The 252,021-nt window shown below is 58.5% G+C and overlaps 11 protein-coding genes and 1 long non-coding RNA gene across 20 annotated transcripts in view; 6 read left to right on the forward strand and 6 right to left on the reverse strand.

The window, feature by feature from the left end:
- ZBTB7B (zinc finger and BTB domain containing 7B) overlaps positions 1-15,968 on the reverse strand; it is a 31,833-nt gene extending 15,865 nt beyond the window's left edge. Inside the window, 1 exon segment of the mRNA XM_077841380.1 lies at positions 15,822-15,968. The gene's annotated coding sequence lies outside the window, so the exon portion shown is untranslated.
- A 2,944-nt stretch (positions 15,969-18,912) lies between these two features.
- Positions 18,913-25,693, reverse strand: LOC144279755 (mothers against decapentaplegic homolog 6-like). Its single transcript, XM_077841384.1, has 4 exons — positions 25,647-25,693; positions 22,999-23,411; positions 21,144-21,263; positions 18,913-19,448 (listed from the first exon to the last, which is right to left on the reverse strand). The coding sequence occupies exons 1-4, from the start codon at positions 25,691-25,693 to the stop codon at positions 18,913-18,915; spliced, it is 1,116 nt and encodes a 371-aa protein (XP_077697510.1).
- A 6,370-nt stretch (positions 25,694-32,063) lies between these two features.
- On the reverse strand, positions 32,064-40,343 carry FLAD1 (flavin adenine dinucleotide synthetase 1). Its single transcript, XM_077841379.1, has 8 exons — positions 40,293-40,343; positions 39,371-39,595; positions 38,006-38,765; positions 37,075-37,222; positions 34,980-35,078; positions 33,676-33,865; positions 32,821-32,894; positions 32,064-32,452 (listed from the first exon to the last, which is right to left on the reverse strand). Exons 2-8 carry the CDS (start codon positions 39,527-39,529, stop codon positions 32,317-32,319), a joined length of 1,566 nt encoding a protein of 521 aa, XP_077697505.1. The 5' UTR covers positions 39,530-39,595; positions 40,293-40,343; the 3' UTR covers positions 32,064-32,316.
- Positions 40,344-41,927: 1,584 nt separating this feature from the next.
- CKS1B (CDC28 protein kinase regulatory subunit 1B) lies at positions 41,928-43,907 on the reverse strand. The gene is made up of 3 exons (XM_077841387.1): positions 43,753-43,907; positions 43,382-43,509; positions 41,928-42,544 (listed from the first exon to the last, which is right to left on the reverse strand). The coding sequence occupies exons 1-3, from the start codon at positions 43,809-43,811 to the stop codon at positions 42,492-42,494; spliced, it is 240 nt and encodes a 79-aa protein (XP_077697513.1). The 5' UTR covers positions 43,812-43,907; the 3' UTR covers positions 41,928-42,491.
- Positions 43,908-44,158: 251 nt separating this feature from the next.
- Positions 44,159-72,281, forward strand: SHC1 (SHC adaptor protein 1). 2 transcript variants are annotated; one of them, XM_077841378.1, is made up of 13 exons: positions 44,159-44,276; positions 59,971-60,132; positions 64,690-64,760; positions 65,533-65,596; positions 66,537-66,656; positions 67,062-67,115; positions 67,479-67,530; positions 67,846-67,972; positions 68,217-68,388; positions 68,779-68,839; positions 69,311-69,475; positions 69,637-69,899; positions 70,389-72,281. In XM_077841378.1, the coding sequence occupies exons 2-13, from the start codon at positions 59,974-59,976 to the stop codon at positions 70,515-70,517; spliced, it is 1,437 nt and encodes a 478-aa protein (XP_077697504.1). In that variant the 5' UTR covers positions 44,159-44,276; positions 59,971-59,973; the 3' UTR covers positions 70,518-72,281. The 2 variants fall into 2 exon arrangements, with proteins under 2 accessions (XP_077697504.1, XP_077697503.1); XM_077841377.1 differs by lacking the exon at positions 44,159-44,276 and having other exon boundaries at positions 58,931-60,132.
- Positions 72,282-73,257: 976 nt separating this feature from the next.
- Positions 73,258-79,378, forward strand: PYGO2 (pygopus family PHD finger 2). Its single transcript, XM_077841383.1, has 3 exons — positions 73,258-73,452; positions 74,969-75,018; positions 75,693-79,378. The coding sequence occupies exons 1-3, from the start codon at positions 73,329-73,331 to the stop codon at positions 76,755-76,757; spliced, it is 1,239 nt and encodes a 412-aa protein (XP_077697509.1). The 5' UTR covers positions 73,258-73,328; the 3' UTR covers positions 76,758-79,378.
- Positions 79,379-80,604: 1,226 nt separating this feature from the next.
- PBXIP1 (PBX homeobox interacting protein 1) lies at positions 80,605-90,855 on the forward strand. Of its 2 annotated transcripts, none has more exons than XM_077841374.1 (11): positions 80,605-80,720; positions 83,610-83,703; positions 84,227-84,332; positions 85,070-85,146; positions 86,209-86,377; positions 86,917-87,123; positions 87,203-87,226; positions 87,431-87,501; positions 87,863-87,988; positions 88,451-89,577; positions 89,953-90,855. In XM_077841374.1, exons 2-11 carry the CDS (start codon positions 83,644-83,646, stop codon positions 90,077-90,079), a joined length of 2,094 nt encoding a protein of 697 aa, XP_077697500.1. In that variant the 5' UTR covers positions 80,605-80,720; positions 83,610-83,643; the 3' UTR covers positions 90,080-90,855. The 2 variants fall into 2 exon arrangements, with proteins under 2 accessions (XP_077697500.1, XP_077697501.1); XM_077841375.1 differs by having other exon boundaries at positions 83,610-83,685.
- Positions 90,856-93,024: 2,169 nt separating this feature from the next.
- Positions 93,025-96,336, forward strand: PMVK (phosphomevalonate kinase). 2 transcript variants are annotated; one of them, XM_077841385.1, is made up of 5 exons: positions 93,025-93,225; positions 94,163-94,226; positions 94,313-94,465; positions 94,558-94,687; positions 95,256-96,336. In XM_077841385.1, exons 1-5 carry the CDS (start codon positions 93,140-93,142, stop codon positions 95,390-95,392), a joined length of 570 nt encoding a protein of 189 aa, XP_077697511.1. In that variant the 5' UTR covers positions 93,025-93,139; the 3' UTR covers positions 95,393-96,336. The 2 variants fall into 2 exon arrangements, with proteins under 2 accessions (XP_077697511.1, XP_077697512.1); XM_077841386.1 differs by lacking the exon at positions 94,163-94,226 and having other exon boundaries at positions 93,028-93,225.
- A 10,317-nt stretch (positions 96,337-106,653) lies between these two features.
- KCNN3 (potassium calcium-activated channel subfamily N member 3) lies at positions 106,654-188,399 on the forward strand. Of its 2 annotated transcripts, XM_077841381.1 has the most exons (8): positions 106,654-106,773; positions 124,485-124,580; positions 145,972-146,390; positions 161,251-161,392; positions 169,282-169,392; positions 176,068-176,195; positions 176,478-176,547; positions 179,505-188,399. In XM_077841381.1, exons 1-8 carry the CDS (start codon positions 106,714-106,716, stop codon positions 179,799-179,801), a joined length of 1,323 nt encoding a protein of 440 aa, XP_077697507.1. In that variant the 5' UTR covers positions 106,654-106,713; the 3' UTR covers positions 179,802-188,399. The 2 variants fall into 2 exon arrangements, with proteins under 2 accessions (XP_077697507.1, XP_077697508.1); XM_077841382.1 differs by lacking the exons at positions 106,654-106,773; positions 124,485-124,580; positions 145,972-146,390 and adding an exon at positions 158,481-158,873.
- LOC144279759 (uncharacterized) lies at positions 158,717-203,462 on the reverse strand. Its single transcript, XR_013348694.1, has 4 exons — positions 203,292-203,462; positions 167,171-167,339; positions 166,754-166,935; positions 158,717-158,853 (listed from the first exon to the last, which is right to left on the reverse strand). It is a non-coding gene; the product is annotated as an uncharacterized LOC144279759 (long non-coding RNA).
- Positions 203,463-207,225: 3,763 nt separating this feature from the next.
- Positions 207,226-235,512, forward strand: ADAR (adenosine deaminase RNA specific). Of its 5 annotated transcripts, none has more exons than XM_077841369.1 (15): positions 207,227-207,371; positions 216,408-217,972; positions 223,451-223,637; positions 224,248-224,405; positions 224,842-224,983; positions 225,139-225,356; positions 225,585-225,741; positions 226,864-227,035; positions 227,700-227,793; positions 229,589-229,717; positions 230,176-230,309; positions 231,154-231,336; positions 231,971-232,083; positions 232,726-232,853; positions 233,337-235,512. In XM_077841369.1, exons 2-15 carry the CDS (start codon positions 216,507-216,509, stop codon positions 233,575-233,577), a joined length of 3,522 nt encoding a protein of 1,173 aa, XP_077697495.1. In that variant the 5' UTR covers positions 207,227-207,371; positions 216,408-216,506; the 3' UTR covers positions 233,578-235,512. The 5 variants fall into 5 exon arrangements, with proteins under 5 accessions (XP_077697498.1, XP_077697495.1, XP_077697497.1 ...); XM_077841371.1 differs by lacking the exon at positions 207,227-207,371 and adding an exon at positions 210,596-210,637; XM_077841373.1 differs by lacking the exon at positions 207,227-207,371 and adding an exon at positions 210,619-210,637 and having other exon boundaries at positions 216,612-217,972.
- Positions 235,513-239,676: 4,164 nt separating this feature from the next.
- Positions 239,677-245,364, reverse strand: CHRNB2 (cholinergic receptor nicotinic beta 2 subunit). Its single transcript, XM_077841009.1, has 6 exons — positions 245,233-245,364; positions 244,626-244,670; positions 244,083-244,192; positions 242,881-243,718; positions 242,728-242,835; positions 239,677-239,847 (listed from the first exon to the last, which is right to left on the reverse strand). Exons 1-6 carry the CDS (start codon positions 245,260-245,262, stop codon positions 239,677-239,679), a joined length of 1,302 nt encoding a protein of 433 aa, XP_077697135.1. The 5' UTR covers positions 245,263-245,364.
- Positions 245,365-252,021: the final 6,657 nt, after the last annotated feature.

Here is a 252,021-nt window from a genome sequence, read left to right on the forward strand (position 1 = left end):
GGAGGGATGATACCTGAGCCTGTAATCTGAGCCCGGGGGCGGGGGGGGGGTGGGGGGACACACGCCAGGGGACACCATTTGCCCCAGGAAGCTGGACAAAGGCTGGAGGAGGAGCTGTGGGGAGGCTGGGTGAGACGACTGGAGGGGGTTTGAGTTTGGAGAGGTCTGGGGAAACGGAGGGAGCCCTAGGGCTGGGGTCTAAGCTCCCTGCCCCACAGATGGACCTGACTGAGGGGTCCTGGTCTCTGTACCTACACGCTCTGATTTGGACTGTGTTCCTGTCATCTAATAAACCTTCTGTTTTACTGGCTGGCTGAGAGTTGCAGTAAACCGCAGGAAGTGGGGGGTGCAGGGCTGACTACCCCACACTCCGTGACACCCACACACTGTTGCCACTGCCCCCCGCCAGGGCGCTGGGTGCTCCAATCCCCTGGGCAGAGCCTACGGTTGCCAGCTTTGGTTGAACAGATTCCTGGAGGTTTCATCACATGAAACAATCTTTAGTTCCTGGAGACTCCAGGACAATCCTGCAGGATTGGTGACCCTAGCAGAGCTGCGGCTTTTCACAGTATCTCCTCCCCACCCCGCCCAAACACACCTGCCACAGCCCGCACCCCACCCACAGCGCTTGCCGGGCCCTCACCCTGGGCAGCCCACAGCCCCGCTAGGCACACGGGCAGCAGGGGAGAGCACTCCTGGAGCGGCCGCATCGCCCCGCTGGGCACCAGCTGTTCTGGCAACGCTGGCATCCCCAGGGGCTATGGCAGGTGGCAGGAGCAGGGGCGGGCACTGGGAACCCAGGAGAGAAGGAGCAGCAGCAGGGACCTCTGCCCCAGCACCCGCAGTCCCCAGCCTGGCTTGGTCAGGGCGGGGCAACCGGCCCTCCCGTTGGGGCCTCTCAGAGAGAGACAGGCCACGCCAGAGGGGTGGGGTGGTGAGAGGGACCACAGGCCAGTGCCAGTTTCCCCACCCCACAGCCCCCCAGAGCTCCCCACCCTGCCCACCGAGTCCATGCTCACACCACGCCAATCCCCAGGAACGCTCGGTCCCCTGCCCAGCAGCACTGGGGGCCCCTGGCAGCCAGAAAGGGGGGAAGGGAGCAGCAATCTAGGGCACTCAAAGGCACCCAGCCCCGCCAGGGAGGGAGCAGAGATGCACCCAAGACCCCTCCATGGCAGCGAGTCCTTACCCACCAGGTGCTTCACAAATGCAGCCAGAGGAACATGCCGAGCGCAAATCCAGAGAACAATCACACTGCTGCTCCGCACGGCTACAGAGCAGGGAGCCGGGGCCGGGGCCAGGGCACTGCCCCCCATGGCACTGCTCCCCCCACCTCACTACCCCATGGCACACCGCCCCCCACCTCACTACCTCATGGCACACCCACCCCCCTCCTCACTACCCCCCATGCCACACTGACCCCCCTCCTCACTACCCCCCATGCCACACTGACCCTCCCACTGCCCCCATGCCACACTGACCCCCATGCCACACTGACCCCCCACCTCACTACATGGCACATCGACCCCCACACTATTCCTCCATGCCACACTGCCCCCATGACACACTGACCCCCCCACTATTCCTCTATGCAGCACTGACACCCTCCCACTGCCCCCCACCCTGCACTGACCCCCCAGTGTTCCTCCATGCCACAGGACCCCCTCCCACACTGCCCCCCACCACATGACCCCCCAGCGCCCCCCCCCCTTACGCTGGACCCACACCCCAGCAGGCAGGTGCAGAAGCCGAGCCCTGTGGGACGCAGCCAGGGAACATCTATAGAAGCAGCCTTGACTTTGGGGTCTCCTTCTGTGGAGGGTTTAAAGGGGCCCGGGTCCCAGAGGTGCTCTGTGCCCCTGCTGGAGGCAATGGGAGCTATGGGTGCCAGGCCCCCGTAAGGCATTTGGAGGGGTGTCAGGACTGAACCCCCGCCACGGGGTTCTGGCTCCTGGCTGCAGCCATCTGGCAGAGCAGAACCGATAGGCGGGAGTCAGAGCATCACCTGTGCCACCCACACACAAGAGGGCAGGAGCCTTGCCCAGCCAGCCTGGCACCGAGCCCCCACCTTGGGGCAGAGTGGAGCCCCTCCCCCCAGCCCTGCCCAGGGCCTTGCAGGGTCAGTCAGAGCAGCCCCCGGCCCAGGGTCCTACTGCGGGGAGCACCAGGCCCCAGCCGCCAGCCAGGAGCGGAGCAGCCAGCCTGGGGCAGCAGAGGCTGGCTCTGGGCGCCCGGTGGGCACAGCCCCGAGAGGAAGGGCGCCAGGCACCTGCCTGCCAGCCCTCCCCACCTGCCCTTTGCCCCCATAAAGGAGGGGAACGGCTGCAGCTGAGCCAGCCCCCCAGCCCAGGTGCGCCAGGTGCTAAGGGCAGGAGATAAGGTGGGCGAGGCGGGCAGGGAGGGGCATGGGCACAGGGAGTCGCACGCAGCCCTGAGTCAGAAGGATCCCGGTGGTGGCAAGTGAGTCACCGGGTTGTCCCACCCCCGCCCCCCAGGGGTGTCGCAACCTCCTGCTTTCAGTCACCAAAGCAAACCACAAACTGCTCCCTGTCACTGGCAGGGACGGGGCTCCGTGGGGGGCTCCAGAAGCCAGGCCAAAGCCAGGTGGACTCCAGCAAACCAACTACCAGACCCCCCCAATGCAAGCTCAGAGCCAGGGCAGGGACAGCTGCCTTCCCACTACCCCTACCATGCCAGCCTCAGCCCAGACCCCCCTTGTCTCCAGACACATTCGCACTCCACAGCTGCCCCCCAATGCACCCTCGGCACCCGCCACGGCTCTGCTCCCAGCACCCCTGGCAGCCCCAGGGTGCGAGCTCCCCATCTGCCCCGAATCCCCCACCCAAGGCGGGTTACAGCTCCTTCTATGGCGGACAGATGCCCAAGGCCAATGTCAGCAGAGCCCCCAACCCAGCCGGCCTGGGCACCCACAGCTCCCAGCGACGGCTGCGGGTGCCCAGTACCCCGAGGAGCAGGCCCTATTCGGACAGGTTTGTCCGTCCCACCCCCACACCGAGACAGTTCCTCCATTGCCAGTGCCAGGGCCCTACAAGAGCCCAAGGAAGGGGACCAGTGGGCAAGGGCCAGCCCAGGTGCTGGGAGATCTTGCCCAGCCAACTCCAGGGAGGGAGGTCCATCCCTGTTATTCACCAAGGGATTTGACCCGGGATGCCAGCTAGGGCTGTGCACCCCCCAACCCCCTGAACTCCCCACACCTTTGGCCCCACCGGTGTCACTGCCAGACGCAGACAAGCAAGGCGGCACAGATCCTCAAACCTACTCCCCCTGCCCCAGCACAGGACAGCTCCCCTGCCTGACCCCCGCAGGCCTCTGGCCCTGCCCCCCACAAGCAGGACACCCCCTCAGCCCTGCCCCCCCATCAGACAGCTCCCCTGTCTGCCCCCCCGCACAGGACACCCCCCAAGTCAGACAGCTCCCCTTCCTGCCCCCCCCAGCTCCCGGCCCCACCCCCCAGCCGAACAGCTCCTCTGCCTGCCCCCCGGCTCTGCCCGCCCTCCAGGAGAACAGCTCCCCTGCAGGACCCTCAACTCCCAATCATCAAGACCCACCCCCACCCCCAGGCAGACTGCAGGCCCCAGAAAGCTGCCAGATGCTCCAGGCAGCATTGCATGCTGGGACTCGTAGTCTCCATGAGTTGCCCCAGAGGGGTCCTGGTGCTGACCCATGGGACAGGCCCCAGCCCCACGGGGCTCATGCCAAGGGCGCAGACCCCTTGCGGGTGGCTGGGGAGCAGCGTGCCAAGCGGGTGGGCATTGTCATGGTGCAGGTCGGGGGGACAACAACATCCCTGTATCAGGCTGTGGCTGCTGGGGGAGCAACGTGTGAGGGGGAGACCCCCAACCACACCTGGCCCCCCTGCAAGGGGAGGCGTTCCACAGGGCAAGCCCCGCAGCCCAGCGGTGGCTCTGGGGGGCAGTTGGCATGAGTGGGGACAGGGCCACGTGGGAGGCAGGAGTAGCGGAAGGAAGGAGTTGCTGAAACGCAGTCGATGGGGGAACAGGAAGGAAATATTAAACAGCAAAAAACCCCAAACCAGAGGGAGATGAACTCAGGGCGTGAGTCCCAGAGGCATGGCACAGACTTCCACCCCACCCCCCACAGGATGGGGGCCCACTCAGCCTGTCCTGCCTGGGACAATCCAGAAACCTCAGCACCAGGCCCATTCCCCCCACTCCCCACCCCCACTGCAAGAGGGAGCCTGGGCAGCCAGTCCTACTAGCTCTGGGGCTATGTGGGGCAGGGGGAGAGGACTGGGCAACTCCAAGGGCCAGGAGAGAAACCCACCCAGGCAGCTGCCCCTCCGACCCCCCGCAGAGGGACCCTCCCATGGGGTATGCACCCCAAGGCCTTCAGAGGGACACCCGTTCAGCCACAGCTGCCTCCCACCCACCCAGGCGCTGGGGGGCAGTGTGCCGGGGAACCCCCACACCTCTACAATCTACAGAGCCCTCAGCCCAGCTCAAACCATGGAGCAGGGCTCCCCCGCCCCATGGGAACCTCTGCGACAGAGCACAAGAGCTGCAGAGCATGAGACGCAGAAGAGGCTGGCTCGGTGCGGCCCCTCCAGCTCTGCCCTTGCGGGAGGGCGGAACGGGCACCTCGTAGCCCAGGTGGCTGCTACTGCCTCAGGAGGGTCCCGCTCCAAGACCCAGTGCTGCAATTAGCCACTGCCTCCACACCTGGCCCTGGACTAGAGGGTTAATTCCTCCTAGGCTCAGCCCACAGCGAGCCAGCAGCAGCCATGCTCTCCCCTGGGATCAGCCCCCCGGTCTCTGTCCTGCCCAGCTCTGCAGCCTTGGGGTGGGGGACAGGACCCCCCTGCTGCATTCAGCTCCCGCTTCCCTCAGCAGCTTCCCCACCCAGACAAGTGCAAACAGTCACGGGAGCTGGCTGGAGGCCGGCCAGCCCCTTGCTGTGGGAACAGGCAGGGCAGGGCCCCCGGGCAGTGCCAGCTCCCAGCCTGGCACCAGGTGGGAGCAGAGTGCCAGCTGGCCCATGCTGGGGCCCAGGAGCAGTGCAGTGAGCTGGGTCAGATCTCAGCCCAGGAGGCCCCTCTGGCCCAGAGCCCACCATTGCCCCTCACACCTGGGCGCTGGGCTGCTCTGGTCTCTGACACTAGCAGCCCCAAGACCCAGAGAGCAGAGCAGCCCAGCCTGTGCTGAATGGCCAGAGCACAGGAGTGGGGACCACAACCCCCCATCCAGGGGCCTGCAAGCAAGGATCCCCTCCTCCCCCCAAGTGCCAACAGCATGGAACGAGCACATCATCAGGTGCAAGGCAAATCCCCAGCCAGCTCAACGCTGCAGCTCACGGGGGAGGCTGGCCCACCAGCCCCCCCAGCGTCGCCCCGCTCCCCCATCCCTAGAATCCCCCCTTATATGGGGGTGCAGGGCAGCAGGGTTCCCAGCCTTGCTACAGGGCCAGAGTTACAGACAGCAGGGGTGCTGGGCTCAGCACCACGACCAGGCCAAGCCTCTGAGCCACTCCATGAGGACAGTGGCTGCTTGGAGCCCAGGCTGGCCCTCAGTGTGCCCCCCCCACCCCAAAACAAAAATAGCTCGGCTTCCGCCCCCAAGGCAGCTGCTGAGGCCACCAAGCTGCACCTGAGCCCAGTGGCCAGGCCAGCGCTGATCCCCACCAGCCGGAGTGGGCGGTGCTAATCCCCACAGCCCCACAGCCTGGAATAGAGCTCAGAACTAGGCCACTGCCAAGATCCCAGCCCCACCCCGCCCGGCTCAACCCTCCCACAGCCCACGCAATGCCGGCTGCCACGCTGGGGCAGGCCGTGCTGGCCCCCCAGCCATGGGGCTTGGGAACCGCTCTTCACAGCCCTGGGCAGGATGCAGCAGCCATTATGCACTGGGTAGTGAATGTCACAAGGGGCAACTGCCCCCTAGTGCTGCCCCCGGGCATGGGGCCAGCACTGACTGCCAGGTGAGAGCGCCCCTGCTGAGCCCCCACCTGCTCCCTGCAGCACAGCGCCCCCTAGCCCTGCACCAGGGTCAGCCCTGCCAGGTGAGAGCGCCCCCTGCTGAGCCCTGCCGCCCGGGGGGGGGGGGGCGTGGAATCATTCCCTCTGCAGTCCCACATGCTTCTCCTGCCAAACCTCCTCCTCATCAACCCCTCTCAGTCAGGCCCCACCCGACAGCACAGCATGTGCAGGGTTAATTATTACTAATTAGGAGAGGACTCTAATGTCCTCGCAGCACACTGAGCACCTGGGGGGTGGGAGGGGGGCATGACAGCCCGTGCTGCTGCCCCTACCGGCACCAGGGAGGCATCAGGGCCACGGGTTGGCTTGGACAGGTGCTGAGCAGCGGGAGGTCCCCGGGCTCTGCCCCCCTTGCTCAGTCTCCCAGCACCGGGGGGCCTTCACCGGCTCCCTCCCACCCAGCTCTGACAGGGCAGGTCTCCCCAGCAACTGACAGCCGCTAACCCCCAACCCTGGAGATGGGGAAGCCCAGCAAGGCACCTTCCCTCACGCTACCCCTGCCCCAGGCAAAGCCTCTGCCCCCACCCAGGAGAACCAAGCCATGGTGCAGAGAGCGGAGGGGCCCTGGGCAATTCCAGCACCTGGCCAGCTCCAGTCCGGGGGTGGGGGGAGGACACCCCGGGGGTGGAGCACAGAGTGACTGTGCACTAGGCCAGCAGGGCCTGGATTCAGGAGCTCCCTTGGGGTCAGGCCCTGCTCCCCACGGTGATCAGCCAGGACGCAAGCAAGGGGGCTCAGAGTCAGACTGGGTAAGTCGTCCCCCGCCCAACCCTCCAGGGGAACATGGAGTGGGGGAGAATTGGAGCAAGAGCCAGGGGCAGCCAGTGGGGGAGCAGAGCTAGCCCCCCCCCGCACTGGGAGCCCCTGGGACAGCCAGACCCCCCCCCCGAATGGCTCAGCCTGACATCAGTGCCTGGACTGCATGCTGGGAGGAGGGGACGCCCCTGGGCAGCAGGACCCCGCCCAGGGGGGGCAGGGCACGGGGAAGCACTCACCACGCTTGCCGGGCGCGGCCCATCGGGGCCCGGGCTGGAGCAGCAGGGACAAGCTGGCAGCAGCAGTGCACCCCGAGCCAGGAGAGGCCAGCGCTCGCCTGACCTACTTCTCCTTCCGCATCACCTGCTTTCATTTTCCCTCCCGCAGCTTGGTCCCCCCCCGCCCCCCCGCCCACCCGGGGAACCCGGCCAAGCCACACCGGCTGCTCCCTGGGGACGTGGGGCTCCAAGGCCCAGCAGCTCCAGAAGGTGCCAAGAATGCACATGGGCAGGGCAGGGACACCATGAGCGCCTCCCCGCAGGAGCTGAAGGTCACCAGCCTTGGGGGAGCGGGCACGGGGGCAGGGGTGGACTGAGCGGTTCCCTGGGGCTCCTCGAATGGGCACCTGGGGCGTCTCAGCCTGGCGCCTCTTAGCACAAGTGGCCTTAAAGCCACCGTGGCACTGGCGAGCCCCCTGGGCCCCCACAGCAGGGAGCAATCCCCCAGGGCCAGGCTGAGACCCATCGTCTGCAGGACTTCAGACTCCAGAGCCCCGTGTGGGCGCCCCACTCCTGGGACACCCCATCTCGCTCCAGCCAGGGACCCTGCATGCTGTCTGTTCCCTGGGCCCAATGGGGCTCACCCTGCCCCCCACGGGGAGCACGAAGGAGACATCCAGCAGATCCAGACTCTGATCTGCCCCCGCCCCCACGACTCCTGGAACTCCATCCCCCCCAAAAGCTGGGCCCCTCCTCGCCCGGGCCCCTCCCCCAGCATGCCAAGGTTACTACGGCAGGCCCCAAGGCACAGCGTGGGCTCCCGGGGCTTCCAGCACGCTACCAGCAGCTATTTCTCTCTGGTTTCATCATCCACCCTCTCCTGCTGGGGGAGAGGTTCCTGGGCTGGGCATGGCAGCAGCCCCTGCTCCTCCGAGCCCCAGCCAGTAACCGGGACCCAGAGCCGCCCGGCCGGACCAGGCTGGGCCACTCTGGCCCACTGACCCCCTCCTGCTGCACCCCTCACAGAGGCCTGAGCTGGGGAGGGCACCCAGTGCACCAGCAGACATGGTCTCTATGTTCCCTGGGACTCAGAGGGTGCCCCCAGCCAGGGGACGTGGATTCAGGGGGTGTTGGGAGGAGCTGGGGCCCAGCTGGATTCCCTGGGTCTCACATCACATTACTGGGCAGGGGAACGGCTCCAAGTCCCATTGCTCAGCACCCTGTGTGATGCAGCTGGGACTCCCCGGGGTGCTGGGGGCGTCCTCGGCAGACCCCTCCCCTCAAATACCCTCCCGACCTCGGAGCCTCCCCAGGGCACTGCACAGCACAGCCAGGGCCACCGAACTCCCAGGATTACACCAGCCGGGGGGCCAAGCAGCATTGCTTCCCACCTGACCCCCACAGCTCACACCGCACCCACCCCACACCTGCCCCTCCCCACAGCCGCTCCTCACAGCCAGCAGCGCTTCCTGCCTCGGCCGATGCACCCCCCCAGGGACGCCTGTGGTTCAGGCAAGTTCCAGCTGCAGACATAGCCCACCTGCCCCCCAGCCTAGCCTCCCTCCACCCCCAGGGCTCCCTAGCTCTGCCTTCTCCCCCACACCAAGCTCAAGCCCCCTTGTCCCGCCTTTCAAGGCCCTGCAGAGCTCAGCCCCTCCCTTCCAACCCACTGACACTTCCCCAGCCATGCCCCCGCCCACCCGCTTCATACATTGCCGTCCATGCCTCCAGAGAGACCTGCAAGGCCCACTCCGTGCCCATGGGATGCCAGCTAAGTGAGGGGCCCAGCAGGGGGTCCCATGCAGGGACAGCCCATAGGTACACCCCTGGACAGCGAGCAGGCAGAACCCAGAGGTGCCATCAGAGTGCAGCAGCCTGCCCTACGCTCAGCAGGAGTCAATGCCCTATTAGGGAGGGAGAAACTGAGGCATGGAGCCAGGAAGGGACTCGCCGCTCAAAGTCGCAGTGTCAGAAGCTAGAAGTACAACCCAAGAGTCCTAGCTCCCCCCGCCCTCTAACCACTAGACCCCATTCCCCTCCCAGAGCCAGGATAGAACCCAGGAGTCCCATGCTCCCTCCATGAGAACTCCCCCTGAACTCCGGCCCAGTGCAGGAGCCACGTGCCTGCTGGAGCTGCCCTGGGAAGGTAGATCCCAGCAGGTCAAGGGGAGCCTCAGCCCCGAGACAGCAGCTGCTCGTCATCCCGCTGTGGCCCAGACAGTGTTGGGAGGGTAAATACATGCCCCACCCCCTGGGTAAACACCGTGACCAGGGGCGGCCGGCTTGGGTGGGAACAGCTGCCATGGGCTGGGCACACTCAGGGCAGAGTCCAGCAGCCTCAGAGCAAGGTGAGAGCGATGGGGCACCGGCTTCCCGGTGGGCGGCCCCAGAGCAGAGTCTGACCCAGATGCCCCAAGAATCCCCGTGCCAGACACACACAGTCATCCTGGGATACAGAAGCGTTAATGGGGAGCAGGGGGCAGGGATTATCCCTTCCCACCAAGACCCCCTTCCACTCAGGGACAGGTGACACTTCCCCTGAACATTCCCTCGCCAAGGGACAGCCAGAACACACCCCCCATTTCCTGTAGGCCCTACCCAAACAAAGTAGATCAGGTGTGCTAAGCGATGGCCGGGGGGGGGAGGGGGCAGGGCGGGGCTTCGGTTATGTGCAGGGCCTAGTTCAAGTGCCCCAGGCATTAGTCGGTGACTACTACAGGATAGATTATGGTGACAGTGTCACCTAGTTCCTCCCCACTCTGCTGGCCCACCAGAGGGGGGGGGGGGGCTGCTCCCTTGGGCCACCCACTCGCCATCAGAGTGGGCAGGGCACCGGAGGGCAAAGGGCCCTGTGCCCAGCAGGACACAGAGAGGGGGTGAGCACACACACCAAGTTTGTTACTGTTGGGTCGCAAGCCAGACAGAGGTAAACAGAACCCCAGAAGGGCCGGATCAGACCATCCTCCTTCTGGGGCCTGCCCAGCCATGAGGGAAGGGCCCCAAGGCCTGAGCAGGCTGCCCCACAGATAGCACATGTCGCCGGTGGGGGGGGGGGGGGGGCGCAGAGGTCTGCTTAGCTCTCGCCACACCCGATTCCTAGCCCAGCACCAGCCCCCTCCACCGCTGCCCCGTGCGGGCACAGCGAACCAAGGCAGGAGCCATGCTCCCACTCCCCACCCCCTCCAGCTTCGCCCATAGGAGTCAGACTCCCCCACCCAGACGCGGGCAGTGCAGGGGATGCGACGAGTAATCCTCCCCACCCCACCCCTCTCCTCCCGCCTGGCACCCTGCCCACCCACAGCTTCCAGGAGAGCCAGAGCCAGCGGCCTGGCGACGTGTCCACATTCGCTGTAACTTGCCGCTCCCCACGGGCGCACTCAGCGTTTCCATTCCCGCCCCCCGGCGCGCCAGGGGAGCAGCGCCCAGTGGGGCCCAAGCCCCAGGCAACCCTTTACCCCACCGGAGGCCGAGCCGGCTCGCCGCGGGCAGCCCCGAGGGGCATCAGCCGGGGCCCCGACAGCGCAGATCCACTGAGCCGGTGTCTCTGATTCCCCAGGCCAGGCCGAGCCGGGCCGGGCTGGGCCAGGCCGAGCCGGGCCAGGCACGCCCGCCCTGCCACTCTCCTACCAGCTTAAGGAGGATTATTTATAACCACGGACCTGAGCCACCAACCCGGCCTGCTCCCCTCCCATGGCAGCCCTCCCCCAGGCGATGATGGGGGGCTCCGCTGAAGGGACCACGACGCACCTGGCGGAGTCCGGGGAGGGACCCGAGCTGGGGCAGCGGGGCGGCAGGAGCCAGACCACCAAGGGGTTCGCCAATGGGGCTCGGGGCAGCCGGGGGTCCGGGCAGCTCCGGGCGCAGGACTCACCGGTCTCCGCTCGGCTCAGGTGCGGCAGGCGGGGTCGGTGCGCTCCGCTGGGGGCCGGACGCCAGGGGCCCCTCGCTCCGCCCGCCCCTCGCTCTGCCCACCTGGCCCGCCCCGGTCCCCACCTCACCTGGCCCGCCCCGCCCCGCCCCACCTGTCCGCCCCCCCGCGGTCCCCCGGCCCCGCCTCGCCGCGGCGCGGCCCCTCCCCGCCCGCCGCCGGCCGGCCAGCCGGCCGGGCCCCCCCGCTCCCCTCCCGACCCCTCCCCTCCACCTGGCCCCAGCCGCTCCGCATCCCCCCCTCGCCCTCCCGAGCCGGCTACCAGGAAGCGCCCGCCCCCGCCCCAGCTCATTGGGCAGGGGGTGGGGTCCCAGCCTCTCATTGGCGTGGGGTGCTGCCCTTCAGGGCCCCCCCAGGACACACCCCCAGGGGCGGGGGAAGGAGGGAGGAGTCGGGGGAGCTGACAGTGTCTGCAGCAGCAGCAGCGGCTCGGGCCCCCCCGACGAAGGGTCCTTTAAAGCTGCGCTGCACCCGGGGAGGGGGGGACCGTGCCCGGGATGGGGGAGCTCGCAGCGCTGGCGGGGGGGGTGGCCCTGCCCGGGATGGGTGGGGTGGGGCTCGCAGCTCTGGCGGGGGGGCTGCCCGTGGGGGTGCTCGCAGCGCGGGCGGGGGGGGCTCGCAGCGCTGGGGGGCCCTGCCCGGGATGGGTGGGGTGGGGCTCGCAGCGCGGGCGGGGGGGGCTCGCAGCGCTGGGGGGCCCTGCCCGGGATGGGTGGGGTGGGGCTCTCAGCGCTGGCGGGGGGGGGGCTGCCCGTGGGGGTGCTCGCAGCGCGGGCGGGGGGGGCTCGCAGCGCTGGGGGGGCCCTGCCCGGTGGGCGGCCGGCCGCAGGGCGGGGCTCGGGCCAGGCGAGCTGGCGGGGAGGAAGGGTGAGTCAGAGCTGGGGAAGGAGGCTGCAGATGGAAAGTTTGACCCATCCCTGGCCGGACTCGTACCCGGGGAGGGGGGCCGGCCTGGCCCGGGAAGCCCCGGGGCTGGATGCCCCCAAAGGCCCGGCCAAGCTGCTGGCCAGTGGCTGCAAACTGCTGCGGCTGGAGCTGGCCCGGCTCCGCCTGCTGCTGGCCGTTCCTCCCTGGCCCCCGCAGGGCCGGCATGCCAACCCTCCAGGACTGGCCTGGAGTCTCCAGGAATTAAAGATTATGTCATGGGATGGAACCTCCAGGAACACGTCCAACTAAAATTGGCAACCCTAGGGCCGGGGGGAGGGTTGTTCCTCCACGCCCTGCCCCTGCTGGCCCGCTGGCCATCTGTCCCTCCTTCTGGCCATCTGTCCATTCCTCTGTCTGTCCATCCCTCCGTCCATCCCTCTGTCCATCCATCCATCCCCACACATATCTCTCTGTCCATCTGTCTGTCCATCCCCACACATATCGCTCTGTCTATCCATCTGTCTGTCTGTCCATCCCCACACATATCCCTCTGTCCATCCATCCATCTGTCCATCCCCACACATATCCCTCTGTTCATCCCATTGTCTGTCCTGCCATCTATCCCTCCATCTTCCCCTCCATCCGTCTGCCTGTCCCTCCATCCAAATATCCCCACATGTATCCCTCTGTCCATCATCCTTCCAGCCACCCCTTCATCTATCTGTGCCCACATAGACCCATCTAATCTAGCACAGTCTCCCCATGGCTCCAGGTGCTCTGTCAACACACCACCCCAAGCACTGAGGCACCAAAACAGCCAGAATGGGGGACGCTTTCCCTCCCCACAGCCCCCACCTGACTGGCTGTTCTCTCAGCCAGCAGGAAAACCGGTTCGCTCACTCCCAGCCCCACGCCCTGGGCCCTGCTTGTCAGAACATAAGAACAGCCAGACTGGGTCAGAGCAAAGGTCCATCTAGCCAAGTGTCCTGTCTGCCGACCGTGGCCTGTGCCAGGTGCCCCAGAGGGAATGAACAGAACAGGGAATCACCAAGTGATCCATCCCCTGTCGCCCATTCCCAGCCTCTGGCAAAAAACGTCCAAAGGTTTCACCTGCACCTGGGCAGAATTACCCAGCCAACAGGGAACCCAACGTGTGGGCTGAGGCACTGAGAGAAGAAGATGGATTTGGGCCAGAACACAAGACTGGGCGCCAGGACTCCTGGATTCTGTCCCTTTCTCTTTGAGGGGAGTGGGGCCTATGGGGTTCGAACAGAGGGGCTGAGAGCCAGGACTCCGGGGTTCTAACCCTGTCTCCGCCAGAGTCGCTGGATGGCCTTTGGTGACATCCCCCAGCCCCAGCTTGCTGCACAGAGGTGGTGGTGGGAACTCAGAGGCATAGCCCCTAAAGATAGCCCAGGCCCTGCTTTCTCCGGGGGCAGGGAGGTCTCTGAGGTGATGGGAGAGAGGTATCCACCCGAGTACACATGCCTCATTAGCCTCCCTTTCCTGTGCCTGCCTGGGAGAGTGGCAGGAAGGACCTGGGGCAATGGGGGCTCATGGAGAGCAAGACACTTGGAGCAGGCAGGAGGGCAGGGCAGGCCAGGGCGGGGCAGACTCCCCGAGCAGCAGCAGCTCCCCCCCACCTGTGCAGGTGACTTGGGTGGGGTTACAGACACAACCTGTTTGGCCACAACCGGCGCCCAGGAGGGAAAGAATCAAAATGTTCCTGGCTCCTTGCTCACCTCAGCTAACCCCCCACCCCCACTCCCATGCCCGCCCCTGCCCTCCAACCCCCACCCCTGCCTGCTGCTCCAAGGAGGGGCTCCCTGGCGGCCTGATTCAGACATGGCCCTGGGCCAGGCCCCCACTGCCCTGCCACCAAGCCAAACAGGGGCCCTGCGCAGACATTAGCTCACTGGCAGGAGGCAAGTCCATTACGGGGGCAGGGATCCAGCTCCGGGTCTCCCCTCCTGCTGGATCACTGCGCCCAGAGGCCATTGCAGTGGGCACAGATCCAGGGCTGGATCACCCCTCTTGCTGGGGCAATTACCCTGCACGTACCTGGCTGCTGACCCAACAAGGGGGTTCAGCCCTTGGGGCCCCCATGTGTCCCCAGTGGGGTGGGGGAGGGTTGCAAACCTGTCCTCTGGGGCGATGGCCCTGAGGTGCCTGGCTCTGGCTGCCCCCCCACCCATTCCTTCCACCCCACTTGCCACTGGGGCAAGTCCTCTGCATTGGCCAGAGAAAGAGAGAGAGAGAGAGCACCTTTGGTCCATCTGCTCCTCCACCCACCCACCTGTCCATCCATCCCTCTCCCCCTTGCTCAGCAAAGCCCTCGCAGGCTGCTTACAATAACCCGCATGCAGGGTGGGGGCGGGGGCAGAGGGAGATCATGCAGGAGCCACCCAGGGGCCTGGCCAGAGCTGTGGTACCTCCAGGGAGTGGCCTGCCTGGCCCAGCCTGGCTGCTGTCTCTCCCTTGGCCTGAGCAGGCAAGGGTGGGAGGGGGCTGCTGAAGAGCTGGGGACGCGTGGGGACGGATGAGGCGAGTGAGGGGGAAATCCAGAGAAAATCCCCTCTTTGGTGCTGACTTGCAGCCGGCCCAGCCGCCCACCTGCCCGAAACCAGCCTCCCACGGCCCCTCCCACTTTCACTTTCAGGGGCCATGCAGCTGCACCCCGGGGAGGTGGGGGGGGGCTGGGGGGCCGGGATGTGGCTGGCAGCCCCGGTCCCTGGGAAGATCCTGGAATCAGGGCCACCACGGGCCTAAGGTGCCAGGCGCTGGGCAATGCCAGGCAGGCCTGGCCCAGGCCTGCTGAGGGCTGGGCACCATTCTTGGCCCCCGTGTGCCGGGTGGGGGGCACCGCACCCTGGGATATGGGATGCAGTGTTGCAGACCCTGCCGCACAGAGACAGCCACGTCCCTGCCCGGCTCCTGGGGGCCCCAGACGGGTGGGGGGAGCTTCCGAGCTTTCCTGCGCCCCAACCACTTCAGAGGCAGCTTGGGGGATGAAAGGCGCCCAGCACTTCGTGTCACAAACCCCCTGAGGCCGCCAAGAGCCGAAATCAAACCCACCGCAGGCCCCGGCGTCGCCAGCTATTTATAGACGCCGCAGGGGAAATGGTTCTAAGGAGGAACCGGCAGGAGGGGCAGGAGCCCCCAGCTCCCTGCACCCGCCCAGGCCTGGCCACGGCCTCCCACTTCCGCATAGGGCGGCACCCAGGGCTAACGGGCAGCCCAGTTCAGCTGCCAGAGCCCACGGGGATGGGAGCCTGGCACTGGACGGAGAGATTCCTCTGCAGAGCGAGAGGCCAGGGACAGCGTCCAGCCCCCTTTCACCCTGGCCTCCCCGCTCCAGATGGTGCCAGCCAAGCCCATTGCTGGCTGCTGGAGTCAGGCCTGGGCGCTGTGCGGGCACCTCCCCCCCGCCACCTCCTGGCTCCAGTGGGTGTAGGGGGAAGTGCTCGCAGCTGGCAAGGCCGCACTCCTCCTCCCTCGCTTCCCCATTCCCTCGCTCTCTCTCCCCTCCCCCGGTTTTCTCTAAGTCGGGCGGCTTCTCTGCAAGCCCCGTGGGCTGGATTGGTGCGTGTTTATAGGAAAGAGTCTCTCCCCCTTGGCCCCGCCAGGCCTTGCTGAGCCCGCAGCCCCTAGTGTTCTAGGAACCAGACACCAAACCACACAGCCCCCCGGTGCCCCACCCTCGCCCCAGCGCAGGCTGGTAGATACCAGCCCCCCCTCCGCCGTTGGGGGTGCACTGTGCTATTCTTAGGCACCAGTCTATTTTGGGGTGTGGGGGCTGTGGCTATGTCCCACGGGTGCTGGGCCCGTCCCCGTCTCTCCTGCCAAGGGAGAGCCCTTCAGCCAGAGCCCCTGAACTGCCCATGGGCAGCTGGCACCCCCATCGCAGACCCTGGCTCAGCTCCAGCACCCCCAACACAAAGGAGCTGGGAAGTCGCTGGCAGGTGCCCTGTCCCCGCTGAGCCCAGGACATTCCCACGGGCCCCGAGCGGGACAGGCGGGGGCATCGACGGGCACTCACCTTCCGCCCCCCCAGGACAAGGCCCCTCCGGGGCACTGGGCAGCACAGCAGAGATGAGGGCGCCTGACGGCAGCGGGGCCAGCCTGAGGACAGGGAGCCTCTGATCCCATCTCTGCCCAGCCGGGCAGCGTGGCAGGAAGGACCGGGCGGTCATTGCCGACAGCTGCGGGCGGCCTTGGCTTGTTCTGGCCTGCAGAGGGCACTGCTGGGCACCGAACGGGGAGCCGGAGTGCAAGGGAGGGCCGGAATGGGCTGCACGTGCGTGCGTGCGTGTGGGTGTGTGTGTGGGTGTGCAGGGGTGCATGTATGTGTGTGTGCGCGCGTGTGGGTGTGTGTGTGCAGGGGTGCATGTATGTGTGTGTGTGTGCGTGTGAGGGTGTGTGTGCAGGGGTGCATGTATGTGTGTGTGTGCGTGTGAGGGTGTGTGTGTGTGAGTGTGCAGGGTGCATGTATGTGTGTGTGTGTGCACCTGTGTGTGTGAGTGTGCAGGGGTGCATGTATGTGTGTGTGAGTGTGCAGGGGTGCATGTATGTGTGTGTGTGTGCGTGTGAGGGTGTGTGCGTGTGTGAGTGTGAGTGTGCAGGGGTGCATGTATGTGTGTGTGTGTGCGCGTGTGAGGGTGTGTGCACCTGTGTGTGTGCAGGGGTGCATGTATGTGTGTGTGCGCGTGTGAGGGGGTGTGCGCGTGTGAGTGTGAGTGTGCAGGGGTGCATGTATGTGTGTGTGTGTGCGTGTGAGTGTGTGTGTGCAGGGGTGCATGTATGTGTGTGTGTGTGCGTGTGTGAGGGTGTGTGCACCTGTGAGGGTGTGTGTGCAGGGGTGCATGTATGTGTGTGTGTGTGCGTGTGAGTGTGTGTGTGCAGGGGTGCATGTATGTGTGTGCGTGCGCGTGTGAGGGTGTGTGCACCTGTGAGGGTGTGTGTGCAGGGGTGCATGTATGTGTGTGCGTGTGTGAGGGTGTGTGTACCTGTGTGTGTGAGTGTGCAGGGGTGCATGTATGTGTGTGTGCGCGTGTGAGGGTGTGTGTGCAGGGGTGCATGTATGTGTGTGTGTGCGCGTGTGAGGGGGTGTGCGCGTGAGGGTGTAAGTGTGCAGGGGTGCATGTATGTGTGTGTGTGTGCGCGTGTGAGGGGGTGTGCGTGTGTGAGTGTGCAGGGGTGCATGTATGTGTGTGTGCGCGTGTGAGGGTGTGTGTGCGTGCGTGTGTGAGTGTGCAGGGGTGCATGTATGTGTGTGCGTGCATGTGTGAGGGTGTGTACCTGTGTGTGTGAGTGTGCAGGGGTGCATGTATGTGTGTGTGTGCGTGTGTGAGGGGGTGCGTGTGTGAGTGTGCAGGGGTGCATGTATGTGTGCGTGTGTGAGGGGGTGTGTGTGTGAGTGTGCAGGGGTGCATGTATGTGTGTGTGCGCGTGTGAGGGTGTGTGTACCTGTGTGTGTGAGTGTGCAGGGGTGCATGTATGTGTGTGTGTGCGCACGTGTGCATATGCACGCTAGCCTGTGAGGGGTGCGTGGACACGCGTGTGGCACACCTGGTTAGGCTGCCCAGTGTACCGCTGTGGTCTGTGCTGTGGGGGTGCCCGGTGTTTGGGGTTGGGGAGGGGCACATCAGAGCCATGGCAGGAAGGCCCCCAGCCCCAGCCATGATTCTCTGGGGTCCCTCCCTGCCCCACGCCCAGACCCAGCTGTGGACGGGCCGATACCTGTAGCACCCAGCACTGTGGGGCTGGCCCCCTCGCCAGCTGCCATGGTGGTTACTGAGCTCCGCTGACCCCCCAGCTCCCCGGGCCGCGCAGCAGCTCCCCACGCGCTGGACACAGGAGTGGGGCCGGCGCAGGGACAACACCTGGGACAGCAGCGATTCCGTGGCACCGTTTATTGGAGTTATAAATAACAGCGCCGGGCCGGGCAGCTCCCGGCAGAGTGGCTGTGGCTGCAAGACCTTAGAGCTGCTCCACGCAGCACCGGTGACTGGCAGGGCGGGCTGCGGAGATGGACGGGTCTGCATTGCGGGGGACCTGCAGCACTGCCCTCTGCCCTGCCAGGCTGGGCCCGGAGCTGTCTGCTGCATGCAGGACACCCTGCTAGTCGCGAGAACTTCCCCCGGAGGGGCTGCCCCCCAGCCCCTGAGCCCTCCTAACACGGGAGCTTTGGGCGCTGCTGGCCACCGGGACCCTGCTCCCCCCCCCAGCCCTGCTGGCTCCTTCTGAGCTGCCCCCAGCCTCTCCCCACCACTCTCTGTGCCTCCCCCATGCACGGACTGGCCTCTGTACCCCCACCCCAGGGCCCAAGGCTCCTCCTGAGCCCTGGGGATAGGGGCCTGGTCAGAGCCCCCAGCGCCAAGAATTCGCCCTGTTCTGAGTCCTGCCCCACTGCTACCTCCCTCCTGCTTCACCTCCTCCCCCCTTTGCAGACGTGCTCAGCCCCTCTCAACCTCGAAAACCCCAGCCCAGCCCAGCAGGCTCCCAGAGGGGGCTGAGACTCACCTGGCCACCACCTGGGCCAGTGCCCAGAATGGATCAGCTGGCCCGGCAGGTGGCAAGTGGGCAGGGGGTCGGACTGGCACATGGAGCCGCTCCCGCCACACTTGACAGGGTTTTAATCTACGTTTCTTTACAAAAATAAGATAATTTGAAATAAATGTGAGAACTGCCTCCCTGACAAGTGCGCCCAGCACCACAGGGCAGGGCAGGGGCTGGGGGGGAGGGCAGAGGGACGGTGGGGCTGGGGGTAAGGGGAGATGGGGTGGGGGAGGGTCAAGGCAGGGGGAGGGATAGCCAGAGGGACGGGGGTGGGGGGCTGGGGAGAAGGGGAAGGGGGAGAGGAGGCTGGGGGGCAGGGAGTAGGGCAGACAGGGGCTGACCAGGGCCATAGGACCCAGGCTGGGGATGGCTGGAGAGGCCCATAGGCCCAAGCTGCAGGCTCATGATGGGGTCGGGGCGGAGGGAGGCTGCGATGGGGTTTCTAGGTAGAGGGGACAGAGGCAGCGGGGCCAGGCCTCAGAGGTGGGGGCCCGAGGGACGCTCCCCCACTCTACTCGTCTGGCAGGGCCCGTGGCCACAGCGGGAGCGTCTGTGCTGGGCTGTGCCCCCGGTCAGCGGGGCTTGGTGAGCAGGATCTCCAGCCAGCAGGGGCAGGCGGTGATGAACTGGCGGGAGTAGCAGGGGCCCCAGCCCTTGGCGAAGCTGATGCGGATGCTGTTGGGGTCGCAGGGCCCATCGCCCGGCCTCCGCCAGCCGGCCTGGCCACCCGCGCGCTTGTAGTCAAACACCTGCAGAGAATAGCCGGGCAGCACCTTGTGCACGGGCGGGCCGCGGGCGCCGGGGGGCCCCAGCGTGGCGGAGCTGACGAAGATGGGGTGCTCACTGCGGTTGTAGGCCCACACCCCGTCCCATTCCCGGCTCAGCAGCAGCCCGCGGCCGATCTTGCTCCGGGCCCGGCGCACGGCCGCACTGCGCCTCTCGGCCTGCAGCTGGCCCAGGGAGAAGCCGCTCCCCTGCGGCAGCTCGCAGAAGATGTTGACGGAGGTCTCGTGCACGGCGTAGAGACGGCCCACCCGCGTCCGGTGCTCCCAATAGGCCAGCTTGCACCAGCAGCCGTCCCTGGTGGTGCTCCTCTCCAGGCCGGAGTCTGCAGGAGTGAGAAGGGACCTCTGAGCCCATGCACAGAGCAGCCCCCGCATCCCCCCATTGAGCTCCCAGAGAATGAACAGACCACCCAGGGACCCTCCCCAGCGCTGGGACGCAGCCCGTCTGGGGGGGGTGCGGGGATCGGTTATACAGAGACCCCTCGCCCGGCGCTGAGATGCAGCTGCCTCTGGGGTGGGATGCAGGGGGTGTTTATACAGGGACCCCTCCCCCCGTGCTGGCTGTGGGGGGCACACGTGAGGGCTAGTTATACAGAGACCCCTCGCCTGGGTGGGTGAGCTGCAGGGCTCTGGATACAGCCACATAGAACCAGTTTTGGTCGTCTCTTTCAAGCGGCAGGGGGCTGGGGGCAGGCCGGCCTGAAGGCCCCAGACTGAAATGCGGCCCGGCCAGCGGTGTGGGCGGGTGGGGAACAGGCCCTGGGCTCTGCAAGGGGCAGTTTCAGGCCCCATCTCTGCTGATGAAGAGGAGCTGCCTCGCTCTGTGTCTCAGTGTGGCTGGCGGGGTGACTCCTGCGTGGGGGCTCAGCCCCGCCACACTGGCCCTCCTGGGGTTCTGGCTGCCCGACCCCGCTGGCCCCGAGCAGAAGGACACGACCCCCCCAATGCCCCACGCTCGGCCCCCCTGGGCTGGAGCAGGGCATCCAACGCCACCGTGGAGCCAGACAATCACGGGGGGCATGAGTCACGGGGGGGGGGGGGTGCTGTGATCCGGCACGTAGGCCGGGGACGACCCCAGCCACCGTCCCAGGGGACCGCCCGCCGTGGCACGGCAAGGGGGGGGCGGGCCCGGCAGCAGGCGCCGGTCCCAAGGCCCTTGAGCTGAGGGAGGGAAGGCGGAGCCCGGGGAAGGAGCCGGTGGCCGGCAGCCAGGCCGGAGCGCGGCTTGTGCGTCAAGGCACATTGTGAGTGTCCCTGTGGGCAGCACTTCCTGCGGCGGGGAACGCGGACGGGCCAAAAATAACAGGCGCAGCCGGGGCTGGGGGACGGGACGGAGCCACCCCCGCAGACAGGAACCCCCCGGCCCTGGCTGCTCTGAGCAGCTTTTCCTCCCGGACTCGGTGGGGGGGCCTGACTCAGGGGTGGGGGGCTGGTTATCACCCCCAACCCCCTCCCCTGAAGCCCCAGGGGAAATGGGGGGCAGCAGCAAGGTCAGATCTGCTCTGGGGCTCTCGGGGGGGCGGTGGCTGGGCCAGACCTCACCTGCCCTTCCCACCCCCCAACTCCTTCTGACCTACCGAAGTAGCCCCTGACCTACTGTGAGGGGCTGAGCTGGCAGGGGAGGGACCAGGCTGCCCCAGGGGCCCCATGTCGGCAGCTCTCCAGGCTCTGAGGGCCAGGATGGCTCAGTGGGTGCTCCGCGCCCCCGACTCACAGTGGGGATGGGGGGTTTACCTGACCCACACCCAGTGCTGCTGGCTCCTGAGTGGTGGGCTTCTCCATGGCTCCACCATAGGGCCCTTCCTCTCCAGTGGGGCCCCCAAAACCTCACGCGGGAGGAAGGTGGCGGCAGGATCCCCCTGATACCCAAGGCTGCAGCCTGGCAGTGCTGGTCCCCACACAGCCCAGGGCTGGTCATCCGGAGCCCCCTGAAGCTCCCTGCCTGGGCCTGGGGGTCACATCCCCTGGGTGCCCCCCAGTCCCTCTGGGCACCCCTTGCCCCCCGGTCCTCACTGTACCTCGCCAGTCTCCGTGGGCATTGCAGCCAGACTCCGGGTGGCTGGAGTTGGGGCGCTCCGACACCTCTGTCCATGGGCAGCTGAAGGGGTAGATTTTGGAGTAAGGAGGTGGCGGTGTCTCTGAAAGGGAACCAGACAAGAGCGGAAACCAGTGAGCAGCTGCCTCTGGGGCAGCCCCCTCCCCATCCCACTCCGATGCCAGCTCTCCCCTTCCAGCCCAATGCAGCCCCAAAACTAGCAGGGCAAGGGGGACCAAGTTCTGGAGATAGACAGATAGACAGACAGAGGGGGTGTCTGGGTGTGATGAAGTGGGTCTGTTCTTAATGTTTCCTCTGAATACTGTAGGGGTGCCTCAGTTTCCCCTATGCATTTCTTAAGTCTCTAGGGGGTGGGATAAGGGGGTGTAATTGTTGCAGAGCAAAGGGCCAGGGTACATAAATGGCCGACACTCTGTCTCCCGGCAGCTGATGTCCTGGGCCCTTCCCCCCTGCAAGGTGAGAGCTAAAGGGTTGGAGAACAAAGGAATCGGGTGACCTCCTGGCCTGGGAAAGGGACAAAGCCCAGAGGAGGAGGGGCTGGAGGGAGTTTCAGTTGGGGGCTGGCTGGGACATGGAGTGAAGGGCAGACGTGGTTGTCTGGCTCACTGCCCCCCAAAATGGACCCAGCTGAGGGGTCCTGTTCTCTGCACCTGCAAACTCTGTGTTAGATCATGTTCCTGTCGTCTAATAAACCTTCTGTGTTACTGGCTGGCTGAGAGTCCCGTCGGACTGTGGAGTTGGGCGGCAGGACCCTCTGGCTTCCCCAGGACCCCGCCTGGGCGGACTCGCTGAGGGGCAGAGGATGCTGAATGCTCCAAGGTCAGACCCAGGAAGGTGGAAGCCGTGTGAGCTGTGTGTCCTGGGGGACAGTCTGCTCACAGAAAGGAGACTTCCCCAGAGTCCTGCCTGGCTTCATAGGGAGCAGTTCCAGAGCATCACCCGCCTGGGGACTCCGTGACACTGGGGATAGATAGATAGATGGGGGTGTATGGGGATAGATAGATAGACAGACAGAGGGGGTGTCTGGGGATAGGTAGATAGATAGAGGGGGGTGTTGGGGTAGGTAGATAGACAGACAGAGGAGGTGTACAAGGATAGACAGACAGAGGAGGTGTATGAGGACAGACAGGCAGAGGGGGTGTCTGGGGATAAATAGATAGACAGACAGACGGAGGAGGTGTATGAGGACAGACAGAGGGTGTGTATGAGGACAGGCAGGCAGACAGACGGAGGAGGTGTATGAGGACAGGCAGACAGACAGAGGAGGTTTATGAGGATAGACAGACAGACAGATGGAGGAGGAGTATGAGGACAGGCAGACAGACAGACAGAGGGGGTGTCTGGAGACAGACAGACAGACAGAGGGGGTGTCTGGGGACAGACAGACAGACGGAGGAGGTGTATGAGGACAGACAGAGGAGGTGTATGAGGACAGGCAGACAGACAGACAGAGGAGGTTTATGAGGACAGGCAGACAGACAGACAGACAGAGGGGGTGTCTGGGGACAGACAGACAGATGGAGGAGGAGTATGAGGACAGACAGACAGAGGAGGTTTATGAGGACAGACAGACAGACGGAGGAGGTGTATGAGGACAGGCAGACAGACAGAGGAGGTTTCTGAGGACAGGCAGACAGACAGACAGACAGAGGGGGTGTCTGGGGACAGATTCGGCAATCGGGTGGTGTGGGGGGGCCAGCCACCCTTCCCATGCTGACCCCCCAGCTCCGAGCGGCGCTGCTTGGCCGGGGGGCCGGGGGGCCGAGGGGGGGGGCTGTGCCGTGTGTGGCCCCCGCCCGGCGCCCCGCCCCACTCACCGGGCCTGGCGAGCCGGCTGAGGTGGTGGGGGTTGCAGCAGAGCGTGGCCCCCTCGCCGCAGCCCCCGAAGCTCTGGCAGCCGCTCAGGCTCTTGAGCTCGTGGGGGTGCCGGAGGTCGGGCCAGCGGTAGAGCCGGCAGAGCAGCACCTGAGGGGGTAGGGCCTGCTTGGTGCCACGCAGCTCCGCCCGGGCCACCCAGACGCAGCCCGACTGCCCGGCTCCCCGGCTCTCCACCGCCTGCACCAGCAGCTCCAGCTCCTCGTCCTTCAGCTTCTTGAAGAGGGCGTGCGCGGCGGGCTTGAGGGCGCCGGGGCCATCCTCGGCGCCGGGGGCCGCACAGCGGTGCCTCCAGAGCCGCCGCACCAGGCCGGCCCGCCGCGAGCGGAACATGGGGCGCGGGCCCCACCTGCGGGGGAGAGAGGGGTCACGGGCCGCTCCAGAGATCCCCACGGCCCTGCCCGTCCAGGCCCGGGGCACCCAGCCGCGCCGGGGGTAAGCAGGTGCTGCCCTGCAACTCCCCCCCTCCCGCCCCCGGCATCAGGCGTAGCAGGGATCCCGCCGGACACCGGGGTCCCTTATTGCGGCTGGGCCCCAGCCCGGGGACGACACCAGGCCGGGCTGGCTGGGGCTGCGCTGAGCCGGTCTCCCCAGGCCAGCTGGGCTGGGGGTCTGAATCCAAACCCCCGGGGCCGGAGGGAGGGGCAGGGTCTGTGCTGGGAGCTGGGCAGCGGCCGGCGGCTCTGAAAGCCGGGCAGGGATTCTCCACCTCTGGCAGCCGCTGCCGGGGCAGGCGTGAAACCCCCGAGGACGCGGCGGGGCGCCCCTCGCCCCTCAGCGGCACCCACCGGGCAGCCACGTCCCCGGGACCCTGGCAGTCAAACCGAGAATTCGATGGAGAGGCCGGTGTTCGCTCCTGACACACTCACTGCCACTCATCTGCTGCTCACTGTCACACACACGGTCCCACACACTCACTGACACCTGCACAAACACACAATGCAGCACACGCCCACGCTGCCGCTCACGGACCCACACCCTGACTCCTGTGCAGACACACTGCACAACACATACACACACCCACACCCACGCCGCCACTCACTGACACACTCACTGACACACACACTCACGGACCCACACCCTGACTCCTGTGCAGACACACTGCACACACACACACACACAGAGTCACACCCACGCCGCCGCTCACTGACACACTCACTGACACACACACTCACGGACCCACACCCTGACTCCTGTGCGGACACACTGCACAACACACACACACACAGTCACACCCACGCCGCCGCTCACTGACACACTCCCGGACACACACCCTGACTCCTGTGCAGACACACTGCGCAGCACACACACACACACACAGAGTCACACCCACGCCGCCACTCACTGACACACTCACGGACACACACACTCACGGACCCACACCCTGACTCCTGTGCAGACACACTGCACACACACACACACACAGAGTCACACCCACGCCGCCGCTCACTGACACACTCACTGACACACACACTCACGGACCCACACCCTGACTCCTGTGCGGACACACTGCACAACACACACACACACAGTCACACCCACGCCGCCGCTCACTGACACACTCCCGGACACACACCCTGACTCCTGTGCAGACACACTGCGCAGCACACACACACACACACAGAGTCACACCCACGCCGCCACTCACTGACACACTCACGGACACACACACTCACGGACCCACACCCTGACTCCTGTGCAGACACACTGCACAACACACACACACACACCCCCACACCGCCGCTCACTGACACACTCACGGACCCACACCCTGACTCCTGTGCGGACACACTGCGCAGCACACACACAGAGTCACACCCACGCTGCCGGTCACTGACACACACACTGACACACTCACTGACACCTGTGCAGACACACTGCGCAGCACACACACACACACACACAGTCACACCCACGCTGCCGGTCACTGACACACACACTGACACACTCACTGACACCTGTGCGGACACACTGCGCAGCACACACACACACACACAGTCACACCCACGCTGCCGGTCACTGACACACTCACTGACACACTCACTGACACCTGTGCGGACACACTGCGCAGCACACACACACAGTCACACCCACGCCGCCGCTCACTGACACACACACTCACAGACACACACACACACACAGAGTCACACACTTGCTGCACAGGTCAATGCAGCGGCTCCCTTAGGCCGTGCCGAGTGTTGCTGGCCAGCTCCAAAGCCAGGTAGCCCCCCCGTCTAGTGACTGGTGCACCCCCAGGGACGGGCCAGCCCCCCGGTGTGACGGCCCCCCCCAGCCAGCTCACCCCGCCCCTGACGGGACACGTCCCGCGCTGGCAGCGCCTCCACGCTGCGTCCGCACTCGGGCTGCGCCGGGGTCTCTGGGGTGCGTAGCTCGGCCCTGCGAGCGTGCAAGGGTGAGGGGCAGAGCGCCCCGGCTGGGACTGGGGCCTGGTCCCCGTGCTGACCCCCCAGGGAGAGAGCGAACCCCCCCCTGCCCACAGAACACCCCCCCCCAGGGCTGCCAGGCAGGGTCACGCAGGTACCCGCCCACCAGCCCCCAGACCTGCCCCCCTTCCCCACATACCTCCTGGCTCCCCGGGGGGGGGGTCTGATGGACCCAGCCTGTGATGAGCAGCATTTATGGCCACGGTGGGGGGGAAGGGGCGGGGAAGGGGGGGAGGAGAGAAAAGGAGCCAGAGACGGGGCAGGGAGGAGGGACAAGGGCCTAGGCTCGGCTGCCTCCCACCCAGAACCCCGAGAGACACAGCCACTCGCACGCACACATTACACACACACACACACACACACGTCCTGCCTGACACACGTAGTGCCCGGCACACACACACACACACACACATCCTGACACACGTCCTGCCTGACACACGTAGTGCCCGGCACACACACACACACACACACACACACGTCCTGCCTGACACACGTAGTGCCCGGCACTCACACACACACACACGTCCTGCCTGACACACGTAGTGCCCGGCACACACACACACACACACACACACACGTCCTGCCTGACACACGTAGTGTCCAACACATACACACACACACATCCTGACACACGTCCTGCCTGACACACGTCCTGCCTGACACACGTAGTGCCCGGCACACACACACACCCCTTCTGCCTGACACACGTCGTGCCTGGCACACACGCACACACACACACAGAGACACACACACATCCTGCCTGACACACGTAGTGCCCAACACACACACACATGTCCTGACACATGTAGTGCCCGGCACACACGCACACACACCCCTTCTGCCTGACACACGTAGTGCCTGGCACACACACACACGTCCTGACACACGTAGTGCCTGGCACGCACACACACACGTCCTGACACACGTAGTGCCTAACACACACACACACACACCCCTTCTGCCTGACACACGTAGTGCCTGGCACACACACACATGTCCTGACACACGTAGTGCCTAACACACACGCACACACCCCCCTTCTGCCTGACACACATAGTGCCTGGCACACACACACACGTCCTGACACACGTAGTGCCTAACACACACACACACACCCCCCTTCTGCCTGACACACGTAGTGCCTGGCACACACACACATGTCCTGACACACGTAGTGCCTGGCACACACACAACATCCTGCCTGACACACGTAGTGCCTGGCACGCACACATATCCTGACACACGTAGTGCCTGGCACACACACACACTACATCCTGCCTGACACACGTAGTGCCTGGCACGCACACATATCCTGACACACGTACCGTGCCTGGCACACACACAAGCATGCCCTGACACACATACTACCTGGCACACAGATGCGTCCTGACACAAGTGGCACCCGGCACACAAACATGCATCCTGACACATATGCCGTCTGGGGCCTGACGCACGTACCGCCTTGCACATGACACACACATGCCCTGACACATGTATCACCTGGCACACACATGTTCTGACACACATGGCACCTGGTGCGCACACACACACACACACACACACACCCCAACACATGTACTGCCTAGCACATACACGTGCCCTGACATACGTGAACATGCCGTTGCACACAGCACATGCTCAAACACGCATGCAACCCCTGTGCCATGCACGCGGTCACATTGACACACACGCAGAGCACATGCTCACAAACACGCGTGCACACAGTGACACGCACACGCCAGGTGCCAGGCAAGGCCACAGCCCCCCGTTGGCAGAGCGGGGGTGGCTCACTCACGGTGGGGCAGCCGGGGGGCGCGGTGCCTGGTGCTCAGTGGTGGGGCCCTGCTCTCCGGGCGGCTGGGACACTTCTGCCTGGCGCACTCTGCGGCCAGGGCTTTTTCCTGCCGGCGGCTCCCCTCCCACGGCCCTCCCAGCTGGGGGAATTAATTGATTCGAGGCTGCTCAGACTTCTTGGCTGGGCTGCAGGGAGGGAAGCTGAGCTCAGTGAAAACAGTGCAACAGGGAACCCCAGGCTGGGGGCGGGCTGAGGGGGGCAGAGCCCTGGGCAGAGCCCTGGGCAGGGGGGAGTGTGGAGTGAGGGGAAGCCCAGGGGGGCAGAGTCCTGGGCTGGGGGGTGTGGGCTGCCCCCAGAGACAGCCAGACGGATGGCAGCAAAGTGCAGCAAGGGGCCGGGAGCTGGGCAGATGCCAGGACCCTCACCACGACCTGGGCAGCATGTGGACAGGCGCCAGCTCACCCCAGGGCTCCCGTTCACACAGAGACCCCCATCTTGGGTTATATTCACGGCGTTAATGGCAAGAGGGGCCAGCAAGATGGGGGGGTCACACTCCAATGGGGGTCACATGCTGCCTTGGGGTTGGGTTGCCCCTCGAGCCGGAGTCTGCCCTGCCCAGTGGGGGAGGCTCTGTGTTGTGGGGCAGGCAGACTCTGCAGTGCTGGTGGGGGCTCTGTGGAGCACGGCGGGGCTCTGAAGCGTGGGGCCATCTTGGTGTCTTTTCTGGGTTGGCCGGTTTTGCTGTCACACCCCTTCCAGTTCTGGTTCTTGGATCCCTCATGGTTGGGGGGAACGGGGCCCTGGCAGAGCACTGGGGTGAGACGGGCTCCAGGCCTCCAACCCCACCCCGTCTGGGCACCCTGGGCAGTCACACCAATGCACCGAGGCTACTGGCCTGAGAAGCCAGCCCCATGCCCGTCGGCCCGCTCTGCCAGCCCCACTGTTACCCCCACCCCGCCTCCGCCAGCCCCACGCCCGTCAGCCCGCTCTGCCAGCCCCACTGCCAGCCCCACGCCCGTCGGCCCGCTCTGCCAGCCCCACTGCTACCCCCACCCCGCCTCCGCCAGCCCCACGCCCGTCGACCCACTCTGCCAGCCCCCCTGCTACCCCCACCCCGCCTCTGCCAGCCCCACGACCGTCGGCCCGCTCTGCCAGCCCCCCTGCTACCTCCACCCCGCCTCCGCCAGCCCCACGCCCGTCGGCCCGCTCTGCCAGCCCCCCTGCTACCCCCACCCCGCCTCCGCCAGCCCCACGCCCGTCGTCCCGCTCTGCCAGCCCCCCTGCTACCCCATCCCGCCTCCGCCAGCTCCCCTGCTATCCCCACCCCGCCTCCGCCAGCCCCACGCATATCGGCCCGCTCTGCCAGCCCCCCTGCTACCCCCACCCCGCCTCCGCCAGCTCCCCTGCTACCCCCACCCCGCCTCCGCCAGCCCCACGCCCATCGGCCCGCTCTGCCAGGCCCCCTCTCACCCCCACCCCGCCTCCGCCAGCCCCATGCCCGTCGGCCCGCTCTGCCAGCCCCCCTGCCACCCCCACCCCGCCGCCGCCAGCCCCATGCCCGTCGGCCTGCTCTGCCAGCCCCACTGCCACCCCCAGCCCGCCTCCGCCAGCCCCATGCCCGTCGACCTGCTCTGCCAGCCCCCACACTGCTATCCCCCCAGCTGGCCCCCTCTCTGCTCCCCCCTACCTAGCCAGCCCCCGCCCCACCAGCCCTGCACCCAGGGCCCTGACTGAGAAGACCCTGAGTTCGGCTGGCTCAGGCTGTGGGGAGGGGGCTCCCCGAGGCTGGAGCTGGGGGGTTGTCCCTTTAAGAGGGTGGGAGCAGATTCCATGGAAAGGCGGTTAATGTAAACGGGCCCTTATCCCACTCTCAGCCGGGCTTCCTGCTCCCAACTTCCCACTGAGATAAGGCCGCTGTCCTGGCGCCAGCCACTCAGCTCTGCTCCGGGCCCAGGCCCCGCGGAGCCTCCACACAGTGGGTCCCTGCCGGGGCCGGGACAGCGCCAGGGGGCAGCCCTTCTCCCGGGCGGGCAGCATGGCGCAGCGAGGGGCTCTGGGGACACACATGCCCCACCCCCAGCCTTCCCTCTGGGCTCCCCCAGTCGCCTGCACGGCCATGCCCAGGCTGGCAGGGGGAGGCCATGGCTGGGATGCCCTGGGCCAGGGAGGTCCTGCAGGGCCTGGGGTACGCCAAGCTGCCGGTCAGCGGCCGGTCGGTCTGTGACCTTTGCTGGAGCTCCAGCCAGTCTGGCCCGCTGGGTGCATTCCCGCCTCTGCAGCTTCCCCCTGGCTCTGGGGGGCAGGAGACAGGAAACGGCCTGGAGTGGAGACAGGCCGAGAAAGCAACTCTCTAAACAAGGAACTGAGTCACAGCCAGATAAACGGAGGGGAGGGGAGGGCTGGTAGCAGGGGCTAGTGGTGAGAGCAGGGGGGCTGGGAGCCAGGACTCCTGGCACCCTGAGACAAAGGTGGTACAGCACAGCGGTGCCTGATCCCTCCCAGGGGAACCCTGTGCTGTGGGAGGCAGTGGTGGGCTCCGATGCCTCTCATGCCATTGTGCTCAGCTGTGGTGCCCTGGCCTGGCACAAGAACCCCGGCATCCTGGCTGCAGATCATCTGCTCCCAGGGACCCTTGCACCAGAGCTGGGCTCCTTCGGCACCTCCTGCCCAAACCACTAGGCAGCGCTGCCTGGTGCTTAGCCCCAGGGGCCTATTCCCTGCCCAGCGCCGGGGCTCCATGGCTGAGGGGGGACAGACGCTCCCGCTGGGGGTTGAGCCAGATCCTGGCCCAGGGCATTTGGCCCCCCGTGAGCTGTGCAGAGTCCCCCGTCCCAGGGCACAGCCCCATGGGGCCATTCCTTGTCTCCTTGCACATGCCAGCTTCACTTTGAGCAGCATCCCAGTGTGCTGGGCAAGGGACCCCTGCCCGCCCAAGTGGGGGCTGGCTGGGGGAGGGGGCTGGGCCCATGCTGATAATGTCCCAAGCACAGGAAGGAAAAGTTGGATAAACAGCAGGAGCTTTGCAGGAAACTCGGCCCAGAGACTTGGCTGCCGTGGGCCCTGCCCCCCGCCCCACACAGCCCCGACCAGCTCCCAGGCCTGGCCGGGGTAGATGTTTGGAAGGTTCATTGGGCCTGGCGTCAGGGCAGCTGAAGCAGTCGGATGGAGCACTCGGGGAAGTCATGCATTGCCCAGGTTTATTGGGAAGCGCTGAGCAGGGGGCCAGGCACCCACTGTTGAGTCCCCTTCCCGTCCTGTCAGGGCTGGAGAGCCGGGATTCCAGCTAGAGGAGAGAAAACACAGCCAGTAGCCGCGGCTCGGACGCAGCCTGGAGCCCACAGATGTGGGGGGAAGGAGCTGCCCGTCCCCCGCAGGTGTGACAGCACCTCCCACTGCCCTGGAGACCCTGCTGAGCAGAGGGTGCCAGGCTGGGGAGCCAGGCTGGGGCACGCTGGCATTTGGGAAGGACGGAAGGTGTCCTTGGAGCCCCACTCTGATGGCTCTGAACTGCGTGGCTCTGGGGTGGCCATGCCAGCCCGACCCATTCACCTGTTGGCTGTTGCTAGCCGCAGACAGGGGCACTGGGGGAGCCACTTGTGGATTTGCCTGTTGGGGGTAGACACACCCCGCTGGATCTGGGTCCCTGGGAAGGGGCTCGGATCCCGGCCCCACTCTCTGACCAGCGCTGGGCTGGCTAGGCAGGAGGCAGTGTCAAGGCTGGGGGACCTTCGTACCCACCTTCTACAGGCTCAGGGCGTCCCAAAGCGTCCCTCTGGTGGGAGCTCTGTCGGCTCCAGGCCCCCCAGCAGCATGGGGTCAGGCGACCACAGAGTGCAGCCAGTGGGTCTAGCCCTGTGGAGGGGCGGGGGGGCTGGGAAGAAACGCACACGGCAGCACGGCACACGAGGGGGCGGGGGGCTAGTCCAGCAGTTCCTTGATGCACCAGCAGCATAGCAGGACGTAGGCGCACTCCCGCAGGACGTCCAGCAGCCAGTAGCTGAGATTCAGCCCCACGGGGCCCTTGGGGACGGGCCCTGGCCGTACCATGCCTTGAATCGCCCGTCGCAGGGGGTAAGGGGCCAGCTGCGCCAGGGGGTAGCGGGCCAGGGACCGGGGCTGCCAGGCCAAGCGTCTGCCCAGGAGATGCATCGTGCGGGGATGAGCTGCCTCTGGGCCCTGCCGCGGGCAGGGGAGAGCCGCGTGACCCAGCCCAGCCCCTTGTGCAAAGGCTGGAAGCTGCTGGATTCTTTGCAGCTGAAAGGGCTGCATGAATACGGCCCCGGGCAAGGTGGGGGAGGGGCTGCTGCCTGCGCCAGGCCTGGGCTCGCTCCCACCCCCAGGGGGCCTGGCCTCCAACCGGACTGAACCTGATGGAAAAGGGGGGCAGCCTCCCTAGGAGACATCCCCTTGGACAGGGCATGGGGCCCCAGCCCCTGGTGCCCAGGTGGCACCAGTGAGATGCCAGGCCTGGAGTCCCATGCCCGGCGCTGCCCCAGGGAGAGTGCGGATGGGGAAACATGGTGCCAGGGGCAGACGTTGCCAGTGACCAAGCAGGACTGGCGGGGCTCTAGCTGTGGTCGGCCTTGGCGGGGGCGCTCCCTGCCAATGGTTCCAGGGAGGGGTCAGATTCCCTGCAAATCCAATCTCCCAGAATCCTCTGCCCTCCTCAGGCCAGACTGCCATGTACCCACTGACCCACACCTTGGGGGTGATGCTCTGAACCCACAGGGAGCCGGCGCTGGCAGGAGATGCAGGAGAGGCAGGAGGCTGAGGTCAGTGGGTTTATTCATAGGGCCCCCAGGCCCTCCCTCCGCATGCCCCAGTCAGCAGTGCCCAGCCGGCGGGGGGCACACGGCTGGCATGGGGTGCATCCATGGCATGGGGAGGCAGCGCCCGTGGCGGAGGAGTTGGTAGAGCCGGGGGTGGGTGTCCCGACGACAGTGCCCGGGGGAGCAGCCGCGCTCAGTCCAGCTCACCACCGAGTGGGGGGTTCTTGTGGCCGGGGCCCGCCTGGCAGGACCTCACTGGCGTGAGGTGCGCTCCTCCTCCTCGTTCTCTAGCAGGTAGGCCGGCCGGTAGCTCTCCTGGCCCAGGGCGTTGGTGTAGCGCAGTGCCGGGTTCTTCTGTGTGTTGCTCATGCTCCCCAGGGAGGTGTAGCTGCAACAGGGGGAGGGCGGCTGTGAGCAGGGTGGGGGCACAATGGGTCCTAGATGCCAGGCGCTGCCCAGTGCCTCCTTCTGTGCGAGAAAGCTCCTGCACCATCCTGTATGGGGCGAGTCTGGCCATGCGTCTGGCCCCGTGCATCACGCCGCCCCATCCTGCCACCCCCTCAGCTCCCTTCCCACACTGCTCAGCCCTCACTCTGCCCCTCCAGAGCCTGGGCAGCACCCAATTGGCACTGACCCCCAGCTGCCCACCCCCAGCGCCATGGAGCCCAGCCCAGCTGGTCCTGCTGGACGAAGGCGCGGGAGCAGTGGCGGGGTTGGGGGAGGGGAGGCACAGCGCCCCCCAAGCCAGGCTCTTACCCCTTGTCATACAGAATGCAGTAGGGGACGAAGAGCGTGCGCAGGAAGTGCCAGATGTCCCGGTACGTCCAGTCCTGCAGGCAGAACAGAGAAGTCACTACAGCAGCCGTGCAGAGCCATCGGCACTTGACTCCTGGCTCCCTCCCCCGTTTGAGGCCGGCTGGCTGTGAGCCCAGTGGGCACGGGGTGGGGAGAGGGCTGTGTGGGGCTCAGCCAGTCCCTGCTCCATGCCACTGGCATCCCTTCCCCAAAGGCATCAGGACTGTCACTCTCCCCACAATGCCTTCCCTCTCGGACACACCGACCATCCCCTCAGCATGGCCAGCTGGGGGGTGGAGGGAAGGGCGAAACAACAGGGCACTGCAAAGCGGATCAGGGACCCGTGGGGTGTGGACCCGGGCGCACAGGAGGGCGGAGAGCCGTGGGGTGCGGACCCAGGCGCACAGGAGGGCGGAGAGCCGTGGGGTGCGGACCCAGGCGCACAGCAGCTTTAACCCCTAGCCCAGTTTTCTTGGGGCTCGTCCGGAGAACTAGCTTGGGACTGGATCACTGCTGGGAAGGGCCTGAGACAACCCACAGGCGTCAGAGTCTGAGCGGGAGTAGAGGCGGTTGCTGCCCAGGGGAGGCAGGATGGATGCTGTGGGGAGGGGAGAGGTGGGTAGGAGGAAGTGCCAGGCAGGAGAAGCGGACCAAGGTCTCATCCCTTACACCTGATTCCCAGCCCCCCTGCTCTAACCCACTAGAGCCATCTGCCCTCCCAGAGCTCGGATAGAACCCAGGAGTCCTGGCTCCCTGCCCTGTGCTCAAACCGCACTTCTCTCCCTGACGAGTAGCAGCCCGAGCGCCATGACGCACCAGCAGGGGGTTCACCCGCATGTACTCAGGCCAGCCGGGGTCGGTCATACACATGGGCGTCAGAGTGCGGGAATAGGGATCGGTCCTCCTCGTCCCCATCAGCACGGCCTGCAGCTGGGGGTGCTGGGCCTTCAGGTCTGCTAGTGCCTGCTGGATGTGGCCCTGCACTGTGCAGAGGTGGAGATTGTACCTAGCACACAGAAAGAGCAGCAGGGGAAACAACATTCAAGGGTGGGAAAGCCCTGTGGGAATGTCAAGGCCCCCACCGCAATGAACTGGTTGGTTCATGAGAACGTATGAAAGGCCATACTGGGTCTGAGCAATGGGCCCTCTAGCCCAGTGTTCTGTCTTTTGACAGTGGCCGGTTCCTGATGCTTCACAGGGAATGAACAGAACTGGGCAAGTATCCAGTGATCCATCCCGTCATCCCGTCCCAGCTTCTGGCAGTCAGAGGTTTAGGGACACCCAGAGCATGGGGGATTCCCAACATTCTCTTCGTCTTTTTGACGGCCGCTGTGCACTGCGTAGATTCCTCAGAGGACAATGACTCCAAGATCTCTCTCTCGAGTGGTAACAGCTGATTTAGAGCCCATCATTGTACATGTATAGTTGGGATGATGTTTTCCAACGTGCATTACTTTGCATTTATCAACATGGAATTTCATCTGCCATTTTGTTACCATGTCACCCAGTTGTGTGACATCCCTTTGTAACTCGTTTGACTTAATCTCCAGTAATTTAGTATCATCTGCAAACTTGGTTACCTCACCGTTTACCCCTTTTTTCCAGATCATTTATGAATATGTTGACCGGCACTGGTCCGAGTACAGAGCCTTGGGGGACCCTGCTATTTACCTCTGTCCACTGTGAAAACTGACCATTTATTCCTACCCCTTGTTCCCTCTTTTAAGCAGTTACCAATCAGACCTTCGCTCCTATCCCCTGACTCTCTGCTTTGCTTAAAGAGCCTTTGGCGAGGGACCTTGGGAAAGACTTTCTGAAAGTCCAGATTCATTATATCGACTGGATCCCCCTTCTCCACATGTTTTTTGACCCCTCAAAGAATTCAAATACTGCTGAGGCATGATTCCCCTTCACAAAAGCCGTGTTGACTCTTCCCCAACCTGTCGAGTTCAGCTTTGGGTCTCATTCTGCTCTCTGCTGTTGTTTCAGCCAACTTGCCTGGTACTGAAGTTAGGCTCACCGGCCTGTAAGTGCCAGAGTTGCCTCTGAAGCCCATCCTGCCTGGGCTGTTCAACTGCAGGGAAGTGGGGAGCTACCTGGAAATACAGCCCCACCCTTACCTCTGGGTGGTGGCCTGAATGAACTGCTCCATCTCGGGGAAGGGGGACACGATGCGAATATAGAGCACCTGCAGCTTCTCCTCCCGCTGTGGGAATCGCCTGGAGAGAGAGACATCCGTCACCACGACACACCATCCCCAGCCGCCTGTCCTGGCCTGTGCAGGGCCACGCAGCGAGTCAGTGACAGAGCTGGGACCAGAAGCCAGGAGTCCGGGGAATTATACCCCAGTCAGACCAACTTCAATCGCTGGACAGATCCTGGAACATGCTATTAAACGATCCAGTCGTGAGCACCCAGAGGAGATCAGGGCGATACGGAACAGCCAGCATGGGTTTGTCACAGTCATGCCAAGCCAGCTCAATTTCCCCCTCGGACAGGGTTACTGGCCCAGTGGATGCGGGAAGCAGGTCATGTGAGAGATCTTGAGCTGAGTGAGGCTTTTGACACAGTCCCACATGACCTTCTCACAAGCAAGCCAGGGTCTAGATGAAATGACTCTAAGGTGGGTGCACAGCTGGCTCCAAGGCCGTCTGCAGACAGTAGTTAGCAGTGGCTCACTGTCAGAGGAGGAGGACGTACCTAGCGGGGTCGGGCACAACTCCGTATTGTCACTGCTGACTGGGATAATGGAGTGGAGCACACGCTTACAAAATACGTGGATGGCACAAAGCTGGGAGGGGTTGCAAACACTTGGGAGGATGGGATTAGAGTTCAAAATGACCTTGACAAAATTGGAGAATGAATCTGAAATCAACACGATGAAATTAAGAAAAAGACGAGTGCAAAACATGACAGGCGGGAAGGGAAAACCAAAAGCACAGCTACAAACGGGGACTAATTGGAGGGCGGGGGGGTGTCGCACGGCTGGAAAGGGTCTGGGGCTTACAGTGGACCACAACCTGAATAGGAGTCAACAAATGATGCAGCTGCTAAAAAATCCACTATCTTTCTAGGGCATGTTCCTGGGGGTGTTGTGTGTAAGACACAGGAGGTAAGTGTGTCATGGAGCGTGGGGGAGTCCGGGGCCTGCATCCCTCTTCCTGGGATTCACTGTGACTCTCAGCCAGCCAGTAAAACGGGAAGGTTTATTGGACAATAGGAACACAGTCTAAAACAGAGCTTGTGGGTACAACCAGGACCCCTCAGCCAAGTCCTTCTGGGAGGCAGGGAGCTTAGACCCCAGCCCTGGGGTTCCCTGCGTTCCACCACCCAGCACCAAACTGAAACCAAAACCCCCCCAGCAGGCTCCCTCCTGCAGCCTTTGCCCAGGTTCCAGGGCAGAGGTGTTACCTCCCCCTCCCGGCTCAGGTTACAGGCTCTCAGGTCTCCCATCCTCAGTGAAACTCCCCTGCCACATTCCCAGGACAACACTCCCCCCTCCCTGCTGCGTCACAAAGTGTCACGCTCTGCTCGGCAGGGCTGAGGCCCCAGCTGGCCTGTGTCCAGTTCTGGGTACGGCCTTTAAGGAAGATGGGCACAAACTGGAGGGTCCACAGGAGAGCCACAAAACTGATCACAGGTTTAGAAAACCTGACCTGGGAGGAAAGGCTCAAAAACAGGGCACGTTCCATCTTGAGAAAGACAACTGAGGGGGCCTGAGAACAGCCTGCAAATCCGCAGAGGCGGCTCTACAGATGGGAATCAATTGTGCTGCACCCCACTGGAGGCAGGACAAGCAGCGACGGGTGAATCTGCAGCGGGGCAGATTCAGGAAACTCTTTCTGACTCAAAGACAAGTGACACTCTGGAGAGGGAGGCAGTGGACTCTCTACCATGGCAGAAGTTTCAGAAAGTTGGACAAACCTCCATCAGGGATGGACTAGCTTGACTTGGCCCTGCCTCAGCGCAGGGGGCTGGACTTGATGACTTTGCGGGGTCCCTTCCTGCCCCACATTTCTATGACTCTCCCCAATAGCTGCCCTTCCCTTCCCGTCCCAGAGCGGGGAATAGAACCCAGGAGTCCTGACTCCCACCCCACTGCTCTAACCCCTAGCCCTCACTTCCTCCTTTGAGTGCTATGCCCAGCCCGCTGTGGGTGACTCTGCTGCAGGCCAGACCCTGCTCTGCGAGCGGGGTAGCGGAAGCAGCGGGTACCTCTGCACGGCAGCGTGGAACAGGTGCAGCAGGGCCGTGCAGTCCTTGCCCCCGTTGAAACCCACGCAGATCTGGGCCAGGCTGAACCGATCCAAGGCCTCTTCGATGGTCCGGAGCGCTGCTGCCACCTTCTGGCCCAGGGCGGAACCTGCCACAGAGGAGAGGAGTCAGTGAGGGCGCATGCGGTGGGATCTCGATGGGGGATTGGGCTCGGAGACTCCTGCCCCCCTTCCCCCGCCCCGGCTCCATCTGCTGCACGGAGTCAGCTCAGCAGCCAGCAAGGTAGGTCCCAGCCTCTCAAAGCCTGGGGCTGCCCCATCTCGGAGGTTGCTGGTTACACTCCTGGCCAGGGAGCTGCGAGTACTCCCCTGCTCCCCATCACCTTTAAGACCCACCACCTGTCCTCCAGCACTATGTGAAAAGGGACCCTCTCTCCACAGGGCCCCTGGAAGCCTGGCTTTGGGGGTGGGGGGTCTGAACAGCAAAACCATCCTTGAGATCCATGCCCATGTGCCCGTGCAACACAGCCATGCCGGGAGGAAGAGGCCGACCCCAAGGCCCACACGGCGCTGACAGGTGACCCTGCCCAGCTGTCGACTCTGGGGACATTTCACCAACGCAGCTCTGCTGGCACGAGCCCTCGCAGATGCATTTATACTGGCAGAACCGTGCCGGGGCAGGGAACTGGCACAATCGATGCCACCCAAAGCAGAGTTCTCCCAGTGCTGCTACGCCGGGAGGGCACGGCTGGTCTCGTTAGGCTGGCATTGACGAGGCCTGCCTGATCCCCAAAGACACGGAGGCTCCAGAGACCTTCTCCACCATCCTTAGCAGCACATTACGGCTGTGCCTACAGGCCCCGCCCATCGTGCCAGGCGCTGCACGGACACAGAGAGAGACAGTCCCTGTCCAAAGAGCTCACAGGCCATACCAGACTCAGCCAGGGCATACACGTCCGTGGCTGCCCGTGCCACAGGCTCTGTCACCAGGGGCACGATCCGCGCAGGGGGCAGGTTCTGCATCAGGAAGCTGTAGGCTTCCTCCAGGTGCTGCTCGGACTCTGAGTCCAGGGTCAGCCTCACGCGGTAGTAGTTGTTGACCCAGTCAGGGTAGGAGCCCAGGTGTGCATGGCGCCCGAAGCGGGCGTTGGCCTGGTTGAGCACGGGTGCCAGAAGCGTCTCGTCGGCGCTGACGTAGATCTCCCGGGAGTGGAAGCAGGTCTGCTCGTTGCGGAAGAGGTGGCCGAACCCCTCCAGCGCCCGCTCCATCAGTGCCGGGATGCCTGGGAAGACGTAGACGTTGCGCACGCTGACAAGGGGGTATTTCAAGGCATCGCCCGTCCTCTTGTTCATGCCGTAATTGAGCAGCGAGGACTCAGGGACCTGTGCCAGCTTCATCTCGGGGCAACACACGTCCGTCTTGCCAAAGAACCTGTGCACCAGGGTGACCAGCTCTGGGTGGGGGCAAACCTGCTCCCCGAAGGCTTTGGCCACCGCCTCAAAGGTCACATCATCGTGGGTGGGGCCTATGCCCCCTGATGTCAGCACATAGGTGAACTTGGCCGCAAAGGACGAGATCTCTGTGGCGATGGTATCGACGTCATCGGGTACCACAGAGATTCTGGCAACTTTCACCCCCAGCGACCGCAGCTTCTGGCACATGAAGAAGGAGTTTGTGTCTTGGGTGAATCCCTGTAGGCAAAACTTTTGTGAGATCCCCCCAGCCAGCAAAGGGGCGGTGCATCACAACTGGCCACATGCTGCAGAACTAGGAGATGCCTCTGGGAGTGGGGTTGGGAGTCAGGACTCCTGGGTTCCATCCCTGCCTCTGGGAGGGAGTGGAAGCTAGTGGTGAGAGCCGGGGGGACTGGGAGCCTGGACTCCTGGGTTTTGTCCCTGACTCTGGGAGGGAGTGGGGACTAGTGGTTAATGCCTGGGACTTTTCAGACCCTCAGGGGGAAGGTGCTGTCTTTGAACATTGTCCAGGCCGTGCACTTCGACCTCCCCACAATGGGGATGTTCTAGCTAGGCCCCTGAATAAAACTCACAGGGACTCTTGGGTGAGTTCCACTAGCTTAGGGCCAAATGGGGGCCCCTCCATCCTGCCAAGCAGCCCCGGGTTGGCCCACAGCGTGAGGCGCTACCAAGGTGAGCATGGGTGATGCAATCTGGCCAAGCGTGGGGGAAGACAAAGGTCACGGCCAGCCTCAGAAATCGTTGTCCCAGTCTCTGCCTATACGGAGCCTGCCCCCAAACGGTGTGACACAGGCGTGGCGCAGAGGACGGCAGTACTGTACCTTCAGGATCTCATCTCCAATGATGATGATCCCAGCTGTCACGGCAGCATGGCCGTTCTGCGCAGGGAGGGTGCTGCTCTGTGCAGCCATGGCTTGGAAAGGCCAGCTCTCCCGTCCCACCCGCCCAATGCTCCTGCAGATCCTGAGGGCCCACTGCATGGACACCTCCAGTCAGGTCCCCCCAGCTCTAGAGATGACACCCAGGCATCTCCAGGACAGCGGCACCTGCAACCAAACATCAGAGCGCTCACAAGGATGCTAAGGCGGCATGAATGTGAATGCCTGAGAGAGCAGAGAAATGACCCAAAGGAGAGAGACTGGGTATGAGAGCCGGAAACAGGGTCAGACCATGAGTGGGGGCAGAGCTGGGAAAAGAACTCAGGAGTCCTGGCTCTCAGCCCCTAACCACTAAACCCCACTATCCTCCAAAAGCCAGGGAGAGAACCCAGGAGTCCGGGCTCCCAGCCCCACCCTGCTCTGACCCACCAGCCCCCACTCCCCGCCCAGGGCCGGGGAGAAAACCCAGAAGTCCGGGCTCCCAGCCCCCCCCTGCTCTGACCCACCAGCCCCCCACTCCCCACCCAGGGCCGGGGAGAAAACCCAGAAGTCCGGGCTCCCAGCCCCCCCCCCTGCTCTGACCCCCCAGGCTCCCACTCCCCTCCCTGAGCCGGGGAGAGAACCCAGGAGTCCGGGCTCCCAGCTCCCCCTGCTCTGACCCACCAGGCTCCCCACTCCCTGAGCCGGGGAGAGAACCCAGGAGTCCGGGCTCCCAGCTCCCCCTGCTCTGACCCACCAGGCTCCCCACTCCCTGAGTCCGGGAGAGAACCCAGGAGTCCGGGCTCCCAGCTCCCCCTGCTCTGACCCCCCCAGGCTCCCCCCTCCCAGAGCCGGGGAGAGAACCCAGGAGTCCGACGCCCCCGACCTTCCATCCCGCCCGCTAGCAGCCCAGCGCCTCCAGCCCGGCCCCGCCTCCCCAGCCCACAGAGAGTGAAGCTCCGCCTCCGCCGAGCTCTCCCGGCCGCCTCAGCCCTCTCTCCTTTCATTGGATAGTCGGGATGCCAGTCAGTAGACAGGAAGACTGTAAATGCGCTGATTGGCCAGTCTTGACCCGAGCGAAAGAGACGTACGTCAGAGCCGGAAGACTCCTGCTGTTCTCAGGGCAAGGGCGGAACCATTGCAGCCTGCGGAGGGCTCCTCCCAGCAATGGCACTTCCTAGCAGCTGATTGGCCTGCATCTTCCCCGTGGGCGGGGCGCTGATGCACAGGGCGTGGCCACAGTCCGAGCGATGGCGGGGCACGGACCGGCGTGCCCTTGGGACCCTTCCCTGGGCGCCCCCTGGTGGGATCCTGGCACACTGCAGGGATTGGCTCGCTGCCCCCCCTCCCCACGAGGCCCTACCTAGGCACCCTTCCCTGGGACCTCCTGGTGCTGGGATCCGGGCTTGCTGCCTAGCTAGGGGAGAACCAAGGAGTCCTGCCTAGGCATGCACCCTTCCCAGCGAGTTTCATGGTACTGGGATTGTGGCATGCTGCGGAAGTTAGGCTTGCTACCCTTCCCTCCCTACAGCGTGGGGCCCTGCCTATGGACACCAGACTGCAGCTGGCTCTGGCAGCCTGTTTCAGGGACAATTAGCTGTTGGCAATTAGAGCTAGGGGCATGGTTCCTGCCCATACCACTTTACACTAACTAGCTCCTTGCTTCACTGCTCAGTCATGCCACACTAAAAAAAAGCTGCCAGTAAGGGGGCTAACAAGGATTCAGGGATCAGAGGCCTGCAGCTATCCCCAGTCAAGTGCTTGACCGGTTTCTCTATGAGCTAAGCAGAGGAGCTATACATCAATAGCTGAGACAGACTCCAAAAAGGACATAGGTCATCTCCCCACTAGGAAAACCAACTTTAGCATCTAGTTAGACAGTAGGATGTCTTCTAAACCAGTGGTTTTCAAACTTTTGTACTGGTGACCCCTTTCACATAGCAAGCCTCTGAGTGCAACCCCTCTTATAAATTAAGAACACTTGTTTATATATTTAACACCCTTATAAATGCTGGCGGCAAAGCAGGCTTTGGGGTGGAGGCTGACAGCTTGTGACCCCCTAAGGGGTCCCGACCTCCAGTCTGAGAACCCCTGTTCTAAATCTTGAATGCTAAAGACCTAACCATACTTAAACTCTCTACTATGATTATTGCCTTGATGGACAGAAGGTTAGCCTTGAAGCCCTAACATGAATTTTGCAGACAAAGGGCGGGGGTGGGTTTTAGAGAAACATTGGGTACTTAGCAGTGAGGTAATAAGCCTTTTAAAGAGTTAAATAGTCTCATCTCTTTTAGGAAAGATTTTCTGAGAGCAAATGAGATTAAGGCACATTACTAGAATCCTGCAAAGTTATTTCTCTCTACACATCTGTGGAGGATTAACACTTGAAACTAATGAAACAAAAACAAAGACATGTGTTAGCACCACCTGGTGGGGGTGGGGGAAGATATCCAGTGTTTAGACAATAAAAAGGTGGCAGAGAGGATTGTTTCAGATGAATGAGGGGAAACCCATGTTTTTTTAAAAAAACTTCCTCTTTATTGAAGGACTTCAACCACAGATTTTGAACAGACTTTCTAGAACTTTAAAAATTATTCAAAAATACAGATTCAAAAATACATATCAAACAGTGTTAAAGCAGATGCCAAGGAAGTGGATACAGTGTCCACCTGGAATAAAGTCCAACATACCCCCTGGAGTAAAAGGTACAAGCAGCAACTATCACGTGCCAAACAATGTTAAAATATTTATGCTTCAACTGGTGAAGTTTAGATTTTGCAGTTAAAATCTCTCTGCTCAAGTAGAACTCAGGAGAGCATTGACACACTCAGTAGGTAAGAATCATTGGGTTCTATACAACAGGATATTTCTTATGTAAAGGCCAGACTCTAGTTTTGAGTTAAGTCATTTTCTACCAGCCACTATTGTCATGATGATTGGATTTGCTTGAAGTTAATCGCCAGGAGTTTTAATGTATTGAGACATTTGTCAGACATTTTAAAACAGGAGACAAAACCTCCAAAGGTGCATGTATCTAAGAGAAGACAAAGAGGGAGGTTCTATACACAGGTCAAATGTAACAGGTTCATTTTTCTGGCTTCTTTGGCAGTGGCCGTCGGAACAGCAATATGTGAGGCTCTGAGAGGAGATGGAGAGCAGAGCATTAGGACAATCTGCAGGTTAAAATGCACAAGCGTTCTGTTCACTTATTCCCTAGTTCCCAGTGTCTGGAAAGGGAATAAAACCATAGACCCGGAGCCCTGTAAATTGACACCGACAATCTAATCTAATTTGCCAGAAGCCCCTTTGGCCAGGTGTGTCATTATATAGTCACGTTATAGATTAGGTCTCCCCCAGGAGCGAGCCAACAGCCCCAGAGTTCAAATGTGCTCAAGCTTGCAGACTGAAAGGGATCCCACTTGACTGATGACTACAGGAGTTTTCCCTCTTGAACATCCCATATTGCTACAAAGATCACTTCTACAACACCCTGTCCCTCAGCACCTCACTTGGCATACTGAGCACTCAGCTTCGATTCCGTCCCCAGGCCAGCTGGGGGACAACGCTACCGTAAACAGCGGCCCCGCTAGCATGCAGCGGGGTTTATCCTAGGAAGGAACTGCAATGGCAGGAGTCTCTAAATTCAGATTTTGAAGCGGGTGCGGTCTCTTTCTGCAAAGCTCATCACCATTAGCAACAGAAGGCTCGGCCGGCTGCAGGCTCTGACTGTCGCAGGCAATGGGGATGTTCCTGCTGTGGAGTCAGCAAGCCGGCTGGGGGCCAGGCTCCGCTCCCCGCACTTGCCCTTAACTCCTACGGAAGGCAGGAGGGAGACACGTGGGACTGCAACACAAAACCTGCCCCGGAGCCGGTCCCCGCTACGATTCTGGCTTCCCGCCCATCCCCCAGCGCGCCGAAACCCACCAAGCCGAGCGCCCCGCGGCCCCCGGGCGCCCTGGACCCCGGCCCGCTGACCTGGCTCGTGGACCATGTAGTGGACCCAGCCTTGGCTCTGCTGCACGCCCAGGTTCCGCCACTCGGACTCCGACATCAGGTGCGTCTTCGGGACCAGCCTGGCGAGGTCCTTCGGGAGCATCACGTGCCTGCGAGCGGGGGGGGGCAGCGGGCGGTCAGGCGGGCGGTCCCGGGGGGCGGCCCCCCCCAGCGGGGCTAGGCCCGAGCCCCTCCCCCCCAGCGGGGCTAGGCCCGAGCGCGGCCTCGCGTCTCTCGGGCGGGGCCCCCCGGGCCAGGCCCCCCAGGCACGGGCCCGCGCGGCGCCGGGGGAGGGGGCGGGGCCCGCCCGGCGCCCCTCCCCCCGGCCGCGCGCCGGCCCCGCCCCCTCTCACCGGTACTCGAACTCCTCGTCGTCGTACTTGTCCGAGTAGTAGATCTGTTTGTGCGCCATGCTCCCGCGGTCCGCCCCCTTCCCGGCAGCCCCTGCGCGCTCCCGGGCCGTACGCGACGCCTGGGTCGCTCTCGCGCCGCCCTCCCCCCCCGCCGGCCTCAACGGCCGCTTTCAAACGCCGCCGCCCCCCGCGCCCATTGGCCCAGCCGGAGGAGGCGGGGCGGACTCCTCTCACGTGATCGCCTGCGACGCGACGGACTGACTCCAGCGGGGGGCGTGTCCCCGCCCGGATGCTGTAGCGCTCTCATTGGCCAAGCCGAGAGAAGGGGGCGCGCGTTCCTATTGGCTCGTCCCCGGCGGGTGTGGGGAGCGGAGCTCGCCCCCGTCACGTGACGGGGCCCGCTGAGGCCGAGCCGGGGCCGGCGGGGCCGGAAGTGAGTGGCCGAGGGAGGGTCCGGGCAGAAGTTTGTGCTGGAGCCGCGGCCGCCGGCAGCCGAGCGAGCCCGGAGGATCCATGGTGCCCCGGTGAGACCCGCCGCGGACCGGTCCCGCCCCGGTCCCGATCCCCCCCCGCCCCGGGCCCCCCGCCCCATCCCGCCCCGGGCCCGATCCCCCCGTCCCGGGCCCCCCGCCCTCATCCCGCCCCGGGCCCGATCCCCCCGTCCCGGGCCCCCCGCCCTCATCCCGCCCCGGGCCCGATCCTCCCCACAACGATCCTGTCCCGGATTCCCCAGACCTGATTCCGTCCCGGGCCCCCCGCCCCCGATCCCCTCCGCCCCCCCGCCCCGGATCCCCCACACCTGATCCCGCCCCGGGCCCCCCGCCCCGGGCCCGATCCCCCCCGCCCCTATCCCGCCCCGGATTCCCCAGACCTGATCCCGCCCCGGGTCCGATCCCTCCCCTCCCGCCCCCATCCCGCCCCGGGCCCGATCCCTCCCGCCACGATCCTGTCCTGGATCCCCCAGACCTGATCCCGCCCCGGGCCCGATCCGCCCCGGGCCCGATCCCCTCCGCCACCCCCGCCCCCATCCCGCCCTGGGCCCGATCCCCTCTGCCCCCCCCCGCCCCGATCCCGCCCCGGGCCCGACCCCTCCCTCCCCCGGGCCCGATCTCCTCCGCTCCCCCCCCCACGATCCCGTCCCGGATCCCTCCCGCCCCGGGCCCGATCCCCCCATCATGATCACGTCCCGGATCCGCCAGACCTGATCCCTTCTGCCGCCCAGCCCACCAATCCTGCCCTGGGTCCGATCCCCTTTTTGTCCTGCCCCTGCCCCACTTCCTATGGTGCCCCCTGCTTTACAGGGTCTCAGCTCCCTACTGCCTCTCCACAGCTCCCCCTTTGCCCGCTGGTCTCTATGGGTTCAGGCTCCCCGGGTGTGACAAACCCCCTTGCTCTGGTGCCCCCCAGGAACCTGCCTGCGTCCCCCAGCTCGTGCTCCTCCTCTCATGGACTGGCCCCAAGCTCCCCTTCCCCGCAGCCTCCCCGGTGCACCCTGCTTCCCCCCCTTGGCAGCCCCCTCGCTCGCTCGCTGTTTGTCCCCCCCAGTCGCCCTCTCTGCCTGTTCTCCATCACCCCCGCGGCCTGTGTAGATGGTTCCAGCCATGGGCCGGTTACTGTCGCTGCATCTGCTCTGGGTCTGTGGTGGCCTTTCGCTCCCTGCTGGACAGTTAAAGTCTAGGGGTCCGTGAGATGTCCCTGTGGGGCACCCTGAGCGGGGCGGTTATCTGCCAGTGGCAGGGAGCCTCTGGGTGCTTGTACTTTCCCCTGTGTGTCACGGAGCAGATGGTGAGTAAGCGAGGGCCACTGGCAGGGTGAGATGGGGCCAGGCTCCCAGTGCCTCAGACCTGGGCTGGTTGGGTCCCAGCATGACACCCGTAGCCACCTCGCTTTCAGCCTCCATCCCTGCAGGGTGACTGCCAGGGCAGCCCCGCTCTGCTCCGTGAACAGGAGGTGTGAGAACAGGCCAGCACTGGCTGCTCTCCGGTGCGTGAGGAGCCTGATGTCAATGCTCTTGTCAGTGGTAACCGGGTTCCACTTGGGACGGGGTGTGGGAGCAAGTCGCTCCTTTTCCCATGTGGGTTGCAGGGCAGCATTGCTCTCAAGTCCCAGCCTGGGTGCAGTGGAGCCAAGGGACGGAAAGCTGTGACTAGCTGTGTCTGTGCCTCATGTGGCTTTCTTTGGCTCCCCCCGCCAGACGCCCCCTTTCCACAGGAAGCGGGTGCTTGGGGCCCCGCTTGGTGTTTACATCCCTGGTAACCTTTGTCCAGCTGTGATTTCACCTTCCTCCCCCGGCTGGAAACATTCCTGGTGTTTCTTCATTTCCTGTTGCTTCCCGGCAGCCTCTCCTCATCCCAGCCTGCAAGGAGTCTGCCTCTCCCTGCTTGTGCTGGCAGACTGAGTAGCTCTGGTTTGCTCTCGGGGGGCGAAGGGTAACGTGTCCGAACGGTAAATCCCTCGGCTCAACGCCTGGCTCCGGGGCGAGCAGGCCCATCACACGCTCAGCTGCAGAGCTTTGACTGAGTTTGGGAGCTGTTTGGGAAGGTCTCAGCAGTGGCTCGGGCAGGTGCGTGGCCCTGGGAACTGGGCACTGGTGCTTTGTAAAGCCGCGCACTGCCGGTAGCTGTGCCAGGCGGATCACTCTGGTCTCTGCACAGTGCTAGCTTGAGCCCGCTCCTTGTGCAGAGTTGGCCAATGGTAGTGTGAGCAGAGGACGCGTGCTTGAGAGCCTGTGATCCCAAAGGGGCTCCAAGGAGTTGCCCAAGCAGGGGCTGTGTGTTCTAACGCCATGACGTGGCAGGGGGCAGGGCAGGGGGGATTTAACTGTCTGACCGTGGGGAGCCTGCAGCTGCTGACCCTGTGGGCGTGGCAGCTGTGCGGAATGCTCACCCGTCAGCCAGCGAGACCTTGGAATGTTTGTCTCCTGTGGAGGGTTTTGGAGTCGCGTCTGGCCTGCTGTTGATCAGGCTTCATCGCCTTTGGCACAGTCTGGCTCATCTGTTGCCCAGGGCCCTACAGGCACCAGGACCTTATGCACCAAAAGAACGATCGACCCCTCCTGCTGTGTTAGACGCTGTTGTAAACAAAAGGCGTAGACTCTGTGCAGGGAGTGTACTGGGCTGTCGCTTGTTGGGTGTATATTTCACAGGCTGGACTCTTCACCTTGAGAGGCAACTGGGCTGGTGCTATTGAGGCCAGTGCAGAAATGCCAAGTTCAGGCTGCAAGTGCAGCGTTCTTTCATCACCGAGCCCAGCCGTGTTGCATAAATGCGGCCTGGGTTCTCACCCAGCCTGTGAATTTCCTGCCTCTTGTGGTTTGCTGTCAGAATGTGAGCGTTGTTTAAACTTTGGGTTTTGTAGCTGATGTTGGTAAATTACAGTGTGCGGTGGGGAGAGCGGGTGAGTAGGATTAGTCACTGGTTCTGTTGCTAGGGACTTGGATTAACACCTAAATTGCTGCCTTTGTGTCCCAGCCTCACAGAGCCTCCCCTCTGGATGTATTTTAAGAACCTCCCCGAGGTCTTGGCATCAGAAGCTGCAGTGAGCAGGAATACTCCAAAAGCCCAACGCTCCTTCATGCTTCCCCTCCCATCTCTGCTCCCCCTCCAGTACACAACAGCCTCCAACCTGAGCCCAGGCATGGATCTGTGCTGTGCTCTGTCCCGGCTTGGGATCCCCCTGGTTGCTGCTGCGTGGGTAGCTTGGAGCGTGCCCTGGAGTGACAGGGGGTGAGCATCACTTTAAGGGCACTGGGTCTGCTGGCAAAGCTGCTGAGGTTTCGCTGCCTTGCCCGTGTTGTGCCTGGCGGCTCTGCCACGTGATTTATTGCTGGCTGCCCAGACCCTAATGACTGCGAGTGGCAGCCAGTGCTGGCCTGTACTCACGTTTATTTATGTCTGAACTCTTCCCCTGTGGGCCAGGGAAATAATCTGGGCCTCTCTAGTCCCAGGGCCCTCCCTGAGTGAAGCTCCTGGGAAACAGCCACTAGTTGAGCCTGCTGCTGGTGTGACTCCCCTGCCCTCGCCGCACTGCATGGCAGCTGCCCAGCCAACCTGCGTGCCAGGTGCTGCTTTGTTCAGACCCAGCTCCCACCCTGTGGGCTGCCAAATGATGTGCGCAGAAATGCTGAGTCAGGAAACAGCTGATCGGAAATGAGATTTAGGCTGCAGAGAAGCCTCCTGTGTTGTGTATCTTCGTGGCCCCAGCAGGCTGAACGCTCTGGCGGAACCAGGTGGGCCCAGCTGTGGCTCATAGCTTGGTAGAACAGATGTGGGCCTCGGACTCCAGGGCATATCTTGCTCCATTTCCGGGGTGCTAATCCTCTGGCTCACAGGGAAGATGTGAGTGGGAAGGGGTAGCCCTGTCCTGCGAAGAGTGGGGCTTTGGTTCACTTGGGCTAGCCAGAGCCTGGATCCAGCCCCGGATGGGAAAAGCCTTTTCGCTGTCTCTGCCATTATGAGCAGAAGAAAGGGACTGAAATAACCCCGAGGACGCAGGCTTTGAAAGCGGATTTCTCCTGCCTTGTAGGAGGCGCTCGACTTTCCAGGTGTCCAAAATGGTTTGGCATTGTTTGTGCCCAGGGCTGCATGCTGGGGGTTGCCCCAGTGCCCATACCATGGTGGGTGCTCAGTAGACGCAGCCCATGCCCCAAAGAGCTTCCCGTCTAGGAGGCCAAGGGGAGAGACCACTCCAGCCTCTGGCCAAAGTGCTGCTGGGCGCCTGTCCCGCGTCTGGGAATGGGCTCAGCGCAGCTCTGGGGGGCCAGACGTGGTGTTTGTGGGGGAGGGGGGGCAGCGCAGACTGATTGGGGTTTACCCTCAGCTGCCTTTAGCTCCTGCACCCCTGGGGAAGGAGGGGTGCATGTGGGGGGGTGTTCCTGTGTGAAGGGGCCTTTGGCTGGGCTGGTCGGAGAGCCCCTGGGGGCTACCAGGGCATCGCCTCGTTCCAGCACCTCTGGGGTGTCTCGAGGGCTCCTGGGCTCCCCAGATGGGGCCTCTCCCAGGCTCCCATGTCCCACCCTGGCAGTGTCTGTGTTGCCTTCTCCCCTCCCTCTGGGGTGTGTTTCCCTGTGTGTCCTTTAACTGGGTCCTGGGGTGCCCTGGAGCGGAGCTGAGCCCCGCCCAGCCCCGCCGAAGGCTCAGCTAGCTATGAACTTCTCACACTGGCTCATGCTAAATGAGCTGTTACCCTCGGACCCGGGGTCAAAGGGCAAGTGACGTCTCCTCCTGGCTGGCCTGTCCTGGGCTCTGTGATGTCCCCAGGGTCTGCGCAGAGGAGCTGGAGGGGTGTCCCTCACTTGGCCTGTCTCAAAGGAGCAAGGGGCCATCTCTGCTGCAGACGGGCCCCTGGGAAGGACCCAGATAGATAGTTGTGGCTGCGCTCAGTGGGGCCCAGGCGCCCACCCCAGGGTCGGGCTGCCCGGGCAGCTGCATGTCTCCGGGCCCAGGTGCTACCAGGAAGTAGATTGGGTTTGTTTCCCTGCTGTGCTTGGAGGGCAGTTTCCTGTCCAAAGGGAGGAGGGGTGGTCGGGCCAGGATCCGATGCAGTGAGCTGTAGCTCACAAAAGCTTATGCTCAAATAAAATTGTTAGTCTCTAAGATGCCACAAGTCCTCCTTTTCTTCTTGGAGCTGAGTGGGACATTTCTGGGCCATAGAAGGAGCCGTGCCCACTGCCCTGGCCATGTTCTCCCTGGGCCTGGAACCTCCTCCCCTTCCATGCCCTGTGCTGGTCTCTGCCTGCCAAGCTCACTGGGTGCAGCTGTGGGCAGGAGTCAGGCGCTGGCTGGGCTGCGAGTGCTGCTCCCCCAGGCGGAGGAGTGGCTGGGCCCACAGGGGTGGTTCCTCGGGAGGTGAGCGCACAGTCCCCACCCGCGGGCTCTGTATGCTGCTGTGGGCCCCGCCAAGGGGCGCACGAACCCAGCAAAGCTGCAGTGTCCTGGGGAGTTCCAGCAGCAGCCTGGGTGGCTCACTCACCTTGGCACTTGGGGAGACCCCATGGTGCGTGGGCTATGAGGGGGCCGAGACTAGGTGCAGCCCTGGGTGTTTGCTGGGACCCAGCCTCAGGCCCCCACTTCTTTGCTCCCTTCCCGGCTGGAGGTGCTGGTGAAGGCTCCTGGCTCTCCCTGGCTGTGGGGGCAAGAGTCCAGCCTCTCTCTATAGGGTGCTTCAGTCTGGCCCATGGCAGCAGCATCACAGAAGGTTCTGCCTGGAGGTGGGCAACCCCCGGGCCTGGTTGCTTTGGTCTGTTCCACTAGAATATGGGCTTCCAACGTCGTCTCAGTGGCTCACTGGGTTTGCTGCTCCTCTAAGGGAGATTCCCATGGGCTGGCTGGATGTATGTGTGGCAAGCAGCGTCCCCAGGCGTCCCTTCATGTCCCCACCGCACCCCAGCTGCTCCAGGCCCCGGCATCTCCTGGCAGATGGAGCCAGGCTCACCTTGGCTGAGACCCCAAACTTCCCACACTTGTCTGCTACGCCTCCTCCGGGGAAGCGGGTGCCAGGCAGCCTCCCAAGCAAGCAGGGATCCAAACGAGGAGCCAGTGCCAGGGGTTCCCCTGTGTGATCTCCAGCAGCCAGACACCATCTCTTCCCTGGCTCGTAGTGACCTCCTGGGGCAGGCCTGGCTTGGACGGAGCCAAGCAGCAAGTCAGTGGGGAAAGAGGCTGCCCCAATGGTGGGGCTGGCTCCAAGAGACATGGCGAGTGATTCACTTCGTCCGGTCAGTGCTGAGTGCACGGCAGCCTCCTTGGGCGCTGGGCCAGGCCGGCTAACTCCCTGTTTGTCACTGAACCGCAGGTTGGACTCCGTGAAGAGGGGCTTTGCAGCTCTGCTCCCTGTGTGCGGCGCAGATGGAGTACGTGGTAAGGCCAGCGGTTCTCGGGGACTGTGGTGGTGGGTAGGCGGCTTTGGTGATGGACCAGACTTTCCTTCTCTCACTCGGACCTGCTGGTCCCCGCTGGCCTCTCCTGCATCTTCTTACTGGGCTCTGGTGTGTTTCTCACTGAGCAGCTGTGCCCAACCATGGGGTCATGACCCCAAAGGGGGCCATGAATGTGACTCCTGGGGGTCCCACAATTTTCTGTCCCCCTTGGTGATGAAAAGCCATTCCTGGACACACGGCTCCTGCTGTTGCAGAGAGTTGCAGGGAGCCTGGGTGTGAGAGAGGGAGAGAGAGCTGGCGTGCGCGTGAGATCTGGGAGATGGGACACAGATGCTTTCACCCCATGGGATCGGGTAGCGGTGTCACCGGTCCTCTGCTGTGTCACTTGGGGAAGGACCTGCCGCTGGCCGAACGTCTGCCTGCCTTCCTGCACGTCTCCCTTCTCTGGTGCGTTTCCTGAGCCGCACGCCCTGCCCGCAGGGAGCACGTCCGCAGCCTGTCGTGTGGCTGCACATCGGGATCACAGTCTGCCGGGGGCTCTGGCCTGTCCAAGAGACCTTGTGTCAGCCCTGGGCGAGAAGAAACGGCTTGCCCACAAGTAGCCATGTCTCCTGGCTGCAGGAGGGAGCAGGTGGGCATGTCAGCCAAGGAAGCATGAATTGGTGCGGCGTCTCCTGAACTCGCACAGACTCTCTCTGTCCGGCTCTGTGCGTCATTGTGTGCGCACGGCTCCGCGTGGGTTTCCTCCCAAGCTGCTCGCCTGCTCCAAAGCTCTGTCTCAGCTCCCGGGTTTGTATTTCCTAGGAGGGCGTCGGGTGCTGGACCCTGTGGCAGAGGCCCAGGCAGAGCCACTGTGTGCGGCCGCCCCAGAGAAGGAGTTGGGAGGCATCCAGCACAGACCCGAGGGCCCCCGGCCCTTGACCTCTGCTCCTCAGAGCATCCAGCAGGGCTGGAGGAGTCTCCCGATGTCTCGGACTGCTCGCTGGCTGTGGGGGGAGGGCTCTCTGCAGGGCTTGTTTTCCCCACCAGCTCTCCAGAAATGGGATCCAGCACGCTCAGCCCTGGGATGGAGCAGCTGCTTTGGAAGGGGCTGGATTCTGCTGGAGTCCGACAGCCAGAGAGCACGTACTGTGCCCAGCCGCTGGGCTGCAGCCTTCTCTCTTCTGGGTCCCTGCCTCACAATGCCTGGCTGAGGCCGCGCTGCATGGGCCCTGCTGTCTGGCCTTTGCCAGGAGCGCGGCAGGGTGGCTGGAAAGCACAGGCCTCGCTCCCCAGTGAGCCCGCAGAGCCTGGGGGCCGGCTTCTCTCCTGGCCCCATGCTACCGCCTGGGAACTCTGGGCAGGCTGCATGTGCCTGGCGGGGAGGGCTCTCCCTGTGCACTGGCGGCTGAAGAAGAGTTAGGCCTCACCTGGCCGCAGTTGTTGACAGGCTGGGTCAGCCCATGTGTCTCTCTAGCCCGGGCTCCTGGCCCACCTGCTTTCCCGGTCTCAAGGGATCTGGGCAGGGATCAGGGTCTGGCTCTCCAAGGGCCCTTACTCCCCGTCCCCCAGGCCTTGTCCCTGCATCATCCCAGGGCTGGGAGAGAGCAGCTCTGCCTCCACCTCCCTGCAGCATCCAGGGCTCCCCCGTGGGGCGCTGAGTTAACTCCCTCTTAGCCATGGGCTCCCTGCCCTCTCCATCTCCCCCACCCGCGGCTGTGGTGCTGCAGTTAAACCTCGCTAATGGCTCCGCCGCACACGGGCTGCAGACTCTCCCTTTCTGGCATGGGCTAGCCCGGGCTACTTCCCACACCTGCCTGCAGCCGGCCCTGTCACTCCTGGCACGAGGGCCTTGCTCCTGGGGCCGCTGGTCCAGACGCAACCAGGGGTGTGTTTTAACCCGGTTTCCCAGCGTATGACTGGGAGTTGTTTACCCCGCTGTCCGTTGGGGGCTGTGCTGGGGGGAGCCGCGCACGCTTCCTTGTGTTGGGGCAGATCTTGGTGAAACCCCAGCTTGACTGCTTGTCTCTGCTGAGGTGCTCGCTCACGTAAACGGGACTCTGGAGACCAAGGAGCATCCATGCTCGCCAGGAGTGGCTCCACCTGGCCCACGTCACATGTGAAGTGAGTTGTCCAGTCCCATTCAAGTCCCACTTTGTTCTTCTTGCTAAATCTCTGCAGTTTGGCTCAGGTCCATGTAACCCGTGCTCCGTGTCTGGGAAACCAAGGACTATTTAGCAGGGGGACCATGGGGCAGCAGTGAGGGGCACCAGCAGAGTTGTGCAGGGGAGCCCAGGGCTGGGCTAGCAGGGGCTGCGTGTCGGGATTGAGGGGCAAAAGCAGAGCTGGGGGAGTCTGGCTGGGATAGGAGGGGACTGTGGGTCGGGATTGAGGGGCACCGGCAGAGCTGGGGGAGCCCAGGGCTGGGATAACAGGGGCTGTGGTTCAGGATTGAGGGGTGGCATGGAGATTGGGGAAGTCAGGGCCCTGCACCCCCACTTCCTGCGATTCACCGTGACTCTCATCCAGCCAGTAGAACAAAAGGTTTATTAGAGACGACAGGAACACAGTCCAGACCAGAGCTTGTAGATATGTGCCCTCAGGGGCTTTACGCTGACTCCGGAACCTTCTCCTGTACATCTCGGGAGTCAGCCCAAACATCTTCCTGCTGGCCACTCGCAGGCCTGTGTGCTGGAGCGGTGGTGTCCAGGAGGAACCCCTACTGTGCCAGCCCTTCTCCCGGTCACCACCTCTCTCCCAGGGTCGAGCTGCAGACTCCTCCTCCCCGAGACTGCTCACCGCAGTGCCCAAGGGGACCCCTTTATTGCAACAGTCCTTCTTGCTGGTCACACACTCCCAAAAGTTAAGCGTAGCTCCTCCGGCCCCCGAAACCGCTCCTCTCCGACTCTTCAGCACGCCTTGTCCCTGTCAATCCCTCTTCGTTGTTCATGGGTGCAGTAGATCCCACCTCTGCCACCAGTTGTCACTGAGATTGGGGAAGTCAGGGCCCTGCACCCCCACTTCCTGCAATTCACTGTGACTCTCAGCCAGCCAGTAGAACAGAAGGTTTATTAGAGACGACGGGAACACAGTCCAGACCAGAGTTTGCAGACATAAACAGGACCCCTTAGTCAGGCCCTTCTGGGGGTTAGAGAGCTTAGACCCCAGCTCTGGGGCTCTCTCCTCTTCCCCAGCCCACTCCAACAACCGAAACTCCCTCCAGCCGGCTCACCCAGCCTCCCCCCAGCTCCTCCTCCAGCCTTTGTCCAGCTTCGCAGGCAGAAGGTGTTACCTGGCCCCAGCCACCCTCCCGGCTCAGGTTACAGGCTCAGGTATCGTCCCAGCCAGTGAAGTCACCCCCTGCTATCTCATCACCGATGCAGAAAGTCCCAGTAAACTCCCCTGCCACATTCCTAGGACAATCCGCCCCACTCAGTCCCCACTGTGTCACAAGGGGCACCAGCAGAGCTGGTGGGGGGGAGCCTAGGGCTGGGATGATGGGCTGCGGGTCGGGATTGAGGGGCACCAGCAGAGCTAGGGGGAGCCCAGGGCTGGGCTAGCAGGGGCTGTGGGTCAGGACTGGGGGAACCTGCAGATCAGGAGTGAGTTCGTGGAGCTCAGGGTTTGGATCAGTTGCGTAGAGCCCCGCACCAAGCCCTCGCTGCCCATGCCTGTTCCCCCACCCCTGTGCTCCGGGGTTCTGCCCGGTCTGGGAGTGAAGGAGTTAAGGCAAAGCCCTGAGCCGCTCCCTTTGCCCCTCACTCCCTGCTCCCATGGGCAGCTGCTTCCTGTGTGCGACTCCAGCCAGCTTTTATCGGAAGCTGCTCCAGAGACGTGGGGCGGGCAATGAACAGACCCTTGGCTCCAGGGGGAGTGGAAAAGGCGCAGAGCAGGGAGGTTCAGGCGGGGGCTGCTCTGCCCCCTTCCTGCTGCTGCTGGGGCTAGTCTGCACCGGGCACCTGATGCCACCGGCAGAGTACGGCTCCAGCCCCCCCTGCCCCCTTGTGATAGGCAGGTAGGGCACCGTGCTTTGGTGCTCGGTGACCTTTGACCCCGTTTCCATTGGCTGGCTGTTTGCCCCTTCCAGCAGTGGGCAGTGCACAGCTGCCTGGCCTCCGGGGGGCGCAAGCCCCTCCATTGCCTGCCAAGAGCATGCAGCCTGGCTCGGCTGTGGGGTGGAACACGCAGGGCTCGGCTCAGGGAAATCCCGGGTAGGTGGGTCGCTGCTTCCTGCATGCCTTTCAAGTGGCTGTACAGCGCTGCTGGGCCCCAGGCAGAGTGAGCTCTGCTCTCGCACGGACTGTGCAGGGACCCCTGGAATGGTCATTCCCTGGTGCGAGAGGCTGTGGTGAGCGCTGGTGAATGGTGCTGGGAGGGGTGTGTGCACGGGGATCTCCCGGGGGTGGGGGCGCAGCGTGCACGGGGATCTCCCGGGGGTGGGGGTGGGGGCGCAGCGTGCACGGGGATCTCCCGGGGGTGGGGGCGCAGCGTGCACGGGGATCTCCCGGGGGTGGGGTGGGGCGCAGAGTGCACGGGGATCTCATGGGGGTGCAGAGTGCACAGGGATCTCCCGGGGGTGGGGGTGGGGGCGCAGAGTGCACGGGGATCTCTTGGGGGTGGGGTGGGGCGCAGAGTGCACGGGGATCTCATGGGGGTGCAGAGTGCACAGGGATCTCCCGGGGGTGGGGTGGGGGCGCAGAGTGCACGGGGATCTCCCGGGGGTGGGGTGGGGGCGCAGAGTGCATGGGGATCTCGTGGGGGTGCAGAGTGCACGGGGAAGTCTCGGGGGTGGGGCGCAGAGTGCACGGGGATCTCATGGGGGTGCAGAGTGCACAGGGATCTCCCGGGGGTGGGGTGGGGGCGCAGAGTGCACGGGGATCTCCCGGGGGTGGGGTGGGGGCGCAGAGTGCATGGGGATCTCGTGGGGGTGCAGAGTGCACGGGGAAGTCTCGGGGGTGGGGCGCAGAGTGCACGGGGATCTCCCGGGGGTGGGGGTGGGGTGCAGAGTGCACGGGGATCTCCCGGGGGTGGGGTGGGGGCGCAGAGTGCACGGGGATCTCCCGGGGGTGGGGGTGGGGCGCAGAGTGCATGGGGATCTCGTGGGGGCGCAGAGTGCACGGGGAAGTCTCGGGGGTGGGGCGCAGAGTGCACGGGGATCTCCCGGGGGTGGGGGTGGGGCGCAGAGTGCACGGGAATCTCGTGGGGGTGCAGAGTGCACGGGGATCTCCCGGGGGTGGGGTGGGGGCGCAGAGTGCACGGGGATGTCTCGGGGGTGGGGCGCAGAGTGCACGGGGATCTCCCGGGGGTGGGGGTGGGGTGCAGAGTGCACGGGGATCTCCCGGGGGTGGGGGTGGGGCGCAGAGTGCATGGGGATCTCGTGGGGGCGCAGAGTGCACGGGGATCTCCCGGGGGTGGGGGTGGGGTGCAGAGTGCACGGGGATCTCTCGGGGGTGGGGTGGGGCGCAGAGTGCATGGGGATCTCGTGGGGGCGCAGAGTGCACGGGGATCTCCCGGGGGTGGGGGTGGGGCGCAGAGTGCATGGGGATCTCGTGGGGGCGCAGAGTGCATGGGGATCTCGTGGGGGCGCAGAGTGCACGGGGATCTCCCGGGGGTGGGGCGCAGAGTGCACGGGGATCTCCCGGGGGTGGGGGTGGGGTGCAGAGTGCACGGGGATCTCCCGGGGGGGGGGCGCAGAGTGCACGGGGATCTCCCGGGGGGGGGGCGCAGAGTGCACGGGGATCTCCCGGGGGGGGGGCGCAGAGTGCATGGGGATCTCGTGGGGGCGCAGAGTGCACGGGGATCTCCCGGGGGGGGGGGGCGCAGAGTGCATGGGGATCTCGTGGGGGCGCAGAGTGCACGGGGATGTCTCGGGGGTGGGGGTGGGGCGCAGAGTGCACGGGGATCTCCCGGGGGTGGGGGTGGGGCGCAGAGTGCACGGGAATCTCGTGGGGGTGCAGAGTGCACGGGGATCTCCCGGGGGTGGGGTGGGGGCGCAGAGTGCACGGGGATGTCTCGGGGGTGGGGGTGGGGTGCAGAGTGCACGGGGATCTCCCGGGGGTGGGGGTGGGGTGCAGAGTGCACGGGGATCTCGTGGGGGTGCAGAGTGCACGGGGATCTCCCGGGGGTGGAGTGGGGCGCAGAGTGCACGGGGATCTCCCGGGGTGGGGGTGGGGCGCAGAGTGCACGGGGATCTCGTGGGGGCGCAGAGTGCACGGGGATCTCCCGGGGGGGGGGCGCAGAGTGCACGGGGATCTCCCGGGGGGGGGCGCAGAGTGCACGGGGATCTCGTGGGGGCGCAGAGTGCACGGGGATCTCCCGGGGGTGGGGGTGCACGGGGGTCTCACCGCTGCGCCCGAGGACTCTTGTCTGTGGTGCTGGTGGCTCCCGGAGGCCGGCTGAGCCTCTCTGCTGTGGTTAGCAGCAGCCCCTTTGCGACGCCGCGCACGCTGCTCGGGAGGCTATTTCCAGCCTTGGCCAGATTTCCATTTCCCTTGCTGCTCGTGGCTGCCTGCCAGGGCTCGCACCGCGGCTGGGAAGCGCTGACACCTGTATGGGGGGCGTGGCCATGGCAAGTTGGCGGTGCTGCTCCGAGGCCTGGAGCCGGTGCTCCCCTGCGATGTGTCTGGCTGGGGGAGTGTCGTTTACTCATGCTTAGCCTTTGGGGCTGGCCACACCCAGGAATATCTGTCCTGCCCTGCGGGGCTCAGCTCCGGCCTCAGCCTCCATTCAGAGCCAGAGCAGTCGTAAGGGGACCCGCCAGTGAAATCTCATGGAGTTGGGTCCAGTGGTGGAGCCAGGGCCTTTCGTTTGCTAAGAGTCCACCCCTTGTGTTTCCAGCCCTTCTGGCTGTAGAGCAGCCAAAGGGATTTGCGTGGAACCGAGGCAGAGCTGTTGTCCTGAGTCTGCAGAGAGCCTGAAACAATAGCTCTGAGCGGTGTGGCCTGAGGTGGGTGTTAACTCTGAACACTAGTGAGGACTGCCCACCAGCCCAAACTTCCCTCGCCCGGGCCCGCTGGACTAGAGAGCTGTATTCTGCAGACACGGTTCTGTGGCCCAGTGGGGAGCTGGCAATTTGCAAGTAGTCCTGGGGGCTGTTGCTGATTGTATCCTTCTCGCTCTTCAGTTAGTACACAAACTCTGACCCGAGCCTGCCCCAGAGGCCTCAGGCCTCAGCCCAGTGCTGCCGTGTCCAGAGCTGGCTGCAGCAGCATGTGTGGGCGGGGGGGTGCTGCTCCCCGTGGCTTGGGCCTGGCCGAAAGTGACACGGAAAGGGCGTGAGAACGTGGGTCTCACGTGCCTCGGCGTGCTGCCCCCCAGCACCCGCAGTGCTGGAGCAAGCTTGGTGCTCAGAGTGACTGGCAGGTTTGGGAAGGGCAGGGACGGCTGCTGCGGGTGACAGGCGCTGCAGAGGAGAAGGCTCTCTCCACCCGCAGCGGGGAGGGGCGGAGCGTCTGGCACAGCATGGAAAGGGGAGTTTGGAGTCGGGTGCCACGGGGCCCTGCTTTACCTGTCCTGCCCGGGCTGGAGAGCTGGCACCCAGCGGGTGTTGGGCCGGATGGGAGAAGGGGGTGAGCATGGAGAGCCGTGATGTCCCTGTCCGGCACACAGGCCCACGTGTCCCTGCAGAGAGAGGGCACCCCTGGTCTGTGCTCCCCCCTGGCTCCGCCCCACACCCGTGACCTTGATTTTCTGCTCTAGATACTCCCTGCGACCACACCCCTTCGGGAGGGAACCAGCGAGCGAGGGCCGCCCCCCCCCCCACTGTGGGCAGAGGCTGTGAGTCAGCACTGCCCTTCCGATTGGCAGCAGCCCCCTCTCCTCTCCCGGGAGCCGCAGTCACTTAGAGCCAGCTCCATGCAGGAAGCAGCAGCTCCTCCCCAGCTCCCGGCAGCTGGGGAATCTCTGCCTGCACCTCTGGCTGCGGCCGGCTGAACGCACCAGCTTCCTGCGCCCTGCCCGGCTGGAGCCGGAGCACCCAGCCCTGCTCGGTCTCTGCCCAGCTCCCTGCTCCTCTCAGTCGCTCTGGGGCCCCAGGCCCTGGCTGGACACGTGCGGCAGCCGCATCTCGCCTTGCCCACGGGACCCCCGCCAAGCCTGCGTGGCTGCCCACTGCCTTTGAGACGGGAGCATCCCTGGCCCCAGCACGTGGGCCAAGGCCCCCACGCCCACGGAGGGGGCCTCGTCGGCTCCAGGCTGGTGCCCAGAGTGCAGCCGGGCTGGGCTGGAACACGCTCTGTGGCTGCCTTGTCTCCGGACTTTAAATATTCATGCCTTTGATTTCCTGCTAGCTGGAGACGGCAGGAGCTGGGCTGGAGGCAGGGGCTGGCGCAGCAGGCCAGGGAGTGCTGGCAGGCTGGCAGGGCTGGGGGCACTGGACTGGACAGTGGTCTCTGGGCAGCACGGCTTGAGGATATCCTGACAGGTGGAGGAGCAGCAGCCCTGGGCTCAGCCTGTGGCTCCGACTGCCTCGCCCACTGGGCCCCGTCGGGTGCAGCCAGCGGCCTCGCCTGCTTCCTCTCTGCAGCTGAGCTGGAATTGCGCAGGGGGCAGGGGTTGCTCTCCAGCCGGCTGCACCAGCGTGTCCCTCCCTGTCCTGCCCTTGCCACGCTGATTGTTATTGACTGGCTGTAACGAGGTGGGATCCGTCTGCCGCTGCCTGGGGAGCGCTGGCGCACGGGGCTGCGTGTTGCGGGGAGATGAGCTTTGACTGTGACCAGACGCTGCTGCTCCCTCCTGCCTGCTCCCAGTGACGCTCACCCGGCGTCCCTTTGGCCGGGGGCTCGGGGCCGGCTCTCCCAGTGGTCACGCTGCGCTGGCGGGGGGCTGGCGTGGGAGCTGGTCTAGCTGCATGTTTCTGGAGTCCCTGCTCCACAGGGTGCTGGCTGCCCTAGGCTCTTGGTCTCTTCAGGGGCAGGCCGTAAGGGCCAGGCCAGCCACCCTGCTCCAGAGCCGGATTGGCCTGCCTGAGCCCCTCCAGCATGGATCTGCTGCAGAAGAGTAAATACAGCCACCTCCGGAACGAGTCGGTCTCCTCCCTGGAGGAGGCAGTGGCTGGCGCAGGGTCCCTGGGGTCCCCAGTGGAGTCCCTCGTGCCCAGTTCCCTGTCGTCCTCCTCCCTCAGCCCCATGCTGCCCATCGGGGAGCTTTCGTCGGAGTCCGAGGACAGCCCCACCACCCTGTGCTCCTTCTTCCCCAAAATGGCCAACCTGAAGCTCTCCTACCCCGCCAACCTGCTCGGCCTGCGGGGCTTCTCGGCTGTCAGCATGAAGGAGGCGGGGAGCCTCGGGGAGCCGGGTGCGGTGCTGGCTGCGGCGGACGCCCCCAGCCCCGATTCAGCGGGGCCTGTCGCTGTCTGTCCTCAGGATATGAACAAGCTGAGCTGCGGGAAGAAGACGCGGGTGGAAGGCGGCCAGCTGGGGGGCGACGAATGGACCCGCCACGGCAGCTTCGTCAATAAGCCCACCCGCGGCTGGCTGCACCCCGACGACAAGGTCATGGGCCCCGGCGTCTCCTACCTCGTCAGGGTGAGTGCAGCGGGCGCCCCGGCGTGGCGAGGAGGGAGCAGGGGGCGGACAGGGAGGGGCGGTGACCACACCTGCACTGGGCTGTAGGGACCCAACTGCCTAAGCAGCTGTCCCAGCCCCCCAGCAGGGGACGTTGCTCCACACCCCTGGCTGCCCCAGCAGAGAGGCCCCTGGGCAGGGCAGTGTGTGGGGAGCTCGCCCTGCCAATCTGGCCCAGGTGGCACTTTCCCCTTTGGGCACTGCCCTCCAGGGGAAATGCGGTTCCCGGAAGGCCAGGATTGGATCTGGGCGGGGCCCATGCCGGGCGGCTCCCTGTTGGGGGCAGGATGGGGCTCGGGGGAGACAACGGGAGGGCCAGGCAGGGCAGTGTCTCTGAACCCTCTGCCCAGGGCGCTTTCATTGCCTGCATGGAGGGGGCGGCCCGCGAGTCCCCGGCCCTGAGTGGCTCTGCAGTGCCGCTGCTCCGGGAGGAAGGGACCTGCGTGTCCATTGCCACAGCGCTTCACCCGAGGTCTCCAAACCCCGACCTGCCAGGGGCCCCTCCTCTGCGGGTTGGGAGGGGAGCTGCTCTGGACATAGCTGCTTCCTTTGTGTGCCCAGTGAGGTTTTCTTCTCCTTTCGTGCACCTCAGCCAGGCTGGCTGCCCCCCCCAACTCTGGGGGCACACTAAGGGCTCTAAGGCCCTGGGCCGGCGGCTGCTGCACTCCCTGCGAGTGGAGTGGTTTGGCAGGCAGGGTGGGGGCAGCTGGGGTCAGGGTGCCTCCCAAGTCCGCCAGGCAGATGCCCACTCAGATGGGCGCTGTAGGAGGCGCAGGAAGCCCGAGGCAGCCGCTCCATGGGGAAGTGTTGCCACACTCCCTCACTTGCATTGGCGCTGGCCTCTTGCTTGGCCCTCGGGCGCTGGGCCAGGAGCCTTCCTCCTCCCTGTGACCCAGCACAGCTTGCCAGAACCCGCTCCCAGCGGGGGTCCCTCCCGCGGTGCCCGGCACCCCCGTCGCTCCACGCAGGGACCCCTGCCCTCAGTCTGACGGGCTTCTTCGGAGCTGCCTGTGGAGACTGCAGCTTCCAGCGTGTTTTGCTGCCTGGCCATGCTGGGATCAAAGCCTCTGGGCTGCGCCATCTGCTGGACCGCCCTTGGCCCCATGTGCCTGGGCACGGGTGTAACTGGGCATGCCCAGCCATACCTACACAACCAGGAGTCCGGTGGCACCTTAAAGCCACTCACAGATTTATTTGGGCATCAGCTTCCGTGGGTCAAAACCCCACTTCTTCAGATGCATGGAGGGAACATTACAGATCCAGGCATAACTATATTGGCACACGAAGAGAAGGGAGCTACCTCACAAGTGGGGAACCAGTGCTGACCGGGCTGGTTCAGTCAGGGTGGATGTGGTCCACTCCCAGTAACTGATGAGGTGTCAATACGCGACATCTGGAACCAGTCCGTGGGCGCCGCTTAAACCCTGCACGGGGCCCTGGGGACAGACCCCAGGATGTGCTGGCCAGCCTCCCACACTGGCACCACGGCTCTGGTGCCATGCGGCAGAGGGCAGCACCGAGCCAGACTCGCTGGCCACTCCAGTGCATTGCTTAGAGCACAGTATCCCAGCTCTCCGCTCCAAGAGACGCCCTCAGCCTTGGTGCTGGGGCGCTCCTGGCTGTCTCCCCCCAGGTGGTGTAGCTGGAGCCTGCCTGCAATGTTAGCTCAGCCTGCAGAGCCCCGTGCATGGTGGGGCAGCGCCAGGCACTTCCCCCTGCGTACCAGCTGGGCTGGCCCTTTCCTCTTTGCCTCATGCTTTTCAGCTTGGCTGCCCGCTCTGGTCCCTGCTGCTGAGAGCCACCTCGGGGGCTGGGGCTTGACGGGGTGAGGCTGGGGCAGGGCGCAGGACCAGGGAAGGGGACTCAGCTTCCCACACCCAGCTCTGCCGGGCAGCCCCCTCCTGCCGGGCAGCTCACTGCTCTCCCCCCAGCTCTGCTGACAGCTCACAGCCTGGGTGTGTCTTGAGTGGGTGCAACGCATTTGGGGCAGGACGTGCACATGGAGCACCAGGCGGAGACCAGGCAACTCATTTCACTTGTGACCTGAGCCAGGAGTAAACAGCCCCGTTTCTAGCCTGCAGGGGCTTGCAGGGGGCCCTGCTCAGAGTCCCTTGCTGGGGGCCTCCCTTCAGAGCCCTACGCCCCCATCCCCGCAGCATAGGAAGAGATAGGGAAGGCTGAATTTAGCTCTTCGGAGACTCCCCCCGCAGCATCAAGGCCACACCTGGGGGGCACTAAATAGAGAAGCTCTGTTCTTGGTAGGCAGAAGTGAGAGTTACCGTGTCTGGCATGAGTGCCTAGCCCAGCTGGGGGCAGGGAGCAAACGACCCCAGGGCCAGTGTCTACCCAGCTGGCATCAGCCAAGAGAGGCAGGGCTCAGGGCTCTGCCAAGCCAAGGGGGCACTAGCGGGCTCCCAAAACCATCCTGGGAATGGGGCTTTTGAATTGTGCCCTTTTCATCATCTAATGGGTGTGCAGGGTGTCACGGAGTGTGGGGGAGTCCGGGCCCTGCACCCCTCTTCCTGGGATTCACTGAGACTCTCAGCCAGCCAGTAAAACAGAAGGTTTATTGGACAACAGGAACACAGTCCAAAACAGAGCTTGTGGGTACAACCAGGACCCCTCAGTCAAGTCCTTCTGGGGGAGCAGGGAGCTTAGACCCCAGCCCTGGGGTTCCCTGTGTTCCTCCACCCAGCCCCAAACTGAAAACTAAACCCACCCAGCAGGTTCCCTGCTGCAGCCTCCGTCCACGTTCCTGGGCAGAGGTGTCACCTCCCCCTCCTGGCTCAGGGGACAGGCTCTCAGGTCTCCCATCCCCAGGGCACATTCCCAGGTCAACACTCCCCCCTCCCTGCTGCATCACATCCTCACACAGGGCTCCTCCTGAGGGTCCAGGGGGGCTGGGTCATGGGAGCAGAGAGGGTGGGTTACTGACCCCTGCAGGGGATGGTGGGTTCCTCCTACTAACTCCCTGCGATGCTGGGGCCTGGGCGTGTGCAGTGGCTGAGCTGGCTGGGGCCGGGGGCTGGGCGTGTGCAGTGGCCGAGCTGGCTGGGGCCGGGGGCTGGGCATGTGCAGTGGATGAGCTGGCCGGGTGCTGGGCGTGTGCAATGGCTGAGCTGCCCTGGGGCCGGAGGGGCTGGGCATGTGCAGTGGCTGAGCTGGCCGGGGGGGCTGGGCATGTGCAGTGGCTGAGCTAGCCAGGGGCCGGGGGCTGGGCGTGCAGTGGCTGAGCTGCCCTGGGGCCGGGGGCTGGGCGTGTGCAGTGGCTGAGCTGGCTGGGGCCGGGGGCTGGGCGTGTGCAGTGGCTGAGCTGGCTGGGGGCCGGGGGCCGGGCGTGTGCAGTGGCTGAGCTGGCCGGGGGCCGGGCGTGTGCAGTGGCTGAGCTGGCCGGGGGCCGGGCGTGTGCAGTGGCTGAGCTGGCCGGGGGCTGGGTGTGTGCAGTGGCTGAGCTGGCTGGGGCCGGGGGCCGGGCGTGTGCAGTGGCCGAGCTGGCTGGGGGCTGGGCGTGTGCAGTGGCTGAGCTGGCTGGGGCCGGGGGCTGGGCGTGTGCAGTGGCTGAGCTGGCTGGGTGCTGGGTGTGTGCAGTGGCTGAGCTGGCCGGGGCCGGGGGCTGGGCATGTGCAGTGGCTGAGCTGGCCGGGGGCTGGGCGTGTGCAGTGGCTGAGCTGGCCGGGGGCTGGGCGTGTGCAGTGGCTGAGCTGGCTGGGGGCTGGGCGTGTGCAGTGGCCGAGCTGGCCGGGGGCTGGGCGTGTGCAGTGGTTGAGCTGCCCTGGGGCCGGGGGCTGGGCGTGTGCAGGGGCTGAGCTGGCTGGGTGCTGGGTGTGTGCAGTGGCTGAGCTGGCTGGGGCCGGGGGCTGGGCGTGTGCAGTGGCTGAGCTGGCTGGGGCCGGGGGCTGGGCGTGTGCAGTGGCTGAGCTGGCTGGGGCCGGGGGCTGGGCGTGTGCAGTGGCTGAGCTGCCCTGGGGCCGGGGGCTGGGCGTGTGCAGTGGCTGAGCTGCCCTGGGGCCAGTGCTGGGGTCTGTGTGGGGAAATCCCCCAAGGGGCACCTGGAGGGCGTTGGCATCTCAGGGATGGTGCCCCAGAGCCAGGCACCAACCCAGACCCTCCCCTAGAGAAGCACAGGGAGAGTTCTTTCACGCTGTAATATTTCTGCTCCCCACCTCCCCATGCGAGCCCACGGGGGGTCGTGGGGAGCCGAGCACGGCCTTCGGTGAGGCCAGCCAGTGCCCAAACACAGCCCCTCCCCTGTTCCACCCCTGCAGCTCACCCTGTGGTGCGTGGGAGCTGGGGTGTCTGGAGCTGTGGGGCTGGGGGAGGCCCTGTGGAATGGCCCTGCACCCTGAGTGCTGAGCCGGTGCAGGGGAGCAGCCTGCCAGCATTGCAGCCCTGGGGCTGGCAGGAGAGGCCGGGCTGTGCCATCCCAGCGGGCGTGGAGGTTATTGGGCTGACCCCATCCTGCTGTCTGATGCTCTCTCTCTCTCCCTCTCTCTCTCTCTCTCTCTCTCGCACACGCAGTACATGGGCTGCGTGGAAGTTCTCCAGTCCATGCGGGCGCTGGATTTCAACACCAGGACGCAGGTCACCAGGTGAGCCCCAGGCTGCCCTGCCTCCTGTGAGCCCCGCAGGCACAATAGCTGGCTGTGGGCAGAGAGGCCTCACGCCAGGAGGTGCACCCGCACATACCCCCTGCACTGATGCCCATGGGCCTGGAGGGGGGGTTCTGACCCAGTGCCCTGCGGGTGAGCTGAACTTGGTGAAGCAGGGCGGGAGCCCATCAGGCAGCCAGGCCACTCTGGGCCCAGAGCAAGTCCCATGGTGCCCCCCACCAGTGCTGCTGGGTGGCAGCTGCCAAGGAGTGTGGTGGGGTCTGAACCGCAGCTGCATAGGCGGTGCCAGGGAGACCGGTGCCTCTGTCGATGGGCTTAGTGAAACCAGACACTCGCTCCAGCCTCTGCCAGGCCAAGGGGGCCCCGCCCGTGTCCCTCCCCCGGCTGGAGAGGATGGTTTGGGGACTCTCAGGATGGCAGGCCCTTCCCAGCCCTTCCCCCCTTTCTGCACTCAGCCCACAACCCTTGGCCCCTTTGCGCAAGGCTCGTGTGTATGAACGACTGCAGCCTCTTTGGGGGGCAGGGTCGATCCCCCTTGCAAAGCCGCTTCCAGGCCCTGGACTAGGGGCCCGTCTCCTTGTAGCTTCGCTCTCCCCAAGTGGGCTAAGACCTGTGCCTGCCCTCCCAGCACTCAGGGGTCTGTGTGTCACCGGGCCCTGGGGGAAGGGATACTGTGGGGGGCTCATCGGGGAAGTGGCTGGGGCCTGGCTGCTCCCTGGGGCTGCCCTGACTTTGCCCTGTGGTCCCGCAGGGAGGCGATCAGCCTGGTGTGTGAGGCGGTGCCCAGTGCCAAAGGAGCCGTCCGGAGGAGGAAGGTAAGGCCAGGCCGGGTAAAGGCAGCATGCTCTGGCGGTTGGAGGGGCGCCCAGAGTCTGGACAGCCCTGCCGCTGACTCCCTGGGGCCAGGGGTGGGGGCGAGGAGCGGACATGGCAGGACCACAGGGCAAAGGGGCAGGACTCTGACTCCTTCGCTTCCCACACGCTCGTGTTCTCACCCCAGCCCCGGCTCAGCTGGGTGAGAGCTGGGAATTTGACCCCGGGTTCTAGGAGCCAGGCAGTACTGGTGTCTGGCAGGAGGCTTTCGGTGGGTTGGGGGGAGCACTGGGAGCTGGGAAGCCCTTGTGTTTGCAGTCGGGAGGCACTTGCACACCCCCTCCCCATGGGTCTCTGGAGGGAGCCCGTGCACACCCCTGCTCCCTCCCTCTTCTATTGGAGCAGGAGCCTCCAGCCCTCTCCTGGCTGCCCCTGCGGCTGCCCCTTGCAGTGGGTTGGCAGGTGTGGCTGGCCTGGGCTAGGCCCCCCGCGGTGGGGGCTGATCGATCCAGAGCGGCCCTGTCTGGCACTAATGGAGGAGCGAGAGGCTCCAGCGCAGCCCTCCCCCCTCAGTCAGGGTGGGGGGGCCCTGCTGCTGCTGCTGCTGGTTAATGAGTGTGGGGCGGGCGGTGGGAGATTGAGGGCTGAGCCGGAGGGGGGCTGCTGCCTTTCCTGGAAGGTGAGGGGCAGTGGGGCCTGCATAGGGGCTGGGCTGCGCTGAAGCGGAGCTCTGCTCCCACCTGGCCCAGGGCCACGGCGTGCTCTGCTGTGGAGGGGCTCCCGGGTCGCTCCGTGCCAGGCCTGGGGTGGCTGGGGCGGTAGATGTGAAGTGTTGGAGCATTGGTGTGGCTGAGCCCCGGGCGCTCGGGGGCCCGACTGGGCAGTGAGGGGTGTTCTCCCCTCGGCCCCATCCCCCTAGCAGACGGTCCTTTGCTTCCGTAGCCCTGCGGCCGCTCGCTGAACTCCATCCTGGGCAAGAGCAACCTCAAGTTTGCCGGCATGCCCATCACCCTCACCATCTCCACCAGCAGCCTCAACCTCATGGCGTCCGACTGCAAACAGGTGAGACTCACCGGGCGAGGAGCGGGGCTCGGTGGGGCCACAGATCCCACTTCCTGTCTGCTATGGCTGGGGAGCAACCGGAGTGGGGCTCCCACCCCTGCCTACCCAGCCCCCATCTCTGCAGCTCCACTCCCTGTCTGCCCGGGGACACAGGCCAGGCCTGCCTCTCAGACCCCGTGTGCTGGGCCCCCACGGAGGGTCACTGGTTCGACCCAGGCCCATGATGCCACAATACAGGGCACCATGCAGGGCAGGTCCATGGCTGCCAGCTCCAGGGGCGGTGGGGGGGCCCGAAGGCCAGGCGGAGACCCCACGTCCCTGGGGGTGTCTCCCCCACACAGGTGTCCCTGGCTGGGCAGAGCAGCCGGGGGCTGTGTCTAACCAACGGCTCTCCCTTCCCCACAGATCATCGCCAACCATCACATGCAGTCCATCTCCTTCGCCTCCGGGGGGGACCCGGTGAGTGAGCCGCTGGGGACCTTTGCTCTGTGTCCAGGTTCTGCTGATGGCTGGGCTCCATCCCACCTCCGTCCAGGGCTCCTTCGGTGGGGCGGGGGAGCTCTCCCCCACTGCTGGCCCACTCATGGTGCCGTTCTGACCCAAGCCCCTGCATTTGGCCAGCACCCCTGTTACTGCCCCAGCAGGGGTGAGCCGCTCCAGCAGGGCCGGGCTGGTGCCCTGGTACGTCCCCCAGCCCTTCACCCTGGCCTCACGCCTGGGACTGCCATCGCTGTGCTGAACACTAGGCTGTGGGCGACGGGTGGGGTGGTGCCCCCAGCTCTGGGTGCCACTCCCACCTCACCCGCCGCGTCTCACCCACAGGAAACTGCCGAGTATGTCGCCTATGTTGCCAAAGACCCCGTCAATCAGAGAGGTGAGTGACTCCTCCCACCTCCTGGCTGGCTGGCACAGCCATTAACCCCACCGCTGCGGGACGCCTGCCTCGGCCCAGTGCTGCCCCCCAGCCAGCCGGGGCCACGAGAGCTGGGCTGGCGGCCCCCCCAGGCTGCGCTCGCAGAGACGCCCTGGCTGGCTCTGGGCCTGCAGCAGCAGTTGTTGCTTTGCTGGGGCCCTGCTGCCAGGGTGGGCCAGGGGTGGGTGTAATGGGAGCCTAGCAGTGCTCGGGGTGGGTGGGTGGGTGTGGGTGCAGGGTCCCTCCCTCTGAGCCCTGCTCTTGTTCCCTCTCCAGCCTGCCATATCCTGGAGTGCCCCGAGGGCCTGGCGCAGGATGTCATCAGCACCATTGGGCAGGCCTTTGAGCTGCGCTTCAAGCAGTACTTGAAAAACCCCCCAAAGCTCGTAACGCCCCATGACAGGTACGGGGGGACCCTCAGTGGGGTGCTGCAGGGTGTGAGGATCCCCTGGAGCTCCCTGGCCGGATGGCGGGGCTCTGGGCAGGACGCTCTGGCTGCCTGGGTCTAGTCCAGGGGCTGCTGGGCCTGAGACAAGGAACCCCAGTGCCCTTGGTGGGGCGCCAGGCGCTGAGCTGGCAGGGGGAGCGGAGGGCGTGTGGCAGAGCTGGGGCATGTTGCCGCTCACCCCGTGCTGCCCAACCCCTAGGATGGCCGGGTTCGACGGCTCGGCCTGGGACGAGGAGGAGGAAGAGCCATCGGACCACCAGTACTACAATGACTTCCCCGGCAAAGAGCCCCCCCTTGGGGGCGTGGTGGACATGCGGCTGCGTGAGGCTGCCAGTGCGACCCAGACGCCCAATCCCCTGGGGGCAACGCTGGTAAGCATCACTCGCTTCCACCGGCTCGTCCCACTGCACCCCTTCCCAGGGCCGTGCCGGGTGGGTCCCTTGGGGCCAGCTTGGGGTGGGGGGAGCTACCATCCCCATGGTGTGGCCAGAAAGAGGGGAAGCAACTCAGGGCTGAGTTGGGGGCCTAGGGCCACCTGGCCGATGAGTCCCTCTTTCCTGCTCAGACCCCAGGGTGAAACCTAGCAAGGTACGTCCATGCACAGGGGGCATCTGCAGGCCAGTCTGCCCCCGAAGGGGCTGCCTGTTGCCAGTCGGTGCAGGATGGGTGGCACATGGTCAGGCTGGAGGCCACTGGAGCTGGGCACTGCGGGCATGGGGAGGAGAAGGGAACAGTCTGAGCCTTGTCTCTTCCTCCTGCAGCCTGTGGGCCAGATGTCCAGCGCAGAGCACGAGCCCCGGAAGCAGCACCCTCCCGCCCAAGGTACCGGACCACGGGCAGCCGTGCCACAGGTTCCCTCACCCACCTGCTGGGGGCCTCATGGCCTGGCACGGCTCAGCGCCTTCCTGCCCCATGCGACGGGGCTGGCTCCAGCATTGCCTCCACGCTGCGCTCCGCAGTGGGACAGGCTAATCTCTGAGCATCACCCATGGTGCCAGGCCCAGTGCCCTGTGTGTGCCAGGGCAGGGAGCTTGAATGCCCCAGGGCTTTCATGTCCCTGGGTCCGGTTCTGCATCATCTTTGGGTTTGCCAGGATCACATGGAGCAAATCAAGGGCTCCCAGCAGAGTGCGGGGCTGGTCTCCTCCTGCCCCATAGCTGGGGTCTCTGCCGCTGTCCCTGGGGTAACCCAAGGCCCAGCAGGGGGGGTGTTGGACCCTGTAGCTGAGGTTGCGGGGGAAGGTCTGGCTCTCGGGCTGGCAAGCCCTGCTAACTGCAGCTCCCCTCCCTGCAGGAAGGGATAAATACCCCCCCGGCACCGGCCCAGCCATTCGCACCGATCTGTTTGACGACCCATCCTATGTCAACGTGCAGAACCTGGACAGGTCGCGCCAGGCCTCTGCCACCAGCATCCCGGGCACGGCCAACGGCAGTGCCCAGCGAGACCTCTTCGACATGAGTGAGTGAGGGTTGGCCCGTCCTGCTGGCCCTCTGCACCAGCTCTGCATGGCTGCTGGGCTGAGGGGCCTAGCTTGCCTCTGTCCAACCGGCTAGAGCCTCAGGGCACGGCATGGGTGTGGGCTCCCTGTCCATCCAGCCCCTGCTTCTCTCCCCCCGCAGAGCCCTTTGAGGACGCCCTGCGCGTCCCGCCTGCGGTGCCGGTGGGGCTGCCGCCGGCCCAGCTCCTGGCCTCCATGGAGGAACAGCTGCGGCGGGAGCCCTGGTACCACGGGAAGATGAGCCGCAAGGAAGCGGAGAAGCTGCTGAAGGTGAACGGGGACTTCCTGGTGCGGGAGAGCACCACCACACCGGGCCAGTACGTGCTGACCGGGCTGCAGGGTGGGCAGCCCAAGCACCTGCTGCTGGTCGACCCCGAGGGAGTGGTGAGTCGGCCTTGGGGCCATGGTGCGGGGCTCCCTTCCCCAGTCCTACAGGCTTGGTGCTCAGGGGAAGAGCTAATCAGAGCTGGGAGCCCAGAGCAAAGCCAAGCCACTGCCCAGTGTTACCCTGCGGGTCTCCTGGGGTGCCAGCTGGGCACAGGGCCAGCACCCCATATTCCTGCCCCCCATGGGCTCCTGGGTTCTGTATGTGAGAACAATTGACAGGAGCCCTGCCCCGCTCCGGCCCTGGCTCCAGCTCAGCCCCATGGGCCCTTAGCCACCCCCGCCCCGGAGGTGGGTACGGCCACCCCACCCTCCTGGAGGTGCCTCAGCTGGGTCCTGCAAGGGGGCATGTGTGGACTGGACGGGACACTGGCTCGTCTCCGCGGGGTTTGTGCTGCCATGTATCATTTGGTCACAAGAGGGCGCACATGCCTCCTGGCTCCACCCACTTATTGGCCATCCTCCGAGCCCGGTTTCTGGCCCCTGCAGGTGCGGACGAAGGATCATCGCTTTGAGAGCGTCAGTCACCTGATCAGCTACCACATGGACAATCACCTGCCCATCATCTCGGCGGGCAGCGAGCTGTGCCTGCAGCAGCCTGTGGAGAGGAGACTGTGAGGCACACGGGGGCCTCGGCAGAGCCCCCCGGGCCCTGCCCACCCTGGCCTTCTCATCCCCTCTCTGCCAGCAGGGCTCTTGGACTGTTTCAGCCACTGCTTCCCCAGGAGGCCCTGGGGCTCCCCGTCTCACCGCCAGGAGCTCAGACTCCCTGGGCTCACACCAGCCCCCCGGAGACAGAGCAGAGCTGGAGGCAGCCGGGGGAGCCAGGGCTGGGTATTGGGGCAGAGGGAGGGGGCCTGTTTCTGCATCCAGGGAGCTGCACCAGCCACGCCTCCGCTAGCACCAAACTCCAGCCCTGTGGGCGGCTGCGGGCACTGCTCCGAAGGCCGATCACAACCACATGTGCTCCCCCTCGTCCCGTGTTCATCCCCCCCTCAGGCAGGATGGGTGGGAGGGAGCCTGCCCCGACCTCTAAGTGCCTGCTGAGCCTCTGGGAGGAAGGTCACGGTTCAATCCTATTGGTTCAGAGGCCTGCCTGTCTGGAGGTTGCCAAGCGCTCCTGGTCCCCGCCCTCCCTTGAGAGGCAGCTCACCCCCAGCAGGGAAGGGCTGGATTTTCATCTGCCATTCCCCTGCAATCCCTAGGGGCCAGTACCCATGGGTGGCACCACCTGTGTGACCCCTTTGGGAGAGCCACCCCTACCCCGCTCCACAGAGCAGTACCAGGGCTCCTGCTGCACAGGGCAAGAACAAGGGAGATCTTCCCCAGAGGCCAGGAGTGGAGGGCCCCCTGCCCTCCCTGGGTGAACCTGGCGCTCTGCTCCGCGAAGCACAAGGCTGGGCTGGCCGCACACCGAATGTACCCAATCACTTTACGTATTAACTCTGTGCCTTGACCCTCCACAGGTCCCAGATACTTATGCAAAACAGTTGGCCCTGGGGCAGGCTGGGGCGAGCAGTCAGCCCACCTGGCTGCTGGGGGAGTGCTGGGAGCACAGCCCCTGTCTTCACGCAAGGCTCCACTGGCTCCCAGAGGCCACAGCCAGGCCTGTTCCCATCCCAGTGTCCTGCTGGCTGGAAGCAGGGCTCAGGTGGCTCCTTCTGCAGCAGGCTGCTTACTGTCCCACTCCTCGTCCTGGAAGGCAACTCCCAGCCTGTGTCCAGGGAGGGGCATGGATGGAAATTAGGTGGGGTAAATGGGGTTCTCCACAGGAAGGCAAGAGCCCCTTGGCTCCCCCGTCCTTTGGGGGGGCAGTGCTGTACATTATGCCCTGCTGCCCCTTGGGCAGGGTGTGACGCAGCCAGTTCCCTGTACCCCAGCTTGGCCTAGGCCAACCACGCAGCCAAAGGAAGCACGTAGCACCCAGCAAGATGGCAGCCACAAGGGGGGAATCAGAACTCCCCACATCAGGGGACAAGTTGGGTGCTGAGGTCCCAGGGGAATGGACAAAACCGCTGGCCTGAGCTCTGCTGTTTCCCCAGCCAGTGCTAAGCAGCGTCCGCCAGGAGCAGCCTTCTGGGCTTCCCTGGCTCTGCTGCTGTAGCAGGTGAGCCCTCTCCCTGCAGGGCATGGAGCCTGCACACCCCTGGTCTGCCTGGACCGTGGGGATCCCAGTGTTGCATGCACATTGTTATGCTCAGAAGCCAAAGTGTCACCCTCGCCCTCACACCTCCTGCTCCCCCCTGGAGGAGTCAGCCTGGGCTCAGATGCGGGGAGGGTTTTGCTTTCTCCCCTCTCCCTTCTCTCTCCTTTATATGGGTTTGATTTGTTACCAGGTCTTGATTATACCAAAGGAATCGGATGGTTATTATTAAAGTTAGTATTTCTTTAATGCATGGCTGTGAGTGGCTCCTCGTCTGACGTGGCGGGAGGGGTACATGCAGGAAGGGGCATGCTGCGGCCCTGTCCAGCAGCTGCTCTTTATCCAGGGTACACAGGGCGTGTGCTTGGCTGAGGAGTCTCTGAGCCAGTGGGACCATGCTTTGCCCTTTGGGCCCCAGCAGCCCCTCTCCTATGCTCTTAGACCCTGAGCTTTACAAGGGCCAGTAACTGCCCCTGCTCGGCCTCCCTTGCCTGAGATCTCCCCCCGCCCAGGTGCCTCCTGCCGCGGTTGGCAGCTGCAAATGAGGTAACATCCCAGCAGCGGGCGGGCAAGCAGAGCATCGCCCCAGTCCTGCGTCCAGCTGCCCCCCAGCCACGGCCGTTCAGAGCGGGGCCAGGGCTCAGCCACCACCTGCGACGGCTGCTCGCACCAGGCCGGGCTGGAGGTGCTGGACAGCCCCAGCGAGCTGGGCTGGGAGCACCTGGCCCAGCCCGGCCCTGCCTCCTGGGGGAAGCAGTGGGGGGCAAAGGGGGGAGCTCAGGCTCTGGCTCCCTGGGGCTTGGCCTCCCTCTAGTCCCCGGGCAGGGCCCAGCTTGGGGGTGCCCCATAGGCAGGGGCCCCAGCAAGGGGCTCAGCTCCCAGGGTGGGGGGCTCAGGTGCCTGGCAGCAGCCTGGCTCCCCGAGCTGCAATGGTCTGTTCCAGCACCCCCCCTCTCCCCGGTGTGTGGAATAGTCTGCCGCAATGGTCTGCTCCAGCGCCCCCCCCGGTTCTCAGCAATGGTCTGTTCCAGCGCCCCCCCTCCCCAGTGTGTGGAACAGTCTAACCCCAGGCGTGTGTAGGGCTCGCCCCCCCTTTCCCGCTTGGAATGGTTTGTCCCGCCTACCGCACATGGAGTGGTGGGGCCCGCCCCTGGGAATGGTTTATCCCCCCCCCCTCCCGCGGTGGTAGGGCCTGGCCAGTTTCCGGTTCCGGCGCGGCCGCCCTGAGTGCGGGCAGGAGCCATGGCGCTGCCCGGGCCCCCCCGGCTCTGAGCCCCGGGCCCCCCATGGCGGCTCCGCACCCCGAGAAGCTGGAGGGAGGAGTCCCGGCCCCGCCGCCCCCCCCGGGGCCCCCCAACCCGCCGGGCAGTGCCCCCCCCGGCGGGCCCGGCAGGAAGCAGGGGAAGGGGGGTGAGAGCGGGGCGGGGGGGCCGTGGGGGTGTAACCGGGGGGGGCTGGGGCCGCGGGGCGGGGGGGTCTGTGGGGGTGTAACTGGGGGGGCTGGGGCCGTGGAGCGGCGGGTGCTTGGGGGGGTGTAACCGGGGGGGGCTGGGGCCGCGGGGCGGGGCGGCCCGGGGGGGGTGTAATCGGGGGGCCGCGGGGCGGGGGGGTTCTGTGGGGGTGTAACTGGGGGAGCTGGGGCCGTGGAGCGGCGGGTGCTTGGGGGTTCGGGGGGGGCTGGGGGCGGAGGGGCCCGTGGGGGTGTAACCTGGGGGGGGGGCTGGGGCCGCGGGGCGGGGCGGCCCGGGGGGGTGTAACCGGGGGGGGCTGGGGCCACGGGGCGGGGCGGCCCGGGGGGGTGTAACCGGGGGGGGCTGGGGCCGCGGGGCGGGGCGGCCCGGGGGGGTGTAACCGGGGGGGGCTGGGGCCACGGGGCGGGGCGGCCCGGGGGGGTGTAACCGGGGGGGGGCTGGGGCTGCGGGGCGGGGCGGGGCGGCCCGGGGGGGGGGCTGGGGGCACTCGAAGGGGATGAGGGAACTGTGGCAAGGCGGATTGGCGGGGGCTGGCAGGGCCAGGGGGGCTTTGAGGGATGTGGGGCGCCGACGCTGGCAGGGCTGTTGCGGGACTGGTAAATGCTGGGCTGTAGCGAGGGGTGGTGGGGTCTGTATTGCACTCTTCTCCCCTGGGCAGGGCCACGTTACTGGGCCCTATGTCTGGGGCTCTGCACGGAGAGCCTGGGCCATGGGTCCCTGCCCCATGGTGCTTCCAAGGGGGTCTGGCCGTTCCCCGGCTGAGGTGTGCCTGGCCTCCCCCAGCGGGGCACGGCCCAGCAGGCCTGTGGAACGTGGTGTGGCTGGCAGGCGTTTTTGCAGCGCAGGAGGGGCCGGCGCGCAGAGGCCGAGCTCGGTCCTGGCGGGGTGCAGCAGCCGTCCCCTCCGGCCCTTCCTGCACACAGGTTGCACTTGCACAGGCAACGGTTGCGCTGAAGCCATCTGGAGCCTGGCCCTTTGTGGGGGAAGGGAACGCGTTCACCTGGGACCGGAGCTCTTGGGGGAGCTGGACCGGGACGCCAGCCACTCTGCACGCGGCTGAGAACCGGGGATTTGCATGCAGGGCCATGGGGCGGCTCAGTCCTGGGGCCATGGGCTGCTCCTGTTCTCCCTAGATGAGTTAGCCATGACCTTCTCAGGCCATAAAGTTCTTCTGTCCCATCATTAGTGGTCTGGAAACGCTGCCCGTGCCTTGGAGCCTGCCCAGCCCCTGCCCTGGGGGAGCAGGTCAGGTTTGAGAACAGGGAGGCTTCATGGGAGAAGAGAGTTTGGAGGTGTCTGTTCTTTGTGCAGGGCCCGCTTGAGACAGTGAGCATAGGGTTGGCGGAGATGCTGGTCCTTATTTTCCCTCCGTACATAGGTCGGGGGGAAATGGGGGCAGGATGTCTTCAGGGCATGCCAGGGTTGACTGCACTCACTGACGCTTCCTCTCACAGGTCTGCAAATGAAGAGCCCTGAAAAGAAACGGCGCAAATCCAACACTCAGGTAGGGGGCACAGCTGGGACCCTGTGCATTCAAATCCCGTGATAGAAGGGTGGGGGCCAGGCGGTCAGCCCAGCACCACGACACGAGTGCATGCATGGCACCTGGGGGAAAGAACCCCAAAAGGTTCTGGTGGCACAGACAGCCCCACCCACAGCAGGTTGGAGCCAAACCCTGGGGCTGCTTGGAGTGTCCTGCAGCTTGTACTATGAGAGCAAGGGAGCTGGCCCTGCATCAGGACCGATGGACGGACATGCATGCCCCCATGGAGCAGCGCACAGCCAGTGGGGGCTGTACGGGCAGCCGTGCCCATCCTTAAAAGCAGCCGGTGCTGGCTGTGCCCATGGGCTAGGGACTATCCCAGTGCTTCAGATGCCTTTGACATGGATGGCGCTAGGAGCCCAGGGTCCCTGCTCCAGCCAGGGCTTATTTTCCCCTCTCCCAGTAGCGTGAGGCTCCGGGAGGGGCAGCTTCCTGCTGCTCTGAATGCCGTGGGTTGCCAGGCTATGCAGAGGAACTAGTGGGCTTGGCCCTGCCAGTTTTCGCTCTCTCTCCTCCCAGGCCCTTCCTGGCACCAGCAGGAGCTGAGGGCCTTGTGCTTCTGGCAGGCTGGGCCCCACATGCCTGATTGTTGCATGGGTGAGCCCCTCACTAACTCCTGTGCCTTTTCCCCACAGGGCCCTGCCTATTCCCATCTCTCGGAGTTCGCCCCGCCCCCAACTCCAATGGTCGACCACTTGGTGGCCTCCAACCCCTTTGAAGATGACTTTGGAACGCCTAAAGTGGGGGCCTCGTCGGCTCCGTTCCTCGGCAACCCTGTGCCCTTTGGGAACTTCCGCATGCAGGGGGGCATGACATCCCAGGTGCCACCAGGCTACGGAGGGGGCCCCCAGGCCATGCGGAGGCAGCCCCCGCCCTTTGCCCCGAGCCAGATGGGCCCAGCCTTCAGCATGCCCCCCCAGAACCCCAACTACGTGCAGCCTGGTGGCATGAGCTTCCCCAGCCAGCCCTTCAACCAGCCTCTCGGACAGAGCTTCAGCCCCCCCGCAGGGCAGCTCATGCAGGGGCCAGTCGGGGGCTTTGGGCCCATGATCTCCCCCACCATGGGGCAGCCTCCCCGGGGAGACATGACACCAGGGCCTGCCCTGAATCCCCCTGCTGGCCCCCCCATGGCCCAGAGATTCAGTCAGCCTGCCAATCTCTTTGGACAGTCTCCCATGCAGCGGCCCAGCCAGAACCTGCCCCCAAACACCAGCCCCTTCCCTGGGGCTGACCCTGGCTTCCCGACTGGAGGGGATGATGGGGGGAAGAACCTCAACCCCCCTCCCAGCACCTTCAGCCAGGACCTGCACTCAGGCTCACCAGCTGCGGTGAACGGGGCCCAGCCGAGCTTCGCCCCCAGCAGCGCCAGCCGGAGCAGCAGCACCCCTGAAGCTAACAGCCTCCCTCCCTCCAGCAAGGCGTCTGGCAACTCTGGGCACCAGCCACCGCCGGGCCTGGTGTACCCTTGCGGGGCCTGCCGCAGCGAGGTGAACGATGACCAGGACGCCATCCTGTGTGAGGCCTCCTGCCAGAAGTGGTTCCACCGGGAGTGCACAGGCATGACGGAGAATGCCTACGGGCTGCTCACCACTGAGGCCTCGGCTGTCTGGGCCTGTGACTACTGCCTGAAGACCAAGGAGATCCAGTCAGTGTACATCCGGGAGGGTATGGGGCAGCTGGTGGCGGCCAATGACGGCTGAACGGGCGCTGGGCCCAGCTAGGGAGGGGCCATGCTACCCTCACCTTGTACAGATCCCTGCTTGGTTTTCGGGCCACTCCCCCCCACCCTTCTTTTGTAGCCACCTCTCTCCCTGCGTGCAAGAGACGATGTTGAGTGCTGGCGTCTGGCTTTGGTAAAGTTTCCTCTCTGTTCTTGCTCATCTGTGTGGCTGGACCTGGTGCAGCTCATGCCCCTTTTAAAATACTCGGAGCATCCATCGGAACGAGAGGCAAGACCAGTTCCTGCCCCCCCCCCCCTTACCCCCACACCTGCCAGCCCAGAGTGTGAAGTCCAGAATGGGGCTCTGAGGTCTCTGTCACTGGCCAAGCTGAGCAGCCAGTGGTGCCAGAATTTCTGTCTGGAGGCAGAGTAAACAACTGTCCCACAGAGAGCCCTGGGGAAGGGGGTGTCCTGCAAATGCTGATGATGCTTGGAGCAGTCTCTGTGGGGTAGAAGTGGGGCGGAGCTGGCGGGGGTTGTGTCCTGGTGGTGGGGGAGCTGTGGTGTGACCACTAGAGCTGGGAGCTCAGGCCAGAGCAGCGTTACAGATCCCCTGCCCCCGGCAGCCAGGGCTGGGCTCTGTCTCCTGGCAGGGGCTTGTAGCAGAACCAGCACACTGAGCCCTTTGCACTGGGGGGGTGTCCCACCCCTGAACTGCCGCTTCCCAAGCCACACTCGGCCCTGTGCTGTTGCCGGAGGGGAGGGCGGTGGGTCTGTGGCACAGGGTGTGGCTGCCAGCGTGCCTCTGAGCAGCTGGGAAGGCAGCTTTCGCTCCCTTTCCCCAGGCCGCGTCCGGTGCCCTGCACGCGTGCTCACGCCTCGCCGGGATTCCACGCATGTCCCGAGTAGCTACAACGCAGGCCCTTGGAGCGCAGGCCCAGCCTGCTCTGCCTGGCTGGGCTGAGCCAGGCCTGCTCCTGGCCTGCTGCAGGCGCGAGGTGGCTTCTCCTGGTCACTGATCACTCTTGAATAGCATCTGCGATGAGACCCCCGGCCCCAGTGCTCTCGGCACCCTGCCCCCCTGGGAGGAACAGCTCTGCGGGTTTCCATAAAGCTCCAGCCCTGGACCCAGATTAGGTGAGACCCAGCTTTGGTTACGAGTCACCTTCCAGCCCGAGGGGCTGCTGAGAGCAGCTGGGAGACGTGGCCCAAGGGGCTCCACAGCCATCATTAGATGTCCTCGCACTTTGGGCTGCTCCATTTCATCATTGGTTGGACGGTGCCTGTTGCCTCCTGGGTGCCCGTGAAAGCCAGTGGGCGGTTACGCAGCTGAGCAGAAGCTGTGCGTGCCCCTTTCTACCGTGAGTTATGTCACACGTGGCAGGCTGTGGGGCCGGGAGGTGCGGCAGGTCCCGCTGTGGCCGGAGCGTGGGGGGCGCACAGGTCGGAAATGCACATGTTGTGAGCTGGCCACATCGTCTGGCACAGCGGGACCCAGGCCCGTGGAAGCAGCTTCTGAACGGCATGGCACTGTCAGCTCAGTCTGTCCGGGAGTCCCTCCTGCCCCCCTTCCCACGCACAGGGCACAGGCAGTAGGCAGCAGTGGGTGTGAAGGTGTTTTCCTGGGGTGGCCAGCAGCCCAGCACAGAGGTGCCTCCCTTCCATCTGTACCAGGGATATAGCCTGCTGCAGGGCTTGTCTCCCTGGCTCCCAACCTCCCGTGCTGCTCCGATCACCAGCCCATTGGGTTCCTGCGGCTGCCTGGCCAGCTGCTGTCATGACCGGTCCTGTGGGGGCTCAGGCAGGCCGCGGCTGCACTCGGTCGTGTTGTGAAGGTCTCTCGGCTCCCACGCTTTTAACTCAAAGCGGGGATTCTGGAACAGACTCCCAGATTCAGGGCCCTGCGTTTACTTCTGGTGTCAGCAAGAGCTGCAGAGCCCCAGGGGCTGAGCGCACCCCTTAGCCGGTGCAGGGGGCAGCTTGCTTCCCAGCAGTGGTGCAGAGTGAGATTAGCAAGCCAGGTGTAGGAGTGTTACTGTCTGGAACCAGTTACAGCAGAGAGAGAGACTCCTGGGGGGAGCGGGGAACCCAGAGCCTGGCCTGCTAGATGGGATGGGATCTTCCTGCTCCAAATGGCTGAGGGGGGTGGGCAGGCCAGTGGCGGGGGCCTGTCATGAGCTGTGGGTGGGGAATGGACAGGGTGAGTGGTCTGAGCTGAGAAGCACTGGGAGCAGCTTCGCGCATGGCACAGGGGCTGTGTTGGTAGGCGCACACTTTACCCAGCTGCGTACACACGTTGTCCGGATGCAGGACTGCTAGCTGGCTAACAGCTGCTTGTATTTAGTAGCCATGGGTCATCCCAACCCTTGCTGGGCACCCTGGACAGGGCTGCAGCTGGCCTGTGTGCTGTGTGAGGGGCTTGGAGCTGGCTGGGCCCTGCTGCTCTCGGGTGTGTTGGGGAAATCTGCTGGGTTTGTTAATTTTTTGCTGTTTTGATGACTTGTTCCCTTTTGTAAAGTGGTTGCTGGTGTGGTTTGTAATAGTTTTTAACCTCCCAGAGCTTTCTGCAGGACCAGGGGGCACAGTCTTGCCCCATTTTAACCGTCTGAGCATTAAAGGAAAACTTTTTGTATTGTCCAGCTATAAAACTCTTTGAAATCAGACTCTTGTCTGTCCGTCTATCTGAGACACATAAGAACGGCCATGCTGTGTCAGACCAAAGGTCCATCCAGCCTAGTGTCCTGTCTGCCGACAGTGGCCAATGCCAGTTGCCCCAAAGGGAGCGAACCTAACAGGTAAGGATCAAGTGATCTCTCTTCTGCCATCCATCTCCACCCTCTGACAAACAGATGCTTGGGACACCATTCCTTACCCAGCCTGGTTAATAGCCATTAATGGACTTAACCTCCATGGATTTATCCAATTCTCTCTTAAACCCTGTTATAGTCCTAGACTTCACAACCTCCTCAGGCAAGGAGTTCCACAGCTTTACTGTGCGCTGAGTGAAGAAGAACTTCCTTTTATTTGTTTTAAACCTGCTACCCATTAATTTCATTTGGTGGCCCTAGTTCTTCTATTATGGGAACAAGTAAATAACTTTTCCTTCTTCACTTTCTCCACACCACTCATGAGTTTATAGACCTCTATCCTATCCCCCCTTAGTCTCCTCTTTTCCAAGCTGAAAAGTCCTAGCCTCTTTAATTTCTCCTCATAGGGGACCTGTTCCAAACCCCTCATTGTTTTAGTTGCCCTTTTCTGAACCTTTTCTAATGCCCCCTGTTGCATTGGGTTGTTTTTGCTGAACTGGGGCCCCCTTAGGTGAGAAGTTCTGCTCTGTTAGCCTCTCCCAGGATGGTGCCAGTAGTGACCCCCAGCCTGGTATATTAGCTGGTGCTCGAGCTGGTTATCGGCACCCCGGGGTAGCATCTAGCCTGCCCCAAGAGTCCAAGGCCCGGGCTTCGCTGGCCCTTTTGTCAACGCAAAGCAACTGGAGTGGTGGGAAGGCCGGCAGCCCTGTGCAGGGCAAGTGGCTCCAGGGGGGGCGCAGGTGCCTGTCGGCCTCCCTGCTCCCCTTGCCCCACGGGGGCTTTGCTGGGGGAGCCGAGTCCCGAGGGGTGACACGGGCCTTTCCTCGCCACGCGCGCTCCTGGGCGTCGCCCCCGGGGGCGAGGCCGGCGGGCGGGAGGAAAGGGCCGGTCGCCCCCACGGGGCCGCCCCCCAGCTGGGGGGTTGGTCCTGCCAGGGCTGGCCCCGTCCCGAGCGCTGGGGGTGGGGGGGGGGGAAGAGTCCCTGTCTCCTCCTCACTGCCCCCCCCCCGACAGCTGGGAGCAGGGGGTGGCTGCTATTGGCTGCGCGGGTCACGTGCGCCCTCCCCGCCCGCCCGGAGTGTTGCGAGCAGCTGGCGGAGTTTGCTACAAAGTTGCTGCCGCGCGCTGGAGCCGGGACCCTCCCGGGAGACGGAGCTGGGACCCCCCGGCCCAGCGCCCCCGCCAGCCCGGAGCAGGTCAGCGAGGCCGCGGGGAGCGGAGCCCCTGGCCCGGCTGCAGCCCGCGTCCCGGGGGGCTGAGGTTGGGGTCTCGCAGGTCCCATCGCCCCGTTCCCAGGGCAGCCCCCTTCTGGCCTGGCCAGGGGCGCGGCCGGGCGGGCCGGTGCTCGGAGAGGACCCCGGGGGTTGGGCGCCTTCACCGGCGGGTGCAGGATAGTCTGGGCGAGCGGCTGAGCCCGAGCTGGGTGGGCCCCTGGCACGCAGCCCAGTGGGGTGAGCGGCGGGGATCTGCCGGCCCGGTGCGCCCAGCCTGGGGTCCTGTTCCCGAGTGGGCAGAGGGGCTGGCTGGGAGCGGGGGTCCTGTAAGGCCGAGAACCCTGCACTGGGTGAGTTTAGCTAGGGACCCCCTCCATTCACCAGCTCAGGGAGGCCCCTGAAAGTGCCCGGCAGAAGGCGCCCGACGATGCCCTTGGCGCCTTCGCCGGGCCGGGCCTTCCACAGCACAGCAGAGTCTCACCCGAGGATCAGGTTCCTCCGCTCTGCTCCCTGCCCGGCCCCTGGGGCTGTGCCCGCCGCCCCACGTCGCTCTCCCAGTGTGCCCGCTCCCGCTGCCATGGCGTCCCCGGGGAGGGAGTCTCACCCGCCCGGCTCCGATAAACTCGTTTCTGCCACTTCCTTCCCGTGAGGCGCTGCCCGCAGAGACGGCTGCTGTGCAGCGCCCGGGGAGCAGGGGACAGAATGGCACCCCCCTGCCCAGCCGTGCCCAGGGGCCCGTGGTGCTGAGCTGCAGCTGCCCTGTCCCCATGGAGCCGCGGGGCAGATGGAGCGTCACCATCTCTTCCACCTGCTCAACTGCGTTAAAAGCAGCTAAAAGTAGCTCCCCCCTGTCGCTTTCCCATGGTGCAACTGGTGTCATTGGCCTGGGGATCGGGAGGGGGAGGGGAGGCAGGGGCTGGGCCGAGGGGAATGCAGGGTGGGGGCTGCGCAGGGAACAGGACTGTGTGGGGAGACGGGTGCCCCGGGCAGCTCTCCAGGAAGCTTGGCTCATGCTTGAAGCCCTGCTGTAGACCAGGGATTCTTAACCGTTTTCTTTCTGAGGCCCCCCCCAACATGCTATAAAAACTCCACGGCTCCCCCTAGGCCACAGTAACTGGTTTTCTGCATACAAAAGCCAGGGCCGGTATTAGGGGGCAACAAGCAGGGCAATTACCTGGGGTCCACATGCCACAGGGGCCCCCATGAAGCTACATCAGTCAGCTTCGGCTTCAGCCCTGGGTGGTGGGGCAGCTCAGGGCCTCGGACTTCAGCCCCATGCGGTGGGGCTTCGGCTCTCTGCCCTGGGCCCCGGCAAGTCTAACGCTGGCCATGCTTGGAGAACCCCATGAAACCTGCTTGCAGCTCCCCAGGGGCCTCGGACACCTGCTTGAGAACCACTGCTGTAGACCCTCTTGAGTCACCCCAGGGGCTGGGCCGTGGGCCCCCTCAGGCTGCACCCGCATTCTGCAGGGCCCAGCTGGGTCTCACCTGCCTGCAGCATTTCCTCCCTTTCCTCACCTTGGGGCACTTCCTGCTTCTCTTGAGAACTTGGTGACCTGCCCTGGGAGAGCGAGTGCTGGAGAGGGCAGGGCTGCAGCCAGGATCCTCCTGCGCTCCCCTGGGCTGGTGCTGAAGTGGGAGAGCCCAAACCTCACAGCCGCCCCAGGACAGGGGCAGGATCTTTATCCCCATTGTACTAATGGGGAAACCAAGGCACATGGCGGGGAAGGGACTCCCTCAAGGTCACACAGTGAGTCTGTGGCATCAAAGCCAGGAATAGAACCCAGGAGTCCTGGCTCCCAGCCCCCACTGTCCTGCTTGCCACAGGTATGTCTATTAAGGGCTCCCTCCCAGCTCAGCTCTTCCTTTTATGTGAACCAAACCTGTGTGACTTCATCTTACTGTCATGGAAACATTGTGATGTCATGGAGTTTGCTTTGTGACGTCACTGCAGGGGCAGTTGGGGTGAGGTCTGCTCCGGGTGGGAAGGAAGCTCCTGGGTAAAATCCCAAGAGCCCCAGGGGCAGGGAGCTCAGAGACGGGCAATTGGGAGTGACCCCTCTCTCTAGAACCACCTGGAGCTCCAGTCCCAGCCCGAGTCTGAGGAGCCTGGCACCTGGACTCCCTCCCCTTCTCTGGGCTGCCAGCTGTCGTCTGAGGCCTGGGGCTTCATACACCATGTCCTGTGCCAGCTGGGAATGCCCCCACCCCCAGGGGTGGGCCGGGGCTCCTTGGCAGCTGGGCAGGGGAATGTGGCAGCTGGCTCCTCCCTGCCCCCTTCCCCTGATCTCCAGCCCTCAGAACCTGTCCGGGGAATGAGGCTGCCCTCCCCACACCATGCCTGGCTGGGGGACCAGGGGTCTGTGTTATCAACGGTGCCAAACCCGCACGGGGCCGCACACTCCGAGCCCCTCCCAGTGCAGGCACCCTGACCCCACGACCCCTGCAAGGAAGAGGGGACTAATGGGTGAGAGCAGGTGGGGCTGGCAGCTCAGCCTCCTGGCTCTATTCCCAGCTCGGGTAGGAAATAAAGCCCAGTGGTTAGAGGGGGGGTGGGGTCTCTTCCTGGCTCCCGTCTGGCCTGGAGCTATGTCTTACAGCAGTGGGAACATGGCGTTCCCACTCCCATTGTGAGGCCAAGCTGCACGGAAACAGGGCCTGAAGGTCTCTTTGTTTCCATTTGCAAATTTTCCTTTGCAAGTCAAATCACCCAGGGCAGAGCCTCAGCTGGGTACCCAGAGCCTGGCAAAGTCCCTGTCCCGTGTGCTCTGGGCAGTGTCTCTCCCCTGGGCCCACACGCTGGCCGTAGTCCCAGGTCGCTGCAGCCAGGTCCCTGCTGGCTGCCCCATCACTGACCCCTCTGTCCTGCAGGTGGGATCCGGGCTGTCCTGGGACCGGAGCAGGAATGGCTGAGAACTCGGACTCGCGGGACTCGGATAACAGCTGGGTGATCGCAGGCTCCGGGGTACAGGACGAGGCCCTGGGCTGCAGGGTGGAGATGTACCAAGGGGGGGCCCAGAACTTGCCCTGGCCAAGGTGGTCTCTTCGGTTCTTGCTCCTTTTCCCGCTGGTCTGGGGTGCAGAGCTCCTCGGGGGTAGGGGGCTTTCCCTGGCCTCTGCTGAACACCCAGCTGCTGAGACCCCCTTTACCAGCACTCCCTAAATCCCTGCCCCTCTCGCGAGGGGAGCAGCTGCTGCCTCCTGCTCGGGGGTCTTGGGGGACTCCGAGCTGCCTGCCCTTGGGCAAGGGGTGTCATTGTGCTGCCCCCCCCTTGGGTTGGTGGCGGTACGGGGTCCAGGCCCAAACCGTGGGCCCTAAACACATCCCAGGGGGCAGCGGGGGTGGGGATCTGAAACCCAGGAACTCTCATTTCAGCATCCGAGGGTCTTCCCTGCTGTCCCTGGCAGGGCGGGGCAGGGCTGGGCTGTGCCTGGGGAGCACCAGGGGGCGGGTAGGGACTGGGGTAACCAGCCCTCTGTGTCTCCAGGGTTTTCCTGTGGAAACCGTGGGCCCAGAGCTGGGCGCAGCCACCCAGACACCCGCAGATGAGGAGCCAGCAGGACACACCGTCCCCAAGGGGCACCACACCGAGGGTGCGCACACGGGCACGTGAACGGAGCAGATATGGGATGAGCCCCACTAGTGCAGCCCCCTGGCTGTCTGCCCCCGGCTTCCCTCTGCCCAGCCCCCTGGCTGTCTGCCCCCGGCTTCCCTCTGCCCAGCCCCCCCCACCCCCGTCTCACCCAGCCCCCTGGGCTGTCTGTCCCCAGCTTCCAGCCCGTCTGCATGGCACAGCCCCCTGGCTGTCTGCCCCCGGCTTCCCTCTGCCCAGCCCCCCCCGCTCCTGTCCTACCCAGCCCCCTGGGCTGTCTGTCCCCAGCTTCCAGCCCGTCTGCACAGCACAGCCTCCCGGCTGTCTGCCTCCGGCTTACCCCCATCCAGCCCCCCTGGCCTGCCCAGCTCTCTCACCGTCTGCCCCTAGTTCCCCACCAGCCCTCTCACCCTGCCCAGTCCTTCTTCCTCTCAATCTCCCTGTCCTGCCCCGTCCCCCCCACTCCCCACACTCGCGGCCTGGCCCCATGGGTTGCTCTGGCCTCCTGGCTGGGTTCTCAGCTCTCTCTTCCACTTTGGGCTGAGGGAGAGGATCCCTGGGCCCCTTTTGGCTGGGGGCGGAGGGGGTGGGGGGCTTCCGCAGGTGCCCAGCAGGGCTTCTGCATTGGGCAAGAGGGGCCCTAGCTCCCGTCCCCCTCCCCCGGCACTGGGGACACGCTGGCCTCCCCACTCGCTGCCCTCTGGGCCGCTGGATGCTAACAAGGCCGTCTCTCCCCAGCCAGCGCCTCTCCAGGCAAGAAGAGTGAAGGCTCCCAGCTGAACACGTCCCCCTGTCCTGAGGAGGCTGAGTTCAAGGTACGTTTACTGAGGGAGGGTCACAGATGCCCACGCCAGAGACCCACCCCCAAGTGATCCCTAGAGCAGAGCGGTTAGAAAACCAGCCACTCGGTGATGGAGAACCCAGTACTACCCAATGGTTAATTCCCCTCACAGTTAAATATTTACACCTGACTTCCAGTCTGAATTTGTCTAGCTTTAACTCCCAGCCACGGCTCCGGATAGACCTTCCTCTGCTAGATGGACGAGCCCCTGATTTAATATTTGTTCCCAGGTAGATCCTCAGAGGGGGGATCAAGTCACCCCTGAACCGGCTCTTTGTTCAGCTAAGTACGTCAGCTCAGAGAGCTCAATCAGTACAACTGACCAACCAGCCAAACGACATGCTTCTCCGCTGCTGGCTGGACCTGTAAGGACCCAGCACCCGCAGCACCGTTCCCGCTAAGCTGTGTGTGCGTGCGCAGGGCTCCTAAACCCCGTGCACGTGGCGAAACCCCGCCCACCCGGCGAAACCCCGCCCACCCAGCAATCTGCACAGAAGAAATTTTTTGCGCACACGGCCTGTCAAAAATTAGAGGGAACGTTGCCCGCAGGAGAGAGTTACGAGGAGATGGACAAGGATTACAGTTGGTACTTCTGATGCATTAGCTGGTAGTGCTTGGAGCATGGCCCTCAGCTGCACGCAGGGATCCAGGCTTGCTCCCCTGATCCCTGCACCCAACCAAGATTGGGCGACAGCATTCGCTGGTGGAATTATAGCCCTGCAGCTGGATTTTGTAGATAAATGCTCAGATCTGTCCCCCAGCAAGGGGGGTGTTAGCTTTGGCAGCCTAGGTAACGAGGCCAGTATGCATCATTACCTAATCCCTGATGTCGGGGGTCGGATCTAGAGCTAGGCTCCCAAGCTGCCTTGTCGTGATGGGGGAAGGTGCCAGACAAGCCAGGGCACACAGCCCCACCCGGGGTCTCTTCTGCAGAGCTCCTGCCCGCTGGGACCAGGGTGCCCTGCCTGTGTCCCGGGAGGAGGACCACATGGGGGTGGGCGGCGCATGGATCCTGACAGCGTCGCTCTGTCCCCAGGACTCTGAGGAGTATCCCCGGGAGACCCCAAGCCCAGCAGCCTCCCCCAGGCCTGGCGCTCTGGGCCACGAGGCGCCAGAGATCCAGGCGCAGGAAGGGCCAGGCTCTGAGGGCCCCAAGCTGGGCTCTGACACCAACACCCCAGGCTCCGCGCCCACTGGCAGAGCAGGTGGGTCCCAAGTCACTGGGTGGCTCCAGGGACAGGCTCCAGGGTTGGGCCACAGGGGTGCTGTGCAGGACTCGCCCCTAGAGACTGGTGCACAGCCCCCACCCCTCTACAGAGAGCTCAGTGGGGAGCCTGTCTGAGTGTTGGGGGGGCCCAGCTCAGTAGGTGTTTGTCTCAGGGGAGAGAGAGTGTGGGAGGGAACCATGGCTCAATGGTGGGGGCTGCTTAGCAGGGGGCTGGTCTGAATGTGGTGGCGGGGCAGGGCCTGGCTCAATGGGGGCTGGTCTGAGTTTCTGGGGGCGGGGCCTGGCTCAGCTGGGGCGGGGCCTGGCTCAGCTGGGGGTGGGGCCGAGTTTCTGGGGGCAGGGCCTGGCTCAGTGGGGGCTGGGCTGAGTGTCTGGGGGCGGGGCCTGGCTCAGTGGGGGCGGGGCGGGGCCGAGTGGCTGGGGCGGGGCCTGGCTCAGTGGGGGCGGGGCCGAGTGGCTGGGGGCGGGGCCTGGCTCCCTGAGGCGCTCTTGGTGGGCTCCTCTCATTCTCCACAGGGGAGCCGCAGGAGGAGGGGAGCAGCAGCGAGGATGATGCCGCGGGTCTGCACCGGCAGCAGCCGCAGGACTCACGCCAGGCCCCGTGGGGCCCTGCCGAGCGCCGTGGGGCCGAGGCAGCCAGTGACGGGGAGAGCGGGCTCCGTGTGAATTCATGCCTTCTGGGCGTGCTGGCGCTCCTGGGCATCGGGCTCCTGGCCTTCTCTGGTGAGTGAGGCCCTGCGGCTGCTGGGGGGCAGATGGGGCTGATGCTGGCGTCTCCTTCACCATCTACTTCTCTCCCCAGGTGCCATCTACGACCCTGGGGATGGTAAGTACTGGGGGTCTCCCCCTCACTGACCAGCCGCGCTGCTCCAGCCCCGCTCGCCGGGCCTCCGCCTGTCTCCGACCCCCAGACTCCCTGCTTAGGGAGCGAAGGGGGCAGTGTCATTGACACCCCCCCGACCGCCTGTGTGGAGCTGCTGGGACACAGACCAGCCGGCTGTTCAAATCTCCTCTCCTTCCTTCCTGCCAGGCCCCATAGAGAGCATGGATCCCAGGGACATCCCAGATGGGGAGCAGCAGCCACTGGCTGCTGGCATGAAGGTATGTGGCGAGGGGAGGTCTCCAGGCCTGAGACTAGCTTGGCACCCCACTGCTGAACAAGGGGGGTGTCCCCGGCATTGGCTTTGGGGGGAGCAGGGGTCCTGGAAATGCAGCCCCAGGCCTCCTTGCCTTTGTTTCCCGGGCACACAGGCCTGCACGATACTGCCGTGAGATCCCTCCCACCCCTGGGGTAGCCAGCGCTGCAGTGAGGTCTGCCGCCCGCTGGCCCCATCCTGCTGGGGAAACTGAGGCACAGAGGGAGGCAGGGTGGGCTGGGGCAGAACTGGGAGGGGAACCCTGGCGTCCTAGCTCTCACATGCCTGGTACAGTCACAGAGTCGAGCTTTTACCCTTGCTCGCAGGACTGGCTGCAGCAGCCCCCGCTGGACACGGCTGGGGACCCCCAGAGCCTGCACTCCATGAGCCTGCTTCTGGACAAGCTGGCCAAGGAGAACCAGGACATCCGGCTCATGCAGGCGGAGCTGCAGGTGGGTGCTTGGGGGGAGCACATGGGGGGCACTGGCTGCATCATATCCTGTCTGTGCTGTAGCTCTCGGCCAAGGGCAGAGCCAGCTCCTAGCGGGGCCAGGGCGCTCAGCTGCCTCGGGGTGAGCCGCAGCAGGTCCGTGTGGTGTCCGGGAGCCTGCTCTGTGTATCGCCCTGCGGACACGTCGCCCCTTGCCGTGTCTGTGACCGGCTCGCCCGCTCTGTGCGCTGGGATGGCCCGTGGCTGAGCTCCCGGGGCAATTCCAGCCTGTGCTGGGGGGACGTGTGGACAGAGCTCGAGCCATTTGCTGTATCTGGGTGGGAGGAGCCTAACGAATAGGCAGAGCAGATATGGGCAGAGGGCACCGGGGGGTGGGTTACTGGGCAGTGCCCTGGGTCAGCCGGCGGCAGTTTGCCTCCCCCAGGCTTGGACCCGTCTGTCCTGACCCCCCCGGTGTCCGCAGGCGCAGAAGGACGAGCTCCAGGCCCTGCTGCAGAAGAGCGAGGGGGAGAAGGCGTCGGTCGGCTCCCAGCAGCAGAGCCTGGCAGGGGAGAACGCGCGGCTCCACCAGGCGCTGCAGCAGGCGGCCGAGGCTCACCGCTCCGCCCAGGCCGAGCTGCGGGAGCTGCGGGAGCAGCTGCAGGGCCTGGAGCAGGAGGGCGCGGCCCAGACCCCGCGGCCGAGGGAGGGGCTGGCTGCAGAGCGACCCCCCGAGGAGCAGCTGCTGCCCCAGGAGCTGGCCAGGCAGCGTGGGCTGCTGGGCTCTGTGCGGCGGGAGCTGGAGGAGGCCCTGCAGCGAGCCCAGGGCTCGGGCGGGACGGAGCGGCTGCGGGTGGAGCTGGCCAGTGTGGAGCAGCGGCTGGCACAGGAGCTGCAGCGGGCGGAGAGCTGGGAACAGACCGACAGCGGGGGGCGCGGCGGGGAAGGCAGAGGGGCCACGGAGCCATCCCGCCCCCCCTGGCTGGAGCCACCCAAAGCTGACAGGAAGGAGGGTGGGTGGCACAAGAGGCAGGAGACCAGAGCGGAGCGGAGGCGCCGGCATGGGGACCCGGGGGGCAGGGAGAGGAGGGAGCAGGATGGTGCCAAGCCCCCGAAGCGCCAGGAGCAGCCCGAGCCCCACAGGCGCCAGGGGCTGCGGGACGCCAGGCCGGCCAAGGACCAGAACGGGCAGCGTCGGGCGGGCGGTGGGAAGGGGGCGTGCCAGAGGCCCCACGAGCACAACGTCTTCTGGGAGCCGCCCCGGCTGCAGCGGTACCGGGCGCCCCAGGGCTGCACCGGCGTGGCCGGCTGCGCCCGCCAGGAGGGGCTGGAGCTGTTTGGGGCCGAGCTGGCATCGGTGCAGAAGGGGCAGTTCCTGCGGCTGCTGAAGGGCTACATGGCCCGGCTGGGCTGGGGGCAGCACTTCGCGGGGCTGGCAGCCCGGCTCGACGCCCGGCTCGACGGCGCCTTCGCCCACGACCACCTGCGCTTCCGCCACGTCGTGGAGGAGGTGGAGGAGCTGCTGGAGGAGCTGGCGGAGCAGGAGCAGGGCAACGAGGAGGCGGCCGATGACTTCGAGGAGTATGTGCTGCAGCGTTACGGCGGGGACGGGTGAGCCTGCCCCCTTCCCGCTGCCCCCTTCCCCCCCGGGCCCTACGGCGGGGACGGGTGAGCCTGCCCCCTTCCCGCTGCCCCCTCCCCCCCCGGGCCCTACGGCGAGGACGGCTGAGCCTGCCCCCTCCCCCCCCGGGCCCTACGGCGAGGACGGCTGAGCCTGCCCCCTTCCCCCCCGGGCCCTACGGTGGGCACGTGGCACCGTCAGCCGAGGCAGCAGGGGCAGGGGAGGTGGCTGTGCGCGCAGGGGAGGGGGAGCCGGGGCTCCCCGGTGTGTGCGGAGGGGAGGAGGAGGGAGGCCGGGGGGCATTGCCCTTTCTGCTCCCCACAAGCCCCTCCCCGCTAACCCGCCCTGTGCGTTCGGACTTGCAGCTTTGCCAGGAAGGAGAGAGCGCGGCGGCGGGCGAAGCAGCAGAGCAAGGAGCGCCGTGGGCACGGCCCCCCGCGGGACAGGGACGGCCCCCGCGGGAAGGAGAACAGCCCGCCAGACAAAGGCTAGAGCCGGGAAGGCGGCGCCAGCCACGCGGGGCCCCAGCCAGCCCTGTACTGTGTAGGGGCAGCAGCCAGAGCCCTGTAGGGACGCGATGTTTGTTCTGCTGCGCTGTGTCCCAGGCTGGGGGGGGCTGGGAGGGGGTGACCCCTGGGGGAAGGTGATGCCAGAGCAGGGGCGTGCCCCCTCTAAATCCGTACGGCCAGAGTTTGATCAGAGCCGTCAGCCCCTGCCCAGCGCACCAGCTCTGCAAACAGCACACCCCAGTGAGATGCCAATGGAGCCGATGCCCTGTGCCTGCCGTCAGGCAGAGAGGCCCCTTCCCATGGCTGAGTTGGGGGGGCTGAGCCGTGACAAAAGGATGGGGGCATTAGGGGGTTTTCTCGGGACAGCAGGGGCCCTGAATGCTTTGCCCACAGCCTGCACTTTCCCCTGGTGCAGTGCCAAAGGGCTCCCCACGGCACCCTGCCACCTGCTCTGTCCCTTCCAGGTGCCAAGGGGCCCCTGATTTCCCTGGCATGGGGCCAGGGCTGGGTCTGTGGGGACTGAGCTCCCACGTGCACCCAGCCGTGGGTTGGTAACGGTGTCCCCCTGCTGTGGCCTGGCTTTGTGCTCACTCCACTGCCATCCCTGCACCGAGTCATGCCAGATCCCCCCCCCCCCCCCCCCGCCGCCCTCTGGAGGGCCACGTGGGGCTCCCTCTCTGCTCCCCAAACGAACGCCCTCGGCACTAACTGCCCCCTGTGTGATGTTGCACTTTGCTAGAAACAAATAAACTCGCTGTTGGGAAGCTCCTGAGGCTGGCCGCTGTTGAGTGGGGCGGGGCTGCGTGCACCGTGGGGCACTGGGGCCGGGGGGCAGCTTTCAAGGGTCGGCAGCACCCTGCCCACCCGCCCACATGGTTCCCTGGGCAGCGCTGCCGTGGGGCCCGTTTCCTTGGGGGACTGGGGGTGGAGCAAATGATGCCAGTGCCCCGTGAGACGCCTCCTTCGCCACTCCCAGGCCCTCCGCTCCCGTGGGCCCCAGGCCAGCCTGCCCCACGTCAGCCCAGCAGAGCCCATTGTCGTCTTCCACCCAACCCCGCATCGCCCAGGCCAGAGAACCCACCCAGGGATTCCTGCGTCCAGCCTGGCCCCCCAGGCCAGAGCTCTCCCCCTCCCAGTAAGCTGGGCCCTTCGCTATGGCTCCCCAGCCCTGGTCTCCTCTGGGGTGCAGGGACAGCTGGCTGCTCTCAGCTCCATGGGGTGGGGGTTCCCTGGACACGCCCCAGGGTTGAGGCTTCTCACCACCCGTGGCCCTTAGTGTGGGGAAGCCTTGTTTCTGCTGCCCTCGATCAGCTCCCATCCCATGGCTCCGGCGCCCGCCCCTGCTCTCCGGGCTGGACTGGGCGGCTGCTTTCGGCACCTGGCTGGAGCCATGGGGGTGGCTGTGGTTGCCCTGGGCTGCAGCTGGACACCCCACAGCTGTGGCTGGTTTTAAAGGGCTGGAGGGCCAGATCTCACCTTGACAAAACCTGCCCCATGGCTCTGCTGCCTTGGCAGGGCCATCGGAGCTGGAGCTAGGCCATGCTGGGTCTGAGATGGGCAGGGAGCTGCAGCCCCCCGGAGCCCCCGGCACAAGGGGACTAGAGCACCGTGGCCCAGCCCTGGCAGGGGCCCTTAGTATCTGGCTGCACTGCAGTGACAGACCCCCGGCTTCAGCCTTCCCCTGTAAAGAAAAAGTAAGTTTCTAGCCCTGGATGGCAGTGCAGGAAGCTTCCAGATGGGGCGGGGGGGGGGCTCCGTAGGGGGCGCTGTGCTGGGGGAAGAGGGGCTCCGTAGGGGGCGCTGTGCTGCGGTGGTGGGGGGCTCCGTAGGGGGCGCTGTGCTGCAGGGTCAGGGGGCTCCGTAGGGGGCACTGTGCTGCGGTCGTGGGAGGCTCCGTGGGGGGCGCTGTGCTGCGGTCGTGGGGGGCTCCGTGGGGGGCGCTGTGCTGCGGGGGAGGGGGGCTCAAGAGGGGGCGCTGTGCTGGGGGGAGAGGGGCTCCGTAGGGGGTGCTGTGCTGCAGGGTCAGGGGGCTCTGTAGGGGGCGCTGTGCTGGGGGGAGAGGGGCTCCGAAGGGGGCGCTGTGCTGCGGGGGAGGGGGCTCAAGGGGGGGCGCTGTGCTGGGGGGAGAGGGGCTCCGTGGGGGGCGCTGTGCTGCGATGGTGGGGGGCTCCGTAGGGGGCGCTGTGCTGCAGGGTCAGGGGGCTCCGTAGGGGGCGCTGTGCTGGGGGGAGAGGGGCTCCGTAGGGGGTGCTGTGCTGCAGGGTCAGGGGGCTCCGTAGGGGGCGCTGTGCTGGGGGGAGAGGGGCTCCGTAGGGGGCGCTGTGCTGGGGGGAGAGGGGCTCCGTAGGGGGTGCTGTGCTGCAGGGTCAGGGGGCTCCGTAGGGGGCGCTGTGCTGGGGGGAGAGGGGCTCCGTAGGGGGCGCTGTGCTGCAGGGTCAGGGGGCTCCGTAGGGAGCGCTGTGCTGGGGGGAGAGGGGCTCCGTGGGGGCCGCTGTGCTGCAGGGTCAGGGGGCTCCGCAGGGGGCGCTGTGCTGGGGGGAGAGGGGCTCCGTAGGGGGTGCTGTGCTGCAGGGTCAGGGGGCTCCGCAGGGGGCGCTGTGCTGGGGGGAGGGGTCTGTTTCCAATGGAGTTTGCTGCCCGGCGGGGGTGGGACTGGCTGGGGGATCGGACGTAACACGAGGCGAGGCCAAGCCCCTAGTTCCCCTTCATACCCAGGGGGAGGAGCTCCTCCCCCAGCAGACTTGACTCCGCCCCTTTTCGGGCTGCACCACTGTCCCCTCTCTTGTGGCAGTGGTAGCGCTCCCCCGCGTGGGCAGCAGCGCCTGGGATGGGCCGGCCCATGTCCAGCAGAGGGGGGGAATCGGGTTTCACTACGTAGGCGGCAGGGTGAAAACGGACTGTACCACGGCGGGCCTGAGAAGGAGGAGGAGCTTCCGGCTGCTCGAATGCACGCAGGGGAGTCCGGTTTCGGGGCCTCCCCCGGCCCGGATGGTCTGTCCCGGGCGGGCCCACGTGCGCTGCGCGGCGGGGGTGTCCGAGCCCCATGGCCGGGCTCCCGCGGCTGGTGCTGCTGCTGAGCGGCAAGAGGAAGTCGGGCAAGGACTTCGTGGCGGAGGAAATCCAGAACCGGTACCAGATCGGGGGGGATCCAGATCCGGGACCGGACCGGGGGGGAAGCAGGAACCGGACCGGGGGGGAACCGGGACCGGGCTGGGGGGGGAGCAGGGACCGGACCGGAGGCTGGGATCCAGATCCGGGACCGGACCGGGGGGGAGCATGGTTCGGACTGGGGAGGGGATCCAGATCCGGGACCGGACCGGACCGCGGGATCCGGGATCGGACCGGCGGGGAGGGAGCAGGGTCCGGACCGGACCGGCGGGGAGGAAGCAGGGATCGGACCGGACCGGAGGAGCCGGGCCTGCGGGGAGCCGGGCCGGGCATCCAGGACCGGGCGGCGAGCTGGGGGTGGCTCCGTTCGCGGCGATCCAGGCCAGGGGAGGCCGCGGTGGCGTGACGCCGCTCAGGAGAGGAGGGAGGAGCCCGGGGCGGGGATGTGGGGCAGCACGAGGGGCGGGGGCAGTGAGGGCCCCACGTGGGGGGCACCTACGCCAAGGTGCTTGTATCGGGACCCCCCATCGGGTGGTAGTGGGGGTCTAAGGCCTGGGGGGGGGGGTTGCTGGCCGCAGTCTGGCCCTGGGAAGCCCCCCAGCGTCAGGGCACCCCCGGATCAGGGCGAGGCTCTGACTTGGCAGCACCCCAGCTGCCCCACCACTGGGGTGCTGGTAGGCAAGGGTTCTCAAACTGGGGGGTCGCAAGGTTATTACTTGGGGGGTTGTGAGCTGTCAGCCTCCACCCGCAAACCCTGTTTTGCTTCCAGCGTTTATACGGGTGTTTTAAATGTATAAGGGGGGTGGTACTCAGGCTTGCTGTGCGAAAGGGGTCCCCAGGATAAACGTTTGGGAACTGCTGGGGTAGGGGGGAAATGCATCTCTCTCTTCCCATGGGCCTGGCAGGAATCGGGGCCGCTGCCTGTCACCCTCCAACCCCTTGTGCCTCCCCCTGGCAGGTTGGGGCCAGATGTCTGCGCCATCCTCCAGCTGTCGGGACCCCTCAAGGAGCAGTATGCCAAGGTACTGCCCTGCCACCCCCCCTGCGGCCCAGGAGGCGCCCGGAGCGGCTGAGCCCAGGCTCAGGGCCACCTCTTCTCTCTCTGCAGGAGCACGGGCTGGATTTCCAGCGGCTGCTGGACGCCAGCGATTACAAAGAGACCTACCGGAAGGACATGATCCGCTGGGGGGAGGAGAAACGCAACACAGACCCGGGCTTCTTCTGCAGGATCGTGGTGGAGGGTGTAACGCAGCCCGTTTGGGTAAGGAGGGGGCCAGCCAGGGAGAGGGGCAACTAGGAGCCACTCCCCCTTGCCGGCAGCCCCCCCCCCGTGACGTCTCCTTCCCCGCGCAGGTGGTGAGTGACACCCGGCGCCTGTCGGACGTGGAGTGGTTCCAGGACGTGTACGGGGCCGCGGTGCAGCTGGTGCGGGTGGTCGCGACAGAGGAGACGAGGAAGAGGAGGAACTGGGTGTTCATAGTGGGTGAGTGGCACCGGTTTGGGGTAACGACAATGGCTGAGAACTGCCAGGTTCTGCTCCGTGTTCAGCCATCATGAGCCAGGCACCAGCAAATGCTGAGGTGTGCGGGCGGTTCGGGTCTTCGCCTTGCGGCCTCTGAGCCTTTCAGTCACGCTCGGGTCTCGTTTCCCTGCACACCGTGAGTCTGGGCACTTCTCTGGTCTCTAAGGGAGAGTGGAGATTCTCCCTGACTCCTGGGGCTTGAAGAGAGACCGCACAAAACTCCCTGGGGTTGGCGTATTGCACCCCCAGCTGCCGCTGCCCCCCTGGTTCCTCCCTCCCAGCTGAGCTGTGTGGAGCAGCCGAGGCTGGAGGAGGAGGACTAGGGAAGAGCCGTTTTCCAGGCTGGCTCTGCAGAGTTTGCCTGGCTGTGCCATCCCTGGCTGGTGCCCTCAGCCGTCTGGCTGCAGCTCATGGCCATCCAGCCAGGATTGGGAGTGCTGGGGCCAGCACCGGGTCGGGGGGACGGTGCTTGTCCATTGCCCCAGTCCATCTGCAGGGAGCTCACATCTCTGGGTTTGCTCCTCTCCAGGGGTGGACAACGCAGAGTCCGAGTGCGGCCTGGACCAGGGCGTGACCTTCGACTGGGTCATCACCAACGACGGGGACGAGCTCTCCCTGGACAGCCAGCTGGAGAAGCTGCTGCACTTCATCTACAGCAAATTATAGCGTCCTGCAGCGGGAGGAGAGGCCAGGCACAGCCCAGGACTCAGACCAAAGAAAACGTCGCAGAAAGCCCCATCCCGGCTGGGACCCCACTGTGGGAGGCGCTGCAGGTGGAGGGCCAGGCGCGCTGAGTGGGGCTGTGCCCAGACTCCATTCCTTGAGGGCAGAAGGCCAGTTCCTGTGGTTCTTTTCAGAGCCCGTTCCAGGGGGTTTGCACGCTGCCCTGCTGCAGGCGCCGTTCAGCCTCTCGCCCTGCGGGACCACCCTGCACTGAGACCAAACAGCGGACCCCAGAGCAGGTCCCTGGGCTCTTGCCCTGTCTTCAGCCTCTGGGGCAATCCCTCTCCCGGGGTGGTACCCAGAGCAGGGCTCTGCTGTATAATGAGCTGTAGCTGCCCCGTCTGCCCCCAGAGGGCGTAGCGCCCACCGCTCAGGCCAGGGGTTCTCAAACGCTTTGTACTGGTGACCCCGTGTGCGGGGCTGACACCTCGCGACCCCCAGGTTGAGAACCCCTGGCTTTGGCCCAGGCCGCTTGGTCCCATCTCACCAGGTCCCTTTGCATCCCCGCTCATTGGCAGCGTGGCCTGAGGCTGCCATCGCCTGCCCCATGATGCCCAGCACCGCTGCCCCTTGCTTAGCTGCCAGCCTCCCTGCACCACTGTGCCCAGACGACTCATGCCCCCTGTGGCGGCGGCGGCTGTCTGTGTCTTGTCATGGGTGCCCAGATACCAGCCTGCTCCACTCTGCACTGCTTTCTGCGTCCCGGGGACCCGGAGCCACTCATGCCCGTCCATCTTGCCTGCTGCAAACCCCCGCTGGGAACGTAGCTCCCCCTCTGGGTGCGCTAATCACGGCCCACGGCGCCAGGACAGGTGTCAATACGAGGGGAGCCAGAGCAATGAGGTGTCGCTGCCCCTGGAATAAAGCTGACAGGTGAGAAACGCCGACCCGTGTACGCCCGTTATTTACCGCGTGAAAATGGGGTGAAATCCCAGCCCCCGTGGTGCCGGGTTCTGGGGGAGGGGCTGCCTGGGGGTGGAGCTCAGCCATTCACGCCCCCTCCCCAGAGGCAGCTTGCCCTGGCACTGCCCAAGGACGTCCAGTGGCTGGCTCTCTGTCGCAGGAGGTAAATGGTTCTCAGTAGCCTCTCAGAATAGGACAAGAAGCACTGGGCTTAAATTGCAGCAAGGGTGGTTTAGGCTGGATGTTAGGAAAAAATTCCTGACTCTCGGGGTGGTGAAGCCCTGGAATAAATTTGCCCAGGGAGGTTGTGGAATCTCCATTACTAGAAGTTTGTAGGAGCAGGTTTGACAAACCCCTGTCAGGGATGGTCTAGATCAGTAGTTCTCAAACTTTTGTACTGGGGACCCCTTTCACACAGGAAGCCTCTGACAGCTCACGACCCCCCCATGTAATAATTTCACAATCCCCTCAGGGGTCCCCATCCCCAGTTTGAGAACCCCTGGTCTAGATGATACTTAGTCCTGCCATGAGTCCGGGGGGCTGGGCTAGATGAACTCTCCAGGTCCCTTCCAGTCTACGATTTTGTGAGGCTGGTGAGTGAGCGGCACTCTCACCAGTGGGGGGCACTGTGCCCCAATGCTGAGTTAGGTGCGAGGGTGGGAGTATGGGGTGCCTCTGGCTGGAAGGGAAGCAGGGCAGTGCCAAGCCCATTACAACCCGCAGTGCTCTTGGCTGCAGACAGGATGTCTCCTTCCACTGGTCCATGAATTGCTCCAGCTGGGCTGAGAGCCCTTTGCTTATGGGGCTCACCAATGGGGGGGCTCTCCCCTGCGGGCTGAAGGCCTGGGGCCCACAGCATGGCAGGAAGGAGCCTGTCTGGGCAGGAACTGGGGCAGCCCTAGTGAGATGGTGGGGCGGGGGTTCAGTGGCATTTATCCCCCCGCAAGCTCGGGCTGCCAGCCGGGTTCATGGAGCGTTGCCAGTCCCTGCTGGGAGCTGCTTCCCAGACAGCACGGCCCCATCCTGCCCCTTGGCCTGGTTACCTGCAGCCCGGTGCCGGTGCCGGTGCTGGGACCAGGTGCGTCCTGGCTGAATCTGCAGCTCCCTCTAGTGGCCTCCTGTCAACGGTGCAGCCCCTGGGCCTCGGCTTTCTCCAAGCTGTCAGAGCAAGTTGGGGGATTAGGGGGACCAGCTCCTGTGCGGCTCCAGGCCCAGATTGGCTGGCTCAGGGGGTGGGGCAGGAGGTACGGGGCCATTTCCTTCTGGGGCAGGGGACCGGCTGGCTCGGGGGCAGGGGGGACTGCACTTGATGGTCCCCCATTTTTCTAAAAGGAGGGGGGACACTCCAGGCCCCAGAGTTCCAGCCCCCCAGCGTGAGGGCATGTCAGCGTTAGGCACCAACCCGTGGGTCTCCGGCACGAAGCTCGAGGCCAGAGCATATGGCCTGTTGGTCCCTATTGAATATTTGTCCACATCTCACCCACTTGGCTCCAGGGGGTGGAGGGGCAAGGAGGACTGTGGGTTGGGACTGAGGGGCACCAGCAAAGGGGTGGGAGGCAGGTTCAGGGCTGGGCTAGCTGGGACAGGAGACTGGGGGCCATCCTGGATCGAGAAAGTCACCAGCCCAGACAAAAGTTAAAGTAAGTTTGAGCCCTCGCTGCAGGTTGGGGGGGTGGGTGTTCCTATTTGGGTTTCGGAGGCAGGTTTGTTTGGATCTGTAGAGAGGAAAATCAAAGGCTGGAGCTACAGCCCCTCCAACTGCCTCAGCCCCCATGCTGAGCCTGCACCCCTCCGAGAGCCAGGAGTCCCCTGCCCTGCGTGCATGGGTAAGCGGTTTAACTCCTGGGGCTGGTGCGGCGGGGGCATGGCAGCTGGGCGCCTTGTGCTGTGGTTAATAGTTTTGCTGCAGCCAATTCCCTGTGGATTAGCTACGTCCTAAGCAGAACGAGCCAATCTAATAACTAACAACTGCAATCCTGTTTCCGTGTGGAGCAGCTGGCTGGGTCAGGGTGGGGCTGGAGGACACTGCCCCATGGGCTGCTCCGAGGTAATAAGGGGGACCGGGGGTTCTGTGCTGGACTCCAGCAGCCCTCGTCCTAGACCTAAATACTGCCCAGAGGGGGGAAAGGGGGCTGGGGCTGTGCAGCCCTCTCTTCCCCCTCCCCCCCACTTCATTTCTCACAGGGGCCACATTCTGGGGCTGGCAGGACTGTGACTCACGTGCCCTTGCTGTGGGGCATTGCTGCATTGGGAGCCCATGAGAGCGGGAGCTCCCGGAGCCCTGGGGCAGCACCGCTGCAGTGTCTAGGAGGAGGGCTGCCCTGAGACCCCGGGCGGGACTAGCTGCACGACGGGTGGGCCTGCAGCCCCTCTCGCTGTGGGAGCTGAACTGCTTTCACTCGCTGCCCCCGGCTTTCCAGCCACACACTCGCATTGCTGGGGAGCCCTGGGCTGGGGGTGCTGAGCGGCACAGCCCAGCCCCCACTCAGTGCCATGGTAGGGTATGTGGTTACTGCAGGGCTAGGCTGAGCTTTGGGTCCAGTCGTGCCCCTTCCCAGCCTGGGGGAGGGAGGACTGACCAGGCAGCTGGGTCTGGGGGTGCCCAGCCAAGCCAGTCTGACGGAGAGTGGTGGGGTCGCTCAAGGTCCCTGCACTCGATGGCAGGGGGAGCTCCGGGGGCCACGTTCATCTACAGCCCCTGGGCCAGTCCACCCACGCACCTGCAGCAACCTGGGTGCGGCGGCCCAACAAGGCAGCCTGGAGGCCCAGGAGGGGAAAGCAGCAGGGACTTGGGCAAGGCGACTGCATTTGCCAGCCCCTCTCAAGATGGTGAAGACAGGCTGGGCCGGGTCTCAGGGCTGAGCTGGGGCGGGGGAGAGCTGGGTTCAACGCCCAGCTTTGTGGATGAGTCCCTGAGGCAGAAGCAAACGGCCAGTGATTTAGGGGCCTGAGGGGAGAGAACCCCAAATGTGGGGTGGTTCCTGTGGCATATGGACATTGTAAGCTGTTGCTTTAAATGTCAGGGGATTCCTGTTCCTCGTGCAGCCTATGGCATTCTGCAGGGAAGCCTGTCCGACCAGAGCCAGCCAGCCAGGGTGGGGTCAGTTGTGTGTCTGCCCTGGGAGCAGCCTGCTTTGTCTCTCTCTGGCTTTGGGTTCTTGGGTGTTACTGCTCTGGGGACTAAGCAGTCAAACCACAATTCAATGCAACCTTGCAGCAAGTGTTTGATAGTTTGATCTGGCTTCTGTTTGCGTGCAGTGAAGGTAAGCGCTCTGCACCGTGGGCTGATGGAGACAGGCTGCCATGCTACCCCCACAGAACACTCCCAGGAGCCAACCCTTGTTCAGCAGCATGGAGCTTGGTTGTGGGACCTGTGTCAGGGCAGGCGGGAGCTCTGGGGGACCAGGGCCCCTGCTCCGAGCTGGCCTTGACGGGCTCCATAACTCCTGTCTCCAGCTGCTGCCCATAACCCCCACCCTCTGTCTGCTGCCATCAGCCTTGTCAAAAATCACATCTAAGGCGATTAGAGGAGATGTTATATAATCGCAGCAGCCACGGGAGTCTCTTTAAAGGGGCAGCAGCCCCTTGAACTGAGCAGGGACCTCCTGGGGCAGGGCCATCCTCTCGGGAGAGGCCTGGGCCCCATCTCTGGGAGACAGCTTGGCAGGGTGCAGATGGGGGATGGCCGTTAACCACTCTGCAGCCTCCCCCTCCTGCTCTATTTCCCCTCCCAGAGGCTTAGGCCCCACTCGGCGGGGACACAACGTGCTGGCGTGGTGTATGTCAAGCTACAGTGCCCTCCCTGCCCATGCAGGGACCCCCTCCCCAGGCAGCAAACAGCCCACCCTAGTGCCAGCTGGGGACGCGGGGTATCGGCTGGTTAGCGATAGCTGGATTGGCATCCGCTCCCTCCTGCACCCAACTCCCTCTGTCCCTGGCCCAGCCCTTCTGCCCATGCCAGCCCCGTGGGCAGGCATCCGCCTCCTGCAGATCACGGCTGAGTCCCCATGAGCGATAGCAGCAGGAAGCCATGTCCATGGCAACCCTTTAACTCAACTTTATGGATGCATCAGCTGGGGCTCCTCGCATTCGGCACCCTGAGGCCATACAGCGCTGCTGGGGAGGCATGTGTCCCATCTCAGCAGGGGAGGCTGCCCCCTCCTCCCCTGGCTGGGGGACCAGCCCCTGGCTGGGGAATGGGCAGCCGCAGCGTCTGCTTCGAGCTGGGGAGGGTGGAGGGGACGGGCAGTGGGACAGGCGCTAGCAGCGCCGGGAAGAGGCAGAGCTTGATGCGAACAGCCTTTGCATCGCAGCGCAGAGCTGCCGAGGTGCAGCGCGGGCAGGAGGGAGCCTGGGGTGGGGGAGGGGGCATGGCACGGGGCTCGATCTGCAAAGACCCCCATAAAGTAATGGGAGGGTGCACCAGCAGGAAGGGGGGGTCTGGCACAGCCCCCTAGATCTCTACTCATGCCTTGCAGATGGAGCAAAGGGGGAGCCAGTGCACACAAGCAGACGCCTGGCCTGGCAGATGGGGCAAGCAATGGGCACGAAGCAGGGAAAGGGAGGGCGTAGGGCAAGGCTTCCCACTACGGCCATTGGGGGGAGTCTCTCTCGGCACAGATGTGCCAGCAGGGGTTGCCACACACCTCATTAAGCACCACAGGAGGGGCCCATTCCCAGGCATGGGGCAGAGGCAGGCAGGTATTGACCGTGGTTACGACCAGCCTGGGAGCTGCTGTAGTGGGACAGATGCTCCAGGCCCCTCCTAGAATGGACAGTTTGGAAGTGAGCTGCCCTGAGAGGAGACACCCCCCATCAATTAGGGGCAGCTTCTGCCATAAAGCTGGAACTTTAAGGTAGCACCACTGTGGGGCGGCCCCTTGGACCCAGCTGGCCCTCCATGTCCTGCACGTGTGCGCCAGGCAGACAGAGGGACATGGAGCTCAGCCATCGGCATGTTGCCTCCCTTCTCCTTCCTTATGTTCTTAGCTTCCATGAGGTGAGGGGCATCTCTTGAGGCAGAATCTCGGTCCTCAGACAGGCCATGGCATTGCCACGCTCCGTGCCAACTGCTCTTCCGCTCGGAGCTCAGCCTTGGCCCTGACTGCCGTGTTCCAGGGGCGCCGCAGGGTTGATTTAGGCATAAAGAGGAGGTTTTGCAAGAGGCCCAGTGATGCTGCAGCTGTGGGATTTTGTGAACCCTGGTGGAAGCGGCTCTGTTTGTGGTGATTCCCCCTGCTGTGCTGGGAGCATGGGGCTTGCGCAGAGCAGGCAGGGAGAGAGGTGGGCTAGTGGATCCTGGGTCTCTACACGCGGCACTGCAAACAGCACTCGGGCAGTAAAGAGCGGGCTTGATCCACAGATACGAACACATGAGCTGCACACCAGCACTGTGCTGGCCTCAGCACAGACAGCCAGGCACGTTCCTAAGAGCCTGCAAGATCGGGGCCTGAATTAGGAGTTTAACCTGCAGATAATCAACAAAGCCAAAGAAGTGTGGGTCTTAAAACAGCGTAACGAAGCCATTGCCCTGGGCAACTCACGGCAGCTACTGGCGTTAGAATGTGGATCCTCATGCTCTAGATCCCAGCTCACCTGCTGCTTGGCCTGAAGGAGATTCTCCTTCAGCTGGAGACAGTATAGCACCTATGACACACAGTTACCCAGCGAAGGGCAGGGATTGTACAAGTACGTGCACACACAGGCCGCCAGCCAGTCACAACAATGTTAATTTCAAGCTCCCTTGAGTTGTTACTAACCTCCAGGAAACGAAGACCCCGTCTTGTGATGAGCTGTGCAGGGGCTCGTTGCAGGATCAGGGCCCAATGGGAAGGGGGGCGCTGTGACGTTATTAATCCCTTATGCTCTCTTCTCTGGGGAACCTGGGAAGTTGGCAGCTCGGGCATTTGCTACCAGGATGCTCCTCTGCCTCCCAGCCAGACTCTACCCATGACGAGCCGTGTTTCTTTTATCTGACTGGATGGTCGTTGAAGAGCCACGTGTTCATCAGCCCTGGAGAGAGAGGCGGTGCTTCGGGTACCTACCTGGTTTTTGGATGAGCCAGCTGCCCCCACCCTGAATTAGCCCACGTTTACTGCCCCCCCCCCGCCCACATGAGGAATGAGTTTGCCACCCCAGACTGCGAGCAGCGGGAGTGCCAGCCTGGAGACGGGTGCGGCCATTCACTCGGTACTGCCAGCTAATAGCAGGTGCAATTAAAAGCCATTTTTTAAATGAAATTCCTCCAAGAACAAGACAAGGATCCTGGCGGCTGGCAGCTGCTGCTTGGCACAATCAAGCCCGGAGTGGAAACAGCAGAACCTGAACCATCCATATTTAATGCCATGGAAAATGTAATTATAGTGGGCTGGCGTCTGCAGCCAAACCACTCGCAGGGGATGGAGGCCTCTGAGGGGTTAAACGCTGCATTTAACTAAAGCAGTCCTCTGCCTCTCCCCTGCACCTTGTGTGGACATATGGGGGCTGGGGCATCTGCATCCATTGTACCTGAGCAGATGGATCAGTGTTACACGGGGCTAGATCAACCCAAACATGCCTGATATCGCCCGTGAGACGCAGGTAGAAAACACGCCAAGAGTCCAGCCGGGCCACTGGAAAAGCCACAGGAGAGCACATGAGATACCAGCAATCCCGGTCTGAGCATTGCAAAAGCAGGAAGCAGATGGAAGCATGCCGCATACAGAAAGAGACCGCAGATGTGTCTTCCTTTCCCTAGAAAGCTACCTTGCTTCACAGCCGAAGCAATGCCCCCTTGCTAACGGTGTTCTCTCTCCAACCCGTGGCTCAGTCCTCTTGCCCTTTACACTGAGAAAAAGCAAATCCAGTACGCTCCTGCTGGTTGGAATGACCATGATCGATGTTTCACTTACCTGCATGTGACTGGCTCCAAGTGAGAAAGGCAGGGGGCAGATTTCCTGGTACCAACAGCATGAAGCCAGAACAAGCTTATTTTTGAAGCAGCCATTTCGACTCAGGTTGTGATCTGCCCTCAGCTCTCCAAGCTGAGCAGGACAGGGCCAACTCACACCCAGCCTGCGCTCCAGGAGAAAATGGTGAGGTGATTCAGTAGAGGGTGCTCGTTCCCCCTGAAGCAGTCCCCGGGGTGCAGCTGCTGCAGATAGGGATCCCATGGCACTTTCCCCAGAAGGCAGGTTGTGAAATCTCTTGTCCCAGCCAAGTTCTAACTCTGCTAATCCCACTGCGTCAATCAAAAGCCCCCTGCAGTTTCAGCTGATGTCTTTCAATGGCTGTCTAGCCTTGCTGTATGCTGTTAAAGTGCTGCTATGCCCCTCCCCAGAAGTGACTGCATTGCAAGTGTGGGGAAAGGCATACCCTGAGTGTAGAAGACTTGTGAGGGCCCACTGGGATGAAATTTTTAGCATAACTTTATAACCTGCATTTGTAAATGAGAGGGGACTGAATGGGATGTTCTAATGGGTCTCTGAGCCAACGGACTCTCCTCTAGCCCTACGGCAACCGGACCCCCTTCTATGGTTTCATTCCAAATATCAAATGATTGCATCCGTTAAGTCCAAAGAGTATTGTTCCAATTTCACAGTTCCTGGGGGTCATGTTGGCCTCTGACAGACCAGGTGGGAGATAGATGGATTGAGGGATGGGGGAGGGGGAATCCCCAGGCCTCTCACAGACCAGACAGCTGCCTCACCTCACGCGTCTTTACTGTGTAATGACTGGTGTGAGTGTGGTCACATCCACGCCACTTTACACTTAGAGCCTCTCCGTCACTCTGGGGCAAGGGGCTGAATAGATGCGGGGGAGGTTAATGAGCCACCCCCCCATCCCCTTCCCAACCCCCAGGGCCAGTTTCAAACAGATCCCACAGTGGGAGGAGAAGGGCAGAACAAAGAGAAAATGAGGGGTCTGGTTGCTCCCCCAAATCTCTGTGCAGGAATTCCCCAATTCCTGCTTCTGGGGCACTTGGGAAAGGAATTCAGTCCCTGCTGTACTGCAGTGTCCCTCACTCTGCCTCATGCACCTCCTGCTCCCACCTCAACTTCCACCCATGCGTTCCCCCACCCCCTCCATGCACCCAACCCACCTATGCACCCCAGCCACCCCGCGCCCCCTCCACACACACAACCCACCAAGGCCCCCACCAGGCACCAACCAACCCATGCACCCCCTGGTTCCATCATGCACCCAACCCACCTAGGCCACCTGCCCCCACCATGCACCCCCTGGTTCCATCCTATGCACCCAACCCACCTAGGCCACCTGCCCCCACCATGCACCCCCTGGTTCCATCATGCACCCAACCCACCTAGGCCACCTGCCCCCACCATGCACCCCCTGGTTCCATCATGCACCCAACCCACCTAGGCCCCCCTGCCCCCACAATGCACCCCCTGGTTCCATCATGCACCCAACCCACCTAGGCCCCCAACCCCCACCATGCACCCCCTGGTTCCATCATGCACCCAACCCACCTAGGCCCCCTGCCCCCACCATGCACCCCCTGGTTCCATCATGCACCCAACCCACCTAGGCCCCCCTGCCCCCACCATGCACCCCCTGGTTCCATCATGCACCCAACCCACCTAGGCCCCCAGCCCCCACCATGCACCCCCTGGTTCCATCATGCACCCAACCCACCTAGGCCCCCTGCCCCCACCATGCACCCCCTGGTTCCATCATGCACCCAACCCACCTAGGCCCCCAGCCCCCACCATGCACCCCCTGGTTCCATTGTGCACCCAACCCACCTAGGCCCCCAGCCCCACCATGCACCCCCTGGTTCCATCGTGCACCCAACCCAACTAGGCCCCCCTGCCCCCTCCATGCACCCCCTGGTTCCATTGTGCACCCAACCCACCTAGGCCCCCCTGCCCCCACCATGCACCCCCTGGTTCCATCGTGCACCCAACCCACCTAGGCCCCCCAGCCCGCACCATGCACCCCCTGGTTCCATCATGAACCCAACCCACCTAGGCCCCCTGCCTCCACCATGCACCCCCTGGTTCCATCGTGCACCCAACCCACCTAAGCCCCCCTGCCCCCAACCCACCTAGGCCCCCAGCCTCCACCATGCACCCCTGGTTCCATCGTGCACCCAACCCACCTAGGCCCCCAGCCCCCACCATGCACCCCCTGGTTCCATCGTGCACCCAACCCACCTAGGCCCTCCTGCCCCCACCATGCACCCCCTGGTTCCATCGTGAACCCAACCCACCTAGGCCCCCAGCCCCCACCATGCACCCCTGGTTCCATCGTGCACCCAACCCACCTAGGCCCCCAGCCCCCACCATGCACCCCTGGTTCCATCATGCACCCAACCCACCTAGGCCCCCCTGCCCCCACCATGCACCCCTGGTTCCATCATGCACCCAACCCACCTAGGCCCCCTACCCCCACCATGCACCCCCTCGCCTCGCCCCTCCCGTCCCCTTCTTCGGGGCGCTCCCAGCAGACGCCGCCGCCCCTAGGCCCCGCCCCGCCCCGCCGCGGCTGGGCCCCGCCCCTCCCGGGCAGGCGGCCAACTACAACTCCCGCCCCGCCCGCCGGCTCCGCGCAGGCGCGGCACCGCCCCGCGGCCGGGGCGGGGCGGCCAATAGGCTGCGCCGGCGGGCGCGAGGGGGCGGGGCCGGGCGCGGGGGGGGCGGGGCCGGCGAGCACAAGGCGCCCGCCGCGCAGCCCCGGCGAAGCCGCCCAGCCGCCCCGCGCCCCCGCCGCCGCCCCGCACATGCCCGCGCGCGGGAGGGAGGCCGCCGGGCACGGGCCGCCGCGGGGCGCGCGCTGAGGCGGCCCCCGCCCCCCTCAGCATGGAGGCGCCGCCGCCGCCGCCGGGGGCCCCCGAGGAGCCGCCGCGGGCCGGGCCCCGGCTGCTGCACGCCTCGCCCGGCGCGCCGCCCGCCGCCCGCCCGGGCAGCCAGCGGGCCCTGAGCGAGCCGCCGGGCGGCCCCGCGCCGGGCCCCCGGCACCGGCAGCCCAGCCCGCTGGCGCCGCGGCGGGACAGCAACCCCTTCACCGAGATCGCCGTCAGCTCCTGCAAGTACAGCGGCGGCGGCATGAAGCCGCTCAGCCGCCTCAGCGCCTCCCGCCGCAACCTGCTGGAGGCCGAGCCCGAGGGGCAGCCGCTGCAGCCCTTCGGCCCGGGCCCGCCGGCGCCCGCCCCGCCGCCGCCGCCGCCGCCCGAGATCGTGGTGTCCCGCGAGGGGGGGGGCCCGCCCGCGCCGCCGCCGCCCGCCCGCCGCCCGCCCGCGCCCGGCGCCTTCGCCCGCGCGCCCAAGCGGAAGCACCAGAACATCGGCTACCGGCTCGGGCACCGGCGCGCGCTCTTCGAGAAGCGCAAACGCCTCAGCGACTACGCGCTCATCTTCGGCATGTTCGGCATCGTCGTCATGGTGATCGAGACCGAGCTCTCCTGGGGGCTCTACTCCAAGGTGGGCCCCCCCCGGGGCGACTCCGGCGGCGGGGGTGACTCTGAGGGGGGCGGGGCTGCGGGCGACTCCGACTCTGAGGGGGGGCGGGGGCCCCCCGGGGGGTGAGGCGGGGGGGGCAGGTGTGACTCCGGGGGGCCCCCCCGGGTGACTGTAAGTGGGGCGGGGCGGAGGGGGGCAGGTGTGACTCTGAGGGGGGCGTGGCAGAGGGGGCTAGGTGTGACTGGGGCCCTCCCCGGGGTGACTCTAAATGGGGCGCAGGGGGGCAGGTGTGACTCGGAGGAGGGCAGGTGTGACTCTGAGGGGGGCGTGGCGGAGCGGGGCAGGTGTGACTCTGGGGGCCCCCCCGGGGTGACTGTAAATGGGGCGGGGCGGAGGGAAGCAGGTGTGACTCTGAGGGGGGCGTGGCAGAGGGGGGTAGGTGTGACTGGGGCCCTCCCCGGGGTGACTCTAAATGGGGCGCAGGGGGGCAGGTGTGACTCGGAGGAGGGCAGGTGTGACTCTGAGGGGGGCTTGGCAGAGGGGGGTAGGTGTGACTCTGGGGCCCCCCCGGGGCGACTCTAAATGGGGCGGAGGGGGGCAGGTGTGACTCTGAGGGGGGCGTGGCGGAGGGGGGCAGGGGTGACTCTAAATGGGGCGGGGCAGAGGGGGGCAGGTGTGACTCTGAGGGGGGTGGGGTGATAGTTGGGGGTGGGGGGCTGGGGTAGGGGGCTCGGCCCAGGGGCTCTGGGGGTGGGGGGAGGGTCTCAGCCCTCCCTGGGGTGCCCCAGGGCCCCCAGGCGTTACGGAGCAATCTCCAGCGAAAGGTTTTATGTTCTGTGATAAAACACTCCAGGGACACGTTCCCCCCCAACCTATAGCAGCCTGGGGCGGGGCTCCCTCCCCCGACTCCCTCTCCCTGCGCTGGCTCTGCAGCTTGGCTCTCCCCACCCGGGGTGTCCCCCCTCCATGCCCACAGCAGCAGCGGGCATGGCCGCAGGCGAGCCCCCTGGCTGGCGGAGCGGAGGGGCCGGGGGCGCTTGGGGCAGAGGCACCTTCCCCACACGCTGAGCAGAGCAGGGGCCCCGGGGATCCACGGTGGCTGGATGCGCTTTGCACTTGTTACAGCCCAGAGCTGCGGGATGGGGACAGGGTGGCGGGAGAAGCCGCTTCCTCTGAGTTCACAGTGGGGGTGGGTGTGAGGGGGGATTTGCCTGGTGTCAGTTCTCTCTCTTCTCCTCCCCTCCCCCCCTTGGCTATCCCCGTGGGGTGGGCGGGCTGCTTGGTGCTGCTCAGCTGTTGATTTTCAGTAGAGCTAATTTCAGACAGGGCGCAGCTGTTGCAAGGCTGGCACATTATTCTGTGAAACCCAGCCGCGGAGCAGGGGCCGGGGATGCCTCTGGCAATGGGAGTCCAGTGGCTCTGGAGGGCAGGCGCTGCCCCTGGCCCCTGCCAGCCACTGCCTTAGTTCTCAGTTCCCCCTCTGTGCTCAGAGAGCGCTCTCTGATCCCCACTTTCCTGCCCTCCACAGCTCGACCCCCATCCCTCCTGGCAGCCCCGATGGCCTGGCTCCTGTGGGATTCTTCGCTCTGGTGGACTGGCCGCCCCAGAGCTGCTTTTTCCTCAACGCCTGCTCTTGTGTGTATTCTCATAGCCCCGGTTCAGCCTTAGGGCCCCTTGTGTGGGGGGGCTGTACAGAGACCCTGCCCAGGAGGCTCCTTGTTTGGGTGTGGCTGGGGATTCCCCTTGGCTGGCTCTGTCCCCTTCGGGAGAGGGGGCCTGGCCCAGCTATGTTCTGCTATCTGCTTAGAGGAAATTTCCCCATGTGATTGAGCCTTGAGCCCAAGCAGCTGGACCCTGGGGCTGGCTGAGCCCTGTGAAATGCTTCCTTCCTGATAGAAAGTGAGGGCGAAGTTGCCCCACCCCCCCATCCCCAGCTGTCCTGCCATGGGCTCCCCTGGAGCTGGGGATGTGCCTTTGCCTTGGCACAGGGGGTAGCCCCTTGTGCCTTCGGCCCTCCCAGGAGCAGGACCCCTCTCGCAGTAGCACTGTTCCCAGAAGGAAAGACCCACCCCCTTTTTGCTCCAGTGGATACACTGAGCCAGCACGTGGTGGTGCTGGTGGGACTGGGTTCCCCAGGGCTCATTGCATGAGTCAAGCTCCGTGACTCCCCCATGGGATTCTGGGCTCTACCCGAGGCTGGAGCGGGCTGGAGCTGGCTACCTCCTAACTAAGGGATGTCTGGTGCCTTTCCCTCCTGTTCCCTTGGGCTCTCCCGACTCCCCATGCTCAGGCCCAGAGGAGGGTGGCTGTCTGTAGGCAGTGCTGGCATGCAGGGGTCACACCTGGCTCCTCCGTCTGTCTGGCCTTGTTTGCAAACAGCCACCAGCCCTGAGGGCACAGCTGTCTGCTCGCTGCCTGGCAGCCCCCAGCCTGGTCTCTGGGGTGGGGCTGAGCCTGGGGGTGGGGATCTCCATGCTCTTGGATTTGCGGGCTCCTACAAGAGGGTCAGCAGCATTTCAACCCCCGTGGCAGGGGTGGCACCATTAAAATGGCTGCTTGGCCTCCCTGGGGCACTGCCCTTGACCCTTGCGGCTGCTCTGCGCCTGGGCCCAGCACTTAAAGAGGTCTGAAATATTGGGGGCTGTGCCCTAATCTGGGAGCAGCCCAGGCTTAGTGCCCCTCACGATCTGGCTTTAAGTATTTTATTTTGCTGGCTCTGCGGCCCCAACCTCGCTTGAAAACACTGCCTGGGGCTGGATGCTTGGGCCACAGTCAGAGCATGTGCAAGCGGGTCCTGCCGACCCCAGCCCTGAACAGGGCCCTCGAGTACCAACTGCTGGAGACAAGCCCCTCGGCTCAAAGTTGATCCCTGTGTAGTTAGAAGCTGCTCTGTGTGAGCCTGTCCGCGCAACATGTGTGCGAGACCCAGTGTCCTGGCTTGCTCCCTAGCACCCCATGTGGCAGTGAATGGCACACTGCGCGCCCCCTCTCCCCCAGAACTCTCTGTGCCCGGAGTCTGTGGCACAGGCACCCCCAGCTAGTATACTGGTGTGCCCCCCCACCCCCGGCTCCCTTTCTCTCTCTCTCTAGCTGTGCGCTGGCAGGGATATGAATAACTCTTTGTATAGACATCTGTCATGTTATTTATACCTATCTGGAGAGGGGAGATGAATAGGCATCCACGCTAGCGGGGTGTGTGCAGTGCAGGCAGGGGCCGGTGGAATGGTCAGGCGCTGGGCTATGTGGAGAGGGGGATCTGTGCAGCTTGTCCTATTCCTTCGCATTCCTTTGACTCTTGCTAACAGGGGTTTGCAGCCAGGCAGCTGGGCTGGTGTCAGGCAGAGCTCAGGTCACATGGGCACAGAGGGAGCAGCAAGATAGGGAGTTGTGTGGGAAGGGGCTGCTCTCTGCTTCCTGCAGCAATCTGAGGAGCTGGGCGGTGGGGGGGCAGAAGAGGAAAGGCTGCTTCAGCACTCAGCTCCTGCCTTCCTTCATTTCCCTTGAAACCAAAAATCAGGAGGAAAGGAGAAATGCCTGACCGTATTGGTGGGTGCATAGGGCACCCAAATGGGAGACTGGCACTGATCTGCGGGGTGGAGCATGGCTGGGTTGGGCTGTTGGCTGGGCTATGCAGGGATTGAGGGGCGGGGGGGACGACAGGGCTAGTTCTGTGTGTTTCAGAGAGGAATATACAGGCGGTGGGGTGAGTGTTCAGGTCACCCCCTGCTGCAGCGAGGTCCGTGGCACCAAGGGCATGGGGTAGGATCCCCTGTGCTCAAATTAATTCCACTTAGGTTTGCTCAAGGCTCTTGGGTGGAGGAGCTGGGTGACTCCAGGGCTGTGGCTCTGACTTGCTCCCTCACCCCCCAGCTGGCTGCTGGATCTTTCTGGTGCCTTGTTCCTATGTGGCCCTGATGTGGCTTGCCCAGCGTAGGTGTGGCTGCTAGGAAAGGTCTGGCCAGTTGCTGTCCAGGAGAGTAGCTGCAGTGTGCCATGTTTGCCCCCCCTGCATAATGGGATGTTGCTGGTGCCGCCTCCTTGCTGGAAGGGAGCCTGTGGGTGGTGGATCCCCAGGGAGCAAGGTGGAGGGGGAAGGATCTATTTCTCCCAGAGCTGCCTCTGCCAGCACTTGCCCCTGTGTGGGGACGAGGCTTGAGGTGATGCTGGAGCTGGCTCTGCCCCATGTTGCCCCACAGCAGGGCCCCAAGCCATGTCCTGACCCTGACCCACTTCCTAGGGGCCATTGGGAGTTGGGGTGGGAAGTATCTGTGGAATGTGGGGGGGGGGAAGGGAATGGGACAAGACTTCAATCTGTGGGTGGGAGGGAGGTGCTGCTCGCAGGTGTTTGCCCAGGAGGCAGAGGGGGGTAGTGGGAGCTGATCCACCTTGCTCCTGTTTAATCCCAGGGCTCTGCAGGCTGCGGCATGAGGAATCCGGCTGGCTCTGCTCTCTGCCTTCCCGTGCCAGCAAGGCTGGCGCTTTCCTTTGCGGTGATGCCCACCCCCAGCCCCGTGGCTGGCTCTCTGGGCCCTGTCTACCCCGCAAGGGGTCTGGGAGGGCTGGGCCCCTGCTAACTATTGGTGTCAGTCCTACCTAGCAAAGTACCTTATCTGTGCGGGCAGCTCTGTCCTCGGGTGCTGGGTGCTTGCCTGGCAGTGCCCATTGCCACCAGTGGGTGCCCTAGATAGTGTATTGAGGTTGTGGAGTCCAGAGGAGGGCGGGGGCACTCCAGGCTTGGAGTCTCGTCAGTCCGGGATGCCCTCCAGCTGGCTCCACATGGTCAGCGGTTCCTGGCTATGTGCACGAGCTCTGTCATGCACACAAGCCTCGGCCCCAAAGACCATGGAAGGAGCACATGATGCTTCATCACTCTGCCAGTGTCACGGAGTCCCTGGGCAATGCTCTGGAACTGCTCCCCATGAAGCCAGTCAGGACTCTGGGAAAGTCTCCTTTCTGGGAGCAGCCTCTCTCCAGGACACACAGCTCACACAGCTTCCACCTTCCTGCGCCTGACCTCGGAGCATTCAGCATCCTCTGCCCCTCAGTGCGCTTCCCACAGCCAGTCCGCCCACATGGGGTCTTGGGGAAGCCAGAGGGTCCTGCCCCCCAACTCTGCAGTCAGACGTGACTCTCAGCCAGCCAGTAAAACAAGGTTTATTAGACAACAGGGACATGGTCTAAAACAGAGCTTGTAGGTTCAGAGAACGGGACCCCTCAGCTGGGTCCATTTTGGGGGGCAGTGAGCCAGACAACCATGTCTGCACTTCACTCCATGTCCCAGCCAGCCCCAAACTGAAACTCCCTCCAGCCCCTCCTCCTCTTGGCATTGTCCCTTTCCCAGGCCAGGAGATCACCTGAGTCCTTTGTTCTCCAACCCTTTAGCTCTCACCTCGCAGGGGGGAAGGGCCCAGGCCATCAGTGGCCAGGAAACAGGGTGTCAGCCATTCTCTGTGTCCAGACCCCTGCACACATCTGCCCTCTAGGGCTCTGCAATGATCATACACCCTTATCCCACCACCTAGATACTTAAGAACTGCCTGGGGAAACTGAGACACCCCCACACTATTCAGAGGAAACATTAAGAACAGTCCCACTTGGTCACAGCCAGCTATAAATCCTCCCCACTGAGCCCCCCGGCAGGGAGTCTTTCCTGTGCCTGCTAGCCCAAGGCAGCGCTTCATCTGGCTGGAATCCCCCCTCCCTGCTGAGTCTCAGCTGGGCTAGGCCAGGGAGTGAGGGGAGAGATGGAAGCTGGAGAGGGCTCTGCAGGGCGAGCTGCCCCCATGCCTCTCACATCTGGGCAGAACAGAGCTCATAATATGATCTTCAAAGATTGTAGCTTAGCATGGTGTATGATCTTCAGAGATTGTAGCTTAGCCAGGGCTTTGTAGAGCACTCAGTGCTGGGACAGCAAGGGGGCTGTGGATGGGGATAGAGGGGCATTGGCAGAGCTGGGGGTATGGGGCCCAGGTTTGGGCTAGCAGGGGTTGTTTTGGCCAGAGAGAGGGGCTTTGGCAGAGCTCTCTGGAGGAACCCTTTGCTGGGTCTGGCTCCAGCTGTCCAGATGCACTGTGGTCTGGAAGCTGTGCTTTCCGTGGTGCAGAGACCAGGAACCTGGGTCGCACCTGCTACTGGGAAATCAAGAATAAGCTGTGCACCTCTGCCTCCTGGGCAAACACCTGCAAGCAGCACCACCCTCCCACCCACCCACCGCAGGACTGGGGCCTCCTGAGCCGCCTCTGGCTGCAGGCTGCCCTGGGCAAGAGGTGTCCTGACCACTCCCTGCCACAATGAGAAGGGTTGTGGACCTGGTTGCAGGGTCTGCTGCAGTGTCCCCATCCCTTGCCCCCCCGCCCCCAGTGTGAAAGGGGTCGAGGATGCTCTATGGCCGCTGTTTGAAGCTCCAGCAATGCTCCGATTCGTCTCTAAATATCCCCAGGAAGCTTTCTGGCCCCACTGTGTTAGGAACAGGAGCTCACTGGCCGTGTCCAGAATTCTGTGCTCCTGCAGGGAAGGGGCTGGAAGGAGCCTGGGGCTGCTGCAGTGCTGGGCCCTGGCCTGGCTCCAGCCCTCAGCTGAGAGCAGAATGCCAGGTGCTTGTTTTAGCCTCTCCCTAGCTGGAGGATAGGGCCCCTGCGGCCCAGGGCGTGGCACCTGGAGCCAAGAACTAGGTGCCAGCAGACAGCACCCCTGTTCTAGGGAGTGTGTGGTGTTGTAGGGCTGTTTGCAGGCTCCACTGTGAGGGCTGGCATGTGTTATTGTAGGACTGCTCGTGAACACCATGCCATGTGTGCCACCTTGCCTTCCACTTGGCTGAAGAGGGAGCACTGCATGCTGGGATTTGGAGTCTGGGCGGGGCACCCCAGGGCTGCTGGCTCCCAGGTGCAGTTGTGCCATAGAGCAGCAGCCTTTTGGGGGTGACCTAGCTATGTGCCAATCACACCCAGCAGCCATGCACCCAATGGCGACTGAGTGTGAGGCTCTCCAGTTCTCCTTGTCATGTGGCCTCCCTGGCAGCCTGGCACCCCCATCCCTTTGGTGAGTGATGGGTTTGGGGGGGCCTGTTCTAGATTGGGCCAGATGTTGGGGTGTCCATGCCCCACACCGTGTGTGTGTAATATATATATATATATAAGGCCATGCAGCCGCCCTCCCCCGACACATGTGGGCACATGCCTGTCCTTGCTCCAGGTGCTCACCTGCCCTAAGCCCCAGTCTCCCTCCGAGCTGGGCTCTGCTTGCCAATGAATCACGTTGATCTCGTTTCTGCCCGCTCTTGGGAGTGAGCATGGGAGCCAGGACTAGCTCTTCCTGTCCAGGCCCCTCTGGAGCCGACTTTGACGGGAGCTGTGCATAAAGACCGGGGCTGTGTGGCAGGTTTTCCCAAAGTATCGTTTGTCTTGTACCTTTCCGCCTTGTCGTGCCATGGCCCCAGGGGGGCAAAGGGGATTGTTGCTCCGTTTCCTGGGCTGTTCCAGCTTGGCTTGGATTGCTTTTTATTAAAGCTGGAAAGCAGCATGCATGCAGGGGAGGGGGGTCTGAGAGACTCCTCCAATGGGCAAAGAAATGTTAACGTGCCCTGGATTCTGTATGCTTGCTTGGCTGGGGTCACCCACACAGCTGGGCCTTTCTTTGGACTGAGCCCTGTTGGGGTGACAGACTGGTATCAAAGCCACTGTGCTCAATCAGCCTAACTTCTGTCATCGTCCCAGCCTCTTCCCATGTCCTGAGAGCAGGGTGATGGAGGGGCAGGTCCGGAAGGGGCTGCAGGTGAGCCCGGTGCAGTGAATCCCATGGGCAGAGAAACTAGGAGGATTTCGCTAGTCACCCTGTAGTGACAGTCTCCCGTGGCTGTGCTCCCCTCTTGGGACTTGGCAATGGCAGGCGAATGCAGGAGGCCTCTGAGGGGGGGCATAGTGGTCTCTTTGCAGTGAAGATTTCAGCATGTTAACAGGCTGTAGCCAAGCTTGTCCTGGAAGAGCCATGTGTCTGGGCGTGAGCTGGGGTTTGCCTTTACTGATGACAAGCTCAGCTCCATCTCTTCTCCCCGTGCCGTGATAGTCCCTAAGGATCCTCCTGCAGCTTTGTTCAGCCAGCACTCTTGATCCCCCTCTCTCCAGAAGGCCATGCCCTTGTCTCTGGGTGGGATACTAAGCCACCTGCCCAGTGAGTCAGCAGGACCCACTAAACCCTTTCCTAGCAGCATTCACCCCTGCGTTCAGGGTGGAGTGCGACAGATGAACGCTGCCAGCCTCCTTCAGGGCTCCCTGGACGGCTCCATGCAGCTGGCACTGACAGAATCTTCTGGGCATGTTTGTATTCTCTGCTTTGGGAAAGCTCCTCAGCTAACAGCCATTCCTGCTCTGACCAGCTGCCCGGCAGCAAAGGGCTAACACTGTCCAGACAGCGGCTGAAACTGGCCATAATTGATGGCAGAACTGTTCCAGGAGTGACCCCTAATTGCAGTTAACCCTGGGTGTGCCTTGCACAGTGACACTGACCTGCTCAGAACAAGGTTTCCCATTAGGCATCACCATGGCTTGTGCCATAGCAAGCTGTGGGCTGCATTGGCACCTGGGATGTGGGGGCTCTGCCCTACATCTGGCCAGCAGCCCAGCCAGCCCAGTAGCCTCTTTCAGACAGCCACCAGGACCAGGTGTGCAACGGCAGCACGAGCTCCAGTGTGGTCAGAGGCGTGGCTGTCTGCTGCTGGCACTGCCATTCCCAACTCCATGGGCCCCTTGGGCCAGGGGAAAGAACCCAGGAGCCCTGCTGTGATCAGGGGCAAAACCCCTTCCTGCCTCTTCTGCCCCTCCCACCGTTCCTGTGCCTCATGCTTCTAGACTGAGCTCTTCGGGGCAGGGCCTCTCAGGCCAGACTTCCCTACGCACACAAGTTCCAAGGGTTAACTACAGGCTGGTGGCACACAGATTGAATTAAAGTGGGGTGGGGGATGGGTGGACAGTGTGTGAGGGGGCTGTGTACGCTTCTTGTGGGGTAGCTTGCCTATGTCCACCCACAAAACTGCACCGGTTTCACTAAATCCATTTAAACAGGTACAAGTTCATGTGTAAGCCAGTGATGGGCCAGAGTCCCCTGCCACTGGGCACTGCACAAATGCAGAACCAGAAGGCAGTCCTGCTCCAGACAGCTCTCAACCTGAGGCAGATGGGGGAGAACAAGGAAACAATGAGACCAGGCTGTGGTCTCTGCATAGCAGCCATCTAGCCCTTGTCCAGGTGTCTGTAGGTCTGCGTATGCAGCACCTCGCACAATGGGGCCTGATCCCGGCTACCCTACTGATACTTGGCTGTAAAGCCCCTCTGCCAGTCCCTCTTCTCTGACTGGTTGGACACCATGGGCCAGACCTGGCATAAACCAGCACTGGGTTCAATGAAATGATGCTGATTTAAGCCAACTCGGGTTCTGGCCCTGCATGTAGGGGGAGGGGCTGGAACAGCAGCAGGCCACACTCAGCACTATACAGCAGCAGCTGCATTTCCCCTCCTGATGTGGGGAGACATGGAATTTGGGGCACTGGATCGGGCACTGGCCCATCTGGTGTGGTCTCCTGCCTTGGGTACAGCCCCAGCCCCCCTCCCTTTAGTCATTCCATTGTGCAGTTCTGTGGGTGGCAGTGGGGATTCCTGCCTGACCCCTACAGGTGCTGAGTCTCCCTGAAGCCTGAGGCTGGGTCACTCTGTGTATGTAAATATTCCGACTCGTCACTGACATTCCGTGCTCTTGGAAAGAACCAGCTAGGATGCAAAAACCACCAAGTCAGGGCAAATCTATGGTACTAGCAAGTGAGGGGTGAGTTTCCCCTTGCTCAGCTCTGCTAAGAGGCATCAGCTCTGTCCTGCAGCCCCCCTGCTCTCCCAGTCTTGGGGGTCTCCCACCCCCAGCACCCAAGTCCCAGCCTGAAGCCCCTTGCTGTTCCAGGCTTGAGCTCCCCTGTCCCTGTCACGATGCCCTTTGATCCCAACCTGCGTGTACCATGACTGTGCATTTGGTAGCGAAGATGTCCTGGTTTGCCATGGTTTCGTGTCTCCAGGAGAGACGTTAGACCGGCACACCACAAGGTTGGTGGCAAACGACAGTCCAGGGAGGTTCTGGGCTGCCCGGATGTCTGGGTACCTTGAAAGGGCTGGATGCCGCAGAGGCGGGTAGAGGCAGCAGCTCTGCGGCGGCGTCAGAGCTATAGCTGCCTTGGTGCAAGCTGTACTCTAGAGCCTGCCTATTAATAGCCCGCGTTTGGTCTCCAGCCCTCCTGTCGGCACCAGCTGTGCTATCCAAACAATGGAGAGGCAAGTGCCAAGTTGTGAGGCTGACCACAATGCGTGGCCCTGCCGGGCCGCAAGAGAACAATGCTCCCTGTTCGCCAGGCTGCACCCAGAATAGCGCTCCCGCTAGTTCCAACAGGTTATTTTTAGGACCAGTTTCCTCTTGTTTTGAAATGCTGGTGGGGAGGCGAGCCCCAGGGGAGGATCTAAGAGGGAAGGGGGGTGGATTTTCTATAGGCCACTGGGCTCTCTGCACTAGGCCACACTGCCTACCACTGGACCATGCTCTTCAGTGGCCCACATGAAACAAGCTCGTGGTTTCAGGCCAGTGAACATCCTAAAAAGCATCACTGACTGGCTTCTCTGCTGACAGACATGGTAGCAATGGGGACTGGCCAGTTCCAAAGAGCGACCTGGGCACCTGCCACGCTGGGCTCATGTGCATTTTAATACAGCCAAAGACAGTGCTGTATAGCGTGGATCCAAGAACAGAGGTCAGATGTATAGCACTTACAGGGGCTGTAGGTTGGAAGGCAGTTACACTCAGACTAAGGAGCCTTGGTAGAAATCAGATGGGCAGAAACACTCCATGCGATGCCACAGCTGGGTTAATGCGACCCTGGGCTGGAAGACTGTGGAGAAAGAAGGTGGTGTGACTGGTAAACAGCATTAGTGAGGCCAGTGCCGGAATACTGTGCATTGGAAAGGATGGTGACAGTTGGAAAAGGTCCAGGAGTCAAGGTCTGGAAAACCTGCCTCACTGCCAGACTGAGGAAGCTCAAGCTATTTCACTGAACAAAGCAAAGGTTAAGAGGTGACTTGATCATGATCTGCAGGCACTTACGGGAGTTGGGTGGGAGATGTCAGATGATAAATGGCTCCTTAATCCAGCCAAAGCAGAACATGGTCCAGGGGCTAGAAGTTGACGCCAGACACATTCAGACTAAAAATAAGGTGCAGTTTTTTTCACAGGAGGGTAATGAACCACCAGAACAGCCTGTCAAGGGCTGTGGGGTTTGCCTGTCACTGGGGGAGGTTTGCATGCCTTTCTACCAGACATGCTCCATATGAACCAGACGTTCTGAGCTGGATGCAGGAGTCATTGGGTGAGGTTCTCTGGCTTGGGCTATGCAGGGGGTTAGCCCAGATTATAAGGGTCCTTTCTGGCCTTGGACTCTGTCTGAGGCAGAACTCTCCTTCGGCTCTGGGCTGCTGCCTGCGTGGCAAGACTGAAGCACACTGACCGGGGAAGCTGGCACTGCTGCCTGGGCTGTTCTGCCTGACGCATTAACAGAGGTTTGCCTCCCGGAGCTGGTGTCTTGTGCCTTTCCCCATTGTGACGAAGTGGGACTGTTCTTAATGTTCCCTCTAAATATTGTGGGGATGCCTCAGTTTCCCCTATGCAGTTCTTAAGTATCTAGGGGGTGGGGTAAGGGTGTATGATCGTTGCAGAGCCCTAGAGGGCAGGTGTGTGCAGGGGTCTGGACACAGAATAGCCGACACCCTGTTTCCTGGCCACTGATGGCCTGGGCCCTTCCCCCCTGCAAGGTGAGAGCTACAGGGTTGGAGAACAAAGGACTCAGGTGGCCTCCTGGCCCAGGGAAAGGGACAAAGAAGAGGAGGGGCTGGAGATAGTTTCAGTTTGGGGCTGGCTGGGGACAAGGAGTGAAGTGCAGACGTGGTTGTCTGGCTCACTGTCCCACAAAAGGACCCAGCTGAGGGGTCCTGTTCTCTGCACCTACAAGCTCTGTTTTAGACCATGTTCCTGTCATCTAATAAACCTCTGTTTTGCTGGCTAAGAGTCATGTCCGACTGCGAAGTTGTAGGGCAGGACCCTCCGGCTTCTCCAGGACCCTGCCTGGGTGGACTCACGGTAGGAAGCGCACGGAGGGGCAGAGGATGCTGAATGCTCTGAGGTCAGACCCAGGAAGGGGGAAGCTGTGTGAGCTTTTTGCCCTAGGGACAGTCTGCTCACAGAGAGGAGACTTCCCCAGAGTCCTGCCTGGCTTCGTAGGGAGCAGTTCCAGAGCATCGTGACAACTGGGGAGAGGAAACATGAAGAACAGTCCCACTTTGTCACATCCAGCACTCTCTGCATGAGGGTGGATGGCTGCATATATGCTACCGACCCCTTTGCTCATGAGCCACAGGGGATTTCTCTTAACAGTTTAGCACAGCCGCATGGGGTCAGCGGGGCTCTGATGGAGAAGGGCTTCCCTGCCTGAGTCTCTGCCCTCCACCACAGCCTGCCCACAGGAGCCAGCTTGGGAACTTCCCTGGGAAAGGAGAGGTGCTCCATGAGTAACTCTCCATGAGCAATCAGCTGTTGCTCTCTGCTCATCCCTCAGCAGCTCTGCCTGTCTGTATCTCTCCCATGGGCCTCTTTATCTCCTGGCACTTAGAACAATCCCACTAAATGCCCTGATTTCCTTGGGCTCTGCTGTCGGGTTTATGGGAATTCCCCTCCGGCAGCTGCAGAGAGAAGCCAAGCAGACACAAGAACAAATGGATATAAACTGGCCAACAGGAAGTTTAGACTTGAAATTAGACTAACGTTTCTAACCATCAGAAGAGTGAAGTTCTGGAACAGCCTTCCAAGGGGAGGAGTGGGGGCAAAAGACATATCTGGCTTCAAGACTAAGCTTGATAAGTTTATGGAGGAGATGGTATGATGGGATAGCCTAATTTTGGTAATTAATTAATCTTTGACTATTAGCGGTAAATATGCCCAATGGCCTGTGATGGGATGTTAGATGGGGTGGGATCTGAGTTACTACAAAGAATTCTTTCCTGGGTGTCTGTCTGGTGAGTCTTGCCCACATGCTCAGGGTTTAGCTGATTGCCATATTTGGGGTGGTGAAGGAATTTTCCTCCAGGGCAGATTGCCAGAGGCCCTGCGGGTTTTTCGCCTTCCTCTGCAGCGTGGGGCACGGGTCACTCACTGGGGGATTCTCTGCACCTTGAAGTCTTTAAACCACGATTTGAGGACTTCAATAGCTCAGACATAGGTTAGGGGTTTGTTACAGGAGTGGGTGGGTGAGATTCTGTGGCCTGCATTGTGCAGGGGGTCAGACTAGATGATCGTAATGGTCCCTTCTGACCTTAAAGTCTATGAATTGTGAGCCAAGCCCCATTAGCACCAGTGGCCCTGGCAGAGACATGCTCAGTGGGAAGGCAAAGGGAGATCCCCTACCGAGGCCCTTGCAGCAATGGGTCTGTCCTGGGGCTCTGTGGACAACCCTCTGGGTCCCTTTCCCTGGGTAGATTCTGCCCTGCTTAACCCTGGCTCTGCCCCCCTTTGCAACACTTTTGAGAGAGAGGAAGGAGGGTCTTCTGGCTAATGCCTCACGACTCAGGAAAGCTGGGTCTAGCAGGCTCCCCGGGTGGGTGTCCTGGGCCGGATGGCCTGTGCTTGACCCCTACAGGTAGGGTTAGATGATCTACAGAGCTCCGCTCCTGACATGCTGACCTTGCTGGGAAAGTCAGTGTGTTCCAGTTCCACCTCTGCTAATGGGGAGAATAACCCTGCCTTTGTCGGGAGCTCGTCGGGCAGGGGCTGCCTCGCTGTGGTGTCCGCAGTATCCAGCACAACAGGGCCCCACCTTGGTTGCAGTGCCAGGTGCTACCTCAATGCAGCTAGTGAGGGGCTAGTATCTGTCTGTGGGGTTCCTGACACCAGCGGGGTCCCGGCTCTGGGACGGTTCCTTCTTGTTCTGCTGGTTGCCTTTGTTTTCCACCTTTAGTCTGTCTTGTGACTGTGAGCAAGCCTGGCTGGTAGGGGGCTGGAATTTGGGAGGGAGCACCCTGCAGCTGAGGTCTCCGAGCGCTGTTGCCCCTGTAAACCCCAGGCAGGAGTGCTCGACTACACTGGCCCTGTGCTTAGTAGAGCCAGGTGCTGCCTGGGGCCCTCCCAGCAACTAGGACAGGTAAGCTCGTAATAGGAGGAACGAAGTGTTGTAAGCAAGGCACCCAGAAGCTTGTTTGTCTTGAGAGTGTTGAAGGATGTTGGCTCTGTCAGCTGGAGTGAAATAGGAAGTGGCTGAGCCATAAACACCTGCAGTGGCAGGAGGCCCTCAGGGGACAGTTGCTGGGAGGTGAGAAATGGGCGGCTGGCTGCGGTGTGGGGTTTGCAGAGGGGCTGGGGAGGTGGAGATGGGCTCCAGGTGTTCATAGCATCTGGGGGAGATTAGAGAAAAGCCAGACTCCAGCTCCCCCTGTTGCTGGGAGGGAAGGGGCAGGTTGCTTGGCACTGAAATTACAGTGGGTTCTTATGTGCGCTGGGTGAGGTGAAGTCACTGGACGGCTGCAATAATAATCAGAATGCTTGCTGCTGGCCTTTGTCCCCCCACGGGAGGGGAACCAGCCCTCTGCTAACAACACAGACTACGCTGGGCTGCCAAGACCCAGCTCTTCCCGTCACTCCGTTGGCTGGAGCTGGCCAAGGTCAGTCACTGCCCAGCAGTGACGCCAGTTAGGAGCCCCGGGGCAGCCATCCAGGGCTGGGTGGGGGGAATGAGAGAGACAGTGCAGGGGTCTCTTCTCATGCAGCCACCATGAACACACATGCCTCAGCCCTGTGGAGAGGAAAAGGAGGGAGTGGGTAGGAAGTGAGACAGCGAGGAAAGGAGGGGTGCGGCTGCCTGGCCTTTCCCTGCGGGAGTGCTGTTTGGAGGAAGAGTGGGAAGCCAGGCAGCAGAGACCTGGGGTCTGGAAGCAGCCACTTTGCTCATGGGCATCTAAGGGCTGGTTTAATTTACATTGCATTGATTAGCAGGAACATCTGATTAGACCATCTATTAGGATGCCATATTACAGAGCTAATGCTGAGACTCAGCAGATTGCTGGAATCCCCTGGCTGGCCGAGGAGAGACGTAATTACATCTAACAGCATTTGATTAAAAACCTCATTGAAAAAAGGGCTGCTCTTCCAGATGGCAAATCGATGCCAATAACATCATGCTCCCAGCTGCTGAGCCCCAGGGGGCACAGGGACATGGCTCCCCGGGGACCCCTTGGTCCAGTGGCTGCTCACATAGCCTGGCCTGCTTCCTGGCATGCAGAGGCATGGCTGGGCTTTTGGTGGTGGCCCTGAGGAACCTGGGTCAGATTCCTGTTCTGTAAGTCTCCTTGGTCCCCTGGGCCTCAGTTCTGGGATACAGCAATGTGTGGCTGATGGGAGGCCACTGTGCCACTAGCCTGGATGGTGGGCCTGGTGTGTAGCAGCGGCTGCTGCGTGGGCTGCCCGAGGTCAGGCTCCATAGCCAGGTGGGGTGCTGGCACAGCTGTAAAGCAGGGATCGATAGTACTTCCCTCCCACTAGGGGGTGGGGCTTTGAGACACTAGGGACAGGGGGTGCTGGGCTGGGCAGTTCCCATCTCACTGGCCTGTGCCACCTGCTTCAAAGGTGCAAGGCGCCCCCCTCCCCCCCCCGCCAGTGATGGGGTAACCTGCCCCAAGGGGAGTTCCCTCCTGACCCCCAGTGAGAGGCTGGTTTGTGCCCTGAAGCAGCAGGGCTGAGATCCCTGGATGAAGGCAAGAGAGTGAGTCTACTATCGCTATTCTGTTGCTTGTATGACTGAGATCAGCTGGGTCCTTGGCCTCAGGAAGCTGCTAACCTTGGGGGCACAGTCTGTTCAGCCGGATTGGGGAACCACACCCTGGGCCCCTATTCCCTGGGCCTTCCTACCAGCATGGGGGCATGGAGTCAGCACCTTTCACCCCTGAGCTCGGGCATTCACATGCTGGTAGGTGTACAGCCTGCAGTGTTGTCATGTGTGAGCACCTTTATCCTCACAGCTCTGTGCAGGAGGGAAGGGATGTTCCCATTTTACAGTCTGGAAACTGAGTCACAGAACTGACTGACTTGTCCAGGGCCTCTGTGGTAGACCAGGGACTAGACCCCAGGCCAGCGTCCTACCCACTGCACTAGCTTTGCACTAACCTTTGCATCCTGTGCACCCACAGTTCCGTCAGCAGCCCTTGCTGGGTGGATGTATGAGACGGGAACTGTCTTCAGGCTCATGCAAGGACGCTCTGTTCCCACACCTTGTCATTCTCACTCTGAGGCTTCAACCTGGGGGGCCTTGGAGCTGTATCTTTTTTCCTCCCAATTGCAACAGCAAAAACAAGCCAATAAGTGGTGGTTTGATGCATCCCTCCATGCTGATGGATTGTGTCATTACAGCCTGAGACTTCCCACTGTAAAACACACAGCTGGGGGCCGGTAACTTGTGAGGCTGCATCCAGTGCTCACATATAAACAGTATTGACTGTTCCCCAGGCACCAGGCTGCTGTCAGCATGAGCTGCCTGAACTCCATTAGGAGTGAATACGCAGCTGGGGGTGGCTGTGTGGGGTGGGGCAATGGTCGGTCTGAGGGTGAGGGGCACCATTGGGGAGTGGAGTCAAGCTGGGTGCAGCGAGAGACAGATGGGCCATCCCCAATGCCCTGTCCCAGCTCTGAGCCCCCATCGCATTACCTGCAGAGAACCTCCAGTCTGGCTGCAGAGTCCCCATCCTGCTCCTGGGCTGTCAGCCCAGCTCACCAGTTGCACCCAGGCTGCCGCTTGTACCCCTCCTGCCACGGTGCCAGATGGGCTGGGTGCTGGGCTGCCGTGCACTGTCCCAAAGGAACGTGGCATTATCGCAGCGCTAAGGGGCGCAGATGAGACGAGCTCCTGTGGCTGCCAGCTCTCTGAAGAGCAATATCTAGTGGTCGGTGCAGGGAGGGTCAGTCTTAGGTTCTCGCTGCGGCCCGGAGGCAGTGTTGTCTAGTGGCTAGAATAGGGCACTGAGGATCAGGACTCCTGGGATCTGTTCCCAGCTGTCGATGACTTGCCATGTGGCTCTGGGTGAGTCACTTACCCCATCGTTCCTCAGTTTGCCCTGAGAAAAGGGGGCAGGATGAATTAGTGCTTGTGACGCACTCGGAGGGCCTGGGGTGGAAGGGAATGCAGAGGCACAGGTATGGTTTAGTATTCTCAGCTGGAGCACCCTGTGCTCGGCCTCCGCTCCCTGCTCTTCTCAGTTGGGTGGCCCATCACTGAGTGGGAGTGTGACCCCCAGATGGGAGAAGGGGGGTTGTTGTGCCGGTACGCTTGGAGGAGCTGTACAGAGTCCTGGCTGAGGCTGTGGGCTGGGGCCAGACAGCAGGCATCTCTGGGAAGCTGCCTGCAGTGGGTTGGGGGAGTAGGTAGAGCACATGCTGACCTTCCGGGCTCAGGAACAGGGGTGGGGTGGGCAGATGCCTCCACCTCACACCTTGCTCTGTGGTGATCCATGTGCCCGCAATTTCCCCTGTAACGATGGAGAAAGCAGAATGCCTCCAAGGCCCGTGCATTCCCGTCTGCCCTGGCCCATGGACCCAGTTCCCGTTATGTCTCGGTGGGGATGGGGTGATCCCTTCCTGGCCCTCACTCCTCTAATGCTTTCTCCTTCCTTGTCCTACAGGAGTCCATGTTTTCTCTGGCCCTGAAATGCCTTATCAGCCTGTCCACCGTCATCCTGCTGGGCTTGATCATTGCCTACCACACACGGGAAGTGCAGGTAGGTCCCCCTTGGGGCGGGAGCTCCTCCAGAGGGGAGAATCCTGGGGAGAACCAGGCACCTTTCAAGGCATGTCTGCGTTCGTGGTGGTGATGAAGCCGCGTGTGTGTGTTGGGGGACATAATGCTGAATGTCCCCCTTGGAGTGGATTTGCACCATCTGTGCTGGACACGGGTGACAGGGATGCTGCAGAGATCGCCACCCTGAGCCTCGTTTGAGAGTGCAGTGCAGGGCCCCCTCCTGCAGCCGCTCAGTGCCAAGACGGGAAGGGCCAGGGTCTCCGAAGAAACTCAGCCAGCCATGCTGGCTCATTCCCAGAGGACACCTGCAGCCTGTCTGGGTGCTACACAAGCTGCACTAGCCCAGGGCCTCTGGAGCGGCGACTCCCTGCTCCAGCCTTCACAGCCCGTCAGGAGCCCTGCTGCTGCTCTGTGGTAGGTAGAGGCCATGGAAAGCAGCTCTTTGCCCTGGAATCCAAGAGCGGCATGATCCTTGAGCAGGAGCAGCAGGGTTCATGGTCCCAATCTCCGCGTGCAGCAGGTTTCATACCGCAGTGCCTGGAGTGGGGGGTTCACATGTCTGGCCACATGGCTGGCCTCATTGAACTGAGAGGGCCAACTGCTGGTTCCCTAGTTGGCCCAGCCATTGGCTCGCTGTGTGACCGCCTGCAGGGGAAAATGTGTGTGAAGAGAGGTGATTGGAAAAGCAAACTTCCTGTACTGGGTGCCAGGCCAGGCCATGGGTCGGCTGGGCTGGGAGGGAGCTTTGCTAGTGGAGGGGCTGGGAAGCCACCTTCTGCCTCAGCTGCTCTGGTTTAATGGTCCTTCCCACCAGGCTTCCCGGGAGAGTGATTGTATTCTCCGCTGTTTGATGCAGGGGGATGCCAAGGCTGCTCTAGCTGGGAGCTGTCCAGCAGCAAGTGGCTGGGCCCGCCCTGCTCTCAGCCTTTCCTCCAGGCTGGCTGCGGTATCGCATACGGTGCTGCAGGAAGGTGAGGGACCCCTGTGCAGGGGAGAGCCGGGGTCTGAGTTCCACTGACCTGCGCCTGATTCCTTGTTAGGCTTAACTTCTACCTGAGCTGGTCTCACGCCTTGCAGGGGGCTCAGGCCAACTCTGAATGGAGTAACCGTGAGCCTCGGGGGCAGAGAATGCGTCTGCACAGGCCGTGAGATGGGGAGCCTCCGTTCTACGTGGCCAGCCTGGACTTCAAAGCACCATATGGCCGTCAGGGAAGGGGCAGGGCTGGATCCTGTGCTGTACCCAGCAGGGGAGAGGGCAGCAAGAGGCTTCAATCCACCTTGGTGCCTCCCTGGCTGGTACTGACCTGGTACTGGTGCGTAAGTGGGAGCAGCCCTGGGGATGCAGGTGCCTAATGCCTGATCCAGTGGGAACCATGAGAGAGTAGCTCCCTTCCCCCATGCTGGAACCCCGTGCCCAACCACAGCCGGGAGTTAGATTGGTGCCTGCTCGTTCCCTGGAGCAGCCCCAGAGGCCCGACGCTGAAACCTGTACGTGGGCTGCTGTGTTTTGAGACACGTTTCTTAGGGAGTTAGTACCTGCCCGCTCCAGAGCAGCGCTTTGCTGGGGAAACAGGGCAGCGCTGCTGTTCCAGTCAGCATGGATCCGAGCACTTCCTCCATGCTGCAGGGCACAGGCTGCTCCTGCCTGAGAGTAGCTTCCCCTTTGCGCCTCAGCCTCACCGATGCTGCCACATGTGCTATGTGAGAGTCTGAACAGGCAGGCAATATCCCCTCCCCCCATCAGCAGGGCCTGCTGGAGCAGGAATAAGTGGGCACTGCTGACTAGCAGGGGCTCATTACAGCATCTGGTGAAGGAAGATCTAGGGGGTGGGCTGAGCAGACCTGACGGAGGAACAGCCATGCCTGGGGAGAAGTTCTGAGATGAGCTATGTTACATTGATGTGGATTTCTTTGTTGATAAAACCATATCCAGGAAGGTCTGATCACACACTGCATTTGGGCGTTGTCCAGGAGCCTGGGTGGGAAAGGCGCTTGCTCCCAGGGGATGGGTGCTAAACTGGGGCTGGGTGAGGGAAGAGTTCATCCATCGCCTAGTCGCGTTTGTGCTGAGCGGGGCTCTGCCCAAAAGGGAGATGTTCTTGGGGCCATGTTTGGTACCTGGGAAGGGCCTACTGTGGGGCTCCCTGCCTACCACGATGGTCCTCCCCTTTCACAGGGGAGCCTCAACACACACTAGCCCTAGACAGTGGGGGACAGAGATTGGGAGCAAACCAACGTCCTCATCCACAGTCTGTCCCAGCAGGCTCCAAACCTCCACCAGTCCCCTGAAGCCCAGTTTAGCCCTGACGAGCTGGCCAGTCCAAAGCGGCTGATCTTGGTATGGAAGAGAACTACCCATTTCAACCCCCAGTGTTTGGCAGAGTTCTGCTTCCTGGCTCGAACGCTGTTCCTCCCCCAGGCCATGCTGCCTGTGGTTACCAGTGTTAACTTTACCCCCCTTCTCTAGTGTTGCCTCTTGTGCCATGGTTTCAGGATTCAGCAGCCACAAAGCCCACACTGTGCATTGGTGATGGGGTTCTCCTGGGCTCGGGGTGTCATTTTTATGTTTCTTCACGGAAGACTTGGCCGTGTTCAGCACAGTCAGGTCATAGCCTAACCAAGGCAGCTCCTAGGAGAGCAGAAAAGCCCCTTCTGCAGCAAGGAGGCACTTTATGGAAATGTCTGATGGGAGAGGATGGGAGCCAAATGGAAAAGCGAAGAGGGGCACTGGGAATAGATCCAAGCCTGAGCCAGGAGCCTGCAGCTCGGCCCCAATTTCTGTGGAACAAAACGCTCTGTGTGCAGGTGAATTTCTGGTTGTGCTTTGTACGAAGGGTCCGTTCCTAGAGTTTGCACAGGCTGGTAACTGGCTAATCAGGTCTTGTGCATTGTTCTAGAATCTCACAGGCCACCGGGCTGCTGAGAGCCCTCGGGAGCTCCTGCTACTGATTGGCTTGTCCCCATTTCCAGCACTGCAGCTCCTGTCGGTAGCATCTCTTCATCACTTATTAACCCTTTGTAAATGGAGCCTTCCCACACAGAGGGACCAAGCTCCCCTTGCTCCGGCCTCGGGAACCTAGAGATTGCAGACCGGGTGGGACCAGAGGTCCATCCACACCAACGTACAGACTGACCCAGGCGCTGCAGATCCCTGATTTTTATTTGTAGTGTTATGTACCTTTGCCAGTGGCAGAAGCCCATGAGTGTCTGTAGAGGTGGTGCCAACTCAGGCCTCCTGCACTGGGAGCATCAGCAGTCCTTGCCCTTACCTTCCCTCCCTCCCTCCCTCATCTCTAGAGCTTAATTTCTCCCTCTCTAAGTGCTATTGTTTAAGATTTTGCCCCTGAGTGCAGCTGGAAGCAATCTCTTCAGAGGGAGCCAAGGGGGTTGTTCTGGGGCCAATCCAGGGGGAAGAGCCAGCAGCACAGCTACCTGCGAGAGGGGCTGGCAGTCTGCAATGCTCTGTGTGGGGAGAACCACATCCCCAGGGCTCCAAAAGCAAATGGTCAGAAGGGCAATGGAACCACTGAAGAGCAGCTGTGGGTCTCGCAGGCTGCTCACAGCCTGAGCTAGCTGGCCCTCCTGGGGATGTGAGAGGAAGCCTGCGTTCTGGCTAGGGACTCTCCCGCCTTGCAGTGAAGATGATAGTCCTCCAGTGCCTTCCCACGTTTCCCCCCTGTGTGTGCAGGGACAGACAAGCTCTCCCACAATTCACCAGGAAAATCAGAGCTGCTCAAAACCCCATGGGAGATGCCCCCAGAAGTCCTAGCGCCAGAGCTGGGGGAGTGCAGCACCAGAGGGCACAGGGTGACTTGGTACAGCTTTGCAGAGTGGCTGCTCACACCCAAACTGAGCTAACCTGGGCACTCAGACCAGGTGCCAGTCACCTGGGCTAGCCCTTCCTCAGGCTGCATGTCACAGGGAGCTTCTCTGTGGGGGACCATCAATGCTGCTCCATGTCCCAGGCCCGCGGCAGTCAGAGGCGCTGCCCAGTTCCTAGGCCTCCAATGCGGCTTGTCAGATCCTTTAGTATGAGAACTGGTCCAGTTGGCAGTTTTGCGTCTCTTCCCCCCCATACCAGCTTTGCAATCACCCACTGCCAAGCACACCGAGAACTCCTGATAGGTGCAACATTTGTCACGAAGTATAAAAGCTGCTGCCCTGAGGGAACAGTTTGTTTTCCTCACTGCACAGGCCGCGTGTTTGGCCACTTCTAGCTGAGGCTAGATAAGACGCTTGATTTTTTGCGGCACTCTCAAGAACCCACGTTGTACTGTCATGAAAAACGCCCAGGGTCCCCTCGGGCTCTGGCAGTAGAAGGCGTCTGGGCAATGCACAGATTGACCTGTGACTCCACCAGAGGGACTGGCAAATGAGCGGTTGCTGACCTTTCCTCTAGCTGAACATTTCAAAGTAAATATTTGGGAGAGCTCTGGCCTTTGCAGAAATAATCTCCCCCGAGGCTGCTTTGTCAATGCAAGCTTCACTCTATGCCTGGTTGTCCTCTCTGATGAGAGGTTCCCAAAGTCCACCCCTTGAGCTGGGCACAGGGCTTCACAGGTTTGATCTACCTCTGATTGAAAGCAAAGGCAAAATTCCCATTGATTTCTGAATCAAGGCCTTGGATTCAAGAGCCTAATGTTTGGCACCCACACGCCTATCTTTGGCCTTAGCATCTCCAGGTGGCATTGTCATATTTGCCCAGCAAAGACTCAGCAACTTTCAGTGGGGTTAGTCATAAACGTGAAGCAACCCAACGAGAACAGCCCCAGCAAGACCAATCCAAGTTCCGTCTGAAGCAATGTGTGCTTTGTGTGGCACTTGGAGAGGAGAAGCAGGAAGCCAGAGACAGTGCTTGTCCTCCACAGCATGGAGTGGAGAAGCTGTGAGGGGAAAAGAATCTCTGCTACTGAGGGGTCAGAACAACCTGTAGGAACAGCAGAGAGGGGCCAGGGGAAAAGATCTTCCACAAAGAGCACCTGGAGGAAATCCACGCCTGACCTAGCAGCTGACTCCTGTTAATAAAACACTCTGCCAGCATACGGACTTTCCTGCTCAATGTCTGTCACTGCTGTAAGTCCGTCGTGACCAGGGCTTGGATATGCGGCTTGAAGGGCAGGGGAGCAAGCCTGGATCCCTGCGTGCAGCTGAGGGCCATGTTCCAAGCACTAGTAGCTAATGCACCAGAAGCACCAACTGCAATCCTTGTCCATCTCCTTGTAACTCTCTCCTGCGGGTGCTGGGTCCTTACAGGTCCAGCCAGCAGCGGAAAAGCATGCGGTTTGGCTGGTTGGTCAGTTGTACTGATTAAGCTCTCTGAGTTGATGTACTTAGCTGAACAAAGAGCCGGTTCAGGGGTGGCTTGATCCCCATCTGAAGATCTACCTGGGAACAAATATTAAATCAGGGGCTTGTCCATCTAGCAGAGGAAGGTCTAACCAGAGCCAATGGCTGGGCGTTGAAGCTAGACAAATTCAGACTGAAAATCAAGTGTAAATATTTAACTGTGAGGGGAATTAACCATTGGAACAACTGACCCAGGGTAGTGCTGTGTTCTCCATCACTGCCAACTTTTAAATGAGGAGTGGCTGGTTTTCTATCAGCTCTGCTCTAGGGTTCACTTGGGGGCAGGGTTTTGGGCTGGGAAGTTCTGGAGGTCAGACAAGATGATCACAATGGTCTCATCTAGTCTTGGAATCTCTGAATTTCCCCAGCCAGTGTCTTCCTATCAGCCACAAACAAGAACATGTAAACCTAAGTGACAAATGTTCCTGTCTGGAGTGTAAAATCTGCCACTACAAGGAAGCAATTTCTTTCCTTGCTGTGCAGCAAAATGCAAAAAATCCTCTCTGAACAGCTCCCAGCCAGTCCTAGCCTCAAAGAGGAACAGAGTATCTGCAGTTTCCCAAACATACAGCAAATTTAGGCTGAATAAAGAGCCAGATGGAGTTAGGACATGTTTTCTGAGCATGAACTTCTAGGTGTGAGAGCTGAATTGAGATGTCACGCTGGTCTCTAGCTGCCTGTACGTTTTACTAATAACTGATAGGAATTGATTTAGTCCCATCCATTGAGGCTGAGTCCCCAAGCTGCCCAAATTCACATGAACGGTACCACATCCCCTAAGTGTTCTTGAAAGGCTCAGCCCCCCGCATTTCCCAGTCCCTTTGCAATGGGCTGGTGCTTCAATAGTGATGCTGTCTTGAGAACCCTAGCAGGATGGCACGAGCCGCTACAGGGCTGAGAAAAGCTTTGCCCATGCACCAGAGCAGAGAGAGGCTGCCCCTTGCTGGTCTCTCCGCAGGGTGCTTGGCAATTGCTTTCCAGATGGAGGATTTTTTTCCTCCCTCAGGAAAGGCTTTCCAGCTGGAAGCCTGGGTTTCAGTGTTGGTCTTGGCTCACGTCAGCCTGGATCTGCAGTCAGGAAGTTCAGTATGAGGTTTGGGACTGAGATGCAGATAAGACGGTGTGATTTGGTGGATAAAGTCTGGGTCTAGGAGCCAAGCCCTTCAGAGTTCTAATGTAATGCCTGTGGACTGTTCTGTGTTTGTACAGTGCCTGGCACAATGGACTTCCAGCTAACAAACAGAATTAATCGTCCGCCTCCTAGCTCTGGCAGAGACTCGCTGTGGTGCCTTTGTCGACTCTGGGTCCATTGTTCCTGCTGGAAAATGGGGATTACCCCTCTTGCCCTCCCCCGGGCTGGGGAGCAGGAATGTTCTTGCAGCACTTTGAAGACGAAAAGCTTGAGCTCCATGCAAAGTCGTATCCACCTTGTTCCTACCGAGAGATGCCATCCCAGGCTGCCTCAGAGTTGTCAGTCTCCTTTCCAGTGTAGAGGGCTTTGCGTGGGTCTTGTTCTCAGTGCCCCAGGCAGCAGACTGGTGGCACTTTCCTTCGGAGAGCCTTTGGTTTGGCTGGGCAGATCAGCTCCCTAAGCGGAGTCATGGCTTTGAGGCATTCCCGAAGGCTGGAGTCCAGGCCGGTGGAAGTTCCCTGTTGCAATGGTGTCACGGAGTCCCTGGGTGGGCAATGCTCTGGAACTGCTCCCTACGAAGCCAGTCAGGACTCTGCTGAGGTCTCCTCTCTGGGAGCAGCCTGTCTGCAGGGCAAAAAGCTCACACGGCTTCCACCTTCCTGGGTCTGACCTCGGAGCATTCAGCCTCCTCTGCGCCTCCGTGCGCTTCCCACAGCGAGTCTGCCTAGGCGGGGCTCCTGGGGAAGCCAGAGGGCCCTGCACCCCAACTCCGCAGTCAGACAGGATTCTCAGCCAGCCAGTAAAACAGAAGGTTTATTAGATGACAGGAACATGGTCTTAACACAGAGCTTGTAGGTACAGAGAACAGGACCCCTCAGCCGGGTCCATTTTGCGGGGCAGTGAGCCAGACAACCCCGTCTGCACTTCACTCCTTGTCCCCAGCCAACCCCAAACTGACTCCCCCTCCAGCCCCTCCTCCTCTGGGCTTTGTCCCTTTCCCGGGCCAGGAGGTCACCTGATTCCTTTGTTCTCCAACCCTTTAGCTCTCACCTTGCAGGGGGAGGGGCCCAGGCCATCAGTTGCCAGGAGACAGAGTGTCGGCCATTTATGTACATTGGCCCTTTGCTTTGCCATAATTACACCCCCTTATCCCACCACCTAGAGACTTAAGAAATGCATAGGGGAAACTGAGGCACCCCTACAGTATTCGGAGGACACAGTAAGAACAGTCCCACTTCGTCACAAATGGGTGGAACAAGCAAGAGCTGTTAGCAGCGCCATAGCAATAGGCTAGTTCCTACGCCTTAGCCCCTGGGCAGTGCTGGAGCAATGCCGGAGCTGAGTCCCAGGGTTTAACAGCTCAGGGGGCTTCTCACAGGGGCAGGTCAGGCTGCCTGGAATTGGGCCTGACTCTGATGTCAGGTTAGCGACTTTACACTATTGGCCCATGGAACCTGTATCCTGCCTGCAGCATCCAACAGGAGATGTTCAGGAGAAAGCACCGAAAGCATCAGCAGTTACAGGCCCCAAAGGTGCAAGGCTGCAGATGGAAGAACGTTCCTGCCTCATGGCAATGGTGTCCAGTTGACGTTCTGATCGCTCTTCCCGCTCTTAGCCTGCGTCACTGGGCACGCTGGGTCATGCACTGTCCAGTCTGCTCCAGCCGCTGGCGGTCTATGCGACCAGGCGAGGGGGAGACCTCAGGCTGCCGTGCTGCAACACTGAATAGTGCTAAATGCCCTGCCCTTCCATGGTTCGCCCTGGCTCTTCTGGTGTTGAGGGGGGCTGAATGCTTTCACTGAGTGGGACTTTTGTTCCCTGGGATAACGGAGAGCACAGGCCTGTGGCCATGGTGTATCTGCTCCGAAGATCCTGCTTCATCAGAGCCCTGTGTGATACCTGGGGAGTCCGCTCTACTCCCACCGTTGTCCATTACCTTGGGCTTATCCCAGTTACATTCATGCTGTCCCACGGTGCCTGGCATGCCGGACAGCACCGGGAACTTCTCTCGCTCTCCCTAGCGTCTGCAGCTGAATTGCAGTTACCTTGACCTGATGCAGGAGGGGCAAGGCCGAGATGTCTTCCTCCTGAGGATTTATAGGCTCAACTGGCAAGAAAACCAGATAAAAAGCAGCTGCTCAGGCTCCTGGTTTCATTTCTCATGGTCTGGCTTTAATGACGTACGTGGGGCAATTTATGGGGCTGCCCTGCCCAGGTGGCAGTTCTCTTCCACTGAGCGACCAGCAGCCCCTAGCCTGGGCGAGTCTGACGGGGGTGATGGCTGCTCCTGCTTGGAATGGGATGCTGTGCTGGAGCCAAGCTCTGAAAGGGAGTCTGTCACTATCCGGAAGCGTGAAGCCCAGCACGGAGAAATCTTCTGGCTGCCCCCATGTGAGCTGTATGCTCACTCACAATCTGTGTGAGAACAGACATAGACCTGCTCCCATTGCAACCACCAGCAGCTTTGCCACTGATTTCTGTGGGAGCAGGAGCAGGCCCAGGCCCTGTGTGAGGCTGGGGCCCGATGTTCCAGAGAGCCCAGCGCTGGGCTCCTGCCAACCCAGCCCTGAGCCCTGCTGATCCACCAGACCTGGCCAGTGGAGGCGCTCTGGGAGAGGGCCTGCAGCTCTCTCCCCATCACTGTGGGGATGCAAGCAGGCTGGATAACTACCACCCCTCTGCCTTGGGCATTGTTTCTCCGTGGTCCTCAGTCCCCAGCTTTGCAGCCTGGTCCAAGCCAGGAGCTCAGGCTGCGTTCACAGACTCAAATCTGCCCTGGGCTGCCCGTTCCTACCCATTTGCTCGCACTCGACTGACACTCATACCTGGGCCCAGCTGCTAAGACCGCCCCAGGCACCCGGCCTTGCCTTTCACTGCGGACACTGATAATTGCATCTGCAGCCCCGACAGCTGCTGGGGCCTCTTCGGATCCTGCTTCATGCACTTCAGCACAGAGTGAGTTTGATGGGCAGTGAGTGCCACTCAATCAGTGCTTTGCAGCTGGATTCCTGGGCGTGCCTGCCTGAGGTGCACCCAGCAGGAGATGCCAGGCAACTGGAAAGGTTGGGCTAGTGTGCAGAACATGGTAAAAAGTTCTCTGTGCTGCAAGGGTACAAAGGACATTGCCTTAGCAAAGTGGACCATGAGGGAGTTGTGGCAACAGCTTAAGGAGATTAATGCAAATACCAGTGGCACATGGAGTTACAGGAGGGATGTTCCTCCCGAAAGCTTCCTGTGGATGCTAATCCAAGGGCCCCTGCTTTTCTCTCTGATTAAGGTCATTTGTCTGGAACGTGCCTCTCCTCACATCCCCATCTAGCAGTTCTTCCTTTCAGGGGCATACGATCATCTCGGAAGGGCCTGGGATCCCTGCTTGGCCTGCCCAGGATGGATCGCACCATACTACAAATCTTAGAGCTTGGCTTGGAAATTACAAATCTGTGGGATGATGATGTGAATCAGTGCCTCTCCCGTTGGCTCTGAAACAAAATCAGGACATAGTGTAGGGTCCAAAACAACCCCCCTTCCTGGTGGTTAGTCACTAGTAAAAAACTGAATCGTACCATAAACCTCAGCTCAGACCTTCTCCGAGGCCTAGCTGCTCCTGAAGATCCTCCCTTTGGACTGCCCAGCCCACACCCTAGATCCTCTCTCTTTAATGCGCTACTCCCAAATCTCCTCTTGTCACCTCCCCTTACATCAGGGAATCAGCAGACCGCACTTAACCCTTGCCCAGCACCTGCCACTAGGGTGGGGCCTCATGCAAACACCACCAGCTTGGTACACACCCTGTTATCATTCATTATGATTTATGTCGATTGCTGATGCATTCTGTAAAAAGTGTTATGTACAAAGAGGACTCCGTCCTGGACTGTCAGAGACGCAATGCATCCCCAACTGCCCCTCCACCCTGCCAGCTGGAGGGACTCCCTCCCTGCCTACATTATTGTCTCTCCATGCCTGTCTCCTCCCACACTCAGCTTTCTCGCTCCCACCAGCTTCCCTCTTCTCGGTGATGGTTTCGCTGTATGAATAATACCGTCTTATTTTGCTGTGAGGCCGTGACCCATGGTAAACTGTATGAGCTGCCTCTTTATTTTAGTAAGCAATTCTCCACTCCCTGCCCCAGGAGTCAGTTTGGACTTTTCCCCTCTCCAGGGTGAGTAACTTTAACCCCTTCACTGCTGCAGGTCAGGTCGCTGGCTCCCAGCAGGGAGTTTCCAGCTTAGTTGAAGTGGGACAGGGCTGGAGGATTAATTGGCAGTCCAGGCAGTTTGGAATGCTGCACAGTTAGCAAACATCTGTAAGTGGCTTATGCAGGAGGTCAGACTAGATGATCTAATGGTCCTTATACTCTCTGAAGCTACAAGGCCGATGGCATGGCAGCCCAAGGGGAAAGAGAAGGGCCTTGTGAATACAGCACTAGACTGGCGTGGGCAGAGCTGGGTTCAGCTCCTGGCTCTGGTGCAGCCTCCTGTGACACTGGCCCAGGCCCTTAGGCTGCAACTTTCAACCCTCTATGCACATCCTAGTCTTAATCTGGACTGTCCTTGATCTCCCAGATGTAGAATGGCAGCCATCACATTTACTTTCTCTTACCCTCTGTCTTGTGTATTCAAACTGTGAGCTCCTGGGCCAGGGTCTCTCTCGCTGTGTGTACATACAGCACTGAGCACTCTGGGTCCCTGAGCTCAGCTACAGCCTAGTGCCACCGTTGTAATGCAAATACGACACCTGAGGGTCTTGGCTATCCTGGTGAAAGCAGATCCTGCCAGGAGCTGCAGAGCGTTCCAGGGCCTGGGGTTAAGCCACCGTCGCCCCTCCCCGGCTCTGCCCGGGGGCAGTGCCCCCAGCAGTGGGGGACAGATGACTGGGAGTTACACTCTAGCAGGATAGTGCTGAATGGGCTGCCCCCCTTCCAGCCCCAACTGTTGGTCAGTCGGTTTGCGTGTGTGAGGCCAGGCGTGATATATTACAGCACTCCCCTAGCCCGGTCGGTTTGGACTGAGCTGTCCATATCCATTTGCAGAGCGGCTGCTGGGCATGCTGCTCCCGTGTGTGATTGCTTGAGAGAGCCTCATTTGTCTGTGTCTGGTAGCTGTCAGTAAAGACAAGGCCATTCTGAGGGAGGGGCGGGGGGGCGAGGAAGCGCTGGCACTGTGGGAAATGAGAGGGAAGGAAGCACCTGACCCTGGTGGAACTGGGCAGCGGAAAGCTCTAAGGCCCAGTTAGAATGAGAATGTGGGTGGGGCTGTTGCTGAGACATTCCTGCTCCCCCTCACAGACTGACACTACTGTCCTACTGGGTGCACAATGGAGACAAGATGGGCTCTCACCGGCTGGAGAAGCACAGAGCTGCCACCCTGTAACCATGTGTGGGGAGGGTCCTGGTAGATAAACTCTGAATTGGTAGGTAGCCGAGCCACGAGGGCTTAGCTCACGTTCCTGGTGAGGATGTCTTCAGAGCTACGGGGAGTGTCTGGGCCAGATTTTCAGCGGGTGTAAATGGGTGGCGCTTCATTGGCTTAGATGGTTATACTGATTTACACCATCCAGGGGGCCTGTGCCACATCCAGCATTTTAGGGATGGGCCAGCTCCTGTAGCCATGACAAGGCCTCAGTGCACATGCAGCCACTGGACCTGCTGATAGTGTGTGACTGCTGAGTGCTTACCTGGCCCTGAAGGGTCTGTCGCACCCTGCCCACCATGGGGGCTCTAGCCAGTTGGGGGGCAGCATACCAATGCTCTCAGGCCTCTTCTGTCCTGGGGCTCAGCTCCCCTGGTGCCACGGGCTTTGCCTGTCTGTGTACCCACAGCCAGACTGGGGGTGAAGGTGGCTTCAGTGAGGCACCCATAGCCAGACACCGGATCAAGTGCTCCCTCTCTCTCGAGAGGCCGGGGGATTGAATTGAGCCCCTGCCCTGTCAGCTTGTATAACAGGGTTAGGGGAGCCCAGCTCAGGCCCTGCGGCTTGGTTCAGCACCACTGACCGCCACCCCCAGGAAGGGCCTAGCAGCCAGAGACGAACTGCAGGAGCCCAGGACAGTGCACCAGCACTCGCCCGGAATCCCTCAGCGGAACACTGTGAGGAAGGCTCCAGCTGCAGCCAATCAGAGGCTGAATTTTCCTTGTACCCTTTAAGTCAGCTTTGGGATATAAGACAGCTGGGGGAGGAAGGGGAGCTTAAGCCTGAATGAACACCTAATGGGAGGAGATGAACGAGGACAGATGATTATTCTCTGAGAAAGATTTGGAGCCTCTCCTCCAGCCCATGGGTGACCTGCCTGTAGCTGAGTTGCCCGCAGGCATGGATGGGGTGGGATCGGAGACAGGTTAGGGAACTTGGGAGTACTTGACTCTGGTTTCAGGGCCGTTTGCTGCTCCACTCCTATGAAGTTAACAAAATGAGGGTGAGCGGTTTCCTGAGCAGTGAGCGTCTCCCACCACCACAGCACCCAGCCACCACCACTGGGCGTGAGGAAAAGAACAGGCAAGGCCAAGGGGTGAGGATTTCCCCGTCTCCTGTGTCGGACTGAGCCTGTCGCTCACGAGGGGCTCAGAGCAGGGGGAGCAGATGAGGATACTGGCTGTGGGTGCTGCAGGTTGCTTCCTGAGAGACTGGACCTTCCCTAAGGCCCCGTGCTGGCTCCCTTGCAGTTTGTATCCGATGGAATCCCTCCTTCCATCAGGAGAGTTGGCCTGGTGCCTGTGACCTTTACAGACAAGGGAACCTGGCCTTTCCTTAGGAGAGGCTGACGTCAAGTGTTACTGACGTTCCAGTAACAGTGAGAGGCCCTAGCCATGTGGGCCAGGTCCTGCAGAGAGCTGGGGTGAGACCGTCTCTGCCTCCCCTCTTGCCATCAGTGTGATCTCCGTGCCCTCAGTGCAGACCTGGTGGTGCAGGTGAGAGGACCGTGTCGCGCTCTTGCTCTCTGTTGTTGGACTTCTCTGAGCAGAGCAGAAAGGGGTGTGGGGGGGCAGCTTTAAGGCTGAAGGCAGCTGCTGGGGAGATTAGGCTGTCCACAGCTGCTTGTTCTGTTTAGTCACATGAAGCTGCTTCACCTCCCACTACCTCCGGTAAAAGGTAGTGCTGAACGTTGGCCTGGCTGGGCCAGCGGTTCCGGGGGGGTGCACCTTTCCAACATGGGGAGGGAGGGGCTGAGCCAGGCCTCAGCCAAACAACCTCCAGGGCATGGGCACAGGTTGGCTGAGGACTGGGATATAGGCACGTCCCTTCTCTATTAGGGGGTCTGAAAACCAACTAGGCAGGGACCCATTTTTTTTCCAAATTCAAGCCAGTTCTGTGGAAGAAGTAGCACTGAATGGAGGGGCCTGATGCTGCATCTCTTGAGACGGTGTCATCAGGGAATCCTGGCTGGCTGGTAGCTCAAGGCAGGCTATCTGCCTGTTCTGTCTGACTTTATTAGGTCACATGGGGTGAAGCTTGTCTGCTGCTCCTTCCCCCAGCCCCCAAGCAGGGATGCCCAGTGCAGGAAGCAGATGTGCACTGATTTCCAAGAGCAAAGATGAGAGCTTGTCCTCTCCTACAGGGATTGGGGTTTCTCGCTCTCAGCTAATGGCTTGCAGGCTGAGAATGCTAATGAACCAATTACCTCACTCTTAAGGTCCGAGTGATCCGTTCTTGAGCAGAACGGGCTGCCAGCTGATCCAGAACCTGGCCTGTAACAGAGGCGTTTGGGGGAGAGAAAAGTAGGGCCCCCTTTCTCTCCCCCGACAATTTAGGGTGCAATGTGTAGCATATATAAATGGCAGTGCTGAGCATCTCTTATCCAGTGTGGGCTCTGTGCTACCCAAGGAGCAGGCATTGGCCAAGGCCAGCTGAGGTGCTCATTGTGGGCAGCTTCTCCTAATACGATTACTAACGCTTGGAACAAACATAACAATTTCCCCTCTCCCTATGTTGGATGCACATTAGCCACGTAAGCATCATGGCTCCCCAGGAGATGGGTAACCCATTTTACAGATAGGGAAATTGAGGCAGAGAGCAGGGCGGGGACTTGCCCAAACTTCTTTTCACCCCAGGTTCCAAGTGCCATGGGTGCTGCCGCTGCTTTGGCTGCAGCGTGGGCCCAGCTCTGTAGAGCATTTGTGGTCAGTGTTTGTGACAAAGTGGGACTGTTCTTAATGTTTCCTCTGAATAGTGTGGGGGTGCCTCAGTTTCCCCTAGGCAGTTCTTAAGTATCTAGGGGGTGAGGTAAGGGGGTATGATCATTGCAGAGCCCTAGAGGGCAGGTGTGTGCAGGGGTCTGGACATAGAGAATGGCTGACACCCTGTCTCCTGGCAACTGATGGCCTGGGCCCTTCCCCCCTGCAAGGTGAGAGCTAAAGGGCTGGAGAACAAAGGAATCCGGTGCCCTCCCGGCCGGGAAAGGGACAAAGCCCAGAGGAGGAGGGGCTGGAGAGAGTCAGTTTGGGGCTGGCTGGGGACATGGAGTGAAGTGCAGACGGGGTTGTCTGGCTCCCTGCCCCTCAAAATGGACCCAGCTGAGGGGTCCTGTTCTCTGCACCTACAAGCTCTGTGTTAGACCATGTTCCTGTCGTCTAATAAACCTCTGTGTTACTGGCTGGCTGAGAGTCACGTCTGACTGTGGAGTTGGGGGGCAGGACCCTCTGGCTTCCCCAGGACCCCGCCTGGGCAGACTGGCTGTGGGAAGCGCACGGAGGGGCAGAGGATGCTGAATGCTCCGAGGTCAGACCCAGGAAGGTGGAAGCCGGGTGAGCTGTGTGTCCTGCAGACAGGCTGCTCCCAGAAAGGAGACTTCCCCAGAGTCCTGCCTGGCTTTGTAGGGAGCAGGTCCAGAGCATCGCCAGGGACTCCGTGACAGTGTTATTCTGGCAGGCTGCCAACGTTGCCTGAGGAACGCAAGTGAGAAAAGGATAATGGTGAATTTTTAAAGAGTTTATAACTCGGCCTAAGCTGAATGGAGTTGCCTGGCACTAGCAAAAGGCAGGGCGCCAGTGTCAAGGCTTTGTCCCCGCCGAAGTTCAAAGGCCTGCTGCAAACAATGTAGATGTTACAGCTTCTCAAAGAAAAGGACATAAGAATCTTTTATGATGGAAAGTGTTAGGCAAGCTAACTACAGGGAAAGCTGGCAACAGCCCCCAGAACAGTGGACAAGGACCATCGCTGGCTGCTCAGGCCTCTGGCAGTTAATGTTAGAGCCTGCCTCAATAGCACTCCTGTAAGGATGTGGCTTGGTGGTGAGCTGGCTGAGGCTAGGGGTGCTGTGGGGATAGTACCCCCAGCCTCCTGCATGGGGGAAGGCCTCTTTTCATTTCCAGCACCCTGCTGATGAGCAAGGTGTCAGAACCCAGAGCAATAGACTCGATGCAGACCATGTTCCAAGCACCAGTACAATGCCATGCCCCCAAGGAAAAGCAGGGGGTGTAAATGAGACAGACCGAGAGGGCCCTTCCCCACCGCTCAGGCTCTTTGGAAGGATAAAGACAGCACGTATGGCTGGGGTCCAACTGTGCACTCCAGCCTTTGTCACTGTGGGTTTTAACTCTGCTCTAACGATAGCGGATATTAACTGGTAGGCTGGTTGGGAGCACTTGCTGGAGGTTGGGCTGGGAGTCGCATCCCTGCTATTAGCAGAAGGAGAACTTTCCTTAAGCATGGCTCTTTTCTTTGGTTTGTGGCCAGGCATGGGGAAGGGAAACTGAATCCTCTCCCATTTTCTGCCTCTTTGTGTCATTAATTAGTACTCTCTGGGCAACCGCAAATGGATTTCTCACCCTGCTGCTGCAGGATGCATCAGGAGTCGGCATGTATATAAACGGGGGGGGGGCTGCATTGTAGTCACATGGTCAACATCACTGTTAGTGGCCCCACATTGCACCTCCGTCTTCCATGACCTGTAGATGAGAACATAAGGAGGAGATTTTCAAAGGTGCACGTGGGGGAGAGCCGGGTGCCGAACTGTCCTTTGTGCCTTTGAACCCCATCCTGCTTTGCCTCCCCCAGCAGACTAAGCGAGAGAGCTAACCAGGAACTGGGGAGCAGATTCAACCGTGCACGCGTGTTTAAAATTAAGCATCTGCTGGAGGGTTTTGCAGAACTGGGAGTGCTTAAAGCAGCAGGCGCATTCTCTGCGGCCTGGCCCAATGCACAGCTGCACCAGCGCAGGCTCCGCAGCTGTGCAGCTGAACCCTGCTTGAAACCAGGGTAACTGGCACCTACCAAATCAAGCTCATAGTAGTTCTCTGCACGGAGGGCTTGTATGGGTGTGGCCACAGACAGCTGAAATCAGGACTGATCCCCACAGCACACAGAACCTACAGGCCCTATTCTGCTCCCCTTGACTTTAACCAAGCAGGATCCAGCCCCTCAGCATGTGAATTGTCTGCTCTAAAGCTGGTGCCTGTGGAGCAAGCGTCACTTCTTCCTCACAGGCTCAGCCCGCCGCATGTTGTGCGGAAGGCGAGCAGGCGTGTGGCAGGGCTGGCTTTTGGAAAGGGCTTGGCTGTGACTGATTTAGGTGTAAAACACTCTAAAGGTCAGAGCCCCCGGAGCTGGCTCCCGGCTGCCCAGAAGGAACTGCCTGTGCCCTGGCAGAGCTGGAGGGCAGTGTGCAGGAAGCTCTGAAGGAGGCAGACACCCTGGCTGGGGTGTACAACAGCTGTTGTTGTCCTGAAAGTCCCAGCTTTATGCAGACGCATGCACTGCAATGTCAGCTTGAAAGGATGTGCCCAGCTGCCCATGCCGATGGCCCCTCTTCCCTGAGAGTGAAGTCAAGGGCCGAAGCAGAGCCTCAGATCAGGCTCCTCTCAACAGCCCTGCCCCGAGCACTAAGGAAAAGTCATCCCTTGATGAGTCCTGTAGGAGCCAGGTGTGTGCTCCTGTGACACTCTGCAGCGTGCTTGAATCCCCAGCTGTAAGAGGGCACGCGGGAAGTGGCAGCAAACGCCAGAGCGGGTGCCCGGGATGCTGCCCCAACTGGAACTTCTCCCACACCAATGGTTGCAGGCCCATTCTTCTTAACAGAGGCATGAGCGTCTTGGTTTCTTCCTTCCCCGGGTTTCTTCCTTCCCTGTTCTCCAGCTGCATCGTTGTTTCCTAGCCACTGTGGCAAGTGCGCTCGCGCCGTTCCCTACTGGCAATCCTGGGGAAGCCTATTTGGATATTACTGGATTTTGGATGTGGTTTCCATGGAAACCCTAGTAGTGACGGTGCACTCCTAGCCTGCATGCTGGAGAGAACTTTACAAAGGCAAAAGCTTTAAAAAACCACACACACAACCCCTTTTCGCTTCCCTGCTAGTGGGGTAAGATTACAACCAACAAACATGAAATCACCCCACCCACCCCAGGAGGCAAACAGCTTTTGGGCTATTTCCTTTGCTGTTTGTCATACTCTTTGCAGGGAGGAATGGACTGTCAGCTGCTACCACCTCGAGCAGCGTCCTGACAGTTTGGAGCATTTTTATGAACAATTGCTTACACAAAGCAGCTACAAGCTGCGGAGCTTTCCAAAGAGACCAGGGCAGAGAGGCCAAGTAGCTGACTGAGTCAGCCTGTGGGTTTGTTCGCCCAAGACGGATGCTCACACCCAGCCCCAGGCAGAGCTGCTCAGAGCAGCTTGCTGTCCCTGGCTGGGCAAGTGGGGAAATGAGACTGGGGTCCTGGCCACATGGGAGCCAGTATCTTCCGGGATCTGCTCAAGGGAATCCATTGGCCAGGAGGCCTGAGATCTGGTCTTGGAGCTGCCTGCTGCAGGACCCAGGACAGTCTCTTCCGTGCTCCCCTCTGACCCTGTGTCTTTCTTTAGACTGCACGTTTTGGGGGCTCTAATTACTTATGTGGCTGGTGAGAGTGGGGTAAAGGAGGGACAACCCTACCAGGCCCCTGAGCTCAGCACCCCCCCTCCCCCTTCCCCACAGTGATGGAACATCTGTGTAACTAAAGTGAAAGGGGAGGGGGTGATGCGTCAGCGAACATGACGACTCCAGTTTGAGTCTCTGGCAAGCCTAGCTCTCCAAGCTAGAGAGCCGTTTGTCCGGGACTAACGGCGCCTGGCGTACCCGTCCCTCCCACTGAGCTGCTAGGAATCACAAACCAGGGATGGAAAAGCCCGAGGAGTTCCCATCCCCTTCCCCCCTGCCCTGGGCACTGTGCCGGTTTGTTCTCTAGTGTGTTCTCCAGTCTCGGGGTCAGTGGTTAGAGGAGACTCCTGCTTGGTTGTCCTGTGACTGAGCCCAGAGCCATCGCTTTGTGCTGCTGCTGTCCTTGCTCTGTCAGTCTGGGAATCCCTTCGATGCTGTCCTCTGAGACCCAGCGAGCAGGGTCTGCGCTGGCAGCGAGCAGCCAGCCTGGCTGTCATGCCTAGGACTTCTAGCCTCAGCGTCTTTTCAAGCTCTGCTGAGCCAGGCTGTGACGGGGGTAGAGCTGGGCTTTACTTAGCAAAAAGGAGCTGAAGAAGTGGTTTGAGTGTAAGCTCTGTGGAGTGGAAACCAAGTCTCCCTCTGCGTGTCTTATGGAGTTGAGTGATGGTCAGCGCTTAATGAATACAATAATGCACTGCCCCATCAGAGCCCCACATAGACAGCGTTGGGACCCAGGATTCTCAACCCCCATGGGAGCAAGAGCTATGCAGATAAACAAGGGTTTCAGGCTCCAGCCCTGGTGCGTTCCAGTGCGGTGTCCCCAGTGCAGCCAGCCTGACCGTCAAAGCCAAGGAGACCCTGCTTCCTTAGCCAGTCCTTCCTCGCTGCTTGGCCCAGGATGAACCTGCTGTTGCCATGGGAACCTGATGGGATCTTTCCTCACAGCAGGGTGCCTGGGTGTTTAATGTTGCAGTTGAAAAGCTGGCTGCCCCATTGTGTTGCTCTGATTTTGCCTTCCATCAGCCGTTGGGAGCAAGGGGGCCTTTAAGGGCCATTCAGTCATGTTAATTGACAGTGCAATGCTCAGCATGGAAGCTGGGGGCTGGGCCATTCTAAGGCAAAGCGTGAGCAACAAATGAATTGGGAGGGGAGGCAGCTGACAGCAAAGGGGGCTGGAGAAGGCCCCACCGCACTAAGGCAGTTCAGGCAGTTCCTTGGCTGACGCAGAGCACTGGGGTGGCCTGAGCTCTGCAGCCCCGGGTTGGCCCTGGGTCCCCTGCAGGCTCTGCTGTGCACTCTAGAGAGGCACCATGGGTTAGATAAGGCACGAGGCTGGGAGCCAGGAGACCTGGCTTCTGTTCCTAGCTCTGCCATTGTCCTGCTGGGTGGCCCTGTGCAAGTCACCTGCCCTCCCTGGGATTCTGTTTCCCCTCCTGCCCGTGCTCTGTTTAGACAACAAGCTCATCAACGCAGGGGGTGGCTCTTGCTACGCCCAGCGTCTGGCACAAGAGGCTGGGGGAGAAGGGCCCTGAGAGTGGTGAGGCAGGCCCTGCACTCTGGGTACAGCGCTCTGTCCCTGTGTTCACAAGCCAAAGGTGCAGGACGCAGACCACAATCTCCATTTCTTTCTGGTTCGGCCCCTGCTAATCCCCAGAGCTTTTATCTGGTGGTTCCTGCTGCAGCATCCACTAGGACTGCTGGGTTTGGGTGGTGCCTGTGGCTACTCAAGTCCCATCATGACACATGCACAGAGGGGCTGCCCCTCTTCAAATGGGGCCAGCTGAAAAGCTGCATGAGCCACTCCCTTGCACCAAAGCAGCTCAGCAGGTGGCCATCACCTGTGCCCAGTCCAAGGTCTGCCAGACAGTATCCACCTCAAGGCAGCCTGCAACGGTCTGGCCCTGGCATGCAGCTCACCTAACTGCCTTGGGGCTGCTGGCCCCCTCTCCATGCGGCTGTCTTGCACAGGCTCTCGCTGCGCCTGGCCTCCCTTGTTCTAAGGCAGTACGGCTGGCAGTGCTGGAGCTAGGGCTGCTCTGCACTCAGCTGGCTTGTGCTGTGGGGTTGAGCCCCTGTGCTAGTGTAGACAGGCCTTTCTACCACCCTGGTGTGGAGCCTCCCCGCTCTGTTTGTTTTAGTTTTTAAAGCAGCTGGAGAACCCTCCGCCCCTAGCAGTGTGCCTGCGTGAACCGGTGGTAGACAGAGAAATGCAGGGATGAGAGCTGGAGAGGGAAAGCTTTTCCCCAGAGTGTTCTGTCCTGGTATAAATAACCTCACCTAAGCCGGTTCCAGTTCGTGGGCTCCCCAGGAGAAACCGGACCTTGAACTTGCTCTGGAGTTTATAAACACTCTCCCATGCTGGAGTCCAGCAATTCAGCCGGTTCCCTGCTGACCCTCCTTCCAGCCTGCTTTATTGACTGCAGTGACCCTGCTGCTGAGCTCTGCTCGCAGGCTGCTCAGCCGGGTCCGGCACACGCATGGCTGCCCACCCAACTGCTGCTCCAATCAGGCAGGGCTGAGTGAGCACAAGTTACCTCCATGCACCACAGGTGCCCAAGGATGGCGATGAAAAGCTATGGGCCTGATCTTGCCCGTCTGTGCTGCTATGACTTACACGATTCCCGCGGCACTGCCTGCCTGAGTAAGCATTAGCAGGAGGTTGGTGTCAGTGGTAGGATTAGAACCTGAGTCCTGGGGCTTCCTGGGGGCAGCTGCTACAAGTCAAGCCAAGAAAGCCTCTGTGCCTAAATGGGGCAGCTCGGGCATGGGACACAGTGTCAGGACACCTGGGTCCTGTTTCGCCGCTGGGCAAACTGCCTCCCCTCTGTTTCCCCATCCCGCTTTTTGGACTGTGAATGCTTTGGGGCAGGGCCCAGAGCTCACATTGGGGTTCTGGACCCTGTACCGTAGCCAGTATGAATTCCCTCACGTTCTGCCTGCGGTCTCCATTCCCTGGGGCTGGGCCCTGCAGGGTAGCCCATGGGAAGGAAGGCAGCGTGTCGCTAACCGGGTGCTCTCTCTAATCACGTGCCTTCCATCCTGCTAGCTCTTCGTGATCGACAATGGCGCTGATGACTGGCGGATAGCAATGACTTATGAGCGCATCCTTTACATCAGCCTGGAGATGCTGGTTTGTGCCATACACCCCATCCCTGGGGAGTACAAATTTTTCTGGACAGCACGTCTGGCCTTCTCCTACACACCCTCGAGGGCAGAGGCTGATGTGGACATCATCCTCTCCATCCCCATGTTCCTCCGCCTGTACCTGATTGCCCGGGTCATGCTGCTGCACAGCAAGCTCTTCACTGACGCCTCGTCACGCAGCATCGGTGCACTCAACAAAATCAACTTCAACACCCGCTTCGTCATGAAGACTCTCATGACCATCTGCCCCGGCACAGTGCTGCTGGTCTTCAGCATCTCCCTGTGGATCATTGCCGCTTGGACAGTCCGTGTCTGCGAGAGGTAAGCTGGGGGTGGGCTGGGGGGGTGTTGGATTAACGAGGCTTCTCCTTGGAGCAGTGAGTGGCGTGCATGCCCTCAGCACAGGGCATGAAGGGGAGGAGATGGTACTCTTCCCTTCTTCCCACAGGTATTTACAGCCCTGGAGAGGGGCTCAGTGGCTTGGCAATTCTAAGGTTTCCCAGAGATGAAGGGCTGAATCAATGATGTGGGCTCCATACAGAGCTCTCCCTCCCTAAGGCAGGCACCCCTAGAGCCTCTGGGGTACATCTGCACTGCAAAAACAAAACCCAGGGGCAGCAAGTCGCAGGGCCTGTGTCAGCTGACTCGGGTTTTCACTACGGGGTAACGTTCCTGCTTGGGCTGGCGCCCAGCAGTGGGGGAGGGTCTCAGAGCCCAAGCGGGAAGGTCTCCACTGCTAAGTTCAGCCCCGTAGCATGAGCCTGAGTCAGCTGACCTGAGCTCTGGGACTCACTGCCGTGGGGTTCTCTTCGCCATGTAGATGTAGCGAGGGAGCAGGATGCAGGAGGCAAGGATTTTGTGTGTGAGCATGCTTTGCAGGTGCCATGTGAGCAAACCCAGGGGATTTGGGTGTGGTGCTGTGAAAGGACAGCTAGCTGGCTATCCAACACCCCTGCCTGCCCTGGGATCGTGGGGTCCAGGAATACTTACCAGCTGGCCCAGCCCAGGCCAGGCCAGTGAAAATAAATCAATGGCTTCCTGAAAATGGGAACCCAGGTTTCTGTGGGCAGCGCCTTCCCAAAGTACCCAGCAGAGGGCTGCCTGGCCAGGCTTCGCTGCTGCTGTCCAGGGAGGCTGTGTGTATGCAGCCCTCTCCGTTCTCACCAGCAGCCCCATTCTGCTGCGCCAGGCTCCCCTGCAGTCCTTGGCAGGACGACAGACCCCCACTCAACGGACCCTCCCAGTCAGGGTTTGACCAATGGGCAGAGCCTATCCTCCAAGTCACACAAGTGTCACAAGGGGAGACTGGTCTCCAGTGTCCTAAACTGTATCTGGAGGAGCAGTGCGGGCAGCTGGGGTCATTCAGCTCACCGGCGAAGGCCGGGCTGGCTCAGATGGCTGGGCCCAGCCCTATTCTGCTGGGCACAGTCTCCTGTGGAATAGTGCAGGGGGAGCTGCTGGACACACAGAAGGTGCAAAATAACTTGCCAAGGCCTGGGCTCTCGCTCTAGCTTCGCTGATAGCAACTGTCATGACAACACAGTTACACAGCAGCTCTGGGCGAGCGTCTCGCTGGGACTCGAGCTTGCTGTGGAGACGGCCCCGTACAAGGTGTGAATGTGGGGCAGCGAGTGCACTTCTAGCCTGGGGGGGATGCAGGGATACGTCTCCTTCCAGACTATTCATTTCACAACCCCGCCAGGCCACCCACAGGCACAGGGAGGTTACGGGATCACAAATGCTCTCCGCGTTGTTCTGGGGCCAGAACAGAGACGTGGCTTGACAGCAGGATCATGTTAGTCATGACACGGGAAGGGGTACTGACAGCTGCTGGCATCTTGCAGGGCATGACTGGCATTTCCCCAGCCTCCCCCAGCATGGCAAAGATCTGTCCATGGAGGTTCCTAATTAAATCCTTCCAAGTGGGAATTAGCACTTGGGGCTGAGCTCAGCGGCTTTCCCGGAGCCTCAGTCTGACGGTGACAGGTTTGGAGAGGCAGGCTGTCCTCGGGGTGAGTCAGACACCCACAGTGCCACAGCTTGCCAGGCAGCACTTAAGCACTGAGCACTTTGTGGGCACAGATGGGGGATCTAGCTGCTGATTTTCCCTTGACTCCATGCACATCAGCTGTCTCTGCTGGTGCCCTGCTCTCTATTTGCTGTCTCTTTGAACCCGTTTCGTTCTTGCTGCCAATTCGTACCCCTCTGCTCCCCCGTTAGCACCCTCTCTGTCCAAGCAGTGACAAGGGGTGAGTCAGGGGGCAGAGGCTCTACCCTCGATCCAGCTCCCTTCAAGACTTTCACAATCTCATGCCCCTACACGTAGGGCAACTGAGGCAGGGCTGCCGCCTGAGGGCCCTCAGCAACTAAGGGAGCCCTAGGAAACTGACTGCGCGGTGGACAGAAGGGGGAAGGGAATAGGCAGATGAGCACAGCTGGGTGCATGGGACATGTTTGTAAGACGGTGGAGATAAAAATTCCCTGCAGGCATCTCTTTAAGACCAGCTGCGTGGCATTGACCGGGGAGGGGCAAAACTCGCTGGCATTGGCCCCGTCTGCCGTTCAGCTGAGAGGTCATTTCCCAGCCTCCCTCCATGGCCGAGGAGTCTCTGGTCTCTCATTACCTGAAAACCTTTTCTGGAAGTGGCCACCCACCTCTGCTGTATTATTACCGTGGCGCTAGGAGCTGGACAAACACAGAACAAAAAGACAGTCCCTGCCACAAGGAGCTTCCAACCCGCGTATAAGCCAAGAGACACCAGAGGGAGACAGCCAGGCAGACGGGAGCACAAGTGAACAGTGAGACAGTGCTGGTCAGCATGCCAGGCCGTGGCCTCTGCACCCCAGTAGCCGAACCATTGTCCAGATCTTTGTACGCATCACAGCAAAGGAGAGTTTGGCAGAGGGATTGGAAGGTGGGTGCAGAAGTGGCTCTGGGGGTGTCGTGAGGGGCAGCGCAGGAGAAAGTACACGGTGGCTTGTTTGAGAATGTAACAAGTGGGCACTGGAGGCTGGTGTTATGGGCCAATCAGAGGCGAGCTTCAAAAGCTCAGCTGTGAATAAGAGAGGATAGGAAGCTGGGGAGAGGTGGGGAAGGGCCTGGAAAGCAAAGACCAGCAGCTTACTTGGGGTGTGAGAGCGAAGTGACATGGAGAGAGGGACAGGCTGGGGAAACTATCTCTGCATGGCTCTCAGCAGGCCAGACTGCATTTGTCCAGGCCAGAGAGGCAGCTGCCCAATAACCAAGATGATGGTGAGACCTACCCGTGTGGAGGGAGAGGCAATGGTTATGGGTTAGCTGCATTGCCAGGAGCCCGTCAGATTGGGACCCCGCAGCACCAGGTGCTGGGCCAAACAATCCCACCTCAGGGAGAGAACAGGGAGTGGAGAGAGAAGAGCATGGGGTGCAGGGAGCACAGCACTGGCCGTGGGGGTACTGCGAGATACTCTGGCACTATGGTAGGGCGCCCGTGGAAGTACCTGATGGATGGACAGACAGACAGGGAGGGGGAGGGGTAGGCCAGAGGCTCCAGTGCTGGCAATCCTCAGCCTGTTGAGTCGGGGCGTGTGTGGCCCTGTCTCTGTCTCTGCGCTGCTGGGGGCCAGGGGCTGTTTGATGCAGAGCAGCGATAAAAGCACAGGGAAGCCAGAGTAGCTAATTGATCAGAAGGACTCTCAGCGGCCTCGTTTGCATGTTTGCCCTGCACCTGCCATTTGCCTAACAATACCACTGGCTCTGGCTGGCGGGGCTGGAAGTGCTATTGGGAGCCTGGGGCCTGCTCCCTCCCCCCCACCCCCAGATGAGCTTTTCCAGCCCACGTGGGCTGGGGAAATCATGGAGCCGGGGAGCAGCATAGTCTGTCTGCGGGGAGGAACTGGGCTGCCAAAGAGGGGTGAGGAGATGCGCTCTGAGGATTCACAGGCCTCTGCGCTGACTCCCAGCTGCCTGCTCAAACCACCCCGGAGCAGCTTCTCTACCCTCTCCTCCCCCTCCCTTGGATCTTTGGGTCTCTCCCTCCCTTCTCTTTTCTCTAGACTTGTCTCTCTCTGCTTTGGGAAGCACCTGCTCACTGCCCAGCCTTCACCCTTGCAAGCTGGTCATTGCTCAGAGGAGCGGCACCGCCTGTTTGGGCAGCGGAGAGCCCCCTCCGTAGCATTCGCATCTCTCTCGGTGGCTCAGTTCTGGTCCCATACATGGAGGCTGTCTCTCAAAATCCTCTCCTAACTCCCAGAGACACAGCCGGGGGATGTAGCACCAGGACTAGCCCAGACCTGACGTAAGGAACCAGACTAAGCTCCCGGTGTGTAAGCACTCAAGGATATTCCCCACAGCTGGTCACCACCTGGCCAAGAGCCCTCCACTCCCTGCCCTGCTGTGCACCCCAGGGTAGGCAGACCGGTCCTCATGTATCCCTCCCTAGCTTGCACTGCAAGGTCTAATCAGTGCTTGCTGGTGAAGCCTTAGATGAAAGACCCCACTGCTGGGCAAAGTACTGTCCCAGCTGGCTGCTCACCGCAGGCCAGTCCGCCACCAGAACCTAGTCATTCGTGCACTGGGGTACGGCCGTTCCAAAGGGCTGGTGCAGACAATGGCAGGTCCTTCCTGTCAGCGGTGCCATATCTGCTGTTCACCTCTTTGCCGTGCAGGCAGTTGGGGTCTCCTTGGGGGGAACTGGGCAGGAACGTGAGTGCTGCTCTCTCCTGGAGCCCCACGGGAAGGGCGCTGGCAGCGCCACTTCGTTAGCTCAAAGCACCTGCCGAAGCTACTCAGTTCTCCAGCTTGCTGAGGGAGAGACAGGCAACACCTTCCAGCTGCACCTCTTCCGTGCCTCTTCCCTGGCTGGGCAGATTCCATCTTCCACACGTTGTGCTTGGTAGCTCGGAGGATATTACAGCCAAGAATGAAGCGAGCCATATCCAGCTCTGGCCTCCTCACTTCCAGCCAGTGTCAGTGTGGAGTCAGCAGATCAACACCTCGTGCTTTGCACTGCCATGCACAGACGATGCTGTCCTGCCCTACACAGACCCGCTTTGAGTTAGCCGCTGCTACTGCTATGCAAGGAAAGGATGGAGTTTCCTAGGGCAGATGGGCCTGCCCAGATTAACTTCACTGGCTGTACCCTGCGTCGCTGTCATCCCAGGGGGCGGGTGCACTGGGAAAGGGGAGACTCAGTCTGGATTCCTGGAACCTGTGACAAACCGAACCCCTCTTAGAGTTGTGCTCATGCATATCGCTGGTAGAGCAGGAGCAGCTATGCCCGGAAATGGCTGTAAAACACCAGGAAACCATGTTCTGCCTTTAATCTGGTCTGTACAGACAGCACGCCAGGGTTTTCTCTGCCAGTGGGGGCCAGATATGAGCACAAACCTGGAGGAGTCATGGAGGACCCAATCCTTGGCCCTGGTGAAATCCCCTGTGTGCTGCTAGGGCCTAGCCTAGGGCCTGAGAACGCAGCTTGACCTTCGATGTCTTGTTGGAGTTAGCACTGAACAAAATGCTATCACATCACATCCTTGAAGTCTGAACCGAGCCACTATCAACCGAAGAATGTGCTCCAAAGCCATGCCAAGTAATCCAGGCCGTCTGCTTTGCAGCACTGAATCAGCTCCCTGCAGGTTTGCTGCCACCGGAGATGCAAACCAAAAGCCCCAATAACCAGCTGCCTCATGCCAGGTTTCTGTTTTGGAGGGTCACCAGTCCCCAGGCTCAGCTGGGTTTGACAGGAGCAATCTGCTGGGGGAGTTTGAGCTTCAGACCGAAAGGAGTTATTGGCAAGTCAGAGGGGTGAAAATAGGGGGCTAATATTGATACTAGAGCTTTGTTTAGAGACCCCAATCAAGGAATGTCCCTCCACCCCTGTGCTGGGCACTGTCCTCTAGGTCATTAAAACTTCCTTGCAACCTGGACTTGTGCTTTTGCTCCCCAGGCAATGATAATTGTATTACGGTCGGGCCCATATTGTGCTAGGGTCTGTACGAACCATAGTGAGAGACAGACCCTAATTTAGAGTGTACAGCATGAACAGCCATGGTTCAGAGTCTGAGATCTTTAAGGCCAAAGGGGGTTGTTGTGATCTCCTGCAATTTCACCCTGTAATCATAGAATCATAGGACTGGAAGGGACCTTAAGAGGTCATCTAGTCTAGTCCCCTGCACTCATGGCAGGACTCCATGTTATCTAGACCATTCCTGACAGGTATTTGTCTAAGCTTCTCCTAATTCCTGCATCCAGGCCATATCTTCTGAGTGAGCTACAGCAGATCTTTTAGCAAGACAGTCAAACCTGACTGAAAGATTTCAAGTGACAGAGAATCCACCAGGTTCCTAAGAAAGGTGTTCCAATGGGTAATTTCCCTCCCTGTTAAAAACTCTCCCCTCAGTTCTAGTTTGAATTTGTCTAGCTTCAGCCACAGGATCACATTCTGCCTCGCTAGATTAAAGAGTAATAATTTACTAGCCTGTTTTTTCACCCCATGTAGGTACTTTCAGACTATGGTCAAATCAACACTTAATCTTCTTTTGGTTATACTAAACAGATTGAGCTCCCTAAGTCTCTCACTATAAGGCAGTTTTTTCCAGGCCTGGAATTATTCTTGTAGCTCTTTATAAACCCCTTCCGATTTTTCAACATGCTTTTGGCGGTGTGGACACCAGAACTGCCCCCAGGATTGCAGGAATGGTCTCACCGATGCCCTGGACACGGTCCTGTCCCAGTTCAGTATTTGTTTCCACGTTGCTATCACAGTGACTCACTCAGCCAGCAGTGCACTGCAAGCTCGGGTTCAGTTGGTTATCTGCCCTACGACTTTCCAGGACGCAGTCCTCCAGCTCGGCAGTGCACCAGCGTCCCGAGGTGTACGTTGTTCACATAAGCCTGGCTTACCAAGTGATCCAGGTCACTCTGTGGCACTGCCCCATCCTGATGGCTTGTGCGTGCTCCCTACGCGGAAAGGAAGGATTGTTCTCTCCATTTACAGACGGCGGCACAGAGGGATTACGTGATTTGCCCCAGATCTTGCAGGAACTGAACCCACAGCTCCTGACGCACAGGCTCATGCCTGAAGCAGCCCATCCTGCCATGGAGATGGTGAAATCAGCTGTACCTGGGCGTACCTGTGCCAGGGACTGCAGGGACCTTCGCTGGCCCTTTGAAGGACGGGCACTGACCCTCTTCTCTCCCTCTCAAGTGCCTTTCCCCCCCGCTGCCTGACCCCGCTGGCACTGCTATCTGTGCATGGGATCGCAGCGCCACTCAGGTTTGGCCTGGCCCCTCAGCTGCATGGCCTCTGTGCTTCCACTGTCCCAGCCTGAGTAGGGGAATCTTCAGGATCTCTCCTGGGCCCTCGGGCAGGAGCTTATGGGAGACGGAGCCACCGAGAGCAAGAGACCGTTCACCACTTTCCAGGTGCCTGGACTAGGTGCCCGGTCACTACAGAGCACGATGACGGCCTGGTCTAGGTTGCTGGGGCCCGTTAAAGGGAAACTTGGATTGCTTGAAGTCCTGTGGAAGAGTGCTGGTGCCACACCCACTGACTGGCCGAGCTTTTCTGTGCTGCGGTGATGGGTATGGTTATCTGACGGTGCTATGACAGTGTGGTTTATGGGTTCTGCATTTGGGGGATTTAAATGGGCTGGCAAGGTCCCTGGGCCCTCCTGACTATGAGTTTCTGTCCCTTGTGGGATTGGGCTGGAAAATGAAATGTAAATAAATAAGCATTAATACGAAAAAATAGCCACTGTACAAGTTAGCGAGCACCCTACTACACATCACAGCCATGGTAATGATCCATACCACGACAGCACCATCCTTGGCCAAGCAGCAACCACGAACGAATGCGCCCTTATGCCCCCACAGCTGGCCAAGGTCTGCGAGTCACAGGGATTGTCCCACTGAGACCGGAATGCAGCCCTCTCTGGGGTGGCCCGCAGAATCCATCAAGAAGCAGCAATGCTACGTGACAGTTTAAGACAAGAAATACAGAATAACTTCTTAGCCAACTGAAAAGGCAGGTGTCAAAATGCAGTTAATGGGGATGGAATTGGGCCAGGGGACAAACTGGCAGAGCAAGCAGCCCCCACCGACCTTCCTAACCCCCTGCACACATGGCTGGGCAGAGGGAGATAGAACACAGAATAGTGACTTGACCTTTTCTAGTGCTGCCCAGGCATAATGGCCAGGAGAGCCTGTGGCTTCCTTAGTACAGGGAGTGTCTGCCAGTGCACAGCTCCACACAGAGAGAGCATGAGTGTGGGGGGCTGGGGAACCGGATCCTCGTGTGCGTCTGTCACCACTGCCTCGTGCTGGGATGGCTGCAGTTTGCTATACAGCAGGAGGTTGTGCCGGCAGACTCGCTCCTTTTCTTTTAGGACTAAACACGGGAGTCCAAGCTCTGTGACTCATCCGTTCCTTGGCCTCTGCTGATTGGGGTGGTTTTGGAGCTGTGGGCACCTGTGACCTGGGGACCCCGACATTCATGGCACATGGGATGCTGTGTCCCTTGGTCACTTTCCCCCAGCTCTATTCATCCTCCCTTTCCCCTCTGCATTTCACAGCCCTTTGCTCTCTGTTCTCTGCCTGGCTGCTGCTTCCCTTTTGTTCCCTGCTCGCTTCCTCTGCTGAGTCCTAACCCCCAGCATTGTCAGGGGTGGGTTGTGGTTTTTCAAAAGGCTTTGCGTTGCTTAGCAACTCATCAGTATGCTTTATACACTGCGCCTGCTCAGTGAGGTTGCTGGCTCCCCTACTAAGAGGGCCACATGTTTTGCCCCCATCAGAACAGTTATCCCTGGTGTACAGAGCCTAGATGTTAGCACAGTGACCCCTCCCACTTTTTTACATTCCAGAAAGTTCACACCCATTAAAAGCTGCTTGGAGCCAGGTAGCCTGCAGCATAGCTCACCCAGATACAGCTTGTTCCTCCCCATTTCCTGGGTGGGGGGGTGGTTCTGGGGCTACAGGACTACCACGGGCCCCACACCTCAACCCATTCTGGCTTGTGGAAAAAGGCATCAGCACAGCTCCAGGGTCAGTTCCCAGTGACCAGCCACAGCTGGGTAGTTGCCACACGCTGCTCAACAGAGCGTGAAATGTGCCCTGTGAGCATGGCTGGGTGCTCTCCAGGTGGGCATTGCATTACCTTCATTCACCCACCTGCGACAGACCCAGCTGAGTTGTTTGGCTCCCTTGTCACCCTTGTCTGAGCTCAGCCTCCCCACGCCAACTCTGCTCTGTCACCACTGCCAGCCTCAACACCCCTGCGTTTGCCCACTTCTCCCTCCTGGTCACTCCCCTCCTCTCCTCTCCCATGAGACCTACACAAACCGGTGAACTGGCTGTCACTCGCTCGCTGTGGGCATTGCCTAGGAGGAGTAACATGCCTCCTTGCACTCAGATACTCCACTTCCAAACTGGGCTGAGAGGGCAGACGCGTGTGGGAGGCTGAGCTTCGAACACATGGAAGGAACACACGGTCCCAGAGGCTTGGTAGAGAATGGCCCTGCACTGGTGGAAAGCAATGTCAAGGGACGTTGAGAGAAAGCCAAGCAGCCTGGGCAAGTTTGCTCCCAGCAGCAGCATCATCGTTTGGCTTTGCTCGTTCAGGGGAAGGCGGGTGGTGGAAATGAATGCTCTGGTCAGAGCAACTGCATCAGCCTTTGGTGTGAGCATGGTCCTGCAGCCGGCTCTCGCAGCTTTCACATGGCAGGGTGCGTGCCAGCTGTCCGGCTGGACAAGCATCATCTGCTCAAAAGTGCTTTTTGGGAAAAAAGAAGAAAACTTTGGTACGTTGGCCTGTCCCTAACCCTTTTTCCTTCTGAACCTCACCAAATTGTTCTCATCAGCCAGGCTCCTCTGTTCATGTCCTGCTTGTGGCAGGCAGAGAACAGCTCCAAGCCCTTTATCAGAGGCACACAGCTGCCTGATGGAGGGGAAGTACTTTTTCAGGAGGAGGAAGATCCTGCTGGCTGGTTAGCAGAGAAAGACATAACCCGCCAAGTGAAAATCTGCCTGCGAGAGGGTGTGAGCACGTACAGCAGACGATGGTTTCGATGCATAGTGGAGAGCAAGGCTGGAGTAGCGTTCTTGGTATTGGCAATTGCCTCAAACAGAGCTGGGATTCATGAGTCCACCTCCATCCCTCGCTGCAGTAGCATCTTGCTATCCATGGCTACGTATGGAGTTGACCAGACGCACTGCTCTGTGCTGGAGTGTGATACGGAGCAGTCAAGCTGCACAGGTACTGGGGAGAACTGCAATTGTCTTCGCTGAGTGTGGCACTCTGCTCGCTTCCTCCAGCCCAGGACTCCTCGAGTATTCTGCTTACTGACTATTCCCTCTCGCTCAGGTTAAGGGGTTTCCAGGCTTACGGCTCTGCTGTTGGCCATGCTGAGTCTAGAGGGTAGGACTGTGTGCTGGCGGATTTCTTTCCCGGGGTACAAGATCCTAACACCATCTTCTGTTTATATAGCATCTTTTATCCAGAAAGGTGGCAGAGCATTTTACAGATCGACTGGCCTTAGCTGGAAGTGGCTCGGGGAAAGAGCACCGCCTACTGAACTGACAACACTCCTTCTTGCAGCCCCTGGGTTTACCTTGGAGTCTCCTATGCGACAGCTGCACACTTGGCTTTTGTGATACTGCAAGATGAGTGCACAGCTGGCACAGCTGCACACTGGTCCCATGTAACTGGTTGTGCAGAGAAAGGGAGGTGAATAGATGGCACTGGGATCTCCTCACAGGGTATGGTTCAACGGTGACTTCTGTCTGCCCTTCTGCAAATGCAGCCTGGGAAGGCTGGGTCTTTCTGCGGCCCCTGAGTCTGTGCAGCGTTCCTGGACTGCCTCGTCGTTGGCAGACACTGTTTTTTTTCTAAAAGCTGTGCGCTAGCTCGAAGAGGAATGAAGTGTGGGAAGTCCTATGGCCTGTGTTACATGGGAGGTCAGACTACATGATCAGTGGTCCCTTCTGGCTTTGGAATCTATGCATCTGAGACATACTATGGCAAGAGAGAAGCTTGTTTTGATTCGAGCCGGGGCCTCTGGGACCTGCCTTTCTGACTTCCTATAACCTCTAGCTAGACACTGGCTCCCTAGATGTTTGCTTAAGAGCAAGTATCCCGTCTCCTTCTGGTTCCCAGAGAGTGCTGCTGTGCACTGGGTGGGAGCCTGTCTGTTTTTTCTAGTCTAGCATCCCCAGGTGGGTCACAACTGGCACAGTTGTCTTCACGTTGTGGTGGGAGACTGTCTTTAACTTTGATAAAAAAGTTATGAAGCTGTTTTCAGCAACTCCCCTCAGCACAAGAGGCTTCCCACATCCTTTGGTTTCCCAGTCAGCCACACTGCAGCATGTGACTTCCCAGATAGCTGGCTGGCCCAGTGGGAGTCAGCATTCTCAGAAGTGCTTTTCAGAACAGCTCCTATGGGACTGGAGAGAGGGACACTGAGCTGCAGGCAAGCTCAGGAAATGAGGCTTTATCAAATGAAGCCACCAGCATCATCTGAGACCATTGCCTCATCTCTCCCAGCATTCGGTACATGGAGGTTTTCCCACCTCCTTCTCCCAGAGACCCTGCACCTTGGTGATGTTTCCTCAAGGGAAGAGGGCTGAACACAGCTCCCCTCTGCTACAGCCTGTCAGTACCACTCTGCATCAGCCAGAGCCACCCAGATGATGCAAGGCGCTCCCTCCTCCGAGGGTGGAGCATGCGGCCTTCACAATACTCTGGAGACTTGCACTCAGAGCCCTGCATTGGGCTGCCTCAGTAGCACTGGGCAAGCCAATGACTTGTGGTCTCTTTCACCCCAAAACAGCTTTGTTACTGCAACTCGGAGTCTGTAACCCAGAGGGGAAGTCTGGTCTTCTCCAAAGCAGGCATTTTTTGCCTCTGATCCTCTACTTTAGGAGTAGGGGACTGCACTGACTAGCACTGTTATATACACCAGAAGCCTCTCATCCATATAGAAAACAAACAGCCCTGTTCCTAATTCGCACTTCAGTAGCGTTTTCCAGCTCTGATCCCAGAGCACTGCGGAGAAACATTAATCTCAATGGGGGGCCAAATATCATTTTCCCCTTTTGTGGGAACTGAGGCCCAGTGTCTTCCCCAAGTGGCAGAGCCGGCAAAAGAAACCAGGAGTTGGGACCCCCAGTCTCCTGCTCTAATCACTAGATCACATTCTCCACCAAGAGCTGGGAACAGCAGCCAGGAATCCTGTCTCCCAGTCCCCTGCTCTAACTACTAGACCTCTCTCTATGCTAATACTAGGGTGGGGAATGTGATATTAAACAGATTCTTGTCAACATTTTTTTATGCTTGCATATTTCATTAGACTCTCCAGATAAGGAGACTTGGGGAAATAAAAATAATAATAAAATAGTCCAGAGAGTTCTGAGTTGAGAAACTTGGACAAATTGATTTGGAGGAAATTGCCAAAAACTCCATCTGTTTTCCCTTAATGATTTCACAAGGAAGCTGAGAGAAACCCGCCCCGGAGAAGCAAACAGGCTTTGGCAGATCCAGCCACAGCACCCCATCAAGCATCTGATCCCCTCTTCTCCAAAGGGGCCTGGAAATAAACATCTTGAGCACAGCAAGCAGATGGAGAAGTCAAAGGAAACTATGGAGTCACAGCTGGGTCTTGAAGACAACAGGAGCTGTGGTTCTCATCACGTCTGGAAACCAGGCTATTTGGAACTGCATCACAAAGCTGGGTGCATCTGAGAGGCTCCGTATACACCAGGTTGCTGCTGCTTGTTGGAAGTGGCTTCCAGTCTCGAGTACCATTGCACCTGTGCAGAAAGCAATCACGGTAACAGCACGTTGGGCTATGCCCTCTGCCACCCGCAGACCAATGCCAGTCTCCTCTTTAAAACACTCCACCCTGGAGTGCTTACATCTCCGCCACCTGCCCTCTGTTGGAGAGGTCTAGATTGTATTCCTCCACTAGGAGTTCGTCCGCACTGCTCAGACTGGCTGGAAGAGGGCAGCTGGTTTGAACACTCTTCTGGGGCAGAGCAGCGAGAGGCTGGGGGTGCCATCTGGCATGACAGTGCAAAGCCCCACAAGGTCAGCAGGCTAGGCCGCTCCTCACTAGTCGGAGCTTCTGTTTTTTTGAGCAGTTGGAACATAGGCCTGGAAGGGAGCATCTGGGTCATGGAGTCCAGCTCCCTGCTGTTGCAGGCAACCCCTTATAGAATGTTGTTTATAAACTTGTCAAGCTCCATCTTAAACCTAGCTAGGTTGTTTGAAAGGGTAAGGTGCCCTGGATCTGCAGCCAAGGAAAGAGACCAGCAGTAACCAGACCAGAGTCCTTTGCTGTGTACGCTGATGCATTACTGCTGCTGGATCACACCATCCAAGCCAGCCCAGCAGTTCCAGTTCATCTCCCCCAGGTTACAGGCTCAGTTACTGCCGAGGAGATGGTCTGGCCTGGCCTGGCCTGAACTGAGCCTGAGGATCTGGCAGAGGCCTGTGACAAGCTGGCCTGCAGAGATTGGGGGCCAGAGGAGCAGGCCTCACTGCTGTACAGGAACAGGAAGAGAAGCAGCTGAGGCTCTGGGGGGCCAGCCAGAGAATTTGTTGACCTTGTCAGGAACAGGAAACTGACCAGAATTCAGTGTTTTGTCCAAAGGACGGAACGTGGCAATGGAAACCTTACAAAGTTTCCCTGGAGTTACTAGCTGAGGCTAGGAGTGCCACTGAATTCTCACATGCTTCGAGTAAAGCGCAGTCACAAGTCTTTGCAGGATTGGGCATAAGTTTTCCTGCAGTGGAACCTGACCCCCTTACCTGGGGGGCAGCCAGGGAAAGAGCCAGGAGGATGTGGGAGCAGAGCAGGGGGCATTGGTTAATGTGACACTGGGTCTCTAGTCTCCCTAACCTCAATCAGTGGCCGGGTGTGCATGTGTGTAGGTGCAGGAACAGAAGTCAGAAAAAATACATTAATATTGGGTTGATACTAACGTCATTTGCTCGCTCTGGGTTGTTTTACAAGCCTCTCGCCTGGAGACCGAGCTGCTAACCAGAGAAGCTCAGAATGATGTATAAAGCCACAGGAAGGGGTTGAAATTGCCAACATGCTCTGTTAGTTTGTGCTTGTTGTTTGCAGGGGGCATGTGCGTGCTAAATCCATAATCCAGGGCCAGTTTCACATGAACACTAGAGGCGAGCTGCCATTGCTGTCAGACACCCATAATGCAGACAGTCTCCGTGCCAGCTTGAGCCCAAATAGGGAAAGTTATCAAAGGTGTAAACTGACACAAGTGCATTTCAGTTCTGTCAGGAGGGGAAGGAATTTGTTCTCATGAGGTCTGCATCACTCGCAGGGAGGTGGCGATGATGAGTTTGCAGGAGACAACATTGTGCTGTGAGTTCAAATGTAAATGAAAAGTTCATGAGGAACCTTGACAGGTTGAGCAACTAGTGGGAACAGAGCAGCAGTAGCAGCTCTCAGCCTGCCTCTCTCCTCTCCATTCAGTCACATCTGTTTCCCCATCAGACAGACATCCCTACCCAGCAGCCTGGCCCCAGTGCAGATGGAGCTGGAGGGTATTTCGCTAAAACGTGACTGCAACACTGACTGAAAGCAAAATCTTTCCGCTGAGTCTTTGCTCTGTGTGTTTCTGTGTGCGCGCCCATGGGGGGTTTCTTATGAGGAAATTGTGAAATTGCTGCAGCTGGGGCACATTCTGTTGCATTATTAATATTTATTCCCTATTTTGCAGTATGGTCTCATGCTGGGTGAGTCCAGAGGCTTTCAGGCCAAGGTTAATTAAGTCTGGAGAGGGGTGGGCGCCTATCTGATTCCATAATCTTGCTGCAAGTAATCTTTTAAGCCCAGCTGCTATGGCAGTGCATGGTTCTAAGATGTGGTCCTAAGGCCATACAGAAGCAGAGTTGCAGACATCCAGCATGGGAAGACTGCAACCTGAGGCCATTGAAAATGCCCTTTTGACCAGTCAGTTTTGCAGGGATGGGTTGTGCAGGAACAAGACAGTGCTTGCTTGGTGTCTTCTGCAGCTGCCTGCTGACACTGGGGACCAGTGGATAGACAAGGCCCTATTTCCATAAGCACCATTATCTGACCTGGCAGAGACCCCCCCGGGCGGGGGGGAGGGGGAGAGTTCTGTGAGATGACTGGTTTCCTGTTCTCTCCTGCTACACTGAGGTGTACATCTCCTTGGCAGGTACCACGATCAGCAGGATGTGACCAGCAACTTCCTGGGTGCCATGTGGCTCATCTCCATCACGTTCCTCTCCATTGGCTACGGTGACATGGTGCCTCACACATACTGTGGGAAAGGCGTCTGTCTCCTCACCGGCATCATGGTAAGGCTGTTTTCTCAGGGAAGCGGCCCGGGGGAGAAAATACACAATCTGGAGCAAAGCTTCAGGGAGCTGGGGCCAGCAGACTGCCCCTCACACCCACCCACTGGGTCCTTCCTGTACTGAGCCATGGAGATCCTGCCTCCATTTCCTTCCCGTTTTTAGAACACACTCCTTGAGGCTCTTTAGTCAAGGACTGGATAGGGCTCCATTAGGACTCCACAGATGCCCCTTCCAGGGTCTAACCCAGAGCTACAGCTTGGGAAGCAAGACAAGACAGGTTTTGTTTGGGGGATTTTACAGAGCCCCCTTCCTTCCCCACTGGCTGGGAGCTTCTCAGCTAGTTTGACCATGAGCAAGACTTCACAGCTTTTGCTCCTGCTGCGCTACTGCTGAAAGCTGGCAAGACTGTGAGCAATCAGGATGCTGGGAGCTGGGGAGGTCAAACCCTCATCAATAGTAAGTAAAACTCACAGCGTTAATCTGAACTGCTGCATGCACTGGGACAGTGGGGTGAACGGGAGGTTTCCTGGGCCGGCCAGCACTCAGTGATGGAACTCACTCCCGTCTCTGGATCACTGCGTTGAGCTTCCATGGATCTGACATGTCCTTTGTCTGAGGAATGAATGACACTTGGACAGGATCTAACAGGTGTTTTCCAGATCTTGACACACAACTTTGGAGTGTGTGTGTGTGTGTGTGTGTGTTGCGGGCTTTTCAGGTATCCTGTAAAGTACCATGGGCCCAGTTCTGTAGCCAGCGGATGCACGGAGCTATGCTGGGTGGGAAGGCTGCAGTGTGTATAGTGTCTCAGTAATACTGGGCTCCAGCAATGGTTGCCAACCCTCAGTGGGGCAGCGAGACCTGCCCACTAAGCAGGCAGGCTCTAAAACAGCAGATAATGCCAAGCAACACAGGATGAGCTGTGGATAAATAATGGGCACAGGTGAGTCTTTAGAACAAGTACGGGGTCAGGGGCACAGATCCAGCTGTCACTGAGGAAAGACTGCTGAACAGTACTGTGTGACACAAGTTTTCTGGATCTCAGCAGAGCAACTCCACAGAGACCCTGGTCTGTGCGACAGAAACATCCCTCACTCAGTGCCCAGCAATGGGGTTTGGCAGCTGTCCCAGACAGGCCAACCGTTCAGCCACTGGTTTTTACAAGCGTCTGCCTTTCTCTCCCCACACTGAGCTGCAGAGCATCTGACTGACTATCCCCGGATTGTCTCACTGACTGACTGACTATCAAACCCCACCAGCTTCTGTGGCCAAGCTCAAGAAAAGATGTGGAAAATGAGTCTCTTCCTCAGTGTGCAGAGTTGCCTCCTTGCAATGCTACGTGTTACTGGCAGAGTGAAGCAGGGGGAGAATGTTTTTATTAGCGGAATGAAATCTCACTAGGTACAACAAACTATTCCAGCCACCTCACTCCTTAGCAGCCTGCGATGGGCCTTGAAGAGGGTGACTCTCTCTGTGTATTATACACCAGGATCCTTGCTTTGGCATGAAATAATGCTCCCCGTTTTCCTTAATCAAGCTAAACTAACCAGCCATGGCTACCCGCTGTTTTACAGCCGGTGTCAGAGTCCCACAGCCATTTATGTCACTAGCCAAGGCCTATTCCTCTTTCATGTACACTTGGATGCTGGGAACTCTGCTCCTTAGCCCCTGTTTAGGCCAACAGCTCCATAGGGTTACCTCATGGACACCTTGTGCATCAAGGAATCTCTCTTGCTGAGTCATTTCTCTCCCCTCCCCCCCCCGGCCACACCCTTCCTATGCAGGCTCCTGGGGATGATTACAGTAATTAGTTAAAGGCAGCCTCCCCATTTGGTTACCATGGAGGCCACGACTAGGCCTGCATGTGCGGGTGCTGTGATTAGGTTTAATAACAGGCATCTTGCAGAGTTCCCAGGAACCGTGTGGTGATTAGCCACCAGGCAGGGGTCAGAGCACTGTGCCTACCAGGGAGTTTCACCCACCACAGCAGACGCTTGGAGCGCCTCTACACTTCAGGAGGAGACGCCATGGCAGCTGCCTCACGGCGTCGCAAAGCTCGCCTGTCTGGCTAGGCATTTGGAAAGTACCCAGCAGCGCGGTGTCCAGCCAGTGGCCTCTGGAGGCCCTGTTGGCTCTAGGCTGCAGTACCAGAGCGAGCAGGAGTGAGAACTGGGGCTGATTCCCCCAGTGCAATGACATTGCCTGCAGAGGAGCATCTCTCAATCTCGCTCTAAGAGAGAAGCAAAGCAGACTCTGAGCTTCCAGGCCAACAGAGGATGGGTGGTTTCGGTACAGGAGGCTGGGGTGACCCACCCCCATCACAGGTAGGGCTATCTCCAGGACAAGCCAACATCTGGAGCAGGCTGGTGCTTGGTTCCTAGAGCTGTTTGTCAGAACAGAGATGGTGAGCATCCCTAGTGGACTTGTGGGGATTAGATTCCATCCTAAAACCGCTCTGTGCCAGCTGGTTTCAATCACGTTGGAGCTACTCCAGCTGTTGTAAGGAATCCTTTGGAGCGACAAGAAGCCAGCTGTGAAGTCTCCACACCCCCTCATTCCGTTTGTCATTTTCACCTCTTCATTAATATTTCATTTTGTTTGTGTTCTGGAAACTAAGCTAATGGGGTCAGTTCTCCCAGGGCTGAGAGAGAGGTACCGGGTCCCTCTCCAAAATCCTCTTGATACATTCCAGCTTCTAGAGTTCTCCAGCTGGAGATGTCTCATGGAAGCCAGCCTGAAGGAGAAGCTGAGAGGCTCTCAAAGCTGGAGGTGTGCAACCTTGACTCACTAGAGAGATGGATGGGTCATTATCGAATGAAGATGCACAAAATTGTCTGTGTGGGAGGTCCTGGTGCTGTGTTGCACTGTTGGGCCATGATGCAGCATGATCTTGACTGAGCACTATTGTGTATTGACACTGTCACCAGGCAAATGCCACAAGAGAGCACTGGAACTGTTGTGTGGGTCTCCACTCCTCCATTCGATAGACAGCGCCAGGTCCGTAGCTGGTGTAAATTGGCATTGCTCAGGATCTGGCCCAGTCTTCCCTCCCCAATCATTGGGTGCTGGGGATGAGGGGGTGTCTTCTCTCTACTCCTCCTTTCTATCGTCAGGAGAGATCCCAGCAACAACTGTGGGATGCACCGAAATCTGGGTAAAAATCTACCTGTGCTGACCAGCTGCATGAGGCCTATGCACCAATTAAGCCCTGCGTATACCTTGTGGGTTTAAGTGGTCCACAGCCCTGGATGCAGGCCCACTGGAGGTGCACAAAGGCCAGAACAGCAGTTGGGAACTCCAGAGAGACAGGCTTACAGTGTGTCTACACTGCAGCCACTCCAGTGCTGTGGTTGTAGTGTAGACCCTCATGCTGTTGACAAAGGGGGTTTTCCTGTTGCTGTATTTAATGCAACTCTCAATGAGGCCGTACCTCAGGCAATGGAAGAATCCTTCTGGCGAGCTCGCAGCAGCTCCACTCGTGCTCAGGTTGGCTGAACGGCTGCTCTCAGGGGTGTGGGTTTCTCACGGAGGTAGGGCGACCGACGTTTCAGTGATAGACCAGGCCTCAGCTTGCTCCCCTAACACATTTCCGAGCACACACAGCATCAGGTATTTCTAAGCCCAGCTCTGTGTCATTCCAAGGGTTCCTCTTGCATCATTCCTCTGCTCCTCTTCACTGTGCCGCCTGGACTTGCCTGCCTCCCTTGCAAGACCCTCTCCTTTAGGGGCTGCACCTAGCTACTGAGTGGCACTAAAGGTGGGCACAGTGGGATCTAGTGCATCAGGCTGGAGCAATGCTGTGGGACTCACTCGCTGGCTAGCATGTCCTGGGGGTCTGTGCCAAACTACTGAGGCATGAATTTGCTCCACTGACTTACCAGTTCACAGATTTTCCAAGTTCTGTGGGAGCAACTGGTTCCCCCTCCTTCTCCGGCCCCTAGAATCCCAGGCTTGCAGGACTCTCAAGAAGGGTAATTTTCAACATGCCAGAAACTACCCCTCAGTGTCTGGGTTTTAGTCCTGCCTCCATGGTTAGCTCCCGCTGCTGTTGTGCTGTGCCACATGCACAGACCCTTTGAATGTAGCTCCCTGGGGGAGCGCTCGCTAGCCTGGGAAAGTACTTGATCTGGCTGCTGCCACGGTAATGCCAGCCAAACGGGAGGAGTGTGAGTGACACTTCCCAGCAAACAGCCAGAAAACGAGTCTGTTAGCGTCTGCCACAACCCGTGGCGCTTCCTGCCACAGCTGACAGATCAGCCCCTCTGCTCAGCCAGCTGCAGTGGAGGAGAGCAAGCAGCATCTTCTGGCGTGTGAGTTCCTGCAGCTGGGAGGACACGAGATAATCTCATCGCTCCCCAGCTGAACAGAAGCAACAAGGGTCAGGCTTAGCTGTGAGTGCGGCTAAGCATACAGGGAGCCAGGCGTCAGGGAAGCTGCCTGCTCAGAGCCGCCCTGATGATGGAGTTGAGCTGGCTGCCTCCACCATCATCTCAAAAAGGAGAGTTTGTCACAGGCACCCAATGGCCTAGTTTGATCTTAGCATGCTTTGGCCTAGAACAGCAGGGACCTGAGTGCCCCTGCTTTCCTGGGACCCAGAGGATTGTATAGCGCCTTCCAGCATGGTTAAATATGCTGTGAAATACACGGGGGACCCACCTATGCTGCCTATCACAGTCAAGCCTGCTGTTTTTTGAGCCCCAGGGTTCATGAACCACAAGGAGCCCTCCAGTGCCGCCCCTGCCATTACAATCCATGGACCACCTGTCAGCAGAGCCCATGGATCACAAAACCCCAGCTGCGCCTCAGAACCTGCTTCTACCAGCTTGGGGTGCTGGAAACAGCAGTGCAGCCATTGCAGCTCAGGCTGGAGCACAGACTCTGAGGAACTGTCCCAGGCCTCACAACCTGAGCTCCAGCCGAACACCTGCATGGCTTTTCGTAGCGCCCAGCATGAGCTCCATGAGCCTGGGTCTGTAGAGCCAGGCTCTGAGACTTGCTGCCCCAGGTTTTAAAACTCAGGGTAGATGTACCCAGGAATAACAGGGGAGACACCCCCAGTTTCCCCATCTGTGAGCTGTTTCCTTAGAGCAGTGGTCTCCAAACTTTTTGGCTCGCGCACCCCCAGGGTGAAGAGCGGAAGACCTTCCGCAGACGTGCCACTGACGGAAGAAGGCCGGAAGACTTACCGCAGGTGGGCCACTGGAGGGGAACACCAGCCTTGGGCGTGCGGAGCTGCTGCCAAAGAAACAAAAACAGCGGAGTGCCGTGCAGCAGTACTCCTGCCGCCGCACACCCCCGGGATCATCTCGCGCACCCCAGTTTGGAGACCACGGCCTTAGAGGATTAGCGAGATTGTATTACCTCTCGTGGGAAGAGCACACGCCGGAGCCAGCCGCTCCTGAGTTCTAATCCTCGGGCTAACAGCGACTCCCTGAATGACCTTGGGTGAGTCCCTGCCTCGCTCTGTCCCTCGGTTTCCCCATCTGTAAAATGGAGGTGATAGCACTCAGCTCTCAGCATGGTTGTGAGGTTTAGTTCGCTGTCTATTTGGAACATGAAAGGGGAAGAGAATGAAAATGTAAGAAACATGGATATTGTTATCCCCCTGCTCCTTATTCTAACCACAGCTTCTCGATACAACCCCTGGCATCTCTGCAGATCCCAGGCTAATGCACACAGCATCCCTGAGTGAAGTCACTTTTGGGGTGGAGGGTGATAATTAACTGCACAAAAGCCAGGGAAGGAAGGAAATGTTTCCCCAGTGACCCCAGGGCTTACGAATCATGCCAGGTCCATGTAGAACAGACAGATACTCCATCACTTCCAGGTGAAGGCTGAGTCCTCCCAGTGGGAGCTGAAGCGGTGGTTCCAGTGAGTCTGTGGTCTGATTTTCAGAGGGGCAGAGGCTGGAAGCTCCCCTGGGGCGCTGCACGTGTCCCACCAAGCTCTGAAAGAGAAACCAGGAGTTATTGTGAATCTGAGGCATGGCCTGAAACACCCTGCCCCCGATCTGATGGAAAGTCCTGTCCGGAGGAGCGAAGGCAGGCCGGCCCTAGGCACAGATGCCTGGCATATCTGCAATGTTTGGACGTGCACTCTGTAAAAGACATCAGCCTGGTGGTTAGATCCAGGGTGGGTCTGCAGAGCTCAGACACCACCATGATGGGCATGGCAGAAGAGAAGAGCAATACCAAAAATCGCTTGCAGCAGTGAACTGGTCCCAAGTTAGCCTCACAGCTAAGGGCAGATGTCCAATCCCAAGCTAGACTGGGTGAACCAGAAGAACCTCCACTCCAAGGGAACGGAGGGAATAAAAAGTGTACGTACGGAGCCTTACAGGAGAGCTGCAGGATTCAGCTCAGACTGGGGTGTTTGTTAATGACTCTTGAATTAATTAAAGGTCACTCCCCAAGGTCACAGTCTCTGCCACGCAGCGGCAGACACACACACACACGGGCGGACACACACATGCTTTCAGGTTGGCACCTTTTGCTTTTAAAGCCAAATATATCCAGGAGATAATAGCTACCAACTGGGCTCTCCATTTGCCAAATAGAACATATCCTGACTCATACGGGCACAGTTCCTACTGTAATTGCCTGGTAAAAGGGAGCTACCAGCTGTCACCGTTTAGGGGGAGAGAGAAGGGGGAGGGAGGACGAGACAGAGACAGTGATTCACATGATCTCATTTCTCTGCCGAGCCTCACTGTAGTAAAAATGGGGAGCTGACCAATGTGCAGGGTGCCAGCAGCCTTTTCTAAAGGAATCGCTTAGGAAGAGCCAAGGAGAAGGTGCCAGTTTCAGCTGTGCTAAAAGGATAGGCAGGTTTTTTTTCTGTGAAGCTCCATGAGAGAAAACAGGGATTGAGCGAGAGTGAGGGAGTGCGCCTGCAAACCTGCTGGGGTGTTGGATCCATCCTCTTCCCAGCCGTGTGGCCCTGCAGGCTAATACAGGAGACACGCCCAGGGCTTCCTTCACGACTCTCACAAGGGAAGCTATTTGTTAAATAACAAAGGGTTTAGTCAGGCCAGTAAGTGTCATTATTCCCATTTCACAGATGGGGAAACTGAGGGGAAGGAATATGCTGCCAAAGTCACACAGTGAGTCAGGGTAAGAAACTCAGGAGTCCCGGTTGTCTGCACTAACAGTCCTCCCACAGCGGTGAATGGAGTCCAGGAGTCCTGGCTCCTAGTCCTCCTGGCTTAGTTGTGAGCATACACTCCCACCCAGAACTGGGAACAGAACCCAGGAGTCCTGATGCCCAGTTCCCCTGGGTCTGATGACTAGCCCATGCTCCTTTCCAGGGCTGGGAATAGAACCCAGGAGTCCTGATATCCCTTTCCCTCGTCCCCACAAAACAGACTTCCTCCAGGAACCCGAAATGCACCCTAGTCCTGATGCTCTACTCCTAAAGGCAGTGGGGCCAGCTCCTTAGCTCAGTGGCACTATGCCAACTGCATCACCTGAGCTGGAGTACTGAGTGCAGCTTTGAAGCCTCCTGGGAGGGTCAGGATAGGGCGAAGGTTTCCTGATGACCCCCTACCAACCAGCAGCATGGTCCATTAGTTACACAAGCAGCCACTCAAGGACACGTGTCCAGCACTGTGGGTGGCTGACCCCATGGGATCTCCTCACTGGAGTAATTAAATATATGACCTGCTGAACAAGGAGGTGGGGGGAGAAGTTTAATTAATGTATGTAAATGGCTAGGAAAGCCTCGGGTGGATGGGGCTGCGGCCACGCAAAGCACCATCCCTGCAATGTTTCATCCCAAGCATCCCTCTGCAGGAAGGCAAGTGGGTCATTTTGGAAGTAGGAGGGGGCCACTCACTGCTCCATAATTAACTCTTTGCCGCCTTCTCTCCTCCCTTGGTTTTCCCATGGCAGGGGGCTGGCTGCACTGCCCTGGTGGTGGCCGTGGTGGCCAGGAAACTGGAGCTCACCAAAGCCGAGAAACACGTGCACAACTTCATGATGGACACTCAGCTGACGAAGCGGGTAAGGTGCTCCGGGCGGTGGGGCATCTGTCACGGCTAGTTGGGGTAAAAATCCCCAAACATAACAGCAAGGAGAAGTCTTAAACCAGCTGGTGTAAATCCACTTTGATCTCAATGGAACAATGCTGCTTTAGGCCTGCTGAGAGTCTGGCCTGACAGTTCTCATCTTGTAAACTAGATTGTGGCATCACTGAGTCAATGAGACCGGAGGTTGATCAGGGAGGAGAAAACGTGCATGTACCCAGAAACTCCTCAAGCATCAACAATGCTGGCTGAAGGGGGCCGCTGGCCATTTGCACTATAAGCTTTTCTTGGGCCCTGACAGAAAACGGTCATGGAATGCTGCAGTGTTTCTGTTTCCCCACATTTCTGCAGGAATGTTTTCCTCTCCAAAGCACACTTCTCTAAATCATTTCCCCCCTTGGTCACTCCAGGTAATTTTCCTCACTTCCTTATGGAAGTGGGTAGATAAAATGAAAAACCAAAGTCTCCTCTCTGGGCCAGAGCTCAAAAGATCACTGAACGGGTGCACTGGTGCAGGTCTGCTTGCAAAGACAGCAATCAAAGGGGAAAACACTCATGTAGAGCAGGCAGAGATGTGTCCATCACGGAGCAGTGGGGCACATTAACAAGTCAGGAGCTGTTTATTTAAGGACAGCTTTTGTGGCAAGTTTTCCCAACACTTCTGTGTGCATGAAGATCACGAATATTTTTCCCAAGAAGATCCTGAACCACCACCACCACCAGTGTCAAAGCCCTGCTGTGCTCAACTGGCCTCTGTAAGGCTGCCGCACATTGATAGCATCATTAGAAACTGAGCTCTTGCTTTCATCCTCGGCAGCCTACATTCAGCATAGAGGGATTTTTATTGTGGAGTCATAGCAATGCATGCCCAATTGTCCCTGCAGCCCCGTTTCACAGGGGAATTACTCATGAGAGTTGAGCTGTTTTGCTTTGACTATAAATTGTGTTGGTGGAGAGTGGAGTCTTTTTTTTGTTTTTTTTTGTTTTTTAAGGAGAATATACAGCGGTCAAAAGGAAAGTTCAGGGACATATTCCTCTGCTGTCGATACGAAAAGTACAGCCTACTTCACATTACAGTGGCACGGCAACTGCTGTCGCATAATAGAAAATAAATTGTATAATCCGTACATGGTCTGAATGCTGTGCAGACTTGGAAGAGGAGCTGTCAAGTCTGTAATGAGCAAATAACACCAGCTCTCTCTCAATCTTCTGCTCCAAAAGGACTTAGAAAAATCGGGAATGCCCAACTGTGCACCCGAACAGAGGAAGTGCCACAGGCTGATTTAGAAATAACCCTGTCCTAGAAGGAGATAGGCAGCCTTTCCCCTCTCAGAGGAGGATCTTCCTCCTCATCTCTCCAGAGCAGGCCTATGCTGACTGGAAGCACAGTGCTTGTTTACATGCTTTGGATCCCAGCTGGGCAGGGCCTAATGATCACTCCAAGGTTCTCTGTACTTCAGCAGCAGGGCCGGTATTTCAGACAGCTGCCCATCCAATTCCTAGTCGTTCTTTATGCTGGGATGGTACCACTGTGTACTCGGCACTGTACAGACACCCAGGAAGACAGTGGCCCTGCTCCAAAGATCTCATGATCTAAAAAGCTCAGCCAGACAGTAAGGCAGAAGGGATACCTACAGTAACTGAGCACTACAGGGCTGAGAGGGGCACAGAGTCAAGTACTAAACAAAGGAATCCATCATACAAATAGATAGCTTGATACATTCATTATAAAATGTAGTTTTGTTTGTTTACTGCAAGTTTCAAATCCTTTGATAGGACTTATTCTGCCTTTGCTGTAGGAGCAGTGGAAAAGTCTCCTAAAGAACTGGCCCTAAGTGAACAAGACATCGTGTTATTTAAAGCCATGCTGGCCAGGCAGGGTGGCCAGCAGAGGGATTTGATAGAACATCAAATCTGGGGTTTACCATAGGTTGGACTAACTTCTCTGCTGGGATAAATGGGTGCAGCTCTATTGACTTCAGTAGAATTTCATCCATTTACATCAGCACAGAATTTGGCCCTATGTCTCTGATCCCAAAAAGGGCTGGAGGGAAAGTTGCAGAGCCAGAAGCTTTTCCCACTCAGGGCAGTGCAGGGATGTCTGGGATGCTCCCCGCATGGAACCTTCCAGAGGTAAAACAGGAGGTACAGTGATCTTGTTAATTGTGGCCTAGCACTCGCAGACACACACCCCCTCCCCTTGCCCCTATGTCCGGGGGAGTTCATTCTTAAAGCCATTTTCCATTTTCTTCAAGAGCCTCCAGATGAGCCCTCGAGTTGAGCTAGAATGATGCCTAGAGCAAGCCAGCCTGGAGTGCAGCAGGTAGCCGTAGGTTCTGACAGCTGTAGGGGAGTCTAGCCAGGGAGCCGCTCCACGAGGAGAGGATGGAGCCAGCACACTTACGCCTCTCGCCGTGAGTATTCAGGTTCACACTTATATAAGTCGGTGCAACTCAGCTGAAGCGAAGGGAAATTGCTTACATGAGGGTTGAATTTGGCCCATTAACTTTTAATGAGTCAGAGTGGATGATCCTTGCAAAGCACACGGAGTCTAATCTTTCCACTTACAGCAGCATGGCATTAGTGCAACTCCCCTGACTTTAGCCGAGTTACACTACAAACTTGTGCTGGTGTAACTATGGAAAATCCACCCCCTTACACCGCCTCACCCCCGGTGCAGCCAGCGCTGTGTTGGCAGGAGGGCTACTCCCATGCACACAGCTACTGCCTCTCGGGGAGGGGGAGGACCTATGCCGAGGGGAGAGGCGCTCTCGGTGGCGTAGGTAGTGTCTCCACTAAGCTCTACAGAGCCGCAGCTGCACCGGTACAGCCCCGTAAGTACAGACCACCCCTAAGTCTGGATTTCGCCAGCATGAATGAGAGAGTTCCTCAGAGGAGGGAAAAATCACTGAGGACCCAGTCTGAGCAGCCTAGCCATAGGCATGCACTAGAAATCTGGCAGTGTATAATGACTTTATTCCCTGGGGTGACTGTACTTGTCATTTCAAAGGCGGGTGGTGCCAGCAATTTTTCGTATGAGTGAAATGGCAGTGACTTTGGACTGGCTCAGCATCATGACTTGGAAACTCAATTTTCAAATGTGTCTGGATCCTGTGGAGACTTTGCCGCAGAGGAGATAGAGACCACTGGTAGGGCATTGAAGCTGTCAAAGATAAAGAATGTTACACAAAGCTTGAGTGCAATGCAGTACCCTCCTGCTGAAGAGGGGGAGAAATCTAGGAGCAAAACCAGATACCTCCCTTAAGCAGCAGAGAACTGAAATGATGATCATCCTAGCCAGGGACTTGGGGCAGTCAGAACAGCAAAAGAGCTTCCTCTGTCCTCGTTTTTAAGGGATTTTAAAACATGGTGAAAAAATAAGCCAGCAGGTTGATGTGGGATGTACTTGTCTAAGGACTTTGCAGTGGATCCTTTTGGTGATAAAGCCAGGATTGTTATAAAGCAACAAAACATCCAAAGTGACGTTTGGAAGGAAAACTGAGGAAGCCTAATTGTCCGTGCACCCTCATTACAGCTTTCTTTCGGGTCTCTCCATTCTCATCACTAGAGCAGTGCCCCGTGTTACTCACTCCCCAACCCTTGTGTATGTTTTATTTGTTAAATAAGCTCTAGGTCCTACAGAAATCAAAGGCAGCTACAGAGAAAATCCAAGTGGAAAATCTGGTGGAAAACCAGGAGCCCCCGAGAGGTTTAGGGATAAAATTGTCGTACTCCCTAGAACATCCAGGGGCCTTGGGGAGATTCTGGTGCCTCACTCCTTCCTTAGGAAATCTGCACTCTCCTCCTTTCCTTCACTCCTGTTGGGCCACGTGGCCCAGCCCCAGTGTCACTGCAAAGAGACATTTGTTTCTGCAGGGTGCCCATTTGGAGCTTGAGTATCTGGTAGGGGAGGAATGTCTTGCAAAGAGCAAGCTGCCTAGGAGGCCAGGAAAGGGGTGTAGTGCAGAGAATGCAGAGTGCCTGCCTTGCAAGGAGACCACAGCCACAGCGGCGTTCATGGTGACATAAGCAATACAAAAAGCAAACAGTGGTTAAAACCTGTTCTTCCTCCTATGGCCGTTGATCTGCTGGCTTTGTGCCAAGTGGTCTGTGGTCAAATCATTTCAAAGAAAGCACGAAAGCTGCCGTTTAACAGCAAACGCTTAAAGCCAGGTTCATGCACAGACTCTCAGACTGAGCCACCAGGAAGGGGGGTTAATAAATTCAGTGATGTCGGTGTTGCACTGTGGTTTGTGTGTGTGTTTGCAGGCGGAGGATCCTGTTTTCCCACTCCTGACAGCCCTGCCTAGCCAAGACGAGAGCAGGTGGAGTCCTGATTTAAGAAATACTTGGATTTGATTTCTCTGGGCACAACCACCAGCCTAATGTGAAATTTAATTATAAACCCCCGAACGGAAAGTGTAGGGCTTGGGGGTGGTAGAAAGAGGAGAGACCTGGGTCATTGTCTCACCAGCACTGGCACTGATAGACAGGCCTGTGTTCAGGTGTGACCTGAGACAAGTAAACATGGGAAGCATGTGACCGAGTGTCACTAACATCTGACAGCTGCTGCGGGGGTCTCAGTCCATAACAAAAGCAAACGATTGGCTGGTTGGCAGTCTCCGCAGAGAGGCCAAAGATGGAGCAAGCCATGGAGACTGCTGTCCCGCAGTCAGTCCCTCCAAGCGGTGGAGACACACGGGCCCAAGAGACTGGAGGAACCTTTCACTTGCACTGCCAGTTCTGTAGACAGAGGACCTGAGTCTCCCGGGCTGTTGGTTACTCACACAAGGTTGTGTATAAAAATTCCCCCTGGTACTCACAACCTCTCTTTGTTCTCCTGCCCCAGAACCATAGCAATCCGTAATGCTGTTGGAAATGTCTGAGCAGTGGTTATCTGTGCTTAAACTCCCGACACAGTAAAACATGCAAAAACCCAAAAGGTAACAGTTAATTAAAAATCCGTTTGTCTTGCCTGCAACCCAGGAATGCTTCCCCCTGCTCTTCTCACTCATTACTCAAGATGTCTGTGTTTAAATGAAAACTTTGTCCCTAACCATCTGTATCCTGTTGGTCTGTCTCAAATTGGTGGGGCACTGAGTGATATCAGCCGTTTCCATGCCAGCATATAGGAGCCATCCGCAGGAATATGTGACTTTATAGCAGGGAGAGGGAGCTGCAAAGGGGAAAAGCTCTGGCTTTGATCCTTGGGGATAAATACAGGAAATGGCTGTGGTGCTGTCCCCATTTCACGTGTTACCAAACCTACCTGTGTGTGAAACAGCGGTGACACTGGTGTGGCTGCCTGGGGAAGGGGTAGCTGGCACTGGGAATGGATTCTGCTCTGCACGTGAGGCGTGTTCACACCGGCAGCTGACAAAGAATCCATGCCCTCTCGGGCACAGGGATAGATATCTGCCAGGCAGCGTTCCCTCTAATTTTTTACAACCATGTGCGGAATGAATTTTGTTATGTACACCAAAATGGAAGTGATGTGTGGTGGGGTGGGGCCGAGGGGTTCAGAGGGTTGCAGGGGGCTCAGGGCTGGGGCAGATGATTTGGGTGTGGCCGGGTGAGGGCTCCAGCTGGAGTTTCAGGCTCTGGGGAGGGGCCGGGGATGAGCGGTTTGGGTGCAGACTGACCCAGGGCTATGGTGGGGGGAGAGGACTCCCCCAGCCCTCTCTTGCTGGGTCCAGAGGAGAGGCGCCTCTCACGCCTGGGCGCCTCTTGATAGCCGGTTGCACGTTCGCGCAGCTTAGAGGGAACTTAGCTGCCAGGGACTCTCAGTGGTGTTTGGATGGCCTGGAACTGATTCCATGAAGAACGTGGTCCTGCCCGGCACAGGGTAGATTGTTGCACATTTAGGCGCAAGGTAAAAAGTGAGGAGCAGGCTGGGGAGTGTGGGGGAACCCAAACAAGAACGCTGCTGCATGGTCCCCAGCCCACTCCTGCCTCGCGTGCGAAGTGCCCAGCAAAGCACCTCGTCAGCGTAAGGAGAGCCCACTCATCCCATGTCGCCTCAGACCTGCCACCCACCCTCTTTCTTACCCGTCACTCTTGCAAGCAAGGGCTCGATCCTGCCAAGTGCTGAGCAGTCCTGTAAGGTGCCGAGTGCCCTCAGTTCTGACTGACTTTAATGGGAGGGGAGGGTGCTCAGCAGGTTGTAGGACCAACTCCTCAGGACACAGGCACTCAGAGGGCTGGGGGAGTCCTCTCTCCCCTCTGCCTAGTGCTCACCCCTATGTGTGTAGGCCTCCTCATACATCCAGAGCTCTCCACTCAGTGCTCAGATACCACAATGATGGACACATCAGGCAGCAGATAAGCTGGAGCACAACAGCCTGTTGCATCCTGCTGTGCAACCCAGAAGGACCTGAAGGATCAAGGTCATAAAGAGCCCTGCCTAAATACGTCAGTCAGAGCATCATCCAAAGGAATCCGTGCGATTCAGGCTCCGAGTCCCTCTAAATTCCAGCTTGGAGTAATCCAGATCATCCCCTTGTAAAGGGTATTATTTCTGTTCAGAAAATACCAGTACAGACCAATCCAAACCATTGCCCCAGGCCTAACATACGAGATACTGCATCCCATATGCTCCCTGAGCTAGGTGGGGGAACTAACCTGCAGCTTGGTCTCCGCTTTTGTCTTGCAGATCAAGAATGCTGCAGCCAACGTCCTTCGGGAAACGTGGCTTATCTACAAACACACAAAGCTGCTCAAGAAGATTGATCATGCCAAAGTCAGGAAGCATCAGAGAAAGTTCCTTCAAGCCATTCACCAGTAAGTGGAATCCACTCCAAATGGCGACCAGAAGAACAGTGGGGTGGGAGGGAGAATGATCAGCATGGTCCAGACCTCCATGTTCCAGCTCAGTTCATAGAGAAGAAAATCTGAGCCATTTTCCATTTCCTTGCCAGATGCCGTTATAAATTTGCTTGTATCTTGTTACCTGTTTGCTGTGTGTGGCTAATCCCAGCTGGGTTCCCAAAGCAGTTAATGCTGATGGAGGGACCAGCACACGGAAAAGGGACATGGCTGTATCAGCATTTTCTTCTTCCACAGGCTGCGCAGTGTGAAGATGGAGCAGAGGAAGCTGAGTGACCAGGCCAACACACTGGTTGACCTTTCCAAGGCAAGTCTCTGAAGTTCTCTCCGAGGCCCACAGGGCTGCAAGCCTTTCATCTACATTTACTGTATAATCAACTGGTCGGAGCTGGCTGAACGCAGTAGACAAAAGGTCAAACACTCGGCATCTGGAAATGGCAGTTGGGGACATTACTCAGATCCTGCAGCAAGGGAATAGGGCCCCTGGTTGTAGCTATTGCTGCACTCGGAGATTGGGGCTGGATTCCTAGGATGCTGCTGTGCAGATTCTAACAGAGGCTGAAGTTGGATAGGTACAGTAGTATTGTGCCTCATCTCTGGAATGGGAACGGCTGGCATAGATGGGGTGTGCCAGTTCCATTTGCAACCCACACACAGCAAAGCAGGATCTGGGATCAATCTTTTAAGATCAGGCTTCTCAAAGGGGCTTTAGGCAGACAGGTGCCCAATTCCCACTGAAAATCCACAGCAGCTGGACTAGCTCAGGCCCTGTTGAAAATGACAGCCTGAAACATTAGCCAAAGATGCTCTTCGTCTGACGACAAAATTCTGGTAAATTCTCTCCCCCCCACCGCCGGGCTCCTCATTTTAACATCCCAGAGACAGAATATCAGTGGAGCCACAGCAGCGTGGCAATGGGCATGTCTTCAAAGAACTGCCAGAGCTGAAGGCTCCCAGGCCTGGAACGCCCAGCTGCGCCATTGGCAGAGTTTGGAGGACATTATTTCTGGTTACTCTCATCTTGATCCCGGGTTAGATTTCGTAGCAGCAGGAAACCTAGTTGGAGAGCCAGACTAAGAGCTCAGTTTTCACATGTGGTGTCCTGCTGAAAAGATGATTTAATTTAGGGAACAGCTTGGTGCTTCCTCTCCCAAAGGAATAGAAGCTGGGTTGCTGTCAATGCGATGGCTTGTCTTTACTGCGGAGATGGGCTAAGACAGCAGGTCCCCAATGGGGATTATCCTTATGATGCAAATATCAGTGTCCCAAACTAAACCATGAGCAATTCAGGTACTACCCACACAGCAGTGTATCCTCAAACCAGAGGAAGATCCAGCCCAACCCAGAAAGCAGGTCCCTGTTCTGTTTGTTCTTACTGTATTATGAGTGTGCCCAAAGGCCCCGATCAGGCTGAGGGCCCTGTTGTACTCAGTGTTGTACAAACACAGGTGACGACTTCATGGCCTCCAGGGCTCACAGTGCAGAAGATGAAGGGCTGGAGGTGGAGACAGAACACATGCAAATGACTGTGGGGATGATAGGCATAGCTGAGGCTGGGGATCATGGTTAATCATTTCAGCAGCATGCAGATGGATCATAACACAGAACAAGCTGCAGAGCATTAGCCAGAGGCGAAGCTGCACAGGCTGCTCGCACTGCTAGTAAATAAATCTAAGTATCTGATACAATCAAGCCTAGGCTGAGTCCTGCCAGAAAAGAGTTAAATCAGACTGTTCCAGCTGCTGCCAGTGTGTGCACCTTGCAGCCAAGAGGTGAACTCTGATGTTCTGCTGATCAATGTCTTTCTTACCGGGATGCTCTGGACCAGCCAGAAGTCTCACATCTTTCGTCTCTGTCCAGGCTTCCCCTGGCATTCAGTCACCAGGCAACGAAATAGAAGGGCATAGCATCTCTCTGGTAAAAACCTGTTAAAGGAATAAACTCCTTACAGCAAAATCCTGTAACCGGCTTTTCTTTTAACGGGTCATTGATTCATTTTAAAGACTTCTCTCTTGATTTGGGAAATATGCTTGTGCCTCGCTACACAGGAAACATCTTCACGTATTGACTCAGCACTTTTGTTGCAATTTGCTCTGTTGCAATGGAAGTTCAGTCTCTGAACAGAGATTTCCCTCTTCCTGGTATCCATGTGAAAAGGCTTCACTGTTCACACAAGGCTCTATTTCTGTTACAAGTATTGTTTTAGCTAGGTGCAACTGTACCCTAGCTCCCTCTAATCAAACTTTCATCTCCCTGCTGTAATTTTCCCTCTTATATTCTTTCTTCTCCCCTTTTTGCCACCTGTATTTGTCTGTTCTCATCTCTTTGCTTTCACAGTCTCTATCAGTCCCCTGTCCACTCTATTTTATGAAAATCATCAGAATCACTTGGAGGGGGTGTGCAGAAATCAGTTCACTGAGGTTGCATGCGTGTGCACTCATCTCAGACCACATCAAGAGTCTCAAATCCCAGCAAAAAGGACCAAATGTGATGGAAGACTCTAATTTCCAAAATAGCTGGTATTTCCACATGCCAGATTCCAGAGAGGCAGCCTTGCCTATTAGTTAGAGTAGGGGCAAGTCCAACTTTGCTACTGACTCACTGTGTGACCCTGAACAAATCAGTTCACCTCTAGGTGCCTTAGACAACCCTTACTTTTGTGAAGTGCTTTGAGATCTTTCCATGGAAGGTGCTGCCTGAGTGTGAAGCAGCATTGTTATTTAGATCTAGTCCTATATGCTCTGACTCTGATTCCAAGCGTTCCCAAAAGACAGCAGCCAGTTTTAATTTCTTAATTTTTGGCCATTAGCTGGTTAGTGGCTCCTCAGCTGGGAGAACGTTCTGTCCGTCATCTTCCCAGGATTTGCCAACAAGATGTATTTTCAAGGTTTCTGCAGCCAACAGCTTGGCGGGACAGAGAGTAAACATCCAGCGTTTGCCACTTAGCTTTCACAGGGTGAAATGTTTTCTTCTTAGTCCCAGTACAGAACTCTCAGCCTCTGAGGCTTCATTCCAGGGTTAGCCAGCTTGTTGCTCTCCCCCGCCCATCAGAAATGCAACCAAAGAGGTTCTCGCCCAAATATTTCGGATCTCCAAGAGAGACAGGGGAGGTCTTTCATATACAACATCCTGCCGGCTGCTACTCCATTCTTGCAGGCCTTTGCCAACTGTGCCAGCTCAGCTGTAAACGGCCTTTACCTCCCACTTGTTCTGGTTGTCAGTGTCCTCTGCACTAATCCCACTGATGTCTTCTTTGTCCCCCAGATGCAGAACGTTATGTATGACCTGATCACAGAGCTCAATGACCGGAGTGAGGACTTGGAGAAGCAGATTGGCAGCCTAGAGTCCAAACTGGAGCAGCTCACCACTAGCTTCAACTCTCTTCCCCTGCTCATCGCAGAAACCCTGCGCCACCAGCAGCAGCAGCTCCTCGCAGCTGTTATCGAGGCTCGTGGCATCAGTATGGCAGGGGGCACCCCGCAGACACCCCTGTCCGACAGTCCGATTGGGGTCAGCTCCACCTCCTTCCCAACCCCTTACACGAGTTCAAGCAGCTGCTAAATTGCAGACCGAGCCCCCAAGCCCTACGAAGACAAACAAGAAGAGCTACTTGTAGGTCTTCAGAGTCAAGTCAACTTTCTTCCGGCCCTCTGGTCGCCACAGAAACACCCAGGCCAAGCCAATGCTGAAAGCATGACTGAATTAACGCCGAGGTTAGCTCAGAGCCCTCGGAGTTCAACAACGCCTTGGAACCAGAAATCCAATCTCTGTTTCGGTGCCTCTACGTGTGACGAGAAGGAAGCGGATGTGAGGGGAAGCCTCTGGCAAGGCCTTTGCTGCAGTGTTTGGTGGAGGACAGAAATCCACACTCAATCTCAGGTCTTCAACTAGGGAAAAAAAAAAAAAAGTCCGAAGCACTGAAGCAATGGAGCTGTACCAGAGGGAGAGTACTCCACAGGGTGGGCTATGAGCCATGGGCAAAGGGGCTGCTTATCTGCAGGGCCTTCCTTCGTCCCCATTCCTCCCAGCCCTGTTTGTTAAGTGTCTTGCCAAGGAAGAGTCAGGGAGGAGGACAATTAATTTGTCAAGACTGCTATCCCTTTGCCTCCTGCACCTCACACAGCCCCCCTGGGGAGCTGCCTTCTTGCACAGGCTCTGAGCTCAGAGGCCCACTTGCCACCCTACCCCTGGCCAAAACACTGCCACATACACACATTTCCAGTTAGGGGAGGGTGTTTCGTTCGCTCTATTCTGAGTCTCTTCAGAGTCCATATTCTGCCTGAAGCCATGTGCTGGAGCGCAGTGTTCAGGTGTTGTGCACAGCATCTGGGGCATGCCGGCTTTGTGCGGGTTTTTATTGCATTACATGGCGGTTACAGGGAGATGTATGATGAGGCCTGGATGAAACACACTGCAAGTCAATCCAACGCTGATGGTTTAAAAATGCACTGCCACTTATAGAATCATAGAATCTCAGGGTTGGAAGGGACCTCAGGAGGTCATCTAGTCCAACCCCCTGCTCAAAGCAGGACCAATCCCCAACTAAATCACCCCAGCCAGGGCTTTGCCAAGCCATGACTTCAGTAGAGCCATGCGAGGCATCCGAGTTCCAAGCATCCTGCGTCAGCAGGGCAGGGAGGGCTGTAGAACCAGCGCGCTCAGCCAATGGTCAGGAAGGGCTTTGTGGAATGGAACCAGATGGTTCCTCCTGGAGCTGCATCCAGTCCTGTTTGAGTGGCGCAAGGGTCACTGCACTGCAGGGCTTTCAAGGGGGCACCCTGGATTCCTCCTGAAAACCCCTCTGACGAGTAGAAAAAGTTGTGTGGTGGATCTTGAATTACCTGCATCACCCACAAACCAGGGCCACCAGTAATAGTCTCAGCAAATAATCCAGTACCTTTCCAATCCAGATACTCTTTGAAGAGGCTTCAGAACTGAAAGGTGAAACACCAAGGGCCAATCAGAGAGAGGGTCTTAAATTGTGACATTAATTTAAAAATTCTTCCCCTTGGCTGACAACGACATTCTACTAGCTCAAACACTGCTGTGACCTAACCATGAGGTTGCTTTAATGGTAGGTAGTAATGGAGAGAAACACAGAAGAATGTTGATTAGGACACTTCATCAGTTTAAAACAGAAGACTAATTAATTGCAGTGATTCTGTTGAGTCTTAGTAGATAGCAGCAGAACCACCTGGGGGTAAATGATGCAATGCACGGCTTCGCAGGCAGCTAGACATATCCACACCACTGGGTGCTGCCCTTTGTGGCCAGCTGCTGGTGGAGCTGCCTTCCACAGCAACAGTCAGGAGTGGAGCTGGACGGGCAAGTTGCTGCCACTGACGGTGGAAGAGTCCATGAGAGAGAGATGGCTAATCCTTGCTAGTTGTCACCATGGGCCTGGACACCTCCCAGCTTCCCCTTGGAACTAAAATGTTCCCTTCGCCCTCTGACATTTTCACTTCTTAAAACTCTTCGTTCAGCCCCAGCTCCTGCCTTTGTTGTTTTAATGCCTTGTATGGTCTTTATTCAGAGTTTTGCAGGCAGCCCAAGGCACTGCTTGCTTTCTTAGAACTCCGGGGATGGTGTTGGGTGCTCTCAATGAACACTCAGCAGAGGATATTTATATATTTTTAAACGGATGAAGTAACCATGTAATTACTCTGATATTAATTACACATCACCCAGCGGTGTCTGCTAATTGTAGTGAAAGTCACTGTGTTACTCCAGGCATACTTAGCCTGGAAGCTTCTCCTCTGTAACTCTTTCACTTTCATAAAGAACACTGGATTCCATAGGTACCTAGGCAGGGGTCTATCATCAGCACAGGGGTTTACATGCAAAACTCTCCTTGCTGCTGCTGGTAGGTGTTGTGCACCTCAAGCCCTACAATGAAAGTTTCTTAGAAAACAGTCACTAGCTGGAGAGAGAAATACGCCTTCTTCCCACCTGCTCTACCCCCTGGAATGCTGGTGGCATAATGGTATTGCTCTGCTGCATATTGTGGCAGAAACACCAAGGGAGTTCTGCTAACAATGCCCTAGTACCACAGAGGTCTGACTAACCCCGTCGGTAGAGCAGGAGCAAAATACTGCAGAGGCAAGGCAGGATGTTACACAGCCCCATGCCAACAGGAACAAGGGCACCATGGACACCTTTCCATCAGCCCCACCCTCAGAGGGTTTCCTGCGCCAATGCTGTGGTACTCCTCACCCAGAACATCTTTCACCATCTTGAGACATCGCAGACTCTTCCCTCCACACGGCAGCATTAGATAATCACCATCACCCCTCAAAGCCCATTGCAGTGTGGGGAACCAGGGCTCAGACACACCCATTTCCATAGCGGGAGAGATTTCCTGGTTTATAGCCACACCATGGTTTGGCCTCTCACCCTCCAAGTCGTAGCCATCAGATCTTTCTCCTACTTCAGGAATGCTTCCATTTCCACTGCCATCGTTTGGTCCTTGCTTCCCTCCGTCCCAGCCACAAACGCCCCAACTGCACGTGCAGCATTCGGAGAGGAGAGATGGCTACACTAAGATCACTGCCAGTGTCCCTCCAGTCTGACCAGAAGGAGGTATTCTATCTACAGTAGCCATCTGCTCCCCCTTTCAAATACCTTGTATGTGCAGAACTGCACAGGGCACAGTGTAGGCCAGTGGTTAGGTCACTCGACTGGGAGTCAGGAGCCCTGAGTTCTAGTCCTGGCTCTAGTCCTTGGGCAAGTCACTTCTCATCTCTCTGCCTCCATTTCCCCTCCTGTAAGAATGTGAGGACAATGCTTATCCATCTTTATAACGTGTTTTCAGGTCTAGAGCTGAGAAAGGCAGGCTTTAAAAATGCTAAGTAGTGTTATAAAATACACTTGTCTTCATCTCTGGTGGTTCACAGAGGACTAAACTACAGCAACTTACACTGAATCTGTGATATAAGGACTAGCAAGAGACAGAAAAATATACCCTTGAGTTTTAGATCACTAATGGGAGTATCCGTTGCAAAGGATTAGTATCACCAGCAGGAAACTTGTGCCTAATACTCAATTTTGGTAAATCCTATTGAATGAGATGAGACTAGAAAATGCCAAATCACTAACAGATTCAAAGCTTTAGTGAGGAATGAGGCACAAGCAGTGAAAGCTTCAATATCACGTGTGGTGGATGAGAATTTTTCTTCAGGCATAACTGTCTAGTACAGTGTAATTTCATTAGGATTGATTATTATCTTGACAGAAGTTTCTTGCTGGTTTATAAAGAGACACAGATACTCGACTGCCCTGCCAGCTGGTATCTCTGGTGTGGCAATAAGCAACGTTCTGTGATTCACTTGGCTGGTCCAGTACTCGTCACCATTGCACTACCAGTCTCCACTGTTCCTCCACCCCACCAATTCTGCATTCCCTCACATTTCAGCACCCTAGACAGCAGTCTGGTTAATCCAATCCTCAGTGGCAACAGCATGTTTGACTCTACCTCTGATACCCGTTTTTACTCCTTTGTTTCCAGCTACCATTGTTAAGGTGAGTATGGAAGTGAAAGCAATGATGTTTGCAGTGGCATTTAAACGATTCTACAGAGCCATTGCTGTCAGGCAGCCTTTGCTAGTAGAAGGATAAGCCAGCCACTGATTATCTTAATGAGACAGGCACATCCTGTAATATAGTAGAACCTCAGAGTTACAAACTCACCAGTTAACCACACACCTCATTTGGAACCGGAAGTCTGCAATCAGGCAGCAGCAGAGCCAAAAAAAAAAAAAGCCAATAGAGGACAGTGCTGTGTTAAAGGTAAACTACTAAAAAAAAAAAAGGGAAAGCAGCATTTTTCTTCTGCATAGTAAAGTCTCAAAGCTGTATTAAGTCACTGTTCAGCTGTAAACTTCTGAAAGAACCACCAAACTATTTTGTTCAGCGTTACGAACAGTTCAGAGTTACGAGCAACCTCCCTTCCCGAGGTGTTCATAACTCTGAGGTTCTGCTGTATAGTATCCATTTCCCCAATGTCCTAGGCTTACCCTGAGTAACTAAGGGGAGTTTTCCTAGATTTACTAAGCCGCTTTAATAGGACTCCTTTTATAAACAAGTAACTGGCATCTCTCCTATACTGGAAACACCTAACCTGAACTGGAATTTCCCTACGAGTAGCCCATTGGCAAATCTTTAACAACCAGTCTCCATCTCCCAGTGGCAGGGGGTATCTCTGTTTACACACCTGAGAAAGGCATTCTGGAACGTGCAGTAATGGGCCAGGAGATGACACCCCCTCAAACTGAACCAGAACAAAGGAAGGGAAGAACTGAGACTAGCTGAGACTGAGGGAGGAAAAGCACAGGAGTAAAACTCAACCATAGTTATCAGCCCAAAGAGATGCTGACATTCTACCGCCAAAAAGCAGTGACAAACCACACGCAAATCAGACTGAACCAGCCAATGCCCACGTTTTACGGTAGAAGGAAGGGGAAAAATAAACATTCTCCGGCTCATTAATGCCAGAGAAATTCTCATCCTGAATCTCATACAGGACCCAACCATCTTCAACAATCTCATTTCCTGGCACAACCTCAGTTTTGCTCCAAGAACCTCTATTCTGCACGGTCCATGAGGGAAAAACCACAAAGAAGCAGAATGCCAGAACCGATAGAACATCCTCTTTGCAACTCTTAAACCTGAAATGTTTATATTCAGACTTAGATGATAAGCATCCATATGGGTTTGCATCTTGCCTCTGTACCGCTTGCTTTTTTTTTTTAATAATAGGAGAAAGCATAATAGTTTATTTTAACTATGAAATATATTGCTATATTATAAAGGGTATTGTAACTTTCCATTACGTTTTTCTATCAAACTAGTTTGTTAGCAGGCAGAGGTGTCAGCCTGCTGTCAAAATGTCTGTTTCTGAGTACATGTCACTGCAGATTTTAGCTTAACACAGGGACTAAGGCAAATGGTCAGCAGATTAGAGCCTTTACAATGCAGTTGTAGAGACTCCACATAGTCCTAACCCTTTGAATTTGTGACAATTAATATGCACAATATAGGCGCTAGACAGAGAGAAGGGAAAGATTCAATGCAGGTCCTCAGCTGGTGCAAACCAGTGTAGCTTTACTGATCGCAAAGAAGCTCCCCCAGCTTCCACCAGCTAAAGTGGCTCTCATTCAAGTCCTAACATGCCCTGCCAGACCGTTTCTCTCCCTCGTTCTCTGTCTCCAGATGAATGCAGGAGCCTGGTGCCTAGGCCACAAACTGCATGAATCCAAAATCCAAGCTCTGCAAACTCAAGTTTTCCCAGTGGGGCGTAGTAGCTTGTGGAATGAGCAGTTAAATGCTCCTCTCCCGAGCCCTGGGTTTCAGTGCAGTCTGTGCTGTTCAGTCGGGATAACAAGGCTTGATGGCCTCAGCTCAGTGCCCACTGACAGAGGCCAAAAGCCCAGGATGCAGACGCACTGCTCTGTCCTGGGAATAGCTTGCGCCCAGACAAGGATGGGGGTCCGAATGTCCTCCTAGAGTAGAGCACGTCTGCAGGGCAGCTGGAGGGAGCACACGGAAGCTCCATGTGTCGCTCCTGGCCTGTAGATCAGCAGAGAAGTTTGGTTTTCAGCAGCTGTTGTCCCCGAGACCCCCAGGACCATGTGTGTTCAGGACTTCCTTGGGGTGGGGAGGTGAATAAAGTTCTCCCTCTGTTTCTCCCCTGCCCTCGGTCATCACCTGACTTCCTGTGCGATAGTGTAGTACTGCCCTGCCTCGATTATGTTTGCTGCTGCAGATAAGGTCTGCTTCCAGGGGAAATTGTTTTAAGTGAAACAGACCCGACAGTGCTCTGTGCCTCACTGAGGCGCACTGCCCCGCCTGGTCACCACTAGCTCCACGAGGAACTGCTCAACGTTCTTAGCCAGAAACGAACACGCCATGCCAGGCCTGGATGGGGCCAGGACCCTCTGGGCTCATATGGCAGCCAGTTCTAAGATGCCAGTGTGATACCAGGCTTCATAGGATACCCCAGAACGACACTGCCACAGGGAAGAGTTGACACATTTCTTCACTGGTATAAAGAGTCCTAAATTCTGAGAGGGGCTGATTTTCTGGTGGTACAAGGGGATATTCCTTACTGCAGAACAGAGACATTATGAGTTTCCGGGGACTCATCCAGTCCCACCTTTGGGTTTTTGATGCTTGTGGCTTGCAAGTATTCGGAACAAGCAAACAAACAATCTTCTTCCCAATATCTAGTCTGATGGCTGCCTTGGAACTGGGCTGGGCTTGATCTGCACATGGGGTGGGTTTGCAAAGCTGGCGTGAGGCTCTCCCCTTTCCACTCCCCTGTGGCTGGTGCCTGGCCAGGCACTCTCTACCGAATTAGGGCTGCTCCAACTTACACTTGCTCCAAATGGCCCCAAGGGTCTGGAACTACAGCCAGTGATCCCCATGGCACATGGGCCTAGGTCAGACTCCTTCCCTCCAGAGCGGGAAGTGGCCAGAAGCTCCGTCTTACAATGGAGTGACCTTCTTGGGCTGGCTAAAGCAGCTTTAGAGCATCAGCAATGCAGCACGGAGCAGCCAGATCAGCCAAAGAGCCCGGCCCTAAACCTCTTTGTTCTGTATTCCTGTTCAGTGCCTTGTACGTCAGTGTCCTGTCCTGTCCTGTCATCCCCACTGCTTGTGGGCTCTGTCTGCAGTGCTCCGGAGCAGCACCCTTACAGCGACGAGCTGCCATTCAGAGAACGACCCCCCCCATGCTTCCCAGCACATCTTCATCTACCTGGAGATCCGAACGCCCTTTTACGCTGAGTCGCCAGTGCTGCCCCCAGCAGAAACGCTCTTTGCCCTGGCTCAGCACCATTCAGACATGCACAGCTGCCAGCCTATCACAGGCAACAAACATCCTTCGCTCCCTTTTCCTCTGTTTCCAGTCTGCAAACTATTAGTCAAGGTGAATGCAGGAGAGGAGAAGTCCAACTGCGCATTCCTGCCCCTGGGACTCTCATAAGAATCATTTACGTTATTTCTTGCAAAGGCAAAGATCCCTGCAGGAAACCCATGAGAGAGCAAAACAGATGGGGGCAGGTTTGCCAGACCATGAAACGAGCGGTGGTCCCGAGACCGGTGGAATTGCTCAGAGGATGAGCCCTCTGCACTATTCCACTCTGGCTTCCCCTCAACCCACCCCATTTTCACTGTCTCCTCTGGCAGCCAACGACTCCCTGCCCAAACTGCCTCCGGGTCGGTTCGCCACAATGGATCCTGGCTCTACAGGGAAACATTGACGATATTACCATCCTTAACCGCCACAAACATTTCCCTGAAGGCAGTGCGGGAACAAAAATCTGCCCTTCTCCCAGCCACAGCCCCTTAGCCAGCTGTGCCCCCCTCCACACCACGAGAACTGAATTACAGAGAAGGGCTTTTCGGGGTTTGGGGAACTATTCCGATACAGGATTAGTTCCCCTCCTTCTGTCAGACTTGGGGCTGTTTTCCTGACGCTTCCTCTGGCCCAATGTTTAACAAAGATGCTCAGTTTTACTTTCCTGCCTGAATGGACATTACCCAACAAGTGTGCTGCTTTCTCACTGCTTCTGTTCAAAGTCATCTCAAAGGCTTTCCCTTCATTTCAGACTCTGCCTCTGGGCCCTTTGGGTCCCTGCTAACAGCACAGTTACTGTGAGACACAGAGCAGGGCAGGGTTTCCACTGGCTTGCTACTGAAAATATCTCCTTTCTTGGCTAACTACCAGTCCAGGATTCCACCGGGGAACTGCCCCGACCGAGGTCAACCCAGTGAACTTAGTGGACTCTGATTCACTAACCCTGAACTGTGAATCATGTCTGGTTGTTATTTGTACGTATCCACAGGCTGGATTTGATCCAGTGCTTACTTTTCCTAGTTCTTCTGCTAACCATATGCGTGGTCCCTGTCAACCCGGGGCTCCCTAAATTTGGGAGGGAGGGGCGGAGATGCATCAGACAGCATTGCCGTAAAACTGATTTGTACCCAGAAACAGGCATGTTTTAAACTAATGGCTTTAACCTGTTCACTGTAAAAAGTGCCTTGGACTTAAATCTGAAGAGGTCAGTATCTATAAATATTTACTATGCGGGTGTGTAAGTAGGTAGATACCTACATATACACACACACACACCCACAAATATACAATCTATACGTACATATATAAAGGCTTCAGAACCCTCTGTCATATTGGTCTTTGGAGCTCTGTTCTTTCCTTCTGATCTTAAATATATTTGCTCAGAAAAAGGCCTTTTATTACCAAGGCCAAACTGCCCAGCAGTGTACATTGTTATGATTCTCTCTCTCTTTTTAAATAACTTTTTATGAACAAGTTGGAGGTTTTTTCTCTTGTGTTTTGAAAGAGCCAATGCTAGGTCTGGTGGCTTTGAATTCCATCACCCCACACCTCCGCCCAGCAGTGGGAGAGCACCAGGACGTGTGGAAGAAGCAGGCTCCACTTCTCCAGGCTGCCCTGCTGCGGCATTCTGAAGGTGGGTCTTTTGGAAGTGAGTCTTGTGGAGACATTTCATTAGGTTGCTTTATTACTTCCTGCAGAATATTTATTAAAGAGGCCTCCAAAATGCTGACTAGACCTTCCCAGGAAAGTGACAGCCCCCATACTACCTGACTCGGTGCTCACAGTCCTGTTACCGCAGTGGATCTGGGTACCTCTGAGACGTTCATGAGTACCCTGTGAGAGAGATCATTTTGCATTGCTCCTGAGCTGAGGTATAGACAGATTCAGTGATTCACACAGGGAGTTTGTGGCAGAACTGGGACTTGAGCCTAGATCCTGTAAGTCCCGATGTCTTAACGGCAAGGCCATCCTTGTCTTCCTCACTCGAGTGCTTCCCGCCGGTAGAGCCACAACGAATATGGCACTTTGCCTGTGGCCGTTCTGTCTCCAGAATGCAAGTGGCATTAACCAGCTGTCCAATCCTCCTCTTGAGTCACAGCGATTAACCCATTTGCAGAGCACAGACAATAGTAGCCATTAATCTGCCATCAGTGAGCAATGCAACTCACACCAGAGACAAGCCTCCAACTTCCCGAGCAAGTCTCCTGGAGCAGAAGCAGCAGCTTCCCCAGTTTAAGCCAGCAGAGTCCATTTGGACACTTCACTGCAGACTTTCCTCCTCAGGGAAGGGGCTTCCCCAAGCCTGGCCCTAATCTGACTGAAGCCTGTATCTTTTTTGAATGAGAGTCTGAGCAGGAGATGGCAAACACAGAACAAAGAGGCAGAAGAAGCAGCGCCAGGCTGCCCCAGAATCTGAACTAGAAAGATTCTTCTCCCTGCCTTCCACAGGCCGAGAGCACTGGAGCTTTTTAACGCTTATTACAAACTGATACAGACAAAACCAAAGATGCTTGATGCTTCAACTCAGAGCCCGCCTACCACTGCGGTGGTACTTCATACTGTCTCTCCTGTTAGGAATGAAACCAGGATCACATCACCCCACAAAAATGTTATCTTTTGAAGGGGCTGCTACCTTCCAGTGCTCCCTTAGGAATCTGTTTTGGGACTCAACAATTACATCCTTGTTTAAGGGACGAAGGGATAGGCCATGGTAACTTGTGAATGTTAAACAATGTTCCTCTGGTGCCCTGGCAAGGTACTCTGCACCTGAAAACAAAACGGTTTAGCTCAGAGCAGAGCAGGCTTAGCTGCTGGGCTGAGCCTTCCCGACCAGTTATGCCAGCGTAGCTACGGTGCTGTAGTCCCCGCACTGCAGACGTGGCCCAGGTCATGAAGAGCAAAGGGAAAGTACTTGTTATGAATAAAGCGAAGCCCTCAACCTGTAATGGGAGGAAATGCAGACAGGTCTCTCCTACTCCATGTGTACATTCAAATACAAACAGGACAATCAAGGAGCCTAATTCTCACCCACTTACACCAGAGCAAGGGAGAACAGGATCAGGCTTGGTATGTTTTGCACTGTTAAGCAAATAGCCAGAGCCCTTCCTTACACACACAGAAACTGGGGTGAAAGTCTTTGAAACCAGATAGAGTCCAGATGGCACCAAAGTGACTCTGTGAAGAGAATGAACTGATAAAGAGAAGCAGGACACAGAGCCCTCCCAACCTGGCATGGGATACCAGAGCCAATGTCCAGCAAATGGCATAAAGGGCTTGTCCAAAACCTGCTGAAGTCAATGGGAATCTTTCCACTGACTCAGGAGCAGTGCCCAAGGGATCAAATGATCCAGCAGCAGCCCTAGTCACTCAGGGCAAAGCAGCAGCCAGGTGACCAAATTCTCATACCCACACACACAAATTCTCCAATCCACCTAGACACATGCAGTTGTGGTGGGAATCTCTCATGCAGTAACCCAGATATCGATACTTTGAGGAAGCCTGGGACATTCAAGGTCCTCCGCTGACACATTTATCATTTCAAAACTATGCCCTGGAGGGTTTTGAGAACTCCACAGTTAATACCTGTCAAATGTGAAAATACCCGCAACGAGCTCTGCAGCACTTCCTTAGAAGATTAAAACCGTGTAACTTTGTTTCCTGTATTACAGGGGATTAAAGAGGCAGTGCCCTGATGTGTTAATTCTGCTGTATTTTCCCACACCATTAGAAATTACACACTGAGATTAGGCAAAATATGCTTAATCTTTCTTTTCAGCAGAAAATCTGTATTTATTAATGGTTCTGGATCAAGGACTCTCCAAGGGGAAAGAGAATAATGCCTGAAACCTAGATCTTCGTTCTCTCGGCAACGATTCACCCACTGGCTTTCTGAACCTGGAAACAGGGACTCTGTTGTTGTTTCAGCCTGGGACCAGACTGCTGGCATGTAAAATTAAAAAGGTGGTAGAGGAGTTTTTAAACTAAGGGCTGGGGAAAGCTGACCAGTGCGGAGGAGCACACAGTTCGGACAGAGCCATCCTATACAAGAGGATTTCTGAAAGGGGATACTCTATATCCTAGTAAGGAGGAGAGGACAGAAGTTGATAAAGTACAGGTAGGAATTGAAGAGAACCAGTAAACAAAAAAAGAACCCCATTCAATTACATCACATGAAGGCAGACAACTAAATATGGACAAACATTATAAGTGACTGTCTATAACTGCTAAAAATCTAAATACCAAGATGGGTGAACTTGAGTTCCTGGTATTAAATGAGGATATTGATACAAAAGGCATCACAGAAACATGCTGGAACAATAACATTCGATGGGACACGGTATTACCAGGGCACAAAATAGGAATGACGGAATAGGTCGTGCTGGTGGGGGAGTGACACTCTATGGGAAAGAAAGCATAGAATCAAATATAACAACAATCTTAAATGAGCCAAACTGTACCATCAAATCTCTATGGACAGAAATTCCCTGCACGTACAGGTTAAACTGGAAAGTTTTGTTGGTTGGATACAGTCCAGGGGTTGTGCATTAACCACCCCAATGTATCATTTCTCCAGTCAGGTCCTGATTCCATTTAAGCGGATTTACTCTTTTCCCCAAGACGTACGTATTATTCTCAGTAATGCTAATGGAAGTTATGCATGTACACCAAGAAGACGGCAGGCTGCTAGTAAGGGTGTGTCATTTCCCAGCACAGTTACCAGAATAAAGAAAAGCTGTATCCAGTTTAGACTAGTGGCCTGGCATTTGTGAAGAAAGCAGCATTGCTCAGCAGGATATGCTGTGAAATGTGCCAGTAAATTACATTTTTTCTAACTAATGGTTATTTCTGAACTTCCTGCTGCTAGCAGCTACTCAGCTAAGACCATTCTATCAGTTGTGGCCAGGCCAGCATGGCAGCTCCGTTGCACAAACTGCAAACACATCACCATCCTCCTGAGACGCTAGTTCAAAAAGAATCTAAATAGAAACCATAGGGCTTGGCGCTCTGTTGCCTGGCACCTGAGCCGCCATTTGCACGAGTGCAAAGTGGGGTTGGCCACCACCTTCCAGATGTAGCTGTTTTACTCTCACTTTACACAGCTGAGAACAACAGAGAATCAGAACCATCAAGGAACACTGCATGTAGCCAGAGATGCCACACCAGGGCGGTGTATAAAATGCAACGCTCTCTATAAAAGTACATTAGCCTAGTGTTAAGAATAAAAGTAATACCATATGTGAGCAAAATACAGGAGAACACTGTGGATGGATGCACTCAAAACAAACACCAAAGCAAGGTTTCACATCATCCCAGCCATTGAGAAATGCAGATGAGGTTGATAAATATGTTCCTCCAGTTGGATTTTTGCAAAGATCTGTACTTTTCTTAACAGCGCTGTTCTAAGAGGCCCCCCACAAAGCATAAGAAAATGACGAGCCCCAAGGGAAAGAACAAAAGCTTTGTTCATGCTAAAGATATTCTCCAACTCAGAATCTAATTCAGTCAGCGTACTCCCATCTCACACTTTGTGAGCAGATGGCTTGCTGCTCCCTGCACCAAAGAACTGCCCTGCAAAGACAGGAGACTCCAACTCAGCACCAAGCTGGGCCAGATCACACAGGCCGTTTATTCCAGGCTGCAAGGAGAACTGAGTGTGTCTCAACCAGTGGTTTCTGCCTAACTGCGGTGCCAGGATCGCCCACCTGGTAAGTGCTCCCTGTTCTCCCATATGACGGTAGGTCACTGTAACATCGGGGGCTTTCTAGTACCGGCAACTTTAAACTGCTGGGACAGATGAACCCCCTCAAGCTTTGATGGGTTGGCTCCAAACTGCTCCTGGGTTTGGGTTTTGCAAAATCAAAGCCCATCTGAAGACATCTTTCAAAACGAAAGCGCCCCCCTTCCCCTAATTTTCATTCTCTTTCAGATTCACACTGATCAGTCCTTTCGACAACTCTTGTCTCACTTCTAATTCTATATTAATTATAAAAACCCTCCTTATAAAACATCTCTTTGTTGTTACAGCTCTTGGTATGGCAGGATAGGATGGCAAGCCGGAGACCTTCCGTGTAACAATACAATGCTTCAGGGAAGCTAAATGCAACCTCATAAAACTGTACCCACTGCAACAACTTTCCTTTTCAAAACTCCCAGCACTCACCTCTCCTGTGAGCTATTCCTCTGGCTAGATATGGCCTCATTCCTGGAGTACCTGAGCACCTCACAGTCTTGAAAGCCCGAGGCTAGTATCCTGAACACTCCACCACCGGCAGAGTGATCATGTGAGCAAAGGTTTATTAATCAGTCCGCAAGGGCAGGATATAAAGTATTAACGCCTGTCTCACTATGGCGGAGATGCTGTTCTTGTGCTAAGGTCTCCTTTCCAGGACACAGAGAGAGAAAGTGTGTCTATCTGTCACTTTTGGGGTTACCCGAGGCGTTCGGGGAGAATTACTACCCCCTACTCACAGCAGGAGGGAGCTGCACCAACTCGCTGCCTCTGGGGAAGCAGGGCACCCAGGTCACGGGTTTTCCCCCAGTTCGACGCTCTCCTTAGCATGAGGCACTTTGGCAGGTTTAGAGTAAAACCAACCTGGCGTTGGTTGAACAGAGCTCGAGGGAGAGATTCCAACATAAGCCAGCCTAAGGATCTGGAAACGTTAAGGCTACAGGTAAAAGGAACGTAAGACTCAGTTTATAGCCTGGACTTAGTAACCAGTGACTTTCCTGGCTCATTCGGTATTTCTCACCCAAATAAGTTCTAAACGGTGCTTGTCCAGTCTAGCAAGCTGGGATTCACCACTGATGAGACAACCCCCCTGGCAGAGTGATTCCCCTTGTCCTCTTTCTTCTTCTCTTATACAGTTATAGACTCTTGTCCCAGGACCCAGGGCTCCCCATTCAGAGACTTTTATTGGGGTTCTTTTGTCTTGGCACATACCAAAGCCTGCATCTGGCCAAGAGAGTAAACACCAAATAGCTCAGTAGATAGCTATCCACGGTTCTCATGTAGATTGGGTCAGTTCTCAGGCTCCCCCTCCTTAGGTGCTCGGTTTACACCAAACCGATTTGGAACACCATATCCTGCACATTACACAGCTCTAAAACTGCTTCCCGTACAAACCCCTCTCATAACTAAGACAATCAGCCAGTTCTTAGCTTTTGGCAGAAACCCCACACAACCCCCTTGGTGAAATATTAAGATGATGGTTGGACACAGAGGTAATCTACCTGCCAGAGCACAGCTGTGTCACAGCACCTTGCTGTAACTGGGAAATCCTTCATAAAGAAGTGCAGCGGGACTAAGGTAGGCAGGCCCCGTTCGCTGCGCCGGGGAGTCAGGGATTTTTAGGCACTGCCATGACTAATGCAGTTATTTTCGGATCCCCCACCTTGCAGGCGATGGAATGGGTGCATGATGCATCTCTGCACCCACCAAGAACAGAGACACTCCTCCCACTACTGAAGAGAAATAGAAGATCACATTGGATATTGCTGAGGGTGGGGGATGAGCAGAAAGCTCTCCATGGACTGCAGTGGAAGCAGAAGTAACCTCCTGACTCCAATGAACCTGGTCGCATACACGCATTGGCCCCCCTGACACCGAATGATTACTGGCAGACAGTAAGGTAACAGCCACAGGCACAGTAAGGCAAATGAATCAGCTTGTGCTGATTACAGTTACACGGGAGTAAATTGGAGTGATTCAGCTGGAGTCTCTCCAGATTTACATCAGCATTGACCAGAGCAGAGCATGGCCCTTGGATTTAAAAGAAATCACGTTTTTCTGTCCTTCACTAAGCTCCTTTCAACATGTCCATCCCTCTCCTCCTTCGGAGCTGCCTCTCCTCTTGTGCTCTGCTTCAGAGCAGGGGCTCTCTGCTTTCTCCAGCCTGCCACCACAAGCTACAGCAGACAAAAGTTTCAGGACCCCTCTGAGCAAAAAAACTGGAGGGCTGGATGGGGAGAGGAGCATGTAGAGAAAATTGCGATTCAGATGCAAGTCCTATGGGATCTGCCCAGTTCCCAGAGTCATAAGGCTACGTCTACACTCAAATCGCGACAGCAGCGCTGCTGTAGCACTTCAGTGCAGACACTCCCTATCCCACGAGGAGGGCCTGTCCCGCCAGCGTGGGTAATCCATCTCCCCAGGAGACGGCAGCTAGGCTGCCAGAAGAATTCTTCCATTGACCTAGTGCTGGCTCCACCCGGGGTTAAGTCGGTGTAGTTCTCTCTCTCACACCTCAATAGACGGGCCTCCACCAATGTACGTTCATAGTGTTGACCAAGCCTGAGAGAGAGAGGTCCTTTGGAGAGGGGGATAAAAGGAATCTGCTCTGGGCACCTGGGTCAACCTCTTGCAGGAAACAGATCAGACCAGACCAGACCAGACCAGATAGACTGAATGGTGGAGAACAACAAGCAGCCGGCGGCAAAATGACCCCTCCTCCTGTGTCGGAACAAGCCCACTTCCACACTGGTGTCCTTAATCCTGCAACGTTCCACCTGCCAGCTCTGACCCCTGCCTCCCCGAGACACACATCAAGCCACCCCAAAGCCGTTGGAGGACGCGGCTTGCTCTGAAGCTGGCACTGGATGTTGGTCAGGAGCAACAGGCTTTATACTCATTAAAGAGAAATCAATTAGGCTGCTAGAAATTCAGCCACCTGGTGCCTCTATTTTTTCTTCTCCTTCTCTTTTCCCTCAATGTGCCACTGCTGCCCCAGGGAAGTCATGAAAGAAACAATACATATTTTTCTCTCTCTCTATCTCTCTCCCTCAGATTAAAAAATGCTGTATGCAAAGAAATCAGCTCCGGCCATCCAATTACAGTACTGTACATAGTCTCTGAGGTTTGCAAACAGCTATCTTTCTATCCGTTTATCATCTCTATCTCCATCCCTGCCTCTCCATCTGCACAGATCACTGTCTGATCCACGTCTCGGCTCCTCCTGTTGGCTTTATCATTATAAAATGATAATCTGTAGTGAATAAGGGAGTCCTGAGCAAGGTGTAATAGGCTCCCAGGGGATGCAGAAATTACTCCTTTATGTGGGGACGCCCTTTCAGAGGCCCAGATGCACTAGTGTTTCACTTGCTAGACAAACGCATTATACCGTCTCTCGGCTCTCCAGAGCTACATAAACATGAACAAGTGAAGAGACGAGGGCCACCTATCTCCTGGCCTTTCAAGGAGGTTCCTGAAGTTTCTTGAGGAATATGATGGGGCAGGTGGGGGGAATCCACTCAGCTGAGCTTCAAGATGATACCAGGCAAATACTGTGGCTAGTCTGGGTAAATTCAGAGCTGGGTGTCTTCCCTGCTGGGCTGAAGCAGATTTAAATGAGGATGGTGCTGGGCCCCTGGCAGATAGCTCAGAACAGGAGGGAAGAGCAGTGAGCTGCATTCCCCCAGGGTAGCAGCACTGCAATCAAAGAGGCACACCCCTGAGGATGAGTCTCCGGCCAGTGGCATAGCTATCTGTAAGCAAAGGTCAGACAGATCCTGCCCCAAAGAGCTGACAGTCCAGAAGGTGCACAGATAAGACAGGTCACATCAGGAATCTGGAAGGAAGGAGTTTTGTTTTGGTTTGTTATTATCTCACTTCCTTGTAGGCATGACAGCAGACATGTATCCTTAGCTCAGCAGCCTGGGCAGGTGTCCAAACCATAAAGAGTAGCCTGGAGAAGGGAGCTGTGGGGTGCCGCTGGCAAAGCAGAGAAGGTCACGCTGAGAAAGATTCAGGTTTGGTCAGAAGCATCCTCACTCCAGGGCTCACTTTAAACTCCTCCCTTTCAGTCTCTCTGAATGCAGAGTACGCTCTTCCTCCGCCAGATCGTCCTGCACACGGCAGGAGGGGAGCCTGAGAGAACGGTTATGGCTCAAGACTAAATGCAGGATGGAATATTAATGCAGCATACGCTGACACACACTGGAAAGCTGAATGAAGTCTGGGATTAGGGAGGGTCATTAGTGTAACTGATTCACCTTCCGGGAACTGTTGTGTCAGGTACAGTAATCCGGAGGGGCGACACTGACCCACTTTTCACCACCAATCCCCCCAATAACCGGTGCTGCCAGAGAAACAGCGTGGCCACCCTTCCTGCAGAACAATGACACCTTCCCAGGGAGCCCCACTCAACCTCCTATCCGATGCACACGCACCCAGGCCATTGCCCAGTGGGCCTGGATATTACAAGGAGGAGTCTGTGATGCTGGCAGACCTGGTGCCAGCCATGCCAAGCTCCCCATGTCTCCACTGAACACTGACAAATACACAGTCTGGCTCACCTCTGTGTTAGCAGTGTTAAAACAGGCATTAGAATGATAAGAATGTGTTTCGTGTTTAGACTTTATTGAACACTTGTGAGCTGCTGTCTGCATTAATCTCACTTACAACGTCTGTATCCCACACTGCACAGTAAGATTTGAACATCTGTATCATAAGCCTTTGCAACTGTGTAAATCACCAGACAGGAGAGAAACATTAACCAGCGTGAAATGCTAGCCTCCAATGGGTCTCATTGTCCTGCCCGACCAAGAAGGCCCCTCAATGCCAGACGAACCAGAGTGGAACATTAAAAGGGACCAAAGTCTGTTGTTTACCTTTCCTCTTCCCCTTGCAAGTGAATTCCTCCATCAGCTGAGTTTGCAACTGGAAGCAGAAAGGGGGAAAGGGAAAAAAAGCCCCTAACAAGGAGGAACTGCATCTTTATGTGCTTGGACTCCGGGGGTGTAAGGATTATTAGACATAAGCAACAGCTCTCCCAAGCTTAGCCTGGACTAGCCCTAAAGGAAAACAGAGCTTGCTTATTATAGAAGCTTTTAGTACCTTTTGAAGCTTAACATTGGAACTCATTCTCTATGTTTACCTGCTTTAACCTCGTAAAGAACTCTTGTTTCCTTTTCTTGTATAACAAATCGTTCCATAGTTTATTATAGGATTGGCTGCAAGTGTTGTCTTTGGTGTGAGCTCTAAAGTGCAACCGACCTAGGGCAGGTGACTGGTCTTTGGGGCCTGGGAGCAACTTGAACATTGTTGTGATACTTGGTATAAGGGACCATCTCTCACAAAGGTAGGTGGCGTGACAGAGCAGAGGACCCGAGGGGACGGCCAGTGACTCCATATTTAGGCTGTTATGGTGCCTGGAAAGTTTACGCTTGATAATTTGTTGGTGAAATCTAAGTATAGAACTCCCAGGCAATCTGGGGTTTGTGCCCTGGCTCTTACCAGTTTGCCCTGAGCTTGGTGCTTATGCTTTTGAGCGACAGCCTGACAGAGCTCAACTGGGACAGAATGTTCTGGAACAGCATGAAAGCTTCTTTCCTTTGCCGTGGAAAGCAGCAGCACTAAATAGTGTGGTATCCAGCTGGCCCAGATGAGCAGAGGTCTTCTTAGCCATTGGGACACCAAGACAGTACAGCTACTGCCATCGCAGAGCCTCCATGTTATCCCCAAATGAGACCCGGGCCGGCCATGGGCCAGGAGCCCATGGCCCATAGGCAGCAGGTGGCTAGGGCTAGAGGGGGCTCAGCCTCCCCCGTCTGTTTTCTGAGCCACCCTGCTGCCCACGTGGATGCCCAGTTCAGCAGGTAATGCCCATATCTGCCAGGGCCAGGGAGGGCATGGGGTGTAGCGGGGGGAGGGCCCCACCTGCACGCTGGATTCCTGGTGGGTAGAATCCCGGTAGGGGCCTGAGCTGCACTTCCCAGGAAGGTTTGGTGGGACAGGATGAAAGTCCCAGGGAAAGCAGGGAGATCCTCAGGTGATTGTGCAGGGGAAAGGAATCCCAGGGGAGGCAGGAGACTCCTTGCCCTCCCCCAGGGGCAGGTGAGGTCCTCCCCCAGGGGCAGGGCCTCACCTGCACACAGACATACATGCCAAATGCCACTGTGGCGGGCGCCTCCAAATCTGAGTGGCAGGAGGCCGGAGCAGGACCCAGGCCCACAGGCCAGGAGCGGACGATGTGGGGTGACAAATATTTTCACCAGCAGCCTATGCTGAGGCCCACACCTGACTTCCATAAAAATGGGGCACCCTCCTCTTCAAAATCGAAGGGCAGCCCAGCATGACTACAGTCCCCCTCGCATAGCATGGCCTGGGATCATGGTTCACGATAGCACACTGCGGGTTAGGACATGCCAACTACTTACTACAACGACTGGCATCCTATAAATGCTACAGACTAAATTCAATTAGGCATCCCTGCGTTTCTGGGTTCCAGATAAGGACAGCCCTGGCCTGCCCTGCAGAACACCCCAAGCTGGATCTGGCTATGCCTGCAGCTTAGCCGGTGTTATACGTCAAGGGATGGTCAGCCAGGGATACTGCCTGAGAATCAAAATGTTCCGATGCCTGGTCAGCCAGGGATACTGCCTGAGAATCAAAATGTTCCGATGCCTCTTTGTACTAAGACGTCCTGCCTTGTGGAACAGCCCTAAGGATGCTAACACATTCCACTGCTATAGCTGATGGGGGAGCTCCTCGATTTCAGCTCCTGACATTGATCCCCCTGCAGCATCCGCACCTGTTTTGCAATGGCACAACTTTAATAGACTAAAGGCAAGCTGTGCAAATGTGAGAATGTCATCACGCTGTCGGACCAGGCAAGTGTGTAACCAACAGCTGGACAGACATGGTTGCTCTCCCCGGAGCCTGGCTTCCCTCCCTCCCCACACCCAGAGCTAGCAAGATGCGTAATTCTTGCTGACATTTCCCTGGAGAACAGCCACGGCAGCTGCCTCAGTTTTATCAAAGCTCAGGTTCAATCATTCATTCAACAGCAAGAAATCCTGAAAGGAACAGCGTGTGCAATGCCCCAGATAATACAGCTCATTTCTGGGACCCACCAGAAAGCTTGGAAACCCACCCCACTCTAGACATTAGCAAGGGACAAGGAGGTGGAAGTGAGCTGCCTTCCCGCCACATTTTAGGAATGAAAACCCTCTCCCCTCCGGTGCGGAAACAGCAGTTCTGACAAAGCAGCAGAAACCCTCATGACAGACCCAGGGAGACGCAGCCTTCTTCATGCACAGGACAAGCAGACCAGGTGGTACATTGCCATGTGCAACCTACCTCCTAGTGCACGTGCACAAGTCAGTTTACACGTTGTTTGGTTAATGGTCCATACCAGCTCATTCACCTATCATTTCACTAGTGTCTTGTGCTAATGTAATGGACTTGTACCAGTGACACTTTGCTTGGCAGGATTGTTAATCGTCCCATGCTCATGTTGGAACAAAGGTACCGTCTTTAACACACCCTGATGGATGTCTGTTCACTCACACACTGTGATATTGTCACAAGGCTTTTAGCAACAACAACAAATATTGAAAAAAATGTAAAGGGGAACTGAAGGCACATGGGATGTAGAGACTTTCCAGTCTAGGTCACTGGTTTGCATGGACCCCAAGGGAAGCCAGTGCTACCCGTTGTGGGGTCTATGTGAAATGAAGGAGTGTCATCAGTCTAGTTTTTAGCGCTATGTGACAAAACCCCCTTACTTCTCGCTGGGAGCCTCTGCCAGGAGGCCAGAACTGATCCTATCTTGAGCTGACCCACCCAGTGCAAAGACAGTGCATGGGCGTGGGAGAAGTTTGTACCTGTTCCATGGGTAACGAGGAGACTCCAGGGCTATTAATCCAGCACCACCCACCCCAGAAATCCATTCATCTTAAATAAAAACATAGGCTGTTGGGTTAGGGGAGCAAAAAGAAGGGCCACTACAAATCAAGGCCACCAGCCCTTCTCTGCCTGGTGAGAACAGGCTGGCGTCAGGAGCAGAGAGTGGAGGTTCCAGTGTCCTTGAAAGCGGTTTAAAATGAAGCTCTGTGGGAATGGCAGCCTTGTACTAGAACTATCCTTAGAACAGAAAGTTGGATGGGGGACATGTGCTACAGAGAAAAGCAATACATCGCAATCAGACCCTAGCTGCAGGTTCCAGAATCTCCTTGCCTAGCTGCTTCTTGAGCAAATGCTGCCACCGTGTGGCCTCTGGAGAGCTCTCTGCAACCTTTTAGGAGAGCAAACAACTTGGACCCAGCTCTCCATCTCCCAGGAGGAAGGACTATGCAGGGAAGAAGCACTTTGTAGAGCTACAGCAAACCAGCCCCGGATCCCCCACCCTCACAGAGCCAAGAGCTGACTGAGCCCCATGTCCCCCTCGGCCGGGTGCACTTGCTGAATCTCAGCAGATAATGCAGAGCATGAAATGAAAGCACGTCATCTTCCTGTGCTTCAGCAATGTCAACCAGTTTGCGAGGGCTGCCAAACAGCCCACCGTAATTACTGACTCAGTGACTATACCGTGCCCACATTTCTCTGTACTCCGACCCATTAATCAGTTATTAAACACTGGCCCCAGGCAAGCTCCTTATCTCCAGTATAAACTCACTCGCCCAGCCCGTTCCCAAACAACAAGTGAGTGTTTGTCGTTACAACTCCAGGATGCAGACAGGGTATCCGATGAAGTGAGCTGTAGCTCACGAAAGCTCATGCTCAAATAAATTTGTTAGTCTCTAAGGTGCCACAAGTACACCTTTTCTTTTTGCGAATACAGGCTAACCTGGCTGCTACTCCAAAACAGGGTATTAAGGTTTCTTTTAAAATTAAATAGATAAAACGGCAGTTATTAAAGATGTGACTTTGGCAACTTGCAATCTGCAGAGCAGTGAGCCGCATTCCTATTGAAGGGAGTTTGGAATCCAGCCAATTTTCCATAAATAAGGAGACCTAAGGATGAGCTCCCATTGATTAGCTGAAACTCGTTGCATGTAAATGTCTACATTGCATAATGATCTATAGCCCCATAATTCCTAGCATAGATTATTCCAAGGCAGACTATAGATCATTCCTGTGCGGGAAAGAGAGGCTCTGTTGGGTTTAAGAATAACAAATAAGCACTAAATTAATCAAGATTGTTTCAATTTACAGAATGATCACGAGCAATAAAAAACTGAACAGATCTAGGGCTTGAGTCTTCCCTGCCCTGCATCCTGTGGAGTGACTTACACCAGTGCAAAGTGGGTGTGAAGTGCTCCATCTACCCCTCCCCCCACATCAGAAGGGGAGCATCTTACCCCTCACTTGCCAGTGTTGCCAATTCTTGTAATTTTATCATGAGTCTCATGATACGTGGTGTCTGTCTCAGATCCCCAGCCCCTCGAGTCACATGAGAATCTTCGCTTTCATTTTTTTATGCCAAGGAAGAGAATGAGTTCCATTGGGTCTAAAGCACAAGGTCCCGATCCTGCAAAGACTAATGCACCTGCTTAGCTTTACTACTGTGCATGGTCCCAAATGAAATCAGTGGAACTACTCCTGGTGGCAAAGTTAAATACACATGTAAGTCTTCACAGCATTGGGGCATCAATGTGCCCTTATGAGTTACAAGTCTAAAAATGATGGGTTCATTACATTTACATTTCTATATGACTGGTTTTTTTACAGTCATACTAAGGACACATTAATGACTTGCCCAGAGGGTGCTGACTGCAATTTACCAGGATCACCAAACGGAGCTCCTACAGATAGTCATACAAGTTCTATTAAACTGAATGAAAATGCTGTCAGTGCTTAGGAAAAAGCTCACTGTTAGCTGTAATGCAATTCTTTTTCGAAGCTACCAGTAAAGTCTGCTTGCTGCCTCAGGCCCCAGTCCTGCAATGAGCTCCACGCAGTGGATTCCTGAGCTTCCGGTGTGGGGTCCAGCCACACACAATGCAGAACTGCGGCTTTACCTTCTCTGTCTGAATTACTTGTGAGGTGCAACTACTGCCTACCAGTTATACCCATGCAAACCAACAACAACATGACATGGTGTCAAAAACATTACACTGACCACCTTACCCTTCAGGTGGAAAACCCATACCTTACACCATGACACTTTATGCTACTCATACTGTGTTCAAAGTCTCTGTGTATATATAAAGTCTGCTGCAGTTTCCACGGTATGCATCTGATGAAGTGAGCTGTGGCTCACGAAAGCTCATGCTCAAATAAATTGGTTAGTCTCTAAGGTGCCACAAGTACTCCTTTACTTTTTGTGTTCAAAGTAGTTGCTGTCTAGATATTTTGATCTCCTTGCCAGATGGTAAATTACATACAACTATTTACAGGAAAGAAACAACGCAACAGACACGAACAATCTGTTCTATGCCACTCGTTTTCATACTAATACAATTAAGAGGGGTTTCACCTTATGAGATGGAGAATCCGCAGTATTTGAGGGATGAAGCTGTTTTTTAATCAGGATGGATGAGTCCGCCTCCATGTTCCTGGAAAGTGACATGGGGAAAAGAATGATGGGGTGGTTAATTTTGTTTTGTTTTTTCAAATAGAAATTTTATTAAGAACTGAAATCAGCAGCATCAGCTCTTCTCTGCTCAGTGCAGAGCGGGAACCATAGAAATTAGAGATAGCCGACAGTTCATTAGCACCTTCCCGTCGAATACTTTGTTGCCTCTAACCTAGGCCGTGAGCAGCCTTTACTCATACTGAAGCTGGAGCTGGGGACATTCTGAACTTTGCAGACTACTAACATCGCTGGCAATGCAATGCAAGGTCAGAGGGCCCTTGAATCCAAAACTAGCAACTCAACCAGCTAATTCAAGGGAGAATCCTCATTAGCTGCCTGCACTTATTACTTTTTCCCTCTCCCAGACTGACCATTACGCAACCCTTCCAGTGGAGATGCTGAAGTGGGGTCCCTTCTTCCCTTCTGTAGCAGATGTCTGGCTGGAAGTTAAAGGCAGTTGGGTATCCACAAAACTTTAATCTTGCTTCTTTGTCTATTGAGGAGTAAGGCAGGTCAGGCCCGGATGCCATTTTCCTCTGGGCTGTCCCTCAATATTAGGATTCACTCAATTCAGCAGTAAATAAAATATTCATGAAAGTGCATTCTTCCTAAAGCCGTCTTGTAGCCAGTGTGCGCTATTAAAGAGAAGAGTGCGTGCTACTCACAAGTGAAATGGTCCCTTGCCAAGATGTCTATTTCTTGCCCTAATGGATGACACCTATAAGTAAAACACACTTATTGTCTAAGGGAAGAGCTACGCTCTCCGGAATATTGAACATTCCCATAGCCCTCTTCAAAAAACACTCAAGAGATAACCCAGTTTTCCAGTCCAACATTATCACTCTCAGTAAAGCAGGCTCCCACAGAGAAGGATGAACCTGAGAGCAACCACTCTAATACCCAGGGCTATACCGCTATTTAATACATGAGGCTGGACTGAACCTCGTATCCAGCACTAGATCCAAGGCTGCTCCCTGTCTGATCCCTCAGGCTGAGTACAGGCCCAGTTTACAGGCCTACATTTCTCCTGGCTATTTCATAACATTTTGAAGAAACATTATGACACATTGATGCCAAATCATTAGAATGTGCTTTGTGTGATGAGATTTTGAAATCTCATGACACTCTCTCTGAACCCCAGGGATGGTTCATGAGAAGATGCTGGGCCCCTATCCTCCATAAAGACATTTATTCATCCCATCTGCCCCTGAAAAGTCAAAGGTCCAGCGTGTGACTCTGTACATTGGGAGAAGAGGTATCGGTCTCACAGAAGAGGAAGGGTAGGGAGAAAGGCAAATCCCGAACTGGGGCATCTATCGGCAGAAGTTCAGGGAAGGGAGGATGGAAGTTGCCTTTTAAACAGGGACTGGGGAGGAGAATAGACTGCAACATTCCCCAGCCAGGACCTCAATAAAGGAGGAAACATCCAGATTACAGAGGGTAGGGACCAGAGGAGATATAAGTTCCTGTTCCGCAGAACTCTGGATCAGCAGCAAGAAACCACGTAGCAGATAATTACAAACACAGTCTGTTCGTAGACTTCCTCGTAGGCCACAGCAACTGGCTTTGACAGAGTTTAAGGCCAGGGAGGCCCATTACAGCAGGGGTTCTCAAACTGGGGGTTGGGACCCCTCAGGGGATCGTAAGGTTATTACATGGGGGGTTGCAAGCTGTCAGCCTCCACCCCAAACCTCGCTTTGCCCCCAGCATTTATAATGGTGTTAAATATTAAAAAAAAGTGTTTTTAATTTATAAGTGGGAGTTGCACTCAGAGGCTTGCTGTGTGAAAGGGGTCACCAGTTCAAAAGTTTGAGAACCACTGCATTACAGTCATCTAGTCTGACCACGGCATAACACAGGCCAAAGAAGCCCATTGTGTAGCTCATACCCTGCCCCAAGAGGTATTCTATTCCTTATATACATCGATCCTATCTGATGTAACTGTGGATGTTCTTATTCATGCAAATGTCTGATCCCCATCTGCATCCTTAGTGCATTCAGTGTCGCTGATGACCCCTCACTTCTGAGACTCCAGAGAAAGACCAAGAAACATCTGACAGTTTTAAAAGCTTGTTAACCTGTCACGTTGCACGGACCCTGCAGCAGGGGAAGGCGAGAAGCACACCTCTGAGGTACGGGGGGAATGCAACCCCAGGCAGGCTCCAGTTGGGGGGGAGGCAATCGCCTTCCCCTGGGGGCTGAAGGGGGGTAGGAGAGTGCCGTGGACTGTGGGAGTAAGGAGCGTAGGGTTGCTATCTATCCAGGTTTGCTCAGGATCATCCCTTTTCTGAAGTTGCTCTCCTGGGAAATCTGTCGGGACGCTCACTACACACTCCCAGCAGGCCAATTTTATGGGCTCAGCATCATCTCGCATGTCCCTTTTTCGGTACCTCAGAGATGGCACCCAGTAGTGGGGGGAAGCCTGTCCATCAACGGATGGATGTCTCATGAGGTACAGGGAAAGAGGGGGTATCCTGGGGAGGTCTGTTCCTGTGGGGGGATTCCGAAGAGAAGGGAAAATATCCCAGGGGTTGGGGTCCGTTCCAGGGGGGATCCGTGCGGGGAACGGAGATATCCACCAGGGGTGGTGGGGGCCTGAAGGGAAGGGGAAATATCCCAGGGGCATTCCAACGGAGAGTATCCTGGGGGGTGGGGCCAGTTTTTGGGGGGGTCCTGAGGGGAAGGGGGTGTCAGGGGGTACCCTAGGGGATGGGGCCTGTTCCAGGGTGGGGGACCCCTGAGGGGAAGGGGTGTCTGGGGGGTGGGGTCTGTTTCCAGGGGGGTCCCTGAGGTGAGAGGGTGTCAGAGGGTCTGTGGGGGGTCCCTGAGGGGAAGGGGGTGTCAGGGGGTACCCTGGGGGTTGGATCTGTTCCTGGGGGACCCCTGAGGGGAAGGGGTGTCAGGGGTGCCCCAGGGGATGGTGTTGTTCCCAGGGGGTCCCTGATGGGAGGGGGGGTCTGTGGGGGGGTCCTGGAGGGGAAGGGGTGTCGGGGGGGGTCTGTGGGGGGTCCCTGAGGGGAAGGGGTGCCCTAAGGGGTAGGGTCTGTTCCTGGGGGTCCCTGAGGAGAGGGGGTATTGGGGGAGTCTGTTCCCGGGGGGGTCCCTGAGGGGAGGGGGGTCAGGGGGTGCCCTGGGGGTGGGGTCTGATCCTGGGGGGTCCCTGAGGGGAGGAGGGACCCCGGGGGGTGGGGTCTGTTCCCGGGGGGGGGTCTCTGAGGGGAAGGGGTGTTGGGGGGGTCTGTGGGGGGTCCCTGAGGAGAGGGGGGTTGGGGGGTGCCCTGGGGGTGGGGTCTGATCCTGGGGGGTCCCTGAGGGGAGGAGGGTCCCCGGGGGGCGGGGTCTGTTCCCGAGGGGGTCTCTGAGGGGAAGGGGTGTCGGGGGGGGGTCTGTGGGGGGGTCCCTGAGGAGAGGGGGGTCCCGGGGGCGGGGTCTATTCCCGGGGGCGGTCCCTGAGGGGAGGAGGGACCCCGGGGGGCGGGGTCTGTTCCCGGGGCGGGTCCCTGAGGGGAGGAGGGACCCCGGGGGGCGGGGTCTGTTCCCGAGGGGGTCCCTGAGGGGAGGAGGGACCCCGGGTGGCGGGGTCTGTTCCCGGGGGGTGTCTCTGAGGGGAAGGGGTGTCGGGGGGGGGTCTGTGGGGGGATCTCTGAGGGGAGGAGGGTCCCCGGGGGGCGGGGTCTGTTCCCGGGGCGGGTCCCTGAGGGGAGGAGGGACCCCGGGGGGCGGGGTCTGTTCCCGGGGGGGGTCTCTGAGGGGAGGGAGGCGGGGCGGGGTCCCTGCGGGGCAGATCACCTGGTGCACGCGGGGTCACGTGCTTTAGCGCGGCGCCCGCCCCTCGCCCCGTCGCGCTGTGACGCCATCGGCCCGCGCCAGGTTCCGCGGCGCTGAGGAGAGCGGGGTCTCCGGCGGGGGGAGGGGAAGGCGGAGCAGGCGGCGCCCCGCAGCCACTCGGCTCCCGCGTCCCAGGACGGCAGCGGCGCAGCGGTGAGAGGCCGGGCGGGGGCGAGATGCGGCGGGGGATGGCGCGCGCGCGCGGGGGGGGGGGGGAGAAGCGGGAAGCGCCTCGAGGCAGCGCGTGCGCAGTGAGGCTGCACGGGGGGGGCGCATGCGCGGTGTGGCCGGCGAGGGGCCATATCTAGGGAGGGGGCTCGTGTCGTCCCCCCACCCCCCGGGCTTTGCAGCACGCGCCGGGGGGGGCCTCGTCCGGTCCCCCCCCCGCCCCACCCCCCAACCGCCCAGCGCCGCCGAAACCCGCTTCCAAGGAGGGGCGCGAACCCAGCGGCCGGACCCGGCGGTTCCCTTCCCGCCGGGCCTCCCGTGGGGCGGCGTGGGACCTGCCCTTCGGGGGGCCTCTCCCTGCCCTGCTCCGGGGGTCCCGTTGCTGCGGAGAGATGGGTGGGGCGGGGGAGTGGGTGGCCAAGTGCTCCCTGCTGAACACTCCCAGGGAGTCGTCTGGTGCCGTTAAATCTCCTCCCTCTCTGCTAGGGATGGGGAGCTTAAAGTGATGTTTGGCATGTCCCAGTCAGCGGCTGGCACCGAACCGGCCAGGCAGACCGCAGTGTTCAACGGCCACGCTTCTCTACTGACTTCTAGGGGGAGAAGAGGCCTGTCCGCCGTCAGAATGACGGTCGGGCAGTACCCTTTTGCACAGCGTAAGAGGATGCTTTTCGGAGAGACTTAGAGGGAGGAAGTGACACTTTTTGTCTCAAAGGTCCCCAGCATCTTGAAAGGACGAATGGAAGACTAGGGATTATTTTCCGTTGGGGTGTACAAGTGAGCTTAGCAGGCAAGGGCATTAGTGGATCTTTTGCTTGGTTGGGATAGAAAGGAAGGCCTGGAGTTTAAAGCCCTGGGGGAGAGTTTGATTTATGAGATGGGAGCAGAGGATGTCCATCTTCCTGAATGTACAGATCTGTTTTGATTTGTTCGGAGTTATTTTTGGTTTCATGAATGTAACAGACCTATAATTTATGAATGCTAACAGGGTATGGGGAACCCAAACAGAGTTTTGGGGCAGAAGTATTGAACACCTATAGCTCTCACTGACTTTGACTGCTGATGTTGGATGCTCAGCATCTCTGGTTGTCATGGAGATCCAGGGCCTGATTTTCAGTGTTACAAAGGTCAGGTAAACTTATATACCCAATTTTACAAAGTTTTGTTTCATGATAGCCATACAAGATGCTCCAAGGAGTGCATTCCTCGGTGAGCGGTAGCCACCTGGAAACGTGCTGTCTAGCCTGTCTTATTCTTAGGGTATTTATCCAAGTAACAGAAACTCATAGGCACCAACATGGTTATTTTGATCTGAAAAGAATGGGAGATACTGTCACTTTCTACTTGATGTGGAAGCTTTCAGGAAGCAAGCACAGTGTTTGGCTGGGAAACCAGGACCTCTCTCTTCATCCGATGAAGTGAGCTGTAGCTCACGAAAGCTTATGCTCAAATAAATTGGTTAGTCTCTAAGGTGCCACAAGTCCTCCTTTTCTTTTTGCGAATACAGACTAACATGGCTGTTACTCTGAAACATCTCTTCAAGTGGACCTTTTGGAGACACAGATTAGCTAAATGTTACCTGTTGCAATGGAATATGGTCCTTTTAAAGTTCAGATTGTGTTTTTTTGTTTTAAACTACAAAATGAACAGATGGTGGCAGTATAGGACTGATTATATGGCATGTGCTTTTTAAAAGGGCTAAAATGTTTTTCCTATCTAGATAGTGTTGTGGCCTCCATCACTGTCATGTTTGTGAGGCACTCAGGAACTGAAGAATTCTCCTCACAACACCTTTGTGAGCCAGCAAAGCATTATTATCCTCAGTAATGATGGCTGGTCTGAAAAACAGATGAGTTCGTTAGCTTCAGTAGCAAATGTGCATGAAGACAGTTTCTAATTAGAGGAACACATCTGTTCCTAGTGAAATCAGATATTGACTCCTTTTGAGGATGAATATAGGTATATGTTGATTGAGGCCTAGATCAGCAGTTATTTCCAAGGCTAGTAAATGTTGGTGCCCACAAATAGAAGTTGTGTGTAGTAATATACACTGCACATAATTTGTTACTCATGTAACTTGATCATTCTTAAATTACTGGATACGCAGAACAAAACACAGTGGGCTTCCTAAAATACATAGCTGAGAGCTGGTGCTCAGCATGTTAGAGAACAGGGAAACTGCTGCACTGACCCAGGGCTGGTGGTGGGACTGGGGGAAGACCAGCTGTGTCTTGAGAGTTTGTCCATATCTAACTTCCGTATTATCAAAAACAACAAGGAGACCTTGTGGCACCTTAGAGACTAACAAATGTATTTGGGCATAAGCTTTTGTGGGCTAGAACCCACTTCATCTGATGCGTGGAGTGGAAAATACAGGAACAGGTATAAATACAGGAAGGGATGGAGGTTGCCTTACCAAGTGTGGTCAGTCTAAGGAGATAAATCAATTAACAGCAGGATACCAAGGGAGGAAAAATAACTTTTGAAGTGGTAATGAGTGGCCCAATACAGACAGTAATTTGTGGTAGCTAAGACATCTGTAATGGCGCTTGCCTCCCAAGCTCCACTTCTTCTGTGAAAAAAATTGAGCTGTGGGATCGAAGTGAGAGTAAAAGCAAGCTGGGGAAACAAAAGTGAATCTGAACCACAGCGAAAGGAGGCAGAGCTGGACACAGAAGGGGATTTATTCCTGCTCTTTGTAAAGGGCATGTTAAGTTGGTTTGGGAATGGGACAGTGAAATCTGCTGGCACTTCTGCATCGTCCCTCTCTCTTTTAGTCAGAGACTTAGCCAGCAGCTGTGAGGTTTGTTTCTCCCAGTGAGATGACTTTTTGGTCTTGACTTAAACAGGGATTTTCCCCAAAGCGTATCTAGCTGGAAGGGCCTGTGTGTCTGTCATTAACGGAGCGGTGGTGACTATGGGGAGGGTAGCTGGAGGAGATCTGTTGCGGGGGGAGTCTTCCAAGTCACATGGGTCTTACTGATGGGTGCTTCTGGCTAGACTGTTCTCCCGGCAGGACTCTCCCCGTTGCGAGGAGGGGAAACCCAGCGCCCCGGGCGGCATGAACAGGAGCCTCGCAGGCTGGGGCAGGCTCCGAAGCGGAGGCCCCGCTGCGCCGAGCAGTAGCGAGGCACGCGCTGGGCTCCGCACGTGGCTCCGCTCAGTCGCGGGGGGGGGGTCGCGTGCATTGCGCGTCATCACTCCTGGCCGGGTCTCCCTCCGCACAACAGAGGCGGCGGCGGCGGCCGAGGGGGGTAAGGAGGCCGCTGGGAGGGGCGGGGAGCCCTGGCCGCATTGTAATCCCAGGCTCTGCGGGGGGGGCCTGGGGCAGCACCGGGGCGTGGGAGCCCCCTCCTCGTGCTCGCTCTTGCCTCCCCCTCCCCCCGCCTGGCACCCCTCCCCCCGTGCTCGCTCTTGCCTCCCCCTCCCCCCGCCTGGCACCCCTCCCCCCGTGCTCGCTCTTGCCCCCCCCTCCTCCCGCCTGGCACCCCTCCCCCCGTGCTCGCTCTTGCCTCCCCCTCCTCCCGCCTGGCACCCCTCCCCCCGTGCTCGCTCTTGCCTCCCCCTCCCCGGGTGCATGGCACCCGTCCCCCCGCCTGACACCCCTCCCCTTGCTCATTCCTCCCAGTGCATTGCACCCTTCCTCTTGCTCAGTCGCCCCTCCCCTTGCTCATTCTCCCCCCTCCCTGGTGTATGGCACCCCTCCCCCGCTCATTTCCCTCCCTGCACCCCACAGGTAGCCCAGATATACTTACCTATGATGGAAGGAGGGAGCCCAGATATACTTAGCTATGATGGAAGGAGCATGTTCCTGGGTTTTCACACATGCACTGTCCCGCAGTGGGGCGCACAGATCAATTTAAGTGGGGCAGATACATTTAATGTCACCGGGGTGTGCCTAAAGGAGCAGGTCAAGTAATTAAGAATGGTGGTGTGGGATCAAGGCTGGGAAAGGGATTTGATTTGAAGAAATTCATACTCTTTCCTTATGAAATGCCCGTATGAGGAACTGCCATGTGACCACATTCATTCACTAGCACATCCTCCCTCAGCACCAAACACATCAGCTCAGAGGCAGGATGATGCAGGAGAGATGAACAGTTGCCCCAGGTTGCTGAAGGAATAGAATGATGTGCACTTGAGCAGGTGGCAGGTTAGCAATTGGCTGGGCCAGCTGTCGTAAGGAAGTGGAGTGGAGATAGATGGAGAGCCCTAGACATCATCATTCCACTGCGAAAGAGAGCCCTTTCCTAATCCAGAGAGGGAGATGTAGCTGCTTTCCACCCCAAGAGTAATTTATAAATATCTATTGCAAGGCTTCATGTTTTCACTTGGTTCCTTAACACAACAAGGAAAAATTCAATGCAATTAAAAAGCAGCATACCTTACAATTGGTAAAAGAACGTCTTTTTTACATCAATATTAAATTGCAGAACTTGTTGGGACAATATTTATTCAGATAGTTTAGCAGGATTAAAACAAGATTAGATGTTTATATGAATATCAAACACTTAGCTAGTGTAACGTTAAGATAAAGTTACCAGGGCCATTGATCTTGCTTCAGAGCATAAACTGTGGTCAGGATGAAATGTCAACCCTTGTTTAACTGATAAGGTTTACTGAGAGCAAGGTTAGGCTGATGTCACACGGGATACAAAATGGATGGACCACTGATCTGGGGTGACAGTCCCCTTGTGCCTGCCATCTCTCAATAATTTAAGAGAAAAATTCATTTGCCAGTCTGTTTGCTCACTAGAAGGGGAAAGAATGAATAAATTGTAGAGGGAAAATAAAACTCACTCTTCTGCACCCCCACAGTTGCCAATAGGGTTGTGGTTCCCAAACTTTTTACCTCATGTCCCCGCTTACTCTAGTGCACGCTCCCCCCTCCCCCCCCCCCAGTTCTGGGAGAGGCACGTGGACCGGGTAAGGGGGCCAAGGCTGGGGCTACCGTTGGGGGCTGGGGCAGGACAGGGCTGGGGCCAGCAGCCACATCTGGAAGCAGAGACCCGGAAGCAGGGCTGGCAGCTAGTGCCCTGAGTGCAGGCCCGCAGCCGGTGCCCTGGGTGAGGGGCTGGTGGCCGGGGCTGGGCCAGGAGCGGAGCTGGGTGTCGGTTCCATCACGCTCCCTCCAAACATTCCTCTGCATCCCCCCAGGGGATCTCTGCAATAGAGGCTGCCGACAGTAGTGTCTAGGGGCCTCAGTTGAGATCAGAGCCGACACTGTGCATACAGACAGTAAGAGACAGTCACTGCCCCAAACATCTTACAGTCCAAATAGACAAGACAAAGGGTGTGGGGGAGGGGAAAAAGGAGGCACAGACAGGGGAAGTGACTTGCCCAGGGTCACACAGGAGGTCAGTGGTTCTCTGGATTCACGTCCCAGTGCTCTGTCCACTTGATCCACTGCCTCCTCAAAGGAAAGGCTGGCAGAATTCCAGGCTCTTGAAATTGCTGGCAATCCAGGGTACGCATCAGGGACAAGAAGTAGCTTTATTGTGACTTCACCAGACGTGCTGCAGTGCTGTATGGGTAGACGTGCCCTTAAAAACTACAAATGTAATTAATGGTCTTGGCACTCATTACCTTCAAAGCATTGTACAGACAATACATAATGAATCCTCACAACACTCCTGTCAGCTAGGGGAGTCATGTAACCTTTTTATACAGCCAGGGAATCAAGCTCTTAGCCCTTCTCTACACTGCAAATTACCTTGGTATAATTTACGTTGCTCAGGGTTGTGGATAATCAACACCCCTGAGCACCATAAGTTACACTGACCTAAGCACCGGTGTAGACTGTGCTGTGTCAGCGGGAGAGCTTCTCCCGCTAACGTAGCTACCGCCTCTCACGGAAGGAGGTATTAAGCTGACGGGAAAGCTGGCTCCCGTCAGTTTAGAGCGTCTTCACCAGAAGTGCTGCAGCAGCGCAGTTGTAAATGATGTAGTGTAGACATAGCTTGAGAAGCGATTTCCTCAAGGCCACAGGGGAAGTCAGAGCGCGGTTCAGCCCCTAGCATCCCTGCCAGACTCTAGTCAGCTTCACACCACAGTTCAGGAACACAGGTGCGAGTGTCCTGGGAACGGAGAGAGGAATGTTCTCAGTAATCTGATTTATGGCTTTAAATTCCTGCAAAACAAAATCTTCCACCAAAGAGCCCTTTTCAAGTCTCCCCCACTCCTGCCACTTGGAAGTGGAGTGGAGAAATGCACACCCTTTCTTTCACCAGGTTCTAACAAAAAGGAAACTAGAACCAGCTGTCTTGAGGACCAGGAATGCGCCCAGGAATGTGAGACAGTTCCTGACTGCAGAGTCACTGCAGAGTACAGAGGGTAGCCGTGTTAGTCTGTATCCACAAAAGCAACTAAAGCTTATGACCAAATAAATCTGTTAGTCTTTAAGATGCCACCAGACTCCTCATTCTTTTTGCGTAGTACAGTTTGATTAAAAGTTTGTAAGCCACTGTTTTAAACCAGAGCCAGCTGCAGCACGAGATGGGTAGAAGGGGATGTATGTGTGGGCTCTGCATGAAAGCTCTGCTCTCTCCTGTTGGGATTATGGAACAGACGTGCCCTGGGCGCTAAGGGCTGCCCAACCCTCAGTGAAACAGGACACCAGGCAAAACAGAGAAGTGAGAGTTAGCTGGAAGAAAATGAAACCGAAACTTAGCTTGGAGCCATTTTAAGTTGACCGAGTGGCTGATTAGTTGTTAGCTCCATGCTGGGCAGAGGGGAAGGGGTGATTAGCCTGTTTCTGTTGTTTGTAAAAAGTGCAGAGGTACTGAGCTTTTCTGTATCTAGCAGCCATTTGTGAGCTCTGCCTGCGACTGTTTGGCTGGCACAGGGAAGAGCTGCTCCCGTCAGTGTTTCAGTTGCCTTTCAACTTCTCCTAGCAGTGTGTGTCTGTGGTTAGAGAGACAAGGTGGGGCAGGCAATATCTTCTGTTGGACCAACTTCTGTTGGGGAGAGAGACAAGCTTTTGAAATACACAGTTCTCTTTTTCAGGTCTGGGAACGGCAGTAAGAGTGTCACAGCTAGGTACAAGATCAGACAGATAGTTTAGCATAAGTAATTAGCTCATATTCTAAGGGACCATTCAAGGTGAAGTGGAGATAGTTTACAGTTTGGGAACAGTTCTTTACCTTCTGATCAGTTAAATGAATTGTACTTGTCAGCTTGGGCAACAACAAGGTAAGAGCAACTTCTAAACCCTTCCTTCCTCTTCCAGGCATATTGTGTGTTCTAAGGATTTCTTTTTAAACTTGGCCAGTGGAACAGATGTGTGTCTCCTAGTAACTAATAGAACTGTGATGGCCGTGTGCAGGAAAAGGGATGCTCATTACCCTTGGGTAACAAGAATGAGATGTTTCAGAGTAGCAGCCGTGTTAGTCTGTATTTGCAAAAAGAAAAGGAGTACTTGTGGCACCTTAGAGACTAACAAATATATTTGAGCATAAGCATCCGATGAAGTGAGCTGTAGCTCACGAAAGCTCATGCTCAAATAAATTGGTTAGTCTCTAAGGTGCCACAAGTCCTCCTGTTCTTTTTAAGAAGGAGATGTAGCGCTCCTGCCTGCTGCACTCAAAATCCGGAGCACATCACTTGGTATCAGTATGGGGTGAACCAGGAGAAAATGCAAGCGGGGGCTGTTTGTGACACTGTTTAGTGCAAGTGAAATTTCAAATGGCCTTAGAACGTTGACCATGTCTATACTAGCACTTATGTCGACAATGTTGCTCAGGGGTGTGAAAAAACACACCCCTGAACAACATAAGTTTTGCTGGCACAAACAGTCGTGTGGACAGCGCTGTCATCCCACCGCTCGTTGAGCTGGTTTTATTATGTCAATGAGCGAGCTCTCTCTCTGGATCGGTACAGCTGTGCCGCAGTAAGCCTGCACGTGTAGACATGGCCTTTGATTCTGCACAATAAGGCTGATGCTAAGTGGCATGGCTGGTGTCTGGGGTACTCTTGAGCTGAGTCATTGTGCAAGCACTTACTAATTACCTCACTTGCAGTGTCCTGTGTTTTTCTCCCTATTTTTAAGGTGATGTAATTATCTATCCACTTACATCCCCCACTTGGTCGCTTTCTGTGTGGGGGTGTAAGTAATCAGTTCTGTTCCTGCACAGGTTCCCTTATAAAGATCTGGGGCGTAAATGTTCTGTTGGGGATATGGTTTCTGTCACTTTATGTTCACATTCGGCTGCTGTCACGCTTGGGTAGGATTAGAGCATCCCATCAATAGTAGTGGCTAGCTTTTTCTTTAATTTTAAAAAATCGAGTGTATCATTCCAGGTTCCAGCCTGACCACTCAGACCAAAATTCACTTGTAATCAAATGACGTTGCCACGTTTGTGACTGGTGTGAGCTGGATTTGAACTGCAGTCCTAAAAGGCTCTGCATCCTATTACCAACCCTCTACGCTATCTGGTTCCCATGTATCTTATCTCTTTAAAGCATCGTGAAATGAGAGAATGAGTTGTATAGGTCACACTCTATCAAGGGAGGAAGGAATGTTCTTGTGGACTGAGACACAAGTTAGGAGTTTGTGTTCTATTTCCATCTCTGCAGACTCACTGTGTGATGCTTGGCAAGCCACTTGACCTCTCTGGGACTTGTTTTCCCATATGTGAAATGGGAGAATCGTGCTTGGAAAGCGCACTGAGATCCTTAGATGTAGGGCACAATGGATGGGCAAAATATGATCATGATTGAGCCAGCCTGAAATATCCAACAACCAGTGAGGGTGCTGAGTCTTAAGAATGAAGTTGTTTCTCATTGTTAGGCTCATTCAGAATTCCTTTCAGGTCAGTTTTGTGTTTGGGGCAGGGGCTTGGACAAACACTTTGTCAGTTTCATTTACCTGGCATGCATGAGTAGCATAGCAACAGGGTTTGTAGACAAGCTTAGAAAGAAGATGGTTATACATTGTCTTGGAGTGGAGAGGCTGGTCATACTGTACTTCTGGGCTCCTCTGGGAGTGTAATTGAGTTTTGAACCCTTGTTCTTTCCTTTTGGCAGGCCGCTGTGCAGCAATTGTGCAAGTGGAAAGTGAACCACAGCTGCCTCTCTTCTGGTGTGCAAGAGCCCAGATTCACACTTGCATTCCAGCAGCACGCTATGAACACAGGTTTTGGTCGAGGCAAAGGCTCTTATCAAACACCCCCAAAACATAACTACTGCAGTCCTAATCCAGCCTTTTTTAATAACTCTCTCGTCCCACAGGGAAGTAATCTCGACAGATTCAGAAACCAGCAGATACAGTTCCTATTGGGGCAAATCACTGAAGCTCCCCTGTACCCATTTTGCGAACAAAGGCCACAAGTAGAACAACACATCAGGGGTCCGCGAGCTGCTGTACCAATTCCTAGAGGGAGTGGGCACAACAGCTGGGGCACAGCTGGGAGATTTAGACCCCCGTATATCAGTCAGCAAACGCAAAGTTTACCGTCTTATCCCCCAACTCAGTACAACTACAGAAAATCAGAAAGGGAATTTGACCACTTCAACCTGAGTTTCCAGAGACTGACTGTTGCTGGGCAAGACAGGGAGCAAGAAATTTTGACAATTTTAGGGCAGCTTAGGCGGGGGGAGTCCTGTACAGTTCACGAACTCGCCCATAAACTTAAAACCCGAAAGAAAGAAGTCAATCATTATCTGTACAAACTTCTCCAGGAAGGTAAATTGCATAAAGGAGGAGAGACGCCCCCGTTGTGGCGGATCGCAGACAGATCTGGCTCTGTAGGGGCCGTGCACGAAGGAAGTGCCACCGCCGACGGGAATCATTGCAAAGACGCAGCTTCTGAGAGTCAAGAAAAGGAAAGCTCCACGGTTAGCTCAGAAGACAATACTGAATCTCCCATCATGGCTGAAGTCAAGGAGAAAATCTGTAACTATTTGTTCAATGTCACAGACTCCACAGCATACAACCTTGCAAAAAACATTGGTTTTTCAAAGGCCAAGGATGTTAACGCCACTCTCAGTGCCCTGGAAAAACTGGGAGAGGTCCACAAGGAGAACACAACCCCCCCAAAATGGTCCCTCACTGACAAGAAACGGGAGCGGATGCAGATCAAAGTAAAAGCCAATGAAGTAACGGAAATGGCACCTCCCGCCCCAGAGCCAGAGTTTCCAGCTGCCTGCGTAGAACCAGATCTGCAGGAGAGTGTGTTGCCTTTCACAGAGGTAAAGATGGAAGAAGAAGCAAATGTAAAGAATGGACAGCAAGCCTCTGAGCAAACAGAACAGACTGACACTCCTGAGCCAGGCCTGCGAGCCCGGAAGCCCAGATACCGCTTCATGAACTATGACAACTCTGAAAATGGCAAGTGGGCCACAGATGACATTCCAGATGACTTGAATGCCATCAATAAGCAGGCGGATGAGTGGAGATGCATCATGGAATCCCCCTCATCTCCCAGCTACGCTGCCCAGTTTGATACTGCTTTCCAGTGTACGCCCTTAGAAAAGCTGATTGCCTGTCAGGAGAAGAACCCAGTCAGCGGCCTCATCGAATATAGCCAGTACACTTACCAGCGCTGTGAATTTGCCCTTTTGGAGCAGAGCGGACCCTCACATGAACCAAGGTAAGAAAGAGAACATGGGTTTCCTTTGCTATTATTTTCTGATTAAAGAGAGGTACATAATCTAAATTATGATTTAATTGGTATCACAGAGACTTGGTGGGATAAGTCTCATGGGTGGAATACTGGTATAGAGGGGCATAGCTTGATCAGATTGTACAGGCAGGGAGAAAAGGGAGGAGGGGGTTACATTGTACATAAAGGATATAGACACTTGTTCTGAGGTCCAGAAGGAGGTGGGAGGCAGACCAGTTGAGAGTCTCTGGGTAAAGATAAAAGGGTTAAAAAATATGAATGATGTCTTAGTCGGGTCTGCTATAGACCACCCAGTCAGGAGCAGAGGTAGATGAGGTATTTCTACAGCAAATAACAGAAATATCCAAAACATAGGACCTAGTAGTAATGGGGAACTTTAACGAAGCAGACTTCTGTTGGGAATGTAATATGGCAAAACACAACATTTCCAATAAGTTCTTGGAGACAATTTTTTGTTCCAGAAAGTGAGGAAGTAACCAGGGGGACATCCATTTTAGACTGGATTCTGACCAACAGGGAGGAATTGGTAGTGAATCTGAAGGTGAAAGGCGATGTGGGTAACAGTGATTATGAAATGAAAGATTTCATGAGTCTAGGGAGCGCAGCAGAACAAGGCTACTGGACTTCCAAAAAGCTGACTTTAAGCGACTCTGAGGACTGGCAGATAGGATCCTGTGGGAAGAAAATCTAAGGGAAAAAAGTGTTCAGGAGAGCTGGCAGTTCCTCAAGGAGACAATATTAAAGGCACCACTGCAAACTATTCCAATGCAAAGGAAAGATAAGAAAAACATTAAGAGGTCAACATGGCTCCATCAGGAGCTCTTTAATGACCTGGAAATCAAAAGGGAATCCTACAAAAAGTGGAAACATGGTCACATTGCTGAGGAGTACAAAAGAACAGCACAATATCAGAAAATTTGTGTAGGGACAAAATCAGAAAGGCAAAGGCACAAAATGAGTGCCACCTGGCAAGAAACATGGAAGGCAATAAGAAGAGGTTCTTTAAATACATTAGGAGGAAGAGAAAGATGAAGGAAAGTGTAGGTCCTCTACTTGGGAAAGGTTTCAGAGTGGCAGCCATGTTAGTCTGTATCAGCAAAAACAACAAGGAGTCTTTGTGGCACCTTAGAGACTAACAAATTTATTTGGGCATAATGTTTTGTGGGCTAAAACCCACTTCATCAGATGCATGGAATGGGGAAAAAAAACGTAGGCAGGTATATATACACAGTACCTGAAAGGATGGGAGTTGCCTTACCAAGTGTGGGGGGGTCAGTGCTAATGAGACAATTCAGTTAAAGTGGATGTGGGCTAATCTCAACAGTAGAATACCAAGGGAGGAAAAATCACTTTTGAAGTGGTAATGAGGCCAATGTAAACAGGGTGACCCATTTCAAACAACTGTCAAGAAGGTGTTACTCACCTGTTACTACTGTTACTCAAAAAGAAAAGGAGTACTTGTGGCACCTTAGAGACTAACCAATTTATTTGAGCATAAGCTTTCGTGAGCTACAGCTCACTTCATCGACACTTTCCACAGTATGCATCCGATGAAGTGAGCTGTAGCTCACGAAAGCTTATGCTCAAATAAATTGGTTAGTCTCTAAGGTGCCACAAGTACTCCTTTTCTTTTTGCGAATACAGACTAACACGGCTGTTACTCTGAAACCTACTGTTACTCACACCTTCTTGTCAATTGTTTGAAATGGGCCACCCTATTTACATTGGCCTCATTACCATTTCAAAAGTGATTTTTCCTCCCTTCATTGGATGAAGTGAGCTGTACCTCATGAAAGCTTATGCTCAGATAAATTTGTTAGTCTCTAAGGTGCCACAAATCCTCCTTTTCTTTTTGCGGATACAGACTAACACAGCTGCTACTCTGAAACTTTTCCTCCCTTGGTATTCTACTGTTGAGATTAGCCCACTTCCACTTTGATTTAATTGTCTCGTTAGCACTGACCCCCCACTTGGTAAGGCAACTCCCATCCTTTCATGTGCTGTGTATATATACCTGCCTACTGTTTTTTTTCCCACTCCATGCATCTGATGACGTGAGTTTTAGCCCACGAAAGCTTATGCCCAAATACATGTGTTAGTCTCTAAGGTGCCACAAGGCCGCCTCGTTGTTTTTGCTTGGGAAAGGAGAGCTAATAACTGGTGACATCAAGAAAGCTGAGGTACTTCGTGCCTATTTTGCTTCAGTCTTCACTAAAAAAGTTAATTGTGACCAGATGCTCAACACAAATACCCTTAACAACTGGGGGGAAGGAATGCAAGTCAAAATAGGGAAAGAATGGGTTAAAGAGTATTTAGATAAGTTAGATGTATTCATGTCATCAGGGCCGATCAGACTCATCCTACGGTAGTTCAGGAACTAGCTGAAGCAATTATTTTTGAGAACTCCTGGAGGATGGAAGAGGTTCCAGAAGACTAGAGACGGGCAAATGTAATACCTTGCTGCAAACAGGGGAAGGAATAGGATGTGGAGAATAATAAGACCAGTCAGCCTAACATCAGTACCTGAAAAGATACTAGAGCAAATTATTAAACAATCAGTTAGTGAGCATCTGGAGGATAATGGGGTTGTAAGGAATAGTCGGCATGGATTTGTCAAGAACAAATCATGCCAAACCAACTTAACTTCCTTCTTTGACAGGGTTACTGGCTCAGTGGATGGGGGGAAGCAGTAGACGTGATATACCTTGATTTTTAGTCAGGCTTTTGACACAGTCCCTGTTGACAGTCTCATAAGCAAACTAGGAAAATGTGGTCTAGATGACAGTACTATAAGGTGGATACACAGCTGGTTAAAAGACCAAACTCAAGGAATCGTTATCAGTGGTTTGCTGTCACATTGGGAGGACACATCTAGGGGGTTTCTGCACTGGTCAGTCCTGGGTCTAATACTAGTCAATATTTTAATTAATGACTTGGATAATCGAGTGGAGAGCATACTTATAAAATTCGCAGTTGACTCCAAGCTGGGAGGAGTTGCAAGCACTTTGGAGGACAGGATTAGAATTCAAAATGACCTTGACAAATTGGAGAATTGGTCTGAATTGAACAAGATGAAATTCAAGTAAGACAAGTGCCAAGTACTTCACTTAGGAAGGAAAACATCAAACACACAACTCCGAAATGGGGAATAACTGTGTGAGTGGTTGTACTGCTAGAAAGGATCAGGGGGTTATAGTGGATCACAAACTGAATATGAATCATCAGTGGAATGCAGCTGCAAAAAGGCTAATATGGTTCTGGGGTGTATTAACAGGCGTGTTGTATGTAAGACACAGGAGTTGATTGTCCCGCTCTACTTGGCACTGGTGAGGCTCTAGGTGGAGTCCTGTATCCAGTTTTGGGCACCACAATTTAAGAAAGATGGGGACAAATTGGAGAGAGTCCAGAGGAGAGCAACAACAATTATCAAAGGTTTAGAGAACCTGACCTATGCGGAAAGGTTAAAAACCCTGGGAATGTTCAGTCTGGTGGGGACTGATATAATGAGGCTGGTGATCAATTGTTCTCCATGTCCACTGAAGGTAAGACCAGAAGCAATGGGTTTCATCTTCAAGGGAGACTTAGGTTAGATATTAGGAAAAACTTTCTAACTCTAAGGAGAGTTAAGCTCTGGAACAGGCTTCGAGGGAGGACATGGAGTCCCCATCATTGGAAACTTTTAAAAATAAGTTGGACCAACCCTTGTCAGGGGTGGTCTAGGTTTACTTGGCCCTGCCACAGAGCAGGGGGCTGGACTTGGTGACTTGTCGAGGTCCCTGTCAGCACCGCATTCCTGTGATTCTGTTTGGCCTCCATGAATTTCCAATCTAATTGCCTCATCCTAGATTTGGAGGGCCAGGGTGTCAGTATTTGCAATGCTTCCTCCTGGGACAACGAGTCTAATCACCTCCAAGGCTCATGCGCCTCACCCAAAGGACTCAAGGCCTCTTAACTAGGAAATAGAAAAGACCATTTGCCAACACGACCAGCTCTTTCCCTCCGAAACCCCACAGCCACCAGTGAGCAGGACAGAAAAGGAACACACAGTGCTGTCCTTTCTGGTATTTTACTCTGCTGAATTGCTCAGCTGGAATGGAAACCAAAAGCAGCTGAGCGTCTAAACAGCCCAATTCTCTCACGCAGTTACAACTCCCACTGACTCTAGAGTTGCCTCTAGAAGGACTGGAATAAGAGTAAAATGAGGGGAAGTCAGTAAAGGCAGGGGAAATAGAGGAAGATAACTTCTAGAGAGAGCGTTCCCCCTGAAAACGGATGAACAGAAGCTGATGTCTCTGTCCAGGAGTGGGAAATCCTCTGCAGCAACTTACTGGGGGAGGGGAGAAATGTACTCTAGGTTTCCTATGGTTTCGTGCCATTGAGTCTGTTTTCTTATCCCAACACCATTTGCACTGCTGGGATTTAACCTCCTGGAACCTATTATTAGCAGCTCTGCAGCGTGTCACTAGCTGCAAGTGTCTCATTGGTGTGGCAGTTCGGAGCGTAGCACGTAACTTGCAGTCATAGAATGGGATTTTTTTCTGGGCTTTATGGTTAGTCTGTTGAGGATACTTTCTGATATTGTGGCCATTCCTGGGCACTGGAAAGGCACCATTTATGCCACACTGGAATATGTCAATAGGCTTACTAGACAGGAAAATCGGCCTATTTCCCAAAGACAAAATCCAAGCTTTCTCTTTAGGGAAAGGTCTGAATGGATTTAGCCCTAACGACCTGTCCCTAGATGCAGTTCAACCTGCTTTTTCCTAAGAGGAGACCGCCTCTGCAAAAGGCTGGGTGCCAGAAAGGGATCTAGCTGGCGTAAGCTGCCATTGGGGTCTGCCCCTGAGAGAGAGGCAGGCACATCTGTCAAAGACAAAAGATTTAAACGAGGAAGTGCCTGGCAAAGATGCTGTGCAGAGAGTTGGCTGGCAGCTCTTAAATGCCCTCTAGGCAGGCAGGGCAGATCCTGCCTGAGGGACAAACTGACCCAAAGTGACTAGGCACAGACGTGACGATTCAGGCTGCCACTAGACTGGTTTTCAATCTTTCTTTCCCCCGTGCAGGAGACTGTCTTGGATTTGCACTCTGTGCGGTGAGAGCAGCCATTGAGTTAATGACTCATGCAGCCTCTGGTGCCTCTGGACCAAGGAGACTCACTCTGCAGCGTTAGAGCTAAACTCCCTGGGGTCTCTGCCACTACATCTGCGGTGGAAGGCTGTGTAAACTTCTAAATAAAGCCTCTGAAGGCTTGCACCAAAGTCAGATTGCATCTTTGGTGCGTCTGGCCCTTCTGCAGCTGTGGCTTGTTTGCTTCTACACCATGGGGACCAGCAGCTCCTTCCCACTAGAGTTCCAAGAGCTGGGCTAGAGGTGTAGTGCAGGAGGGGCAGGTTGGTATCCAGAGTGACCGGTCACATGTTTGTCCTTCTCTCTTCCTCTACAAAGATTTAAGTTCCAGGCTGTTATAAATGGGCGCCGGTTCCCACCAGCGGAAGCAGGTAGCAAAAAACTGGCCAAGCAGGAGGCAGCTGCCAACGCCATGAAAATCCTGATGCGCGAAGCTGAGAACGAAGGGGAGGATGGCATGGAAGGGGAGGAGTCATTTGTCCCAGACAGCGCCGAAGCAGAGTTGGTGAGTCCCGTGCTGCTTGTTCTGGGCGACATTCAGGCTGAAATCGGTGCCTTGATGCCTGTGTTCTCAGCCCTACTCTCCCGAAAGAGCTGTCCTCTGCTGCTGCTGAGTTTTTCCATTCACAGACGCAGTGCAAAGCAGGCAGGGTTTGGGATGGGCTGGCCCAGCACTAGCTGGCAGGGGAGGGTAAAGTAAACAAGCTAGAGATCCCAAAAGGAAATGTGATTCCAAATTGTGTGTGGGGAAACTATTTCAAGCCTGTATAAGGGCTCCGCCGCCTTTCTCTTTCGGGAATTAGCCCTCTCAGGTGCTAATTGGGTATTGCCCAGAATGGCCTGAATGTTCCACGAAGAGCCCCACGTGTCTCTTGCTTGTAGCAAAAGTGGCTTCTTATGAGTATAAAAAGGGGTGCAGCAGCAGAACCACCTATGCGAAGCTGACGTGCTCTTGATGCAGCCTGGTGCTCGTTCTCTTGGCCGGGTTGGCTTTACCCTGTAGTTAGCATCGCTGAGTTGACAGAAAGTTGCAGCCCCTGGTCTAGTGCCTGACAGCAGCAACCTGTCAGAGGTTGAGATCTGTGCTCTGGTCTCCTCTCCGCTTCTTGCCGTAGCCTGCACGCCCAGAACCAGAGCCTCCATCTGCCGCGGCACAGCTACACTTGTCCTCTGGGAAGAACCCCATCAGCATATTAATGGAATATGGACAGAAGTCAGGGAGCACGTGCGAATTCCAGCTGCTGTCCCAGGAGGGACCACCCCATGACCCCAAGTATGGCACATCATGTTAATTGGGGGGGAGGGGTATTCTTCAATCAGAGGAACCAGCCAGGTTGCCCCATCTGTCCAGGTTCCCATACACTTCTCTGTGTTATCTGAGTGCTCATCTTGCTCAAGGACGACTGGACCTGGCTCCCTCGAGGTCCTGTGCACCCCAGAAAGAGGTCAAGGAATGCCTTCCTCCTGGGAGGCTGAGTGCCTCCAACCCAAGGACAGGCTCAGAGCTCAGGGGCCAGTTCTGAATACCGTGCGTGGCAGAGCCATGCCCGTGCTTTTGGAGCATCCAGTCATCCTGATGCTCTTAAACTGCTGATAACTTGGAAATGTTCCTCGTGCATCTTTAGCCCGACTTGAACTGGGAGTTGGTGCAAAGAACAGACTGAAGCCTCTGGGTTTAACATTCTTCTCATGGTGTAACATCCTGTCAGGTTCAAATACTGCGTGAAGGTGGGTGAGCAGACTTTCCCCGCGGTGATAGCCAACAGCAAGAAGGGAGCAAAGCAGATGGCAGCTGAGGTTGCTGTGAAGATCCTCCGCGGGGAGGCTGGGGGGCAGTTCTTCCCAGAACAGGTAGAGAGACCCTTGCACCTTTACTCCTTCTTCCAGTAGGATTTTACCCCGGATGGGTCAGCCGGCAGTAGCCAAGGCTGGCTGTGTGCAGTTACCCTGCCGTAGTACGTACTCCTAAATATTTATCTGGCTCCTCTTGTCTAACTCTTCTTTAGCCTTCCGTAGAGGTCCCAAGCGAGCCGTCCCTGGATCCGCCTGTTGCTCAGCCCCTGAATCCAGATGAGTCAAAAGCAGCAACAGCCAAGGGCATTGGGGAGCTGATCAAATACCTCAATGCCAATCCTGTCAGTGGCCTGCTGGAATATGCCCGTTCCAATGGGTTTGCAGCAGAGTTCAAAATGATCGATCAGACGGGACCTCCTCACGATCCGAAGTAAGTTGCTGTGAATGTCCATGACAAAACTGGCACTGTCTGTGCTGTCCTGAAGTAGGCACAGACTCCTGCCTAGCATAGCAAATTCCTGGGGAAGCTGCAAGCTGGTAACAGAGCTAGCTACAGTCAGAGCTTCATTCTGCCTCCTTACAGTTGGCAGGTACAAATAAAAACCACTTCGTTTTTAAACATCGCTCTCCCAGTGACATGCTGCTGCTACCTCTGTAGGTTTGTCTACCAAGCCAAGGTTGGAGGTCGTTGGTTCCCAGCTGTGACTGCACACAACAAAAAGCAAGGCAAGCAGGAAGCGGCCGACGCAGCGCTCAGAGTCCTGATTGGGGAAACGGAGAAGGCTGAGCGCACCGAAGGACTGAGCATCACAGAGGTAATTTCTCTCTCCTCAGAGCTAGGATGTCATTTGTCATCCTGCTGTTCAGTCTGGTGGGAGCGCTGTGCTGATCAGTGACTTGTAAAGGTAGAGCCAAGCTGGGTCTGTTATCCTTGTGGCTGGCTTTCTCATCCTTTCCTGGCATGTGCTAGAGCTGCTCCCGGTAGGACACACACATACTCTGACCCTGCCTCCTGCCAGCATCTGGTACTGGACTGAGCTAACTCCAAACTCTGATCCATGAGCAGCTGAAGCATGGTCCCTTGGGTAAGAGTAAGCACACAGTGTGATTCCGCTTTCCAAGTTCAATCATTCTTACACCGCCTTGTGGCACCTTCAGATATCACACAGCAGCTCCGAAACAGCACATCAGTTGTGAACAAAGCTCTAATTCTGGCAGAATTGCTGTCCCAGTTCTGTGCCGTTCTGAGTCCTGCTTTGAGCTCTGCAGTCTCCTAAGATGTGTGTTCCCTGCTGCAGAGCTGATCCTGGCAGATGAGATCTTGCCTAGTAAAAGGGGATCCAGAGCAGTGCCAGAGAAGGCAGCCAGGTACGCACCATAAACTCTCCCCACAAGCAGCCAGAGGAAGAATTCCTTAGGTGCTTGTGACAGACGAAGTCCTACGAGCTAAGCCCTGGGGAGCTGGGGCAGAATTGTTCCTTGCTGTTCAGTTTTAAACGTTCTCAGTGATTGGAGTTTCCATTCCTTCCCTGGAGAGACTGTTCCTCACCCCAGTCCATCTTGCTGTCAGGAAGCAAGACTATCCACTGATGTTGGGCTCAGAGCTGAGCGTGAGATTTGGAGCATGTGTACAGCAGAGTTCTCTAAGGAGGTGTCCCCTCCACGCCGTGGTAATCTCTGCGTTTGTAGCCCAAAATTGCATTGGCCTTTTGTGCTGTTCTAGCCCATGGCAAACTCACCTCTATATACTCGCCTGCTCTTAAACTCACCTCTGTTTACTCGCCTGCTCTTTCCCTTGGCATTTGTGTGCTCTGGATTCTACCCTCCCACTGAATAGCTGTGTTTCCTATCGGCTTCCTTCTTGATTCTTTGTTTACGTAAAGGAATGATCCTCCTGTGAATCTCTTAGCAATGCTGGTGTTGTGTCCCCCTTCCAGCTCCCTGTGAGCGGCAGTACCCTGCATGATCAGATAGCTATGCTAAGCCACCAGCGCTTCAACGCCCTCACTGCTCGCATCCAGCACAGCCTGCTCGGACGGAAGATCCTGGCTGCAATCATCATGAGGCGAGGAGAAGAGGGCCTGGGAGTTGTGGTCAGCATTGGCACAGGTATGAGCCACTACTTCCAGCATGCATTGAACTCAGACTCCCTAGCTAGATACATTTCTTACTAGAAGTAGGCACTGGCCAATCCTGTGGGCTCCTTCAGGGAGAGCGTGATACAGTCCCCACTCAACATCCCACGGGGTTAAAGAACGTTCCCAGGGTTCACACGTTGTCACCAGTAATCTAGTTACAAAAGGAGAAAACAAAGCGAACGTGCCTTCAGCTATATCGCTCATAATCTTTGCTTGCACTGCTACACGGCAGCCTGTGCATCAGAGCCTGGATTTTCGCTGCTGGTGTCAAACAGCACGAGGTCCTACGGCTTACCTCAGCTTTAGATTCCAAAATCCCCCTCTCCTTAGGTGGTTGGCACTGCTTTGCTTCTCAGAGGATAAGCAAATGAGGCCTCCAGGTTTGAAGGGACCCTGGCGTCAAGCTGGGTAGATCTAGATTTGTGCTGCTCATAAAAAGAGGCAAGCGATTTCTGTGTGGAGTGGAATTCTGTCCTGTTCATTTCTAACTGACTTGGCCGGGATAATGATCCCCGGTAACTGGGGCCATGCTGCTCAGGAGCCCAGAGCAGTAAGATTTGGTGAGATAAAACACTGCCTTTTCAGAGGAGCCCGTGCGTTGGCATTGTGAGACTCTTCCCTCCCTCGCCCTCTAGGTAATCGCTGCGTGAAGGGGGAGGAGCTGAGCCTGAAGGGAGAGACTGTGAATGACTGCCATGCAGAAATCATTTCCCGACGAGGCTTCGTGAGGTGAGGGATGCGGGAATCTTTGTTCTCTGTTTGGAGGGAGTCTCGGGAGAAAGGCATGAAAGGGAACACCTAGCTGCCCGTATTGTCCCGGGACCTCTGCCTAGCTGGCAAACCCCTCTCCAGGAGCACAACCAGTGTCAGTGTCTGCAGAGAATGCTGTGGTGTGTAGGAGCTGTGGTTTCCAACACTTGCTGTTTATCTATCTGGCTGTGAAGCACAGCGACGCTGTGTCTTACAAGGAAGGGTCATGCATGACTGTTGCCCACATTACTGCCATGTTGGCAATTTGTCAGGACCCCCAGGTGGTACTTACCATCCCTAGGAGGGTTCAGATTGCAGCCACACTCGTGCAGTACAAAGGAGAGCAATGTAGAAGCTGCATGCCCCACGGTACCATGCACCATCTCAATCCAAGCACAGCGCTGCTCCGCCCAAGATGGATAGAGCCTTGCGCAGATACAAATTTATATATTTATATCTGGTACAGCCATGCCAGAGGAGCTGCCGGCGTGGGGCGCTGACTCTGGCAACAGTGGTCCCACATTCTGCTCCTTTTGCCACTGAGGTTCCCAGGAGAGCCCTGCGGTTCCGCGGATACAGATTTTTATCCACAGATCTGCGCAGGGCTCTAAAGATGGAGCACTGTCTTCTGAGTCAGAGCGTCTCTTCAGATCCAACCCCCACACTTAGGCTCTTCCAGTTCTAATTGCTCCATCAAACCTTATCGGTGCGATCTTGCCATAGGGGGTAACAAACCCAGTCCAGGCTGCTGGGCAAGGCTTTGCAGGCTAAGTCCCACAACCCCGATTGCTCTCTCCTCCCTCATGCATTTAGCATTGCACCTTTTAAACAGCGAGAGAGAGAATCTGGACTAATTCCGGTCCCTATCCGTACCCCATCCAGCCGTTCAGAACAATGCCAGCCCCTCACTGATAGCCTGCACCTCTGTCTGTGCTTGTCACTACACTTGGTGTGTTCCTCCACCCCGGGGACGAGGGGAGCAGGTCCCCAGCAGATCAGTGAGTTAGCGCAACCGTGGGCTTGTGATCTGCGGCCTTGTCCCTCCCATTAATCCCTGGGGCTGTGGTGGGCCGGCTGTTCTGCCCACTCTGGTACGGCACACGCCATTCAAGGTGAGAGCGGGGGACGTGGTTCAAGCTGAACTTTGCCTTTTACCGTACAAAGTTGGGAGGTCTCGACGCAGACTGTGCTGGAGCTGCAGTTTTCATTAGTGCTTGGCAGAGTGTAAGAAACCTCAAGGTTTCCCCTGCGCTTGGACAAAAGTAGCAATAAAAGAACCGGGGATTGCAGCCCATTCCTGTGGCTGTGCTAATGACACAGCCAGCGCTCAGCCCTCGCTGGGACGGTGTCGGCTTCAGTGAGCTTCGCGCTGATGAAAGCTGCTAGGTTGGCAGCTTGGCGTTGCCTTCCCCGCAGGATGAGTACACGCAAGCCGCAACCGGGTAAGCGCCCCACATTCTCCTACAAGTATCCCTCTCCACTGACCTGGGGGGATTTTGATCTCTGTTACCTCTTCGGCCCTTGGCTTCTGGGCGGGGGCTGCCAATGCAGGTATCCACTCCCAGGCTCCAGAGTACTCTCCGCAGAGTCACCTCTCCTGGGTTCCCGCCCTCATGCTCCCAAACCGACAGACACAGCGAACCACATCATGTGTTTCACTGAAGCTCTCTTCCACCTTCATCAGAGACTGCAGTTGGGGCACTGCCTGTCCTGGTCACATGTGGGCGTTGGGGTGGAACAAGGCCGTCTTCTGACCCATTGTGTTTGTTTCCAGGTTTCTCTACAGTGAGCTGATGAAGTACAATCCCGCCGATCCCTCCTCCACAGAACAGAGCATATTTGAGTCAGCAGGAGAAAACAGGCTCAAAATAAAAGATGATGTGACCTTTCACCTCTACGTCAGGTCTGTGCGGCACGCAGTGTTGCTAACCTTTACTGAGGCTGCCCCATTACTCTACCCCAGCTGATCTGTGTCCTCTAATGGGCATGAGCCCCAGGCTCTCCCCTGACCTTCCCAATCCCCATGTACCAATAGGTTTGGGGGCTGGATAGCAGGAGTTGCCATGCCTTTCTGAGAGTGCTGGATGATACTGATGATACCTCACTCCTCTATAGCGTTTAAAGGGCTTTAAATCTTTAATGTATTTCTCCTCCCATGCCCCCGGGAGCTAGGGAAGTAAAGATAAATCTGCATGTTTAGGCAGGCCTGGAGTGGAAGTGACTTGAGCAAACCTTGATAACAAACTCTCCTGGTGCAGTAACTGTTGTTCCGTGCCAGCGTAGGAGTCCGGCATAGCCTGCGTTATTTCCGTGTCCTTTGGGTTTACGCTAACTCAGCAGGGGCTGTTGGTGTGTTTCTAGCACGGCGCCTTGTGGAGATGGGGCCCTCTTCGATAAATCCTGCAGTGACCAGGCAAGCACAGTGGGGGAAAGCCAGCATCAGCCTCTCTTTGAGAATCCCAAGCAGGGTAAACTGCGCACCAAGGTGGAGAATGGTGAGTCTTGCAAAACCTCAAGAGCCCTCGCTCCGAGCATGCTGCAGTGCCGAGAATGCTGGCGTCTGTATCTTCCAGTCACCCTGAGGATCAGCAGCAGGAAGTGCTCCCTGCCAGTAACCCCTGGCCAGATGGGGGCTTAGCTCCATTAAGCTCTTCCACATGGTAACGTGATTGGAGAATCAGAGCCCTGGGGCCAAAGGCTAGGAGTTTCACAGCTACCTCTCTAGGAAAGGACCCTCTGTTCCCCTGTGTCCGACAGAGAGCTGCAGGAGGTGGGAGAGTGGAGCTGGCATGGGGAGGGGGCTAGCATGTATTCCTGTGAGTCTGAGCACCTGCAAGGTTAGGCACTGGAGAGGTGATGTCCTGCAGGCCTTTCTCCCCTCTGTGCTTGTTATTGCCTTAGGCTCAAGTGAGCAAAGGCAGAGAGGGTTAGAGAATGGGTGAAGGGGACGGATAAGGGGTTGTGTAGGTGGAAAGTCACGCTCCACCTTCCAGCTTTTGTCTGAATCCAGCACCGATGCTTATGTGGCACTGACCTCCTTCTCAAGCGCAAGCTAATTGGGCTTCAGCCGTGTGAAAACTTGCCTCTCTCTAGTCTACCCATCTCTCCCTTGGCTTCACGCGAGAGCTTGCGCAGCGGGACGTGGCCGCAGGGCACTGGGTGCAGGAGCATGTTGTCCTCGGTCTGCATTGGGGCCATGCCATCTCGGAGGTGTGCGTGCTCACTTCAGGGAGCTCGTGGAGCGTGCTGGCCTGGCGTGTACCCTCTGTGGAAGGGGGTTTTGTAGCCGAGTGGGCTGGCTGGCTCTTTGCAAATTCCCTTTCCTTTCCTCTCCCGCAGGGGAAGGCACCATTCCCGTGGAGTCGAGTGACATTGTGCCTACGTGGGATGGGATCCAGCATGGGGAGAGGCTGCGCACCATGTCCTGCAGTGACAAAATCCTGCGCTGGAATGTGCTGGGCCTGCAAGGGGCATTGCTGTCGCATTTTATGCAGCCAGTGTACCTCAGCTCCGTCACGCTCGGTATGAAATTCTGAGCCCTTCCAGCGCTGAACGCACTGTGCTCTCAGCTGGGCTGCGTATGTTAAGTGCCAGTAACCTCCTTACTACAGTAATGGAAAAGAAGTTCACCAGGGGGCATGGGAACCGAAGGCTAAAATGTTGATTCCAGCAGAGCTGCACCATTAGGAAACACATGGGACCTTGTGGATTTTAACCATGGGGATACATGGGGATTTTCTCCTTGGCTCTTGGTTTGGATGTGTGCGGACAAGGGGGAGATCAAAGTTGCCTGTAAATGTTTTATGGCCACAAATGTTGCAATCTGTAAAACTGAACCCTTCACGTGTTGTGACGCAGCGTGGGGGGAGTGTTGACCAGGGAATGTGGCATCCCCCTCCTGGCTCAGGTTACAGGCTCTCAGGTCTCCCATCCCCAGTGAAACTCCCCTGCCACATTCCCAGGTCAACACTCCCCCATCCCTGCTGTGTCACACGTGTTAATGACCAAGGAAGTGTCTAGTGATAGGAAAATTGCTTTCCTGATCCTTATCGGCTTCCGGCTTTCTGAGCTGAGTGGTGCATCTTCTTAGATTTCTGCCTGCCCATTAACAATGCAGCTGCTCTGTTTCCTAATGCCTGCATGTGTCTTTTCCCAGGTTACCTATACAGCCAGGGTCACCTGACACGTGCAATCTGCTGCCGCATGTCGAGAGACGGGAGCACATTTGAAGCAGGTCTCCAGGCTCCGTATCATGTTAAACATCCTGAGGTACTGTAGGCTTGGCAGGTCTTAATGTTTCCATTCTCTCCTCTCAGCACAAGGGTCCAGCCATCTGCACTGGTGCATTCTGTATTAGTGGGACTCAGTAGACTTCCTGCCGGAAGGTTCATGCTCAGTGACCCTGCCACCTTCCAGCTGTAGCAGGAAAGTTTAAGTTCTTTCTGGTATTTGTCGGACCAGAGACTGGGTTCAGGACAGAGAAATCGTAGTGGCTGGTTCTGTGCTTCCCTGTCTTTCAGCCCACTGCCACATCTGGCCAGGTGTGAGTGGTTAATGAGCCCTTTGTGCATACGATGGTGCCTGGGCAAGACTCAGGAAACTCTCCAGATTCCATGCATGCCAGATCTAACCAGAGCCCCAGTGAGCCGTCTCTCTCCAGGGGCTGTCGCGAGGCAGTCTTCGAATTGGGTGTGCGTGGCGTAGCTGAGATTAAGAAACATAATAAATGCTTTGCTGGTGGGGCAAGCTAGAATGCAAAGCAATTGCTGGGCACTCCAGCTGGCAGGTCGCTAGTGGAGGCCACAGCTGCATTACCTGTCTACCAGTTCTGAGAACCACACACCCCTCCCAGCTGCATGCATGTGCCCCACTCTGCTGAGCCAACCCTCTTGTCTCCTTCTGGCCATCTAGGTGGGGAGAGTTAGCGTGTACGACTCCGCCAGGCAGACGGGCAAGACCAAGGAGTCGAGCGTGAACTGGTGTCTTGCTGACGAAAGCGAGGTGGAAGTCCTGGATGGCACAAAAGGCAAAGTAGACGGGTGAGCAAAGAGCTTTGAAGCTGGCATTAGGGGAGCTTGTGAAGGGGCGGTTCCGTGCTGTCATGCTGTGTGCCCTGGTGTGTGGGAGGACTTGGGGGACCGGAGCCCCAACCCCAGCTAAAACGGGGATTCATGTCAATCAGAACAGAATATCCGCCCGCTGTTCTCACTCGCTGGGCACACTGCTCCAATCGCTCCCACGCATGGAGCAGTCCTGCCAGTGAGGCCTCCAGCGGACTTCAAGGCGTAGCTGCTGTGTGTGTAGCACCTTGAGATCCTGGTTGCTGCATCGCTTTGCTCGTTGTTGCCCACGGGTACGGTTTACAGCCCTGATCCTGCCATGAGACTCTGTCCAAGCACTGGGCTCTGCCCACGTGGATCCAATTGCAGGACCACGTCCTACATCCCCAGCTGCTGTTTGCCCCCATGGCCCACCTCCATTCTCTGGGGTTCTCATTCTGTTCGTGTTCTTCTCCTTTCCAGACCAAAGCTGGAGGTGTCCCGCGTGTCCAAGAGGAGCATGTTCACCCTGTTCCAGCAGCTCTGTGCCAAGGCTGACCGCAAAGACCTGCAGAGCGTCGCGCTGTACTCAGATGCCAAGGAGGCAGCCTCGGCCTACCAGGGAGCCAAGCAGCACTTCTTCAGGGCACTGGAGGAGATGAGTTACGGGAGCTGGATCTGCAAACCCCAGGAAGAGGAGAACTTCTCTCTCTCCGATGCGTAATGAGCTGCCCTCTGTGTGTGTGTCTGTGTGTTCCTTTTGTTTTCTTTTTTTGTTTTTTTAACTGGAGCCAGGAATGTTTACTAGGATTATGGATTCCCCTGGGTCTCTCTTCCTTTTGGGTCATCCTGGCAGCACATCTTGATTCTGCTAGGAGGGACACCTGCGTTCATATTGCATTCTTTCGACGTGGGTGGACACTCAGCACATGGTGGTGAGGAGATGCGAGCATGTGTGTGAGTGTGTTTGTACAAGAGAATCCACACTGTCCACGCATTTAAATGAAACCACAGGCGAGCCCGCTCCCCTGTGTCCCTTCATCACAGCCATTGGGGGAACTCAGCTTTTCACTTGTCAGATGCATTGTCTCAATTGGATCATTTTAAATGGTATGTGTGTACTTCCCAGCATCTTATCCTCTCCCAGAACACTTCCCTCTGATTTGCAAGATGACTCCTGCAGCTATTGGCAAAACTCCCCGGGACTTTTCCTTCCCAGCAATCCTGCCAGGTGGGCACAAATCGATTTGAAGACAAGGCAATCTCTTGCAGCTGCTATTTAATTCTGGGATCTGCCTGTAGGGCATAGCACGAGCCATGTGTGGCTCAGGGCTAGTGGCAGATTGCGTGTACTACCTGATCTAGATCTCCATAGTTAGCAGGAGTGTTCCTGGGTTGGGTGTAGTAGCCTTGCCTGACATACCCTGTTGATTATGAGGGTTGGGTCTTGGTTTCTGGAGTCCCGCTGAGACGGGCCATTCTAAAACCCTGCCTGACAGTTCCCCCTGCGAGGTGGGGCAAGTGTCACCCGTGGGTTGGGTGTCCTAGACTTGCCAGGCAGGGTGGCACCACTTTAAGACTCACATCAGTGAAGTGGAGCTTTTCCTCCTTTCCCCAAACGTCCCTTCAGACCAGTTTCATGACTAGCCCATGGCTGGTTTGGCATCGAAACGGGCCCAGGGATCTTTTAGAGCCTGGCATCTTTGTTTTCAAACCAAACGGTCATGAATTGTGTCTTGTCTACAGGCCTCGGGCCCAGCCAGCCTCTCCTCTTTGTTTGTAGGAATCTAAGCCACTGTCCTGGGTGATGGGATCTAAGGCAGGTTCTGTCTGTGTTGGGAACGCTGAATGGTGGCTGTGCTCCAGCCTGCCCTCTCTGCAGGGCAGTGTCCTGGCAGCCCTGGGGGATGGGGGTCATGGGGCTGCCTGCTGGTGCTGCGCTAGCAGGGCCAGCAAATTTCTTCTTCCTTCTTGGAAGAAGCACAGGCCTCCCGGCTAATGGACCCAGTGCCATCCAGCCTGCCTGCCCTGCTAGACCTAGAATCCAAGGCCCCGGGTCATGCGATCAGTTTGATCCAGATGTCGGCTGCGTTTGACCTGAGCTGGCCTGGGCTTTGTCAGAAGCTAGTCTGATTTAGCCTGGCCCTGGGAGAAGGGGCGAATTGATTGCTTCGGAATTGAACGGTCAGGTGCTGCGTGGGGTGTACGTTGCAGTGCGGGAGGCTGGGGGCGAGGCCAGGGGGCAGCCTGCCCCTCTGAAGTAATTGAAGAGACCCAGACCTGTTCTTACTCCGCAGTTCTGGCATCTCCTTGTGCTATCTCCACCCTTCCCCCATTTATTTTATTTGTAATTAGTTGCACTGTCAGTGGGTCAGAGCAATTCCTTTTGTGCATCATTTGGGGACTGTCTCCTGCAAACTTGTCCTACCCACACTCCCCTTTCTTTTCTGTAATGTTAGATTCCTTCTCTTGTCACACTGGCTCTGGAGAGCTGAGTAGACACAAATGTACATTTATTCATGGGAGAACTGTAACCCTCCTTTTTATTTTATTTTAATTTTTGTAAGTCTGCTTTTAAGGGCCCCTCGATATCGATGATTTTAAGTCCTAACATTCCGCATAAAAATTAAAAAAAAATCTGTATTGTTAGACAGCTCCATTCTGTGGGTGGTTTTAATTCCTGGGAGATGAAAAGTGGGGCCAAAGCTGGTGTTAATTTAAATGGCAGCGAGCATGGAGATGGAGTCGCTCAGAAGAGAAACGATGGAGTTATTTGATTGTCAGCTGGACAAAGTGCTGACGGCTGAACCATGTCCCGCACTGATTTCCTAATCAGGTGGGGCTCTGCCCCCGGACGGGGGTGGTCTGTGCTGAGCAGCAGCTCTGCAGGGGCAGGTTAAATCTCTTCCCCCCTCAAAGCTCTCGAGTGAATTCTGAAGTGATGCTGTCCCTGGCCCCGGCTTGCTCTGCCATCCCTGGAGCGAGGGGCACCTTTCTGTCCATCCCTGGGCACTTACCTGCATAGCTCCAGCTGTGCTGAAGCAAGGGAATACCCCCAACCCCCACCACCACCACCCCACCGCCTCCTCAAAGGAGAGACAGTTGGCAATGCATAGATTTAAAGGCCAGAAGGGACCATCAGATCATCCAGTCTGATCTCCTGGGTGACACAGGCCAGGCAATTTCACCCCAGTGCTCCCGTATTACGCCCAGTGACTTGAGTCTGGCTAACACATGTCAAGCTGGATCTGAAGCCCTCAGCAGATCGACTCCACCACTCCCCTTGGTAGTTGGTTCCAGTGGCTAATCATCCTCCACATTAACAATCTGCCCCTAAACTTGCCTGGCTACCTTGGGGATTGGCTGAGGAGTTGGGCTTCCCCCTCCCGGTGAGGAGGGGAGTAATTCTCTAGCTCCCGGAGCAGTGCCAGAGTGGGCAAGCCCAGGGCCCTGGGGGCATGGAGCCTTGTCAGGCAGCCCCCCAGCTAGACTTGAAGGAGCTCCCTTGACCAGACAGCTCTGACCGTGTGAGTCGCAGCCCTGTGGGTTCAAAGTGCAGGTGTGCTGCTAATGTGGTCCACTCAACGGACATATCCACAAGGTGCCGTGGCTGTGACTTACCTTCCTGGTTAACAGGGCGACTGGAGAGAGGCTGGGAGGGCCGTGGGAGCGCTGGGAGGGCAGCATCTGCCCAGCGCGGGCCCCATAGCACAGGCTGCTGCTGTTACATTTGAGCTCAAGCTTATTTCAGACAGAGACTGTCCTGCCCAAGAGCAGTTTTATTACATGTCAGAACAGTACAGCCCCTTCCTGGAGCACCGCTGGCTCTCGCTTTGCTCGGAGCAGTAGACGGCGCTGGGGACCAGGCCTGCGAGGTATAGTGCCAGTGATGGGCGCTTAGGCCATTTTGAAAACTGAGGAGAACAGCAAAACTCTGCCAAGGCCTGGAGCTCCTGGCTGCAGCCAGCTGAAGCAGAAGGCGCCTGCAGGGCCCCTGGCTATTGCTCCAGGGTAGGGTTACGCCTCGTGGCTGCACAGGGTCCCACTGTAACCACTGGGAAACCGGGTGCCTTCAAAGCTAAGCAAAGGGGGACTTGTCAATGACTCGGTGAAAACATGATGCAAAAAATAAAACAACGGCCGAAAGGGGCTAAAGAGACTCCTTCAAAGCAGCCAGCCAGTGCCCGAGCAGAGCTCACCCTGCCCGCCATAAAGGGACCCTGTTACATACCCGGTGAGTACAGGCCTGGTACTGCTCCCTCCCGTGTCTGGGAGGGGGGAGTTAGAAGCAGAACCCAAGAGCGTGACTGAGCCACTGTTGAAAGCGAAGGGGTGGGAGTAGGCAGAGAACGGGAGCTGTCTTCCTGCATCCAGTCTGACTGAAACAGCCTAGGGCACATGGAGGCAGCATCCCACCGGGCTGCCCAGGGCTGCTGCCTTTTCTCTCCAGGCATGGGCCAAGGTGCTGCATGCAAGGTTGGGCTGGATTCCCTCTCTGAGCCATCCCGCTCCCGAACGCTAGCCTGGCATTGCAGAGCTCTGCTCTGACTGGTCTCCAGGACTTTGGATTCTGCCACCGTGCAAAGCGGGGAGAGGGCTTGTCCCTGAGCCGCTCTGCAGCAGAGCCCGGGGAAGATGTCCGGCAGGTGGGACAGTGATCCTGAGCGCTCCGTGGGCAGCTGAGCAGCCAGGACGGCATTCTCCGGCCCGCGGGGGCTCTTCTGTCGTGGCCACTTCGTACTCAAACATCTTTTGATTTGAAATGTCACTAAAATCTACTCCCGCTTCCCCCGGAGCCAAGCTGGGTGCAGTGTAAGTGGCAATCTACCAGCAGTCAGAAGTTCGGGAGCAGGCCGGGACCCTTTGTGCCTGCCGGGGGAAAAGCTGAGAAATTCCTGGCTGCAATTGTTTACAGAGCAAGACTTGCAGCAGCATGACGTGCTCAGCCTGTCCGTCTGCTCCGTGGTGCCCTTCCAAGCAGCCTGGAGGATTCACGCTATTTATAGGAGATGTTTGATTTAAAATTTCCACCCAGGAGGCTAATTCTTGCCTGCTCAGGGACTGTGGCACTGGCCTTGGGTTTCCATTCTGCACATGCACTGTCCACCTCCCTCCACCCCACTCCTATCCTCAGCAGTTCCAGGGCACCAGGCAGGGGCCTGGACACAATTTATAATGATCTAATCGAGCTGCGGCTGTATCTGCTTCCTCTCGCCCCCCAGCAGCGCTGGAACCCGTGAGGGAATGGCCGAGGGCTCTGTCAGAAGGAACGGGCCCTGGGATCTCTCACCCACAGCCTGACAGTTATACGGAGATCTGATGAGCCACCCTTGGAGTCTTGCAGAGGGAAACTAAAAAGAGGAGGAGCAGAGCAGTGGGCCACGGGGGACTCCTGGGTGTCTCTGCAAGGATCCCGATCCAGCTGGCTCGTGGCTGTAATATGGAGAGATGGCTCTATGGAGGTCCCAGTGCCATCAGCTAAACGGGCGCCCCTTTGCCCAGTGCGCTGCCTCGCAGCACTAAGCCCGCACGACGCACTTTACACGCTCTGTGACACTGGGGGAATCCCGCTTCGCTGCACGTTCGTGCCCACGTCTCACCGACATCTTCCACCGCCACTGGTCGTGATCTGCAGCGGCACGAGACCTCTCCCGGCCAGGGCCAGGGGCACTGCATTCTGGCTCGGCTTGAACAGCATGTAAATCGCAACGAGAAAGGGATGCTGCTGCTCCTCTTGGCGATCCCTGGGCCCAGCAACCCGCTGAGCTCTCGCTCCAGCCTGACCCATGGTTCTGCCCCCGACTGAGTGTTTCAGCTGGAACAAGCGGGGGGGCCTGCTCAGCCCAGGGCGGCCTGTCCTTGCAGGGCTCGCTCCTGCGTCCACACTGTCCCAGGTCTTTGCCTTTAAGGGGGTCAGATCTCCCCTTCCCCCGCTGCATTAAAGTTCCCAGCACACCTGGAGAACTGCAGCCCTTCCTTGTGCCCTGCCGGCCCTGCCGCTCCCCTGCTCTGGAGACGGGCTTAGAAATAAAGGGGGGTCAAATTAAACCAGGTTTTAAACAAATCTCCGCCCCTCCCCCCCGCCCGGAGTCCGTGTGATTATTTACTGGACTGCGGTGACACTGGAAACAGCAACTGATGTCTGAGGCCGCCCATGGTAGTGCACCCCCCACCCCACCCCTGAGCTTCCAGGGATACAGTTCACTGCAGCCTGGGGCCCGTTCACCCCCAGATGGTGCCTGGGCCCTGCCGTGCTGAGCTGGAGCGCCCCCCGCCGGCCCTGCCCCTGCTGCGTGCGACTGGATGGCACCGAGCCACCCTGGCAGCGGGCTTCACAGCAGAGATCAACCACCCCACTCCACTCATGCCTCGTTACTGTGGGGATCGTTTGGCCTCACTAACCTCTAGGGGGAGGGGAGCCCTCCTTGACCCCCCAGTGCAGTTGCTGGAGCAGTCCCATGCCTCCCAGGAAGGGCTGGGGTACCTCGAGCTGCGCCCTGCCTGGGTCTGGGTTGAGAGCTGCGCCCGGTTCATGGCCGGTCTCCTCCATCAGCTCCTGGGGCTTTGCTCTCAATGGGGCAGACGTGGAGCCGCCCCAGCAGCGGGAGCCAGGATGCCCTTGGGTGGAGGCAGCACTGAAAACAGCAGCAAGGCCCTGAGACCCCCATCCCGAGACTGCCCCGGGCCCAGCCCCAGGGAACCCCCCAGGGGGGCGTGCTCCAGCCACGTGCTCCAGGCCGCTGTCTTTGCCATGTGGCTGCGAAGGTTCCCGGGGGTGATGGCTCCGCACACACGGGACAGGGCTGCCTGCCTTCCCCCAGCCCTATTTGGAGCTGGGCGGGCCGTGGTTGAGCTGCAGCAGGGAGTTGGTGGCGTAGTTCTGGAAGAGCGGCTGGAGGAACATGCCGATGGTCCCGAAGACGCAGACGAAGACAAAGATCCACAGGAAGAGGCGGTCGATCACCATGGCTACGTACTTCCAGTCCTCGCTCACCTGGAAGGAGAGGGCGCGTTCAGAATCCGGGGCATGGCCATCCCGCCCCACACACTGAACCTAGGCGGGGCAAGGAAATGGGGCTGTGGCCAAGCTGTGTGTGGCTGAGGAGCTTCAGTCCCAGCAAAGGCAGAGACTCCAGGACAGGGCGATTACAGGGCGCCAGTCCAGCCTCCACCATCGCTCCTGCCAAACCTCCTTCCCCCTCAACCCACCTGGGCCCACGAGCCCAGCACCAGGGCCAGGCCTGCTGCCCCCCGGCTGGCTTGTCACCTCTGCTTCCAAGCCAGCTGGTGCAGTGATGGCCTCAGACTCTGCCCGGCAGGCCTAGGGCCACAGATGGGTTCTCAACCCAGAGACCTTGAGATTCCGCTTTCGGCAGGGAGCGGTGGGCAGGAGAGTGGGGAATGGCCCCCAGAGCTCTGTGCTCTGCCTGCTGTGTCTGCCTGCCCCGGGCTTCGTGCAGCCATCGCCCACTCCTCTCTCAGGAAGCTCGCACAGCAGCCCGTGGATCCAGGGCCTTTCTGGTGCCCCCATCATCGTGGTCTCTAGGCACCTCTCCATCTGGTGGGGGTTCGGGGCTGCCCCACAGGCGGATCTGAAAGTGGCTCCCTCCTGCTCCGTGCAGGCTGCATCAGCTGTTGTCTCGCCCCTGCCCGTACAGCAGCATTGAGGCCTGGCAGACACACCGGTTCGGTGCCGCTTTCCCCCCTTGCTATGGGTCTGGGAGGGAGCAATTTCATGCCTGAATCGTGCTCTCATTTCTGTCCCTGGCCTCTCAGGGAGCCTGGCTGAGACGCGACAGGTGGGGCCTTAGCACAGCTCAGGAGAGGGACAGGCAGGGAGCGAATGAATCCTGCTGCAGAGAGATCGCGGCCAGACCCGAAAATCAGCCTGTCCTGGAGGCAGGCACAAGAGGAGGCTGGTAAGCAGCCTTCACCTTCGCTCCCCCCAGGCCCTGGGACCAGCAGCTTCCTCCCGAGGGCTGAATTCGGTGCTAACGGCGAACCAGGCCTAGGCAGGGGGAGTGCAGCTAAGTGGCAGGAGCAGGTGGCCTCAGCTCTAGGCCTGGCTCTGGCACTGTGTAGCTCTGGGCAGTGACACCTCTGCCCTGGACCTGCCACGTAACTTCTGGGAAGTGACTTCCCCTGGCGAGGCCTCTTGGTTCCCCTCTGTAAAGTCGGGATCGTTCCAGGGCCGTGGAACTCAACCTCTGGGCTACACTGGCACCCCGACCCCACCGCTCTGCCAACGCCCCACGCTCCCCACCTGCAGCGCACACGCCCCGGGCTACCCTCGTACACGCGTCTCCCCCGAGGTGCCTCCATCCCACCTCCCATTGCAAAGCCGCAGGTGCCTAGAGCTCCCCTGCCAGGCCAGGCCCACCCGCGTCTCCCCCAAATCCCAGAATCTCAGACTAGGCACCGTGCTGTGACACGGGCCGGTGCTCCTCTGAGCTGGGCCTAGAGCAGCGGCTGCCTCCCTCCCCGGATCTGTCCCGCCCTCCCACGCACCCCTCATCCAAAACCTGCAGCCTCCTGGTGCTGCCCAAGTCCTGACCCGGGCTGGGCTGCTCTCAAATGAGACTGTTCTGGTTACTATAGCAACTCCTAAACCGGGGCCGGGCCTGACCCCCTCCAGCTGCGTGCGGGAGTGACTCACTGGGGCAGGTGCTGATGGTCCGGCAAGGCCCAGGAAGAAGGGAGGGGGGCCGGGGGCTGGGGGCCTGGGCCTGCTGGAATCCAGCCGCAGGGTTACCCTGGCACTTTGCACATTTGCATTTCAGAAACCCCCCACCCTCTGTGTGTTGGCAGAAATCCCCCACCAGCTGGCTCCAGCTCCCCCCCTGCAAAGGAGAGACAGCCAGTTTCCCTGCCCCCTCCCCTGCCTGCATCTCCCATGAATATTTCATGGGCCTTCGACACAGGGACCCAGCGGAGCAGAAGGAGGATATTGATTTTGGACCTTGCCATTTGCTTTGAGAGCTCAGGGCTGGCTCCTTCCCGCCAGCCCTGCAGGCCGGGCTTGGAGGAGAGCGAAGCTCTGCCTGCTGCCCCATTGGCACTAAAGCTGTGCCCTGCGCAGGTCGCCTCCCTCCAGGCCTCCAAACACAGCACAGCAGGGTGACGGGGCGTGGGCGCACCTCGCTGCTTATCCCTGCAGGGCTCGTGGGAATTTGGCAGTGCTCCTGTGCAAACATTTAGGTGAATTATGGTTGACACAGAGGGGTGGAAGTTGGGGGGTCTCCCCTGCAGTTACTCAGGAGCTGGGCCTGAGGGGGCTGTACCCCAGGGCACAGGGTCCACCCCACGGTCGCGGGAGTCGAAGGAGGCTGTTGTACTGCCTGGGGTACCGTGATGCGCAGGGGGTGCAGCGCTTTCACCACCTCCCTGGGGGACCCTGACTGACTCCAGGGATGAACTTTGCCCATCACAGTTGGGGAGAGGTCGGTGCAGAGACCTGCTCTGAGCAGGCGGGTTTGCCACCCTGTCTCTGCCCGAGGCTTGGCAGCAAAGGGGGCAGGGGGAGCCCAGCTCATCTGGGGCAGGACTGCTCCGTGCCCAGGCCTGAGCCCACCCTGCATGGCCACGCGCGTACCCAGGTATCACTTCACGGCGCAGAGGCCCTGACCAGCAGCTCCAGAGCAGCGGGGCCAGCAAAAGAAAGCGACGTGCACAGGGTTGGGACGGGCAGTGCTTTTGTACATATATACACACCGGCTGGCACACAATCCCTTCTGTGTGTGCAGCCACCCGCACCCACGCAGCCTTCCACGGGGGCTTGTGCACCTGTACAGCCTCGTACACAGACGTGTCCATCCCCCCTTCCCCACACACGCCCCCCCTTCCCTCTCTGCCTCCGCCAGCTCCCCCGACTCACGCTCTGGTCCTCGTCCTCGCTCCTCATGTGGTCTGCGATGAAGCGCACCCCATCCACCGCCTCCTCCACCCCGCAGCAGCACCTCTGGCTGGGCGCCGGGGCCTGCCCCTGCCGCTCCCGGTAGCCATTGGCGCTGTCAGCCGCCTCGGTGACCTGCCGGCCGGCCCCCACGCCGAGCTTCTTGATGGTGGCCTGGTTGGCGAAGCAGGTGCAGGAGTGGGTGCTCTCCCGCAGGCAGCAGCTGCTGCTGGCCCGCTCCTGGTTCTGCCGGCGCAGCCGCTGGCGGGCACAGTTCTGGCGCGGCTGCTTCATGAAGAGGACGGTGGGCAGCTTGTCCAGGAAGACCACCTTGACCCAGGGCGGCATGGTGTGCGTGGTGGGCGAGCGGTGGTGCACATTGAGCACGCACACGCTGGTGACGATGGAGAAGGTCACCAGCACCATGGTGAACATCAGGTACTTGCCCACCAGCGGCACGTCCAGCGAGGTGGGTGGCACGATCTTGGAGATGAGCAGCAGGAAGACGGTGAGGGCCAGCAGCACGGAGATGCAGAGCGTCATCTTCTCGCCGCAGTCGGAGGGCAGGTAGAAGACCAGGATGGCCAGCGAGGTGATGAGGATGCAGGGGATGATGAGGTTGATGGTGTAGAAGAGCGGTTTGCGGCGGATGATGAAGTCGTAGGTGATGTCCACGTAGGTGGAGTCGTCGGGGTTCTCGTTCCGCCGCCCCGGCAGAGCGATGATGTCCCACTCGCCGCTAGGCGTGAAGTCGTCCAGGCTGGCCACGTCGCTCTTCAACACCAGGTCGATCTCCGTCCGGTCGTAGGTCCACGAGCGGAACTTCATGGTGCAGTTCTGCTGGTCGAAGGGGAAGTGCTTGACCTCGATTTTGCAGGCGCTCTTGTAGATGGCCGGGGGCAGCCAGAAGATGCTGCCATCGTAGGAGACCACCGCGTTGGAGTAGAAGGAGACCTCGTACATCCCATCGGCACTGGGGAGCAGGAGAAGGGCCGTGAGGCAGCAGGGATGTCACGCCCCACCAGGACTGTCCTGCCCAGTGGAGCCGGGCTCCGTCTCCCCAGGCAACAGCCACCGGGACCTGGGGGTAGAGGTGGGAAACACCCAACTGGGTTCCCAGCTCCTGGGGGGCAGTTACAGCTCCTCTGGGGGCCTGGGGGGAGCTGCTGAGATCTGGGACGGCTGGAAGCGGGGGAACAAGATGCTGCCTCTTCCCACAGGGGACCCGTGTCTCACCCCTGAGGCTCCCCCACAAACCGGGCCAAGTCCACCCTGGGCAGAACCCTCAGCCGAAGTGAGTGGAGATAGAGTCTGGAGCCGCTGGGGGTGGGACCTACTTGTTGTAGAGGACGACATCCGGCAGCCAGATGTGCTTGGAGGGCAGGCGCACCTTCCGCATGTTGTCGAAGTCCCCTGGCTTCCAGGTGAGGCGGTAATCCTCCCACTCCTGCGGAGAGCACGGCACAGCCTCAGCACGGGCCTCGCCCCGCCCCGGCCCCCCAACTGCCCGGCCTCGCCCCGCCCCGGCCCCCCAACTGCCCGGCCCTGTCCCTGCTGCCCAACTTCCCGGCCCTGCCCCTGCCGCCCAACTGGCCCAGGTTCTGCAGCCCCAGCTCTGGGCCAACGGGAGGGACCCCAGGCTGGGGCTCCCTCCGCCCTAGTGCCTGCACCCCACCCCCCAGGGGCCAGGGCGCTGGCTGGGGAGAGCCCTGCTTGGCGTAGGGTCGGGACCCTCCCCCGCTTCGTTCCTGGAGCAGGCAGGAGGCTGGGGGGAGGGCATAGGGGGGATGCAGCGTGGTGGGGGCAGAGTGAGCTGTCCAGGGGGAAGGGGTGACCCCCACCCTGCCCGGCTCTGCTGGGCCCCACGCCAGGCGTCTCACCTGCGTCAGCCACACGTTGGTCGTCATGATCTGCTCCCGCTCGTGCTGCAAACAGAACCACGGCGCCGTTAGCAGGGTCGGGAGCAGCAGGGAGCCAGGCCCAGGCCTCAGCATGGCGTGGGCGCAGGGGGCAGGGCTGGGGCTGGCCGCTATGGGTAGGGGCAGCCAGGAGAGAGAGCTCGGAGAGGTCAAACCGCATCCCCCCCAGCGCGGGCAGCTCAGCCACAGCCCCCGCTGCAGCGGGCTGGGCGGGGAGCGCCGGGAGGGGATTGGGACGAGGGGTGCTGCAGCCGCAGCGCTGGGCCGGACGTAGGGGAGCGTGTCCGTCCCGTCCCGTCCCGTCCCCCCCGCGGGCACATGCAGGAGCGTGCACAGCAAGCCAGCGTCTCCCTGCGCACGGGGGTGTCCCCGGGTGGTGGGTCTGCACACGCAGGTGCCTGGACGGGGGTGTTTGCGGCCTGTGACCGGCGTGAGAGACGGACGCTCAGCACAGCCCAGGAAGCCCCTTGTGCCCAGCCCCCTCCCCCCCCATGCCAAGTGTCTCCACCCCTCCACCGCCCGGTCTCTGCCCAGGGCCCGCACTGTGCTGCAGACCCAGCAAACTCACCACGCTGATGAGCTGGGCCAGCGACACCATGAGCTGCACCGTCACCAGCTCCGAGCCGTTGGTGGCCGGGCGGATCAGCTTGTTGTAGCGGGACGGGTCCAGGAGGTGCTCAACCAGCCGCTCCTCTGTGTCGGTGCCCAGGCTTCCTGAGGGCCAGGGGGGATAAAGGGGTGAGACCCCGAGTACCCAGCCTCCTTGTCCCCACACAGCACCCCTTCCAGCCTGGCCTGGCGCGCAGCCCCCCACTGGCCGGGTCCTGGCAATGGGAGCTGAGCCGCTGGTCTGTCCCCAAATATTCCTCCCTCCCCAGGTCCCAGCTGCGGCCCGGGGGGGTGGGGATCCCAGCTGCAGTGTCTGGAGAAGGGTCAGCTGGTGGGAGACGGCAGCTAGGCAGCGGCTGCTGGAATGCCAGCCACCAGCTCCGAGAAGGGCTCGTTCGGGTGCCCCGGGGGGGCCTAGCGCACGGCTCGCCCAGCCCAGCACGGCGGGGGATCCCAGCTCAGTCCGAGTGCGGGGGCCTTACCCCCGCTGCCCTGAGGGGCGGGACCCCAGCTGAGTGCTGGGCACTGCACTTGGGCCCCTGGCAGGAAGAGCCCGGACCGACGGGCAGGCCGGACAATAACACTGACCTGATACCGTTCATCAGCCAGGAGCACGACCCGCAACACTGAGCCTGCCGGATGCACCAGCCGTGGGGCAGCCCCCGAGGGCTGCGGGGGGAGGGCAGGGACCACGCCGAGCCTGGCAGCCGCACGCTCTGGACCCTGGCATGGCTGGGCCAGGGACAAGGTCAGCCGCCCGTCGTCTCAGTATTTACAATGGCCTTGTACCCGGGCCCTGAGCCTGGGTCACTGCACGCGAAGGGTGGGGCTGGGGCTGGGCACTGGCTCAGTGCCCCCCTTGGTGCAGAGGCCCATGCCCAGGTGCCCTGACCAGGGTGGGCCAACATGTGTGGGGGGGAACCTCCCCGGGCAGCTTCGCTAGCCCCACCGGTGCCAGGAGGGAGGGGGTTATGCTGGCCCCTCTCGGCTAACCACGCCCCTGGGGCTCAACCCCCTGGAAGGAAGGAGGGGGCTGAGTGGCCTTTCCAGGGGTCTGGTTGCTAAATGGGGGTGAAGAGGTGATCCCTGTCTGCCCCACCCCGCCCCCTCTGCGCTGGACAAAGTGTGGCCTGCAAAGCTCTAAACAAAGCTGCAGAAAGCGGCCGAGCAGAGAGCTTGGAACCGGTCCCCCAGCACCCCGCAATTCCTACCCCCAAATCCCCCACCTCTCCCTGACCCCCACCATACACCCTCCTCCCTGTGCTGTGGGCAGAAGCTCTGGCCGGGGGGGAGGAGCAGCAGGCTGTTCCCATGGAGGGTTCGTTCCAGCTATGGGGGCCCTTTAGCCCGTCTTGGGGCACAGCCCCCTCATCACCAGCCCCTGTCAGGGAGGGCCGGGCGTGGAGGGGTCCAACAGTCTGAGCGGTTTTTCAGTGAGTGGCAGGGTGTGAACCCTGGTGTCCCGGCCAAATCTCAGTGAGGGGTGTGCCCTTCGCCCTCCCTAAACCGCCCCAACAGGCTTCGTTAGATACAGGATTTGCCACTTCCTGTAAAACTCTTGGCAGCGTTGCTGTTTGGCTGTGAAACAGCCCCCACGCCCCAGCCCAGAGGCAGCTGCATCTCGGTGCCGGGCAAGGAATCCCTGTTTAACTAGCCCGTGCGCCCCACCCCAGAGGCAGCTGCAGCTCAGTGCTGGGTGACCAGTTCCCTCTATCTGTAAAGCAGTCTGGGATGAAAGGGGAGTTAGAAATGTGACCCATTAATACAACTGCAGTAGCGGGTCCTGCAGCCAAGACAGACAGAGAGGAAGCAGACCTAGACATCGAGCAAGAAATGGGGCTTATTATACAGCCCCCCAACTTTGCCCCCTCCGGTCCCACATACCCCCAGCGCCCTGTGCTCAGAGCCCCCTGGCTGGGAATGCCCTCCCCCATGTGTACACGATCCAGCCCCATCAGCCCCCGCCCTGCTGTGTGCGCCAAGCCGCAGCCCTGGCTTCTCGGGGCGTTTGTCCCCGGCGGCGCTCGGCGCCCGCCCGTCCTTGGGGATGAAGGCGCTGGTGACTGACAGGCCGCTTCAAAGGCCCTGTAATGAGTCTCGCCCGCGGGGTCCGGGCCTGCGGCGGATTCTCGGGCGCCGTCTCATCTTGTCTCCTCCTGGGCACTGCTGATAGCGCTGTGCTCGCCGGCCCTTTGCCCCCATCACGCGCTGCCTTTGTAGCCAGCCCGCGCAGCCGGCTCCGTCCTCATCACTAATCGCCCAGGAGCCAAACCCAGCCCGGAGCAGGGTTACGCCCTGGGGGATTTGGCCCAGTGAGTACAGAAGCTCAAGGCTGGGCGCCAGGCAGGGAGGAGGCCTCCCCCCCCCCCCAGTTCTGAGCCTCAGCGAGTGGGGTCTGGGGGCTGCCGGGGGAGGGGAGCGGGCGGGGGGGGGTGAGTGCCTGCGGGGGAGGGCCCGGCTGCAGGGGTGCTTGGTCCAGGTGCTGGCTCTGGTCTGGAGGGTGTCCTGTGCTCAGCCCCATGCCAGCCTCACCCTCCCGCCTTCCCTGGGCCTGTGGGTTTCATTCCCTTGTTCCCATGTCCAGGGCCGGCTGCTCTGCAACCCTGGACGCCTCCCTGGCCTGGTGCAGGGGTGTGTCCATCCGTCCATCCATGCGCCCCCCCCCGGTCACTCCCCCCGTGCTGCATGTCGCCGGCTCCAGGAGCCCCAGCAGGCGTGAGGGGAGAGCCCGGGGGACGGGGCTCAATAGCTGAAGGGGCCCAGCCTGCATCCCCCCATCAGCGTCAGCAGCGGCTCCATCCTGCCCCACGTGGGGCTGAGGGGGCTGATCTCAGCAGCCCAGCCAGGGAGGGAGAGAGGGAGGCAGAGCAGGGGGCTGGCCCAGCCAGGGGCCTAGCACTGCCCTCCCTTGGTGCCGGGTCGCTCTGCATCCACCGCCCCCCTCGTTCCAGACTCGCTGCTTGACAGTGTCAATCAGCCTCCCGCCCTTCCAGCCTGCCCCACCCCACCAGGATCTGCCCCAGCTGCTGCTGCAGCTGGATCCCTACTGCCTCCCTGCCAGGCTGCAAAGGCTACAGTGGCTGCCGAGTTTCAAAATGACCCCTCTCAGCCACAGGGGCAGCTGGCCCAGGGCCTGCCAAGCACAGAGCTCGCTCCAGGGTGAGCGCAGGGCTGCAGGTGTCACGGAGATTGGGGAGGTCAGGGCCCTGCACCCCCACTTCCTGCAATTCACCGTGACTCAGCCAGTCAGTAGAACAGAAGGTTTATTAGAGACGACGGGAACACAGTCCAGACCAGAGTTTGCAGACATAAACAGGACCCTTTAGTCCGGCCTTTCTGGGGGGTAGAGAGCTTAGACCCCAGCTCTGGGGCTCTCTCCTCTTCCCCAGCCCACCCCAAAAAACGAAACTCCCTCCAGCCGACTCACCCAGCCTCCCCGCAGCTCCTCCTCCAGCCTTTGTCCAGTGCTATCTCATCCCCGATCAGACAGCCCCAGTAAACTCCCCTGCCACGTCCCCGGGTCAATCCGCTCCACCCAGTCCCTGCTGCCTCACCCGCTGCACTAGCGACGCCTCCGTCCTTCCTGCCCCCAGAGGACATGGGCAGCTCAGCAGGGGGAGCCGGGGGAGCTCCCGGGCCCAGGAGAGGAGCAGTGGCAGGGAGGGATGCAGCTCTGGTTGGGACTGGGCACTTGGTGCTGGAGGGAATGGCTGCCCCACATGTAGCTCTCAAAGCACTTGGCACAGGAGGCCAGTATCATTTTATAGGTGGGGAAACTGAGGCACAGAGCTAGTAAGTGACTTGCCCAACGGAGCCAGGCCTGGAACCGGTGTCGCCTGAGTGTCGGTCCAGTGGGCTAGGCCAGTGAACCACATGGCCTCTCCCCTTCCAGCTGACGCCCCGGTCCAAGCCTTGGTAAGTCTCTGCTCAGCTGCCCCCCACTCCGCTCGCTAACGATCCATCACGCTCTGCTCCGAAGCCAGGACACAAGAAACGTTTCCTGACAGTGTAACCGTGTCTCTGGGCCAGGGCTCAGGCAGGCCACAAAGTGCAGCGAGGGCTTGCTACCGAGAGCTCTGAAATATCAATCCAGGAACAATGCCAGCCCCGAAAATGCATTTTCCAGACAGAGACGTGTGGAGGGGCACAGAAACAAGCTGAATTCCTCAGACCCGTTTTCCCTGCCAGCTCTGACCGGAGCTCGGGAATATGTGCACAAGGGGGTGGTCTGTGAGAGGCTGAGGACCGGGACTGGGCCATGGGGCCTTTCCCCTGTAGGGGGCACTGGCTCCGAATCATAAAGTGGGTGGAAATGACCCCCTCAGAATCACACTCCCCCATGTGGGGCTCCGCACCTCCCCAGCCAGGCCCCTCGCAGAGGGGTGGATCGGGGCTTTGCTGAGCGCACTGCACTCTGGGTATTCTCTGCTTCCAGGGGCCCATAGGGGAAGCCGAGCAGAAGAGCCTTGAGGCTGCTCTTACTTATGCCAGGGGCCTAAAGCCACCTGCCGCCCTGCCCTGCCCCCCTGCACACGGACAGGGACACTGAGAATTAAGCCCTCAGGCTTCATCTGGGAGGCTCTGGCCTGCCTGGCCCTAGCTAACGTCCTGCCAGCCTGCGAGGCCACCCGGGGAGTGAAGGGGATGGGCCGGGCAGTGGAGGGGAAGGAGGGAATCTGGGCATCTGGGAAGGGACCTGCCCTCATGCTGGGAGGGAGGAGGCTAACGAGCTCCTCTTGGCCTGCGTGCGCTAACGAGGCACACCTGCAAGGCTTGCGGAGCCTGGAGGAGCTGAACAGGGGAAAGTTTCACAGGGATGGGGCCATGCTACAGGAGAAAGGCTGCCCTGCCTAGGAGGAGACGCTGCCCGAGACACCCACGCCCCAGGCCGAGCGGTGGAAGATAAACCCGGGAAGGGGTGTGAGACTGTGAGAGGCTAAGGGGATACAGCCAAACACCCAGGGGCTGCCTGAGGGCCTGCCCCTGTTCCAGCACCCCGCCCCCCAAGTGTTGCCAGCTGGGGCAGAAGAGAGAGTAAATGAGGGACAGTGGGACCTGGGGGACAAGGGAGCCCTGCCCCCCACCCCCAGCATCTCAGCTGGGCCCTTCCTGAATGAGTTGGCTTCTCCTGCGTGGGGCCGTGTTGTGTCACACGAAGGGCCCAATCCTGCGAGCCAGCTGGTCCCACCAAAGCGGGTGGTGTGAGCCAGGGCTACAGGATGGGGCTCACAGAGGGAAGCAGCAGGTGCAGAATGAATGCCCGCTGAGCTTTGCCCTCTCCAGCAGCAAGGGGCCACTTTTCCTAGGCCCCCCCTCTCCCGAGTGCATCTGGGAGCTCCTCCCCAAGCCAAGGCCTTGGTCCCAAGTGTCAAACACCAGGTGATAAACTTCCCCAAAAGCTCCTATTGATCCAAGGAAGAAACAGAAAAGCTCAGCAGAGCTGGGCGAGCCTTGCTGGTGGAGTTCAGCAGGGACGAGGTCGATATTGCTCAACCCTGGCCTTGCTGTGGTCAGCCTGCAAATTGCTTGAGAAGCAAATGTGGGTTTGAGGAGGAAAAGGGCAGAGCAGAAGGGTTCTGCTCCTGGGCTGCCATGGTCCAGGGCCCAGCAGGAAGGGCACAGTGTGAGACTGGATGTATTTCAGCCAGGGGCATCTCCAGGCTGCTTCTGGGGTCGCCAGGTCCCCAGGGCTCCTGGATGCTGCCGGCTGCAGCGAAGCTAAAGTTTCCATTGGTTAAGAAAGGGCTTGGCATCCCCTTAGTCTGTGTCAGCTGCAGCTCAGAGCGGGGAGAATCTCCCTGCACAGCCTGTTCTGAATGTCCAAGGTGTGAAATATCGAATCACCCCAGCTGCAGACCCTGGCCCAGCTGCCTCGCAGCGCTTCACGCCTCCCAGGCAAATTGTGTCCTTTCCGCTCTACTGCGTATTAAGTGAGAACTTAACCCCCAGATCCGCTCTGGTCCCTGCAGCAGACTTCTGTAAGCAGACGGTTTGCAGCCGCAGCCTCAGACTGAATGTCCCCTCCCCTCTGCACTGTGGTGCTAGTTGGCTGCTGCTTTCTGCCCCAGACACAGCCGCATTTTAGTGGGTTGTCATGTTCTTGGAGACCCTTTTGGCTGTGATGCTGGAGGACCTCAGGTTTCGCAGAGGTGGGGTGGGGTGAAGGTCGATGCTACATCCGTCGTCTCACTCCAGAAACAAGCTGCTTCTCGGAGAACCGTTCTACTTAGCACTGCCGGCCGGTGCAGCACTGGAAACGTATTAACCCTCGCACACCCAGGAGAGCTCCACTTTCCCGAGGTGGAAGGAGCCCCCAGCAGGGTGAGGGGTAACAACTCAGCAGCTCCCGGGGCCCTGTATCGGATGGAGCTGTTTGTAGCACCAGTCTGTGCTCTTCGGCCAGCACTACGCTAAAGCACCCGGAAGCCACTGGGGGCCTTTTCATGGACTGCAGTGGACTTTGGATCAGACCCACTGAGCCAGGCAAGAATCCAGCCTCCAGCAACGGAGCAAGGAGCCGCCAGCCCTGGGAACCAGGGTGAGCAGGCCTGGGGTGGAAGGAAGTGGCTTGTCACTCTGATGGGCTTCGTCCGGCCACGCAAGACACCTAGGAATTGCCATCCCCAACCAGCCTAGCTCACTCACCAGACAGCCACAGTGCTGAGTCCCAATGTGCAAGAGATGCCCCCCCCCGGGGTGGGGGAGAATTTCCCAAAGGCGAAGTACGTTTTCCCCGCCCCCTGTCAGT

This window comes from Eretmochelys imbricata, chromosome 24 (genome assembly GCF_965152235.1).
Source record: "Eretmochelys imbricata isolate rEreImb1 chromosome 24, rEreImb1.hap1, whole genome shotgun sequence".
Taxonomy (NCBI): Eukaryota; Metazoa; Chordata; order Testudines; family Cheloniidae; genus Eretmochelys; species Eretmochelys imbricata.

Excerpts from the sequence above, each read along its gene's own strand:
- SHC1 (XM_077841377.1), top strand. The coding sequence starts at position 59,587 with ATGGATCTGCTGCAGAAGAGTAAATACAGCCACCTCCGGAACGAGTCG. Across the intron at positions 64,761-65,532 it reads ACCAGGACGCAGGTCACCAG|GGAGGCGATCAGCCTGGTGT; the intron begins GTGAGCCCCAGG and ends GTGGTCCCGCAG. Across the intron at positions 67,116-67,478 it reads TCGCCTCCGGGGGGGACCCG|GAAACTGCCGAGTATGTCGC; the intron begins GTGAGTGAGCCG and ends TCTCACCCACAG.
- PBXIP1 (XM_077841374.1), top strand. The coding sequence starts at position 83,644 with ATGGCTGAGAACTCGGACTCGCGGGACTCGGATAACAGCTGGGTGATC. Across the intron at positions 85,147-86,208 it reads CTGAGGAGGCTGAGTTCAAG|GACTCTGAGGAGTATCCCCG; the intron begins GTACGTTTACTG and ends CTCTGTCCCCAG. Across the intron at positions 87,989-88,450 it reads TCATGCAGGCGGAGCTGCAG|GCGCAGAAGGACGAGCTCCA; the intron begins GTGGGTGCTTGG and ends CGGTGTCCGCAG.
- PYGO2 (XM_077841383.1), top strand. The coding sequence starts at position 73,329 with ATGGCGGCTCCGCACCCCGAGAAGCTGGAGGGAGGAGTCCCGGCCCCG. Across the intron at positions 73,453-74,968 it reads CAGGAAGCAGGGGAAGGGGG|GTCTGCAAATGAAGAGCCCT; the intron begins GTGAGAGCGGGG and ends TTCCTCTCACAG. Across the intron at positions 75,019-75,692 it reads GGCGCAAATCCAACACTCAG|GGCCCTGCCTATTCCCATCT; the intron begins GTAGGGGGCACA and ends TTTTCCCCACAG.
- FLAD1 (XM_077841379.1), bottom strand. The coding sequence starts at position 39,529 with ATGCAGTGGGCCCTCAGGATCTGCAGGAGCATTGGGCGGGTGGGACGG. Across the intron at positions 33,866-34,979 it reads ATTCAGGCCACCACCCAGAG|GTACAATCTCCACCTCTGCA; the intron begins GTAAGGGTGGGG and ends TCTGTGTGCTAG. Across the intron at positions 32,453-32,820 it reads TGCATTCTGTATGACAAGGG|CTACACCTCCCTGGGGAGCA; the intron begins GTAAGAGCCTGG and ends CCCCTGTTGCAG.
- CKS1B (XM_077841387.1), bottom strand. The coding sequence starts at position 43,811 with ATGGCGCACAAACAGATCTACTACTCGGACAAGTACGACGACGAGGAG. Across the intron at positions 43,510-43,752 it reads GACGAGGAGTTCGAGTACCG|GCACGTGATGCTCCCGAAGG; the intron begins GTGAGAGGGGGC and ends CCCCGCTCGCAG. Across the intron at positions 42,545-43,381 it reads CTACATGGTCCACGAGCCAG|AGCCTCACATATTGCTGTTC; the intron begins GTCAGCGGGCCG and ends ATCTCCTCTCAG.
- ADAR (XM_077841369.1), top strand. The coding sequence starts at position 216,507 with ATGAACACAGGTTTTGGTCGAGGCAAAGGCTCTTATCAAACACCCCCA. Across the intron at positions 227,794-229,588 it reads TCCCGACGAGGCTTCGTGAG|GTTTCTCTACAGTGAGCTGA; the intron begins GTGAGGGATGCG and ends GTTTGTTTCCAG. Across the intron at positions 229,718-230,175 it reads ACCTTTCACCTCTACGTCAG|CACGGCGCCTTGTGGAGATG; the intron begins GTCTGTGCGGCA and ends GTGTGTTTCTAG.
- KCNN3 (XM_077841381.1), top strand. The coding sequence starts at position 106,714 with ATGTTCGGCATCGTCGTCATGGTGATCGAGACCGAGCTCTCCTGGGGG. Across the intron at positions 106,774-124,484 it reads CCTGGGGGCTCTACTCCAAG|GAGTCCATGTTTTCTCTGGC; the intron begins GTGGGCCCCCCC and ends CTTGTCCTACAG. Across the intron at positions 169,393-176,067 it reads ACACTCAGCTGACGAAGCGG|ATCAAGAATGCTGCAGCCAA; the intron begins GTAAGGTGCTCC and ends TTTGTCTTGCAG.
- PMVK (XM_077841385.1), top strand. The coding sequence starts at position 93,140 with ATGGCCGGGCTCCCGCGGCTGGTGCTGCTGCTGAGCGGCAAGAGGAAG. Across the intron at positions 93,226-94,162 it reads GCGGAGGAAATCCAGAACCG|GTTGGGGCCAGATGTCTGCG; the intron begins GTACCAGATCGG and ends TCCCCCTGGCAG. Across the intron at positions 94,466-94,557 it reads GTGTAACGCAGCCCGTTTGG|GTGGTGAGTGACACCCGGCG; the intron begins GTAAGGAGGGGG and ends TTCCCCGCGCAG.
- LOC144279755 (XM_077841384.1), bottom strand. The coding sequence starts at position 25,693 with ATGCTGCTCATCACAGGCTGGGTCCATCAGACCCCCCCCCCGGGGAG. Across the intron at positions 23,412-25,646 it reads CAGACCCCCCCCCCGGGGAG|CCGCAGGTGGGGCCCGCGCC; the intron begins CCAGGAGGTATG and ends CCCCTCTCTCCC. Across the intron at positions 19,449-21,143 it reads TGCCCACGGAGACTGGCGAG|ACTCCGGCCTGGAGAGGAGC; the intron begins GTACAGTGAGGA and ends TCACTCCTGCAG.
- CHRNB2 (XM_077841009.1), bottom strand. The coding sequence starts at position 245,262 with ATGGTGTCGCTGGCCCAGCTCATCAGCGTG. Across the intron at positions 244,671-245,232 it reads TGGCCCAGCTCATCAGCGTG|CACGAGCGGGAGCAGATCAT; the intron begins GTGAGTTTGCTG and ends TTCTGTTTGCAG. Across the intron at positions 242,836-242,880 it reads GCGTGGGGGCCGGCCGGCAG|GGGCAGGCCCCGGCGCCCAG; the intron begins GTCACCGAGGCG and ends CGGGAGCGGCAG.